At 45.8% G+C, this 286,158-nt stretch overlaps 10 protein-coding genes across 20 annotated transcripts in view; 4 read left to right on the forward strand and 6 right to left on the reverse strand.

Annotated features, from left to right (window-relative positions):
• Positions 1 to 1,399: 1,399 nt before the first annotated feature.
• On the reverse strand, positions 1,400 to 3,037 carry LOC309976208 (schlafen family member 5-like). Its single transcript, XM_082861771.1, is given in 4 exon segments — positions 1,400 to 2,151; positions 2,155 to 2,190; positions 2,192 to 2,494; positions 2,498 to 3,037. Coding segments are annotated over 4 exon segments (915 nt in total). The 5' UTR covers positions 2,735 to 3,037; the 3' UTR covers positions 1,400 to 1,812.
• A 35,396-nt stretch (positions 3,038 to 38,433) lies between these two features.
• On the reverse strand, positions 38,434 to 67,644 carry UNC45B (unc-45 myosin chaperone B; the record flags this gene model as incomplete). 3 transcript variants are annotated; one of them, XM_082861262.1, is made up of 19 exons in its annotated part: positions 38,434 to 38,694; positions 41,204 to 41,359; positions 43,723 to 43,840; positions 44,656 to 44,771; positions 45,131 to 45,244; positions 46,130 to 46,196; positions 47,119 to 47,246; positions 48,606 to 48,746; positions 49,485 to 49,626; positions 49,773 to 49,867; positions 50,775 to 51,075; positions 54,280 to 54,451; positions 57,187 to 57,357; positions 60,498 to 60,666; positions 61,253 to 61,420; positions 63,882 to 63,971; positions 65,474 to 65,649; positions 66,854 to 66,890; positions 67,477 to 67,644. In XM_082861262.1, 19 exons carry the CDS (start codon positions 67,642 to 67,644, stop codon positions 38,434 to 38,436), a joined length of 2,790 nt encoding a protein of 929 aa, XP_082717388.1. The 3 variants fall into 3 exon arrangements, with proteins under 3 accessions (XP_082717388.1, XP_082717387.1, XP_082717389.1); XM_082861261.1 differs by having other exon boundaries at positions 49,479 to 49,626; XM_082861263.1 differs by lacking the exons at positions 49,485 to 49,626; positions 49,773 to 49,867.
• Positions 67,645 to 72,072: 4,428 nt separating this feature from the next.
• Positions 72,073 to 80,161, forward strand: NLE1 (notchless homolog 1; the record flags this gene model as incomplete). Its single annotated transcript, XM_082860362.1, has 13 exons — positions 72,073 to 72,090; positions 72,227 to 72,370; positions 73,348 to 73,565; positions 74,147 to 74,247; positions 75,075 to 75,151; positions 75,326 to 75,423; positions 75,777 to 75,969; positions 76,448 to 76,583; positions 76,733 to 76,779; positions 77,862 to 78,064; positions 79,571 to 79,730; positions 79,836 to 79,906; positions 80,092 to 80,161. 13 exons carry the CDS (start codon positions 72,073 to 72,075, stop codon positions 80,159 to 80,161), a joined length of 1,536 nt encoding a protein of 511 aa, XP_082716488.1.
• Positions 80,162 to 82,392: 2,231 nt separating this feature from the next.
• On the reverse strand, positions 82,393 to 89,457 carry FNDC8 (fibronectin type III domain containing 8; the record flags this gene model as incomplete). Its single annotated transcript, XM_082860574.1, has 4 exons — positions 82,393 to 82,545; positions 83,095 to 83,331; positions 85,109 to 85,475; positions 89,249 to 89,457. 4 exons carry the CDS (start codon positions 89,455 to 89,457, stop codon positions 82,393 to 82,395), a joined length of 966 nt encoding a protein of 321 aa, XP_082716700.1.
• Positions 89,458 to 91,177: 1,720 nt separating this feature from the next.
• Positions 91,178 to 106,302, forward strand: RAD51D (RAD51 paralog D). The gene is made up of 10 exons (XM_082860830.1): positions 91,178 to 91,342; positions 91,644 to 91,705; positions 91,902 to 92,020; positions 98,747 to 98,828; positions 99,071 to 99,205; positions 99,692 to 99,787; positions 102,948 to 103,038; positions 103,163 to 103,233; positions 105,599 to 105,763; positions 105,936 to 106,302. The coding sequence occupies exons 1-10, from the start codon at positions 91,261 to 91,263 to the stop codon at positions 106,017 to 106,019; spliced, it is 987 nt and encodes a 328-aa protein (XP_082716956.1). The 5' UTR covers positions 91,178 to 91,260; the 3' UTR covers positions 106,020 to 106,302.
• A 6,903-nt stretch (positions 106,303 to 113,205) lies between these two features.
• RFFL (ring finger and FYVE like domain containing E3 ubiquitin protein ligase) lies at positions 113,206 to 180,577 on the forward strand. 5 transcript variants are annotated; one of them, XM_082861209.1, is made up of 7 exons: positions 113,206 to 113,327; positions 161,701 to 161,888; positions 168,816 to 169,205; positions 172,845 to 172,928; positions 173,905 to 174,115; positions 175,327 to 175,350; positions 177,969 to 180,577. In XM_082861209.1, the coding sequence occupies exons 2-7, from the start codon at positions 161,709 to 161,711 to the stop codon at positions 178,148 to 178,150; spliced, it is 1,071 nt and encodes a 356-aa protein (XP_082717335.1). In that variant the 5' UTR covers positions 113,206 to 113,327; positions 161,701 to 161,708; the 3' UTR covers positions 178,151 to 180,577. The 5 variants fall into 5 exon arrangements, with proteins under 5 accessions (XP_082717335.1, XP_082717331.1, XP_082717334.1 ...); XM_082861205.1 differs by lacking the exon at positions 113,206 to 113,327 and adding an exon at positions 134,206 to 134,579; XM_082861208.1 differs by lacking the exon at positions 113,206 to 113,327 and adding an exon at positions 134,206 to 134,579 and having other exon boundaries at positions 168,816 to 168,950.
• A 2,521-nt stretch (positions 180,578 to 183,098) lies between these two features.
• LIG3 (DNA ligase 3) lies at positions 183,099 to 204,196 on the reverse strand. Of its 5 annotated transcripts, none has more exons than XM_082859859.1 (21): positions 204,160 to 204,196; positions 203,195 to 203,247; positions 201,277 to 201,827; positions 199,181 to 199,324; positions 196,682 to 196,879; positions 195,863 to 196,014; positions 195,006 to 195,172; positions 194,832 to 194,909; positions 194,193 to 194,361; positions 192,478 to 192,633; positions 190,591 to 190,722; positions 190,130 to 190,209; positions 189,081 to 189,168; positions 188,327 to 188,404; positions 187,915 to 188,038; positions 187,164 to 187,306; positions 186,751 to 186,825; positions 186,157 to 186,303; positions 185,420 to 185,627; positions 184,933 to 185,015; positions 183,099 to 183,812 (listed from the first exon to the last, which is right to left on the reverse strand). In XM_082859859.1, the coding sequence occupies exons 3-21, from the start codon at positions 201,821 to 201,823 to the stop codon at positions 183,579 to 183,581; spliced, it is 3,003 nt and encodes a 1,000-aa protein (XP_082715985.1). In that variant the 5' UTR covers positions 201,824 to 201,827; positions 203,195 to 203,247; positions 204,160 to 204,196; the 3' UTR covers positions 183,099 to 183,578. The 5 variants fall into 5 exon arrangements, with proteins under 5 accessions (XP_082715985.1, XP_082715983.1, XP_082715982.1 ...); XM_082859857.1 differs by having other exon boundaries at positions 203,195 to 203,251; positions 204,160 to 204,194; XM_082859856.1 differs by lacking the exon at positions 204,160 to 204,196 and having other exon boundaries at positions 195,006 to 195,088; positions 203,195 to 203,333.
• Positions 204,197 to 221,211: 17,015 nt separating this feature from the next.
• On the reverse strand, positions 221,212 to 222,708 carry ZNF830 (zinc finger protein 830; the record flags this gene model as incomplete). Its single annotated transcript, XM_082860123.1, has 1 exon — positions 221,212 to 222,708. One exon carries the CDS (start codon positions 222,706 to 222,708, stop codon positions 221,566 to 221,568), a length of 1,143 nt encoding a protein of 380 aa, XP_082716249.1. The 3' UTR covers positions 221,212 to 221,565.
• Positions 222,709 to 222,758: 50 nt separating this feature from the next.
• Positions 222,759 to 246,274, forward strand: CCT6B (chaperonin containing TCP1 subunit 6B; the record flags this gene model as incomplete). Its single annotated transcript, XM_082861600.1, is given in 12 exon segments — positions 222,759 to 222,763; positions 222,835 to 223,023; positions 224,633 to 224,696; positions 228,388 to 228,561; positions 230,633 to 230,736; positions 231,196 to 231,247; positions 241,064 to 241,097; positions 241,997 to 242,130; positions 243,883 to 243,951; positions 243,955 to 243,985; positions 245,542 to 245,614; positions 246,133 to 246,274. Coding segments are annotated over 12 exon segments (1,002 nt in total). The 3' UTR covers positions 246,206 to 246,274.
• A 39,231-nt stretch (positions 246,275 to 285,505) lies between these two features.
• The window catches only part of LOC309975509 (elongation factor 1-delta-like), a gene marked incomplete at both ends in the record, with an annotated part of 845 nt that continues 192 nt past the window's right edge, over positions 285,506 to 286,158 (reverse strand). Inside the window, 2 exon segments of the mRNA XM_082860682.1 lie at positions 285,506 to 285,676; positions 285,679 to 286,158. The exon segment at positions 285,679 to 286,158 is cut by the window's right edge and continues 192 nt beyond it. Of these exon segments, the coding sequence (XP_082716808.1) occupies positions 285,506 to 285,676; positions 285,679 to 286,158 (651 nt within the window).

Below are 286,158 nucleotides of genomic sequence, written 5' to 3' on the forward strand. Positions count from 1 at the left end.
ATTCTCTGTTCTGACAAGAAAGGGCAAGGTCCTAAGGCTCAGCTTTCACCCTCTGAGGCCCAGGCCCTGGCTAAGAGGGAGTCCCTGGGCGGGCCAGTTACCCTGCATGGGAACGTTCGTCCAGCACTTGGTCTGGGTCTTTCCACCAGTGCCCAGGCTCGACCAGTGGGTGGCCATGGAGAGGGCTCTGGAGCTCTGCAGGACACAGCCCTCAGCCTGTCCCCAGGACCCCCAGCTCACCTGCCAGTCCTGAGGCTGGAGGGCCTGGAGGGCCCTGGGGAGAAGGCCACGATCTGCCTCTTACCATACTCTGCCTCCAGGACCTGTGTGACTGACTGTTACATGTGTGGGACCTCTAACCACCATGCTAAGGGTCACACACTAGCAACTTCATGCCTGCCCCGCCCCTGTTACAGGCTTACATCATTAGATCCTCCTTGAACCCTATATGATCTAACCGGGACTGTCATGGCGCTATTCAAATCGTATGTATATTAGCAAAAGTGTGGTAACATATACTAAAATGTGGTAATTCATTCAGGTTTCAGTATAATGTCCCCCTTCACCTAGTTTCTTTCTCCTTTCACCTATTCCTCTCTTGGCTACATGCAAAAATGCTACTCGTCAAGGATCATTAACTCCGTGACTTCATGTAACAAGATTCAAACCCCATGTCTATTGTCTTGTGTTTTAACTGTAAGAACTTGTAGCTTGAGTGTGCCTGGTGCTTGGATGCACCTGGTCTTCCTTCAAGGTAGTGTAGATTGTTGCTAAGTTACTGGATTCTTTTCTTGAGTGCTCATTAGCTTACAGCAGTCTCCCAAACTCCCTTAAAATTCCCTCTTTGTCTTTAATCCTCTGGTGGGATTTCTAAACTATTTAATTATCCTACTCTATCCCTATTTCATTTTCACTGCTGAATAATACTCCATTATGCAAATATACTATAATACATTTATCCATTGTTGTGTCAATAAATAATTTGGTTGTTTTCGTTTGGGGCCATTGCAGATAGTGAGTCTATGAGCACTCCTGAGCATATCTCTAAATATATATATATGGATATGTATATATATATTATAAATATAAGCACTATATATATAGTGCTTATATTTTTAAAAAAATATGACTAGAAGATGTGAAGATCAATGAATATAGATTTCTGAGAAGATCCTGAAATGGACTTTGTTTTTCTGGACTCTTCTTGAAGTTACGATTGATTTTCTTTTGTCTGATATTATCTCAGGCTTTCCTTTTCCAAGGTGCATGCATATCACCAACACTACTCTTCAGCCTATCAGTCATGGTTAGCATCACATGTTGGCTTTTGAAAGGAAAAGTGAGAGAAGAGAGGTTTGATTGTGTTTTTGTTCAAAAATGGAAGTGAGGCTATGAGAAAGGGAGAATATTTGATGAGGGAACCATTACAAGAATGCAGAGGCAAGGAAAAGTGACAGTAAATTAAAGAAGACACATAGGTACATGTGAAAAAGGAATTTCCTGTATAAGTAAATGTGAATTCATAATTAGAAAGGGAAAGAAGAGACTTGAATATGAACACAAGAAAGGATGTGGAAACAGAAATTGCTAGGTCAAACAGCCTTCTGCACCAACCTCTAGTGGGTCTACTAGGCCAGAGCATCTATTTGTTGAATGCAGGATATTCAAGATGGGCAGAGGGAAAGAGGGGCAATGACCCACCAACTGTATCTATAGGAATTAATGTCAGGCATCTGCAACTCTGAGGGTACCTCTCTTTTCCCAGATTCTAAAATAATATCTCCCTTTCCTCCTTCCTCACCTCCTCCCATCTCAGCAAACATTAAAATCATTGATGATTCTATTCCCATTCCTTGTGGCCAGCTCTCTCACACGATTGTCCTTCACCCACCAGGAATTATGCACTTTGGCAAACACTGCACAGCAGAATCGTTCCATGCTGACTGCACAGACATAACCATGGAGGGCCCCCTGCTTGTGTACTGCAACGAATTTTGTGGCATATTTTATCTCACGCCTCTGTGTACAGAAATGATGGACTGGTAACTTCCTAATATAGCGATCAGTAGAAGCCCTCAAGGTGGCAAGATCTGTTTTCTCTTTTTCACATCCAGTGACTTGATGGGTCTCATCATGCAGGCCAAAAAATACTTACCCTACCTCAGTGTTTGCAAATGCAGAAACACACTTGGGTAAAGCATTGTGTCATCTCTGTTGAGAACATCTTAAATTCAACACGTGTGGACTTAGTAAAGTTGAACTTTTCCTGGTACTGAAGGTGGTGAGTGCTATCAAATAAAGCAGAAGCTGAAGCCTTTATGTTACCTTCATTTTGTACACGAACCTGAAATTTCTGTGGACTTAATGAATTGGAATCATTAATATTTGTAAGAGTCTGAATCCTGCCTTTGGGGAATGCCAGTGCTTCCTGAGAATTCATGACATTAGTACATGTTCTATGTCTGTGGCACAAAGAGGAGCACAGGTAAGCAAATCATATACCAGAGGCCTTTGGCATCCATGATTTCACAAAGATCAAAAAGAGATATCCCTGCTGCATCTCATCTAAATAGCCTTTGAAAGTTGAAGGCAGATACAATCCTACTCCATGACTATCATAATTATAGTCTTTGTTCTCAGTCTCAGCCTTGACCACTCCCCCTCCGGAATTCAGCAGAGCACATATAGCATGCACGATGCTTTCATGCTGTTTCTTCTGCAGTTTAGGGTTCATTCCACTCCTTTGCTCATTCCCAGGGGTGACTTTTCCTGCATTTAAAACATACAAAGTTCATTTCCAAATCAATTTTTTTAAAATAAATTTATGTATTTTTATTTTTGGCCACATGGAGTGTTTGTTGCTGCGCGCAGGCTTTCTCTAGTTGCAGCGAGCAGGGGCTACTCTTTGTTGCAGTATGTGGGCTTCTCATTGAGGTGGCTTCTCTTGTTGCAGAGCATGGGCTCTAGGCACGCGGTCTTCAGTAGTTGTGGCTCACGGGCTCTTGAACGCAGGCTCAGTAGTTGTGGCATGGGCTCAGTAGTTGTGGCTCACGGGCTCTACAGCACAGGCTCAGTAGTTGTGGAACATGGGCTTAGTTGCTCCGTGGCATGTGGGATCTTCCTGGACCAGGGCTTGAACCCATGTTCCTTGCATTGGCAGGCGGATTCCTAACCACTGCACCACCAGGGAAGTCCCTCCAAATCAATCTTGAGACTCATCTTCTCAGCACTTTTCCTGTTCTTACCCTGAAATGTTCTAAAAAACAGGAAGATACACCATTAGAATAGGCCAAGGATAGGGAAGGTGGGAAAATGGACAGTTTGAGGCCATTCTTCTGAAGTTGTTCACTTCATTTATTCCCACAGAGCTTGAGGCCAGATTCATGCAGGGATTAAGTATGCAGGGCAGGTTGAGGAGCTAAGTCTGGTGGAAGCCCACTGCCACCAGAGAAACGGTCAAGAGGTGATTTTTATGCTGTGATTTTGGTAACAGTTTCTGCCAGGTTCTCCTTGGCAATTGAAGAGCTTTCAGGGTGTCTCTAGGGTGTGCTGATGTGTATTGTTTTTCTTGGTGCTTTGTCTTTCCTCTCTCACTGAGACCTGGGCAGTCTCAGATTATCATTATTATTTTTAATAAGTTTATTTATTTTATTTATTTATTTTTGGCTTTGTTGGGTCTTCATTGCTGTGCACGGGCTTTCTCTAGTTGTGGCGAGTGGGGGCTACTCTCTGTTGTGGTGCGCAGGCTTCTTATTGTGGTGGCTTCTCGTTGCAGAGCACGGGCTGTAGGCACGCAGGCTTCAGTTGTTGTGGCTCGCAGGCTCAGTAGTTGTGGTGCACGGGCTTAGTTGCTCCGCGGCATGTGGGATCTTCCCGGACCAGGGCTCGAACCTGTGTCCCCTGCATTGGCAGGTGGATTCTTAACCACTGCGCCACCAGGGAAGGCCTCAGATTACTTTATAGCCCAATTTTTGGAAGCAGAAAATCTGATTGAGTTGATAATTTATCCTTATTGTAATGGAACAGATTCTTTAGCTTCCTCTGGTTCGTGCAGTTCCCATCTTGTGAAAAAAAAATGTATATCATATACTTTAATATATTATATGTTTTTGTAATAGAAATTTATTGTATACGTTATATATATGTATTTATATATATTTATTTATATATATATATATATAAATTTGTTTGGAACTTACAAATTATTGACTATTTGTTTGGAACAACCAGGCTGTCAGGTTGAGGTGGGTTTCAGCATTTCCTAAATGCAGTCCAGTTGTCCCAGCAAATAGGACTGGAACCATTGGATATCTTCATACAAAAGAAATGAACCTCAACTCATATTTACGCCACTTACAAAAATATACTTAAAATGTATCATAGACCTAAATGTAAAACCTAAAATCATGTGGAAATAAATGAAGACTGCCCACATGAGAACAAGCAGAGGCTATTTTCTCAGAGCTCACTATATCAAGGGAATTGGCCACCATCACTTATGATGGCAGAAACTCAAGCACAGGCAGAGGAATGTGGAAGCTTTATAGTGAAAAGAGAGAGAGAAGGCTCAGGGATGCTCTGATCTGAGTTTGTGGATCTAGGGAAGCTGGAAGCGGGCTTACTGGAAGTGGGGCATCTCATGTCACTGGTTTGGAGACCCTATTTGGCTTTCTTCGGTTGGTCCTGAGTTGGAGTGGGGGCAGAAGTTAAGGATGCTAGCAGGTGTTGAGCAAGTCCTGACCACTTTTGGCCAGCTGCTGCAGGCGTTGTGGTTAGGCTTCCCAAGCTGGTTGGGAAGTCAGAGTTGTGTCAAGTTGTGAGTCACAACTCAAGGTTGTGAGTCAGAGTTCTGTTTTTATATATGTTCTGGCCAGTGTCCATTAGTATATTCAGTCTCTCAACTTCAGAACTTCTAGAGGAAAACATAGGAGAAAATATTTACCTTGAGTTCAGCAAACATTTCTTAAAGCTGACACTAAATGCACAATACATAAAAGGAAAAAATTGATATATTGGACTTTAAGAACGTTTCCTTAACAGTGAAAGACACTCTTAAGAGAATGAAAATATGAGCCCTTGACCAGAAGAAACTATTTGTAGATGATTATATGATTAAGAACTTGTATCTAGATTATATATAGAACTCTTGAAAGGCAATAATAAGAAAACAAACAACCCAATTTAAAAATGGGTAAAAGAGGGAATTCCCTGGCTGCCCAGTGGTTAGGGCTTCAAGCTTCCACTGCAGGGGGCATGGGTTCAATCCCTGGTTGGAGAACTAAGATCCCACAAACTGCAGTGTGGCCAAAAAATAAATAAATAAATATCATTTAAAAAAAAACTACAGTAAGATAGCACCATTAGTCATTAGGGAAATACCAATTAAAACTGCACACCTGGGACTTCCCTGGCCATCCAGTGGTTGGGACTTTGCCTTCCAGTGTGGGGCGGTGCGGGTTCGATCCCTGGTCAGGTGGCTGAGATCCTTCATGCCTCGTGGCCAAAAAAAACCCCAAACCAAAACATAGAGCAGAAACGATGTTGTAACAAATTCAATAAAATCTTTAAAAAAGATGGTCCACATCAAAAAAATCTTTAAAAACAAAACAAAACTACACACCTATTAGAATGGGGAAAATTATTAACCATACCAGGTGTCTGCAAGGATATGGAGGAAAGGGAACTCTCATACACTCCTGGTAGGAACATAAAGTACAACCATTTTTGGAAAGAGTTTGGTATTTTTATACATTTACTGTATGACCCAGTCATTCCACTCCTAAGTATTTACCCAAGAGAAATGAAAACATATCCGTACAAAGACTTGTACATGAATGTTCATAACACTTTTATTTGTAAAAGTCATAAACTGGGAACAACCCAAATGCCCATCAACAGAAACAAATTTTAGTTATCCATACAATGAAATACAATACAGAAATAAAAAATGAAAGAACTATTGGTACGCACAACATGAATAAACCTCAGAATAATTATTCTGAGTGAAAGAAGCCAAACTAAAAAAGAGTGCATATTTGATTCCATTTGTATAAAAGTCTAGAAAATGCAAACTATTCTATAGCGACAGGAAGCCAATCAATTGTTTCTTAGGGATGGTGGCAGGGTATGGAGAAGTGGGAGGGAGAGATTGCAAAAAAGCATTTTGGGGAATGGTATATGTGTTCACTACCTTGATTGCAGTGATATGTTCACATGTCAAAATTTATGAAATTGTACACTTTATGTGCAGTTTATTATTTGTCAAAAATACCCAAATAACTCTATTAAAAACTACATATGTGAATGTGAAAACATAAGTAAAAATATTTTATTATACAGTAAGTCCCCTACACACGAACAAGTTCCGTTCTGAGAGCACGTTCGTAAGTCCAGTTTGTTCGTAAGTCCAACAAAGTTAGCCGAGGTACCCAACTAACACAATTGGCTATATCGTACTGTACTGTAATAGATTTAAATACTTTTCACACAAATGATACATAAAAAACAAACACAAAAAATAAAACATTTTTAATCTTACAGTATAGTACCTTAAAAAGTACAGTAGTACCAGCTACATCACCACTGCTTTTACACTTACTTCCGGACATCCTGGGCTTGAAATAAAGATACTATACTACTGTGTTCTATACAGTACTATACAGTAAAGTACACAAAAGCACAACCACTTGTAGAGGATGCAGCATGTGACAGTGTACGACAGACACGTGAACTAACGTGATTGGACATGTGAATGCACATTCGCATCTTTGAAAGTTCAAAACTTGAAGGTTCATATGTAGGGGACTTACTATAATTAGCTCAAAAATCAGTAGGATATTTAAGTGCCTGCTATTGTTAAGTTTTTTTCCATAGAAACTAAATCTATGATAAGATTAGTGGTATAGAGTCTGAAATTCTACATACTCCAGGTGGAGACCTTTGCCGCCATATTCATTTGATAATAATCACCACCCCACCCTGTCCTTTGTTTTACATATTGTAAATTTACACTTCTCAGGCCTGCCAAGTCCTTTCTCAGTGGAAATCTAGTGCTTGGTGTGGAAAACAGCAGGCCTTCCTAACTACTACTGAAAATTACCTCAACAAAATAAGAGAAAATGCTGTCTCCTCCCTTATAGGTGCATTAAAACAGAAAGTATTGCATTTCATAAAATTGCCCTTGTAGGGGCTTCCCTGGTGGCACAGTGGTTGAGAATCTGCCTGCCAGTGCAGGGGACGCGGGTTCAAGCCCTGGTCTGAGAAGATCCCACATGCTGAGGAGCAACTTAACCTGTGTGCAACAACTACTGAGCCTGTGCTCTAGAGCCTGCGAGCCACAACTACCGAAGCCTGTGTGTCTAGAGCCCATGCTCCACAACAAGAGAAGACACCACAATGAGAAGCCCACACACTGCAACGAAAAGTAGCCCCTGCTCGCTGCAACTAGAGAAAGCCCGTGCATAGCAACAAAGACCCAACGCAGCCAAAAATAAATAAAACATTAAAAAAAATATTGCCCTTGTAGATTTTTTTTCTAGCAAAGGAGTCTTCCAAGACACCTGTTCTTTAGAGACTGTTACTCTGGCCTGTGAACCTGTGTGTTAGCCATGAAAGATACTGTAACTATGAACCATTGTTTACTTAATGTTCTGTTGTCATGACAATACTGAAATTGATTTGTTTTCTGATAGGCATAAACACCTGTGAAATTTCATAATCAGGGCACAAGCGGATCATCTTATTTCACTCTTTGTCCACTTGCAAGAAGGTCCTAAAATTTGTGATTGCTCATTTTCTTATTTAAGCAAAAGACTTGAAGAGTCTTGTGACATTTAAATGAACATTTCTGTCACAGGAAGCTGTCAGGCTTAGTGGCTTATCTTCCCTCCTTCTCTGGCCAAAAGAACTCTCATCCCCACCCCGACAGACTGAAATGGAATCAGTTTCTGTTTCCCCATCAAGGTAGGCATAGCCTCACCACCTTCCAATAGAGGACGGCCAGGCAAACGTTATCCACAGCCACCATCCCCTCCTGGAGGCTCTGCCCTTTGGAGATCCACCATGGGTCTGGGAACTGGGAGGAGCCAACGCAGAAGTCCCACTGTCAGGCATCCCCTCCCTACTGCACTAGTCCTTAAGAATTTCCTTATGACAGTCCCGTGCAGAAGGGGAACGGAATCACCACAGCCTAGCCTCTGCAGACACAGCACACCAGAGCTCTAGTTAGCCACTTGATGGGGGATACAGGGCTTTGTGGTCTACCCTGGGAGCCCACCCACCCTGCCCCATGCTGTTAACGGTTTGAGGACTGACATTCCAAGCCAGGGGCTTACAGGCAGTTTGCAGAACACAACCTTTTGTAATTAACTGGACACTGACTTATTTGCCCCAGGCCCACCATCTCACTGCCTTCATCTTTAGGAGCCTTGGTGTCTGGTTTAGTTGCTTCCTCTAAAGTTCTTCGTGCTTCTGAACCATGGGGAAATTTTACTAGACATGGTTTGGTAAGATTTAGGCCCTGATACTGTGCACCTCATCCTCATCCTCTCCCCGGCTCTCCTGGAGTTCTAAGCGTCCCAGCTGCCAGATCCTCCACTGTCCGCCTATTGTTGGAAGTTGCTCCTGAGAACCAACAAACCAGATCTCCCAGGGCAGTGCCACAGCCTGGTCGGGGAACCAGGTGAGGACCTGGGGAGGGAAAGAAGCCAAGCTTCTCAGGACCTGCGCAGAGGAGTGCGGGGGACTCATTACCTGCCAAGTGTCCCCTCTGCAGCATGCTCCTCCTGATTCCAAAGCAAAGGTTTTGATCCCTCTGGGTGAGGGCCTTGTATCAGTTATACTCGGTAACCCCTCACGGGAGTGGAGGTGACAGGGAGGACCGCACTGGAGGCAGAGCGACAGCCCAGCAGTATCGCCTCTGTGGACCGGGAAGCCCACTCCTGCAAGGACAACAGCCCTGGTTACCTTTGGTGTATATGGGTGCAACGTTTTGTTTTGGGGAGGGGGGGCTTCTTTGTTGCTTTTCTGTGTTTTCTGATTAATTTTTTTGAGATTTGCAGTTCTCTACCCCACCCAGGTGGGCGGGGGTAGAGGGGATCCCAATGCAAGCCCACATCCCCCAGCCCTCCCCGGCCCCACTCCAGCCCTTCCTGGGACTACCCAGGCTCAGTGCACTCTGCAGCTGTCTCCCCCGCAAGGCCTCCGTGCCCCTAGACTCCGGCTTGAATTGCCTTCCTGGGCCCTGCGCTGTGCTGAGCGCGATGCGGTAAATGAAGCTTTTGCCTTCGTTCCATCTCCACCCCATAACTGGAGAAAGTTGATTCTGCCTCTTTTCTTTTAAGGTACTTGAATTTGTAAAAGGGTGATGACTGTTGCTAAGGACTCCAAAGGAGACCGGCCGAGAGTGTCGTCACTTGGGAGAACTCCGCCAGGCTCACACGATGGAATTTCAGTGAAAGAAAAGAGAAACTGTCCTTTTGATTCATCTGTCCACTGCAGACCTCATCACACCCAAGTCTTGTGCAGAACCATCAGTTTTCAGTTCACCCAGCCTGATTCTATCACCAAACGTGTTCTGGGCGCTCGCAAAGGGTCTGGCTCCACGCTCGCTCAGACTCCACCTGTGACTCTCCGGACTTGGACGAGCTGGAGGCGCACCACTGCTCCGCGGTGACCTTGCGGAGAGCCAGAGGGGCGGCCCAGCGTGGCGAAGGAGGTGAGGAACTGGCTGCCTGGGCACTGATTGGAGGCCATGGTCCCGGGGGTGTAAGTACCCTTGGGGACCCTTGGAGCATTTTGTCGGGTCCCTCCCTGAGGCACCCTCCTGTCTTCCTCCGACCTCTTAAAAGTTTTTTATTTATTTACAAAGCAAAATCAGCAGTTAAAATTCTTTTAAATAGATGTTTCTCCATCTCATCACTTCCAGCTCACATGGACCACTGGAGCCTTCCCAGCAAACACTCTCTCTCCCACCTTCTCCCCAAGAACTCGAGGTCTGAGTGAACTGGGCTGAAGAAACTGAGGCTGCCTATGGAGCCTGGGGCAGACAGGGATTTAGCCGCTGCAGTCTGGCCCGGGAACTCTCACTTTACTAGTTTACTTCTCAAGACCTGGTCAAGGATCAGGTCCAACCAGACCCTTTGGGGATGGGGTGTATCCGAAGCTTTGAGCTAATGGGAAAGGGGCTTGAAAAAGGTCATCTTAGGACTACAAACGTCTCTGGTGGGTCTAACTCGCTGCCCAAGCACATTCAAATCACTGCCCAGAACGGACAAGGCCCCGCTGAGCAAGGGATTCTGCCGAGCTGGGGCCGCCCAGGGGAACAACGGGGATGCTGGCCAGTTACTGGAAAATCATAGTGGAGGGAAACGTCTGGACATCACCTGTGGTCATCTCTGGGGACTGGGGTTAGGGGATGGTTCTTTAATTTTTAAAAGCATTGTTAAATAGCTAAGGTATATGAAAGTACAAAAATAATAATACATTCAACACCTATGTATTCACTAACCAGCTTAAATGACAAATTATTAGCAGAACCTGTGTGTATCCCGCACTGGTTTCCTTCCCTCATCCAGCCTGTCCCCTACTCACCTGATAACCAGTATAATTTTCTGAATTTTAAGTTAGTATCCCATGTAGTTCTTTATACTTTTATTACAGGTATATATGTCACTCATTGATGCATGGCTTTTTTTACATTTATATACACTTAAACCATATGTAAATAGCATCATATGTAAATTGTGTGTATTCTGCAGAACTTGCTCCAACTCCTTTAAAACATTTTGTTTTAAAGATTATCTTTGTCTCTAGATCATGCCGTGAGCTGCTGTGTGAACAGGGTCCTTCCTGCTTACTATTCTTTTCATCCCCGTTGGTCCCCAAATTATCCAGGTCTCTTCAACTTTTCCTACAAAAGACCTCAGCTCCCACCCACTTTGGGGTCATAATTGCCCCCCACTACATGTTCATTTCTGATTCCAGCCCCTCTCTCCCATGCCCCCCTCCTGGTCTCAAGCTTCTGGAGGGTCAGGAGAAAGGGAGTGTTGGCCTTTCCAGTTGTTTGTATGTTTGTCTGTTTGGGATGAGGGGGAAGTGAATACAGAACATGATTAATTCTTAGTATTTTTCTCAAGATTAAAAGTGAAACTCTTCACTAGACTACAAAGACATTTTCAACTCCCCCCTCCCTTTTTTCACTCATTAAATTTTTTCTTAATTAAAAAAAAAAAAGTGAAACTCTTGTGTTTGCTCTGGCCAAGAATAGGAAATGCCAAGAGCCACTACTGGTCACTCACACACACGCATGCATGCGTGCGGTTAATGCAACATTTACATTTTTTTCCTTCAACAGGCTAAGAAAGGAGCAAGCTAATGAGAAGGGAGGTGGGTTAAAGGGACATATGACCTCATAAGTTAGTTTGGGCAGTCTCTCAGAGAAAGACAATCACTATATTAAAGAGAATCACTGCGTAGGCCAGCCATGTGTCGGTGACCTCTGCCAGCATAGGAGGTTGAAGTCACAGTATGGTTGGAGGCTGCATGCCATGGCGTGTATGTCTTGGTTCATAGATACCCGATTCAGCGTTCTCCATGAGAGACACATGGAGATTGATGCTGGGGCCCCATGCTCAGTCACATTGTGGCTGGTAAGACTTTTATGTTGAAATTCTTACTAGGGGACTGAGGGTTATTGCAGCCACAAGTGTTAGCATAGAGCCCTATCAGTGCCTCCACAGTCTTTCTTTCAAATCCAAGCAACTTGTCTATAACATTCACTTTTCAGGCAAAGACATATTTTTCAATTTTCTTTTTTTACTTTTCTCCATAACAAATTTTAAAAGTAAATTTTCTATACACATGGTTACAATATTTTGAGCAGTATTTGCCATTTTACAAAGTGGGGTGAAACTTCACCAAAACAAAATTTACTTGGAGGAGGGATGAGGCATCCCTTACAAATGTTTATACAAATCACACATCAGAGAGGTTGTTGGAGGGAATATCGGTTTTCTGGCCCTCCCAGCACCCGCATAGAGATCCAAGAGTATCCTGATGTTTTTCCTGTCCCAGTGGGTGATTATCCTTTTCCTGAAGGAGCCCAGCTGATATGAGCCCAATGCTCCATTTGCTTTTACATGTGTAGGGAAGGGGAAGTGTGACTCAGAATTTTCTCACCACACCCTCCCTCAGATCTTTAGCTCACTGAGAATGAGTGTGATAAGCACAATAATGGCCTCTTAAAGATGTCCACATCCCAATCCCCAGAACGTGTGAAGAGGTTATGTTATGTGGCAAGGGCATTAAGATTACAGGGGGAATTAAGGTTGCTAATTACTTGACCTTAAAATGATAAGATTATCCTGAATTATCTAGGTGGGCTCACAGTAATCACAAGGTCCTTTAAATAGAGAAGGAGGAGACAGAAGAGTGAGTGTCAGAGTGATGCACCCTGAGGAAGACTTGACCAGCCATTGCTAGCTTTGAAGACGGAAAGGGTCATGAGCCAGGGAATGCTGGCAGCCTAGAGTCTGGAAGAGCCAGAAACAAAATCTCCCCTAAAGCCTCCAGAAAGGAATGCGGTCCTGCTAACATTTTTAAAACATAAATTTATTTTTGGCTGTGTTGGGTCTTCGTTGTTGCGTGCAGTCTTTCTCTAGTTGTGGTGAGTGGGGGCTACTCTTCGTTGTGGTGCATGGGCTTCTCGTTGAGGTGGCTTCTCATTTCGGAGCACGGGCTCTAGGCGCGCGGGCTTCAGCAGTTGTGGTGCATGTGCCTAGTTGCTCTGCAGCATGTGGGATCTTGCCAGACTAGTGATCAAACCCGTGTCCCCTGCATTGACAGGCAGATTCTTAACTACTGCACCACCAGGGAAGCCCCTGCTGACATCTTGATTGTAGCGCAGTGACACCCATTTTGGACTCTGATCCCCGGAACTGTATGGTAATAAAGTTGCATTGCTTTAAGCCACAAAATTTGTGATAATTTGATACAGCAGCCATAGGAAACTAAAACTGTGATTAGATTACAGTACAATAGTCATTAACTCACATGTTCCCCCATTCAGCAAAGAATCATGAAGATTCCACAATAACTTGAGAGAAATAGGACATTTAAGAACAGTTCTCATGAGGTAGTCTCAGGAACCAAGACCCTTTCTGAGGGGCCACTAGGTCAAAACTAATTTCATTGTAATACCAAGACATTATTTACCTCTTCAGTCTCATTTTTTCACAAATGTACAATGGAGTTTTCCAGAGGCTTTATGATATGTGATATTGCAACAGACTGAATGCAGAAGCAGATATGAGATCTAGCTGTCTTCTCTTAAGCCAGATATCAGAGCTTTTCAGAATTATGAAAGAATGTCTCTGTTCTCACTATGATTTTTGTTTGCAAAATATCATAACTTTTCATTAAAGCATGGCATTAATGTCATTTTTGATAGTATCTTAATAAGATGCTGTCATTTCCCCCACCTCCCAGTCCCTGGTAACCACTGTTCTACTCTCTTGTTTTATGAGTTTAGCCTTTTAGATTCCATATTTAAGTGATACCTTGAAGTATTTGTCTTCCTCTGCCTGACTTACTTCATTAGCATAATGCCCTGAAGTTTCATCCATGTTGTTGCAAATGGTAGGATGCCTCAAGGGCATATTTTAAGTGGAGCTTTAGAAACCAAAGGGAGGTAGTCTATTTCCTGTCTCAGTGAGGATACAGTGGGGTCATGTCTATTTCCTTTTTATGATTCAGAGGGCAGCCTGAAACTACAGGAAAAGTGAGATCAGGAAAGTGAGTCACAGTGAGCTTAAGTGACCTACCCAAGTTGTGACGGGAGCGTTCACATCCCATTTGAAAGCGAAAGTCCAGTAAACATTTGATAGGCATAACCTTGACCCTCTCATCCATCTTGGCTCTATCACAGATACAACTATCCATCGGTCTCAAGTGTCCCATCTCTTCAGGGTAAGAGTTTTTGAAGGTGATCTCCATTTATATCTCTGAAGAATGAAACTGCATTTTAGCAAGAATGGAGATAATACCATACAAACATACCTTATTGGGTTGTGGTGAGAATTCAGTGAGTTCAGGAAGTGAAGAGCTCAGAACATAGGAAGTGCTTCATAAATGTTAGCTATTCTTATCCATTAGAAGGCAACCTCGAGAGCAACAGCCAGCTCTACCCACCATCAGTCCCACCCATCAGGAAACTTGCACAAGCCTCTTAGATAGCCTTATCCACCAGAAGGCAGACAGCAGAAGCAAGAAGAACTACAGTCCTGCAGCCCGTGGAACAAAATCCACATTCACAGAAAGACAAGATGAAAAGGCAGAGGGCTATGTTCCAGATGAAGAAACAAGATAAAACCCCAGAAAAACAACTAAATGAAGTGGATATAGGCAACCTTCCAGAAAAAGAATTCAGAATAATGATAGTGAAGATAATCTAGGACCTCAGAAAAAGAATGGAGGCAAAGGTCGAGAAGATGCAAGAAATGTTTAACAAAGACCTAGAAGAATTAAAGAACAAACAAGCAGAGATGAACAATACAATAACCGAAATGAAAACTACACTAGAAGGAATCAATAGCAGAATAACTGAGGCAGAAGAACGGATAAGTGACCTGGAAGACAAAATGGTGGAATTCACTGCTGCGGAACAGACTAAAGAAAAAAGAATGAAAAGAAATGAAGACAGCCTAAGAGACATCTGGGAAAACATTAAACGCAACAACATTCACATTATAGGGGTCCCAGAAGGAGAAAGGACCTGAGAAAATATTTGAAGAGATTATAGTCGAAAACTTCCCTAACATGGGAAAGGAAATAGCCACCCAAGTCCAGGAAGCACAGCAAGTCCCATACAGGATAAACCCAAGGAGAAACACGCTGAGACACATCGTAATCAAACTGGCAAAAATTAAAGACAATAATTGTTGAAAGCAGCAAGGGAAAAATGACAAATAACATACAAGGGAACATATAAGGTTAACAGCTGATTTCTCAGCAGAAACTCTACAAGCCAGAGGGGAGTGGCATGATATACTTAAAGTGATGAAAGGGAAGAACCTACAACCAAGATTACTCCACCTGGCAAGGATCTCATTCAGATTCGATGGAGAAATCAAAAGCTTTACAGACAAGCAAAAGCTAAGAGAATTCAGCACTGCCAAACCAGCTCTACAACAAATGCTAAAGGAATTTCTCTAAGTGGGAAACACAAGAGAAGAAAAGGACCTACAAAAACAAACCCAAAACAATTAAGAAAATGGTCATAGGAACATACATATCGATAATTACCTTAAACGTGAATGGATTAAATGCTCCAACCAAAAGACACAGGCTTGCTGAATGGATACAAAAACAAGACCAATATATATGCTGTCTACAGGAGACCCACTTCAGACCTAGGGGACACATACAGACTGAAAGTGAGGAGATGGAAAAAGATATTCCATGCAAATGGAAATCAGAAGAAAGCTGGAGTAGCAATACTCATATCAGATAAAATAGACTTTAAAATAAAAGAATGTTGGGCTTCCCTGGTGGTGCAGAGGTTGAGAGTCCGCCTGCTGATGCAGGGGACAGGGGTTCGTGCCCCAGTCCAGGAAGATCCCACATGCCGTGGAGTGGCTGGGCCCGTTAGCCACGGCCGCTGAGCCTGCATGTCCGGAGCCTGTGCTCCGCAATGGGAGAGGCCACAACAGTGAGAGGCCCGCGTACAGCAAAAAATATATATAAATAAAATAAAATAAAGAATATTACAAGAGACAAGGAAGGACACTACATAATGATTAAGGGATCAATCCAAGAAGAAGATATAACAATTATAAATATATATGCACCCAACATAGGAGCACCTCAATACATAAGGCAACTGCTAACAGCTATAAAAGATGAAATCAACAGTAACAGAGTAATAGTGAGGGACTTCTAACACCTCACTTACACCCATGGACAGATCATCCAAACAGAAAATTAATAAGGAAACACACGCTTTAAATGACACAATAGACCAGATAGATTTAATTGATATTTATGGGACATGCCATCCAAAAACAGCAGATTACACTTTTCTTCTCAAGTGCGCACAGAACATTCTCCAGGATAGATCACATCTTGGGTCACAAATCAAGCCTCAATAAAGTTAAGAAAATCGAAATCATATCAGGCATCTTTTCTGACCACAACGCTATGAGATTAGAAATGAATTACAGGGGAAAAAACGTAAAAAACACAAACACATGGAGGTTAAACAATACGTTACTAAATAACCAGGAGATCACTGAGGAATTCAAAGAGGAAATCAAAAAATACCTAGAGACAAATGACAATGAAAACACCACGATCCAAAACCTATGAGATGCAGCAAAAGCGGTTCTAAGAGGGAAGTTTATAGCTGTAAAAGCCTACCTCAAGAAACAAGAAAAATCTCAGTCTAACCTTACAGCTAAAGGAACTAGAGAAAGAAGAACAAACAAAACCCAAAGTTAGCAGAAGGAAAGAAACCATAAAGATCAGAGCAGAAATAAATGAAATAGAAACAAAGAAAACAGTAGCAAAGATCAATAAAACTAAAAGCTGGTTCTTTGAGAAGATAAACAAAATTGATAAACCATTAGCCAGACTCATCAAGAAAAAGAGGGAGAGGACTCAAATCAATAAAATTAGAAATGAAAAAGGAGAAGTTACAACAGACACCACAGAAATACAAAGCATCCTAAGAGACTACTACAAGCAACTCTATGCCAATAAAATGGACAACCTGGAAGAAATGGACAAATTCTTAGAAGGGTATAACCTTCCAAGACTGAACCAGGAAGAAATAGAAAATATGAACAGACCAGTCACAAGGAATGAAATTGAAACTGTGATTAAAAGTCTTCCAACAAACAGAAGTCCAGGACCAGATGGCTTCACAGGTGAATTCTATCAAACATTTAGAGAAGAGCTAACACCCATCCTTCTCAAAATCTTCCAAAAAATTGTGGAGGAGGGAACACTCCCAAACTCATTCTATGAGGCCACCATCACCCTGATACCAAAACCAGACAAAGATACTACAAAAAAAGAAAATTACAGACCAGTATAACTGATGAATATAGATGCAAAAATCCACAACAAAATACTAGCAGACAGACTCCAACAACACATTAAAAGGATCATACACCATGATCAAGTGGGATTTATCCCAGGGATGCAAGAATTCTTCAATATACGCAAATCAATCAATGTGATACACCATATTAACAAATTGAAGAATAAAAACAATATGATCATCTCAATAGATGCAGAAAAAGCTCTTGACAAAATTCAACACCCATTTATGATAACCCTCCAGAAAGTGGGCATAGAGGGAACCTACCTCAACATAATAAAGGCCATATATGACAAACCCACAGCAAACATCATTCTCAATGGTGAAAAACTGAAAGCATTTCCTCTAAAATCAGGAACAAGACAAGGATATCCACTCTCACCACTATTATTCAACATAGTTTTGGAAGTCCTAGCCATGGCAATCAGAGAAGAAAGAAATAAAAGGAATACAAATCGGAAAAGAAGTAAAACTGTCACTGTCTGCAGATGACATGATACTATACATAGAGAATCCTAAAGATGCTACCAGAAAACTACTAGAGCTAATCAATGAATTTTGGTAAAGTTGCAGGATACGAAATTAATGCACAGAAACCTCTTGCATTCCTATATACTAATGATGAAAAATCTGAAAGAAATATTAAGGAAACACTCCCATTTACCATTGCAACAAAAAGAATAAAATACCTAGGAATAAACCTACCTAGGGAGACAAAAGACATGTATGCAGAAAACTGTAAGACACTGATGAAAGAAATTAAAGATGATACCAACAGGTGGAGAGATATACCATGTTCTTGGATTGGAAGAATCAATATTGTGAAAATGACTATACTACCCAAAGCAATCTACAGATTCAATGCAATCCCTATCAAACTACCAATGGCATTTTTCACAAAACTAGAACAAAAAATTTCACAATTTGTATGGAAACACAAAAGACCCCGAATAGCCAAAGCAGTTTTGAGGGAAAAAAAGCAGAGCTGGAGGAATCAGACTCCCTGACTTCAGACTATACTACAAAGCTACAGTAATCAAGACAATATGGTGCTGGCAAAAAAACAGAAATATAGATCAATGGAACAGGATATAAAGCCCAGAGATAAACCCACGCACCTATGGTCAACTAATCTGTGACAGAGGAGGCAAGGATATACAATGGAGAAAAGACAGTCTCTTCAGTAAGCGGTGCTGGGAAAACTGGACAGCTACATGTAAAAGAATGAAATTAAAACAGTCCCTAACACCATACACAAAAATAAACTGAAAATGGATTAGAGACCTAAATGTAAGACCAGACACCATAAAACTCTTAGAGGAAAACATAGGAAGAACACTCTTAAGACATAAATCACAGCAAGATATTTTTTAATCCACCTCTTAGAGTAATGGAAATAAAAACAAAAATAAACAAATGGGACCTAATGAAACTTCAAAGCTTTTGCACAGCAAAGGAAGCCGTAGACAGGATGAAAAGACAACTCTCAGAATGGGAGAAGATATTTGCAAATGAATCGGCGGACAAAGGATTAATCTCCAGAATATATAAACAGCTCATGCAGCTCAATATTAAAAAAACAAACAACCCAATCCAAAAATGGGCCAAAGACCTAAATGGACAGTTCTCCAAAAAAGATATACAGATGGCCAAGAAGCACATGAAAAGCTGCTCAACATCACTAATTATTAGAGAAATGCAAATGAAAACTACAATGAGGTATCACCTCACACCAGTTAGAATGGGCATCATCAGAAAATCTACAAACAACAAATGCTGGAGAGGGTGTGGAGAAAAGGGAACCCTCTTGCACTGTTGGTGGGAATGTAAATTGATACAGCCACTATGGAGAACAATATGGAGCTTCCTTTAAAAAGTAAAAATAAAATTACTGTATGATCCAGCAGTCCCACTACTGGCATATACCCAGAGAAAACCATAATTCAAAAAGATACATGCACCCCAATATTCATTGCAGCACTGTTTACAATACCCAGGTCATGGAAGCAACCTAATGCCCATCAACAGATGAATGGATAAAGAAGCTGTGGTACATATATACAATGGAATATTACTCAGCCATAAAAAGGAACGAAATTGGGTCATTTGTTGAGACCTGGATGGATCTAGAGACTGCCATACAGAGTGAAGTAAGTCAGAAAGAGAAAAACAAATATCGTAAATTAACGCACATATGTGGAACCTAGAAAAATGGTACAGATGAACCGGTTTGCAGGGCAGAAATTGAGACACAGATGTAGAGAACAAACGTATGGACACCAAGGGGGGAAAGCAGTTGGGGGGTGGGGGTTGGGGGTGATGAATTGGGCGATTGGGATTGACATGTATACACTGATGTGTATAAAATTGATGACTAATAAGAACCTGCTGTATAAAAAAATAAATAAAATTCAAAGATAGAAAAAAAACATTAGGGGAAATAACATTTCCTCTACAATTTCAAATTACTTTCATATACAAAAGTCTATGTGTTCATATTCACACTTTTAAAAACATGTCATTGTTCACCTTAGTGAATTCATGCTAGGGCACTAAATCATCATTTCAAAAATTGACAAGGGGAAATGATTAAGCATTTATACTCCTTTCCTGTATGAATTCTATTTCAGAGCAAAGAGATGATGAGAAACGTTTTGCACGGAAACGTGTCCAGTAATAAACTCAGAAAAAAATGATGGAATTAGGAAGAACCACCATTTTGCAAGCCCTAGTGAAATGATGAATCTCAGTAACAATCACCAATGGATGCTGAAATTACCAGGATAGTGGTTCTATACCTTGGCTGCCCAGGAGACATATTAGAAGTCTCACTGTGTAGGCTGCACTCCAGACCAAGTGAATAAGAACCTTTGAGTTGACTGTAAAGATCCCCAGGTGATTCCAAATGTGCAGCCAAGGCTAAGGACCAACCACTTCACTAGGTGAAAGGTTGATGGGAAACTTTATAATAGATGGATCAGAATGACAGTTCTTCAATCGGCTCACCAGTCAGAGGTTATTATGAGACATTATGTACATTAGCAAATATGCAACACCACCTAGGAGGTCTTCTAGCAAATGGCCTCCCCTTCAACACACACACATCAATGAACGTAAAAGTATTCAGTCCTATAGGTCTAATTGCCAGGTTAGGTGAAACACAGGCATTGAGGAAGAAGTTAAATGGCACCATGAGGAGGCAATCAACTGAATCATGAATGTAGGAAGTTCAACAGGATAAATGAACAGGATTTTTCAACAAGTAACTGGAGAGAAAAGGGAGGGTTAATGCTATAGATTAAGAGGGACTTAAGTCACCTATCAACTAAATGCAATATGTGGACCTTGTTTGGATCCTGATTTAAACAAACAAAATGTAACAAAACTTGTGACAGTCAGGGAACTCTGACAATGGGTATTGGATTATAATAATAAATTATTAGCAATTTTGTGTAGTGTGATAACGGCATAGTGGTCATACTTTTTTTGTTTTGTGTGTGTGTGTGTGTGTTTGTGTGTGTTTTTGTGTGTGTGTGTGGTACGCGGGCCTCTCACTGTTGTGGCCTCTCCCGTTACGGAGCACAGGCTCCGGACGTGCAGGCTCAGCGGCCATGGCTCACGGGCCAAGCCGCTCCGCGGCATGTGGGATCCTCCCGGACCGGGGCACAAACCGGTGTCCCCAGTATCAGCAGGCGGACTCTCAACCACTGCACCACCAGGGAAGCCCGGTTATACGTTTTTAAATGTTCTTATCTGTTGGAGATATATTGATACATTACAGCAGATATATCTGCTGTAATGTATCAATATATAAGTAAAATGATATACTGTCTAGAATTTGCTTTAAAATAATCTAGAAAACAAAGCTGGGTGGAAATTAGGGAATTGGAAAAAATGTTGATAATTGTTGAAGCTGAGTGATGAATATATGGAGGTTCACTGTGTTATTATTTCTACTTTCATGTTCATCTGAAAATTTCTACAACAAAAGGTTGTATATATGTGTTGCATACATACATACATACATAATCAAATACATATAATTGAGTTTTAAAAAGCAAGTTGATGGGCTTCCCTGGTGGCGCAGTGGTTGAGAGTCGGCCTGCCGATGCAGGGGACACAGGTTTGTGCCCCAGTCCGGGAGGATCCCACATGCCGCGGAGCGGCTGGGCCCGTGAGCCATGGCCACTGAGCCTGTGCGTCCAGAGCCTGTGCTCCGCAACAGGAGAGGCCACAACAGTGAGAGGCCCGTGTACGACAAAAAAAAAAAAAAAAAAAAGTAAGTTGACAAATATGTATATGTAACATATATGTGAAGAAAACACCCAAACCTATTCTCTACAATTTATATAGGTACATATATACATAAAATTTTAAACATCTCATGTACACAAAACTGAAAAAAATGTGTGTGTGATGGAGGACTGAGGAGTGGGAGTAGGGGACATATGATTGGAGTTAGAGTCAAAGCGTCTTTAGGTCTAATTGTAATGTCCTATTTTTAAGAAGAATGGATTAATTACTCACTTATTAAATTTAAAAGTAAGTGGAATAGGGACTTTCCTGGTTGTCTAGTGGTAAAGAATCTGCCTTACAATTCAGGGGACGTGGGTTCGATCCCTGGTCAGGGAACTAGGATCCCATGTGCCACGGGGCAACTAAGCCTGCACACCACAACTACTGAGCTTGCGTGCCTCAACTAGAGAGCCTGTGTGCCGCAAACTACAGAGCCCATGTGCTCTGGGACCTGCGCTCCACAACTACAGAACCCACGCGCCCTGGAGCCCTCACGCCACAACTAGAAAGAAGCCCACATGCCACAACAAAAGATCCCACACGCCTCAACGAAGATCCTGAGTGCCACAACTAAGATCTGACGCAGTCAAAAACAAAAACAAAACACTAAATTAATAAATAATAAATAAACCTTAAAAGTAAGTGGAGTAAAACAGAAAGCAAAGAAAGAATTAATAATTTGCTGATTGCCTACAAGGTAGCAGGCACCTTGCACATATTTTCTTGGTCTGAGGCTTGAGCCTTTTCCCCTTCTTTCATCCAGTTGTATTGGTTACTCCTCCAGCCCCCATACAGCCATGGGTGCAAAGTAGTTCAAATGTGGTGGGTGACATCGGGTAGAGAGGTGGGATCTGGGCTACCTGTCATGCAGCTTACTTGTGCCCTGTTCTGCTCAGGCTCAGTTTGCATGTGCCATATCTGTCTTTCGATGAACAGCTGCTGGGCCCATCCAACTTGTTGGATGTTGTTGGACTTGGTGGGTCCAACAAAACACAGCTCATAACAGACAGTTCTAGGTGAACGAACAGTTTGTATCCTGTGATTGAGAGAGAGTTTGTTCTTCATGAGGGCTGACTAACATGCCGTGAGCTGTTTTTCAAAGACCATGTGGGAACTGGCCCTTGAAGGATGAGGAGTTCTTAGGTGAACAAGGTGAACACAGCATCAGAGGCACAAAGAACATTGTTCATAGTCACAGAGGTCCCAGATTACATGGCGAGTGGTGAATAGGTTTATGTAGCTGATGCAGAATACATAGGGGATGGGGAGGATTTTGTGGCCCAAAATTTTCTTTTGGACCTCTAGGTCTCTTTATTTATTTATTTTTCTAAAAATTTTTATTAGAGTATAGTTGATTTACAATGTTATGTTAGTTTCCAAATTTTCTAACTACTGTGTGAAATACAAAAGACATTGAAGAACCACTTCCTGCCTTCAAGAATCATATGATTTCCTTGAGGAAAATGTACCATTGTGCAAGTAAAGAAAAAAAAAGTAAATGATGAGGTGAATCATGTGTGACACTGACATAGAGGGCTACAATTGTGTTTTCTCACCACTCGGGAGAAGTGGTCTTTTTGGCTTAAGATAGTGAAGTGTTGTAGAAAGAGAGAGAGACCAAGATTCAGGTCCTGACTCGGCCGTTTCCTGGTTCTGTGACTGCCAGATCACTTTGACTGCCTTAAGCCTCAGCCGGTGTCAAAGCCAATGACACATGTTTTAGATTTTTGTTACATCAATACCTCAATTCCAGGGGTGAATTTCTATTTCAGTTATTGTTAGTAACAAAGCACCCTAAAACTTAGTGGATTAAACCAAAACCTTTCTGTCTGCTCATAATTCTGAGTTGAGTGGGTCTCAGCTGGACAGTTCTTGTGCTGGTCTCCCTTGTTACCCCAGAGTCATGAAGGCACATATTTTAAAGGAGATGGAGAGTGGCCCGGGCTGGGACATCCAAGACAGTGCTCCACCCAGGTGGCTGGTGCCTTGGAGGGAATGGATAGGAGCAGGAAGCAGCTGGGACACTGGTTTGGCTGGACCTTTTTCTCTCTCCATGTGGGCTCTCCAGGTGGGTAGCCATACTTCCCATGTGACAGCTCAGATCTCTCAAGAGCACAAAAGGAGAAGTTGCCAGACTTCTTAAGGCTGAGGCCCAGACCTGACACAGTATCATTTCTACCTCATTATGTTGATTAAGGCCAGTTATTTTCCCAGCCCAGATATTCAAGAGGAGGAAACTGCCCCAAACCATGAATACATAGCCCATTGGGGGTCACTAATGTAAACAGACTACCACAAAACACACATTTTCTTTTTGAAAGTTTTTGAAAAAGCATTTTTTTAAAGGCTAACTATGAAAAAGACAAGGTAGCAGTGCTTATGAGTATATACTTCAGTCAGACTAAGCTAGAGTTCCACATGGATGGGACATGGGCAAACTAACCTCTAAACCCCTCATGTTGCTCATCTAGAGATGCTTCCTTCATAGGGCTATGGTAGAATTTAAGAGATAATGGGTCTAAGAACCTTGCACACAGTAGGTGCTCAATAGATGATAGCTGCGGCTGTATTATTAAAATTGTCATGGTGGTTGTGTTATTATTAATTACTGAAAGATCTTCCCATCAATGCAGTGACAAGGGATTAATACAGCACATTTCTCATAAACTAAGGAGGAATGTTATTTTCATTATCTTCTTCAATTTCAGTTGACTCTTTTACATCTTCATTTTGTCTTATTTTTTGTCTGTATGTTCTTACTAGTTAGTGAATTTTCAGGTCGTTCTCTAATTTTAAAGTAGCTGTAATTTCCTACTAGCAAAACAATTGGGAAATCAAATTCGTAGATGAAATCTGAAGGATGAAAACTCCTCTACCTCTCACAAAATTATAAAAACACACATTTTAGAAGAGATAGTGATATATCAGTTAATTTCCTGAAAACACAAACACACACACACACACCACAGTTCTGCGTAAAAACATTATTTTATACCTGTTGTGCTTTTCTATGTAAGTACAGAGAGGCTTCAAGTTAGGACTACAACATCAATTTTATGGCTTTTTTTAGTGAGGAAAAATATCATTTACTATTGTCTCAGAGAGTTGTGAAGTATATATTCCCCAGAGTTTAGGGTGACCTAGTATAAAAGTATATATGTGATGATTTGGGGGCATTTTATGAGCTCATCCCCCTCATGTTAACTTTAAAAACAGTTGAGCTGGAATTAGATTCAGCAGCAGTGGAAACTTTGTAAATAAGTTTTAATGCTTTGTTACAGTAGAGGCTTTAGTGAAAATTTGGCTCAGAATGCTATTAATTAACATAAACAATGTATATTACAGTTTCCTTTTTGAGTCCTTGTATTCTTCTTAAATCTACTTTGTTACAGACCATCACAGTTTTGCCCTGGGATGGCTAGGTAGCATTGGGGGCTGATTGGTTGTTTACCACACGGTTCCCCTTGCAAGGGAAAGGAAGACATGTTATAGCAGATAGTGTCTTCAGCAAATACATAACTTATAGGTTTACAGCATCTCTTTAAAATGGGGTCTGTAAGCACTAGACAGTTTGCTGCAGTGGAAAGACCATGGTCCTTGGAGTCAAACTGTTCCTGGCCCTGGGAAGCTGTGGGAAAGTTATCTGACTTCTTTGAGCTTCACTCTTTTTACCATAGACAATACAGACCCACCTCTCAGAGTTGCTGGGAAGATTGAATGAACTAACCGTGAACACACTGGCATGTGGTAGGGACATGTGGATGTTAGTGCTCCTTGTACCTTGAATTCAGACTTAAATTTGAGCAACTTCTTTTCAATAAGCTGAAAATTAAAACTCAGCTAAAATATATAACACATGATGAATGCGCACAAAAAATACTTTATAAGGTGATTCCACTTGCACCCTGTCAAGTATGAAGAGATTCACTGAGAAATTCACTTTAAAAAGAAGTACTCATTTTAAAAATGAGTTCAAAAAGCCAAAGCAAATGAACTTGATTTGTGGTACAACTGGATTGAAGGTGATTGAGGCTTTAACTTCTGAACTGCTTCAGGAAGAAGAAAATAATTCCAAGGTAATACCAAATTTGAAAGAGCAGTGGTTGGAAGTCAAACAAAAAGGACCAAGCTTATAAGGCAGCACAAGCAGTTGAGTTTGAAATAAATTCTCCCTTCCCTGGCCCTGTCTTTCCTCTGAGCTCACATGCTTCCTTTTATTCTGGGGTTCTGAAACAAAACATGGTCAGTTTCATCACCAGCTAAAAGAAATTCTGAATTCTCTCTGAAACAAAAACTGACTACCCAACCAATGATTTCTGCATGTGTTGTACCTGTTAAAGATGAAGAAATAATCTCAGAGGATTTTTAGGGCAGTGAAACCACTCTGTATGATACTATAATGGTGGACACATCTTATTGTATATTTGTTCAGACCCATAGACTTCAACTCCAACAGTGAACCCTAATGTAAACTATGGACCTTGGATGATAATATGTCAGAGTAGGTTCATCGATTGTAAGAAATGTACCACTGGGGCTTCCCTGGTGGCGCAGTGGTTGAGAGTCTGCCTGCCGATGCAGGGGACACAGGTTCGTGCCCCGGTCCGGGAGGATCCCACATGCCGCGGAGCGGCTGGGCCCGTGAGCCATGGTCGCTGATTCTGCGCGTCTGGAGCCTGTGCTCTGCAACGGGAGAGGCACACGTACCGCAAAAAAAAAAAAAAAAAAAAAGAAGTGTACCACTGTGGTGCAGAAAATCCATAGTGGGAGGAGGTTGTATGTGTGTGGTGACAGGACATACTCTCTGTATTTTCTGCTCAATTTTGTTATGAATTTAAAACTGCTGTAAAAAATAAGGTGTGTTCATTTAAAAATAAATAAGATAAAAGTGAGGCACATATGAAAAAATAATGATAATGAAACTGACTTTACCTAAAAAATGCACTTGCTTTGTGTGCTCTACCCGGTAAAGGTCAGAAAACCACCTCGGTGGTACAGTGCTCCATGGCAGAACTTCCTTTCGTTGACGAAGGTGCTAAATGTATTACAGTCTTCTGACCTGATACCTTCATTCATTCTGGTATCTTTAAGGTCTTTATGAATCACCTGGGGATCTTGTTAGACCTGCACGTTCTGACTCAGTAGTTTTGGAATTGGGCCTGAGAGTCTGCATTTCTGACAAGCTCCAAAGTGAGGCTTGGAGAATTTAGAGGACATTGGGCAAACATGCATCCTCTTCCTTGCCTAGACTACTGCCTTTGCTGCATGCTTTTGCTGCATGCCCAGAGATTCACCATTAAAGAAGAGTTGTTTTAGATCTTGAACTCATTTCTCTGTTCAGTATGTTTCTCCTTTCTCTAAGTCTCATTAGTGCTTTGCTTGAGGTTCTGATGGAACTTACCTCATGCGGGATCTTCCGTTGCAGCGTGCGAGCTCTTCCTTGTGGCGCAGGCTTCAGGGCGCGTGGGCTCTGTAGCTGTGGAGCACGGGTTCCAGAGCACGTGGGCTCTGTAGTTTGCGACATGCAGGCTCTCTAGTTGAGGCACGCAAGCTCAGTAGTTTTAGTGCGTGGTCTTAGTTGCCAGACCAGCTATCGAACCCGCGTCCCCTACATTGTAAGGCGGATTCTTTACCACTGGACCACCAGGGAAGTCCCTCAGTATATATGTCTTATTCCCCCACCCTGCCCCTCTCCACATATACCATCCCTAACCCTAGATTAGGACCCTCTATAAAACGTTCTCATAGATTCCTGTGCTTTTCATTAATAACCCATATAAAAACTAATTAAATATTTATGTAATTGTTTTCATGGGTATCTTCCCTACTAAACCAAAAGCTCCATGAGGCCAGGTACTGTGTCTATATTGTACAACACTGTATCCCCGTCATTGCCACAGTATCTGCCACATAGTAGGTTCTCAATAAATATTAGTGAATAAATGAACGAATTGTAAGGTTCATGGAAAGAGAAACTTTGTATCCCCTGAGGAAGACAGCATAGAGCCCTACACATTATGATTTAGTAAATAATTGTTGACTTAGTGACAATAATCTTAGAAATGTTCAAGAACCATTTTCTCATTCACTCACTTCATTCAACAGCAATCTATTGAATAGCTACTATATGCCAAGCCTGATTGTCATCAAAGATCTAACAGTATTCAGAGAACACAAAGGTAAAAACGATTCACTTCTTCAAGATGGATTTCTCTATCCTTGATTTAAGATCCATTGTTTTTCAGACCAACAGGTTCCCAAAGCCATAGCTTATGCCTCTATGAAGGGTTTTAGGTAAGGAAGAGACATGTTCCAACCTACACTTTAAAGTGTCATATTATTAACACAGGGTGGAGGGAAGATGTGGGGAAGGAAAACTAAAAGCAAAGGAGGATCATTGCAGCCATACAGTTGAGAGATGGTGGTCTAAACTAGACTAGTGGCAGTGGAGAAGACACTTGAGCACATCTGGGAGATATTTAGGGAATAAAAGGAATAGGACAGCAACAACAACAAAAAATAGACAAATGGGACTATATCAAACTTTAAAACTTCTGTGTATCAAAGGACACAATCAACAGAGTGAAAAGACAACATACAGACTGGGAGAAAATGTTTGCAAATCATACATCTGGTAAGGGGTTAATATCCAGAATATATAGAGAACTTCAACAACTTAAAAAAATCAGATAACCTGATTCAGAATGGACAAAGGACTTGAATGGACATTTCTCCAAAGATGATATACAAATGGCCAACAAGTGTATTAGAAGATGTTCCATATCACTAACCATCAGAGCATCAGAGAAATGCAAGTCAAAACCACAATGCGGTACTTTCTCACACCCATTAGGATGATACTATCAGAAAAAAAACAAAACAAAATAACTAGTGTTGATGAGGATGCAGAGAAATTGGAACCCTTCTGCATTGTTTGTGACATGGTAAAATGGTACAGTCCTATGAAAAAGAGTATAAAGGTTCCTCAAAAAGTTAAAACCATCATGTGATCCAGCAATCCCATTTCTAGGTATATACCCAAAAGAATTGAAAACAAGATCTTGAAGAGGTATTTACACACTCATGTTCATAGCAGCACTGTTTACGATAGCTGGGAGGTAGAAGTGGACACCCAAGTGTCCATCAACAGATGAATGAATAAACAAAATGTGGTAAATACATACAATGGAATATTATTCAGCTTTAAAAATCCTGTCACATGCTCCAACATGATGAACCTTGATGACATTATGCTAAGTGAAATAAGCCAATCACAAAAAGACAAATACTGTATGATTCCACTTATACGAGGTACCTGGAGTAGCCAAATTCCGAGAGACAGAAATAGAATAGTGGCTGCCAGGGGTTGGGGAAGGGAGGAATGAGGAGTAGTTGCTTAATGGGTATAGAGTTTCAGTTCTACAAAATGAAAAAGCTGTGGTCTATTTCACAACAATGTGAATATACTTAACACTACTGAACTGTACAGTTTAAAACAGTAAATTTTATGTGTTTTTATTTTTAACACAGTTTAAAAAATGAACAAGACACTGTGAGAGTTATATCAAGGAAGCCCAGGGATGGGGGTGTTTCAAGGTGGGGTGTCAAGTGCCTGGTAAGGAGCAGAGCAATGTAATGACACTGGTAAACTGTATAGAGAAAACTGTACATCATCAGTGACCTTGAAGAGGCTGGTTCAGAAGAAGGTAGTGGGTGTCAGGATATCACGGTGGGTAAATTCTCAGAGTCTGTAGGTAAGTGAAGGCCAGAGCATTCACAATCACACACACCTGTCTAACAGAATTCCCCTTTGTGAAAAGTTATATTTGTGACCATCTTGTGTACTAAAGGATGCTTGAAGATTATTTAGAAAACGTCCCATTCACACACACACACACACACACACACACACACACACACACACACACACACACACACACACACGGGGATTCCCTGGCGGTCCAGTGGTTGGGACTGGGCACTTTCACTTCCGAGGGCCAGGGTTCAATCCCTGATTGGGAACTAGGATCCCGCAAGCCGTCTGGCGCGGCCAAATAAAAAAAGTGTAGTGGAGCTACTAGGGGAAAAACAAGTCCCATTTGAAACATCTAGCCTTCAAAGCATTAAAGTTTTTTCCCATGTATTGGAACCTTTAGTTTAAACAGATTTCATGTTAGTTCATTGGTAAAGTAACTATATTCAAACTGGAAGCTCTCTTCCATGCATAAAAGGTCTTGAGTCTTGTTTGTCAAAGGCATGTCAGCAGACTATATCACCATCTCTTATCCCTTTAGGCTTAAAGAAACATTAATAATTTGCTGATAGGTGACATTTTTTCTAAAAATAAAGAGAGATTTTGTTTCATCAAAGTATAAACCAAGAAATTTGAAAAACTAAATGGATTGGAGAGATTTTTAAAGCACATACAGGGAAACTCCGGTGCCCCAAGCATTGCCCTGGCCCTGTTTCCACACTATACTTCTGCAAGCAGCTCAATGCAGGAAACAAGGATCTAACCCTAGGGAAAAGAAAAACAAAACAAAACAAAAACCAAAAAAAACCTGGATACACATGAAGGGAGAGTCTGGGAGTGAACCTAGAGAGGCCCCAGTCAGGATCCCAGGGCACAGGGCTCAGGGGGCATATCCTCATGTCCTGAGGATACAAAATTGATGTTAATTGATAGTATACTTAATGTATTAGATTAACAGCAACAACAAAAAGTTTCCTTGTATGAGGCAGAGAATTTGGAGATAAATTAGTTAGATAAATATAAAATTAAACAAAAAGTAAGATGATTATAAATCCTGAGCAAAGCAGGAAATTGTACAAGAGATGAAATGCACACATAGTGTATTGCCTAGCACAATTGTGAAAAGTCATAATAAGGTATACACTGAATATTTTTCTAACCCAAAATGCTGATATAAGCATATTGGCAGGATATGGGGAGGGGAGGATAGGGAGGGAGTGTAATTGAACTAAATCTTCAGGAAGTAAATAGATAACACCCATTTGAAACCCAAAACTGCACTTACAGAAAGGTATATCCAAAAGAAACATAAAAGTGATTGTTTCTGGGGAGCAGGAAGAGGGGTGGGACAGGAGACTGCTGATTTTATAATAGGCCTTGTAGAACTATTTGATTTTCAATACCATGTACTTGTGCAACTTTGATTTTTTAATTTTATAAAAATTCTTATAATAATCTGGAAAGTAGTAGACAATGTGTGTGTCTCCTATTTCGGAGCTTTTCCCCCCATATAACCTGAGTCTCTGATACAATCTGTTTTATAGTCCCAGATTCTTGGCACTCTTGTGAATGTAAAACACCGCGGGATCTACAGTCAAATAATAATAAAAATCCCATCCTGACCTCTCCCTGCACATTCTAACTTTTGAGTTTTGGGGATCTCGCATTCGTTTTCTCCAAAGCAACTAGTGAAACTGCAATGCTTGGCTCTGAAAATTACAGACCTGGGTGGGGAAAAAAAAAAATCAGCAAGATAAGCAGATAATGTCTTCCCGTCCCTTAAGAGCTGCACAAAAAGCAGATAACACTCAGCTTGGGAAAGCTGTCTTTCTAAATGCTATTCTGACAAAGGAGAATTGTATAAACACCTGGAATTGAGAGACTGTTGGTGTGTCCTATGAAAGTGATCACTAACTGCTAAAAAGTCTGTTATCCTGATCGGTTAACTAAGTGATCTACAGCTCTGATAACATTTAAATTGACACCTTGGGGGCTTCCCTGGTGGCACAGTGGTTAAGAATCTGCCTGCCAATGTAGGGGACACAGGTTCGAGCCCTGGCCCAGGAAGATCCCACAAGCTATGGAGCAACTAAGCCCATGTGCCACAACTACTGAGCCTGAGCTCTAGAGCCCGCGAGCCGCAACTACTGAGCCCATGTGCCTAGAGCCCGTGCTCCGCAACAAGAGAAGCCACGACAATGAGAAACCTGCGCACCGCAACGAAGAGTAGCCCCCGCTCACTGCAACTAGAGGAAGCCTGCACCCAGCAACAAAGACCTAACACAGCCATAAACAAATATTTTTAAAATAATAAATAAATAGATAAATTGACACCTTTTTCCTGGAAGGGATGGATATACACTTATCCATCCATTTGTGCTCGAAAAGCACAAATTTGCTTTTTCGAGCCAGAAGGAAGAAGAGTTCTTTCCTGTCTCCCACATGCATGGAGATAATAAAACTTATGCTTCTGCTCAATTTCTTAAGAGTTTGAGAGTTATGTTTCATTTAAATGAACATTTCTTACCCAGGAAGCGCTGGTGACCTTCCCTACTGGTGTGACACCCAGAACTCACCCATCCCCAAGAAACTATGGGGACTCAGTTCCCCTTGTGCCAGCCAGCATGCACCCTGCACTGCCACCTGCAGGTGACAGCAGTAGCTCCTTCATTCTTTCCCATGACCTCTATTACCTTTTTTTTTTTAAAGAGTATGTTTACAAAACTTCTTTTTTGTGCAGAAAGCAGAATGGGGTTACAACCTCAGTGTAACTCGTAACCACGGATAGTTATGAGTCATCCATCAGTCACAGCTATTCACACTACAGCAAGACTCTTGCATGAAAACCTGACAACCCTTACAGTTTCGCTGGGGTGAAGTCCCCAAGCTTAGTGGTGGATTTCCAAGAGGGACTAAATGGAAGAAAGCAGAGTGTCATGGGAACTATGCTTTTTGGGTGGGTGGGTAGGTGTTCTGGGGTTTGTATCATAGGCACTTTTTAAAAAAACAACTACCAACTCCGTAGGAGCAGTCCAATAAATCCTGAACTGAGTCCTAACACTTTACCTTCCCAGACCCCAGGGAACATCCTCAGCTCACCTTTCAGCACCCCCTGGCTCCCTGGCTCAGGCTCTGTCTTAGAGCAGGGGTCCCCAACCCGGTCCAGGGCCTGTTAGGAACCTGGCCGCAGGACTGGAAGTGAGCAGCGGGCTAGCCAGAAAAGGAATTCATCTGCCGCTCCCCATCGCTCGCATTACTGCCTGAACCATTCCCCACCCCCGCCCCCTCCCCCCATCTTTGGAAAAATTGTCTTCCAAGAAACCAGTCCCTGGTGCCAAAAAGGTTGGGGGCCACTGCCCTAGAGGATTCATTTTCTAGCCCCCAAACCCACCATAAGCAGATGGGAGAAGAAATCTCCACCTTCCCACCCCATCCAAAGCTGGTATCTACAAAGACTTCAAAGACAGCAACTCACAGGCAATCATTTGGAACACAACCCATGGTAAAATGATCTCAGGGACCTAGTCATACCCAAGACCCAAAACTCACCTGCCTAGCTTGGGTCCCAGAACCTTGGTTCATGGTGTGGCTGTTTCCTTGAAAATCTTTCATGTTTTGTGAAAATCTTTCATAAAATGTTTTATGAAAGATTTTATGAACCACGAGGAAGTCTGTTACCTTGGTGTTTCGATGGATTGGGTTTTCAACTTAAGCACTAAGAGGGAAACCCGCAGACCCCAGAACCTCAAAGGTCAGTGCCAAAGTGTCATTTTGGCAGAACCAAATAGAAGGAGGTGACAAATGTATCCCCCTGCCGGTGGCACTTGGTATTTTACTGTATTGAGGTCATTTTCATTATCCCTTTCCTCCTTACAGATTATGAAATCCTACCTGAGTACGGTGTAAATTGTCCGTACATCTATAGCGCAGCAAGTGCCTCTGCAGCTCCTATTACCCGCCTATGCTTACTCTCAGAACCTGGAGCAGGAGGGACGTCCAGGAACTTGGGAGATCTGCGCCTGACTGAGGGCCCTTGGACCTCTCTGTCCAAAGTGCTCTTTGCTTCTCCCGCCAGGCTGCCGCAGCCCCACCTCCATCACTCAGATGCCCCTCCTTTCTGAGTATTCAGTGCTTCCCGGTGCAGGCAAGTGGTGACATCTGATCTGGATCCCTCCGGTCGGGTCCCAACCCGTCCTCTGCCCGGGTCGCCCCGCCCTTAGAGCCGCCACGCTGGCCTTTCTGGGAAAGTCTCTGCGGAGTCTGGAGCTAGGAAGCGGCCACGCGAAGGGCAGGAGAGGGGCGAGCGGGGCAGCGCCCGACGCACCCCGTCCACGTCCTCCTAGATCTGGGGTGGATGAGACCCCGGAGGTCTGGGTAGAGGCGAGTCTTTGAGGACTTAGGAGGTGGCAGAGCCTTCCTACCAGCTCCGCGCGTCCTCCATGCGGGTGTCTTTGTAGAGGCACCAGCGCGCTCCAGCCTCCCGCCCGTGTCTGCTCCGTGTGTCCGGCTGGGGGACGCCACCCGGCCGCGTCGCCACGGAGGTGGGGGCATCGAGCGACAGCAGCAACTACTCAGCCCGGGGACCCACGCCCAGAAGGACGACAGCGATGGTTCTCGCGGGTGGACCCCGATGCCTCCCCACATCCCCGCACCCTCCCACCTCCGGCTTTTGCGCCCACGGGACGACACCTCAATCCCTGCCCTGTCCGGGGGGCGGGGTGCTTCCAGCCGGTGGATGCCTGTTTGATTTGCCAGATGCGCCCAGGTTCCCCGCCGGGAGAAGGAGGTGAGTGTGAGCGATGGGGCGAGAAGGAGGTAGGAAATCGAGCCTCCGCTTCTGCAAAGTACACTTTTCCGCTCTTTTTTTTTAAATTTATTTTATTTATTTTTGGCTGCATGTGGTCTTTGTTGCTGCCCAGGGGCTTTCTCTTTCTCTAGTTGCGACGAGCAGGGACTACTCTTCGTTTCAGGGCGCGGGCTTCTCTTTGGGGTGGCTTCCCTTGTTGCGGAGCACGGGCTCGAGACGCGCGGGCTTCAGTAGTTGTGGCTCGCGGGCTCTAGAGCGCAGGCTCAGGAGTGGTGCCACAGGAGCTTAGTTGCTCCCCGGCATATGGAATTTTCCAGGAACAGGGATCGAACCCGCGTCCACTGCATCGGCAGGCAGATTCTTAAAGACCACGCCCTTCCCTTCCTTCCTTCCTAATTCCTTCCTTCCTCCCTCCCTGCCTCCCTCCCTTCCTTCTCTCCTTTCTTATTGATGAAATTCTTAAAGCGTATGTGTTGTCTAAGGCAGACTTTCTTAGCTCCCCCAAGGCGCTGGAATTTGACTGCAGATGGTGACAGGTGCAGGTGTTTTTGCGGTTCAGAGGAAACAAAATTAAGCACTATTTTCTGGGCGCTGGCGATGTGCCAGACTCACGCGCCACGGCCCGGCCCAGACACTCCAACAGGCCCAAGAAGGCGAAGAGAGAGGGAAGCATGCTGCAAAGAGAGGTAATGGGGAGACTTACTTGGCGGTCCAGTCGTTAAGACTCTGCTCTTCCAATGCAGGGAACGAGGATTCCATCCCTGGCTGGGGAACTAAGAGAGATGTAATGGGAGCCCACACTTCCCTGGGAGAGTAAGCAGCACCGTGGGGGCTCCTGGGTGGTTTAGTACAATCCCAGCTCCAACCTGGGCTCTCACCTGGCGCCCTGCGGCCACTCCGTCTTGGAATCTCGGAGAACAGATGTTATTGCATTTCATCACTGCGAGCTCGCCGGCCAAGAACCCTTGTTTCCTAAACACACTGAGGCCAGGTGTCCGCCATTCCTTGGGTGAATTTGCAAATGTTAACTGGCTTACTCACCAGTCCCCTGTTCCCCTAAGTGACCTGTTGAAGTACAGATCCATCAGTTGGGACAGGGAATATTAATCAGATGAAAGGAAAGGATCTAATTGATTATTCATATGCTACGAACCAGGTACTTAAGATCCATTCTTTTATGTAATCCTCATACTCTTAAGAGAAAAACATTTACTTTCTATATTAAGTCTCTAAAAATGAAACATACAGAAAAGTGCATAAATCGTAAGTTTGATGAAAGTGAACACATCCAGACCAAAAATTAGATGCTCTCTTAGGGTCCCTCCTCATCACTATCCACTCCCTTCTCCCTACAAGTACTGTAAATAGTATCCCGACTCTGAATACCATAGGCAAGTTTGCCTGGTTTTGAACCTATACAAATGGAATCATTCACTATACAGTACATGGTGTTAGGTCCAGCTCCTTTCACTGAATGTTATGTAAGTTGCCTCCATATTGTTGTATGTAGCAGTAGTTTATTCACTTTCATTGGTGTATCATCATCTCCTGTATGAGGATGGAACAATTTATCCAGTTTCTATGGACATTGGGGTTATTTGCACTTGGGAGCTGTGATTGAAAATGTTTTCTTTCATTGTATAGTACATGGGTTTTGGCACACATAAGTATGTATTTCTGTTGACTCTGTACCTAGGAGTTGCTGGCTATTTTAGTGGGTACTGCTTAACACTTTTAGGGATACTGACAAATACATTTTCTTAGGTGGTTGTAGTAATTTACATTCCCATCTGCAATGTATAAGAGTTCCAGGGCTTCCCTGGTGGCGCAGTGGTTGAGAGTCCGCCTGCCGATGCAGGGGACATGGGTTCGTGCCCCGGACCGGGAAGATCCCACATGCCACGGAGCGGCTGGGCCCGTGAGCCATGACCACTGAGCCTGCGTGTCCGGAGCCTGTGCTCCGCAATGGGAGAGGCCACAACAGTGAGAGGCCCGCGTACCGCAAAAAAAAAAAAAAAAGAGTTCCAGTTACTCCACATTCTCACCAACACTTGATTTTTGTCAGTGTTTTTAATATTAGCCATTCTAATGTCTATAGTGGCATCTCATAATACTTTTATTTTCCATTTTCCTGATGACTAGTGAGGTTGAGCATCTTTTCATGTACTTATTGGCCTCTTTTATGACATGCCTGTTCAAGTAGTTTGCTCAGGTATTCCAGATTATTTGCATTTTCATATACACTTTAGAAATAACTTATCAGTCTGTCCCCCAAAAGGCTCAGGTTTGATTAGCATTTCATGGAACCTATATGGCAGTTTGGAGAGAATGTACATCCCCAATTTAATATTGAGTCATCCAATCCATGACATGGTAATATCTCTCATTTATGTAGGTTTTCTTTTATTCCTCTCAATAATATTTTATAGTTTTCTATGTAGAATCCTTCAATATCTTTCACATGATTTGTTCCTAAGTATTTGATGTAGTTTTTGTTATTGTAAATGGCATCATCTTTTACATTTTAATTTTCTAATTGTTACAGGTATACAGAAATACAATTAATTTTTGTAAATTGACCTTGTATCTAAATTCACTTATTATTTCTAAGAGTTTATCTGTAAATGTTTTCTGTACACATGTACATGTATACGTGTACAGTACTGTTGTGTGAATAATTTGAAAGTTTTATTTCTTGATTTTCAATCTTTCTGCTTTTCATTTCCTTTTCTTGCCTTATTGTACTAGCTTGAACCTCTAGTACAAACCTCTAGCCTTATTGTACTAGCTTGAACCTCTAGTACAAAACCAAATAGAATTGGTAATAGCAAGTATTGTTTTACTGTTTTTTTTTTTTTGGCTGTGCTGGGTCTTTGTTGCTGCATGCAGGCTTTCTCTATTTGGGGGCTACTCTTCGTTGTGGTGCACGGGCTTCTCATTGCGGTGGCTTCTCTTGTTGTGGAGCACGGGCTCTAGGCGCGCGGGCTTCAGTAGTTGTGGGACACAGGCTCAGTAGTTGTGGCTCGCGGGCTCTAGAGCACAGGCTCAGTAGTTGTAGCGCACGGGCTTAGTTGCTCCATGGTATGTGGGATCTTCCTGGACCAGGGATTGAACCTGTGTCCCCTGCATTGGCAGGAGGATTCTTAACCACTGCGCCACCAGGGACGTCCCGTGTCTCATTCTTAATCTCAGGGGAATCATTAGATATCATTTAGGCTGTAGCCTTTATGTAGATAATCTTTATCAGACTAATGAAGTCTCCTAATTTTAGTTTACTGGAATTTTTTATCATGAGTTGTTTAATTTTATCAAATGTCTTCCCTGCATCTATTGAAATAATCATATTATTTTTCTTCTTCATGCTGTTAATGTGATATATGGAAATGTGATACAAGCTACACATATCAGAGTTATCTCTGGGAATTTTGATGGGTTATTAAGAATGGTCCTCTCTCTTCTCGTCCATGATTATGAGCTATAACAACTATGTGGGAATTCCCTGGCGGTCCAGTGGTTAGGACACCTTACTTTCACTGCTGAGGGCCAGGGTTCGATCCCTGGTCGGGGAACTAAAATCCCACAAACCACGGGCAAAAAAACAAACAAACGTGGAAGTCTGGAGCTTCTGGGCACTATCTTTCCCACCACATGAAAAGAGCTTGCCAGAAATTAAGCCCAACCCAGAGGAAATTAAAACCAAGATATGACACGGGGGATGACAGAGAGATAAAAGTCCTCACACGGAAAAGAATATTGATGACAACATTTGAGCCCTGGTTCTAACAATGTCAGACCTTTCCCTGCATTGACAAGATATATGAACCAATGAATTCTTTTTTTTTTTGCTTAAAGTACTATGAGTCGATCTTATTTATATTCATCACATACATCTTGCTTAGAAGATTGCCCCAAGCAGATTGCAAAAATCATGTCATACTCTTGAACATAAACTGTACTTCCAGTGATGGGAATGGACATGGGGCTGGGACAGGGCACTACAGCTGAAACATGCAGTTCTAGGCAGCCTTATTCAAACAGCATGGGAGAGAGGATATAAAAAACAGCACAGATCAGCATCCAGATACACCAGCACTAACGTTTATATTCACACACCTGTTAGTTCCTACTTTACCACACAATCCATTTTCCAAAACATAAAGAACTTCAGCCCATTATCCTGGACTTTGGAATGGGTACAGAGAGAATTATCCAACCTGTCTTCCTAATCACAGATGAAAATTATTCTAGGAATTTTGGGAACATGACAGATGTAAGGAACAAGAGAGCTAATGAAACATGCAAACTTTCCTAGAGCAAAGGGGGAGATTCACAACTCAGGGGACAATCAAGTCCTTCTTTTATATGGAGACTTCGTTGTCGCTGCTATGATCCCTAGCTGAACTGACACCCCAGGAGTGAGTTCTTAGCTCAGAACTCTGCACAGAACAGGAGCAGCCCCAGCATCCATCTGGGCCCTGTCTAAGATACTGGTTTAATGAAGCCATAATCCATGCATTTGATGAGACATTCCCGAGCTGTCTGAACCACTGCTGCCCTCTTCTCATCCGGCTCTTGTTTGCCCACCACAGTCAGGATCTCCAGCAACTCACTCTCCACCAGCTTCTTGGCCAGCTCAGCATCAGCCGCCAGCAGGTTGTAGGCAATGACCAGGCCCCGGTGTTGAACTGACAGCCGGTCGTGCAAGCAAAGCCGCTGTAGTATCTCCAACCACTGAGTCGTCTGAAGGTGGGGAAGAGGATAAGGAAGGATTGGAGGAATCAGTGGGGGGGGACGGAGAAAGTAGATTTTGGACAAGATAAAAAGAAGGCCTTGGCCAGGCCCAGATTCTGAGCTCTGAAAGGGGAAGCACACATCTGGTTATTTGTATGGGGCTCAGCATATGCCCACTTGAACCCCTTGGGACTAGCTGGGTGATGCCCATCTCCTTACCAGGACCAGGGCAGGAATTGAAGAACTAGAAGGAACTTGAAATAATCCAATCCTTTTCATTTTATAAGTGGAGGAATTGGGGTTCAGGGAGAGGAAGTAACTTAGCTATAGTCACACATCTGGAAATAGTAGAGAATAAACATCCACACATCCATTTAAATTTTAAGCATCTTGAGAAGCAAAGGGACCTGCCCACTGCATGCCTGAGTGGAATGGGAATGGAGGATGTTCAGAAAGGAGGATTCTAACCCTGGACGCATGCACAACGCCTGCTTCTGCCAACCCAGGTGCCCTTAGAGACATGCTCTAGGCATGCACTCCACCAGCCCTGACTTCAACTGGAATTAACACTGGAGTCTGGAGTGTATCCTCTCCTCCACCCCTCCTCCATCTCTCTCCTCCATTTCCAGATGTGAAGCAGCCCAACTACTGTACATGGGGGAGACAGGACTCTAGACCACTCTGATCACCCCCAGGAGACAGAAATGGAGCTGAGAATAGAACCAGGAGGCTTGACACTTACAACATTCAACAGACACAGAATAGAATAGTCATCAGTATGGGTTTTGGAGTCAGAGAGACTAGTGTTCAGGTCCCAACTCAGCCACTTACCAACTGTATGACCTTAGCTAAATTATTTAACCTCTCCAAGCCTCAGGAGCCTCATCTGTTATCTTACCTCATAATATTGTGATGATCTAATGATATGACACATGAAAAGAGCTTAGCATGATGGCTAGAGCATAGTAAGAGCCCATCACATAGAAGTGGACAGGAATGATGATTTTAGGCACTAATCCAACAATTTCCCCTTTGCTTCCTCAGACCTATTACCTTCCACTAGTTAGCAGAGATACCTTTCTACATACATTGCTATCAGATGGGGAGACAGATACAGAGAGGAAGAAAAGGCAAATTATTCTTCTGAGCTTCTCAGCAGACTTTTGTAAACTCTGCACTGTATCCTACCACAAGGAAAGGAAAGGAAAGTTCAGCTAGCTGTGGTAGGGTTCAGGGAAAGATTTTATGCTGATGCGTAATTGATCATGGGTCTAGTGCCTATCACTCCCTGGGACAGGAATGCAGCCAGGATTTCTGAGCCCCTTGGGAAGATGGAAGAAGTGGCCAGGAGTGGGTTGCAATCCTGAAGGATCCCAGTCCCCTCCTATCTAACTGGCTATGTGGTGTTGGGCTATTACTTTTCTGAGCTCGGTTTCACCATTGGTGAGTGAGGATAATAATAATCATGCCCACTGCACAGGGTTGTTGGGAGGATGGAATGACATAATAGGTGCAAGCACTTAGAGCAGCGCCTGGAGCACAGTAAGTGGAGGAGTCACAGAGCACCCTGCGGGGCCTGGTGACAGAAATGTGTGACCAGTAACTTCAGCAGAAGCTGCTCTAGGATAGCAGCCTGTGGTCCCCAGGCCGGAAGCACCCCACCTCCGATCTACTCAGTCAGAATATCTGGGGAAAGTGTTTTAACCAGCCCTCCGTGTGACTCTTACACACCTTACAATTTTGAAAAACTTGCGTTAGGGAAAGTGCTGAAGGCCAGGGACCAAGCAGGATGAGCTACATCTAGGAGAGAGACCCCTCCCCTGGTGCCAGGACAGCATAAGCCCCCATGGAATTTAGAGAACACACACACACACACACACACACACACACACACACACACACACACACACACACACACACACACCCCTGCCTTAAGCTGGCTATCTAAAAGAGCCTGCCTGTAAAGCAGACTTGCTTTAATACATTTGAATTGAGATGTTTACATTTTTTTTGAGATGTTTACATTTTTCACCATCAGTGAATATGATGCCCACAAACTAAGTTCAGTTTGGTGAAATAAGGAAAATTTCATTTTGCATCCCCTTGTTTGCGGCTATGTCAATATCACTCTCATTACACCTGCTGAGATGGCCACAGTCCCACAAAGGGTCTGGTCATCACGTGAACTTAAGAGAATCTGCTGCCTCTTCGTCAAACTGTGGATGGTAACCCAACCACATCCATTCTTCTCTTGGGGAGCTCAGGGGCTCCACAGCAATAGTTAGTGCTATTGTTATTATTGTGATTATTCTTAAGTAATGACTTATAAGCACCACCAAAGTGAGTTAGCACACTTAGGGAGTCCAAATAGTGAGTGTAGGGGGTCGAATCATATAGATTCTCCTCTCTTTAGGTGGTAGGAACAGATACAGGGGCTGGCCTCCCCCCAGAAGATCATACAGGGCAGTGTGGTCTGGGGGTGGGGGGACTCCCCAGAGTCCCTAGGGCCCACTCTCACCACTTGAGTCATCTTGAAGCACAGTTTCTTATGTGCTGCTGTCAGCATGGCCAGGGCCCCCGCAGCCGCATTCTGCACCTTGTCATCATCCTCCCCGCAGAGCAGCACCACCAGCTTCAGCCGGTCATTCCCATCAGCCAGGAACCTCTCCTGTACCTATGGGAGGCGGGTACACGGCTCAGAGAAAAATGCCCCCATCTGCCCAGCCTGGAGAGGGAAAGATGCATCTGGAGCCAAATTCTCTGACCCAAGATCCCTCAGAGCTTTTCTTTTAGCATCTCACCCATGACACCTCCTCCTCCAGGAAGTCTTCTCTGACTAGTTAGATGAAAGTGCTACAGACTCCTCCAGCTAAAAGGTTAAAGAGAATAAGGGGTTCCTTGTATAGCATTCGCTGTTGCCTCTGTTTGCGTTCAGCTCTCCACCCCTGGGGAAAGGGCAGGCACAGACTCCTGAAGGGTAGATGTTGCCTGAAGAGCCATGTTTCACGTCCCTTTGGGGAAGCCTGGACTGTTTCTTCCACAACAGATGGGCCTTCAGGGTCTGCCATTAAATGACTTTGCAGTCCCTGAAGGCACAGAGGCTTGGCAAGAGCAGCAGACAGTTGGGTAGTTTACATGGTACTCAGGAGCTGCTGTACCATTCACCAGGTGAGGGATGAGGCTTCCCAAGCACCCAAAAGCCAGGAGAAGAGCCTCCTGGGGCCCAGGGCCCTGACATGCCTGAAAGCACACTGACCCCCCCCCTTCCCCCCGCACCCCTCTGCTCTATAGTAAAATCTGATTGATTAAATTTAAGGGCATTTTGTTGGGTGAGGTGTCCTAGAAGGGGAACGCCAATAGGGGTCAAAGGTCACAGCTGCCCAGGTTATAAACCTCTACCTACAACTCCCTGAAGCTGGAGCAGTGGTCCTCAGAGGTAAGAGTATAGTGATAGCGCAGTCCCCTCATGGGGCACAGGTGTGACTGGAAAGCAGCTGCCCCAAAAGGACTGCATTCCCCACCTCTTGCACTAAATATGGCCATGACCTCATTCTCATTACAGAACATGAATGGATGTAATGTGTGTCACTTCCAGGCCACCATGGCGGAGCGCTACAGGGGTCTCTCCTGTGGTCTGTCTCCCCATTCCCCATCTGAATGGAGACCACTCTCAAGGTGGCAGAGGGAGAGACAGTTCTTTTTTTTTGGGGGGGGGGGTATAGTTATTGACGATTGAAGATGCCTGCATCCCTAAGTCATTGCTTGGAAACGAGCCACCTGATCCTAATGTGAGCAAGAAATGATGTGAGCGAGAAATGAACTTCTGTCCTGTTGGGCCCACTGTTCATTTTGATTCGGGTTGTTGTGGCCGCTGGTGCTTCCCATCCCCTCCACTGTCTTTGGATACACTCTCTTCTCCCACGTGGCTGCCAGGCCCCCAGCCCAGCCTCAGGCCAGCTCCCTGGTGGACTGTGGTAGCTTTATTTCTTTTGATTTTAAAAGACTTTCATGGATCAGGTTTTCCTGCTATAACAGTGAGAACATCCAAGACTTGAGTTAAGAACTGAGGGGCAACGGAGTGGGTCTCACACTCGGCCACTAGCCCTGGTTGTCATGTTAACAAAGGGCCTCAGATTTCAACCCTGTTGTTACCTCTGATGAGGTTCTACTTACAGGCACAGCAGTGCTCTGCCAGGATGGAAAGAAGGAAACATTCATTCATCATATGGTGATAATTTATCCCAGTACCAGACCATGAAGCCATTGATGTGTTCTGAATTCATTTTATTTTTACAAATCCTATAATTATTCTGTGATGAACACAGTTATAGTGCATTGCGGTTTCTGTGGAAACAGCGATCGTTCATTAAATGTTAAAACATTTAACATATTCTAAAATCGTTTGTAACTGTTTTTGCATTTCTTCATTTTTTTATATATGTGGAGCTTCAACAGATGCAAGTGGTCTAGCCTCTCTTGACCTCTAAGAGGCCCTGGCCTCCTATATTTTTTGCTATGAGATTATTTAGTAAATAACTTGGGGAAATGGGACTTCTACACCATCCAGCCCAAGCTTTGGGGTCAAAGCCACAGCTAGGGATGATATTACTTTGTGTATTCTCCTTTGTCTCCTTTGTGCATTATATTCCTCTCGGGGTCCTTATAGGGAGGGAGGCTGTCATCTAGGAAAGATTGAGGGATTCCTGGGTTCTTTGACAAAATGTTGCCTTAAGGGCTTCCCTGGTGGCGCAGTGGTTGAGAGTCTGCCTGCCGATGCGGGCGACATGGGTTCGTGCCCCGGACCGGGAAGATCCCACATGCCACGGAGCAGCTGGGCCCGTGAGCCATGGCCGCTGAGCCTGTGCGTCCAGAGCCTGTGCTCCGCAACGGGAGAGGCCACAACAGTGAGAGGCCCGCGTACCGCAAAAAAAAAAAAATGTTGCCTTAATACCACTGTAACAGCCCCATCTAGCGCCAGGCCCTGACCTGTGGCCCGACTCTCCATGCCTTGATCACTCCCATCCGGAGCCCCCTCACCTCCTTGTTCACCACCATGTTGCACATGCACTCTGTGGCTGCCTGCCGCAGCTGGTCATGGTTCTCAAACATGTAGTTCTCAATATCTGGCAAGGCCTTCTCCTTAAAGATCTTCTGCCTAGGGTTTGAGGGGTGGAAGAAGAGAGGCTGCTGAGTCCTCTGTAATGAGCATTTGGGGTTTTGGCCACCCAAGGGCCATTCCACATCCTCAGCCAGCATGGTTTAGATGGCAGTAATCCCACCCCCGGCTCCAGGAGGGGTATCCAATGACATAGCATAGCATCCTGGCCATAGAAACAGGGTCTGGGATGAACATGTCACCCAGCCAGAGATTCTCTTATATTATTCCTGGGGAATGTCTTTCTCTCTCCTGCTGGAGATGAAGCCAAGAAGATGTGAAGTCTGGAGCAACCCTCATGTGATCATGAGAGAGGGGAAGAGCCCGTCTGAAAATTAAGACAATACAGACAGAAGAGGTGGAGAGGTGTAGGATCTAGGACAGCTTTGTAACGCCTGCATCAAGCCGCACCTGAATCTGGTTTATCCCAGATGAGTCATTAATGACCTGAGTCATTAAATTCCCTTTATGCTTAAACCAATTGGAGTTGAGTTTTCTGCCACTTGCAATCAAAAGAATTTCAACCCAATCCCACCATCCCCCTGCTTCTGGGGATGTGTGGGGACACTTTATCCCCACCCATCCACCTGATATCTTTTCTACTACTTCAGAAGGAAATGCCTTTCCAGTCTCCTTTGGCTTTGCACATTCACTGTAGTCTTTCCAAGTGCTAGTTCAAATCTTTCCCACGGTCATTTCTACCCACTGCCTTCGAGCCTGTCCTCAGAGAAGAGCACACACGGTACCTGTGACATTTCCACCAACACTTCATGGGACACCTCTCTCCACCCCTGCTCCCTCTATGCCCCACTCACCGGAGTTTGTCACTCCGCTCAGACAGGTTGGTGAGGCCTAGGAGAGCCTCATAGTTCTGGAGCCCATCCCTCTGTGTGTTGAGGAGACTCACAAGGGGCCGCACTACTTCGTACACCTGTGGGGGGAGGCGTCAAGGAGTGGTCAGGTGGAGACCATGTCCCCCCAGTCATTTACAGGTGCCCAGCTCTAGAATTTCCAATGCACGTGCCCACCCATTGTCTGATTCAATCTTCACAATGATCCTGAGGGGCGGGATTATTTCCTTTACTTCGTAGGTGAGATAACTGAGTTTCCAAGGGGACGGCCTTATTCGTCAGAGGTAGAGCCAGGCCTGGGATCCACGCACCTCCAATTCATGGCCCTCTTTGTGACAGCACCACGCCCTCTCCCAGGCCAGGGGTAGGGTGGCAAGGGGAAAGGCCCCTGGGAGCAGACTCCTCCCATCACTGCCACCCTACTGCCCCCATCACCCACCCGCTCCCCAGGGAAGGCGATGTCTGGATTGGAGACTGCAGCGATCTTCGCTAGAGCATGGGCTGCCTTCACCTTGCCCACGTCTGTGCCCTCCAAAGCCAGGGGAATCAGGGCCTGCAAGAAAGGGCACAGTCACCCCTCGGTCACAAATATACAGAGGCCTCTCTCCCTAGCGTCCCTCTCCAACTGCTGTCCCATCAGAAGTTCAGGAAGACTGTAATAGAGTCAACTCTTGAGCATCATGGAAAACAGTTAAATTCTTAATCACGGATTCACTCCCCTTGGTTCCCAGCACACATGGAGATCTTCGCCCGCCCTCTTCCCCACCCATCCATACGTTCATGTGGCTTTTGGAAAAATAAATCAATCATTTTTTACTTTCTGACTAAGTCAAACCTAATCATAATAGCAGCCATTCACTGAGCACCTCCTATGAGCCAACACTTAAGTGTATTTTCTCTAATCCTTGTGACATTCTGCAAAGTGAGTGTGTGATGTTCTCCCTTGTTTTACAGACGAGGAAACTGTGACTCAGGGAGATTAAGTAATTTGCCTGAAGTTGCACAGCTAAAAAGGGGACAAGCAAGGACTCGATGACAAGCCTTCTATAGCAAAGCCCACGGTCTCTATCTGCACCAGGGTTCCTTCCAGTAACAAGGAGGATAAATGGGATCCCACAGTAAATCCCATGACACTTCATAGACTTAGGCACTGACAGCACAGATACCTTAATGACTGTATTCCAGAGGTCGGGTTGGGGCAGGGGGTGCATTATTCTTGGGCCAGGCAAAGAACGTGCACACACAAATACACACAAAGAGACACACACATACACAAATGAAGAGACACAGAGACACACACAGACACACATAGACACATATACACATACATACACACAGAGAGACACACACACAGACCTACACACACGTACACAAGTGTGCTTCTCCCCAGTGAAGCACCTTCTAGGATGGCAAGGACCCCTTAGCCCAACCAATGTACCTTGCCACCACCTTGAGCCACGATGGTACCTCGGTCCTTTGGGTTGTCACACAGTGCCAGGAATACCCTGGAGAGCAAGGATAAAGGACATTCAGTGCATGAGCACACGCTTCCCAGGCATCAGCAGGCCCAGTGAAACTCTGGGAAGTGCTGCCAGTGAGCACGTGCCCCAGAACTAACCTTGGGAAGATACTGCCACGGACATAAGTGGCTGAGGAGGAAGTGAGGCCAGATGTAGCTGCAAACAGCGGCCCCATCCCTGTTTAGGGAGATACCAAATGGCTCCCTGCTGCCCACCATCCAGGAGAAACTCTTCCACATGGAAGCACCCCAGGACCACCATGTTCTGGCCCTTGCCGTCCTCTCTGGTCTTATCTAGCACCACTCTCTCCTGTGCACTCCATGCTCCAGACATATCCCTGGAGAACCCCGTCCTCATTCACTCATTCTCCCTCCATCCTCAGGGTCTTTGCATACGCTGTTCCCTCTGCCTGGAACCCTTCCTTCTGCTGCATTTGAGTGGCTCCTTTTTTTCCTTCAGGGTTCCCCTGAGTTGTGACATCTTCCAGGAGGCCTTTCTAGCTGCCTACCCACCTACCCTCCAGTCTGGCCAGTTGGGTGCCACTGCTCGTGCTCCAGCCAGCCCTCTGTATGTCCCCCATCATGGCACCTGACGTGTCGTGTGGTAACTGAGCCTGTGTGCCTCCCGTCAGGCTGCACAGAAACTGTGCCTTTCATCTTTGGCATTTCAGGGCCTGGGAACCAGGTCACCAGAATGGACAGTGACCTCTTTCCTCACAATGCAAAGTTGCCCCTGTGATGACCTGCCCGCCATGTCACTTTTCAGTGTTGATCCCCATCAGCCTCCTCTTCAGGCCCCTAATGGCTCATTCCCTCATTTACTCCCCACCCCCACCATCTCTATCTCCCCACCCAGCCTCCTGCCTCCAGGCCCCTCAGACCCCAGCCCTGAACTGCTGCAGCCGTACCTGGCCAGCAACTCTTTGGTCTGGTCAGTGAGGATGGCATTGTCGGCTTTCACCATGCAGGCCAGCACTGAGATGACACCGGCCTTCAGAAGCCGCTTCACCCGCATGTCCACAAAGTCCTTCTTGTCCTGGGGAGATGAAAAGATGGCAAGGAAATCAATCCCGAAAGAGAAGGAAGATCATCCAAAACCCTAGATGACCTAGATGTTACTTTCTTGCAGAAGGCTGGCTTTCCATTAGGCTATGCATGGGGGTGGGGTGGGTAAACAGAGGTGGGAGGGGAGAGAGAACAGATAAAGCTGACCTAACAGTGGATTGGGTCAGCCCCGGGGTTGAATAGTCTCTACAGATAATCCTCAGGGTGGCTGGGAAGAGGCAATCTCTAGAAGCCACATTAGAACTTCATGGCGGCAGAACATGCTATACACCCTTGCCTGCGTGAAATCCTATGCAGCTTTAAAAAATGATTCAGAGAACGACATAGCAGTGTGGAAAACATCTAAAGTATTTTCCCCAAATTGGGTACAAAATAATAACTACATTCTGATTATAACTATTTTTATTATTTTTTCTTTTTTAAGTAATTAATTATTTATTTATTTGGCTGCGCTGGGTCTTAGTTGAGCCACGTAGGATCTCTAGTTTTGACATGCGAACTCTTAGTTGCAACATGTGGGATCTAGTTCCAGGACCAGGGGTCGGACCCGGGTCCCCTGCATTGGGAGCACAGAGTCTTAGCCACTGGACCACCAGGGAGGTTCCCTGATTATAACTATTTTTTTTAAAACGCACAGAAATAAAGAGTCTCTGGTAGGTGATATAATACACCAAAATAGTTCTCAGAGGGAGATGATGTAATTGCAAGTAGCTGTTTTCTTTTCTCTACTGTCACATTTGTGTTTGTTTTGCAACATGGTTATATTACTTTGGTCATTTTTTTAAAAATCTAAATTTTTTATTGGCTGGAAATACAATGCATATATATTCATATACAAACCACATACAAAGTATGCCATTGCGTGCAGTGAATCATTGTGGGGAGGGTCCCAAGGGGATTTGTGACACCTGGGCTGCCCCTGATCCCCCGTTCCTCCGCTTCTCATTATTCGTACTTAGCACCCATATCCCCAAATCCAGATATCCCAGAAAATAAAATTTGTATAAATGTGGAAGACATGAAATACAACTAACTGTCAGATGTCCATGAAATCAACAACATAAATTGGAAGACGTTCATCCTGGCTCCATTTGGTTTCTCCGACTTTAAATCGTCGATTCCTCCTCCCCCTCCACAGAACATTAACACTAAGAAAAACACAAGTGCCACCTAGTGGGAGAAACTGACCATGATCCTTTTCAATTTCTCTGCCTCTTCCACCGAATCCTCCCAGACACACAGGCACGGCGCCTGAACATCATTAACTGTCCTTCCCACCTCTCTGGCGGTCCGGTGGTACAGCTCCCCTCCAGGCCATCCCCTTCCCCACCTTGGGGTGCTCCTCGGGCACGTGCTGCTTGGAGAACTTGGCTAGCTGCACCAGCTCTGGGATGACCTCATTGACGTCGTAGCTGTTGGTACAGTTCACCAGGGTGGTGGCCACCGAGTACAGGATGGTCTTGTCAGGGGTCTGGAGGCAGGAGGTGGGGGATAGGAGGGGACAGGCAGCAAGGAAACCTGAGAACAAACCACTGCCTCCAAGAGGCTCCCTCACAGGCAGGCCGGTTTGGGAGGAGCGTGGCTGGCGTGGCCCCGAGGGAGAGGAACCAGCTCTGCTCACACAGGCTCTGCTCCCCTCAGCAGCACCTCAGAGCACCAACGGGAGTCCTCTCAGTGCACTTTTTGCTTTGTGCCCCTTTCAAAAGCCCAGTCCCATAGGCTTTCCATCAGACTGCGGTGGGATAGGGTGGGAGCTGGACACCCTTTGGTGGAAACTCCCTCCCACACTTCCACCCTTTAGTGGCGGCAAAGAGCGGGGGGAGGGGGGCGCGGGGGGAGGTGGCCCAGCAGAGGAGGAAGGACATCTGGGAGGGACTGGGAAGGAGGGAGGGGCCCAGAAGAGGCCAGGTACTGCCCCTCGGTCCCTCAAAAACCTCAACTCCCTGGGGGGGGAGGGGGGATCTCAGGAAAAAAATACCCTCATCTTATTCATCCTCCCACTGCCTGGAAGGCATGAAGAGTTGTGAGCCCATATTACAGTCATGAAAGATGAGGGCCAGACAGAGGGAAATGACCAACCCAGGTTTACAGGAAGAGTAGGGGGTAGAGTCAGGATGAGGACTGTGTGTCTAATTTCCCATGCTCAGCGGACAGCCCCGTGAGCCTGAATCCAGCAGATCCTGAGGCCAGAGGCCAGGGCCACACTCGCCTTGGCCAGCTCCAACATGGCCTGCAGGGCAGGGATGTCCTGAACAAAGTCATCCTTCACATCGGCGTCCAGCGTGAGGTAGGCCAGGCCCTCCGCTGCCCATCGCCGGGTCCGGGTATCTGTGGACGTGTTGCACAGCCACCTGGGGGAGGGGAGGCAAGGGTGCTGGGACTGGGGCAAGAGTGAAACAATTCAGGGCAGCAGGTGGGCGGCTTTTTAGGATCTGGCATCCACTAGGGCACATCCCTGAGACGAGATGGTGGGCTTGAGGAAATAGGACCCCCTTACTTGCGGCACTGTTTGGCCAGCTTCTCTGTCGACCCTTCTGCAAACTGCCTGAGACCATAGTCTGTGCCGCCAGCAGAGCCAAGTTTACAGAGTCCCTGGGGAGAAGGGGAGATGTGTAGGATCAGAGACACCAAGGCCTGGGGACGAGGCCTTGCTCACACGGGTCCCTGTGGCTGGAACACTTTGCTCCTTTTCTTTGCCTGGATAAACCTGTCTGCATCCTACAGAACTAAGGGCAGGCGTCACCTTTCTGAGATGCCTTCCCTGAGGCTTCCAGGTTAGGGTAGATGCCCACAAAGCTGGAGGTTTTCAACTTACCCTTTTCCCCCACCATTTTGCCCACGTAGATGTTTTGTGTTTGTCATTTTGAAAAATCACAGGATAATACTAACCATATCTGTAACCACAACGATACAACTTATGGCACAAAAACTGGCTGTGAAATCATATTTTTGTTGGGGGGCAGATTCAGCTGTGCAGATTTTTACCCAGGAAAGATTGGACTCTTGCTAGGAAAAAAAAAATGTCTTCCATAAGAGAAAACTCACAATGGCAGAAGCTAAAATTAGTTTTTTTTTAATTGATATGAACCAAAAAAAAAAAACCCCACAAACAAACAGATCAGTGACTCAAATCTTCACTGTAATTGCTGTCAAGAAAAAGGAAGTTACTTCTATAAAATGAAAATGGAAACAAGGTGCTATATAGAAACCGATTAAGGAAACAGAGTTTTTGGAGTTTGCACTGAAACTACTTGGTGGACAAAAGCTCATCAGTGTTTGTCGTTCAAAAGCATCGAGGAGATCATTGTTAGGGTTACATGGCAGGGTCCCCCATCCTGAATCCACGTTCTCACAGCCTCCTGCTTATCACCCCGATCTGCAGAGGCCTGTGGGTGGATCTGGGTGCTTAGGGCGTGGTCTCCTCAAGGACAGGGACCACGTCTCATTCATTCTGGTGTCCCTGATGCCCGGCACAGTGTCTGGTACCCAGCGCACTCACCACCAGTGTGCGGATCTTGATCTTCTCGTTTTTGGTGGTCTTGTAGATCTCTTTGAGCAGTGACACGCCGTTGGTGATGATGAATGTGGCACGGCTGAGCTTGGTGGAGGCATGGATGAGGGCCTCCACGGCCACCAGCTGGTCCGCTTCACGCTCTGAGCCACACAGAGCCACCATCATCTCCATAACTCCTTTCAGTCCCAGCAGCTGATTGCCCAGGTCAAAGGGGCCCTGCAGGATCCCTGACACCGTCTGGATGGCAATCACATTCTTGTCCATGTCCTGGGGGTCAAACTTGCCCCTAAAACAGAGGGCCAGCGTGGTCAAGAGAACTGGCCAAGGGGAATGGGAGGAGTGTGAGATTTGGGGACAGACGGATTTGTTTTTGCATCCTAGATACACCACTCATGTGCTGTTTAACCTGGGGCAATTCACTGAACCTCTCTGAGCCTCAGCTTCTTGATCTGGAAACTGAGGATAGCACTACTACTTCTCAGAGTTACGATGGGGATAAATGAAGTAATAGATGTGTTCCTCAAGAAGCACACTCAGATGGGGACTGACACTCAGGAAGTTTATTTGGGAGAGCTCTTGGGATCAACACCTGTTGGGAAAGGGAAGAAATCAGGCCTGGATGGAGGGAGGCACTGGACTGAGATGCGGTTGTGACAAAGCCTCAGCTTGCAAAGAGTTCCAGAGCCGAGACACCCTTCAAAGTTGTTCCAAGTTGGGGTGAGGGACAAGTCATTGGATGCTGGCTTCCCTGAGAAGGGTGAACAGCTGTCCTCAGCCAAGGCAAGTCCCCAAAAAGAGGTGACAGGTGACAGCTGTCAGCCAACAGGCTTCCCAGAAGCTGGGGTGTCTGGTGGGACAGGACAGCAGCCACCACAGCACAATAGGGCTACCAGGATGCCTGCCGCATGACCTGACTCTGCCATGTAGCTGAGTCATCATGTAGCCTGAGCCAGTCAATCCCCTGTCTGGTCCAGTCCCTTCCCCTAACGAGTCGGGGGTGAGGGGTAGACTAGAAGAGCCAGAAGTTTCTGCCTTCCTTTCAAAATCTACTATCATCTACTCTACAGAAGGATCTCTGTATGAGGATGTCAGAGGTGACACACCTTCTGATCCTTCCATGATCTGCCCAAGTTGATTTGATGTGGGAAATCAGGGCAGATGTGCACAGTGCAAATGCAGACGTGTATAAATGAAAGAAGAGAGCAGGGCTTCCCTGGTGGTGCAGTGGTTACGAATCCGCCTGCCAGTGCAGGGGACAGGGGTTCGAGCCCTGGCCCGAGAAGATCCCACATGCTGCAGAGCAACTAAGCCCGTGCATCACAGCTGCTGAGCCTGTGCTCTAGAGCCCACGAGCCACAGCTACTGAGCCCGCGTGCCACAACTACTGCAGCCCGCGTGCCTAGAGCCCAACTACTGAAGCCCGCGTGCCTAGAGCCCGTGCTCCGCAACAAGAGAAGCCACCGCAATGAGAAGCCCACACACTGCAACACACTGCCCGCACACCGCAATCAGAAGCCCGCACACTGCTTGCCTCAACTAGAGAAAGCCCATGTGCAGCAACGAAGACCCAATGCAGCCAAAAATAAAATAAATTTAAAAAAAAAAAGCTAAGGAAAATATCATAAAAAAAAAAAAAGAAAGAAGAGAGCATGGAGCAAGAGTCAGAGACCTGGGCTCTGGTCCCACATCTGCCTCTGGCTGGGTAACTGGGCAAGTCCCTCTGGGGGAGAGGGATCAGCCTTGGGAGCTCCGGGCACCCCTCCAGCTCTGAGAATCCGTGTCCTGTGCCTCATCGTCTTCCCACTCGGTGCCGGGGAACCAGCCTTGCATAATTAGTTGGGGTCTGCCCTTTAAACTGATTCCTTATGCCAGCTGGTGCCTGAACCTCCACCCAGCCCCTGGCCCCTAATGAAGCACCTCCCTGGAGGGGGGAGGGGAGTGGCAGCCTCAGGCACCATTTGTTGAAGGCGGTGACCCTACCCACTCAGTGTCAGGTGACCTCAGAGGCAGCATGTACAGGCTGACCAGGAGGGGGCCTCGTTCAAACGGGGACTGGCTGGGAGATAGTTACCGGATGCTGAAGCTGAGGTCGAAAAAAACTGGAGAAGCCCTGAGGAGCTTTAAGTGACACAAAGTCGGGATCAGGAGAAGCTATAGGATGGAGCCAACTTCGCTGGGACCCAAATCCAGGAAGCTGAGAACAGTTTTTACATTTTAAAGGTTTTTTAAAAAAAAAATTGTGATAGAGACCTACGTGTCCCACAAAACCTAAACGTACTCTCTGGCCCTTTACAGGAAAAGTTTGCCAACCCGTGGAATAGAGAAAGGAAAGCAGAGTGAAGGCAGGGTCTTCACCTTCCCAAGACTCACCTGGTGATTTTTAAACATGCAGCTTCCTGAGCCACAGCCCAGACTACTGGGTCATGGGGTGGGGAGGGCGGTCCCAGAAATCTGAATAGTTTCCAAGTATGAGGATCATTGGAATAAAGGAGGGGGAAAGCCAGCTACCATGAGGAGAGATCCACATGGGGAGGAACCGTGGCCTCCCACCAAGAGCCAGCACCAACGTGCCTGCCACTTGAGCACGCCATCTTGGAAGCAGATCTTCCAGCCCCAGTCCAGCCTTTGGATGACGGCAGCCCAGGCCAACATGTGACTGTCATTTGTAAGCCCCAAAGCCAGAACTACCCAGCTGACTCTCGGCCACACTGCTGTCCTATTGTGAGATAACACATGATACTTCTTGTTTTAAGCTGCTAAATTTGGGGGTAATGTGTTACACAGCCATCAATGACTAATACAGAGCCCGACGGAAACGGAGCAGGACCCTATGGTCCTTCCGCCACCATGTCTTCCACCTGCCTTTTGTCTGTGGAAAACGTTTAGCCAAACAAGTTTAATCAGAGAAGTGAGAAAAGGCAGAAACAGAGGAAAGCAGTCAAAGGAGACCAAATAAAAATAGTCATTAGGCAAAGTCCAGGGCCTTTGGTTCCCCTCAAGGGCTATAGATAATATTCTGAGCCGTATCCTGTTAGCTGTCTTATAGAGACTGAAACCTTCACCAGGTGGAAGAAGTTAACTACATGATGACCAGGCTGTAGCCGTGACATAAGCTGCCACAGTTCTGAGAACTGGCCTCAAAGAAATGGGAACAAACTGACCCTGGAACTAAAGACTAACTGTACCTAAAACAATCAAGATGACACTGATCCGACCACTGCATGACTAATTTCAAGATGACTGTCAGAGCTGACTGTGCTGTTTCTGCCTGTAGCCCCCTCCCTCTGTCTATGAAAGTTCTTGCCCCCTGATTGTCTGGTGGGGCAGTGGGGGGAGTCAGCCTTTGGACAGGCGTATGCCCTCCTCCCACCCCCAGGTTTCCAGCCTCCGAAATAAAGCAAACTTTTCCTTTCCACCAGCCTTGCCTCTTTACCGGCTTTAGAGCAACCAGCCCTACACTTGCAGTTACTCGACCCTCCAGGAAACTCACGTGATGTACTCCTCGCAGATCTTGCGGAAGTGATCACGCTCCGGGTCACAGCGCAGGTCGTCATAGAGCTTGTTGATGAGGATAGAGGCCAGCATTCGGGTGTTGTCAGTCAGGGGCAAGCAGGACGGCAGATCTGGAACCTGCCCCACTACCTTCAGGATCTTCCTCAGGCCTGCAAGACAGACAGCAGCAAGTGTAAGATGCTTGCCGGGCTCTGTCCTCACAAACGCTCCTTCTCGCTCAGTCCTGTTTTATCACCAGAGCTCTTTAGGCAGCATGTAGCTTATCCAACGTGAAGGGCACTGGGATGGGGCCAAGAGAGCCAGGTTCTACCCCTGACTCTGCCCCTACCTGAGCAATTAGCCTCCCGCTATGGGCTTCTGTTTTCAGCATTTACAAAGTCAGGACTATTTGATCTCAGAGGACTCTACCAGTGCTAACATTCTGTGGGTTGATTTATAATCTTCCTCAAATGCTATTTTATGCTCTCTTTTCCCCAGGCTTCAGTTTCTTTTTTTGTAAAATGGGAACAATACTGCCTTCCTCATAGAGTTTGAGGATTCAGTGAGATAATGTATGGAAACTGCCTAGTGCCATTCCAGGCACATCATGACACTCAATAAATATTTATTATTTGTTTAGTAAATATAACATTTACTATTTATGGTTATTATCCCTTCTCTTCTCTTCTGTTGAAGAAACTTCAGTGGCTTCCTATTACCCACCAGGCTAATTCGACCATTAAGTATTTGTTGAATAAATGAATGAATAATTGAACGAATAAACAACCACCTTTTAGGTACTGGCTACCAAAATAAAAGACAATCCTGACATCAAAAAGCTCACAATACAGGGAAGGGAAGACAGATGTATAAAGATTACAACAAGGTGTAAATAAGGACAGAACAGTGACACCGCAAATGGTGTAATTCACTCCAACAAAGCAAGAGTTTCAAGTTATTTGGAGCACTTACTATGTGTCAAGAGCTTTCTATACATTAACTCATTTAATCCTAACATTGACCCTACTGGTTAGTATGAATCATTATCGCCATCGATCAGAGCAGAAAACCAAGACATGGAGAAGCCAAGTAACTTGCCCAGGATCACATAACTGGCAAGTGACATAGCAGCAACCCTCTCCCAGCAATGTCTGATTTCAAAGCCCACGATGTTAACTGTTACACTACACTGCTGCGGGGACAATAGCTTGATTTCAGAGCCAGGTTGTAGAGGGTGGCTAGGAGCTGGTCAGACCTTGGGTGGGACAGGTAAACGGGAGGGGAAACATCCTAGGTAAACATCCTAGGTAAAAAAGGGAAAAATCCATTCATCCTAGGCATGAAACTCTGGATGTAGCAGGGAATCAAAAGTGCTTTGCATGTATATGCATAGCTGATTCATTTTGCTGTACAGCAGAAACTAACACAACATTGTAAAGCAACTATATTCCAATAAAAATTAATTTTAAAAATGTAAAGATCGGGCTTCCCCAGTGGCGCAGTGGTTGAGAGTCCGCCTGCCGATGCAGGGGACACGGGTTCGTGCCCAGTCCAGGAAGATCCCACATGCCGCGGAGCAGCTGGGCCCGTAAGCCATGGCCGCTGGGCCTGCGCGTCCGGAGCCTGTGCTCCGCAACGGGAGAGGCCACAACAGTGAGAGACCCGCATACCGCAAAAAAAAAAAAAAAAAAAAAAGTAAAGATCGAAAATAAAAGTGCCTGGCAGTAAATTTTGTGCTGTGTATTTTAACACACACACAAAAGCACTGGGAGGGCTGGAGAGTCATTGGAAGGGGCCTGATGAACCAACGCAAAGCCCCCAGCCTGGCTGTCAAAGGCCTTCATCAAATGCACCTGCTCTACCTCCCCAGCCTCACCCCCTACCCTTCCCTTCCACTCTGCCCTTGCCTTGAGCATCTCATTCTCTTTTGCTAGAACACTCTGGACCTCCTCCTTGTCCATGTCTGCCCCTCCCTGAACCCAAAAACTTACTTCAGGCTTGACATCCTGGTGGTTCCCCTACCCTGCCTGGTGGCTCCCCTACCCAAGTCTTCAGCCCAGTTTTCAGATACTGCTCCCCATCCCACCCCCATCCTATAAACCGTGTGGTTGGGCCTAAATCCTAGCGCAGAGAAAAGTCAATTGTCAATGCCCAGGCTTTGTAATACATGAGAGAAGACCAAACTGGGATGGGGGGGAGGGTGTTGAGAGGGGGAGGGTTAAAGCACTAGAGTAATTTGTTCAAGTCTAAGCACTTACACATGAACTTTGCTGAGATCTGTGAAAACCAAACAGGGGAAGTGCTGTATCAAAAGAGAATAAAGGTAAAGCTGCTATAAGCTGACTTGAACCTTTTAGAACAAGGTCTGGTCTATATGTCATTATACCTGTGGGAGAATTTATCACAGCAGATCATAAAGCCACAGGTATGATTCTTGAACAGTTGAACAAGGTGATTTAGGAGAGGGGTGATGCCCTGGAGCTGACAAATTTAGTGACTATCTCCTGGCACATTGTTACTGGACTTTGTATAACGTACACAGGTGCCATTTCTCCCTCTGGAAGGCCTGTATTTTGCCATCCTGAGACTTCAGGAACGTTACCCCTTGTTGGTGGAGTCTTGTTTGGGTTTTTTTGGCACTTGCCTCGCTTGTCAGGAAACTCCACCCAGATGTTTTTGAGTGTGTTCTGGGTGTGTTCAGGCCCTGAATTCAGAGCCTGGACCTATGCCTTCACCAGCCCACTGGTGGATCCTAATATGCTAATGACTTTTCCTGGCTTTTCAGTTGGAAATGAAGACTTTTTCCAGACAAGAGCTGCACCCCTTCCACCTTCTGCTGGTTGCCTGGTACCCTGGTGCCCACTGGAAAGGCTGGCATGAGCCCCAGACCCTCCCACCTCCTCACCGTTATCCACCACATAGATGGTATGTGAGTTGTCGTGAATGGCGAGGTCCTTCCTGGGGACGTTCTTATTGAGCAGGTTCAGGGCCTGATCCCTGCCCTGGCCAGACACCTTCTTACTGACCAGCATGTCAAGCAGGTGGTTGGTGATCTGCTTCAGGTCCTTCTTAGTGTCTGAGGAAGGAGAGGACAGGGGTAAATAGAGAGGACCAGGGTGTCTCAGGTATATAGGACCAGGGATGGCAGAGGCTTCTGGAAGGACTCTGGAAATATTGAATCCACTGCTTCCCAGATTTTGGAATTTCCCAGGAGAGTATAGTATCTCACTCCAAAAAAGGGAGGGAGATCTCTAGACAACACCCCCAAGGGGTCCTCCAGCCGCTCTGAACACCGACTTCTATGGCAGCCCATTCCATTCTTGAACAGTCTGGTTCTTAGAAAGTTCTTCACTCCCAGGCAACGATGGGCAGGGATCCAAAGGTGCTTCGTGCAGTTTTTAATACACTGATTTAATAAACTGTTTTCCAGAAAGGAAATTGACACTCCTTTATAGACATTTTACTCCCCGCAGATTCAGACATGCTGGGAGCCTGAAATTCAAGCATTTGCCTGGGATGCCAGGTCTTCCCTGCCCACTGGGGATCTTAAAGGCAAATGCCTCCTCCTGCTTTTGCGGTCTGAACTCTCTGGAACTTGGAGATTTTTGTCCTCATTCTAGATTGTAGCCCAAAGGCAAGCAGGCAGGCAAGTAGAAAAGGAAAGATCTCCAAGCCATGTCATATAAATAAATGATGAAGGAATGGGGCTATCTAACTGGTGAAGGAAAGACACAAATGTACATGATAGCTTGTCTTCAGATAAAAGTATGTCATGAGCGTGAGAAAACAGACTTATTCTGTGAGGTTCCACAGGGCAGAACTGGGACCAGAAGTGAGTGGGATTACAAGGGGACAGATTTGAAATCAATATATGGAAGAATTATTCAGCAGAGATGTCCAACAGCTCACTCCCTCCGGAGGAAGTCATGGCCCCCAATGAACCACACCTCTCAGTATTCATTCTCTTGGGGAGTCCCCTCCCACACTGGCCCTGGATTGCTCATGTGACCTTACGGCACACTCAGAGGCTTAAAAAGCACTTACACATTGGGGCTTGTCCATTCAAAATGCAGCCACCATGTTACATAGAGACCCAAGCTGCCCACCAGAGAGGCTACAAGGAGTAAAACCAAGATACCCTGGCCAGCATCTCCAGTTAACCACCAGCCATCCGAGTGAAGCCATGTTGGACCCTCCAATAATTCTAGTGCAGAAAAGGATCCTTACCATAGTAAGTCAGAACCACATCAAGAATTCAAGACTCCAAGCAGGTTAATTACTAATACACAAAGAGCTCTTAGGAATCAATAAGAAAAACACTGATACTCCAACAGAGGAAACAGATAACAACATGAACAAACCATTTGAAGACAAAGAAATCCAAATGGCTAATAAGGATAAGGAAAAATAATGTCTAATTCGTAAATTTTAAAAATTCAAACAGATAATTATTACCTACTGAATAGGAAAATATCTTTAAGAATGATAGTATTTGAATCTGGTGAGAATGATTTGAGGCTGGAACTCTTATCATCACTTGGTGAGAGTAAAAACTGATGCACCCTCTCAAAAGGAGTTCGAAAGTAAGGTAGTGAAAGACCTTTAGTTATGTTCATAGCATTTAACTTAGTACTCCCATTTCTAGGAATTTGTTCCAAGAAAATAATTACAAATGCAAATATAGGTTTATGTTAAGAATAGCTACCGAAGTGTTTTTTATAAGTATGAAATTAAAGGCAATCTAAATCTCCAACAATATAGAGCTGATTGATGAGTTATGATATATCCATACAATGGCATGTAATGAAATTATTTAAGATCAAGCTTTCTATGAGTGAACCTGCCTCTGTGACCTTCCCAGCCAGAGCAGGAAGTTGTAAAATGATGTCTAGGACCTGGATATACAGGAAGAAGCCTGAGTTTGTATGTGCATATATGCAGGAATGAGACAAATGTTAAATTAATAATTATTCAAGTAAAAAGGAATCCTCTTTAAGAATATTAAACGGTATGCAATAGTAATATAATGCTCAGAAAGGAGAAAAACACAAAAATATCCATAGCTGAATCCCAACTTTGTTAAATAGATATTTATATGGAGGGATAGAAGAAAGACTGGAAGGGGGACTTCCCTGGTGGCGCAGTGGTTAAGAATCTGCCTGCCAATGCAGGGGATGCAGGTTCGATCCCTGGTCCAGGCAGATCCCACATGCCGCGGAGCAACTAAGCCCGTGCACCACAACTACTGAGCCTGTGCTCTAGAGCCCGTGAGCCACAACTACTGAAGCCCGCACGCCTAGAGCCCGTCCTCCGCAACAAGAGAAGCCACCGCAATGAGAAGCCCACGCACTGCAATGAAGAGCAGCCCCCGCTCGCAGCAACTAGAGAAAGCCCTTGCACAGCAATGAAGACCCAATGCAGGCCCAGAAAATAATTAATTAATTAATTTAGAAATAAATAAAATACTTTATAGAAAAAAGACTGGAAGGATACACATGGCAGTGATAGTAGTGGTTATCTGGAGGGGTGATTACAGGTTGTTGGGATTTTTTTCATCTTTACATATTTCTAAAATTTTCCACATTTCTCCATAAGCCCCTGTTACTTACAAAAATTGTTGTAAAACATGCATAAAATAAAATTTACCATTTTAACCGTTTTAAAGTATGCAGTTCAGTGGCATTAAGCACATAAACACCGTTGTGCAACCAGCACCACAATCCATCCACAGAACTTTTTTTCACCTTGCAAAACTGAAACTCTATCCCATCAAACAATTCCTTATTTCCTCCTCCCCCGCCCCTGGTAACCATCATTCTACTTTCCGTTTCTATGAGTTTGACTGGTTTCGAAATCACATATACATGGAATCATACAGTATTTGTCTTGTTGTGACTGGCTTATTTCACCTCGAGGTTTCTCCATGTTGTAGCATGTGTCAGAATTTCCTGCCTTTTTAAGGCCAAACAATACTCCACTGTATAGATGGACACCACATTTTGTTTCTCCATTCATCCATCGATAGACACTTGGGATGCTTCCACCTTTTAGCTGTTGTAAATTATGCGGCTGTGCCTCTGTTACTTTTATCATCAGAAAATAAATGTAAAAATATAACCAGGCCACCTCCACATGCATGGAATGCCCAGTCTAAGGTGGTAACTGACACTTCCTTGCCTCCACCCCCTTGAACCAAGGCTGAAAACTGTTTCCTACCCAGAACCAGGGCCTCTTCCTTCCCTCGATGCTCTCGCTTGTCCTCCCCAGACAGAGCGTCGATGATGGCCTGGAGCAGGTTGCAGACGGTCAGAGGCAGCTCTTCATTCTCCACGGCCATGAGGCTGCAGATTCGGTCTATCCGGACTGCGTGGAGAATCGCTGTGGCCTAGACGCCCCCAGCAAGGAGCACAGTCAGCTGTCTGCCCTCCCCTTCCAGCTGCCATGCAGGTTAGGGAGTGGGTGATAGCTGCCCCGTGCAGGAGGGACAGAAGATCAGGCAGCCAATGCCTCATGGGACCTGTGGCCTGGGAAGGCCCTTGACACAAGCCATGCCCCTTTCCAGAGGTGTAGAGCTGCTCCATCCAATACAGTAGCCACTCGCCACAGGGGAGGCATTGAACATGTGTAATGCAGCGAGTTCACATTGAGATGTGCTTGTGAGGTAAAATGCACACTGGGTTTTGAAGAGTTAATATGAAAAACTGTAAACTATCATAACCTTTGCATTCAGCTCTTCCGCATAAACCACTTTCAAGAAACTTATCTTTGTTTAGTCAGACCCATTCCCAGCTCAAAGAAAAAATAAGAGGATCAATCTCTGTTGAATCTGGGGCCATACCACCAAGGTTGAGGGGAGACACTTTAGACGTTGTATCAGGGTCTATCCATGCCAGCCACGCCCTGCCCACAGGTCAATGCCAGGTCCTCAGACCAGCAGCCCTCCGTGCCATGAACCCTGGCCCTGCCCTCACCCTAGCTCGGTGGCCACTACACATGCCCGACAGGGTCCGTACTGCAGCCAACATCAGCTCAGGCCTCTTAGTGTCCAAAAGCTGCCGCAACAGGGCCACACCGTTGTTCTGGAAGATCCTCTCGGCCCCTGCTTCCTCACGGCTGAGAACAATGAGGTTGTTGGCTGCCTGAAGGAGGGAGGAAACAATGAAGGTCATGAGGGAAGGCCTTGGCCATGAGCCAAGTGCAGGGGCTGGTGCAAGGACTAGGTCTTCAAAACATCTTTATATTCTTTTGCCCTATAATCCTACTCGTGGGAACATAGCCCAAGAATATAATTCAAAACAAGAAACAGAGTAACTTGCAATAAAGACCAACTGGATGAAATATATTGCAGCCATTAAAGTCATAAATGAAAAGACTCAGAAGAAGCTTGGAAAAAACATTGGTAAGCAGAAACGGAATCACAGGTTCACTCTGATTGCACTTATGGTGAAATAAACCTGTGTATATATGCTTGTGGATAAGGACTTTAAAAAGGTAGGGAAATGTTAAATTAATTAAACAAGGAGGTGGCTTCAATGCCTAAGCAACTAAGTAAGCAAACCCAAACCACACTTGTCTGTACAGCAGAAATTAACACAACATTGCAAATCAACTATAATTCAATTTAAAAAAACACAAAACAAAGCAAAACCTAACCCTGTATTGCCTCAAGTTTAAGAAATCGAACCTTAAGGATGACCAGTCACAAACAGCTAACGAGCCTTTCCCAAATAATGCAACTACTTCAACTATAGCCAGTCAAATAATTCCCTTGTTTTGCTTCCACCTGTTTTCTATAAACGTCTTTTTCCTAGCTCCTGTCGGTGGAGTACCCCAACCACTTCTGTTTTCGCGCTGCCCAATTCAAACAGATTTTGCTCAAATAAATTCTTAGAATTTTTATATGTCTCAGTTTATCTTCTAACAGAAGTGAAGTGATTTCACATGGGAAATTATTTTTCCATGAAAAATGTTCTTCGGGGCTTCCCTAGTGGCGCAGTGGTTGAGAGTCCGCCTGCCAATGCAGGGGACACGGGTTCATGCCCCAGCCCAGGAGGATCCCACATGCTGCGAGAGGCCACAGCAGTGAGAGGCCCGCGTACTGAAAAAAAAAAAACAAACAAATGTTCTTCGAATATGGTTTTGGCATTGTTTGTTCGTTTATCTGTTTAGGGAGATCTGAAGTTGCAGGGGGTTCTCAGGAAGGTTGAAGGTTGTGGGCAGAGAGAGCACAAGATGGGATTTGAAAGCCCTGGGTTTGAGTGCTGATTCTGCCACATGCTAGCTGTGTGACCTTGGGCAAGTCATAGCACCTCTCTGGGCCCCAGATTCCTATCTGTAAAAATAGACAGTTGAGCTGGGTTTTCAAGCGTCTTCCTACCCTAAAGCCTTCCTCCTTGAGGATATATATACAGTCATCCCTCAGTATCCGCAGGGGATTTTTTCCAGGACCCCCATGGATAACAAAATCCACGTATGCTCAAGTCCCTTATATAAAATGGCATAGTACAGTCAGCCCTCCTTAACCACAGGCAACCAACTGAGGATCGAAATTCCTTAAAAGGCCCCAGATCTGGAGAGGAGGCCTTGAACAGGCCCTGAGACCCTGGGGTTGGGCAAAGAACTCATGAGGCAGGAAAAGGAGGAGGTAGACAAATAGGTAGGGAGGCTGATTAGAGAATCCCAGGCAAGCATGAGCTGAACCATCATCGCTCTGTCAGTCAAGGACTTTGTACTTTTCGAACTACTTTCATCTATAACAACTTAAGTCCTCATAAGAGTTTGCTATAAAAGATAGCTGCATACTATATGGACTTATTGACCATTAAACTAACAAAAATTCCCCAGGCGTTGTCTCCCAAGTTCTTATACATATTCAGATATTCTTTTTTTTTTTCCTCTGAAGGACTAGAAACATTTTATTTTTTAAAATTTATTTATTTAATTAATTTATTTGGTTGCACCGGGTCTTAGTTGAGGCACATGGGCTCCTTAGTTGTGGCATGCGAACTCTTTTAGTTGTGGCACGCATGTGGGATCTAGTTCCCTGTCCAGGGATTGAACCCGGGCACCTTGCATTGGGAGCACAGTCTTAACTACTGGACCACTAGGGAAGTCCCTAGGAACATTTTAAAAATGCAGCAAATTTGGCTAAGAGGATGGTATTCTGAATAAAGATTTTCATATTTCAGAATAACTTGTTGCAATGATTTGAAATGGAATAAAACATTATTTTAATGTGTCATTGTTTCTCAGGGCCAAAAGTAGGGTGAGGCAAGAAAGACACCTTGGGTGCAAAATTTACGGGGCACCAAAAACCTCTGTAATCAAGATAAATGCAATGCATTTAATAAATTTAATTAATTTGTATGTAATATGTAAATAAGTTTAATAAATTTGTAAATGCAATGCATTTAATAAATTTGTATTTAATGCAATGTTTTAAAATATCAAAATCAATTTTGTTTAGTTCCTCCAAGGAGCCTCCTCCCTGGCCTGCAACCTGTCGGCGACATTACCGCCCAGACACAGGAGCAGAGTCTGTAGTGGAAGCGCAGTTACCTGGCAGGTCCCAAGACCACCCGCTGCCGGCCCAGCACCCACCTTCTCCAGCTTATCAGCTTTACTGTTTCCATCCAGGAGAATCTCAAACATCTTCTGTACCCTCGAGTCTGTGGAGAACTGCACACGGAGCTGAGGAGAGAGGAGGGAGTGGGGAAGAAAGCAGGCAGGGGTCCCCGTCATTCCAGTTGGCTCCACATAAAGTTCATCTCAATTAATAGCTTCCTGTCTCCCTCCATCATTCATTCATTCAACAAACATTTACTGAACAACTACTACGAGTCAGACACTGTATAGAATGGAGAACAAAGTCAAGTCCTTGCCCCACAAAGCTGACGGTCTGGTTATATTCGCCATCTCATTTGGTCTTCACAAGTCTTGGAAGGCAAAGGATCATCACCCCAGTTTTGAAGTCTAGTAAACAATTAGCTATTAGACATTTTAATATGGGCTAAAGGGCTTCCCTGGTGGTGCAATGGTTGAGAATCCGCCTGCCAATGCAGGGGACACGGGGGTCAAGCCCTGGTCCGGGAAGATCCCACATGGCACGGATCAACTAAGCCTGTGCACCACAACTACTGAGCCTGCGCTCTAGAGCCCGTGAGCCACAACTGCTGAAGCCCATGCACCTAGAGCCCATGCTCTGCAACAAGAGAAGCCACCGCAGTGAGAAGCCCGCGCACTGCAATGAAGAGTAGCCCCTGCTCGCCACAACAAGAGAAAGCCCGCGTGCAGCAACAAAGACCCAACGCAGCCAAAAATAAATAAATAAAATAAAATTTAAAAAATATATACAGGCTAAAACAGAAATATATCTCCAGGATCGGAAACCTGAAGCCGTTTCTAAGTACCTTTTCAAGCAAATTAAAACCGTTATTTTTGAATGTCTCATCCCTCACTCTCCCAACCCCAGTGCTCTGAAGCTTTCATAAAGCGACCTAACAGATCCATCATCCCCCATCTTGCCAGCTCCGTCTGCACCTCCCACTGATTTTTTCTGCTGGTCTACAGTGCCACCTATTTCCATCACTCCTTAGTCTGTATTTTCTCAGCCTTTGAGTCTGCACTCTGGACAGTACGACATGGTCCCACCATGGGACTGCCCCAGGCACAAAGAAGTTACTGTGTCTTGGAGCAAGGAGCTGCGTGATCAGTTGCCTTCCCGCTCTTACAGTGGGGAAAGCAACACCCCAAGGGGTCCCTCAGAAAATCGGTAGCTAAGCCAGTATTAGGGTGCAGGATTCCTCATCTCTGGTCCAAGTTCTCCCGACCCCACTCCACTTTCCTAGAAAAGATTCCCTGTTCCTACTGGTTCCTTACTGTCCTCCATTCCCCAGCAATGCCCTTCCCCCAGGTCCTAGGTTTCTCCTGGCTGCCTTTGTCCCCCCAGAGAGGAAGATCATGGTGCAGACATACTGAGTTGCAGTTTTTTAAAAAGCTTCCATCTGGAATTTAAAAGATTGATGTTCTAGTCCTGGCTGGCTTGCACCCTCGAACAAGCATCACAGCATCTCTGATCACTCATCCAAGGATGTGGAGGTAGGCCAGCCCTGCCTGATGTCCCACTCCTCTAACTGGTCCCTACTAGGAATGGGGAGAGGCAGCCAAGGCTTATGCGCAGGGGTCTGGCTCACCTTCTCCTGGATGCTGGTGTTGAGCCTCCTCAGCGTCTCCTGGAAGTTTTGGTTCCGTGGCTCCAGGGTGGCACAGCATTGCACATCCTTGAAGGCCTGGGCCAACTTCCCCAGGTGCTCCAGTGCCTGGCATCGCCGATACAGAGCCTTGATGTCCAAGGAGTTGATGTCGATGGCTAGCAAGGGGGACAGGCAAGGCCTCAGGGGGCCGGGCTACAGACCACCTTCCCCTCCCCCACCGCTGCCCCCAACTGCAGGGCTTCTGTGCCTTCCTTGGAGAGTATGCATCCATGTAGACTATCTGGTCCAAGCCTCCCCTTTGTTAGGGAGGCGGTAAGAATTACAGTCTCAGGGTTGGAAGGGAGCTTAAGGGTCATCTTGTCTAATTCCTGACTCTCCAGTCTCGGCTCAGTGATCCCTGCCAAAGGCTCATCCAGCTGGTGCTTGCATACCTCCAGCAGTCCGGGAGCTCCTTCCTTCTCAAGGCAGACAGCTCCTTCGGAGAGCCCTTCCCTCCTCCCACCTGAAACATATCTTCCTGTAACTTTGCCCTTTTGTCTTGAGTCTAGCCCTGGAACACGTGAGATGAAATCCAATCCTTCTTCCTTGTGACAGCCTTTTAGGTATTTGAAGGCAGCTCCCTGTCCTACCTGGGAGTTCCTTCTCTGAGCTAAATATTGCCACTTCCCTGCTCTTCACAGGACGTGTTTCCATTCCCCTTTCCAGCTGGGTCCCTCCCTTCTGAACTCACTCCAGACTATCTCTGTTTCTCCTTAAAAAAAGTGACCAAATCAAACCCCAACACGGACCTATGCAGAGGAGAATCCTCTTCATTCTGCATATTATAGCCCTAAAAATGCAGCCAGGAGAAGTGTTCCCATTTTGATCATGCTCTTAAGCCTAAGTTCTCTCAGAAGTTGAGGCACTCCATGGCCAGCGTTGACGTATGTTTATTCCTCCTAGTGTCTGTGGAATGAAATAATGCCTCCGTCTTCCCCTCAGGAAGCCCGGTCCCCACAGAGTGGACCAGGCTGATGCCCTGGTTATGGGAACCAGCCCTCTCCCCCCGCCATCCCATATGAACATATCCAAACTTCCAACAAACTGGCTGTGTCCTTACCGTGACAAAAGGATTTCTGGAAGCAACCTTCTAAGCAAAGAAGCTGCCCCAGCATATTTAACATGTAAAAACGTGACTTAGGGATGGCTTTTCTGGAGCTCTCCTTTCACATAAGGATGGTACATCTGAAGCCCCACCTACAATGCCCAGGATGGCGTTTATACAATCGGTCATCCCTGCGAGTGTCGAGAGCATCTTAGACTAAACAGGGATGCAGAAGGGGAGGGAAGGAGGGCAAGGCCCGAGTGAGGGGGGCTCACCTCTCGAGGCATCTGAAGCCGCCTGAACATAGCTCTCCTGAGAAACGGGGAAGGAGGAAACTTGGTTAATGTGGGCCCGACACAGTGACAGCCAGGGAGGGTCCCCGAGGCGAGGAGAGAGGGCTCGCTGGCAGCTGCCACTGTCAGAGGCCAGGGGAGCGCCCCTCACTGGGTATGGAATAGCGGACGAGCTTTGGCATCAGGCAAACTCGGGTTTGAACCCAGCTCTGCTACTAACTACCTGGAGATCTTGGGGAAGTTACTGAGCCCTCCTCTGAGTCTTGAGTTTGTTATCTGCGATATGGGCATGGAAGCAGCAGCAACCTCATGGTCTGCGGTTGAAATGCCACGAAATAACCTATGAAAGGCCCCTGTCATGATGCCACTTCCCATGAGGCTGCTTCCCGCGGGATGAGAACTATCTCCATGGATGAATTTCTGTCTCCCAGAGGACTGGGTCAGGCAATGGGTACCAGAAAGCAGTGGGAGGCACCCTTCCCCAACCTGAGGGGTCCAGTGAGAGGGCTGGGTTGATAGGCGTGCCCGTCAGGATGAGGGGGCTGCCTCCATACCCCTGCATCCTAGCCCTGGCCCTCAGCTCCCTGCCCCTCTTCATCCCAGACCGTTTTCAGGCCACAGGCTGCCCGGTTCCGATAGAGCGTGGCCAGGAGGGCCTTATCCTTGGTCAGCTTCAGGGCTTGGCTATAGCTCTTTGCTGCGGCCTTGTAGTCCTGGCGCTGGAAATGCCGGTTGCCCTCCTCCTTCAGCTGCACTGCTTCTGCCTCGGCCATCTGTGGGGACAGGATGAGCTCTGTCTGGCCGTCCCCTCCCTCCAGACCCGGGGCTGGGCTCCTGGCCTGAGGTCTGGAGCACCAGGTGCCCCATCGACCAGGATGGGAGGTGAGGATGCTGCCTGCAACAGACCCACCCGGAGCACCCGCGAATCCTTTGCCCAGAAGGACATCACAGCATTTGCTCAGAGTGTGGCCCGAGTTGAGAGGGGTCTCAGAGACCCTGTTCCTAGGGAACTCTGCTCAGTATTATGTAACAACCTAAATGGGAAAAGAATCTGAAAAAGAATAGATACATGTATATGCAGAACTGAATCACTTTGCTGTACACCTGAAGCTAAGGCAACATTGTTAACCAACTCTACTCCAATATAAAATTTAAAAAAAAATCCCTGTTCCCCCCTCTCTCTCCCTCCCAGCTAGACACACCAAGGGCCTGAATTCTCACTGCAGGCCTTAAAATTTCTGGGTCCCCCTTCTCCCTCCCCAGTCCAAGGAACCCTCCAGGCCAGCTCACTTTCTCACAAGGACAGTGTTCTTGGTCTGTCCTCCCCGGGGTGCTGCTCTGGTGCGTGTGAACCCCCAGCCAGCGTCAGTCTGCCCCTCCTAGCCCCCACCCAGGAAACTTTATCAACCCTGCTAGTGGCTCCAGACCATATTTGGCCACAGGGGCAGGTGCCCCTGGAGTCTGTCACTGATACTCAGGGCCCTCCCCCTCCCCAGACTGGACAGTCATTACCACGTGGAGGTTCTGACTAACCTCTGCCCCAGCACCCCACTCAGGGGCAGTCCTGGGGGCACAGGCACTCATACCCCAAAGAGTGAGAGAAAGATCCAGAGGGACGGGAACCCCCCCAGCACACCCTCCCTCCCTCGGCATGGCTCTAATGCCGCTTACCCACCTCCATCTCAGATAAACAACCTCCTCTCCCCTCCCCCCCACCACTGCTATTTTGGGAGCAGAGTGACAGCTGAGGGGCTGGCAGACTTGGACACACAGAGCAGCTGCCCAGGTCCCAGACCAACTGGAGACATCCAGAAATGCCCTTCTGGAGGGAGGAGGGAAGAAGAAGGAGAAATGTTCCTTCCCCTCTTCCCCTTGGCCACAACTCCCCTACCCCTTCCATCTGTTGAAAATGTCCTTGCTTTACAGAAAGACCCATGGACTTGCTATCTCACTTTGGTGGAAGTGGATTGTTTCTTTGTTCCACTCTGCACATCTTCTGTGGTTCCTCCCCGTCTGTATGGAGTGGCTATATTCAGCCTCTGTCTCCCATCAGACTGGGAGCTCCCAGAGGACGGGCTCTGTTCATCCCCCACCAGACTAAAATCTTCTCCCACAGCAAGAGCTGGGGCAACCTGGGAATTCCCTGAAACCAAGAACTGTGCCCCCTAACTGACTGGGACTTGCGGAGTCCCCCTCAGCAGAAGGGGGTCTTCCTGGGACAAAAGCTATGTATTCACTAAAAACTGTGAATCAGGGACTTCCCTGGCAGTCCAGTGGTTAAGACTCCATGCTCCCACTGCAGGGGGCATGGGCTTGATCCTTGTTCGGGGAACTAAGGTCCTGCATGTTGCACCACGCGGCCAAAAAACAAAACAAAAACAAAAACCCAAAACTGTGAATCACTATGTTGTGCACCTGAAACTTATGTAATATTGTAAATCAACTATACCTCAATGTTAACATTTTAATTAAAAAAAGAACAACAATGTATTCATCACCAGAAAGGGTCTCCCCTGGGGCAGGAATTGTTTCTCCTCATCCAACTGAGGGTTCCTAAGAGAAATTTATGAGGTTGTCCCTACTTGGATTTAGAATTCTCCCGCATTTCTGTGTCTCTGAGCCTGGGCTGTGGGCACCCTCCCAGAGGGCAAGGATAGCATCTCATGCAGTTTGTTTTCCCCTGGCACAGAGCCTGGAAGAATGAGTGCCCAATGCATGTTCCTAAATGGATGAATGAATGAAGTCTTTGTGCTGATGCTTTGCTTCACTTCCTACCATTCTGTCAACTTCTCCCCTATACTTTCAAACTGAGAAAGATACTGCAGGAAAAAAAGCATAGGTGGGATCACTCACACTAGATTCTGCTCTTAGCTCTGTGACCTTGAAAACACAGCTCTGTGACTTTGGACAAGTTCTACTGCTCTGCTGGACACAAGATCCAGCCCTGATATATGTTTGTTGACTGAATAAACGAATGAATGGATGGGTGAATTCCCTGCCTTCATGGTGTCCCCAACCCCGGGTCCCTTTGTGGGCGGCTCTCTGTAGCAGTGACATAATATGGTAAAGGATCCTGCCATTGGCAGAGAGAGATCCAAGGGACCCTAGATTCAAATCCTGATTCAGTAATTCATTCCACAAGTTGTTGTTTTTTTTTTTTTGTGGTACGCGGGCCTCTCACCGCTGTGGCCTCTCCTGTTGTGGAGCACAGGCTCTGGACGCGCAAGCTCAGCGGCCATGGCTCACAGGCCCAGCCCCTCCGCGGTATGTGGGATCCTCCCAGACTGGGGCACGAACCCGTGTCCCCTGCATCGGCAGGCGGAGTCTCAACCACTGCGCTACCAGGGAAGCCCCCCACAAGCATTTCTTAAGCATTTGCTATGTGCCAGAAACTGTGAATGATTATGGAAGCAGAGAACATTCATGGGGGTAAGGATTTGTGTCTATTTTGTTCACTTACATATCCCAAGGGTCTGCAACAGTGCATGGTATGTAATAGGTGCTCAATAATATTTGTTGAATGAATGGATGAAAGACTTCCATGAATCTGTGATTTCTGAAGAATACCAAGGTGTTTCGAAATCAGGAAACATGACATTGTTTCAGAGGTTTCCCTGAGTAAATGATTGAATGAATTACTGTACATAGAGCTCCTAGAACAGTGTCTGACAGAGACCTTTGTTAAATGATTGAATGGATATTTAAAGCAAGACCTGAAGAATGAGGAACTGTTCCTGTCTGTATTCATCAGCTCAGGCTGCCATAGCAAATACCACAACTTGGTGGCTTAAACAACAAAAAATTTTTATTCTCACAGTGCTGGAGGCTAGAAGCCTCAAGGTGCCATCATTAGGGTTGGTTTCTGGTGAAACTTCACTTCCTGGCTTGTAGACAGCCACCTTCTGCGGTGTATTCACACAGCCTGCTCTCTGTGTGAGAGCAAAGAGAGGTGTGGGGCAGCGGAGGGAGAGCACGCGAGAGCTGTTGTTTCTCCTCTTCTTCTTATAAGGACACCAGTCCTATCAAATTTGGATGCCATCTTTATGACCTCACGTAACCTTTATTACATCCTCATAGAGTCTATCTCCAAATACAGTCACACTGGGGGTTAGGGCTTCAACATATGAATTGGGGTGTGTGTGTGCACAGGTCTGTACCAGTTCCAGAAAACAGCATGGGCAAAAGCACTTGGAAGAACTAAGAAATAGCCAGAAAGATTTGATCTTAAAGTGAGAGGAGTGGCTGGAGAGGTAAGGCTGAGTGCACCATTATAAGGAGTCTGATTTTTTCCTGCCTGTAATGGGAGCCATTGTAGGGTTTTAGGACAGAAAGTAACAGACCAGAGTTTTGGTTTGAAACGTCACTCTGGTTGCTGTGTGGAGAACGCACAGGAGGAGGCAGGGTAGAGACAGGGAGGAAAGTGAAGAGGCTATTGTAGGGACCACGGTTGACTCAGAGCAGAGTGTGGCAGTGGAGATGGAGAGAACAGATTCTAGATAGGTTCATGAGGCAGCATTGGCAGAGCTTGAGACTCCCTGGATGCAGGGGGGAGAGAGAGCGAGAAAGAGAGAGAGAGAGAGAGAGAGAGAGAGAGGAACTGACAGGAAGATCCCCGGTGTCCGGTAAGAGCGCTCCTGGTCCGACTCTGCTTTAGTTCCTCATCTGTAACATGGGGTGAAAAGAGTTGTGAGAATTAAATGAGTTACATATGTAAAGCACTTAGAACAATGCCTGATACATTGCTATCGTTATCATTATCATTATTGTTATTGCTCTACACTGTTGAAAACTGTAGGAATTTTTTGCTTCTGTACGCATCAAGTTGTTTTTTTTGTTTGTTTTTTGTTTTTTTGCGGTACGCGGGCCTCTCACTCTTGTGGTCTCTCCCGTTGCGGAGCACAGGCTCCGGACGCACAGGCTCAGCGGCCATGGCTCACGAGCCCAACCGCTCCGCGACATGCGGGATCTTCCTGGACCGGCGCACGAACCCGTGTCGCCAGCGGACTCTCAACCACTGCGCCAGCAGGGAAGCCTCGCATCAAGTATGATTAATTTATTTGATCCATTTATTTGAAGCCAGGCGCGGAGCGACACTTCCCCTCCTCAACACCAGAGGGCGATGTGGCGGATTGCAGCACCGCAGGACCACGGGGGCGGCGCTCCGTCCCGCCGGAGTTTTCCCTTCCACGTGGGGTCACAGGATGGCGGCGGTGGTGGCGGTGGGTGGGCCAGACTGGGGGCGGGGGCGCCGCGGCTGGGCGCTCGGGCCGGGGTCCCCGAGGCCGGAGGGAGGCGGAAGTTAGGGCCCTTCGGTCCGGGCGGCGTGCATGACGCCCGCCGCGCTTGTCCACACAGGACGAGGCGGCGACGCGCGACGTGCAGCGACTGCTAGTGCAGTTCCAGGATGAGGGCGGGCAGCTGCTGGGCTCCCCATTCGACGTGCCCGTGGACATCACCCCGGACAAGCTGCAGCTCGTGTGCAACGCGCTGCTGGCCCAGGTGAGCGGCGGGCCCGGCGGAGGGCGGGCGGCGCTGCCCTGGTCGGGGACGCAGGGAATCAGGAGACCGAAGGTCTCAGGTACATCCCCACTACTCTCCCACAGGGGTGATAACAACCCGGCGGTGCCGTCTGCCTTGGGGAGGGTCGGAAGATGTGATCAGTGTGAGAGCGCTTTACGCGCCCACCATCGGGAGTTCACCCGCGGAGAGAGACCGCGTTTTGAACGCATTGGGTGCATCGTAACAGTGATTCCTTGTCACAGCTCCTCATTATATTCCCATTGTCATTAATATCTCCATTTTACAGTGCTGCCTGAGACCATTCAGTTATTTGTCTGGCACTGCGCAGTAGGTGGTAGATTGGGAGTTGGAAGCCAAGTGTCAGATTCAAAACTCATGCTCTCCTAAGCCGGTGTTTATCAGAATGCTGCCCTCTATTGAGGGGTGGGAGGCTGTTTAAAAATGCAATACCTGGACCCCACCCAAGACTTACTACACCAGACTCTGGGGTGAAGCAGAGGGTCTACCTTTTTCAGTCAGCTTTTTGGATGCTTCTTACACATTATGCAGCATGGTCTGGTGGTTTAGAAAACGCTGCATAATGCTATATACTAACCCTAATCCTGGACTTTAGTTTTCTTTCTGAAGAACCTGAATTAGGCATTAGCAATAGGACGTTGCGTTAATCACTTAGTTGCTCTGAGCCTCAGTTTTTTTCATCTATCAATATTAATGCCTCCTTCCCAGGGTGGTTGTGAGATTCAGATACAGCATTTTGAAGTGGTGTGTGTCTTGCAGTCGCTCTTCAAGGATTAAAACGGTCTTGCTGAATGGGGAATGATGGGGGTAACCCAAGCAGTGTGGCTTGAAAAGTAGGAAGCGTTGCCTGCCCACAGCTCACAGAGGGTGGGGGTCCCTGGTGGAGATGGCCTTGCCCATCCTTTGATGGGGGGGTTCTCTTTTCTGTTGTCCTCCAGGAGGATCCCCTGCCACTGGCTTTCTATGTCCATGATGCCGAGATCATCTCGTCTCTGGGGAGGACACTGGAGTCACAGGCGGTGGAGACAGAGAAGGTCCTTGACATCGTCTACCAGCCACAGGCTATCTTCAGGGTTCGTGCTGTGACCCGCTGCACCAGCTTCTTGGAGGGTCACAGCGAGGCAGTCATTTCTGTGGCTTTCAGCCCTACAGGAAAGTAAGGACAGCTGCAGAGTCATGGAGGAGAGTGTGGGTGCAGCTGCTGGCGGGGGTGGGGGGACCCCCAAGTTATGCTCAATGGGGCCTCCGGCTGCCCACCATAGACCCAAGCTTTGGGCTCAGGTTGCAAGTAAGGGACTTCCCCGGTGGAGCTTGGTCCCCGAAGGTCAAGGATACCTGCCTTGGAAGAGCCCTTCCTGGACTTGACCTCAGGAGATCTGAGCTGCAAGCTCACCTCTGTCCCTTCCTAGCCATGTGACCTGGTCAAGTCATTTAACCTCTCTCTGAGTTAGTTGTTCACCTGAGACATAGGGTTTATTTGCTTCTCACAATCCTATGAGGATAGTAAGAAGCTTTAAATCTGGTTTTGACTGTGGCCATTCCATTTAGGAAGGACAAGGAGAGAAATGGCTTCCTGGGGTCTTCTCCCAGATGGCATCCGTGTTATATTTGTCCTTCTCATAAGAGAAAATTCCAGTCCCAGATTCTGTTCCCAGAAGATGATTTACTAGGCAGCAGGAATGTACATGTGCAGTGTTTCCGGTGTGCCCCACCCCTTGTCCTCACTGCAGAGGTCAGGTGGCCTCTCTTCTTCCCCAGGTACCTGGCCAGTGGCTCTGGAGACACTACTGTGCGCTTCTGGGATATCAGCACTGAGACACCACATTTCACATGCCAGGGTCAGTACCCAGTTACCCACCTAGGGGGTTTTAACGCAGTGGCGGGTGGCTGATTCACTCAGCTCTTTAGTTCCTGAGGAGGAGAGGAGGCCCAGAGCACATTCCAGCCCCTTGACATCCAGCTAGTGGCTGCCTGTTCCTAGGTAGAGACCTTACCCTTGAGCCCTGCCAGCCACTTACAAACAAGCAGAGACTGGACGGAAGAGGCAGCGTGGGGTTGTGGGCAGGGGCTAACTGCCTGGTAGCAAGGAGAACCAGGCTTAAATCCAGTCTCTGCCATAGTGGTTCTCAAACTAGAACGTGCATCAGAATCACCTGGAGGGCTTGTTAAAATATAGATTTCTGGGTCCCACCCCCAGAATTTTGTCTCCTTAGGTCTGGGGTGTGACCTGAAATTTGCGTTTCAAGTTCCCAGGCATTGCTGATGCTGCTGGCCTGGGGACCTCACACTAGCTGGGTGATCTTGTAGGTAGGCCTTGCTTCCTTTCTAAGCTTTAGTTTTCTCATCTGGAGAATGGGGTGATACTTCTTGCTTTGCCCCATACTCTAGAGCTATCATAAGAATTGTAGGACTGATGTGTGTGGAAGAACTTTATATTACGTAGCACATAAGGAACTACTAGAAAGTGGCAGTGTTATCTGTGCGGCGATGCACGGCCCTAGCACTTGGGAAGGATTCTCCCTTTGCCTAGGAAGCCTCATCTCTTCTGTTCGATCGTTCAATTATTCAGCAGCTAGCTAAGGAGTTTCTGCAGGATGCCAGGCGTTGCTAGGCAACAGGGATAAAGAAAGGTGTGGTCCCCCTTTCTCCCCCACTGCTTTCTTAGGACACAGACACTGGGTCCTTAGCATATCCTGGTCCCCAGACGGCAAGAAGCTGGCTTCAGGCTGCAAGAATGGCCAGGTAGATGGTCAGGGTAATTAGGCAGGGATTCTGGGGCTCCCTTCCTGCGAGATGGGTCAGAATCAGGTTCTGGGGTCTTCGGGGAGGGGTGAGCAGGGGCGATGGGCGGGGGACCCTTGGTGGGACCAGGGGAAGGGTGGGGAGGGTTATTTTCGATGAGCTGCTGTCCTTCAGATTCTCCTGTGGGACCCAAGCACAGGGAAGCAAGTGGGCAGGACCCTTGCCGGCCACAGCAAGTGGATCACAGCCCTGAGCTGGGAGCCCCTCCATGCGTGAGTGACACTGAGAGCTGGGTGATTGAGGAGCCAGGGCTTCAAAGCCGTAGCCCTCCCCTGCTTGGTGCAGAGGAGTCTTATGTGAGGGGACAGGGTAGGCAGTCCGACTGGCAGTGACAGCGTGGCAGGCAGTGGGGAAGGTCTTCTGCACCTGTGTTGCGCGGCGGGGCGGGGGGAGGGCGGTGGTGCTCATCACGGGGCCTGAGAGCCACCTTGCAGCGCAGCCAGATCTTGGGGTCAGGAAGCTGTCGAGACATTATCCCTGGTCTTCGTGCTGGGGATCGGGAGGCAGTGTTGGAAGACAGGCGTTGCCAGGTCAGAAGTGAGGGCATGTCCCCCTTTCTTTCCAGCAACCCCGAGTGCCGCTACGTGGCCAGCAGCTCCAAGGACGGCAGCGTGCGGGTCTGGGACACGGCTGCGGGCCGCTGTGAGCGCATCCTCACTGGGCACACACAGTCAGTCACCTGTCTCCGGTGGGGAGGGGACGGGCTTCTCTACTCCGCCTCCCAGGACCGCACCATCAAAGTCTGGAGGGCTCATGATGTAAGAGCTGGGAGAGGCCCGAAACCAGCCTGGGGAAATCTTGGGCCAGGGAGGTTGACCACTGTTTCCTGGGTGGTTGGGGAAGTGCTTCGGGAACGGGGGTCCTATGGTTTGGTGCTGCATTATAGTGGAGGTTCCAGGACCCCTTAGCATGGCCAGGCTCGAAATTTCCTGCTGTAGGAAGCCTATTTAGGTTTATCGAACCTGCCGTATCCCAAACTTATTTGACTAGAGCCCTTTTTTGTGACATTTCCCTTCTGTGAAACATATTTCCAGAAACAGTGCTCTGGGCTGGTACCCTTATTTTACAAATGAGGAGAGACTTGAGCCCAGAGGGGTGATTTGATTCAGATCACAGTGAATGAGGGCCCTGCTTCTGAGTCCCACAGTGCCCATCTTCTGGGGCTGATCTGGGGGTGCATGTTCCCAGGGGTGGAGACTGCTCTGTGTGTGTCTGACCTGTCTCCCTTCGCCCTAGGGTGTGCTGTGCCGGACTCTGCAAGGCCATGGCCACTGGGTGAACACCATGGCCCTCAGCACCGACTACGCCCTGCGCACGGGGGCCTTTGACCCAGCCGAGGCCTCAGTTAATGCCCAAGACCTCCGAGGGTCCTGTGAGTGAGCGGAAGGTGGGGGGGGGAGGAGCCAATTCTCAAGCTTAACATGCGAGAGGCGGACCTAGGCTGGGGGGGCGGGTACTTGCACTTTGTGTTGGATTTTCTCATCAGCCTTGTTCCTTCTCTCCTTCGATACCTGGACACAGTGCAGGAGTTAAAGGAGAGAGCTCTGAGCCGCTACAGCCTCGTGCGGGTGAGTATCTGCCAGCACCGCCAGCTCTATGCGCTTCTTCTCCTCGTCCACAAAACACTGCAGACACTCAGGCCCTTCTCCCTTCTAGCCCCAGCTCAGAACGTACCTTTTCCGGAAAGTTGTTCTGATAATCCTAGTTTACAATCCTAAAAACCATAATGTGCTGGGGATCATTTTATTTCATTTTGTTTTGTTTGCTTATCTGTTTATTTGCAATCCTCAGGTACCTCTCTTTTTTATTTTATTTAGTTTCAGTAACACATTCACATGGTCTAAGGTTCAAGGAAAACAAAAAGGAGAATTCCCTGGTGGTCCAGTGGTTAGGACTCGGCGCTCTCACTGCCAAGGGCCCGGGATTCGATCCCTGGTCGGGAACTAAGATCCTGCATGCTGCACGGCATGGCCAAAAGAATAAAAGAAATTTTTTTAAATGCAGAGAACACAAAGCAGTAGGGACCATTTTAGATGGTGGAAAGTCTCTCATCTCTGTTGCACCTTCATCCGTGCCTTCTGGAAGCATCCAGTGCTACCAGTGTCTTGTGTCTCCTGCCAGAGACGTCATGTATACACATACACATATATGTGTACACTACACACAGTACAGATACACACGCGTATACAAGCCCACATGTAAAATCCTTCCCTTTTTTTTTTTTTTTTTTTTTTTGCGGTACGCGGGCCTCTCACTGTTGTGGCCTCTGCCGTTGCGCAGCACAGGCTCCGGACGCGCAGGCTCAGCGGCCATGGCTCACGGGCCCAGCCGCTCCATGGCATGTGGGATCTTCCCGGACTGGGGCACGAACCCGTGTCCCCTGCATCGGCAGGCGGACTCTCAACCACTGCGCCACCAGGGAAGCCCTCCTTCCCCTTTTTAACACACCACTCTGTACCTTGCTTCTTCTTGTAATTATACGTCATAGAAATGGTCCTGTCCCGTGTTCATGAAGTCTCCCTTTGGGGGGAGTAACCAGCCTCCTTTCTCCAGTCCTGGACTCCGTGCTGGTATTGAGCAGTCAGTGGTGTGTTCGCTGCCGAGGTCGGGCTGTCCTCTCTGAGACCATGTGCGCTTTGTGCCTCCCCAGGGCCGGGGCCCAGAGAGGCTGGTGTCTGGCTCAGATGACTTCACCCTGTTCCTGTGGTCCCCAGCGGAGAACAAGAAGCCCCTGGCACGGATGACGGGGCACCAGGCCCTCATCAACCAGGTGCTCTTCTCCGCGGACTCACGCGTCATCGCCAGCGCCTCCTTTGACAAGTCTATCAAGCTGTGGGATGGCAGGACGGGCAAGTGAGTGGCGGGCGTGGGGAGGGGAGGAGCGACGCTCTTCCTCCGGAAGGAGCTTGGCTCTGCCACTTCCTAGCTGTGTGGCCCTGGCAAGTGTTTGGGTTTTCTGAGCCTCTTGTTTCCTCTTCTGAATGTGCAGACCCCCTACCTCTCTGCTTTGTTACAAGGATTAAATGAAGTGGTCTGTTTAGCACCATCACTAAGTGGGCGCTGAAAATGCTAGTTTCTTTCATATCTAGGGAGAGAAATGATGTTAAAGCTGGCCAAGGGAATTGCCTGGCGGTCCAGTGGTTAGGAGTCTGTGCTCTCACTGCCAGGGATGCGATCCCTGGTCGGGGAGCTAAGATCCTGGAAGCCGCACAGCATGGCAAAAAAAAAAAAAAGCTGGCCAAGGGCTGGGGATGCAACACAAGTGTAGGTTTGTGGTCCAGTCTTTATCTGGCCCTCCTCAAAGTGAGCCAGTGCATCACCTGGGAGCTTGATGGAAATGCAGAACCTTGGGCCCCATCCCAGACCTTGGGGATCAGATAACCTGCATTTTAAGGTCACCTTTCAAGTCTGAGAAGCACTGCTATGACGAGGCACAGTGCCCTTGCAGTTAGTTAGGAGGAGAGGCAGAGGCATGGGCGAGAAAAAGGAGCAAGGAAACCCTTGTTGAGGCCGAAGGGGCACCTATGTGTCAGTCTCCGTGTATTTTCAAAACACAGCCCTGTGAAATAGATCATTCAGTTTCTTTTGTTTCTTTTTTTTTTTTTTTTTTGGCTGCGTTGGGTCTTCGTTGCTGCATGTGGGCTTTCTCTAGTTGTGGCGAGTGGGGGCTACTCTTGGTTGCGGTGCGCGGGCTTCTCGTGTTGTGGAGCATGGGCTCTAGGCGCGCGGGCTTCAGTAGTTGTGGCTCGCAGGCTGTAGAGCGCAGTCTCAGTAGTTGTGGTGCACGAGCTTAGTTGCTCCGCAGCATGTGGGATCTTCCCGGACCAGGGCTCAAACTTGTGTCCCCTGCATTGGCAGGTGGATTCTTAACCACTGCGCCGCCAGGGAATCCCTGGTTTCTTTTTAAGATAAGGAAACTGAGTCTCAGAGAGGCCCAACGACTTGCACCAGCAGATACAGCCAGTCTGTCCCGACCAGGTTCCAGGTGGTCCTGGCCCACTGTTTCTCCATGCCACCTGTCAGCAGGCACCTGTCATGGTGGTTGGGGGAGGGTGGTGTCGTGCAGATGGGCTAAGCAGACGGCTGCATTGGATTCTGAGGCTTGCAAAATTGAGCAGGTATGGAGGCCTGGCAAGAAGCATTCTAGAAACAACTCATTTGGAGAAGTTTTACAGCATCGTAATGACCGATAAAGATTAAATTGGTCTGGGGTGGGGACCAGACAGTGAGATTTTGTAAAAGTTCCCAAGTAAACCTGACACACAGCCAAGGTTGAGAACCACCGCTGTGGGCATAGAGGACCCTTCAGGCGTGTTTGAAGATCTCATATCCATCCTCATCTTCCTTCCCCTGGCCCAGGTACCTGGCCTCCCTGCGTGGCCATGTGGCTGCCGTGTACCAGATTGCATGGTCGGCCGACAGCCGGCTCTTGGTCAGTGGCAGCAGTGACAGCACACTGAAGGTGTGGGATGTGAAGGCCCAGAAGCTGGCCACAGACCTGCCAGGCCATGCGGATGAGGTGCGGCTGACCCTCATGGGCAAGTGGTTGAGAGGGAATTGAAGCCTGGCCCTCCTCCCCACCCTCCTCACTGTGCCACCGTCCCCCTCCCCCTACTCCCTTCAGGTATACGCTGTCGACTGGAGTCCAGATGGCCAGAGAGTGGCAAGTGGTGGAAAGGACAAATGCCTCCGGATGTGAGTTTGGGGGAGGTGGCGGCTCTCCTGCCCTTTGTGACCGTCCCCTGTGGTGTAGAGTTCCAAGGGCTCTCCAGGTGCCCACACTGTCCCGAGACAGTAGCCTCCAGCGTGAGGCGGTAGTTCTTAGCACACTGGATTTTAGAGTCCTGTGACCTAGGTCAAATCCTTGTTCTGCCTTTCAGTGTGCAGTCGTGGAGAGCTTGGTTCACCTGTCTCCTGGGACTTACCAGGAGACAGGAGGATCAAAGATAGGTGAATACACTTTGGAACCTGAGGGTTGTGTACTTGTAAAGGATTGCCACTGTTTGTCATTGGACAGCCTTGGTGGGCATCGCAGGGGCCAGGCCCCTGGATGAGGTCCTGGCCGAGGCAGTGGTGGGCGCCTGGCCTAAGTTCGGGTGGCTGGAGCAGGGACAGTAGCCGGGGCAGGGGGAGTAGACCGAGGGGGGACCACAAGCTCTCCCCTTAGTGGGCTTCTGGGATTGTATGGTGCCTCCCTTTCCCGAGGTGGCATCCCCATCCTGTTCCGTCCCTCTCTCCACAGATGGAGGAGATGAGAAATCCCAAGGATCCCCACCTGGACTCAGCCTCTGCCAGCTGTCTGCCCTGATGGAGACCAAAGGCCGGGGTGATGACCTTGAGAATGAGCGTGGCCTGCCGTCCTTGGACAGACCCCAGTAGCGTCCCTCCCCAGAGCAGGAGGTCGAAGGTCGTGGGAGGTTCTCACTGAGCTCAGCCCTTGGCCATCACTTGGTAGCTCGCTGATGCCAGCACAGGGGAGGCCGAGCGATGACTGGCCCTTACTGCTGCCCCTGCCTCCTTTCCTAAATGCCGTCTATTTAGGGTCAGACCCCAGATTCTGTGACCAAATAAATAACTTATAGTTTGTGTGTTTGGGTTATGATTTCTTGTCCCAGGTTCTCAGGGCTTTACTGAGGACTATGCTAAGTCAGCTTGTCTAGCCCCTCCCTCTGGGCTGCACCAAAACCATGCTGATCAGGAAGTCGCCTTTCCCCTCTTCCCACCGTGCCTACGAGGGAGAGGCCAGCTGAGGCTGGGGAGATGGGCTGAAGCCAGTATGTTAGTGGCCAGAGGATGATGTAAGGCTGTGTTGTCCATTCTGCTGGCACCAGCCACATGAAGATGTTTGCATTAACTAAAATTCGGTCCAGTTAGAAATGCAGTTGTCACACTAGCTCAGGGCTACTTACTGATTTGGACAGCACAGATAGAGGACACTTTGACCATCACAAGGACTTGTGCTGGTCAGTGCTGCTCTGGGGTGCTTTCCTCGGCCTCAGACAGCCCTGCTGGGCTCTCGCAGCACAGAGAGGAAGGCAGCGGCTGTCCCGGAGGGTTCCCTCTAACAGGCCGTGCAGTGGTGGGAGCTCTGGAGGAAGTGGGGGTGGTGTAATGGGGAGGATGGTTCTCTGCCCCGTGAAGACTCACATAGTGAAGGGAATCCCCACCAGGACATCCTCAAACCTTTGGTGGAGATCTTGCCCTCCGTGCGTCTTGCGTCCACTTTCTCTCCCAATACCAAGGTGCATCTACTCAGGTTGGCTTCCAAACCATCCTTGTATGGACCGCTCGGGGCCACAGCACTTCTGACATCTTGCTGCTTCTCACCCTCCCCCGCCCCATCTGTGCTGTTAAATCGTCGCCTGGCTGTGGTTCTTGGCTTCCACCTGGCCGGTCTCTGCAGGGGGGCTGCGTGAGGGGTCGAGGGAGACAGCGGGTTCTGAGGTCCTACTCGGTGCCAGGCACTGTTCTGTGCTCTCACGTGACCCTCACAGTAACCCTGCAGCCGAACCTGGAAGGGTCAGACCACGTCCCCATGTTTTTGATAAGGAAATTGAGCCCAAGAAGCTTAAGTGGTTTGCCTGTACCCTCACATCCAGGAAGAGACAGAATTAAGTCAGACCCTCCCCCCAAAGCTTGTGCACTTTGCATCATGTCCCCCAGAGCTCAAGTCTGAGGCTGACAGTGTGCGGGCTGCCGCTACCTCTGTCCAACATTGCTCTTTTTCCTGGTGTGTGTTTTAATCTTTGAGGACCATCTCCTCCTCCCATGGGGAAAGGGTGATGTCATCTCATTGCCCCATCCCCTGACCCACCTGGACTCTTGGTCCTGGCAGAAGCCAGGAGGGTGGGTGGCAGCAGCCCAACTGAGGCTGTCGGTGGCATGAAACAGAATTCCAAGGTGCTGGGTGACCTGCAGGTTTTAATGAGGGACCTGGACCGGCCCAGATCTGGGGAAGGAAGCCTAGCAGCTATGGGCAGTGGAGGCTGATCTGACCTGGCCTGGCCTGTGGTGTCTCCAGGTGAATGGAGCTCCCACCTGGCCTCAGCCCCAGGCCCGGGACCAGCAGGGTGGTCAGCGGTTCCCTGGCTTGATGCTGCTGGTACATTCCATGGTTCCGGTTCCTAAGGGCCCTGGGCCAAAGCTGAAAGTAGTTAAGGGGCTTCCTGGGGCCCTCCCCCTTAGTAGGGAAAGAGGTATTCCAGATCTTCTAGCCTCCGCATGTCCTCCAACCCCATGGATATGGTTTTCCGCTGGGGTTTCTTGCGCTGCACGGTGATCTGGATAGGATTGTTCTCGGGGAAGCTGGTCAAGTCTGTATCAACGGTTGCAAACTGAAATAAACCAAAGTCCTCAGAACTCCTGACCCTGAGCTCACCTCTTCGACTCTGCCACCCCCTCGTTTGTCTGCTAAATGGGGTGTCCGACAGCCTTACCAACCTATTCATTGACACCAGGAACAGGAAGAGGCATGATTCAAACCTGTGCCTCGCCAGTTGTGTGCTGTCTTTACTGGGGCCTTTCCTGCCCACCCCCAGGCTGTTCCTTCTTTGTCCCGCTTTAGACTCTTCCCTCTCTTACCCTCAATGCCCTTGACTTCCTGACCCACTCACAATTATTGATACTAAGTTGAAGAATCCAGAAACCAATGGCTTTGGGAGACTTTCGTTAGAGATGAATGAAAAGATCAGTTTGCATTCCCAGTGGGCCCCAAAGTGGCTGAACCCTGAACCCTCCCAGAGGAGAGTGGCCTGGAATTGAGGCTTATTTGCCCAGGGAGAAGAAGAGCCAGCAGGAGGACGAGTCGTGGGGGTATAGGGGTGTTTCCAACCTCCAAAACCCCTGGTCCACACCCCTCGGGCCTGCCTTCTCCCAGGGCTCACTTTGTAGGGCTTGCACCACTTCCCCACCCCAGCGGTGTTGGCTGCGCGAACAGTCAGGCAGTAACTCGTGTTAGTCTTCAGATTCATCAGCTTGACGGTGGTGCTCATGATCTTATCGAAGATCCATGGGTGATTCTTTGCCTTGGGCATCTCACTATCATTTTTCCTGACCATCTCCTGCAACAGGACCTGGTAGAAATTGACCCGCTGCTTGCCTGGGGCGTAGGTCCAGGAAATCTAGGGGAAGAGAACCCCCGAGGCTTCCTCAGACCTGGCCTGGCCTGGCCTCCCCTCACCACCCCACCATCCCTCACAATGTGGGTCAGAAGACCCCACTCCCATCCCTGCTCCTGCTGGAGCTGAGGTAGAGCTGATGGAAAGTGTTAGGCACTCCCAACACTAAATATGGCCCCACCAGCCCAAAGCATGAGCAACTCTCCCTGGGCAACCTCACCAACCTCAGAGTGTACCCTCACTCCACATTCTAGACTGTGTGTCAGTTGAAAGGGACCTTAGCCATCATCTCGTCCACCTCACTCATTGCAGATGGGATTACAGGTTCAGAGAGAGCAAGTAGCTGGCCCATGTTCACACAGCAGTTAAGTGGCAGAGGCAAGGTTCAAACCAATAGCTCCAGAGTCCATACACTTTGTACTACAACAGTGGTTGCCAAGCCAGGATCTCAGAGAGTTTTTATAACACTGCAGATTCCTGGCCCTACTGTCACCTGTCTTTTCTCCCATTTCCAGTTTCTCCTCTAACTAGGCTAGTGGTTCTCAAACTCTGGTGTGCATCAGAATACCCCGGAGGACTTGTTCAAACAAAGACCGCTGGGGACTCCCCTGGTGGCACAGTGGTTAAGAATCCGCCTGCCAATGCAGGGGACACGGGTTCGATCCTTGATCTGGGAAGATCCCACATGCTGCAGAGCAACTAAGCCCGTGCGCCACAACTACTGAAACTCACGCTCTGCAACAAGAGAAGCCACCACAATGAGAAGCCCGTGCACCACAATGAAGAGTAGCCCCCGCTCGCTGCAACTAGAGAATGCCTGCGCACAGCAACGAAGACCCAACGCAGCCAAAAATAAAATAAATAAATAAATTTATAAAAAAAAAAAAGAAACAAAAACACAGACCGCTGGCCCCTGCCCCCAGTTTCCGATTCAGGAGGCCCAAGTCGGGGGTAGGGAAAGCGAGAATTTAAATTTCTAATAAGTTGCCATATGATGCTGATGCTACTGGCGGTCTAGGGACCACACTGAGAAACACTGCTCTAGGCCATCCAACAATGGGACTTCCAGATTCATCTTCCAAAATATAGCTCAAATTGCATCTATCACCTGATATAAAGCTTTGCAAAAAGCTAATCGTTACTGCTTACTGAAAAATCTATAACGTAGCGTAATGTTAAAGGACCTCTGGAAAGTGACCCCAGACTAACTCCTGCTCTCTTCCCTCCCTGTATCTAGAACAGTGCTACTCGACATGTGGTCCATGGGCCATCAACACCACCTGGGAATGTTAGCAGTGCAGAGTCTCAGGCCCCACCCTAGACCTACTGAATCAGAACCTCTAGGGTTGAAGCCCAGGAATCTTATCGGTTTGATGATCAGATCCGCAGGCACAGGAAAGTATGAGAAGCCCTGGATTGGACCTAGGTGTTTCCTTCCACACTTTCCCACCTGTGAGCCTCTGCTAGTGTCAGCCCTCCACGGAATGCCTTTCCCCATGTCTAGATGTTTAAATCCGACCTCTGTGTCCCAGCTCAAATGTTACTAAATGCCACCAAAGCTTATTTCTGCACCTGGAAATAATATTTCTTTCCCTCTGAATCCCTATTGGCACTTGATCTGAACTTTTCCTACAGCATTGAGCCCTCTCTAGCTTGTGCTGGAGTTCTTGAGGTCGGGATGCAGGCATCTTCACACTCCCCAGTGAGCTCAGCTCAGTGCCTGGCACGTTGGGGGCAGCCATTAAGCCTTTACCAAATGCACAAGGAGGGGAAAACGCACCACAGCCATGGAATCGCTGACCGTGTGTTCATAGATGAAGGGCGCCTCCGGCACATCCAGGACCACAGAGGACTCTGAGGGCGTTGAGGAGGTGTCTGTGTCCACCTCAGGGTTGTCAAGGTCCAGCAGGCCACAAGGGGCTATTTGGGACTTAGACTGGGGGCAGAGGGCCAGGTCCCCCTTTTCTGTACTCTTGTCCATCGAGGAGAAGCTGAGTTTGTTCAGCTCGCCCTCCAGCATCCCTGCAAAGAAGCTGCTACTGGGCTGGGTCACGGCCAATTTGATGGGATTCAACAAAGTGGATGACATGGGGGAGATGCTGGTGTCATCAGAGCTGCATTCAGAATCCTCCATTGGCATCTGCTTCCTGGAGTGGGAGGGGAGACAGGTGAGACAGACGAAGGAGGCCACCCCGGCCCCTGCTGCCTGGAAGCTCCTGGCGGGCAGGCCTTGGGCACAACTTACCCAGCGCCCCCAGGTGCTTCTGAGCAGCTCAGAACATTCTTGCTCTGCAGCAGTGCATCAAACTTACGAGGACACTTACTAGTGAAAAATGCATATTCCTGGTCCCTGGTCCCCAGATGGAATGGGACTGGGGAAGCTGCTAAAGCATCTTTAATAAGATCCTCAGATGATTCTGATGCAAGCGTTCTGAGAACCACATTTTTAGAAACACTGCTGAAACTTTAAGTCCTTCCACCAAAGTGGGGTGCAAACACCCCAGGGAATGACCATAATGATCTACCAGGATATGGAAAAATATCTAAAAGTATCTAAAAGAAAAATAATAAATTAAGTTTTATTAATATTTATTCACTATTGTTTATTATGTAATTACTAATTTATTTACTTAGGTTTTATAACATTTAACAATATGTATTAATATATAGCATGTAAAAATTAACAGTACAGGGCTTCCCTGGTGGCGCAGTGGTTGAGAGTCCGCCTGCCGATGCACGGGACACGGGTTCGTGCCCCAGTCCGGGAAGATCCCACATGCCGCGGAGCGGCTGGGCCCGTGAGTCATGGCCGCTGAGGCTGCGCTTCCGGAGCCTGTGCTCCGCAACGGGAGAGGCCACAACAGTGAGAGGCCCGTGTACCGCAAAAAAAAAAAAAAAAAATTAACAGTACAGATAAATATATATATATTGGGATGAATTCTCAAAAACTTTTTTCTTCCATTCTAAATTTTTTAAATTATGAAAGCTTTCAGACACACTCCAAGATATCAAGAGTAATATATTAATGGGGATGTAATGTACAAAATGGTGGCTATAATTAACAATATTGTATTGTATATTTGAAAGTTGCTAAGAGATTAGATCTTAAGAGTTCTCATCACACACACAAAAAATTTGTAACTGTGGTGATGGATGTTAACTACGCTTACTAAGGTAATGATTTAACAATATATACAATTATCAAATCATGTTGTACACCTTAAACTAATGCATTGTTAAAATTCAATTGTGTCTCAATAAAAATGGAAATGAACATACTATAATATATTAAACTTCCATTTAGCCACCATCCAGCCCAGGTCAGAACTAAATCTTTTTTTTTTTTTTTGCGGTCCTCAGGCCTCTCACTGTTGTGGCCTCTCCCGTTGCGGAGCACAGGCTCCAGACACGCAGGCTCAGTGGCCATGGCTCACGGGCCCAGCCGCTCCGCAGCATGTGGGATCCTCCTGGACCAGGGCACGAACCCGTATCCCCAGCATTGGCAGGCAGACTCTCAACTGCTGCGCCACCAGGGAAGCCCAGAACTAAATCTTTATCAGTGCAGTTAAAGGCCCCTGTATACTTCACTCCTCCACCTCTCTCCTCATCCTCCCACTCAGAGGTAGCTTGTGCAGTAAATTTAAAATTTTGTATTTATTATTCCCCATGTGTTTTTATAGGTTTGTTACATTCATATGTTATTAGTTTGCATATTTTTAAACTTTATATAAATAAATGTTATCATTCAGTACATACCCATTTGTAGCTTGCTGTTTTTTACTTAAAACATTGTATATTTTAGATTAATCTGCTCTGGTTCAATCATTTTAACTGCTGTATGTTTTCTATTACATGGATATTTGTATTCTAACCAATTCTTTGCTATTACAAAGAAAAACCTTGTACATATTTCCCTGCTCTTTAAAAGGTTTTGCTGTTGAAGTACAGAATCCAAAACATTTGGCTTTCAAATCTTTTTTTTCTCTTAAGCCAAAGTAGGAAATACATATTTCTTGGCAAGCTAGTATACTCATACATACACATGTAACTAAAATGTTTCACAAACCAATCCTTACTCTATGTGTGATGTGCTTTGAAATTTTCAATTCTATTTTATTTCATTTTTGTAATACTGGTCTCCACCAACCAGAATGAGTTCCTGACCCACTCATGGGTCACAACTCTCAGTCTGAAGAACCCTGTCTGGAGAGAGTGGTCACAAGGCCTTTGGGGACCAAGCACCTTGACCAAGGTCACACGATAAGTCCATGGCAGAGCTGGAACCAGAACCCAGATCTCCTGGGCCCCACGCTACACAGCTCCCATCTGCCCCGTGTGCTTTCTGGCTCCCCTCCACTGCTTCGTCCCCCTTCTCCCCGGGCTGCTCTAGCCAGATCCAGCAACCTACACACACCCTTACATCCCTTATGCCAGGACAGCCCCCAGCTTCATGGTTGGTTGATCAAGGCCAAATTTTTCCTCCTTGAGTTCCAGCCCCATCAACCTCGCCCTGAGAAATCCTGATCAGCCCAAAACTCCTATGTTAGCCCTCGGTGGATGCTTGGAATAGATGATTCCCCCACCAAGGCCCTTTATAGGCTGAAGAGTCTGGGTATGGATGTCAGTTTTACTATAGATTGTCTTAACGCATCTCTATTTTAGACTTACTGACTGGAAACACCAGTGCTGAAGGGGCGTGGAAGGCAGCCTTAGTGATCTTCACAGTAGCCCTGCTGGATGGTGTTTGCCCCATTTTACAAATGAGGGACCGAGGGTCCCTGATCTTATTTAACTTGTCTATGGCCCTATATCTAAATGGTAGAACTTGGATTTAAACTTGGGCTCCTAGCCCAAGACTTTCACCCCATACCAGGAAGTTTCCTACAAGCATCCATCACTTTAGCCATACCTGGTTACTTACAGGTCCCTTAGGGAGTGGACACCATATCCCTTTCATATAATCAGGACCCCTTCTTCAGAAATTATTAAGAATTTCAGGACAGTGACATCTGAGCATTAAACTAAGCACAGGGCACTTCTAAGTGTCGGGCTGTGTGTGACTGCCCAGGTCACACACCCATGAAACTTCCCGGCAGACAGTTCCCTCAGTCCACATCAACCCACACCACCATCCCTCCACTGGCTAATTCCTTCCCTTCCTATGAGAGTCACCTCCTCCATGAAGCCTCCCTTAACTTCACCTCCTCCCAAGCTACACTAAGCCTCCTCTGGTTCCTCCAGTTGTCCCGTCATAGTGCAGACCATGCTGTAATATTCTCAGTTCTTGCCTGATAGCCCCCCAACACACAAACACATGCACACACACATACACGCACGCACACACACACACACACACACACACACACACACACCCTAGGCTGGGAGCTCCTTGAAGGCAGAGACTGTGCTTTCTGGCTCTGCATTCTCAGAACTTAACCTTGGGCCAGATACCTTGTAAGTGCTCAAAGAGTTTTGTGAAATGAAGTAAAAGAAACCCAGAATCACTGAGGAGGAACAGCAAACCTCAATCTGAAGGCAGGCAGGCTACTGGGGGCACATAACCAGGCAGGTGAAGGTACAATAGGGAGGATGAGGCAAAGGAGCCGTGGGGAGTGGAGGGGGCAGGGGGTCTGTGTGGGGGTGATGAGGACAAAGCAGGATGACAAGGACAAAGCAGGATGACAAGCACCGCCAGGAAATCTCTGACTAATCCTGAAAGGCCTCCCAGAGGCGGAGGACGGCATGCCTCCAAGAACCTGATCAGAGGTCAGGACTCCATAGGCAACCTGCACACATGCTCTTCCCTGGGAGTTGTGACTGTGATAAGTCAAGGAAGTACTGCCTCTTCAAGCCCCTCTTCCCACCCCCACCCCCCAGGTCTGGTTTTAGAAAGGAGAAAAGGACCAGACTTGTGTCTTACGGTAGATGGATGGCACCTTCCTCCAAGAAGTTAACCAAACTGCCCCCTGAGGAAAATGGGAGTCCTTTGGTAGTGACGGTCCTGTACATAGACTTGGGGTTTGGAAAGGGCTTCAACATTTGATTGAGTGCGTTCAAAATGTTGAGGGTTTCCTTCTTCAGCGTGGTCTCCTCCCCATCTCCCAGTTTATAGAGTGTCTCTGATGCCATCTACCTTGTTTGGGACCACAGCCGTCACCATGCAGGACTACCAAGCTGACAGGAAGCAGAGAGAAACTGGAGGCAGAGGACGCACCCTTAGTTTGGGTGGGATGGGAGTGCAATGAGCTGACTTCATAATCGTCAGAGAGTGTAACAATTAGGGGCCAGCCTCCCCCTTGATCTGAGGCTGCTGCTGCCCAGGGCCAATGTCAGGAGTGGATAGAGTCAAGGAAGAGACTACAACACCCCTTGGGCTAAGGCTCTGTGGTTACAGCAGCCCTGCCCTTCTCTGAAAATCTCAGAATGCTCACCACCGGTGCCCTTCGGACCTGCCCTAGGAAGGAGGAGATTGATGGTGATACAAAGGCACCTGGGCATGGAGGGAGGCAGGCAGTACTGGACTGGGCCTCTGGGAGTGGGGAACTTTGTCTATAGAATCCTGAGACTCTATATCCAGAAATCCTAGGCAGCAAACCCACTTCGTCCAGTTGTGTAGGCACAGGGAAATCCCAGATGGTTCATGAGGTTCATAGCTCACATACACCCAGGTTTTACTGCTGGAATTCTAAATTCTGCCACACCCTCACCCCAAGCGTCATCATGTGTTGAGTGACAACGGTGGGTGCTGCAGAGTCATACAGAAATGGGCCAGACGTTGTGTTGTTTCTTTTTCTCAAGGAAACCATGTCACAGTAGGGGGACTTCCCTGGTGGTCCAGTGGCTAAGACTCTATGTTCCCAATGCAGGGGGCCCAGGTTCAATCCCTGATCAGGGAACTAGATCCCACATGCCTCAATGAAGATCCTGCGTGCAGCAACTAAGACCCGGTGCAGCCTAAATATAAAATAAATAAATAAATAATTTTAAAAAATTTAAAAAAAACATGTCATAGTAGGAAAACATACTTCGGGGGATGGGGACGGGGGCGCTGTTAAAACAGCACTAGCTTTGACCTACATGTGGTTTTGTCTACTCTAAGTCCAGCTCTGCCCTTACAGGCTGTGAAACCTTTGGCAAATGACTTCACCTCTTTGCACCTCAGTTTCCTCATCTGTAAAACAGGAATAAACATAGCACCTACCTTACTGGATTGTGAGGAGATAACCCTGTAAAGTTGTTTTCTTTCTTCCAGAGGATGAGGTCAAGCAAAGGACATTTAAAAATACCAAATTGTGTGTGTGTGTGTGTGTGTGTGTGTGTGTTCTATATACTCAGGGTTTTTGTTGTCTTTCATTTACAAATTCTTTTATTTGGAAAATAGAGAAGCAGATGCCCTCTCTGTACTCTGCTGCTTTTTAGCACCCATCAAACGATCGGTAATTATCTGATTTATTTGATTTCCTCTTTCCTGTCTTCCCTCACTAACAAGTACGTCCCTGAGCGTAGGGATGGTCCGTCCGATCGAACGTTCTGGCCCAGTGTTCAGAACAGAAGGCTGCACCTGGGAGGTCTGCAGGGAGGCGAGATCGGGTAGAAGGCAGAGACGCATGCGGGCGCAGGGTGGCAGATCTGGGCGCCGTGGCCTCAGCGCAGGGGAGCCAGCTCCGTGCCGCCCGCGCAGTCTCCGCCCCAACCGCCCGGCTCGCGCATCCGGCCCGTGGCCAGCAGGTGGCGCCGCAGGCCGGGCCCTGGAGCCTGGAAGCCGGAAGCTGCGGCGCGGTCCGGGCGGGAGGACTGTGGGTGCCGGCGTCCCCGCAGGCTCCGCACCCTCCGCGCCGCCTCCGCCTCCCGCCTCTCTCTCGCCTCCCGCGCTGGTCCAGAAAGGGCCCCACGGATGTCCCCGGGACGAGCGGCCCCGGGACCCCAGGGTACATGGGCGTGCTCCGGGCCGGACTGTGCCCGGGTCTCACCCAGGACATGGTCCAGCTTCTGCGGAGCCGCGGGATCAAGACAGGTGATCGCAGGCGTGCGCCAGTGCGGGCCACGCGGCCGGGCCCAGCGCGGAGGCCGGCCCCGGCTCTGGCACCCCCGGGAGTGGGGGGCCCCTCCCCCCCTCCTCTGCCCACAGCCTCCTTGAGAGCCCGGGAAGGTGGGAGCGAGCTAGCCACGCCCCAGGAAGGGTAGAACCCCCACTGTGTGCCAGGCACCACGCCAGGTCCTGCGGCTCAGCTAGTCGACGTAGGCGAGGAAAAGTCAAGTGAGCGACGCCCCCGAGCCTCCTTCCTGCCCACCAACCCCACGTGTTTTGTTTTCAGTGGTGGACCTGGTTTCAGCAGACCTGGAGGAAGTAGCCCAGAAATGTGGCTTGTCTTATAAGGTGAGCTGACAATCTCCGCTCCAAACCTGGATGTCTCTAAATGCCCATCCCTGAGCAGAGGGTTCCCAGAGATTGATAAGGGGGCCGTATGAGACCCTGGGGGCCTCCTCCGTTGGCGGGTCACTGCCGAGTACTCTGGGCTGCTTCGGGTCGGAGCGCCCCGGCCCTCTCCTGAGTTTCCCCGCCCCTTCCGCAGGCCCTGGTTGCCCTGAGGCGGGTGCTGCTGGCTCAGTTCTCAGCTTTCCCCTTCAATGGCGCTGATCTCTACGAGGAGCTGAAGACCTCCACTGCCATCCTGTCCACCGGCATTGCAAGGTTTGTGTGGGTACTTGGGGGAAAAGGTGAGAGGCGGGCTTTTGATACTTGTGTCTAGGGAGAGCAGGCTTTTTCAAACAGTGGTGAGGATGTTCAGGACTTCGAGTTCTCTTAAGCTATAACAGGGTTTCTCCAACTCTTAACTTTTGGGGATGCAGAATTATTTGGGGGGGGCTGTCTTGCACTTATAGTAGGATGTTTGGCAGCATCCCTGGCCTCTAGCCACTAGAAGCCGGGTAGCACCTCCCTTCCCATGTCTGACAATCAAAAATGTCTCCAGCTGTGACCAAATGACCCCCCCCACCCCAGGGTGGCAAAATTACCGCTGGTTGAGAACCACTGTCCTATAACACAAGATGTCAGTATTTCATTATTATTTAGCAGATCAGAGCAACTCTTCTCTGCCCCTGCCCCCTCTTTCCCTTATGGATGGGGCAAGAGAGAGCATGGCAGGACTAACATTGACTGAGTGCCTACTACATACCAGCCACTGACACATAGTAGGTTATATAATAGGTTGTATAATCTCTTCAGTGACCCTGTGAGTTAGTGATTTTTTTTTTTTCTTTTTTTAAAATTTATTTATTTTTGGCTGTGTTGGGCCTTCGTTGCTGGGCGTGGGCTTTCTCTAGTTGTGAAGAGTGGGCGCTACTCTTTGTTATGGTGCGCGGGCTTCTCATTGCGGCGGCTTCTCTTGTTGCAGAGCACGGGCTCTAGGCGCGCGGGCTTCAGTAATTGTGGCACGTGGGCTCAGTAGTTGTGGCTCGTGGGTTGTAGAGCGCAGGCTCAGTAGTTGTGGCACATGGGCTTAGTTGCTGCATGGTATGTGGGATCTTCCTGGACCAGGGCTCAAACCTGTGTCCCCTGCATTGGCAGGTGGAATCTTAACCACTGTGCCACCAGGGAAGCCCGAGTTAGTGATTATTAACCCCACTTGAGTTTAGCCCAAGAGGAGTAAGGGGCAGAGGTGGGGCTCCAGCCCTGGGGCACTTGATCCAGAACTTGGTTCATTCCCCGTACTCTGCAGCAGGAGGGAATGAGAGTAGTTATCTTCTGCCATGTTGTGTGGAGAGAGAAAGAGTTGGAAGAAAACAGGCGGCTTCTGGACAAGGAAGTCTGACCTCATTCTTGGCCTGTTTGTGCAGAATTTGATAAAGAACTCTGCCACCACAAAGGTCTTTGGATTGGTTTGGCCCTCCCTGTTTCCATAACACATTCTCTTGGCAAGGTTCATAGAGCACAGTGCTTGTTTTCCCCAGGTTGGGGGTTCAGTTCTGTCATTCATCAAGAACTGGCCGAGTGCCTACGGGTTCCAGGTAAGTGCAGATGATACGGGTACGGGTGAGGCGAGGCACTTAAGAACCCATTGGGTAGAGAAGGCAGGTAAACACAAGAGAGAGGTGTGAGCATGCGGGGAGGCAGCATAAGGAGGGGGTGATTGGAAATTCCCTGGCTCTCACTGCCAGGGGCCCGGGTTTGATCCCTGGTTGGGGAGCTAAGATCCCGCAAGCTGCATGGTGTGGCAAAAAAAAAAAAAGAAAAATGAGGGGGTGATTAACAAGGAGCAGCCTTGGCCTTTGGGAGCTTATAAAACCAGCATTATACAGAGGAAGCAGTCAGGTGATAAACTGGCAAGATGGCAGCCACGGTGAGTCACTGCAGGGGAGATCAGAGAGATTCAGGAAGGCTCTATGCAGGAGGCGGGCCTTGGGCAGTGAGGAACGGATGGGCCTTCTCTGAGTATTCCGGCACCGTTACTCCAGGTATGTCGTTTCATTTATCTTCACAATCACAATGAGTGCGTTGCAATGAAAATCATCATCCTGTAGATGAAGAAACTGGGACTCAGGTTAAGTGACTTGCTCAAGATCCCACAGCTAGGGAATTCCCTGGAGGTCCAGTGGTTAGGACTCTGCACTTCCACTGCAGGGGGCACAGATTTGATCCCTGGTTAGGGAACCAAGATCCTGCAAGTTGTATGGCGAGGCCCAAAAAAAAAAAGATACCTCAGCTAGTAAGTGGCAGACCAGACCCTTGACGTCACACCTGTCAGGCTCCTAAGCATAAGAACCCACCTCTAACGCATCTGCCCTATTGCCTCCTCCAGGCAGGAGGCTGTATTGTGAAAGTAGAGTTACAGGCATAGGGTGGAGGTGGGCAGGGTGGATGGGGCTGGGGAGCCTGGCAGGAGAGAGGCCCAGGAGGATATGGCAGGGGAGGGTGTGTGAGCCAATGTAGGGCAGGGGATGGCAGGAGGCATGCTGAAGAAATGTGATAAGCCTTCCTGCCAGGGGGAATATAGATGTGAAGAATCAAAGACGACCCAGTAGGTTTCTAGCCATCCTCACAGTGTTCTTTGGACCCTTGATGGATGTAACTCTAACACGGGAGGGGAGGGGAGTTCTGTAGTCAACAACTCGGGAAATGCTGGTTAACCCAAATGAAGCAGGTTTCCCTACTGTAGGCTTTCTCACAGCTTGTAATGCTGGCGGACACCGTGGATCTTTACGAGGGCAAGAAAGCATGTAGCGTGCCTTGGAAGAAGCCATACTATCTGGGGAGATGGGTGGTTCCCTGAAGGCCAGAGCTGTGTCTTGTTCATCTCTGCCTCTTCCTCGTTTTAGAAAAAGGCCTTCAGGAAATGTGACACATACAGGCGATGTTTGAATGAATGGCTGAAAGAATGACTAAAAGCCAGTTCAGAGGGAAAAGTGGAGGATAAATCCCAGAAATCATTTGTGTTCAAAACCTGTGGTAAGACCCAGTTGTACTTCTGCTCCACAAGGCAGGCGGAGGAAGAGGGGTGGTCTGTCCATGTTGATGAGCAGAGATGATTGGTAGGGAGGTCCATCAGGAGACATGGAATGGAAACAGGTGAGAAGTCTGCTGGGAGGTGGATCTGGGAATTCCTTATGGAGACTGATCCTCACAGCCAAGAATGAGGTTGATTCTTTTTTTTTTTTTTTTTTTAATTTATTTATTTATTTATTTGTGGCTGCATTGGGTCTTCGTTGCTGCGCATGGGCTTTCTCTAGTAGCGGCGAGCAGGGGCTACTCTTCATTGCAGTGTGCAGGCTTCTCATTGCGGTGGCTTCTCTTGTTGCAAAGCACAGGCTCTAGGCACGCAGGCTTCAGTAGTTGTGGCACGTGGGCTCAGTAGTTGTGGCTCGCAGGCCCTAGAGCACAGGCTCAGTAGTTGTGGTACACAGGCTTGGTTGCTCCGCGGCATGTAGGATCTTCCCGGACCAGGGCTCGAACCCGTGTCCCCTGCATTGGCAGGCGGATTCTCAACCACTGCACCACCAGGGAAGTCCCAGGGTTGATTCTTGACTGGAGAGTTAAGACCAGTGGTTTCACCCAGGCTGCATGTTAGAATCATTTGGGAAGCTTAAGAAATATTCATGCCTGGGTCTCACCTTTAGAAATTCTGACTTCATTGCTCTAGGCCAGTGGTTCCCAAACTTTTCTGCCCGGTAGAATTACCTGGGAATTTTTTTTTTTTTAATTCCAAAGCCCTATTCTGCGCCCTTAAACACACACACCAATTGAATCACATTCTCCGGGGCTGGAACACAAGCATCAGTGTTTTTTGAAGTTCCCAGGTGACTCCAGTGTGCAGACAAGTTTGGGAATCACTGATACAGGTCTCTTTTTTTAAAACTCCTGTGGTTATTTTAACATGCAGGCAGGACTGGGAAACACTAGTCCAGCCTAATGGTGTTCAGATTTCAACATGTATCCTTGTTGAGACTCAGATGTGGTCCTCGCCCTAAGAGTTTCTGATTCAGTAGGTCTGGGGTGGGGCCTGAGAATTTGCATTTCTAATCAATTCCCAGGTGATGCTGATGCTGCAGGTCTGGGGACCACTCTGGGAGAACCACTGCTATAATGGGACTGGGGGTTCTCTGATCTCAGTGGGAGGAATGGGATCCAGCAGTGGCAGAGGCTGGATGCTCTTTAACAAGGTGCTTATTACACAGAGACAAGGTGAGCACAGTTATCCCAAGAAGCCGCAGGGCCGGAATGGTAACCAGAGCGTTTTGACCAGCAGGGCCCTGTGGTTATAATCATGGGAACCTTGGAATTGAAAGAGATGGGGTGCTTAAGTGCTGCTTGGCGTATACAGAGGGGTCATGGGAGGTCTTCAAGGACCATCACAAAGGGCTGGAGCCCATGGGTGATTACAGGGTTGGGACAGGGTTGCACGTGGCCAGGACATGGAGGTGTTAGTGTAGGCTGTGATGAGAAGGAGGTGAAATTTCAGCCCATAGGTTGGGCAGGATATGTTGTTTTTCCCTTGCTGCTTTCAATAATTTTTCTTTGTCTTTAATTTTTGCCAATTTGATTACGATATGTCTCAGCGTGTTTCTCCTTGGGTTTATCCTGTATGGGACTCGCTGCGCTTCCTGGACTTGGGTGGCTATTTCCTTTCCCATGTTAGGAAAGTTTTCGACTATAATCTCTTCAGATATTTTCTCGGGTCCTTTCTCTCTCTCTCTCCTTCTGGGACCCCTATAATGCAAATGTTGTTGCGTTTAATGTTGTCCCAGAGGTCTCTTAGGCTGTCTTCATTTCTTTTCATTCTTTTTTCTTTAGTCTGTTCTGCAGCAGTGAATTCCACCATTCTGTCTTTCAGGTCACTTATCCGTTCTTCTGCCTCAGTTATTCTGCTATTGATTCCTTCTAGTGTAGTTTTCATTTCAGTTATTGTATTGTTCATCTGTTTGTTTGTTCTTTAATTCTGCTAGGTCTTTGTTAAACATTTCTTGCATCTTCTCGATCTTTGCCTCCATTCTTTTTCCGAGGTCCTGGATCATCTTCACTGTCATTATTCTGAATTCTTTTTCTGGAAGGTTGCCTATCTCCACTTCATTTAATTGTTTTTCTGAGGTTTTATCTTGTTTCTTCATCTGGTACATAGCCCTCTGCCTTTTCATCTTGTCTATCTTTCTGTGAATGTGGTTTTTGTTCCACAGGCTGCAGGATTGTAGTTCTTCTTGCTTCTGCTGTCTGCTCTCTCGGTTGGGCAGGATATGGGGTGTGGGTAGTGACCTGTTTCCTGGTGGTTTAGGGACAGAAACTGGATTAGGATTGGCCATGACTTGAATTTATCTCAAGGCTTCCACAGCCAGAGTGTTGATAACGTAGGAACCTTCTATCACTCATTTCTCTGGAAACATTTATTGTGCATCTCCTGTGTTTCAGCCACTGTGCCAGTTCTGGGGTGAACAAGGCCCAGTCCTTGCCCCAGGGTGCTCTGGGCCAAAAACTTTTGCTCTGCAAGAGGATGAAAAGACAAGCGATAGAATGGGGAAAATAGGGCTTCCCTGATGGTGCAGTGGTTGAGAGTCCGCCTGCTGATGCAGGGTACACAGTTTCGTGCCCCAGTCTGGGAAGATCCCACATGCCGCGAAGCGGCTGGGCCTGTGAACCATGGCCTCTGAGCCTGCGCGTCCGGAGCCTGTGCTCCGCAACGGGAGAGGCCACAACAGTGAGAGGCCCGCGTACCACACACACACAAAAAAAGAATGGTGATAACTCCAAATGCTAGTAGGGTGTGGAGAAACTGGATTACCTCATACATTGCTGGTGGGAAAGTAAAATAGCATAGGCACTCTGGAAAACAAGTTAGTAGTTTCTTGTGAAATTAATATGCACTTACTGTACAACCCAACAGTTGTATTCTGGGGCATCTATTCCAGAGAAATAAAAACTTAGGTTTACAGAAAAACCTGTATGCAAATGTTCATAGCCGTTTTATTCATAATTTCCTCCAACTGGAAACAGCTAAAATGTCCTTCAATAGGTGAATGGTTAAACAAACTTGGTCCATCCATACCATGGAATACTACTCTGCAGTAAAAAAGAACAAACTATCGACACACATGTGACAACTTGGATCTCAAGGGAATGATGCTGAGTGAGAAAAGCCAATCACAAAGGTTACATATTGTGTGATTCTGTGTACATAATATTCTTGAAATAACATAACAATAGAGATGGAGAACAGATTAATCGGTTGCCAGGGGCTAGGGATTAGGGTTGGATGGAAGGGGAGTGGCTATAAAAGGGTGGCACAAGGGAGCCTTGCAGCAATGGAAATGTTCTGTATCTTGATTGTGGTGGTTACATAAACCCATGCATGTGATGAAATGGCATAGACTTATACACACAGACACACACGGAAATAATGGTGGTGAATCTGAATAAGCTCTGTGGATTGCACCAGTGTCAATTTGCAATGTTATAGTGTAGTACAATACATCTTATAGTGAAAGATGCTACCATTAGGGGAAACTAGGTAAAGGGTACATGGGACCTCCCTGTACATTGTTTTTTGCAACTTCCTGTGAATCTATAATTATTTCAAAGTTTTAGAAAATGACAAATTATGGGAAATGCTATCAAGGAAACCCAGAAGGGGCTGAGATGGAGAATGAGAGGACCATTGGATGGGGTGGCAAAGAGACCTCTGTGGAGAAGTGATCACCCAGAGTGATCTATAAGCTGAGAGTGAAAGGATGAGGGGCCAGAGGAGGAACATTTAGCCGTGCCAGCTTTCCCCAAAGGAAACTACCAGGAGAAGCCTCCAGGCCAGAGATGTTAGAGTGTCTCTGGACAGAACAGTGCCTGGAAGGGATGTCTTGCTTTTTTTCCTGGTTCCTACTCCCCTCCCTTCCCTCGAATCCCCTCAGTTGATTCTCTTGCCTCCTCTTCTGCCATCAGCCTGGACAAACTGCTGGACGCTGGTCTCTATACTGGAGAAGTGACTGAAATCGTAGGAGGCCCAGGTAGCGGCAAAACCCAGGTACACGTGCGTCCAGCAGCCAGGACGGTTGGGGGAGGTGGGTGCATAGCCCAGGATCCCTGAGGAAGTTTCTGCCAGTGTGCTTGTGATTCAGAGATCAGAAGAGAGAAGATAGGTGGTGAGGAGTGGGGCTTGGACTGGGCCCATTCGTGTCTCTGGGATCTGGACAAGATTTGGTGGGAGCACCCATGCTGGGCCCTCCTTGAGGGCTCAAGTTCACCCAGTGCCCCATCTCTACTCAGGTATGTCTTCGTGTGGCTGCAAACGTGGCCCATGGCCTGCAGCAGAACGTCCTATACATCGATTCCACTGGAGGGCTCACAGCTTCCCGCATTCTCCAGCTACTTCAGGCCAGAACCCCAGAGGAGGAGGAGCAGGTAAAGAGCAGGAGGGTTGGGTTCCTTTGAGGTTCCGACACTGTAAGTAAGACCCCGTTATCCATTGTGGCAAGAATTTTGGTCATTTGTGTGAATAGATACTTCTGGCTTTGAAACTTGCTGTTCTACTAATACTTTCTGTTCTGCAAGCCTCCCCATTATGACATCATCCCACCCCTGCCATACCCTAACTCAGGGCTGCCATACACCCAGTATCTGTGTTTCTCTCCCATTTCTTGCCCACGGAAGACACACTAATCAGTCCTATCCCTCCTTCCCACGGAGTTCTGACTTGGCTTTGCAGCTCAGCACCAGGCAGCCACCTTGGTGAGAACTGGCCCATCATACAAAGCCCATTTGCCATCCTGGACCTGAGTCCTTCTGTCTAAGTGCCTCTTCCTGCTCAGCCTCAAAATCCCTCTTCATCTTGCGCGACCCCCTGCTCCTCTTCTCCAAAGCTCTCCCTTCTATCTCCTACCTCTTCAGGCGGGAGCTCTCCAGAGGATCCAGGTGGTGCGTGCGTTTGACATCTTCCAGATGTTGGATGTGCTGCAGGACCTGCGAGGCGCTGTGTCCCAGCAGGTGAGCCTGCTCTTCCGCCCCTCCCTGCTCCCCCCAGCTGGCCAGTGCTGTCTGCATGTGGGCAGGTGTCCTACTACAGACTCTGCTTGGAAACGCAGATGTGCAATCTGGTGACTCTAGCTGTGTCTGCCGCTCCCAGGATGGGATTTCTGGATGCTTAATTCATTCCTGAGTGCCTCCTCGTTTACATGCCCATCTTCCCCAGTAAACCGTAAGCCCCTTCCTTGAGTGCAAGGATCATGTCATATTCGTCTCTGCATTCCAACGCCAGATCCGTTAAGATTACTTTCAGAGGCAAGTAGTAGAATCTATCTGACAGACACTTGAACCTTGAGGACTTTTAATTATCTCACATGAGTCTGGAGGTTGGCAAGTCCATAATGTCAGGGCTGTAGGTTGGTGTGCCTGGTTCTCTTGCTCTTCCCCCTCATGATTGCAAAGTGGCTGCTATGGCTCAAAGCATCATGTCTTCACACATCCATATTACATCCATATTCAGGTCAGTGAGAGATAGATGCCTCTTTTCTGTACCTCTTCCCTTTTATAAGGGAAGAGAAATCTTCCTCTGGAACCCCCCAGTATGCTTCCCTGTTCCCATTACATCTAATTGACCAAAACTGAGCTATGTGTTTGTCCTAGACCAGGCGTTGGGCCCACCTTCCCTGATGTCAGGAGATTTCTTCCCAGTACTTGAACACATTCAGAGTCCTGTTAACAAGGAAGAGGGGTTTGGAATGGCATTTGGGTTGGTACCCTGCTACACCTGATAGGTGCTTAGACAGGATTTGGTGCACTGATTTATACACTCTTAGATTTGGGAGACACCTTACAGAGGATAGTTTAATTCATCTTAAACTTTATCTCTCACCCCAAAGCATAACATGTTCCCATGGGCATACCCAGGGTTGTATATAAAGTAAAGCATTTTTACAAACTTTAGAACATACAATAGTTGAACAAATACTTGTCATAGGAATCGTAGCAGGCTATGACACCCCCATGTGTTGAGACATGAAGTCATGTAGTTCTGACCCAATCCAACCCTCTTGTTTCTAGAGATGAGGAGAGTGACGGCCAGAGACATTCAGTCAGTTGCCCAAAGTCACTGCATATTTAGGATAAGAACAAAGCTTATAACCCAAATCTCTCAATTCTCAGGTCAAAAGACGATATTTTTTTACTGTAGGGCCATTAGCTGGTATATATTTCTATTATTGCACAGCAAGTTACTACAAACTTAGTGACTTAAAACAACACATATTTATTGCCTCACAGTTTCTGTAGGTCAGGAGTCTGGGCACAGCTTAGCCTGGTCCCCTACTTAGGGTCTCTTTAGGCCGTGATCAAGGTGGCAGCTGGGCTGTGTTCTTATCTGGAGGCTCAACTGGGGAAGAACCACTTACAAGTTCATTCAGGTTTTTGGCAGAATTCATTTCCTAGAAGCTTCAGTTCCTTGCTGGCAGCTGGTTGCTGGCAGAAGCCACCTTCAATTCTTTGAGGCTGCCACTCTTCCTGACATGTGGCCCTTTGCATAGGCAGTTCACAGCATAGCCACTTGCTTTTTCAAGACAACACAAGAGTAAGAGCAAAACGCAACATACCATCTTACATAACATAATATAATCACGGGGTGGCAGCCCATTCCCTTTGCCGTATAATGTAGCCTAATCAAGAGAGTGACATCCAGGGAATTCCCTGACGGTCCAGTGGTTAGGACTTTGCACTTTCACTTCCAAGGGCCTGGATTCAATCCCCTGGTCGGGGACTAAGATCCCACAAGCCACGCAGTGCGGCCAAAAAAAGAGTGACATCCTAACACCTTTGACATTTGACTAGTAAGAAAGCAAGTCATGGGACTCCCCCAGGGTCAAGGGGAAGGGATCATAGAGGACTCAAACACCTAGAGGTGGGGATCGTGAGGTCTGTCTGCCACAGATACCTGATAGCCCCATTGTTAAAAGCGGCAAACGGCTTATTGTCCCATTTTGGCCAGAGATTTCAACCTGCTCTCCCAGAGAGTAAGGAAGGGCTAAGCTGATCTCTCTCTTTCTCTGCCAGCGTCCCTTAGACAGCCAGTGACTGGCCAAGAGTCAATAACTGGGATGTGAAGGGGGAGACATGCAAAAGACAGACAAGATAAGCTGAATATCCAGGACTTGGCCAACATGAGATGAAAAAAACCAGTTATGGAAACAGAATTGGCAAATGGGTTCGATATAAGGAATAAGGGAGAAGAGAAGGGAAGCTTCAAGGACAAGAAACATTTTAGGTCCAAGAAACTAGGAGGATGTTTCCTAGTTTCCTGGTTTTAGCAGGTGGCTGTCTATATAGTCTATATTTGGAAACTTTTTTTTTTTTTTGGCTGTGTTGGGTCTTTGTTTCTGTGCATGGGCTTTCTCTAGTTGTGGTGAGAGGCGGCTACTCTTCATTGAGGTGCACAGGCTTCTCATTGCGGTGGCTTCTCTTGTCATGGAGAACGGGCTCTAGGCACGTGGGTTTCAGTAGTTGTGGCACGTGGTCTCAGTAGTTGTGGCTCACAGGCTCAGTAGTTGTGGCACACGGGCTTATTTGCTCTGCGGCATGTGGGATTTTTCCGGACCAGGGCTCAAACCCATGTCCCCTGCATCAGCAGGCAGATTCCTAACCCCTGCGCCATGAAGGAAGCCCCAGGAACCTTTTTAGATATGGAAGATTAGGCCCTAGAGGCACAATCTGGAAAGAGACTGAAGTAAAGAGAAGGCTGACCTCTTCAGCAAAGGAAGTTAGGAACTTGGGGCGTAAGCAGGAGAAGGAAAAGAGAGCCTGACAAGATGATGGGGGACTGGCCACAAGGAGAAAGATTCTAGTAAGAAAATTCCTGACCAAGGGACCACAGGATCTGAGCAGGGATTTCTCAAATTTAATTATTTTAGGGTATCTGTGATGTCCTGTGATTTAAACTCTCTCTTTCCACCCAATTCTTCAGTAAAATCTGTTATACATACAAATGGGGGTGGGAAAAAAAAGACATTTCTGAAATTCCATCATACATGCCCAGCTGTATTTGGGGTGGGGGAGGTTATTTCTTACCAGTTTCTGGAAGAGGAGCAGACTTGTCTGGTGGTGGTCGCCCCCTAGAGGCCACCTGGTTCATGGCGCCTGCTTCCCATCAACCCCACAGGTGAGCAGTTCTTCAGGGACTCTGAAGGTGGTGGTTGTGGACTCGGTCACTGCGGTGGTCGCCCCACTTCTGGGAGGTCAGCAGAGGGAAGGTGAGTGGTGTGGCAGAGCCCAGGGTTGGGGTCTTGATCTTGCCTCCCGGTTCTGGAGTCCTGTCTCCGGCCAGCCTGGTCCCCGATGCCCTGCTGCCCACCCTCTCTGCTTTTTCTTCCCCAGGCTTGGCCTTGATGATGCAGCTGGCCCGAGAGCTGAAGACTCTGGCCCGGGACCTCAGCGTGGCACTGGTGGTGAGGAAGTGGACTTGGCTAGCCATCCTTGCCTTACCTCTGGTCCCTGGGCTTCACCAAGTGGGGAGATATTCTTTCTAGTTACAGTTCTTTATTTCCCTTAAAGAGCAGCTTCTGAACCCCCAAAGTGGCCCTTTGGGAAAGGACCATAGCCCAACTTCCCTGGGTCATCTAGAGCACCAGACTGGGAGGGGATCGGACCTTAAATAGCCAAGGGATCAGGGACAGTCTTGTTTTTCTTTTTACTTTCTTTAAGTCAGTTTTATTGAGGTATAATTCATACAGAGTAACCTTCTCCTTGTTTGAAGTTTGATACAGTCATCTCCAGCCTTGTTACCCCACCGCAATCAAGATACAGAATATTTCTGTCACCCCAGAAAGATCCTCCGGCCCCAGACAACCACTGATCTGGTTTCTGTCCCAATAGTTTTGCCTTTTCCAGAGCTTCATAGAAAGGGATCTTTTGGCTTTTAAAGTAACTTTTTCTGCTTATGGAGTAGGTTTTTAAAAGTCTGCATGCTTCTCATGAAAGAGGGTAAAAAATAGTTAAATATGAGTCAAATTTGTAATCAATCTCCACATCCACAGAAACCATATTAATATTTTTATATACCTCCGTAGAATCTTTTTTCTCTGCATATATACATATACTTTTAACCAACTTTCCAACTAAACTGTAATCTTGTTAAAAAAAAAAAACACACACACCACCATTTCCCATGTCTTTTAATAGATTCTTTAAGAATGCCAGTTTTAGCAGCTATGTATTATTTTGTTTAATACCTATGTTACAGGGGTGAGGAAACCTTTCCTCTAAAGGACCAGGCAGTAAATACAGTTTGCCTTCCCTATCCGTGGGTTCTGCATCCGTGGATTCAACCAACTGTGGATTTGAGCTGTAGTTGGTTGAATCTGTGGATGCAGAACCCGCAGATACAAAGGGCCAACTATACTACACCATCTTATTTTATTTATTTATTTATTGGGCTGTGCTACGAGGCATGTGGGATCTTAGTTCCTTGACCAGGAATCGAACCTGTACCCCCTGTAGTGGAAGGGCAGAGTCTTAACCACTGGACCACCAAGAAGTCCCTACTCTATTTTAACTAAAACTACAGTGAACCTGGAATGGAGAGAAATATCCTTGAAATGATCACTCCTCCTGAAGTAGTCACCTTGCTATGAGTTAGGCAGATTAAATTCAGTTGAAATTTTGAAATCTAAAACAAAAAAAACAGAAAAAACACTACAGTGAACATCCTTATACCTAAATCGCTTTACATATCTCATATTTCCTCAGACTCCTAAAAGTATAATCAGTGAGTCAGGGACAAACATATTTTTAAATGTCTACATATGACATTGCCAAGTTGCCGGGAAGGTTATAGTTTTTGTGCACCTACCAGCAGCATAAGGGGCTTTGTTCTTCTATTCTTTTGTTCTTTTTTTTTTTTGGCTGTGTTGGGTCTTGGTTCCTGCGCATGAGCTTTCTCTAGTTGCAGCAAGCAGTGGCTGCTCTTTTATGTGGTGTGTGGGCTTCTCTTGCTGTGGAGCATGGGCTCTAGGCACGTGGGCTTCAGTAGTTGCAGCACGCGGGCTCAGTAGTTGTGGCCTATGGGCCCTAGAGCGCAGGCTCAGTAGTTGTGGCACTTGGGCTTAGTTGCTCCATGGCATGTGGGATCTTCCCGGACCAGGGAGTGAACCCATGTCCCCCTGCATTGCCAGGCGGATTCCTAACCGCTGCGCCGCCAGGGAAGTCCCTTCTTCTGTTCTTATACTGGGTCCCAAGGCCTCCCTCTCCAGACTGTAGGATGTATGTGAGCACCTGCTGTGTGCCAGGCTCTGGCTTAGGCAGCAGGGATTCAATGATGAACAAGCCACACCTCTGCCCAGGGGTGGGGTGGGGAGCAGGGGTTAACCTCAAGAGTATGCACTGAGGTTGGCGTTGCTTACCTGAGACTAGCCTGGGCAGAGTAGAGCTGACCGGCCTTCCAAAACCCCTCCCACGTATACACACAGATGCACACCCTGACACAAAGGGGTGGGTGCACGTGGTCTCAGGATGCCCGATTGCTGCGTTGGGGTTGTAGTGGGCCTAAGCGGACAGCACTGCTTTTCCCAGACACATGCCCCGTTACCTTTTATTGGAATCAAGCCTGGAACGTTGTGGTTTAGTGGCAAGAGCTCTGCACAAGTCAGGAGTCCAGGGTTCTGATTCCAGACCGTTGATAAATTATGGAAGCTTGGGGAAGTTGTTTCCTTGTACTAGGCCTCAGCTTTCCCATCTATAAAATGAAGCCATAGGAGCAGATGTCGTCTGTACCAGCATTACAGATCTATAAGCCTTTGATTCTTTTTGCCGCAGGTGACCAATCACATGACCCGAGACAGGGACAGCGGGCAGCTCAAACCTGCCCTGGGACGCTCCTGGAGCTTTGTGCCCAGCACCCGGCTTCTCCTGGACACAGGCCAAGGTGCAGGAGCATCAGGCAGCTGGCGCATGGCATGTCTGACCAAATCTCCCCGTCTGGTGAGCCAGCCCCAGGGGAAAGCCAGGAATCTGGGCCCTTGAGGGTGGCTTCTGTGCCCACAGATACTTCCTCATCGAGGAACTTCTGGATACTGAGACCCAGCAGCCAAAGAGGCTACCCACTTGGGCTGCTCAACTGAAAAACTCACCTTCCCCTCCTGTCTTGTTCCAGCCAACAGGTTTCCAGGAGATGGTGGACATTGGGACCTGGGGGACTCCAGTGCAGAGCCCAACATTACAGGGAGATCACATGTGACTTGCTGTTGATTGGGACAAACCCTCCCACCATGGGAAATGGTGGCTGCATAGAAGCTCTTGGGCTGGGCAGACATCTTAGTCCTTAGCTCCTCTCTCTGGAAACACAGTGTTACTGGCTAGAGAGGATGCTACTGTGGAAGGACCCAGAAATTCATGCCGGTACCAGGTTTTCCTCCCTTGTGTCTACCACGTATGTTTCCAGCAGGTGTCGAGTTCAGTGTCTTGGGCATCTCTGAAGAGGCATGCTGGTGCCTGGACAGATAACCCTGTGCATCGCCGTACTGCACTCCATCCTAACACAGTGACCGAGTCTGAGGCCTCTAGCTTGACTTTGCTTCCCTTCTTCTTCTTTTTGTTTTTCCATCTGTAAGATGGGGCTCCCTTTCTTTTAACTCTCTCTTTGAGTTACCGGGTGGAATTAACCTTGTAAGTGCAAAACTCTTCTTTATCTAGGTCCTGATATTAAAAACATACAAAGGAAATTCTCTGAGCCCCAGAGCCATCCATTTTCCCCCCAGAAGGTGGTTTTTCAGTTTCCCCTAGTGAGGCCTCAAAGAATGGTTATTCCTCTTTCCCTCTTGCCCATTTGGTTTCACAAACCTGCATGCATCACCATGACCAGGTGAGACTGGGAGCTCACTGCAGTCCCAGGAATATAATTTAACAGGAAGGGAAGATGTGACCTGGTCCCCGTGAATCCAGCCACTTGTTTAACGTGCGTGGTGCCCTGTGGGGCCCCTCCACAGTGTCGAGTAACCAGAGGTGCTGAACCATGGCCTTGCCCATAAACAGACAGAGGAGAATTTGCACAGTAAGTAGAGCCAGCTGGGAAAATTGATGCTGGCATAAATAATACATGGTAAATCTAGTCCTTTATGTAGAAATTCATTGCCAGTGGCTCCAACATGCAATATAATTACCCCTCTCTTCCTGCCAGCTGTACCACAGCCTAGTGCCCTAGTGTATGAAATAACCCCCCTGTCTGTTATGGGCACTGTGGCCATCCCTCTTCAAGCTATAACTCTGGCTGGGCGGGGAGGAGGACACCAGGGAAGAGGAAATAAAAGACAAAGGAGAGAAATGATCAGGATTGTTCACTGACCACAATTTTTTTTTTTTTGCGGTACGAGGACCTCTCACTGTTGTGGCCTCTCCTGTTGCAGAGCACAGGCTCGGGACGCGCAGGCTCAGCGGCCATGGCTCACAGGCCTAGCCTCTCTGCGGCATGTGGGATCTTCCCAGACCAGGGCACAAACCCGTGTCCCCTGCATCGGCAGGCGGACTCTCAACCACTGCGCCACCAGGGAAGCCCCACTGACCACAATTTTTAAAGGAAGGTTGCCTTTCTCAGTTTGAGAGCCTGTCATGTAATTAATTAGTTGCTTGGCTGCAGGAAGAGAGGTCAGAGTTACAGGCTGAAGACAAGACATTTAGAGGTGATGAACACAGCAGGGATAAAAGCAAGAAGCCTGGAGGACTGGGAACAAGTGGCAGACCAGCCCGAGGGTATCTGCCTGAGTAAGGACAGGTTTGGTAAGCTGCAGACTGGAGGAGGAACCCTGGCGCTGCTGCTTTCACAGGCTCCCAGGAGAAACGAATCTTCAGCATCCTTACACCAGGAGTGTTTGGCGCATAATTGCAACCGTAGTAGGAAACAAAACGTTAAGCTGGGACTGGCACCTCCCTGTCACTTGTACCATTTGGGCATCCTGAGCCCACGCAGACATCACCAATCAATCAAGCATTCTTTTTGGCAGAGCTCAGAGTCCTTTGCAGTTTTAGTTTTTCTCCACACAGCACTCCAGGTATCCACAAGCAGTCAGTTGGAACTGGCGTTCAAGGTGGAGGCTGGTTACCATCTCTGCCCCAGGCAGATCTTCCATATGTCCCATATATGGTGTTGCGTGCTTGGTCCTTGACTCAGGAGCCTACAATAGTGTGGTTTGAGAGGGCTGTAAAGATCATAGGCCCCATCTTGTCATTTAACAGAGAAGGAAACTGAGGCCCAAAGAGGAGAAATGACAGTCCCAGTGGCAGAACAGGGGCTGGAACCCAGGACTCTCGATTCCTCAGCCAGGACTCTGTGTCCATGTTGCCTTCAGTTTCCAATCGGCACAGTTCTGTCCTCAGTGGGGACTTCTTCCAGCCACAGAGCCTCACCGAGGTAGCCTCTCTGGCCACAGGAAGGCGCTCCATTCATTGCTGCTGCAGACTACCCCGTGACATTTCTGCAGGACTTTGCCCCTCACAGCTCGCTTCCTCCTTGGCCTTGCTCTCAGACGGGGGCTTCACCTCATCCTCACGCTGAGCCCACACACTCCGCTCCAGGCCAGCCACCCTGCGAGGCTCCCCTAACAGGCCTGGGGCCAGGCTGGCCCTCCTGCCCATGTGCCTTTTGCTCCCTTTGCTTACGTGTCTGCCTCCGCCCAGCCCTGACTGCAGCGGTGCACACCCACCCAGACATCCTCCCTTTTTTATGCCTCAGCTGGGGTCTAGATAGACATCACAATCCTCCTGTACCACTCAGACTTGTCTTATTGTCTGCCCATGAGCCCAAGATCCCCTTGAAGGGCTCCCACGTTCATTTTTCTTTTGCTCTTTCCACAGTATGGGAGCTCGGTAATTGTTAGATATACAAATGGGTGGGGTTTAAAGCATTTTAAAGATGGCAGAGGAGAAATGCAGGAATGTTTTTCATATGATCTAGTCATTGAGGTCCCCCCAGAGTGTCTTTTTACATATCCTTCTACAGAGGACTGTTGAATGTCATTGGTCTGATATTACACAACGTTGATGTTGAGTCCCTACTATGTATGTGCTAGCACTTCATGGCTTTTGTTAGGCACGTGAACTCCCAAAGACTCTCAGGCTCAAGGTCCATGTATCACTGTGGCTGCTGTCCACTGCAAGTAATGAAACCTGGCTGAAAGAGGCTTAAACAATAACATTTGTTATCTCTAGTAACACGACGTCCAAGGTTGGCTCATTTGGCAGCTCATCAAGTGGCGTAGGCCCTTTCCATCTTTCTGCTCTGCTCTCCTTTTGTGTTGGTTTTGTCTTTAAGCTCGTTCTAGTCAAAGCAGTCATTCTGGGCTTCCCTGCTGACACAGTGGTTAAGAATCCGCCTGCCAATGCAGGGGACACGGGTTCAAGCCCTGGTCCGGGAAGATCCCACATGCCGCTGAGCAACAAAGCCTGTGCACCACAATGACTGAGCCTGTGCTCTAGGGCCCACGAGCCACAACTACTGAGCCTGTGTGCCTAGAGCCCGTGCTCCGTGACAAGAGAAGCCACCGCAGTGAGAAGCCTGCTCACCGCAACGAAGAGTAGCCCCTGCTTGCTGCAACTAGAGAAAGCCTGCGCACAGCAATGAAGACCCAACGCAGCCAAAAATAAAAATGAATAAATTTATTTAAAAAAAAAAAGAAAATGGGGATGCTACTAGAAAGGAGGGAGTGTGTGTGGAGGAGTTGGACGTTGGGTGGGCAACCACTAGTATCTGCCAAAGTCCAGGAGGCAAGTGTATCAAGGCTCACATGTGCTTAGGCCCTTTGTCCCCATCTCGTTTAGACCTTCAGAAAGCCTTCCATCTTCCAGACAGTAAATGGGAGTTCAGTGAGGTTATGGACATAAAGCTAATAAGTGAGCAGCACCAGAATGCAAACTTGAATCTGTCTGATTCCAAACCCTACTTCTTTCCATCCTTATGCTGCCTTCGGCTGTGACTATGTGAATGTTTCAATTAAATTTCTCTTTGTATTTTGCCCCGATAGCAACCAAGGCTACCCATCCCAACCTCTTTTTATCTTTGTTCACCGTAAAAGCTGGATCAGAGATCTACTTTCTCAGCTCTTTCCGATTTCCCGTAGGGAAGTTAGGAGAGAATGACAAACACTCAAAGAAGGGAGATATTGTTGGTAATAAGGTGAACCGAGGTTTGGGGGAAAATAAAGCTGAATGAAAAACAACAGGGTCTATGTGTGCCTGAGATGGGAGCCAGCAGGAGGTAAGTGATTTATTTTATTTTATTTTTTGGCACGGCATGCAGCATCTTAGTTCCCCGACCAGGGATCAAACCTGCGTCCCCCTGCAGGGGAAGTGCGGAGTCTTAACCACTGGACCGGGGCGGGGTGGGGGGGATGTCCCAGGAGGTAAGGGATTTAGATGCACATCCCAACTAGGTTTTACTGTGCTCTGGCATGGAGTTGCACTGGGGAGAGTTAAAACTGTCCAGTTGCTGGGGATGGGCATTGGAGAAGGCTCTGTGATGCTTGGAGCTTAAATTAGAGCTAGGTAGATTATTCATCCAAGCTTACCCTCAAAAAGATGTTTCTCTCATGTTTTCCTCTCTTATTTCACTGGCTAGACTAACTTCCGGTGCTAAGTTGAATAGAAGCAACAATAGCCATCCTCCTTGTCTTGTTCCTGATTTTAGTGAGCTGTTTCCAGTATATATATATATATATATATATATATATATTTTTTTTTTTTTTTTTTGCGGTACGCGGGCCTCTCACTGCTGTGGCCTCTCCCGTTGCGGAGCACAGGCTCCGGACGCGCAGGCTCAGCGGCCATGGTTCACGGGTCCAGCTGCTCTGCGGCATGTGGGATCTTCCCGGACCGGGACACGAACCCGTGCCCCCTGTATCGGCAGGCGGACTCTCAACCACTGTGCCACTAGGGAAGCCCTGTTTCCAGTATTTTATCATTAAGTAAGATGCTGTAGGTTCCCTGTAGTTACCTTTTATGAAGGTAAGGACCTCAGTGTGTTTCCTATCTATCCTGGAGAGGGAGGCCAGGTACTGGCCATTCCATTTGACATGTGTAGAATTCTCTCTCCCAGCCAGTGGAAGGTCCATGCATCCCAGAGCTGTACAAGTGCACTTCAGCTGCTGCACAAGCTTGAATCCATGAGTAGGCTTTCAATCCTAGCTCTTTGCTGCCTCTTTAGTTTCTGGCTGTAATAGTCTCAATATAAGCCTGGGTTTTTCCAGAAGACAATGGGCGTATGCTGAAAAGTGTACAAAGTCAAGGAGCAAGATTTTCATCTCATCTAACTTGGTCTTAGCTCTGACACTTACTGTATGTCATTGGATGAATTAGCTTCTTTAAGCCTTAGTTTCAGCCACTGGGAAATGGGGAAAATAATACCTATTGCATAGAATTGCTTTAGGGTCATATAGCTTATGTAAAACACCAAATACTTCCCCAGCCATGTATTGAAACACCCTACCACTGATTTCTTAGGGAATAATTCCCTCAGAGAATAACCTCCGATAGAAAAATTGGGGTTAGCACCCTGTGTCCGTTTATCACTTCCTGTTCCATTCTGGGTTAACCTATACAACCTCTCTCCAAAAGGAATACTTTATATTTTGCAAAATTTATTAGGTCCGGAGAATTTAAGAGCTGGTGAAGTAGAATGATGATTTGGGATTTTGGAATCGGGAAAATCTAGGTTCAAAGCCCTGATGGGTCCTTTCTGGCTGAATTACTTGGACAAGGTAATGTCTTTGTCTTGTTGGTAAAATGTATGTTGCAGGGGAATTACCTTTTCCTTATTGGTAAAATATATGCCTCAGGGGAATTAAACAGATAATTTATGTAAAGTGCCTTTCACAGAGTCTGACACATAGTAGGTACTCAGTCACCATTAATTTTTCATGCTCTTGCCAAAAGTAACAAAAATCAGGGCTCTAGGACTTACAAGCCACGCTGCTACTAATAAAAGAAATAATATGATTTATTTTTTCACTGCTGTTTGGGGAAAGGCATGTGCTTCATAAATATGTATTGGAAAGTACTTAGCAAATGGGTAGAAATAATAAAAATACATCAACGTAAACAGCTCCTATAAATACGTCACTTGGTAGACAAACTAGTGTTTTATTAGTAATACTATTGCTTGTGGAAAAGGATTTCAGATTACTTGCACAATGGGTACATTATTGAGTGCCTCTGTGGAAGGGCACGATAAAGGTGAAAAACAGTGATGGTGATAATACTAAAGGTGGAGAAAGGAGGAGTGTGGGTAAATGCAGCTCTGAGCCCTCCTCGCTTTATCGACATGCACATTATTTAGCAGCGTTCCAATGATTTAGCTGTAATATATACCAGAGGGCCCAGAAAAAATCCACAAGGATATCATGAATTCTGACACCAATTATTAGGCCAATCAGTGGCTTAAGTGCACTCCCTTTCAGAACTGAGCACTCAGCTTAAGAACTAAGCTTACAAAAAGACATCTCTGGGCCTCCCCCCATCCCTTGCTCTGGACCTATTAACTTTCTATGATAATAATTAACATCAAGAGAAGGAGAGACTGGGTGGGGAATGATGTGCCTTAATCACAGGTCACAAAGACCTTTCAGAAATAAGATACACAGCTAGCTGAAAGGTACACAGCTAGCTGATGAATGGCTGGGTGGGCTCCTCCACACAATCATCTTCATTCTACCAGGGCCTTCCTCTTAGCAGTTTCCTCACTTTCTTAAGGTGAAACTAGCTAACTCTGGGGGCTTAGACTGGGAAATGCTGGAGAGGGAGGTGCCATTGAGTGAATGGGACAAACGTGGGTTTTGATGTCCTCCATATCTGGCTTCTAATACTTTCTAACTATGGGACTTTGAATAAGCTAGTGAACTCTGGTGGGCCTGGGCTTCTTTCATGGTAATTTTGGGGACCATCACCTGCTGAGAGCCACTGTTGTGAGGAACAATGGGATATGAAAGTGAGGCAACTTTTAAACTTTTATTTTGAAACGAGTTCTGAGATGTTATGGGACTCGCTCAGTGTCACCAATCTGCACCACGGATCTGGACCCTTCAGCACCTCGTGCAGAGTTCGGTAACCAAGGCAACGAGGAGCCGCGGACGCCCTCACACCAGAGTACCGACGCCTGGCCCGGTCTCAGACTCGGAGGTCTCCGCCTCCGGCGTCTGGGCTCCGCCAGGGGGCGCGCGCGGCGGCCGCGCTCTAGCCCGCCGCGCGGCTCCCCCGTCTCTATGGTGGCTCGGGAGCGGCAGGAGCGGAGGCGCGCTCCCGAGGGGGGGCGGGGCCGCGCCGGGAGCGGGGCCGCGCGAGGGGCGGGAGCGACCGGGCCGGGAGGCCGGGGATGGGTGGGGGGGGGGCCTACTTCCTGGGGCCGGCTGTGAGGATGTCGCGACCGCCCCCGGGTGCCCCTCAGCCCCGGAGACGCCGGCGCGGCTCAGCCCGCAGCCCCCCTGCCTGAGGCGTCCGCGGCCCGGATCCGGCCCCTCCCCACCCCTCCCCTCTCAGGTGCGGGCGGGGCAGGCGGCCGCGGCAGGTGAGGAGGAGGCGGCGGCGGCGGCGGCGCTTGGCTCCGCGAGCGCCGGGCCTGGGGTGGGGTCCCGGGGGAGGCCGGAGTCGGGGGCGCTGCTCGGCCTCGGGTCTCGCCAGGCTGTTGTCCGGGGGCGCCTCCTCTGTGCGGGGCGCGGCCTGAGACTCTCCCTGCCTACAGGGGATGGGGGACGCCCTGCCTCGCTGGAAGTCTGCGCATTCAAGGTAGCCCGCACCTGTCCCATTAAAAGTCCCCTCAAAGGAAGCATTTCACCTGTGGGGGCAGTAACGGGAGACGTGTGTTCTCAAATATTTCCAAACGCCCTACAGATCGGCACGTTCAGTTGGCTCGTGGGGGGAAAGATACCGCTTTACAGCATAGGAAACCGAGTCAGGTACGCGGCGGCCTGCGTCTGCATTTTAAGGAACTAGCTTGACCCAGCTTCCTAGTGCAGGAGCCCTGCGGGCGTGCTGGAGGAAGGTGGAGGCTGGAGTTTGGAGGCTTGATGGAGAAGTTTGGGGATGTGGTTTTCCTTTCCCCCCCACCTCCGCCCCGCCCAGGGTCCACTGTTCTCTCTTTTGGGAGTTGTCCTCTGTTCATTTGAGGTGATGTGTGTGAGGTCGCCAGTGGCTAAGACGGAGAGGGACATGGGGCCTCTGTGCAGCTGGCTGCCCATGAAACATTTGACTAGGCTTGGGGAAGTATGCTAGACCTGGGGAACCAGAGCGTCGCAGACGTCTGCTCAGAGCTTGATTTCAGGCTGGCAGAAGATAGAAACAGCAGCATATTTTCTCCTTTTTTGTTGGTCTGTCATTTGTTCTAGGAGAAAAAGCTGCTTGTGTAATCAAGGAAGAGTGTACCATGCTCCTCCCTGTCTACCCCAGGGAAGAATTATTGTTAGCTTGGAAATAGGGCTTTACCCACAACTGCCACTTTGCACCCTGGCTAAAGGCCACTGTTAACGTAATGAACAAACATCCCCAGGTGCATGTGGCATTCTCAGAAAGTAAGTTCCTTGCCCATCCCTGTTACAGGTGGTTTGGAGGACAGAGACTTCCTGTCACCCCTGTTGGTGCAACTGTTTGGGGAGCAGTTGTGGTTTTCCTGGTAACAGTTCAAGTTACTGAAGTGTGGCCAAGGCTGCCACTTATTGGAACCTTTTTCTAGGAATGGGAGTAGGCAGGGGACATGGTGCTGGGCTGAGTTTGTGTACAGAATTCTAGGGTTGGGAGCTAGTTCACGGGATTTCAGGTTTGACAACGTCTTTATCGTTTTTTCCTGATTGCATTCTTTTTCACGTTCAAGGAAATAGATGATGGCAAGCATTTCTGAAACATCATGGCATATTTCCTAATAATTCTGGACTTCAGAGTACAAGTCATAAATTACAGTTTATTTAGAAGTGTTATTTTCTTAAGTTTGAAAATTGTATATGACAGTTGCAGCTTGATGTGGCAGGGCTAACAGATAACTTGATTGTGCATGAAGCAAATTTCCATGTAATCTAGGACACACACACACATTTTAATGTCTATTTAGTTTGGAAGATCAGCCCACTAAAAACTTTCATATTGATCAGGAAGACAGCTGTTATCCCAACTGTTTACATTGGGATCGGGGATTGTAAATCTTCTAAATTGACTTAATTTAACCAATTGCTAAAATGACCTGCATTAAAAGAGAGCTGTTCTCAAAGAGGTTAGAAATTAATTTGTTTTCAAAACTTTCTCATGGCCAAGCCAGTTGATAATAACTCTGCTTAGCACCCTCTAATAAGAATGCCTCTTTAAGGCCTCTTAAAATAGCAGTGGGAAAAGCATATTCAGTAACCAGCATTTTAAAAGACAAAACAAATGGCAACAATAACAGAAAAGGGCACAGTTTCTTCCCTAATTACATGTCCATTGTGATGTTTAATACAGTCACACCCATCTGTAAGAGTGTTGTGCCTAGAACTTTCTGAAAACACCTACATAAACCTAAGGAGTGTTAATGGGACTAATTCCACCTTAATTTTTTATTCTTAAAATAGTTTTTTATTCTTTATTACTGCTGTTGTTTTAAAGGTAGATTAGAGACTTTTATATTAAACTTGTACTGGCTATAGTGTTTATGTTTTGGGAGGAAAGATTTAACGTCTGCACCTTGAATCTCATAACCCCTGCAATACAGAGCTGAGTTATAATTTAGAGTTTAATGAGAATGCATAGTTTAAATTGCTGTTGCTGAGGTCTCACAGGGCGAGCTGCCTCATCATTATTGTTTGGTAATGTTACTGGTTATTATTTTTGTTTGGTTACTGTTTATTGGTAGTAGTGACTGATGTTTATGTAAGAAAGATTCTGGCTATTTGAAGGGCAGTCTTTTCATATCCAAACACACAACTTCCCATTGCTTCAATAGGGAGGTGGTGTGGTCACTTTCTTGTTTTGTGACTATATTATTTGGAGTTTTAAAATCCTAAAACTAGTTGGGCTCTTAATAGGATATCCTGTTATATCTCACATGAAAGCCATCCTAGATAGGTAGGAATCATCGGCCTTATGTGTTGAAAGACCTCAGCTCTCCCAGTTTCCAGGATTTATCAGTTGCCATGGTCAGGACAGTGGTTTTATCTAATCCTATGATGCCATTCTTAGCTTAAACCCATTATCCTCATTTATCTTCGTTAAGACTGTCATGAAGTTTCTCTGCTTTATGTAGTTCAGGTTGAATATTCCACATTTTTGACACATTTGGGCCTGTTAACGTTCTGAATTGGAGCAGTTAAGAGAATCTGCCTGTTTTTAAACATTTTCCTTTTTCGAGGCAAGCATAAAATCTGAGTTTCTTCTGGGGGAAACCAGCTCTTTAAAAATCTGATAGGAAAACAAAAGCTGGTTTTTCCAGCTTTTTACCAATATGAAGTCTTCTTAACCTTTCCTTCCTTTCTGGTTTTGCCAGTACAGTGATTAGTGACTAGTAGTGAATGATGAACCAGAGGCATTGGGAGATGCTGAAGTCTCCTGAATCATAAAAAGAAGGTCACATTGTATTCAGTGCAGCTTTAGTCTTTTTAGTGAGTTTTATTGCAAGGAGTTCTCCAAAGCCAGCCACTCCTTAAAAGATTAGGTACCTAGCAGTTTCCAACTGAGTCACTGAGGTTCTTTAAAAATACAGATTTCCCAGTTCCACCTCCTGGAGATTTTTTTTTTTTTTTGAGTGGGTTAAGTGATGACTGAGAATCCACATTTTATTTTATTTTAGTTAATTAATTTATTTTTGGCTGCATTGGGTCTTCGTTGCTGCGTGCGGGCTTTCTCTAGTTGTGGTAAGCGGGGGCTACTCTTCGTTGCGGTGCACGGTCTTCTCATTTCGGTGGCTTCTCTTGTTGCCGAGCACGGGCTCTAGGCATGCGGGCGCAGTAGTTGTGGCTTGCGGGCCCTAGAGCACAGGCTCAGTAGTTGCGGCTCACGGGCTTAGTTGCTGCACGGCATGTGGGGTCTTCCTGGACCAGGGATCGAACCCATGTTCCCTGCATTGGCAGGCGGATTCTTAACCACTTGGCCACCAGGGAAATGCCGAGAATCTACATTTTAAAAACCACTCTGGGCATCTACTTCCAAAAAGCTCCCCAAGTGATTTTGATCTGCAGCCAGGTTTAGGAGCCACTGTTGCATTGCTTTGAAATTATTTATAAATTGGTAGTCCCTTTAAAAGCATCATTATGTTATTCAGGATGTTTGATTTGCTAGAATAGCCCATTTCCTAGTCATGACAGATAGCAAAGAGCTTTTATAACTTTTATGTAAATTACTTTACAGAGAGGCCCCCTCTGCTGTATTATCTGCCTGGAGTCATGAGGGAGGGTTGGCGAAAGTAGCTTCCTTTATTTCCTGAGTGGACAAATGAATGATAATGTGGAAACCACTGGAGGTCTGAATGGGTAGTCAAGTCTAGTTCGGATCAGTGTTGGATAGGAGAGCTGCCTGGGAATTCTCTGTATGTAGGATTTTAAAATAAAGCCAACCTGCCAGATGTTTCATTTCTACATAGCTGAAACGCTTATTGGAAATAATGCATGCTTAATAGGCAATAAAATTTAGTCACAGGTCTTTTGCTGAGTTCATGGATGGAAAAAAATTGCTGAAATACAGAACCCTCTGAGTTAAAGCAGAATCAGGGCATTAAATATGTTAGTTAACGAATTAAACTTGGGAAAAGTGTAACAATTTAGGAAATAGACAAACCTGGTTTTGAGTCCCAGCTCCTCCACCACCTGGCTGTGCTACTTTAGACATGTTACTTAACCTCTGTGGGCTTCATTTTCTTCATCTGCAAGATGAAAATCATACCTGGTAGCATTGTTCTGTGGACAAAAAGAGAGAAAATCTCTTCTTTGTACATTGTACGGAACTCAGTGAACGTTCTCTTCTCCCACTTTCTCATAGGATTTTTATTCTGTAGGCTTAAGATGTCTTTCTAAATCTGGTCTTCTCTCTATCTCTTTCCAGGAATATCTACTTGGTCAGCTCTTTTAGAAAATGCATGAAAGAGTGAGGACTGAAGTTAAGAACTAGAGAATATGGGAAAGAGGAATGAGTCATAGACACTGGAAAAAATATTTTTTTAGAATGAGTGGAGTGTAGGCATATATCCAGAATTACTGTCTGCGGGAATAATGACATTATCCAAATTCTGCCTCAAGTATCTGCGCGGTAGCCTGGGAGCTCAGCTCAGGCTACCAGGCTTGGAGGGTGGCCCCACTAAGTAGCACCTGACGGCCCTTTCTTTCCTCATCTTCCTTTCCCCCCTCTCGGGCTCTTTTGTTTCTCTTTCCCTCTCTCCTCCCTTTCCCTCTTTTAAACTGCCCTTCCTTTCGACTTGCCAATCATGACCCTAGTAATTCGCAGACCAGGCCCCTGGAACTCGAGGCTAAAAGAGGTTGCTGGTTGCTAACACCTGTCTCCCAGCTAAATGAATAGGCTCTTTTGTGGGCAGGATGCTAAAAAAGCTGATTAGTAAATACTGGCTTAAAGGACCTATTAATGATCCAACATATGTAAATCATGGAGTGATTTAAAGCCATTTTAGAGATTTGTTTCTTATACTCTGCGTTAATTTTTTATATTGAATTAGGATATTGGCTGAATTTTTCCATGTAAACCTTGAATCAGTTTATTGCCCAAATGGACTAATTTTTGTCATATTGATTGGGAATCATTTATATTCTAAAGAAGTTTCTACCCTTAAGGGCCTTTGTATTGTTCTGCAAATGTCTAGTGTGAAATACAATTAAAGTTTTGTTCACTGTGCTGCTGACATAATTAGTTTAATTTCTGCTCCTTATATATTTCTCTTGGAAGCTGGGAAATTAAAATACTAGATTTTGCATAAAACTGCTTTTTTGAGGGGGTGATTTTACTGTCAGTTGAACAGACTTAGGCCCGAGGGTACATTTTTTAACATGTCTTACTTAACTTTCCTGTAATAGTCTCTTTCTCTCTATAGAATCAATGTATAATTGGCTGTTGAAGCATTCAGAAGAGACAGTGTTTGGCCTTTACCCTGTGATTATATTTTTTCCTATATCTCTTTTGAGGAAATGTGTGTAATTTTTGGAAACTCCTAAGTATATTACCATTACGAGAGCATGAGAACTTTTGCAAAGGCTAGAGAATGGAGTGGTTTTCTGAAATAAGCTGTATTATTTAATTCCCTCCCCAAATCACTGCTGTGTTCTTCTTTAGATCATAGTGCTTGCAGACCTTGATGTGAAAGTGGAAAGGCTGTGATGCCTGGCAAATCCTCTTCACAATTTTTCTATGATGCGTTTCACAGAAATGGCTCTAGTCTTCAGGAACAGAAGTCACTCTCAAGGAGACTTTACACTTAATTACTCTAATCCACACTTAATTTCTTACAGGATTCTTGGAGAGATTCTCACCAGGCTGCTGATTTCATGGAGTTATGACCTATGAAGGTTTTTTTTTTTATCTCCGTTAAGCCTGCTAACCTTTTTTTTTTTTTTTTTAAGGGAAAGTGACCTTGGTCTGGTAATTTCTCCATTGTCCTCTCCTGTAAAAAGATAAGCAAAACCTTCTGGCTCTCTCAGCAGCCTTTTTCAGCAGCTACCACCCATGTGCTGAATTTGAACTTTACACAATTTTTGTTGAGCTAGTGTCACTTGACTTTTGAAAGCTGCCCCCTCCAATGCTATAGGTTTAGCCTGCATCTCCTAGTTTAACATTCACACGCCTTTTCTAGAATTGCATATAATTATTATATGCAATTTTAATGTTTCATTATCTCTGGGTTGTGGAGTGGTCAGGTCTCCTAGGGACAGCCGATCCAATCAGACTGCTTGGAGCCAGAGTCTGATTTGCTGAACCATTTTAACTGCCTTGATCCACTTTGAAGAAATGCTGCCTAGTCATCCTGAAATTTACAGGAAGTTAGGCCAACTGGAGCCTCTGCTGGCCTCTGAGTGGTAATGTAATTCGTTAGTAATCAGCACCATTGTTTATTTGAAACTGCTGGGTTATGTTAAAAGACTTGGAAAAAAAGCTTTTCTTAAGTAAATAGAGCAGCCTCCTCTCCCACCCCGCCCCTTCTTGTTTTACCCTTTTCATTTACTTGGAAAAATCTTTCCACTCTTATTTCTGATCACATGCATGGAATGTGATGGAATCAATATCTTTTATGCTATAGGAAAGCTTGTTTTCCCTCCAGCAATTTCTGTGAATTCCCCCCACCCCCTTTCAACTTTCATAATGATTAAGATATCTGCTTGAGAAATAACCATGCCTCATCTTCTTCTGTTGACTTTACAACCTTTTCCTAAGTCTTGAGTCAGTGGGTCCATAGCCAATGAATTATACCTCCTCTTGATCATGCTCAATTATTATCTTCATGGCGTGGAAGAAGATCCACTAGAGCATGAGCCTTTATTCCAAAATCCTAGACAAAAGGAGCGTTCTGATTTGGGGAAAGAGGGTGGAGTGTTTTCCAGGACTTTAGAGGGAGTGGGTCAGCCGAAGTTCAGCCGGTTTGAGGAATCCTTAGTAAAGGATGGTTCTCAGGAAGAGGGCGGAATTGTCTTGGAATTGATTTTGCAGACCAGTAGCCATGGTTTGGGCAATTTGGATTTTATGGAGGTGAAGAGGAGCAGTTTGGTGTTAAAGTTTTGTGCCAGGGTGTGGGGTAGGAAGGAATAGCTGCAGGGCCTAGGACTTGCCCAGTCCGCAGTGGAAAATTCTTAGGCCTTCCGGTTCTCTCACTTCTGTCTACCTCTCTTTTTACCTTTTGGGCATGACTAGATTCAGGTGCCATTCTTGGTCATTTGTCATATGCTGATGGAAGTACCTGCATAGTCATTCTGTGTCAGAGCTGAAGTTTACCTTAGCCAGTGTTTGCTGCAGAGCTGGTGGGGAAAGGGGTCAAATGTTCCCAGAGAGCTTGACAGAGGGCACTCCACCTTCCCTACCACCCTCACCATATGGTTGGACGCAGCACTCCAGGTGATTCTGAGTCATCAGCCCCACGCCCATTGATCTAGTTCAGTGTTTCCCAACTGTTTGGACTGTTGACATAGTTGCAGACCGGCTGCTTGAGGAATAGTGACAGTGAACCAACCAATTAATGGGGGACATACATATGATAGTTTTGCAGTTTCACCTCCAGATGATCTTCGTCAGATTCCTAAATTTTATTTATTTGATTAACCTTTTTAATGTAGCATATCACCATGTCTTCTGTACTACCAAAACTAATATTAAAAGTGAAAATATGTTGACAGTTACATCTAATTTGGTGTTTGAGATACTGGCTATCCACACCTGCAGTGTTATTTGTGGAAACGCTCACAAATAGCCGCTTGAAATCTTTCTCCTCAACTCTTTTCAGAAACAGTACAAACATAAAAATAAGCCACTAGTTTTCTTTGGGAGGGACTGGTACAAAATTCAAGAGTTCTGAATATCATGTCAAGAAAGCAGTTCTTGGACTTCCCTGGTGGCGCAGTGGTTAAGAATCCGCCTGTCAATGCAGGGGACATGGGTTCAAGCCCTGGTCCAGGAAGATCCCACGTGCTGCAAAGCAACAAAGCCCGTGCACTGCAACTACTGAGCCTGCGATCTAGAGCCCACGAGCCCCAACTACTGAGCCTGTGTGCCACAACTACTGAAGCCCACGTGCCTAGAGCCGGTGCTCCGCAACAAGAGAAGCCACCGCAATGAGAAGCCCGTGCACTGCAACGAAGAGTAGCCCCCGCTTACCGCAACTAGAGAAAGCCCGCACGCAGCAACAAAAACCCAATGCAGCCAAAAATAAATAAAGTAATTAAAAAAAAAAAAAAAGCAGTTCTTGATGCCATAGCATGTAAATGTTTACATGTATTTTAATACACATTTGGTCTTCCCAACCAAACATCATTTTTTTAAATGGGGAAAAATTGAAATTTGTTGTTACATATTACTAATATTATAAAAGCATATTGAAATGTTTTCTTTAAGTTTTAATATACTGATTTAATATACTGATTTAAAAATACTAAGTATTTTAAAAATACTTTAAAAAATTTAAAAATGTGACTTTTTACCTAAATTAATTTCTTTACTGGGGTTTACACACAAATTGTGACCTTTTTTTTAATCCCTAGAAGCATTACTAAGATTATTATTGCAGTAGATCTCAAATTTTCATGTGTATCAGAGTCTCCCGGGTGCTTGTAAAAACCTGCAGTTTCCTGGTTGCTAGCCCAGACCTATAGAATCTGGGTGTTTGGGAATGAAGCTGGGGATTCTGATGTAGCTTATCTGCAGACCACACTTGGAGAAAGTAATACTGTCAGAAGGAACCACACATTAAAAAAAAATGATAATATTGAGAAATGCTGATGTTAGGGGGCTGCTTTTATTCTGCAGAGGAGGAATTCAAGGCACAGGAAAGTAAAAAGTCTCCAATTCACCCAGCGTCTCCAAGATAGTTGGATCTTGCAGACCAGCAGTGAGGTCTTTTGAGTCTAATTGGGTACTCTTTCCATGAGGTTACACCGTGGTGTACCTCCTTATTGGTTTCTCTGATTGCCCTCAAATCAGAAGCTGTAGGATAGGGCAAGGGTGCTTTGATTCCTTCAGAACAATAAGTGACACAATTGGCATTCAACTGTACAAAAAGTTAGTGTTTCTGAAACTGGTGAAGGACCAGCTTTGTAAAGTGCTTTTTCAGTCTATTGCCAACTAATATTTTTGTAAAGTACAAGAAAAATGAATTACCAGGAAGTCATGCACTTGGATGCACAGTTCATACCTACTATGAATTTTTTTTTACCTTGACATGGATGTCCATGGAGGGTGTGCGACTGCACACTTTGAATAGCATTGTTCTATTATAGGTGGTTCTGAGGACGTCTTAGGAACTTGATATCAAAGGTCCTTGATTTTCTTCCTTAGGCTACCTGTAATTGAGGCAACCAACTGAGAACTCCCTACTTGGAGAGAGAAGTTCTGTCAGTTGGTGATTTGCTAGATCAGAACCACGATTTTAATACTTGAGGATGAGGTGAGGATACTTACCTTTAATATATTTAAGAATATATTGATAGACCTTGCATTTTGTGCCTGTATCAGGAGGGTATTTACCTCCTTTGACTAAATATTAGAAGGGAGTTTCCCACTACTTGGTCTGTAACTTTACTTACAGTTAATAAAGATGCTTAAAGGTGGGAGACAAAATAAAATTTGACGGTGTGCCGTTTCTTTGAGACACTTCAGCGTGTTTGGTTTTTAGAAGCCTTTTGTAAGTAATCTAGGAACAAGCATTACTAGTTTGTGTGGCTATAATGTCAAAATGAGTGTTGATTTGGAGCAGGGGAAAAAAAATCTCTCCATGCATGCATTGTGTCCTGGTTTAATCGCTTGGTTGGATGAAATGTCAAACTTGATAGATTATTGGAGCTGTTATTTTTATTTTGGTGGTTAAACAATAATGAAACTGTTTGGATGTTTGCGGGGAACACTGCTTCCTGTGTCTGGACTTTGCTCTGGAGAAAGTTTCAATTGTTCAGAAGCAATACTAGTTAGAAAATGCAGCTTCTATGGCTCCTAGCACAGCTGTCTAAACTATTAGCTGTATTGGGGCCTTTGGACAAGCATTGTTTAACACTTTTGGACACAATTTATGTTTCTAATTCCAAAATGTCTATGGTTGTTGCTGAATAGTTGGGAAACCTAGAAATGGGAGAGAGGTGTCTAGGTAAAGTCAAGCCTTTTTTCTTTAAGCATCTCTAGAACAAACTCCATCTTTCTTTCTTTCTTTCTTTTTTTTAAAATTAATTATTTATTTATGGCTGCGTTGGGTGTTTGTTGCTGCATGTGGGCCCTCTCTAGTTGAGGCGAGCAGGGGCTACTCTTCGTTGCGGTGCGCAGGCTTCCTATTGCGGTGGCCTCTCTCGCCGCGGAGCACGGGCTTCAGTAGTTGTGGCTCGCGGCTCCAGAGCACAGGCTCAGTAGTTGTGGTGCACAGGCCCAGTTGCTCCGCGGGCATGCGGGATCCTCCCAGACCAGGGCCCGAACCCGCGTCCCCTGCATTGGCAGGCGGATTCTGCATTGCAGATTCTGCATTGCAGAATCCGCCTGCCAATGCAGGGGACGCGGGTTCGCGCCCTGGTCCTGCGCCACCAGGGAAGCCCCCAAACTCCATCTGTCTAACTGGGGTAGGGAGGGGTGGGGAGGCTGTGTGATGAGACTGGGCCTTGCTTTCTTAGGTACTGTTCAGTAGAATAGCATGTGTGCCAGGCTACAGAGGACTTTGGTCATTATAACCTTATGGTACTTCTCTTTATACTCTATTTTACCTGTATAAAAATTATCGGTAGTTATTGTGTGCTTTTTGTGTGCCAAGGATTTTGCTATATGAACTCATTTAACCCCTCCCAACAATTCTGCGAAATGTAGGCACCAGTATCTGTGTTCCGCAGATCAGGAAATGCGGCACAGAGAAGTTGAAAATGTGCCTAAGGCCACACAGTGTTTGAACCCAAGTAGTCTGGCTGGAAAGACCCGCTCCCAACCACCAGACCCCAGCTGCCTCTCACTCCATCAGCTCATCTAATTATGATTACTTATCAGAGTAAGTCTTTAGAAATAGGTTCTATTTCATAGAACGTGGGCTTAAAATTATCCTTTTATACATGGGCCTCCTTGTGTGGAAGGTGATTTTAGAATGTTATTAGCAGTCTTTGTTATTCCTTTACTAGTTTTAATTCCATTAGCACTGAAGGATTTTTTTTTTTTGTCTTTTAAATTTTTGGCTGCATTAGGTCTTTGTTGCTGCGTGTGGGCTTTCTCTAGTTGTGGCAAGCGGGGTCTAGTCTTCCTTACGGTGCGCGGGCTTCTCATTGTGGTGGCTTCTCTTGTTGCGGAGTATGGGCTGTAGGTGCATGGGCTCAGTAGTTGCAGCACACGGGCTTAGCTGCTTCGCAGCATATGGGATCTTCCCAGACCAGGGATGGAACCTGTGTCCCCTGCCTTGGCAGGCGGATTCTTAACCACTGCGCCACCAGGGAAGTCCTGAAGGATTGTTTTATAGTTTATTCCATGTTTTAAAATTGTAATTGTATTTGATATATCAACCAATCACCCTCAAAAGCACATTTGGCTAAACAGCTGAAGCATTGGGTTAGAGGAGAATTTATTGGTGGGTTTTCTGTTAAAAAAAATTTTTTTTTTGGAGTGTCTTTCTGTTTTTCAATAGGCCTTACCAGTAAATTGACCCTTGTGTAGGATACTGTAGATGTTGGTGGCCCGAGGGTCCTCGTGTTGTAAGTGATACTGGAATAAATGGTGGTAGACCACTTTCAGTAAGAAGCCCGGATGAGTATAGAAACTAAAACTTTGTGCCTGAGACATGTGACCTGCTTTCAGTACATGTGAGCCCTGGCTGGGAGAATCACAGAGGAAGCATCATTTAAATTTTTTCCACTAACATTTCCCTCACATTTGGAGACTGCTACTGAGACTTTTGTAGGAAAAACTGTTTGTAGTAGGAAACCTGTCACATGTGAGGTGCCCCACGCCAGTAACCACATCTTTCACAATTTATGTGTCTGATCGCTGCAGTTTTCAGATGCTTTTGATTTCAAGCAGGACACTTTGGGCTGAATGCTGAGCTTAAATTGCAGTGAGAGTTCACTCTGCATGGGTTACTTCTGCTGCCTCCTGGCTCATTGCTCGCAGCCCTGGGGAAGCTCAGATAAAAACACCAGTAGAGATGGGGCACAGGTAATGCCTGAAATGTATTTTAGGTGGTCGAGCCAGCAACGGACTCATGCTTAAACAATCTTTTTTTTTTTTTTTCTGGCATAGTAGGGATGGCAGAATAATATGAAATGTGCTTTGCCTTACAAACAATTCACCTTCCTTAATTCTCCATAGTGGTTGGACAGTTGAATGAGTAATTGTAATTGCACATTTATTGTCACATACATCCCTTTCCCCCCAACCAATCCTTGTCAACCAGTAATCTGTTCTCTATCTGTATAATTTTGTCCTTTTTGAAATGTTATGGAAATAGAATCATAACAACATGTGGCCTTCTGAGGTTGGCATTTTTCACTTAGCATGATGCCCTCCATCCAAGATGTATTTAGTAATGTATTTAATAATGCTTTTTATTACTAAATAGAATAAATAGTATGGATGGATGTATCACAGTTGTTTTTTTAATTGAAGTATAGTTGATTTACAATGTTGTATTAGTTCCTAGTGTACAGTAAAGAGATTCGTATATATACTTTTTCATAGTCTTTTCCATTATTGTTCATGGCAAGATATTGAATATAGTTTCTTTTTTTCAAAATTAATTAATTAATTAATTTTTGGCTGCATTGGGTGTTCATTGCTGCGGGCAGGCTTTCTCTAGTTGCAGCAAGCAGGGGCTACTCTTCGTTGCGGTGCGCAGGCTTCTCATTGCAGTGGCTTCTCTTGTTGCAGAGGACGGGCTCTAGGTGCGTGGGCTTCAGTAGTTGTGGCATGCGGGCTCAGTAGTTGTGGCTCGAGGGCTCTAGAGCACAGGCTCAGTAGTTGTGGCACACGTGCTTAGTTGCTCCACGGCATGTGGGATCTTCCCGGACCAGGGCTTGAACCTGTGTCCCCTGCATTGGCAGGCGGATTCTTAACCACTAACGCCACCAAGGAAGTCTTTAGTATAGTTTCTTGTACTATACAGTAGGACCTGTTGTTTATCTATTTTATATTTTGTAGTTTGTATCTGCTAATCCCGAACTCCTAATTTATCTCTCCCCCATCCCCTTTCCCCTTTGTTAACTATAAGTTTGTTTTCTATGCCTTGGATGTATCACAGGTTTTTAAATTTAATTAATTATTTAATTAATTAATTAGGTTGTGCTGGGTCTTTGTTGAGACAGGCAGGCTCCTTAGTTGCAGCTCACGGGCTCCTTAGTTGTGGCATGCAAACTCTTAGTTGTTGCATGCATGTGGGATCTAGTTCCCTGACCAGGGATCGAACCCAGGCCCCCTGCATTGGTAGTGCAGAGTCTTAACCACTGTGGCACCAGGGAAGTGTCTGTATCACAGTTTTTTAACCATTTACCTATTGTAGGGCATTTTGGTTGTTTTCAGTTTGGGGCTGTTACAGATAAAGCCATTATGAACATTTATGTACAGGTATTTGTGTAGATACAAGTTTTAATTTCTCTGGGTTAAGTGCCCAGGAATGCAATTGCTCAGTCTTACAGTATGTGTATCTTTAGTTTCTTAAAGAAACCACCAAACTATTTTCCCAAGCCCTGTACCATTTTACAGTCTGTCCCACCAGCAGTGTATGAGATCCAGTTTCTCTGCATCCTCATCAGCATTTGGTATTGTCCCCCTTTTTTAACTTTTCTAATAAGTAGCATATCTGTTTTTTAAGTTCATCAGACTACTTGTAAAACTGACTTGACTGACAAAGAGCAAGATTTTTGAGTTGTGGTTAGCCCTTCATGTGGCTCTTTCTCTCTACAGTGTTCAGTGGTCTGTTGACCTGCTTTTTAATCCCCTGCCCTGGTGTCCCTGAGAGAGAGAAGACTAACCAGGACTAACCAGGGGGAAGTGAGGACATGAGCATGAGACTCAGTCTCCCCCTAACCTGGCAGGACATAGCACAGTACCGCTTCTGGCTCAGAATGATGAAAAACGAACCAACAATGCTGTCCCAACACTGAATTCTGGTTGATTCTTATGTTTGCCTCAGTGAATATAGCCTTAAATATGCTGAAAATTTGGCTCAGAATGGCCCTAAGAACTTGTTCAAATTGTTCTGTTTCATTTTCTTTGTCAGGTGATCTTAGGTACTTTATTTCTGGTAATGTTAATTAGCTTATACTCCTCATTTAAATACTAAAATAGCACAAAGGTGTATATATAAAGCAGAAAGTAAACCTCCACCCGTACCAAAAGTAACACTGTTAAGTGGTTCTAGACTTTTTGACTATATGTTTTGTATCTCTCTCTCTGTATATATACATATGTATGTATATGTTCTGTGTGTGCTGTGTGTGTGTGTGTGTGTGTGTGTGTGTGTGTGTGTGTTCTCCACCTGCTATTCTGTATTCTCCACCTGCTGTTCTGTACTGCTTTTTTTTTTTTTTTAATGGATAATATATTGTGGGCATTTTTCCCTGTGATTCTTTTTTAAGTGTTTAATGCCTGCAACAAAACTTTGGGTTCCTTTCTCTAACCCTTTTTTGTTCTATTGTAAAAGGGATGAGAGAGATACCATTGAAAGACCCAAACAATATGTATTTTATTCCTAGTTACATGCGTTTGGGTTGAAATAAGGTTATGCCTTTATTTGCAGGTAAATCCTTAGAATTCTGGGTGTTGGGATCTATCTATCCACTCTATTATGAATAATGCAAGTCTAACTTTATGATGTGATCTCTTGCAAGCCTTGAGGGAAGCAAGAACTGTGAGCACAGTAATCTTTAGAGAATGTATAGTCCTTTGGGTATTTGTCTACTCATTGGCTGCTTAGTCAGATGGAGTGTTTTCTTAAGTGCTCCTTAAATGCACAGCACAGTTTTTATTTTGATATCTCTCCTTCTGTCTTCTCTGCCTCTTCCACTACTTTGATTACCTTGATGGGACATTCAAGCTGTGCAGTCTTACCCTTTTATTTCCATAGCCTACAAAAGCCAGTTTGAAGATTAACTGTAGGTGAAAAGGTAATTTATCTGCATGGCTAGAAATCACCCATCAAGATGAAACGCGTGTCAACAAAGGCCCCCTAGACTTGGGGACCTGAAGGAAGGTAACTTAATCTTGTGGCATTTTTAGTGGAAACCAGGGTGAAAATTTAGGAAGTTTGACTTATTGGAGGCAGAGCATGAGTATGAGGGTGGAGAGACAGAGAAAGAGAAGGGGGCAGGGAGGGGGGAGAGAGAGGGAGAGAGAGAGAATGTGTGTGTATATTTGGGGAAGAGAAAAATCTAGAGCTATAGAGTAAATAAGAATTATGAATTAAGGTAATCTTCAAAGTTGAATTACAGAATCTTTGTTCTGAGAGGGTGGCTACTGGGGAATAGAACATGAGCTTACCAGTTACTTCATTATGAAGCTCTTGGAGTTGTTTAGGTGATGGAGTTGGATGACAAGGGCCTTTTCCCTGCCCTTCTTCTGTATTAGCAGCACAGGGGGAAAAATGAAGAAATAGCTTTGTATAGAAAATCACACCCATCGAATGGTTCCAAGATTTCCGTTGCCAGGTTTCTAAAGTGAACTGCCCAAGATAGCAGTTTAGTCACGTCGCTGACTTCCTTTCTCCCAATCTTGTCATCAGGTCATCAGGCTGTGTCCTGTCAGCTTTGGAGTCTTCCTTTTCCTTCAAAGTGGACTTGTTACTTTTTCAGTTCCTGACATTTACTAATCTAGTATTTCATTGTGCCTGAGGTAGGCAGTACCCTTGATGTTGGCTACCTTTCTTCTTTTTTTTTGTTTTTTTTTTAATTAATTTTATTTTTTATTTTTTGGCTGCTTTGGGTCTTCGTTGCTGCACGCGGGATTTCTCTAGTTGCAGCGAGCGGGGGCTACTCTTCGTTGCAGTACGTGGGCTTCTCACTGCGGTGGCTTCTCTTGTTGCGGAGCATGGGCTCTAGGCGCGTGGGCTTCAGTAGTTGCAGCACGCGGACTCTAGAGCGCAGGCTCAGTAGTTGTGGCGCACGGGCTTAGTTGCTCCGCGGCATGTGGGATCTTCCCGGACCAGGGCTCAAACCCAAGTCCCCTGCATTGGCAGGCGGATTCTTAACCATCTGCACCACCAGGGAAGTCCGCTATTGGATACCTTTGTGCACTATGAAGTATTATGCCACAGTGGATAATAAAGTGCCCAAATTATATTATAGAACAGATTCTGGTAACTGCAGCTCCGGGGACCGGCTTGGCTGGTATGCCCTCCTGCAGCTCGGGGGTGGTTTTGCCACAAAGTGCTGTGAAGCAGGTTGAGCCTCATTCAGTGCCGGTTCCTATATCTGAACACTAAAGTGGCTCGTTAAAGATTAAAGGGACTGCTGGGTTCTTCTGGCCCCAAGATGGAATGATCCCCGCCATGGCAACAGCCGCTGTCTCCCAGGAGAGGCCATCTTATCCAGCAGGGTTGTGCTTCCAAATGTTACAGTAAGCCTGCGGTGGATGATGCTGTGGTGATAAGTTGCCATTTAGGCACTCTTGACATATGAGCTATATAGCATCCCATGGTTTGAATTTCTGGGCAAAACTGCCTCATCAGGAAGTCAGAAGCCTCTACTTTCAAGCTGTGCCTTTGCGGAGGTTTTCTCCTTTGTTCTATTTGACTGTTCTGTTGAGTCAAATGAACTTCAATTTTCACAGTCATAGAAATTCTGTTAAGCCCCTTCTACTGCATCCCAGGTGTGAAAATGTCTCAGTCTAACAGGACTGTGGGTGGCAGCAAAAATCCTTAAGATAAGTAGTTAGGATAATTGCCTCTGGAGGCTTGAAGAAAATAATGGTCCAGTCAACAGAATAAATATAGTTCAATTGTTATATTCTTGATGGTTCTTGTGGGTGAGGGGACTAATGTCTAACACCTGCTCTGTGAGACTACTGTTCAGTTTGATGGTCTTCGGGGAAAAAAACCCCAACTTTTCATTTTGGACTTCCCTGGTGGCACAGTGATTAAGAATCCACCTACCAATTCAGGGGACACGGGTTTGATCCCTCGTCTGGGAAGATCCCACATGCCGCGGAGCAACTAAGCCCCCACCACAACTACTGAGCCTGCGCTCTAGAGCCCGCAAGCCACAAGTACTGAGCCCATGCACTACAACTACTAAAGCCCGCGTGCCTAGAGCCCGTGCTCTGCAACAAGTGAAGCCACCACAATGAGAAGCCCGCGCACCGCAACGAAGAGTAGCCCCCACTTGACCCAACTAGAGAAACTCCGCGCGCAGCAACACAGACCCAACACAGCCAAAAAACAAACAAACAAAAACTTTTCATTTTACAGTGCTTAGAGATCAGAGCTATGACCTGTCTCCCAAAACATGATCCAAGGCCTCTCTGTATCAGAATCACTTGGGAGAGGGAGATGCTTATTAAAAATTCCGATTCTAGGGGCTTCCCTGGTTGCGCAGTGGTTGAGAGTCCGCCTGCCGATGCAGGGGACATGGGTTACTGCCCTAGTCCGGGAAGATCCCACATGCCGCGGAGCGGCTGGGCCAGTGAGCCATGGCCGCTGAGCCTGCGCGTCTGGAGCCTGTGCTCCGCAACGGGAGAGGCCACAGCAGTGAGAGGCCCGCGTACGGCAAAAAAAAAAAAATTTCCGATTCTGGGGGCTCCTTCCACTTCTGCTAATTCAGAGTGTCTGAGAGACTGGGTTGGGAAGTGATCCTTTTCAATAAGCACCACTGTTGATTCTTAAGTACCTCTAGAGTTGATTCTCGAGTATCCTAAAGTTCACTTCATTTTTCATGCCTAATTTCTGTGATTTATTAGGTGATAGCTACTTGGTTGACATTCATTGTCTTTTTTGAAGAGTAGCTACTCTAGTTTAAAAAAAAAAAAAAATTATAAGATCCCTGAACATCCAAGATTAGAATTTAGCAGTGTCTCTAATTATCAACAAAGTGAGAAAGCCACTGGTTCTTGGAAATTTGGATTTATCAGTTCACTGTCTTCTCAATCATAAAAAGGACGTGGGGGGAAAGAAAAAGGATATGGACATAAGTAAGATTAATTTTGTTAAAAAGAGGAAATGTGCAGTATTATTTAGGTTGCTAGGAATGGGGAAGCAGGTAAAAGGAGGCTGTTGAGAGGAAAGAGTGAGATGGGGAAAAGGTTAAAGTAGTTTATAAACAGTAGAACATTTAAAACTTTAACTGAATTTTAAATTACCAAGTAATATTTGAATATATCCTTGTTGTAAAATGTATTCAAATACTGGTAAAGCTAAAATACCTCCTTGATCTGCTCCCATTGTGCTTCCCTCCCATATCTTTTTCTATGGATTTGGAAGACTACAGAATCCTAAGAAATGACTATTTTAATTTCTTTTGACACCTGCTTGTTGTTTAAAATGTTAAGAAATATCAGAAAACAAACCAAATATGGGCTATAAACGGCATTACATATTTCTGTTGAAGTAAAACAGTGGGTATGGTGTTTGCAAGATGTGTGTGTATATATACATACACACATACATACTCGTACACAAAAGCATACATGCACACATACACATGTTAAATATCTCTTGTGACCACACATAAAAAGTAAGTCTATATAGCTATGGGTGTGAATTAACTTTGTCTGAGTTTTAAAATAATATATTAAAAAATATATATATTGAAGGAACTTAAGCACAAAGCCACAATTATTTTGTTTATTTCTCATACAGTCTCATATTCTTGGAGTTTTCATATAACCTTATAAAAGCTCAAGTGCCTGAAGCCATTAGTTCAAGTTTAGCATCTTTTTAGAGCTCTACACGTGTAATCCTCAGCCTTTCCCGGCTAAAAGAAGGAACTCAGATGGAGTATGGTTATATTCAGGGGAAACTGATCGGAACTGTACAGAATCCCACAGAGGGAGACGATAATCTGAGCCTGCCCTCCTCACCTGCTGAGTGGTGCTTATCTTAACAGAATTAGGAAGTTCTGACGCTTCTGTTGCGCTTTGCATCATTTACATTTACTTCCTGGGCACAGTACCATCTGGATTTTCTCTTCCTCATTTAAAGTTTACTAATATAGAATGAATCAGAAGCTTTTAACAGTATTCTATTTTTGTTTCCGTATTTGTCTCTACTGTATGTACCTTGAGAGTTACTCTATATTAGGATGTTTGTGACTTATCATCAACTACAGAAATATTTTTTAAAGTGTGGTCTGTGAGATAATGGTTATCAACTGTTCTAAAGATGCTTTTGTCATTTGAAAAAGACTAATTAACACATACTGTAGGAAAACTTCTTTAAACACAGCTATTTTCTGGAAAGGAAAACACTGAAGGGGAGGAAGTAAAAGAGGGAACATTTTATAAAACCTTCTAAAAGGCCAGTGTGGTTATCCTGTTGGAATAATGTAATTAAGGGGCATTGAATTGGATAAAATAACTTTTTTTTTAAACTAGCCCCGTGAAAAGGAATAGAATTAAATAGCATAGTTTTTAAACCTGCATTCTGACAATCTGCATGTACATTTTAACGAATCCTAACATTTATTGAATGACAGGCTGGATTGGCAGCTACATCCAGAGTTGATGCCTTGAGAGACCTACCTGACAGGATGAACAAGGCTAGGTGTGGTGGCCTTGAATGCCCATGCTAAGGAATAGCTGATGACCATGGGAAATTTTGAGCAGGGAACAGAAGGATCTGATATGAACTTTAGTTTCATTCTTGTAGAATGAAAACACGGAGGAAGCAAGGACTTAATCTTTTGTTTTCTTTGTCTAGCACCATTGTCAGTTCTAGCCTGTCAGGGCAAATTCAATAATAATTAATAGCTGTTGATGAGCCAGTCATTCTAGAATCGATTTTTTTTTTTTAAAGACACCAATTGTACTTGAACATTTGTTACTTTTTAAAAAAAATTAATTCTTTTTTTTTTTTTTGGCTGTGTTGGGTCTTCGTTTCTGTGCGAGGGCTTTCTCCAGTTGCGGCAAGCGGGGGCCACTCTTCATCGCGGTGCGCGGGCCTCTCACTATTGCGGCCTCTCTTGTTGCGGAGCACCGGCTCCAGACGCGCAGGCTCAGGAGTTGTGGCCCACGGGCCTAGTTGCTCCGCAGCATGTGGGATCTTCCCAGACCAGGGCTCGAACCCGTGTCCCCTGCATTAGCAGGCAGATTCTCAACCACTGCGCCACCAGGGAAGCCCTAGAATCAATTTTTTAATAAGCTGGCCAATAAATGAGAATTGACATAAATTTAAGGATTTTTCAAAAGTAAGTGTTAATGTGATTTTCACAGACTCCTATGTTCCTTAAACATCTAGTAGGTGTGATGGTGGATAACTTAGCTTTAGCATAGAGAATGTGGCAGCTGATTAAACAAAGAAAACCCTCCTATGTATCTGTGTTAATTAGAGAGCATGAGTTGTCTAAGGAAACAGAAAGGTCAGAGAAAGCCTGGTGGGGAAAAAGAACAGTGATCCTGGTCAGAGCTGACAGAATTCACCGTAATGATTTGACCAGCTAGCCATGACTGGGCAGGTCCCCCCATGACTGGGCATCCTCTCACCTAGATGTTCTAATTTGTAAATGCAAAGTGACTTCTTTATCAGCCTCTTGGGGAAATCTCCAGAGCTCGTGGACCTGCTACCTTCAGTAATCGTGCTGTCCTGAGCCCCAGGCTGTTTTCAGGTGATATTTCAGAAGGTGACTGACCACTGGAACTTTTCTGGGTGACCAGCAGCCGGGGAACGAGGTTCACCTGCCCCCAGTAATCAGCTTTCCATTTGAAAGAAAAATCAGTGGGGTGCCTCTTGTTTTCTAGGTTGCAGTTGATTGCGGTTGGCTCAGGCTGAGTTGTTTGGGAAATGAGTTTTGCCTGGCGTGAGTCAGCACTGCCCTGGGTAAACCGCCTGCTCTGTTGCAATCTTGCTTACCAAAGATACGTCCCCAGGCAGCACCATTCACTGCCTGAAAGCCGCTGCTGTTGGTTCCTGAGATGATCTCATCTGAACCCGGCTCCAAGGACCTCAGCAGCGGCAGGAACCGGAGGCAGCTTGCTTTCTGCCCTGGCCATGTTTTGAAACAGGCAAAATCAGGTAACCCCAGACTGTTTTTTCTTAGTGTCTTGAGCTAGACTGAGCTGATGCAGAAACTGGGAAGAGCCTTAGTCTTTAGAAGTGAGTCAACGTGTTATCAATTTGGGTATCTGAAAGTCCTTCAACTCTTTGGAGGGGATGTTAGGGGAAAAGTTTTCATTTCCTTTGGGATCTGGATGTGGTTTTGGACCTAATAAGACCGTTTATTATATAAACCTTAGAGAAATCAAACAGGTTTACAGCTTTATCCATCTTTTGCTGTTGTAGTCTCTATTCTTTCTGTGTCTTGTGAGAAATGGTTTAGTCATACTAAACCATTGTTAAAGGAAGAGAGAGGAGCAAACATATTTGCTTTTCTGCTTAATAATTTTGACTCCTGAATTGTAGAAAGCACTGTCTTACCAGTGAGTTTCTGAGGTGTTATGAAGACCCTTCCCTCATTCTGTTCAGACTGCCGCCCTATCTCCTTCCTGCTCTTCACCTCTAAACTTCTGAAATCTTCAGCCTCAGCACCAGGCAGTAACCCTCTTTAAAGTTTGCTCTTTCCTGTGCCTTACAATTACCCCCAGGTGGTCCATGTTCACTCTACTTCAGGCCTTTGCGCAGGCAAGCCTTCTCTGAGACACCCTGCCCCAGCTTAACCTGGCCAACTGGCTTAACTGGCTGGAGTCTGAAAATCACTTCTTCCATGAAATCTCTTCTTACTCACCAAGACTGGATGAGTACTCAGGAGCATCCTGTGTCTCCTCGATCGTGGACTAGATTGAGAAGCAGCACCTGTTTTGTTAGAATTATATCCATGGTACTTGGCACATAGTAGGTCCTTAGTAAGAGTAGAATGAGCACGAGCCTCCACTGTACTTCCTCAACTCGGATCCTCTTAGCAGCTCTTTGTTATTTTGGCTTCTACCCCCATTACCCTATTCCTGTTTTCCTAAAGATTACAAGTAAACTCCTGATTTCCAGGCCCAGTATTCTGGTCCTGATTTCAGCCTCCATCTTACTTAATCTCTGCCTAGCATTTGGCAGTATTGAACCATTCTTTTTTTTTCCCCAGCAGCCTTCTCTCTGTGGCTTTGTGGCCACCTTGTCTCTTCTGAGTTTCCAGAGTATCCTTCCATTATTTATTCTCATTTTCTTTTGATTATCCCGTAAGTGTCAAGATGCTCCAGGGCTTTGTCTTGGGTTTCTTTTCACTCTTTTCCCAGCCCTTTCCTCTAAGGATCTCAAATATGTCCATGAATTCAGCCATCCTCAGTATGTTTTGCCAGCCCAGCTGTGTCTCCCAAACTTCAGATCCTTATTTCCAACTTGACAAATCTTGACAAGCTTTGTCCAACTTCACAAACCTACCAGGTTTGTCTTAAGTTCAACACGTACATAACAAGTCATTATCTCCCCTACCCAGTATCTGTTATCTGCTTGTATTGCTGTATGTTTGAACTCTGTTAATTATATCTACCAAATCTTCCTCTTCATTCTTTTTATGCCACACATCTCTAAATATGATAAGTCTGTGGTTGCTAAACCCTCTTGATTATATTGGCGTACTGTTTGATGTGTGTCTTTTCTTCATTCCCACTGTATTGCTTTAATTTATCATAAGTCAAAAACTATTTTGTTTAACCAGCCCAATGGCTTAAAATTTTATGTGTGAAGACTTTTAGGCGGGGCCTGCATTCTTCCAAGATCACAGATAATCACCATTCTCCCAGATGTTACACAACGAAGATGTCACTTTTGACCTACTTTGCCTCCAGGAATTTGAGTTTGTAACTTCTGATTCAAAGCCTTATCAAATCTTGATTGTGCTTTTGTCACTGCACCATAGATCCTTCTCTGCTCCAACCTCTCATTCTTGTTGCCAAAGTTATGTTCCTAAAGGCCAAATCTAATCTCTTCATTCGCAACGTTTCAGAGTGCCATTTGTTCTCTGTTTCCTACTTAGCTAGATTGGGAAAGTCCTTCATAATTTGACCCTATCTTACCTGTTACTCATTTTATCTCCCTCTCCTTTTCCCAGCCATTTCTCTCCTCTCCAACCTCCCTGAACTCTTCATTTTTCCAGTCCCTGGTTATACCACATCCTTTTAGGACACTGTGCCGTTTCCTGGTGGTTCCCCCTCCTCTCTGACAGGCAAAGTGCTCATCCCCAGGAGTCTTAGTTCATATGTGAATCCTTCCCTGACTTCCTCCGGTAGTTATTCTTCCTTATTTGGACTTCCACAGCAGTGTCTGTCTCTTCCACTAGACTGTTGAATTCCTTCACTGGACCTGGTCCTTGACCTAGAGCTCAGCACCATTAGACAGTGGCTAAAGTGGGTCTCCAGGGTCAAACCACTAGTCAAAACATCTTTATTAGTCTTGGCAGTATTAGAAAATCCATAAGCTTTCTAGTTAGATGGCATGTTTTTGTTCTTGTTTGATGAACTTGAGCCCATGGTGCCTATTCTGTATATGTCACCTGAAACCATCAAGTAACCATCCAAAGTTAATTTGAAGATTTATAGGACTTCCTGAAACCTAGTTCTAGACCATCATCTAACGTAGTATAGTACCTTACAAAATTATTCCCTTGTATCATTTTATTTGATACCTACAGTACCCTGTGTTGGGTAGGTTTTGTTATCCCTATTTTATCGGTGATTGTAAAGCTACTTCTGACATTGAAGCATACATTCTGGTAAGACTCAGAGGGAAAACATGTTTTTACACTGCTGTAAGCACCTGGTTTGTCTCTTTGTAGATAAATATACCTTGTTGGGTTCTACAGAAAAGGTGCCTTTGCTCAGTAGGTGGGTGCTAAAGGTCTTGTCTTTTGCAAGGCCACTTTATCTTCGAGGTGGAAGGAAGAGGTACTCAGAGCCTACTTGGCCTTGGAGAGGCCTTGACCGTGGTTGGAGACCTTGATTGACATGAATAGTATGCCCACTCCAGCCTCTCAAGCTTTTCTGTTGTGCTTCAGATACCTAGAATTTGTTAAAATCTACCTCAATAGTGGAGCGTCAAACCAGGTTGATGAGTGAAGGGAGTCATCACAAAATGGAATAAGGTGAGCGTTAAAAGAAGAAGGGGTTTCACATTAATTCTAATAAGTGATTAAGTTTGTAGGGTAATTCACAACTTTTGGGGGGCTAACATGCCATATTGGGGACTGTGGAATTTGATTATAGAAAGGTGAACCAGGGAATTCCCTTGGCGGTCCAGTGGTTAGGACTCTGTGCTTCCACTGCTGGGGGCATGGGTTCGATTCCTGGTTGGGGAACTAAGATCCCGCATGCTGTGCTGTGTGGCAAAAATAAATAACTAAATAAAAGTAAAATAAGAAAGATGAACCATAAGGGCTGGGACATAACATCTGTTAGATACTGGCATGTGGAATCCAATATTGCTCTGCCCATACTTAAGAGAGGAATAAAGATGATTAAAAAGTTAAAAAAAATTCCTTATCGTTATACGTTTAAAAAAAAATAGAAAGATTTTAGCCTAGAGAAGGAAAAGCTAAGGGATGGCTTGATTACCATCTTTGAGTATAGAATAGTTTTTGCTTGGGGATTTTGATTAATTGGTCTTCCTATATTTCAAAGATTTAAGAGGAAATGGGGCTTAAATTGAGGGAGGAGTGATTTTTTTTTTTTTTTTTTTTTTTTTTGCGGTACGCGGGCCTCTCACCGCTACGGCCTGTCCCCCGCGGAGCACAGGCTCCGGACGCGCAGGCTCAGCGGCCATGGCTCACGGGCCCAGCCGCTCCGTGGCATGTGGGATCTTCCCGGACTGGGGCACGAACCCGTGTCCCCTGCATTGGCAGGTGGATTCTTAACCACTGTGCCACCAGAGAAGTCCTGAATTCGGTTTTAATGGATGATCAGAATTTTGGGCAGGTGGAGCAAACGAATGGGAAATTCATACTTCTGAAGCAGAAAGTGTGTGTTATATTGCTCATATAATTTCAGAAGATTGGAGGAAACTAGTTTGGGGAAAGATGAAGGGTTTGGTTTTGAGTGTCTTTGGTATGCTAGATTTAAAGTCTGGATATCTAGCAGGAATTTGGAAATGACTACTAAAACTGAAGCCTGAGATTGATTCCAAAGACTGAGGAATCTATTCATTCAATGGATACTTACTGAGCTTCCACTGTGTGCCAGACAACTGCACTGTAGGGAAGGTGAGCCGAAGTCTGATGGATAAGGAGCTGGCTTTGTGAAGAGCTGTGGAGGATGTTCCTGGCAGGAAAGGAACCACAAGTGTGCAGGCCTCGGGGGCAGTAAATGATTTTTTTTTTGAGGAAGTCAAAATAAAAGGAGACCACCAAGGGCCTCGAGTGAGGTGAATGGGGGGTGGAGGGTGATGGGGGTGTGTGGCATGAGGTAAAGCAGAAGAGGTAGGCAGGGCCCACATCACATGGGGCCTTTGTGGGCTGTAGTGAGTCTCGGCTTTACAAAAGGGCATGGTGGGAAACCACTGAAGGCTTTAAAGCAGGAGAGTAACAAGTGTGCGTGTGTGTGTGTGTGTGTGTGTATTTTTTTGGGCCACGCCACGTGGCTTGCGTGATCTCAGTTCCCCCACCAAGTATTGAACCCAGGCCACAGCAGTGAAAGCCTGGAATCCTAACCACTGGACCATCGGGGAACTCAGGCAGAGTATAGTTTTTAAAAGAGAAGTTTACCCTGACTACTATGTGGAGAAAAGAGAGTGGCAAAGAGGAGGCCAGTAAGGAGGTGTTTGCTCTAGTTTTTGAGAAAGATAATGGCATATAAGTCAGGGTGTGGCCATGGACATAGGAGGGATGTTTGCAGGATATATTTTAAAAGTAAAACCAATAGAATTCACTAGAGAAGGAAAGGAAGAATGGTTAGTCCAGGGCCCTAGAAGATATTTAAGGGGCAAAAGGAGGAGCCAGGGAAGGACAGGGAGGAAAATATGTCTTTAAAGGAGAGTCAAGCTATTGCACTTTCAGTGGGAATCAAAGGGAAGAAGATAGGTAGGTCATCGGCATATGGGAGGTCGTCAAGGTTTGATGTAGGAAAAAGCCGTGCATTTAGCCATCACAAGATCATTGGTGACCTTGGAGAAAGGGCTTTCAGTAGATTGAAGCACAGTTCATGAACAAGTGTGTGACATGGAAGTGAAGTAGAGCACCAGCTATTCTATGGGGGAATTGAAGAGAAAGGGAGACTGAGCTGAGAGCTCACTTTGTGCAAACTTGTAAGGGACGTATGTGTGTAGAGGCAGGTTTTCTAAAAACTGTAATGGACCAATGTTCACTGAGCATCTTCTCTGTGCCAGTCACTGTGCTAGGAGCTATACCAACTCTATTCTATTTATCTTTGTCTTGAACCAATTTCCATAAAAGTGTAGTGACCTCCAAAATGAATTTCCAAATTCTAGGGACATATGGAACCTTTCTTTGGGGTATGGGAAGGAATTATTAGAGCTAAGTTTTTCTGTATTTTTATCTTACCCTTTGAAATTTCTTCTTAGTGTTCTGCTTTATATAGAACACAGTATATTTGTGTAGTAGTACTTGTCTAATTTGCTGTTAAATATAGATACATTGGAGATGTACTAATTTTTTTTTTAACTAATGGTCAAAAATGGTGGATTCTACTGGCCCTGTGAATAAAGGGGAGGTTTTGAGATGGAAAGAAAAGAAGAGGTAGAGAGAAGGGTGGGAAATTAACATGCCAGTTAGTCTACACATTGTTTTAAACCTGTTAAGAACCCTGTGAAGTTATTTTCCCCCATTTTACAGATAAGAAACTGAGGTCTGGAGAAATTAACTTGTCTGAGGTCACACAACCAGTTAAGTGATGGAACTGGAATTTGAAACTGGGTCTGTTTTACTTGAAAGCCTTATCACCTCGCTTATTCTTCCCCTTCTTCTTCTGCTTACTGCTCTTTCATATTTTTCCATTTAATTCTCACAGTGATTCTACAAGGAACAGATTAGAATACCTGTTTTGCAATTGAGGACTCTGAGGCACAAATGAAACAATCAGCGCATGGTCACATATCTGGTCTGTGGCACCAGCTGGACTCCTGACCCCAGTGTTCCCCACTGCACCACCATTGCCTCTCAAGTGGACAGGGCCCAGTTGAATTGTTTTGGTAAAGTAGGAGAGGAGGTTTCTAGTTATCTGACAAAGAAGGAGTGGAAGAGGGGATAGGGTTTGGAAGATTACTTAAGAGTAACAGTTCCAATTTTTTTGAGCTATTACTCTGTTGTTAATTACCTCAGTTAGGTACTTCATTGTACAGATTTGGAAGATGAAGTTTAAGGAAGTTAAGTACCTCACGTACCTCAACTGAGATCACACAGGAAGAATTTGAGTTGTGTCTAACTCCAGGCCCTATGTCCTAAATCCTGCACAACACTGCTCTTTGGAAAGTTGCTATGAGACATCAACTAGAGATGAATAAAAAATTTCTGAGCCCATTGATGGCTTGGTCCCAGTTGTATGAATTTGTTGGGAACCCAGTAAATAAAGTCTTCTGACTTTTCTGTAATACTTGGTAGCTCAGGTATGGAGAGATTGAGGAAAGGAGGGGAAGAAAAGTGTAGAATAAGAATTCAGTAAATCAGAAGAGGACCTCAGGGTGCAGCAATGGCAGATCGCAATGGATTGTGTTGTTAAGAAAAGTCATGTTTGAAATTCATTCTTATGATAAATATTTATGGTGGTTCTGTTTGATGCACGGTATTTTGGGATGTGGCCAAAAAAGAATGCAAAGATGGACAAGATGGCATCTTTGACCTCTAGAAGGTTAGAGAGGGAGAATAAGTGTTTCACCACAGTGCATGATTGGAGGGTATGAGAGAGGTGGAAGGTAAGGAGAAGTATGGAAAAGTATCATCCAGGTTGACTTATTGTAGATTGAGGGTGGCATCAGGTAGGACTGGTCAGCTGGGTGCCATCTAGCTTCTCAGGAAGACCTCTGAGGATTTTGGTCACTATGTTTCAGGTCTGATTCTTCTTAATGGATTTTGCTTTGTACCTGGAAATGATCAGTCTTTTGGAGACAGGATTTTGTTCAGACTTGAGTGACTGTGCTCAGAGTGGAACGCCAATTTTTATTTTAGAGTGGATTCCTTTCCTGTTGTCTGGATCCTGGATTTTGCTAGGACATTGCTGTTAAATATCAAGAGATCTGAAAAATGAAATTTAATAATATCAAGCTTGCTTTCGTGAGCATGGAATAATGTGACAGGATAGTTGGTAGGAGAGAACACAGTTACAAAAAGGCTAAGATTATTATTTTTTATTTTTGCGGTACGCGGGCCTCTCACCGCCGTGGCCTCTCCTGTTGCGGAGCACAGGCTTCCGGACGCACAGGCTCAGCGGCCATGGCTCACGGGCCCAGCCGCTCCGCGGCATGTGGGATCCTCTTGGACCGGGGCACGAACCCGTGTCCCCTGCATCGGCAGGCAGACTCTCAACCACTGCGCCACCAGGGAAGCCCAAGGCTAAGATTATTTATTGCTCGCTGTATGCCAGGTATTGCACTAAGTGCTTTGCATACAGTAGGACATTTAATTCTCCCAGTGGTCCTCCTGCAAAGTAGGCACAATTATCCTCAGTTTTCAAATGAGGAAACCAAGGCTCTGTCCAAGCTAGTAGGAGGCTGAACTGAGATTGGAACCAAGTCCCTCTGACTCCAAGAACCCATATACCCCTAACTGCTACTATATGCTGTTTCCGTTTAAGCTTCATGAAGGAACCTTGTCCCATCACAGAGAAGATGGCTTGTCGCCTCTCTGCAGTGTTTCTCTGCCTTGGGTGATTCTGGAGTCAATGTGGCCCCCTCTATTTTTTCTACATTTTTCTAAGTTTCTTTGTTGACCACACTTTGATGTGGTCACATTCTTTGTTTAAATATATTAATGCCATCATCCAAGCCTTTTTGTCTGCTTCTCTTCTTGCTTTTGGTTTGGAAGACATTGTATCTCTTTGGAGGGACTCTGTGTATCTTCACACATTGATTTTGTGTTGATTTTATTACCTTAATTTTATGGGTTAAGTTATGAGATTCCTCCAGCTCCTAACTTGTCAACCTCCCTCCCCACTGCCCCGCTCCCCTTCCTTCCCCACTGGATTTAAGTTCAAATTCTGAGTCTGATTTTGGAATACTCAGTCTGGCTCCAATCCAGCTATCCAATTTAGCCATGGCTCTCTGGATCGTTAGCTACTATTATTACCATCTCTCCCTTCATACCCACTTATGTCTCAAATTAAATCTAGTTACTTACTGAAACGATATGTCCTTGATTTCCTACTTGTGTACCCTTGTTTCTGTTGTGTTTTTGGCTTGAAATGTCATTCTTCCTATGAAGCCTTCTCTGATCCCTCACTGGGAGTAATCATTTCCTCCTTTGAGTCTCACAGTGGAGGATTCTTTTATGTCTCCTTTATGGCACAGCACACTTTCTGCCATATATTTCAACTGTTTGTGTACATGCCTTTATCTCTCCTACTAGACCATAAACTCATTGAGCAGAGCTATCTGGTTGACCTTTGTATCTCCTCTAGAGTCTAGTTCCATTCCCTGCACATAGTAGACATTGGATAGCTATTGGATGAATGGATAACAGAATTTCAGATTTAAGTTTCTACTCACTGGTTTAGATATTTTTCCCTCTTGTTTGCTTCCCTCCTTCCTTTTCCATTTCCTTTTCTTTTCTTATTTCTTTTTTTGCACTGACTCATCGAACTTGTCTTCGCCACTCCCTTTTCTTACCCAGATTTGCCTCATTCTTTCCCCATTAGCAGTCACTGTGTGGGAGGGAGCACCACATGTTGCTGGTCAATTTTCTCCATCCTTTGTGGGTCTATTCACTCCAGGAATCATATGACCAGCATGGGAACCAAGTGGTGGATTACATTACCATCTTAATAACAAGACCACGTGTAAAGAAGAGTCTTCAAGGTTTGTTAATATATTGCTTTCAAGTGGGAAACTTTCTGATCCACATTTCAAGGGAAAGGGAAAAAAAAATCCTTGGGTGCTTGGGAAGCAAATCAAGGTAGATTCACACTGCGGGATGTGGAATGTTAGAGGCATCTTATTTGAGTGAAGGAAAGCAGGAAGCCATAGCATCTTCTGCTAACTGTTATTGTTGGATTCCTGCATTTCTTCTACAGCTGGAAGAAACATTAGAGATTAGGGTAGTGCAACCCTCCTATTTTCCAGATGAGAAAGCAGACCCAAAGAGGCTAAATAACTTGTGCATAAAAACTGGGATATTCGTTGCCCAGTGTTTATTCCCAACACTGAATGTGGCTTGGAAGAACCACTACCTCTTTGAAAACAGTGGAAGTTTGGCTTGAAGTGGAGGCTTCAGGTCTCTCAACTGAAGGCTTTTGCAGTGCTGAAAAGTAGACTGAGGTTGGTAGCAGGTTGGATTGGGGACAGTGTTCACCAGAAGGGCCCTGTTAACTGCTGTGATCGCTTTGCGTGGTTCCCTTCTGGGGATCTGCTCACTGGGGACTGGCTGACAGAGATCTGTTCCTTCTACATTTGAAAGGAGGCCAACATTTAATAATAAAAACATTTCCAATTTTTCTTGCTCTTTTTCCCAGCCCTCATATTCCAAATTTTGTTCCAGGCTTAATTTTCTTATCTCAGCACTATTTGTATTAAGTTTTTATTGTTTACTGTAGGTCAGATGTCAGTATGAAGCCTGGGAAATCCAGAAAGTGTCTTAGAGGCTCATGACTGCTTTTTGGTCCTTTTTAGGTGCATCTTTTACCTGACTCGTGGAACTATGTATTTTGTTGTCACTGAAATACTGTCCAGTGAACCAGTGGTTGACAGATGTGAAAGGTTACTTATTTGTGGCTAGGGAGCAGCCCTCTAAAGAGATCAGACAGCCCAGAACAGGAAGTCAAGTGCAAACAGGATGTGCTTGTCTTTACTGTAACTTGTATGCCTGTGTTTTGAAACTTGGTGTGCTTAATAAGTCAAGACTTCTAATACTTGAGCTTGGCTGAAGAAGTGTCTGCTTCTGGTTTGAAAAGGAGATAAGGCAACAAGACCTTTACTGCCCTTGCCTTTATACAGGTGCAGATCTTTCTTCTGGGGATCAGGTCATTCTTTCTTCCTGGTGCGTGGTGGTTTTTCCTAGTTTACACCATGTTGCATCCGTGTATTTTATAAAATGAAACCCCTGAATTGACTGCTAGTCTGTTACCTTTGGTAGATGCGGGATTCAAGCTGTGCTTGCTTATTTATTTTTTAATAACGATAGGAAATTCTAGCCTCTAATTCACTAGCCTTTTAAATTACAGTTTCCTTTTATTGAATTCCAGGATTTCTAGCCCAACTTTTGAGTGTTTCCTGAGCAAGGTAGTTCACAAGTGACCCTGGGGTCTTTTTAGCCTTTGAAAGTTTCCTCCGTCGTGGGAGGCTGGATCTAATGGCAACTGCTGAACTGTTTTGTACCTAGGCGAGTTTCTGGAGAAGAGATTAAGTAATTTGCTTGGGGTGGGGTGGTACCCAGCCGGTAAACAATCTTCGGAACCCCTGTTTTCTGGACCCCACCCCTACCCCCCACCATTCTTTCTTGCTTGCCACTGTGAAATCTGCTTTATTATTGTCTATTAGGGAGTAATCTTGGGGTCTTTGTGGATTATTATAACTGCTTGAGTTATTTCAGAACAATGATGGTCTCAAACCATAAACTAATGAGTACGGGGCAGGTAAAGGTTTGGGTAATGTTTTTTTGTGCATCTCGTGTCCCTGCCCCATTGCAAAGAAGACTATTCTGCCACTTTATAATTCCAGGAGCAAATGGGTGAAGTAGCAGCACATCACAACATCCCTGAAAACAGCAGTTCTTCCGGGTATCAGCACAGGTGGCTTTTTTTCTTGGATCTGTCAAGGAGTGGTGAATATGAGGCAGTTTGCACTGTGTTGTGGGATATATAGGCAAAGAATAAAACCTGAAGACCTGGTAAGCACAGGTGTTCTTCACGAGGAGATAATATCGTGTGAATACAAATGTTTTCTTTGTGGTACTGGGTGAACTAGAAATTTCCATTTCTGCTTCTTGGGATAGATACTGGGCATATCATATCCTGGCAAGAGCAGAAAACTTTTCAGAAAGTCAGCATAATTTTCAGATTGAGGTCAAACATCAAACCAAGCCCAAAGGTCTTTGGGAGGAAGGGGTTAGTCTGGATTCATCCTGGATTTATCCCCAAATCCCATCTGACTTCAGTGCAGTGCAAATAGTTACAGAGCACCAGGTAGGGCCTAGAATGTTCCATTCTCTGAATTTGGTGAACAAGAGGGGTTGAGGAGCTAAGGAACAGTCTAAGCTGTCTGGGCTACAGGAAAAGTGACAAATTTATTAGCAATGGAGTAGAATTGGAAAGAAACAGCCTAGGGCTGCATTGTGGAGAAACCACTTCTGACCACCTCACAGAAAAGTTCTTCAGACATTATAAAATTAAGAGCTAGTGGGAGGGGCCTGGAGTCTTTTAGTTCTTGGAGGATCTTTGGAAAACTAGATGGAGCCTGGTTAAAGATATCAGCCTTTTTTGTTTGTTTTTTTAAGTAGAGGATAGAGCAGATAAATTGTCACATTAAAGAACCTTAAAAAAGATTTTCTTAAAATTATTTATAACCAACTTTTACTGAGCACCTATTATGTGCTAAGCTCTAGAAATGCTTGTTATTTTAATTCTTTCAATTACCAGTTTCAGTGAAGCAGGCAGGTTCTGTTGTTTTTGAGGAAATTAAAGGGATTAAATAGCACCAAAATCTAGAGTCTTTGTTCCTTCCACACCCAGTATATTTGGCTACGTAAAGAACATCATTTTGATCCTAGGCAGACTCCCCGTCCTGAAGCATTGCCTTTTCCTAGGGTAAGGAGTAACACAAACCCTCTTACCTAGTTCCTGTCTCCTTGAACGTTTTTTTTCTATCATGGTTACCCATTAGTCAGTCACTGTCATAGTGTCTACTGAAAGCAGCGTCTTCAATCAGAAGGTCCAGACAAGCTTATCTGGTAAATCCTGTTCCCTGTAGAAGAGTACAAGGAGGATCAGAGTCTTTTTATTCTTGATGGGCTTTGTCATCAGTTTTGATGGAAGAAGGATCTCGGGGTAGTTAAACTGCAGGTCCGTTTATTTTGTTTTCAGTGTTGTTAGAAGACTTCACTCTGCACTGCTTTCTTCCCTGATTGACTTGCCCTTTGGGGCAGAATGCCTGGACTGCAATTAAATGTGTAGGTTTCTCTGCTGCACTGTTCAATCTGTCATCTCTCCTAAACGCCACACAAAGAAGCAGCCATTTAATTGGTCAGACCCCGAGGGTGATACTTTGGCACACCCCCATTGGTTAGAATTACTTTCCCCTGAACTTCAGAGCAGATGCTGAGGTCCCTCTGCAGATATTTGTCATGGACTAGTTGGAAGCAGGGAGTTTCCAGGAACATTTATAATTTGTGATTATTAAGTATGTTTTTCAGTTGTTTACAACAGTTACCACTGCAGGAAAAAAGAGCTCATTTGTTACTGGTGCAAAGTAGAGATCGCTCTCCTTTTCCCCTTCTTCATGTTGTCTTTGTAACTAACACTATGCCCAGAGACCCTCTGCTGTTCTGGTTCTCACAGCCTTTGTCCTGTTTCTCTCCCACCTGGCTTGGGGCTGTGCGCCTAGTAGCCATAGGCAAAGCTCTGCTTGGACCTGGCTGTCTGGTTGAGGTCTGTCTATTTGATTTCCAGCATTTCTTTTCTCTGTTCTCTTGCTTCTCCGTTTGCTGTTTTCATCTTTATTTGTATTCTTTGCAGTTTCATCGCAGCACCATTTCAAACCACAGCCTCCAGGAGGGCCCTGATGCCTTCTGTGCCATTTGATGCAGGGGAGGGATGGAAGTGACTGACGATCTTGTACATCTTTGAGGCTCTCCCTTTCTGGCTTTTTAATGCCGTAAGAACTGACAATCGTAACATTTTTCTATTACTTTTAGCAGATCAGTCTGTTCCTGTTCCTGTTCCTTCCTTCTTTTTCAAGCAATCTTAGCAGACGCTTAAATTATTTTCAGCATGTGTGAGGTAGGCAGCGTTACTATGACATCTTTCCTTAAAAGGATTGCTGTGGTTCTGTGGGTTTAAAACCCGTAATTTGCTCATCACCCTGGAATCACGGTTGTGGAATTTTCAAGAATGAATCTCTGTCCCTCCCCCCAGTTTTTAAAGCTCTAATGCCGTTATCATTAGTAAGATTTCAACAAATACCTGGTGATCACGTTCGCCTGGCACTGAGGTTGGAAATAAAGCTGTAAAGTGACTTGCTCTTGTTTTCTGTTTCACCTTCTGCTCCCTAATCACTGGAGAAGAATACTTTAGAAAGAATCATACGAATTGTTAAATGATTGCTTAAATGCGGTCCTGCCAGAACACTCATCCCCTTAGAATGCACTCGCCATGCCACGTTGCGCGGGGACCTTGCCTGGTTTTGTTCCTTTTGGAATCGCCAGTGGCGGGAAGAGGGCTGAGCAGATGAATGAATGACAGTTGTCCAGAGGTGTTCAAGATGCTATGAGAGCACAGACGGGGCCCAGAAGGTTTTGCTGAGGAAGTAGGTGCCACATGAGGGAGGTGGGGTGGGAGCAGGGGTCGAGACTGAGAGAGGAACTGGAGGGAGGTTCCTGAGGCCACAGTAAGCTTGGCAATTGGGGACTGAAAGCATAGCAGGGTAGCTGGAGCCGAGAGCAAGGAGGGTGGGGCCCTGGGCTCTGATGATTGACTTTCATTATTATTATTTTTATATCTTTATTGGAGTATAATTGCTTTACGGTGGTGTGTCCGTTTCTGTGCACAACAAAGTGAATCAGCTAATAAGTCTACGTATATCCCCATATCCCCTCCCTCTTGAGCCTCCCTCCCACCCTCCCTAATCCCACCCCTCTAGGTGGTCACAAAGCACCGAGCTAATCTCCCTGTGGTATGCGGCTGCTTCCCACTAGCTATCTATTTTACATTTGGTAGTGTATATATGTCCATGCCACTCTCTCACTTCGTCTCAGCTTCCCCTTCCCCCCGTGTGTCCTCAAGTCCCTTCTCTACATTTGCGTCTTTATTCCTGTCCTGCCACTAGGTTCATCAGTACCATTTTTTTAGATTTCATATATGTGCGTTAGCATACAGTATTTGTTTTTCTGACTTACTTCACTCTGTATGACAGACTCTAGGGCCATCCACCTCATTACAAATAACTCAATTTCGTTCCTTTTTATGGCTGAGTAACATTCCATTGTGTATATGTGCCACATCTTCTTTATCCATTCATCTGTCGATGGACATTTAGGATTTTCATTATTATTTAATGGTTACCAGTGAAAACACTTCTTGAGACAATTAAGTCAGAAACGCCTCTCTCCTCCACTGGACCAACACAGGTGGGCAAGAATAGAAACTGAAACAGATCCCAAATATCGAGGAAGGGCTTTACCTTTAGGAAGTGGGCATCTGTCTGGAGCACTGGTGCCCTGAGGTTGTAGGAAGTAGGAAATGCAGGTGCCTTTCTGGATGTGTAAACTAAAATTCTGGATTCCCAGGAATGGCTTTTCTATCTATGGTGCCTTTCACAAGGTTCTCAAGTGTTGAAGGTTGGTTTGGCGGGTAAGTACCCCTTTGGGCGTCCCTAGAAGGGAGCGGGAACCAGTGCGAAGCACTCCCCACCGCTGGCCGCTTCAGGCGCTTTCCCTGGTCTTCTCCTAGTCGGTCCGTTAACCTCGCTCTCCCAGTGCACAGGCCCTTGAAGCACTGGTTCTGAGGGTGGGGCATGTGGATGCTGAAAGCAGCCGCCTCTTTCTGGAGGACCACAAATGACTTGAAGAACCTGGACTTACATCCCATCGCCCTCTAGTTGTGTGACCCTGCTGTGGTTACCCAACCCTCTTGAGGTCCAGCCTCTTCATTTACAAAATAACCATTTAAATTCTGAGTTTGGGGGCAGCATTACTGTATTAAACGAGACAGTAGATGGACATGTAACAACTCACTTGGCACATGTTAGGTGTTTTGTAGTGTTTTTGCTTTTTCCTTAAAAAATAAAAATTTCTAGGATCATCTGAGAAAGGGCTTCAGGACCCCGGAGTCTGAATAACTCCCCCAGTTTTCCCCTTGCCTGTGCCTGAAATACCAGCACACGAGATCCTCTCTCTCACCTGAAGCTTTGAACATTTGTACAGAAGTGTAACACAGGGATGGGATGAGAGAGGAGCCAGGCCCCGGTGTCTCTGAAGTCTTCCCACACGTCTCAGTGTGGAGAGGCTCTGGAGAGAGGCAAACACTCGATCCTCATTGGTCCCGTGCCTTAGTCTAGTGCCTACTGTTTACTGAATGTCTAGTACTGCCTTCCACCCCTTATGTAAAACTGGAAAGCCCAGTAAGGCCTGCTCTCTCCATACTGAGCGCCAACTCTGTGTCCAGCCTGGGGGACGCAGGTAAGTGTCTTCCTGTTACAGTGAAGCTCAGAGAGGCAACTTTCTTAAGCTCCTTCAGTGACTCACTGTTAGGGCCAGGATTTAAGGACAAGTCTGACGGAATCGAAAACCAAAGTAAAACATATTTGGGAACTTTATTTTTTTAATATATATATTTTTACTGTTCCATTTTCTAAAAATTTAGCCCTAAAAGAAAATTCTTATCTAGGAACGATACATTATCCATTACCCACATCTAAAGGACTGCCTTGGAGGATGGAAAACATCCATTAGGCTTTAAAGCCTTTGGGAATGCTCCAGCCTTGAGAAAGCTCCCCTGTTTATGTCCAGCCTGTACACTACCCCAGCAGGGCTGTTGTTCTAATTCAGGCCTTGGGGTTCTAAAGTTTTCTAAAGTTCCACAATATACTTGTCTCCTCTGTGACTTAGGTGTTCTGAGTTCTTCATTCTAAAATAAATATCTCAGAAATAATCTCAGTACCACAGAGAACATGCTTCCTTGTCCCACACCTGGCAAGGGAGACCCGTCTGTAGTATGGTTGACTCTGGCAGTTGCCTTACTTACAAATGCCACAGTCACCCTATTTTATGCTCATTGTGTTGTCACCAGCATTTTAAATCTTCCCCCTCTGAGGTGGACCCCTCAGGCAGCTTTCCTGGAAAATTCCAGTTGCGACTCTGAGATTCTGTTTTACATCAAAGAGTTTTGAGGGAGTTCGAGTTTCTTTCCAGACTAACTTCTTTTGAAAAATAAGCAACCTTCCAAGTTGAGAGATGATTTTAAACTTCAGGTGAGTTCTTCAGATAATGACTGTGTCTTTATTGTGCGGGTGATGTGATCAGCTGTGTCATAGTCCCCATCCAGCCCCGTCCCTTGGGTGGTAGGAAACTCGGGCTCTGCGCGACCAGAGGGAGAGAGGGACGTTGGGCTTGCCAGTCAATAGTTGCTATTGAACAGCTGAGCTGTTGCCATTTTAGACTTGTAACATATAGTTTAATGATAGTTTATTTTGTTTTGCTATTTATGGAGCATTTACTGTAGGTTAGGCACTTTGTTAGGTTAGGCACTTCTCATCCCTACAGTAACCTTCCAACAGGGGAGGTGTTACCTTCTTATACAGGTGAGGAAACGGACTCAGAAAGCTTAAGTAGCCTGCCCAAGGTTAGCTACCTTTGTTTTTTAAATTTTATTTATTTATTTATGACTGCCTCGGGTCTTTGTTGCTGCAGCGGGGTGGAGGGGGGGCTACTCTTTGTTGCGGTCATTGCGGTGGCTTCTCTTGTTGCGGAGCACGGGCTCTAGGTGTGCTGGCTTCAGTAGTTGTGGCACGCAGGCTCAGTAGTTGTGGCTTATGGGCTTAGTTGCTCCGCGGCATGGGGGATCTTCCCGAACCAGGGCTTGAACCTCTGTCCCCTGCATTGGCAGGCGGATTCTTAACCACTGGACCACCAGGGAAGTCCCACTACCTTTGTTTTAGATAAAGAACTTTTTCGTAGTCACTTTATGTCACTGTAAATATTGGCAAAATGCTTTTGGCCCTAAGCAGAGATAACTAGTACTTGCCTCATGGGCTGTATTGATAAAATATGGACTGTTTCTCTGACCTCGACTTGTTCATTCCACAAATTATTTGGGTGCCTGCTATGAAGTGGCACTGTGCTAGATGATGTGGATAGAAAAGTGAAGACAGATGAGGTTCCTGCCCTTGGAGTTTATACTGTAAACAGACAGATATAATTACAGATTATGATCATTTTCCCAAAGGAAACTGAAAGGGCAATGAGCGAGTGTGTGACTGGGGAGGACTCCTCTAAACAGGTGACGCTTGAGCAGAGGCCTGAGGATGAGAATGAGCAGTAGCGGCAGGGAGCAAGTGCAGGGACCCCGCGGCGGGAGGGAGCCTGGTGTCCTTGAAGAGCTGAAAGCTCACAAGGCGTGAAGCTTAGTAAGTGGTCGGGAAAGTAGCAGGACATGAATTGGGGAAGTGGGCCGGGGCTGGCAGCATACGTGGGGTCTTTTAACCGTGTAAGGAGTGGGAATTTTTTTTTTAACATCTTTATTGGAGTATAATTGCTTTACGATGTTGTGTTAGTTTCTGCTTTATAACAAAGTGAATCAGCTTTATAACAAAGTGAATACATATATATATATATCCCCGTCTCTCCTCCCTCTTGTGTCTCCCTCCCACTCTCCCTATCCCACCCTTCTAGGTGGTCACAAAGCACCGAGCTGATGTCCCTGTGCTATGCGGCTGCTTCCCACTAGGTATCTGTTTTACGTTTGGTAGTGTATATATGTCCATGCCGCTCTCTCACTTCGTCCCAGCTTACCCTTCCCCCTCCCCAAGGAGTGGGAATTTTTAATTCTCAAATGTAATGGGAGTCCATGAAAGAGCTTTAAGTGTTTTTGTCAGGGAAGGAAGAAAGAATTGTGGAGGAAGAACTGGAGAGAGGCAAGAACTGAAGCTGGGAAACTAGTTAGGAAGCAGTTCTCTTGTCCAAGAAGCTATGAGAGACCCTGGAAATGCAATAGTACACAGAGTCCCTGCCCTTATGGATTTTTAAATTCTAGTTAGGGAAGGCAGTTAACAAGTAAGCAAGTAACACCAGCTAGTACTAAGTGTTAGGCATGAGATTAGAAAGTGACAATTTAAAGTGAAGGTGAATGACAAGAAGGAGCCAAGCATGTGATATTCTGGGGAGAAGAGTCCAGGCGGAAGGAACAAACAGCAAATTCAAAGGGCCTAAGGAGGGAAATGTGAGTAATAGATGAGAGATGCGATCTGGACCACTGTCGGGGGCAAGGGAGATGGAGATGGGCACTGCCGAATCTTCAGCTTGAGAATGGTGTTTTTTTTGTTTTTTTTGTTTTTTGCGGTACGCGGGCCTCTCACTGTTGTGGCCTCTCCCATTGCAGAGCACAGGCTCCAGACGCGCAGGCTCAGTGGCCATGGCTCACGGGCCCAGCCGCTCCGCAGCATGTGGGATCCTCCCAGACGGGGGCACGAACTCGTGTCCCCTGCATCGGCAGGCGGACTCTCAACCACTGCGCCACCAGAGAAGCCCAAGAATGGTGTTTAAAGCCACCTGACTGGGGTCTCCTCGAGAGAGAGAGAGTGTGGATGGAGAGGACGTGGAAGACAGCCTAGGTACTGTCAAAACTTAAGAACAGAGGGAGGGGGGCAGCACGGAAGCTTTGAGGCAGGAGGAAAACCAAGGGTGCAGAGTTCTGGAAGCTAAGAGATGCCTAGAGGGGAGAGCTTTTCCAGGAGGAAGGATGGGTTGCCTGTGTCCAGCCCTGCTGGGAGGTTGAGGAAGATGAAGCTACAGAGTGTCACTCGGACCTGGCCACTTGGAAGTCCTGGTGACCTTACAAAGAAGAGATTAGGCAGAGTGATTGAGTCAGGCTAGGCTGGAAAAGGTTGAAGAGTGAATTAGAGGTTGAGGAAGTGCAGTCGAATATTTGGAGAAATTTTGATGTAGAGAGCAGAGAAAAGGACCTTTACTGAGGAGTGGCGGGTGTGGAGTCAACATGTTGTGGGGGTTTTTGTTATTTTTTATTTTATTTTATTTTTTACAAATTACAAATATTTTATTAGATGCTTTAAAAACTCTTTTTATAAACTTTAAAATGTAACTAGAGAGAGACTTCCCTGGTGGTGCAGTGGTTAGGAATCCGCCTGCCAATGCAGGGGACACAGGTTCGAGACCCGGTCCGGGAAGATCCCACATGCTGCAGAGCAACTAAACCCGTGAGCCACAACTACTGAAGCCCACGCGCCTAGAGCCCGTGCTTGGCAACAAGAGAAGCCACTGCAATGAGAAGCCCGCACACCTCAACGAAGAGTAGCCCCCGCTCGCCTCAACTAGAGAAAGCCCGCGTGCAGCAACAAAGACCAATGCAGCAAAAAAAAGAAATATATATATATATATATATAAAACTAGAGAAGTGTACAAATTCTAAGCGTACAGTTTGATGAATTTTCACAAAGTAAACATCTATATAACCAGCACTCATATTAAGCAACAGAACATTACCAGAAGTCCCCTTGTGCCCCCTTCCATCTACTGTCGGAGGATAACCCCTGTGCGATTTCTAGCACCATATAGTAATCTTCTTGTGTTGGAATTTTATATAAATGGAATCATTTAGTATGCGTTCTTTTGTGCCTATCTTCTTTCACTCAGCATTATAAGATTCATCTTTACCGTTGCATGGAGCAGTAGTTTGTTTATTCTCATTGCTGTATGAATATACCTTTATTTCTCCATTCTACTGTGGATCGACATTTGGATCTTTTCCACCTTGGGGCTATTACAATAGAACTGCTGCAAACATTCTTGTATACTTCTTTTGGTAAACATGTTTCTGTTGGGTATGTACCTGGAAGTGGAATTGCAAAGCCCTGGGGTGTGTGTGTGTGTTTTTACAAAGTGGTTGTGCCAGTTCATATTTTTTGCCAGCAGAAAATCCTGTCAACACTTGCTAGTATCTGTCTTTTCCATTTTAGCCATTCCAGTGGGTGTTTGGTGGAAACACATTGTGATTGTAATTTGTACTTGCATTATGACAAGGAAGAGTTTTTTAAGTCTGGGAGGTCCTGGAAAGTGTCTCTGTGCTGATGGGAAAGCTCCAGTAGAGGTGGAAAGCAGACGCTCAGAGGGTAATAGGCTGCAGGGCAGACAGACTGATTTTTTTTTTTTTGGTGGAATCGGGAACACTTCTCTTGTGGCCTACGGAGTGTAGGCTTCAGGGTCTAAGCGACTTAGATTCAAATTCTGGCTTTACTGCCCTCTAGCCATGACCTTTAGTGAGTTACTTAACTTCTCTGAACCTTGGTTTTCTTACCTGAAAATGGGAAGAACTAATCTGCCTTGCCAGATGGTTGTGAGAATCACATGAGATAACACTAGGTAGTACCTAGCTCAGTGCCTGGCAGATAAGAAGCATTCTTCCAGCAGAGTATGGCTACTTTCTTCTTTACTTCTCAGAATATGTAATTATTGTACAATTATTTCAAAGAGGCATGGCTAAGCCATATTGATAGGTTTTTCATAGCATTTCCTTTCAAAGCCATTGCATTGCAGTTCCTTTCAAAGTCATCCTTTAATTGCTTCTTAAGGATGATATACAAGATGAAGCAAAGCCCATTCTGTATTAATGTTCCAGAACGTGGGACACTTTCCTTTCTGCTCTTAACAGCATAGATGCTTTTGATAATTCCAGCAATACAGTAGTGATAGTAGGCAAACCACCCTCAATAAACTGGAGATGATTCTGTAAGGCTTGCAACTAGCCATTTTCTGATTCGTCATGTCATGAAGGTACTTCTTTGAGGATTGGGGGCATTTTAATTAGGTTTTTTCCAAAGGATTTTTGTAATGTCTTATATGGTAGGTTCACCATAAGTATGTTAATTCCAAGATGTTGCTGTCTCTGCAACCGGGTGAAGCCTGTAGCTTGGCACACAGAACAGTTAACTAAAATCAGAACAGATTGGATGAGAATCTTGGGGGCCTCAACTTTAGTGCCTTAGATGTTGGTGGTTAGCAAGGTGGTTTTGGAGTTGCATTGCAAACTCAGAGATTTTACTAAGATGCTGACGTTCTGACCTTTTTACTCCGTGGGTCCATTCTGACCCTTCTTCTGTCTTCCATGGGAAAGTCCGTGACAACCACTGATCCACTTAAAATCATTTGTCTTGAGCAGGTGGACAGGTAGAGAAGTGATTGTTTTAAAATTACTTAGTATTCTAGGACTTAATAGGGAGAAATCACGGTATCTGCCCTCTTGCCTCTAACTATGGCTGTACTCAGCCTACCTGGAATAGGTCACTTATCTTATCCTGTTCTTAGCACTGTAATTTTCCTGTTCAACAGGGTTCAGTCTCCCAAGAAATACCAGCTTACTTATCAAGCTGACAAAACCCCATGTGCGAGCTAGCCGTCCTTGCCTCATACCACTGGGTCCTTCCACAGGGAATAGTACATTTTCTTGTTCACCCCAGCCCTACATCTCCCATCTTCTTTACCCTTTAGGCAAATTGGAAGAGGAGAGCCTGGCAGGTTTCAAACAAACGCAGTAGGAGAGCAGTCAGACTGTATTTGAAAATTAGATCGCCAAGTCCCATCTTTTCTGAAGAGGGTGAGGGGAATTGGCGAAGGAATTTTCAAGCCCTTGGCGAAGATTTGATGATAATTTTCTTTGCAGATCAGAAAGAGGTTTGCAGATCAGAGAGGGAAGTTTTTCACAGTTGTCAACCTAGGGAGAATTCTTTATACATCCCACAATTGGTTCCACTTTCAGTCCTTAAGTAATAGATGCCACATGTGTGTCTCTGTTTAGGGCTGATGGATGCAACGTACTCCCCAAAGAAGAGTGTTATTTGTACGGCAGTGTTAAAATGACAGACTCTTTGCTTTCACTCCCTGAAATAACCCTGAATGTAGTTCTCATTTAGGCTTAGGGCTTTCCAGTTTGGCAAGACCACGTTAAGAAATGTGTCTTTTGGTAGTTAAATATATGTCACAAAGAGTAGAAGCCTAGTTTGCTGACTTCAGTGGCCCTGTTCTGTTAGGGTGAGCAGGTCTAAGGTATTTTTAGCACTGGAGACTCTTCCCCAGTGACCCCTGCCCACACACCCACATCCCCAGGATGAGGCTGCATTCTCCACCCATACATGGGGCTGGTGGAATAACCAAGGGGCAAATTTCAAGTCTTCCCACACAGCCAAGTCCTTGTAAGAGTAGCCAGATACTCCAACAGGCTGACGGTGTTTCTTTCAGAGCTGTTCTGAGGAGGCAGGCAGTTAAGTTTAGAACCAAAGTTAGAGGATGGAAATAGTGCTGAGGAAGACAGGTCGTCTTGATTCCTAGCTAAGGAAAAGCTTTTTTAGCTTCTGTACCAGGAGGGCTGAGTTGAGCTGTATATATCGTGCCTGACTGGGCCCAGGGTCCCCGGGGGCAAGGACCTTGTGGAATTCACTTTTGGTCTCCCCGGTGCCCAGCACATCTGGTGCTTCCCAAGTGCTTGCAAAAGCACATGAAATGAAACAAGGTACAGCTGGCCGGCTTTCCAGAGTTCCCGACTGATGGTGCCTTACCGAGTGGGTCTACCCATTCCGTGACAAAGTCCTTACCTCTTAGGGAAAACAATTGCAACACGTGGATTCCCCTTGTGTGGAAGAGAAGTCTGTTTTTTTCTTGTGGTTAAATATTTCATTCTTCCATCTCTCTCTGCTAATGCCGTCAGCCTATCTTTGGTTCCATCTGTCTTCACCTCTGTTCCACCCTCTGGTGAAGGAGGTTGTAGTCCATCCCCACGTCTCATCACTTGGTCACTTTTCTTCCCACTCCTGGTCGTCGCTCCCATCATTCATTGCCAGCTTCCCTTCTTCTTTCAGCTCTTAGTCTTGGGGGCTTTCCTCTGTGGTCTATGAATACGTCTACATTTCTCTTATCTCATGACCTCTGCTGCCTTCTCTCTTCCCTTCGCTGTCAAAAGTTTCTAGAAGGAATGATTTATCCTTAAAGTCTGGCAAGTCCTCACTTCTCATTCACTTCCCAACCTGTGGTTACCGGTCAGCTTGTCTCTTCCTAAACTGCTCGGGCATGGAGCACACTCACAGTTTCCTAAAACTGGGTCCATCTCATTCTTCTGCGTGTTCTCCTCTCTGGGTCATTAAACAACGTTGAAAATTTCTTTTTGAAATTCAAGACACTGTTCCTGTTCTCCCACCTCTGAGCATGCTTCATTCCTTCCTCTGTGCTGGTTGGTTCTCCTCTGCTTGCTCTTCGGATCACACGTTCCTGAGGGCTCTCCCAGGCTGGCTTCTCTTCTGACCCGGACTGTCTACCCAGCCTTCTGGCCCTCTCTGACTGTACATACTTTCCAGTAGGCGAGGATCCACAAACCTTTATCTTCAGCCGACACGGTGCTGTGCATACACCAGCAGATCCCACAAGTCAGGTACAAAACTCAACTCAATCTTAACCTGCCCCCGCTCCGCATTTCACACACAGACACATGCTCTTCCCGAGGGCTTTATCCCAGTCAACCATTCCACTCTCTCTCCTGTTGTGTAACTCAGAGAGCCAGCATCTTCTCTCCCCTCCCCCCACCTCTTCAGTTCATTGCCACATCCTGCTAAATTTGTCACAGATCTAGCTGTCTCTTTCTCTTTTGCCCATATCCTCATATCTTTCTTCCAACCTGCCCCTCTCGGATTTGTCCTCCACACCGCTTACTGCTGTAAGTGGCCACGCTAAAATGCAAATAAGATCGCAAAACCTGGTTGCCTGAACCGTTCATTGTGTCCCACTACCTATAGGATGAAGTCCAGACTCCTTACCATGGAATACAAGGTTTTTCTTTTAAATGGCTGCTTGTTTACTTGCTGTGCTCTCAGCCACCCCTACCCTTACCTTTGACCCAACCAAGCATTTTGTAGTTTCTTTAATGCCCTGGTGCAGTTCTTGGTTGTTTCTTGAAAAGTCTTTTTGCTCTTAACTTTCTGGTCCGTAATAGTGTTACTGACCAGGGTTCTCGGCCTCCTTTATCAATAGAAATTGATAAGAGGCCAGATGAGAAATTCAGGCAAGGCTTTCCTGGGGCCCCTGCTGCAGCAGGGGGAGCGAGAACAAGCGGCAGGTTCCCTTGCTCACTCGCTTGCTGAGCAGGGGTGCGAGCTGTTTCCTTATATGGGTTGAGGATAGGAGCAGGTCCAGGGGTCGGACTTGAGGGCTGGCTGGGGTGTTCTGCCCACCCCTCTGGCGGTGGTGTGTGCAGGGGGCATGCACAGTGCCCTGCTTTTGCTCCCTGCCTTTGCTCCTGGCTCTTTAGAAGTGGCAGTTGGGTTTTTGGTCTTTTTGTATCTTGTTGTCCATAATTTGCCCCAGTGCATGCACGTAGTTATTTTTAGTACCTTATAATTTATTTGTATTTTGTTGCTCCAGGAGACGTTTATCCGGGTGAAGCATTGCCGCAAAGGGTCCCAGGGTCCCAGCCTGTCTCAATAGGATATGTCTTCCCTGGTCACTCCTCCATCCCTGAGGAGCTGATCATTGTTCCCATCTTTGTAACCCCCCTTACACTGCACAAACCTCTGTTAAAGCACTGATCACCCTGAAATTTCAATTTTTGGTTTTACATTTCTAGTTCCCCTACTAGACCATGAACTTAGGTAATCGACCATACTCACCTAGCACTGGAGACACAGCAAGGCATTGGCTCCTCTAAGGGCTGCATGCATGAATGAGTGGAGGATTTGACAGGTTAGTGAACCACCCACAGCTTTGTCTCAAGGCTGCTCTGCTGTTCCCCTTCCCCTGACCTCATTCAGTTAATTGATGCATCCTGCTGATTCTGTCAAAGATCTATCTGTCCATGTTTGGGACAAGCCCAGGAAGCCAAATGGTAGTTGTGAAATCTTTAGGTTTACTTTTTACCTGTGCTGTCTCAGAGAAATTGCAGTGAAAGCATTGTTGTAATGCTAGTAGCAACAACTAAGGTTTATTTAGTGCTCTACAGCCTGGAGAATCTCAGATGAGAAAAATGAAGTACAGAAAGGCTATGACTTGTTAGAGGTAGGTAACAGCCCAGGTCTTCAGATTCCAGATCCTCTGATCTTTGTATTATTACACACTGTTTCAGATGCTTCCATCAACAGGTGATTTAAAGAGTTACAATCTTCCTCTTTCGGAGGGCTACTACTCTGCTGTTGCCTGCAGTCTCTTGCCAACAAATAACTCAGTTATTTTACTGCTCTGGGCTTCATTATTCCTTGTGAATTCGTAAGGCAGATTAAGTCCCTGTTTTCTGGGAATTGAGAATCTTCAGACAAGTCATAGTGAGTCAGAGAGAAATGTTTTTGATGTGAAGGAAATGGAACGAATGTGTGGTTAGTTAATCTTTAAATATTGTATGTGATTCATTCATTCAGTAGTACTTGTTGAGCCACCCATCTGCTGGGCACTGTATGACTGTCATGGTCCCTGCTCTCATGGGGGTCATAGGCCACGGGGTGAGACAGGTATTAATCGGACATGCCTGCAAAAGTGAATGCATGTATTATTGGAGGCGGTGTTGGGAAGCCGGAAAGGCCCTGGAGTAATCACGAGGCCAAAGGTTATAGCTGGGTGAACCAGGAAGTTCCTTCCTCCTGCTGGGCCTCTTTCTTTTCCTCTAAAAAATAACCAAGGTGGAACCCGTTGGTGTCTTAGTTCCTTCCAGCTTACTACGTCTTTGAACTCTTATCTAACAAAGGCACATTCAGTGAGTCAGAAGGCAGAGCAGAAAGTACGATTCTTTTGTGTGAACTGATTGTTAAAACATGACATGTTTCATTCGTTATCTCTGTAAGCAGAGTTCAGGCTTACAGTTTCCATCCTGACTACCTTGGTCTACTGAGAAAAGCACATTTTACTTTATTAAAGCAGCGCTTGGCATTTTAGTGGACCCCCTTGCAATGTTTAGTTTATTCTGACATTTGAGAGATTGGATCCTCTTTGTTCTGTGATCTCAAAAAATCATCAACCCCCCAGCCCCTAATTCCTGTATTTGATATGTAAAATGGAAGTAATAGCCCAAAACTTCTTAATAAGCCCGCAGAGGCACTGATTCAGCAAGGAAGCATCTGCTGTGTGCACGACACTGCTGAGTACAGAACAGACACGAATAAGAAGTGGTCCCTGCCCTCAAGGAATGTATGGTTTAGTCGTAGAAAAAAAGCATAACTATTACAGGTGCCGTGGTAGACGTTGATGTAGGGTCAGACGTACAAATGTAAGAGCTGTACGTAAGTTCTGCTGGCTGGTGGGAGGGGAAACCACGGGGCAATGTAGTATAGGGAAGAGAATGTTAGGTTTAGAGTCAGAAGAGCCGGGTTTTTGGAATCTCCCTTCTGTATATATTAGTTGTGTGACCTTGATTCCTTTGAGCCTGGGTCGCCTCATCTAAATAAAGGAAGTAATGATCCTTCTGCCCCATGGTCAACGTGAGTGTGGAACTGTACACGTGTGTATGATAGAGCTCTATCTGTCTGAGCTCTAGGGGCAAGGTCATGTTCCTGAATAAAATGGCTGTTAGGCCACTTGTAATTGCTAAGACAAAAGATTTTTTTTTTAATATATATATATATATTTATTTATTTATTGTGCGGTACATGGGCCTCTCATTGTTGTGGCCTCTCCCGCTGCGGAGCACAGGCTCGGGACGCACAGGCTCAGCGGCCATGGCTCACAGGCCCAGCCACTCCGCGGCATGCGGGATCCTCCCGGATCGGGGCACGAACCCGTGACCCCTGTATCGGCAGGCGGACTCTCAACCACTGTGCCACCAGGGAAGCCCCAGACAAAAGATTTATTTGAAGTAAAGCTCTCAGATTAAACCCAAACAGGCATCAGCAACCTTTCAAAGGTAGCGTGCCAGCTCTGCTGCCTTTGCCAGCCTGTCCTGCAGATCAGGTGTCTGTGCGCACCTTTCCTGTAACGGCAGCGGGTGTGGTGCAGGAGGCAGTAGGAAGTCCGGTGGCCCCCGAAAGCCCATCCTCACCTTGACTGTGATGGGAGGTGTGGACTGATGTCACTGCTCACCTGTGCCCTCAGGAATGGGGACGCCGTCAAGCTGTGTCTTAACTCTGACCTTTACCCCCTTCTCCCTAGTGCCAGATTTTATCATGTGGGCAACCTGCTGCAACTGGTTCTGCCTGGATGGACAGCCTGAGGAGGCCCCACCACCCCAGGGAGCCAGGACGCAGGCCTATTCCAACCCTGGGTACAGCTCCTTCCCTTCCCCCACGGGCTCGGAACCAAACTGCAAGGCCTGCGGGGCCCACTTCGCAAGCATGACCAGGAAGGTGAGTGTCGACCTCTCGGCCTGCTCGGTCGCTGTAGCCTCAGGCCTTCAGGCAAGTCTGCTGACCCTTCCATGGTGCCTGCCCCTGGCCTTTGCCTGTGCAAAGCTGGCAACCCAGACCTGTCCTTTCACAAAGGTATTAAAACTAACCAAGCAAAAGCAACACATCTTGGCGTAGATTTGGAGCCAGCTAGATCTGAATTCTGATAGCAGCTAGGCAACTTCCTAGCTGTATGACTTAACCTGTCTTGAGATTCATCTTCTCCGTCTATGAAGTAGGGATATAATAATTGTACCCAAGTCAACATCTCGCAATGTTGTGGGAATAAAATGCGCTAAGCTGCGAAGGGTGCCCGGTGCGATGCTTGGGGTGCAGCAGGCACTTGCTGTTATTTCCTTCATTAGCTGCCGTCATAAAAAGCCTGGCTGCAGGTGAACTTGTTCTTTTTATTGAAAACAGTGTCAAGGACATCTCAGGTGCGTCAGGACCCTAACAAGATGAAGACTGGAGCTTATTTACTGTTGCCGTTTCATTTGAAATGCATGGTAGCCGTGTTTTCCAGATTAGTGAGCAGGAGGTAAAATCACTGGCTGGGCCATGGTGTACGGGTGAGGGCCATCCCTCTGTCTGTGGTAAGCACGCCTGGGGCCGAAGGTGAGCCCTGACCCAGAGAACTGCTGCATCTGTCTTCTTCTGCAGAATGAGAGGTTTGCAGCCTAGAATGTGACGTTTAAATGATGATAAGGAGAAATTTGAGAGGAAAAAATACTTTCTAAACCACCTTCTGTATGCCAGGGACTATTTTAAGCAATTTATAGAGTTTTTGTTTCATTTAATCCTCACAGTAACTCTATGATGTAGGTTTTAGGGTCCCTACACCCCACTTTACATATGAGAAACTAAGGCTTAAAGTTTAACAGGTAAAAAGGAAACTGTCAAGTTCCTGACAGCATTGGAGACATTAAAATACTCATTCTTTCCCCTCTACTTAAGTAGCGCCCCAAGATCACCTGGTTATTAAATGGCAGAGCCAGGATTCAAACATAGGTCTTTGACTCTCAAGCTTTCTCCCAGAAGACAGTCAGCATGTCAGAATTTCTGCAGCTCAAAGTGTTGACCAGCCACCCCTTTGTAACTGTAAGACAATGGAGAATTGGCATTTTGCCTTGTAGGTTGTATTTTGCCTATACCTCAGTGCAGTGCGGGGAAGGTGGGTACGTAGCCAAGCTTTGTTGTGGTTTGCTTGGCTACCCCAGTCACTGAGAACTCAACCAGAGAGGCTCCTGCAGGCCAGGGGACTGTGGCTCAGTGGGCAGGGGTGCCTCTCCTTTTATACGTAGGCTGAAGGTTCAGTCCCTGATGGAGACTGAAGTGGCGAGTAGGAGGAACTCGGGGCCACGTGGCCTCAGTGCTGTCGGTGGTGGAGACGGTGGGGTGGAGTTAGGGTCTGAGATGAGATGGAAGGAGGGCTGTCGGGTCCTGGTCATGTGCCTGGCACTGAGCCTGGCATTTCAGATGCGTTGTCTCACTGAAACCTTACAGCAGCCTATGATGTGTGTATTGCTATCATTTGTTCCCATTCTACAGATGAAGAAATTGTTCCCTTTATCTAAGGTAGTAGTTTCAGGGACTCCTCAAGTACATCAATAGTCTGTTGGATGTCAAAGCTCGTGCTGTTTTCATTGTTACATTGTGAGAAATGCTAGGAACAACCAGCTGAAGTGGCAGAGTAATTGGCAAGAAAGGAATAGGGAAAACCCTCGTTTAAATGAGGCAGCATGGGGAATTCCCTGGCGGTCCAGGCGTCGCTTTCACTGCCGAGGCTGTGGGTTCAATCCCTGGTCAGGGAACTACGATCCCGCAAGCCGTGTGGAGCGGCCCCCCCAAAAAAATTAATTAAGAAATAAACAAATAAAGGAAGCAGCATGAATTTGCAATAGGTTTGTTTGAAACCACCCTCCCCCCTTTTTTTTTAAAGTCAGTTATCCTCTGGAGTGGAAATGGAGAGAAAGCGCAGAGAGGACGATGGTGGTGATCCAGGCTCAGGATAAGCATGTCGAGCACATTGGAAACTTGAGAGAACCAGGGGATCTAGCGAGTTCTTGACATTGCTCAGCCTGAAGAGAGAACGTGAATGAACAAAGAAACCGCCCCCAGAGAAAGGAGAATGATGGTTGGGTCAGGGTGGGAAGATGCTTTATTTTCCTTATAGTGGTTATCACCACCCAACATACATGTGTTTGTGGATTGCCTGTCTTCTCAGATGGTACATAGGATAAGGGATTTTGTCAATTTTGTTCTCAACTTTTCCCCAGTATCTAGAACAGTGACTGACACGTGGTAGGTAGGCAATAAAATTTTAGAAATAAATGAATGAATGAACGAATGACTGCTGAGTTGAGAGCAGTTTGAAAAAGAGGAAGTAGACCAGAGAATTTCTATTTTCATCACTTTATGGCTGACATTTCCATGCTGAAGATTTTCACTGAGGGCCGATTCTGTCCCAGCAGCATGCTAGTAGCTGGAGCTTACAGTTTTGTGGAGAGAATACTAAGACATAGGTCTTTCCCTTAGGGAGCTTACTGTCTGGTCGAGGAGGCCCACATTTACAAAGAACTAATAATAGTCAGTTGCATAAGTTAAGTACTAGGGCATCAGGCATTGTTGGTAAATTGATAATTCTAGCCGGATGAAGGAAAGTTTGTTGATTTGCAAAGCAGTGGCTGAGGTAAAAGCACCAGATGTGGAGCAAGTTCAAGGTGGACTTGGGAACTGTGAGTGGCCTGTTTGGCCAGAGTGCCTGTTTGGCCAGGGAAGTTAGGGCAGCAGGGTTGGGATCAGGTGGTAAAGGGCCATGACTGCCATGGTAAGGAGTCTATCGCCACCAGACAACAAGGAAGCATCAGAAGGAGTTTGAACAAAGCAGCAACCTGATTGATCCCATTTCAGGGAGCAGACGTGGCTTCGTGAGGAGGGTAATTCGATGGAGCCATAGGAGTAGCACTTAGGAAGCTCTTGCACACCTGGTGGGAAGTTCCCAGAGCCTGGTGTAGGGTGGAGGCCGAGATTGATCGAGGTAGCTTCCATTTAGTGAGCAGCTCTTTGTGCCAGACCTTGTGAAGAAGTGGTTGTTAACCCATTTTACAGATGAAAAATTTGAGACTCAGATACAACAGGTACTTTAGCTACTAAGATACAAGGGCACACAGCTGTTGAAGACAGATGAAACGGAGGAGGAGGTCAAACTAAAGAAGGCAGAGAATCGGTCTGGGTGCCTAGGAGCCTGACAGTGATTAAAATAAGGATTTTTTTTTTTTTATTCAGTGGTTCAGTGGAAAATATATTATTCAGTATCTACTGTGTGTCAGACATTGCGTGGGCTAGGCAGGCAGAGATGAAGAATGTCAGCCCTCCTTAGTAGGGAGCTTGTAGTCTGACAGGAAGATGGGGGCAAATACGCAGCCACACAAAGAGACAAAAAGAAAGCTTCTGTAGCAAGAAGAGCTTTTGTGGGGGGAAAGAAAGTTCCAGTCTGGAAGGTAAAAGATGGTTATTGGTACAATGTTTTCTTGCCACAAAGGGATGGATTAATTTTGTGAATATTAAGGATGTTTTCTCCTATGAGAACTTTGCACTTGTAATTTCATGCTTAAGTGGATCAGCATCTTATCTTAAGGGTTTGGCATTTAACAGCTGCAAGCTTTTAAAATGTCTTTTCTAGAAGTGTTTGAATTGACGTGATTACATGGATCCTACTGTCTCTTTTTCCTTTCTTCATCGAGGTCAGTATTTTCCGACTGCTCATTGGGTACAAAGTCCAGAGAGCACTAAGGACTTTGTAGAGAGGACGTAGTAAGAAAGATGGAGCCCTGCCTTCCCAGAGTTTCCAGTCTCAGAGAGAAATGGCAGGCTGGGATTTGCCACAAGCCTCATATCCCATCTGTATTGGTAACACCTACATATGGTCTAGCAGCAGCCCTGCCTATTTTGGAGGGAGTTTGGCGCCCAGCCTCTTGAGCTGACCAGATTGAGCAGGAGGCTGGGGAGGTGGTCTGGCAGGGAGGTTGTACTTGGGAACGTAGAAGAGAAACTCAAATCTCAGAGTAGAAAGGGGGTGGCTCCTAGGTACTGGCCCACGTCGGAGATGAGGCACGGGGGAAAGGGAAAAGGAGGTGACGGTGTTACCTTTAAGTGCGTTGCGCGCCCGCCACACGCTGAGGTTTGCTGTGCCTTAGCTCATGTAGTACTTGAGTAGTCCTTGGAGGTAGGCTGAGCTTCCGACTTTACAGGTGAGAATCTGACGCTCTGGGAGGTTATCCTTAGCTGGGACGTGACCAGCTAGGACTTAATCCTAGTGTGTCATGCCTCGGGCTGCCCCTTTCCTCCCGGTGGGCTGCAGGAGGGGATGCTTATGGGCAGGATGGCTAGGAGGAGGGGCTGGTGGGCTGAGAAAGTGGGCCCGCCCTGTGCCAGGGAACGAGGCTGGGGAGAGGGTAGAACAAGGAAGGGTGGATTGGCAAAGGCGGGTGCCCCTGCCAGCCTCCCAGTGCTGGTGTTTGCCTGTGTTCCTGGCATTTGTGCAGGCTCGTCGGCTCCCCTAGGTCATCTTTCATGCGACCTCATGAGTCAGTTTGCACCATTTGCTAGAATTTATACATATGTGTTTCCCTTGCTTGTTCTGCCCACATTTGTTGACAGCTGCTTTTCCCTTCTCCTTTGTTCTCTTCTGCCTCTGCAAACTGAGGTTTTAGCCTCAAGAGAGCGCTGTCTTACTCTTTCCCCTAGGGTGTGTTTCAGATGCCAATGCCGGGACTTGAGAATCCCTGGCGAGCTGCGGGTTACGGAGAAGCTGGGTTGGTTGCTGCCTTTGCATTCTGATCTTGCATCCAATACGCTGCACACCTTTGAAGAAGAGAGGTGTTTAGATCTGGCTGATTGAGCAACTTGGGGCTTTTTAATTGTGTCAAGCTAGGTCTTATCAAACTGCATTGACTTAAATAATGTTCCACGTCAGGACCTACAGCTTTACTACACGGAAGCCTCGTCATTTCACTCTGTCATCCTAAGCACATCTCATTGCCCAACAGAAAAGCTTTAGATATGACTGAACCCCCAATACCCAAAAACATTCAGTTTCTACCTGAGTGGCTACTGGTCCCAGAACCCTTATGAAGCGAGTGCAGCCATGCGTCCTTTCCAGTCAGTCGCTGAACATTTTATTGTCTGGTTATAACTGTGTAGAGAATAAGGGAGCTTGATATGTGTCCTTCCCCAGCTTCTAAGTATCACTAGTCAAAACGATGGTAAGCATTATGCTTGTTTTCCTTTACTGCACGAATGACACTTAGAGAAAACGAACTATAACGACGTCAGCTATGCAGACTTTTACTTCAGTGCCACACAAGAGTATCTGTGATTTCGACTCTGGGAATCTCAGTCTCCTGGGCATTCTTGTTAGCTTGAATAACTTTCTATACTTAGAAAAGAGGGAGCGGAAATCTTTAGGTTAATACTTAAGTCACCACAGGATGAAAAGTTTTTAATTTCTCTAAAGGATGAGTGAGGGCGCCCTCCGGGACCAGCCCCGTGGGCCCAGGGATTACCCGTCTGGTGGCATGTGGCCTGCTGGTGGCTGGAACAGGCCTCAGTCAGATGTCACCGTGCTCGGTCAGCCTGCGGGGCGAGAGGCCGAGGATTTGCTTCCTGTGAGCTGAGCAAGCCTTCATGAGTTGTGTTGTCTGCGATCCTGGGAGGAGCTGCTGCCAGGCGGTACCAGCTTGCCTTCCAGGCGCTCTCGTCGCCCGTCTGAGACACCCTGTACTTTCACAGATGAGAGCTCCCTAATCATGTCCAGAGGGCCTCCTGGAGCTGACTAAATATTTGTCCTGGGTAGGCTCTCAGGCACCACTGAGTTCCCAGCACTCTGAGTGGGCCTTCCTGGGGTGGGGGTGGGCCTGGGCCTCAGCCTCTGCAGACGGGGCACGGGGTTGGCAGTTGGGAGATGGAGAGCCAGGCCCTTGACTCAGCCCAGCTGTAGGCTCGCCTGGGGCTGAGTTAGGCAATGTGAGCATGACTGTGGGCACCAAACTCAGACCTCGAGTGAGAATCCCAGCTCTACTCTTTACTGCCTGCCCTTTAGGATGGGATTTAATCTCTCTAGGCCTCAGATGCTTGGTCTGTAAAACAGGGAGGTACGCGGATACCTACTTTGCGGGGTTGCTTTGAGAATTAAATGACAAGCCAAATCTAGCTCTAGCACATAGTGGCCCCTCAATAATTTAATGAATAACATTAATAGTAACAACAGTCACCACCATAACCTTTATGCATTTGCTTTCTTATCTCAGCAATAAAGTAGAAAGAATCATAGTTCAGGATTTGAATCTTGACTCTTATCATTGGCTTGTATTTCCTAGCAAGAATAATTAAAACACTGAACACTTATTGAAGACTCATGTGTCAGATATACTAAATGCATTATCTCTTAACTTTACAACAATCATATGAGGCAGTTGCTGTTATCGCCTTGCTTTACAGATGAGGAAACTGAGGCCCAGAGAGGCTAAGTTAGACCCCCAAGGTGACGCCACAAGAAATGGAGGAGGGAGACAATGAAAATGCGGGGTTTTTTTATCCTGAAGCTGGTAGTCTTAATCAATAGCCTCCATTTCTCTACCAGTAAAATGAATAAAGTAAGCCTCCGACGGAACACTCCACGTAGTGTCCTGTATGTGGATACATGATGCCTACAGGGGCTGCGCCACCTCCAAGTGGCTCTTACCCTGAAATCTGCAAGGTAGCCTGCACGTGCAGGGAGAGGAGGAGCTCAGTAAAAGTAAGAGTGATGGGGGAGTCTCGCCCAGCTCCCATCGCACTGTCTTGTTCTCACTGTCTGACGTGGTTTCCTCTGCCTCTTGCTCTAAGCAGCAGACCTGCTTGGACTGTAAGAAGAATTTCTGCGTGGCCTGTTCGAGCCAAGTGGGGAGCGGGCCCCGCCTCTGCCTTCTCTGCCAGCGTTTCCGAGCCACAGCCTTTCAGCGGGAGGAGCTCATGAAGATGAAGGTGAAGGACCTGAGGGACTATCTCAGCCTCCATGACATCTCTACCGACATGTGCCGGGAGAAAGAGGAGCTGGTGTTCTTGGTGCTTGGCCAGCAGCCTGTAATCTCCCAGGAGGGCAGGACTCATGCCCCCAGCCTGTCCCCGGACTCCCCCGAGCAGCAGGCCTTCCTGACCCAGCCTCACACCAGCACGATACCTCCTACCTCACCCGGCCTCCCTTCTTCACCCCCAGCCCAGGCTCGGGACCGGCAGCAGGTACGGGCCCGTTTGCAGCCACATCATCTCTGCCAGTTGGAGGGCTCGTTTTCCTCTCCCGCCTGTACCGTGGGAGTGGGGCAAGGTTAAGTGTCCGGATTATGTGATGCCTTTCTGCTTACTGATGAGGGATGATGTTTTCTGGACATCCAACTCACGTTTTGGCTTTTTTCAGGGATATTGATGCACGATACTGGGTGTTTGTGTTTTTTGTTTGTTTGTTTTAATTTTTTATTTTATTTTATTTATTCATTTTTTTTTTTGGCTGCGTTGGGTCTCCGTTGCTGCGTGCGGGCTTTCTCTAGTTGAGGCGAGCGGGGGCTACTTACTCTTCACCGCAGTGCGCGGGCCTCTCACTGCAGTGGCCTCTCCCGTCACGGAGCACAGGCTCCAGGCACGTGGGCCTCAGTAGTTGTGGCGTGTGGGCTCAGCAGCTGTGGCTTGCGGGCTCTAGAGAGTGCAGGCTTAGTGGCCATGGCTCACGGGCCCAGCTGCTCCGTGGCATGTGGGATCCTCCCGGACCAGGGCTCGAACCTGTGTGCCCTGCACTGGCAGGTGGACTCTCAACCACTGTGCCACCAGGGAAGGCCTTTTGTTTGTTTTTAATATATACATATCCCAGTTAGAGAGTTTTTAAAAATTCATTTTTCCAGAAATATTTTGAGAAAACTCACTGGTAGGTATTCTTTGTGTTTAGTTCTGTTCAAACTGCCCTCCTACTTACTCACCTTTGTTGTGGTCTTCCTTGGCCGGATGGGGAACTCCGTTCCTCAGTGACCGTCACAAGGCACAAAGGAAGAAAAGGAACATGTAGAGGGAAGGGAGAGTGGGGAAACACTGTGACTAGGACAAGGGCGCTGCTTCTCTTGCCAGCCTCTGTCTGGGTGGGGCAGTGGTTGGTGGGCTGTTGAACAGTAAGCAGCCTTACCAGCATCCTAGTGGGGCCTGGGAATGGTAAGCTCAGAGCAGCACATCGACTGAAACATGAACCAGGCATGAAAAGTACAGAAATGAGTAACACATTGCTTCTGTGCTGAGAAAGCCCCTCTAAGGGGGAAGGTAGATGCAGAAACCAACTATTGGATTAGAGTGATGCAGGTGGACCTCACCGTTGTGTAAGGCATGATGGCGTCCCGTAGACATACGTAGGTGCCTTAGTGAGCCTTTTACTTACATGGCTTGGGCAATAGTGGGAGGATTAGGACCTAAGAAATCCGTTTTCCACATCCAGTTTGTCACTGACTCTTGGGTCAGTTTGGGTGAGGTTTGAGCCTATAACAATGAAATGGGGTTAGTAATCCAGACCACTTTTGCTCTTGCCAGGATGTTGGGAGGACAGACTAGCGTGATCTCACGTCTAAAGGGCTTTGAGCCGCCTAGAGCAGGCACGTGCCAGTGTTGTCAGTTCCCACACAGGATGTGGATGGCTGCTACCTCTTGTTTATGATCACCTCCTTTGCCAGGATGGGGCCCCCTGATTCAGCTCTGACGAGCACTGAGGCATAAAGGCCACTGTGATAGCATGCTTTACCTTCAGGAAACTCAGCAGCTCCCTTGTTGGCTTGAGCCTGCTTTCTCCCCAGTGCGCTCTGGAGTTTAACTCTTCCCTCAGCTCTGGCTCTGTCTGCTGGACAGGTTTGGGCTCCTGCTTTGACTTCCTCCCTTTGCTTGACTAAGTGTTTTCGCTGTGTTTATGGGGAGCCAGGAGAGTGCCTTGAGGGATTTTTTTTTCCCTCAAGAACCTTCAGGTGGCTTTTCCAATGAAAGGAGTCGGTTTTAAGCTTCCTTTCATTAATCAGAAGTTTCCAGACTGCACCCACAGGAGACACTGTGTACCGGATCTCATTGGGTACTTCTCTGATGTTTTCAGAGGGCCTTCAGGTCAGCTCACATCCCCTGTTCTGGTGAGGTCTGCATTTTGTCAGCCAGAAAAACAGGGGAAGCAAAGTAACTTGTGCGTGGCTGCCCAACGATTCTACAGCGAACTGCACCCAGGATGCAAATCTGCTTATACCATTCACCCTACCAGGGCCCTTTCCTGTACCTTTAATGTCCTGGCAGTAGTTGCTGGTGAAGAAAGTGTGTGGAATAAGCACAACTGTGCACACATATTCATTGTAGATTTTGGTTTAGCCAGTGGGCAAACTGAAAAGACAGGAGCATACTTTGCAGCATGAGATCTAGTTTCTCTTTCCTGGAAAAGAAAGGACATACAAGAAGCTGTCTACTTAGGATGAGGTTAGGCTCTGAAAGACTTTTTGTAACTCCAAGGTGACACCAGGAGGCCAGTGTGTACTACACCGACGTAAATCTAAGAGAAAACTAGACGTTGTTTTGGATGCATCTCCGTACATGTGTACTATATGTGGGGTTGTATCGTCCCTTGGCATTTTTGGTGGTGATGGTTATTTCTACTCTTCATTGCCACTGTAGTTGCTTGCCTGTTCTTTTTTTTTTTTTTTTTTGCAGTATGCGGGCCTCTCACTGTTGTGGCCTCTCCCGTTGTGGAGCACAGGCTCCGGACGCACAGGCCCAGTGGCCATGGCTCACGGGCCCAGCCGCTCTGCGGCATGTGGGATCTTCCCGGACCGGGGCACGAACCCGTGTGCCCTGCATCGGCAGGCGGACTCTCAACCACTGCGCCACCAGGGAAGCCCGCTTGCCTGTTATTAATTAGCTCCGTATTATGCATCCTAATCTGAGATGAGCGGCTAGAGGCAGTGAGTGACTGGTTTCCTTTACTGAGACCAGTGGAAAAGGCCTGTGAGCTCAGACACCTCTTTGCTCTGGGCTCACACCAGGCCCTTTGCCTGTTGGGAGCAGTGGGTGAAGAGGATCTAGTTAAGGGATTTGTGGCTTCAGTGGTGATGGGATTAGGAGGCTCACAGTTCTGACTACTCTGTGGCAAAACCTGAAGGAGTATCTAAGAGGAACTTTTTGAGAAGTTAGAATTCTAAGCAGAATGAAACTTCTTAAGCACAGGCGTTTGTCTTAAATAGTCTCAGGCTAATAATAATTTTTGACCAGGTTTCAAGACAACTCTCAGTAATAGTGTGCCCTGCTGGTTGGAGCATATTTCTAGAATGTGAGAGCAGCAACTAGCCAGAAGAGAGGGGTAGGGTGGTGAGGGTCTGGAAACTTTGTCTCATCCAGGCCAGATGAGGAAGTGGGGGAGATTTTGTGTGGAGGAAGGGAAGCTGTGATATGAACAGCTGGGAAGAAAATAGTTGGCATTGGTCTGGGGGCAGAACCAGGGACGGTGGGCAGAAGTTGTCGGGAGGGTAGTTTGGGGTCAGTATCAGGAAAAAACTTGACAGCGGTCCCTCACAGGAGTGGACGTGTTATCTTCCTTTCACTCGGAGTGTTCAAACAGACTAAATTGACGGTGAGTGGTGGTTAATGCCGTCCTGGTGGTGGGCAGAATTAATGCATCTTGTTCTAGAGTTGAAATTTATTTCTACTGCTTCCCTGCCTGACAAAGTCAGTGTTAAAGAGCAGGCTTTTGTAGTGCTGTTATGCGAGACTCCAGATTTCCGGGGGAGATGGGAATGCGTTTTGGATATGGTGTGAGCTGGCAAGAGGCCCATGCTATCCCTGGGACATCTCTGTGGATGTGATGGCACCTTTTTCTTCCCACAGGCCAATGGCCATGTGTCTCAGGACCAAGAGGAACCCGTCTACCTGGAGAGCACAGCCAGAGCACCTGCTGAGGATGAGACGCAGGTGGGGCCCCTGCTTGGGTCTGTGCCTTTGCCTTTGCTCTTTCACTGGCGTTCTTAGATGTTATTAGGAACCTCTTGGCAGACTCAAAGTGGAGAGAGGAGAATCAGTGTGTGATGATAGTCCTTCTGAAATTCTGTTTTCAGGGGTGGAGTTTAGTGTTAGCATTCCAGATTAACCTTTGTGGCTGTCAGTGTGTTCGTGTGGAGTTGTGAGTCACAGTGGAGACTGGGGAGCCACATGGCCCATTAGTTTCCAGTCTCTTGACTTTCTAAGAGCTGCCAGAGGGCAGGCTCCCGGTGCTGCTGTGCAAATCTTGTTCTTTTCTTCTGCTTCTAGCACACAGTAGCCATTGTTAGGGGAAGGAAGTCAGATAGTCAGGAGGAAAGATGGGAGGGAGTTCAGGCCTCAGCCGTGGCGGGCCCAGTGCACAGGGGGGCACAGCCATCGGGGCCGTGGAGCTATTGTCACGGGTGCATAGAGAGGATGCTTGACCGGGAGGTGGGCTCCTTCGTGGGAAAGCAGAACTGTCTCCAGGGGAGAAGGACCAACACCATTCTCAGTAGTTTCTGCTGCTGCGTTTAGTCATCACAGCAACCCTGTGGGGCAGGTCTGCTGCCTCTTCTTCATGGAGGGGCAGTTGGGCTCCGAGAGGTGAGCCACTTTTCTGATACTATTCAGTACTAATCAGCGGAGGAATCAGATTCAAAGCCAGGGCCACCTGCCTCAGACTGCAGCTCCTTCTACCGGGTCATGCTGCTGGGCGGGTAGGGCCGGCTGCGCCTGAGCACAGGGCTCGGGTTGGGAAGACACCGCGGTCTCTCTTGCGATGCAGGGCGCCATGCCAGCTACTACTCCTGTTCCTACTCCTCTTGAGGCCAGTCACCAAAAGCACGGGGTGATGAGTGCTCTGGGGTCCTGGGAGGGAGAGCCTGGGTTGGGGGAGCTGAGCCCACCGATCTCATCTTTGCCTTTGCAGTCTGTTGACTCAGAGGACAGCTTCGTCCCAGGCCGGAGGGCCTCTCTGTCTGACCTGACCGACCTGGAGGACATTGAAGGTCTAACCGTGCGGCAGCTCAAAGAGATCCTGGCTCGCAACTTCGTCAACTACAAGGGCTGCTGTGAGAAGTGGGAGCTGATGGAGAGGGTGACGCGGCTGTACAAGGATCAGAAGGGGCTACAGCACCTGGGTGAGGGGCCGCCTGGGTGACAGCTGCACGGAGTTCCAGAGTGTTTGCTGTCTCTCTTGAGAGTCGACATCGACCTGACTAAATTTCCCTGCTTTTAGCCCAGGAAGGAGTGACCTTACACATCTGCAGCCTCTAATAATAGCTGTCCTTTGGAGTTGAGGGCTGGGATTGGGTATTTACTCCTCAGGGCAGCCTGTGAAATAGGCGTTATTAGTGTCTTCCTTTTATTGTAGAGCCCAGATTTGAACTGAGGATTTCCTGGTCCAAGTCCGTGGCCTTTCCCCACACACGTCACCCCTGCCATACTGACTACTGCCTTTACCAGTACTCCTTCTTTGCACACACGGTGCAAGAACACTGTGTCCTGCCTGCACTTGGGCTGTTCATTTCCCAAAGCATGGTATCATTTTCAGCGATGCCCAGTAAAATATCAAGGTCTGTGCTCAGATGAGTTTGGAAAAAAAAAAAAAAGAAGCTTTATGTCCCTGCTGCTGATTCATGGTGGATGAATAATGGAACAGTAAAGGCAGAGAAGTCCTGCAGAAGAGAGAGGAGTTGAGCCGTGTGGAACTCTGCATTTCCTGAAGTGACTTCACCCAGAACCTACCTGCCCCCTGCCCCCCAACAACCCCTCCCCCGCTGATTTGGTCCTGCAGGTCATTTTGATTCCTTGCCTGCTAACAGTGGTTGAAGTCGGATTTGGGGCTCTCCTCTCCCAGAAGCTCAGATTCGTCAGAGTTAGGGGACATCTGACTGGTCACCTGATCACAGACTCTCCCCTTTGGGATCGTCCCCAGAACGAGGCGCCCTAGAGTGGCGAGGACCTGGGACTAGGAGATGGCTCCGCCGGGGGGCTGCATCCCAACTCCCTGGCTGACTGGAGCAGACTGTTCCTCCTTTCTTGACTTAGTGCTGGCTTCAGAAGCATCAGAAAAGGACACTGTGCTTATGCAGTATCCTTCCTGCTTGGCAGTTTTGTTCATGGCAAAGCAGTGGAATCTCTCTAAGACTAGACCAGACACCCCGGCAGGAGCTGTGTGTGAGTCCTCCGCATGTAGGGGGAGTGAGGAGGGCGGGTGTTCTGTCTGGGCTCTTGGCCGGCCTGGTTCCCAGCAGGCGAGCAGTCAGAGTTCGGAAGTGAAGGCAGGGTGGCTGGAGACTTTCCTCGTGCCGTCACATATTCAGACGCCTTCTTTCTCTTTCCTTTCCAGCGTGTGGTGCTGAAGACCAAAATGGTATGTAGTTGTTCCTGTTTGGGAACAGGCTTAGGCTCTTAGCTCTTCTGTCCTTCCCCTCCTTCAGCCATGATTCCTGTTATCAGTCTAAGAATTCATGTCAGCGTCCAGAGAGGGTGTGGGGGAATTCACTGGGAACCAAGGCTTTTCAGCATCTCTGGAAATTCTCATCCCTGTCCCCGTGAAGGGACAAGAGTGGCAGGACACATAGGGGCAGCCTGATCTGCATGCCTCTGGGTTGTCAGAGCTCAGAAGCCAGCATTTGTAAAATATTCAGCAAAGCAAGTGGTGGCATGTGGCACATCCGGTGCATTTCCCACACTCCTGGGGCTAAGGCACTCCCTCCCCTATAGTTTTCACTCCATTTTGGTCTGAGTGGGAAGGGTTTCTGTGTACACCTTCAGGGAAATCACTTGGGATGTTTCTCAGCTTCTGGTACCAACTAAAAAAAGAAAGAGTGGTGGGAACTTCCCTGGTGGTCCAGTGGTTAGGACTCTGAGCTTCCACTGCAGGGGGTGCAGGTTCGATCCCGGGTCGGGAACGAAGATCCCACATGCCTCGCGGTGTGGCCAAAAAAAAAAAAAAAAAAAAAAAGGGTGGTGACCTGACAGCCTTGTTTGTACAGGGCTGGGTAGTGGTTAGAACTGCTCTGGGGATAGATCGGCGCTCAGCTGCCACAAACTCACCCGTGTGTTAAAGACCACCACTGGGCCTTTGGGCACCTCCAGAACACACTGCAGGAATCTTGACTGCAGATCCAAATCATTCTAAAACATGCTAGACCTTTTTGAAAGCCTAAAGGCTACATGGCTGTTTTACTAAATAACAAATTTGGAGAGTCTTCTGAAAAAGTTTTAAAGTGCTTTGCAGGTCCCTGCACTACTCTGAGAACATCCTTTCTTGGGGAAGAGCTCACAATCATACAATTCAGAATGGGGCACAGTCTTCTGGCCGATAAATTCTCAAGAGTTGAACTCCCCCAAATCATTTGGAGTTCTAAACTGACTCCCTCATCTGATACCAAGATCTGGCCAATCCACTTGGTGTCTTTCTTTTTCTGATTCCCTGGAAGAATGCTGGCAACTGAGTTGATGAATTTGTTAATCCTGATAGAAATAATCAGTAATGAAATTCTATAAATTACTCCAGCTCATCTTAGGTATTTATATAGTTCAGTTGTTTCCAAACCTTCCCTGTTAGGGCCAACAGCTCCTCAAAGGGGTAAATAGATTTCACTACCTCTTACAGCCAGCCTTCCTCAAGTGCTTCTTGACTTTTTGAATAGTCCAGGGAACAGGAAAAGAAAGTGCAGAGGCAATGGAGTGTGAGAGAATTCCCTGTGGAACCGTAGAGGTGGCTGGTATGGGGCCAGTTGCCTGTTTATAGCTACCTGGTTCAGGCTACCATTTAAAACATGCTGGGGATGGTTGGCTTTGGGGAAGTGAAGGTTTTTCTGTTCCTGCAGCTAACCTAGGATGCTGGTCATGCCCACTGTATCTTACCACTTGCACAAGCCAGTTAGCCTTGTCGAGAACTGTGCACTGAGCAGTTAATACTCTATTGGCAGTCCCTGCCCTCAGGCCCCTTGCCCAGAAGTCCGCCTGCCTGGATTTGAACCCTTGGGCAAGCCACTTAACCCTTTGGTCTCAGTTGCCTCATCTATAAAATGAGTAACAAGAGTACCTGCTTCATAGTTTTTGTGAGGATCCAATGAGTTAAAACATGCAAAGCATTTAGGACCCTGCTAGCACCTGTAAGCTTGCAATAAATGTGGGCTGTTATCATTCCCTTGGGAGATGTTCATTTGTCAGACATTTAGAGAGCACCTACCATGTGACTGGTTGCAGGGGTTCAAAGATGAAAATCAGACCTCAGAGCACATAGCAGATGCTTAGTACATTATTATAGAAATTCATTGCATTTGTTGAATTTAGGGGCCCATAGTGTAGTAGGGAGACAAGTAGGCAAACTGAAAAATTCTCATGCAGTGTGATGAGCAGTCATGAGAGTATGAATAAAGCTGTGTGTGGGGAGCAGAGAAGAGGGATCCATAATCTCTGCCGGGTTCTTGCACCACGACATCTCCTCAGAGGAAGCCTGGGGGTCGTCTGTGGCATGGCCCAGGGGCTCCTGTGATCCTTGGCTTTATTAAATTGGGGATATGTTTACATATAAGCCTCATGATCCTTAGTGAGCCATTCATTACAGCTCCATTTATATCTAAACTTTTCTGAACCAGTTTTATCTTTTCATCATGTTCTGCCTCAGAGTATTGAGCCCTAAGTGCCACTCACTGGCTGTATTACAGCCTCAGTTGTCTGAAAATTATTTCTTTTAAGCTTTGAGGACTTTGCCTTATTTAGTTCTCATGTTCTGGGGACGTCTTTGGTCTACAAGTACTTGACTCTTCAAATCTATAGCCTGACCTATAGAGGTGCAGATTAAACAAAGAAGTGAAATTAACTACTGGGGAAAAGTTTTCTTGGAGTTCAGTTTGAGTGATGTGGATTTGGGGGGGCTTTTCCCAGTGTGCCTGTTCTCCCCCTGTCCCCCAACCCCGTACACTTAGACAGTCTTCTTACTTTCCTCTCTACCCGCTTTCTGCTGTGTGTGTCCAGGGGGAGCAGTGCCATCCAGCCTGGAGGAGAACCTGTGTCGGATCTGCATGGACTCGCCCATCGACTGTGTTCTGCTGGAGTGCGGCCACATGGTCACCTGTACCAAGTGTGGCAAGCGCATGAATGAGTGTCCCATCTGCCGGCAGTACGTGATCCGAGCCGTGCACGTCTTCCGATCCTGAGGGCTTGTACCAGCTTCTTCAGTGCCTTACAGGGACATAGCTCGAGGTGTCTGGGCCCACAGTTGGCCAGCTTGCAGGGGGGCAGCCTAACAAGAAAATCTGCAGTGTTCCCAAGACCAGGGCAAGCAAGATGCTGTGTCACCTCTGGGCATGCACAGATTGCACAGGCAAGTCCCTGTTTCAGCGATCTTGGGGTGATGATGGTAACTAATGAAGAGAGGACTTTCTGGAATTTGGACCGTATCTTCCTCCCTTCCTCTGAGAACCTAAACAGTTTCACCCTTCCTCCTGTAGCCCACCCATCCCCCTGAGCTGCGTGTCTCTGTTCCACCCATCGGAAGTCCTGGTAGAAATGGCTCTCTTCTTCCCCAGCACATCTGGATTCATTTCTGGTCCCTCTGGCTTTCTGTGCTTTAACCGACCTTTGCTAAAGTCTCTTGCTACATTACCTAAAATCCATGTGTTTCTTCAGACCAAAAAGATGTTAGCTTCCCAGACCAATAGTGATCCTCCTTAGGACAGAATTTGGCCCAGTAAACTCATTTCTGGCGAGAAATGAAACACAAATGCTATGGAAAAAATTTGAAGTCATTAAGAGTTGCTTCCTTAAGTGCTGGGATTGGAAGCTGTCAGTCTCTTGACCTGACCTTGGCAGTCAACAAAGCATCTGGCTTTCAAACTGCTGGGAAATTCCAGTCTGTGTGCGAGATGGTGCGTGGATCATCTCTGCTGCTTCTCTTGGGGCCTGACTTTGTGCCATCCTTAATTTTAGTTTATGAGAAAAGGGAAAGCATTGGGTGGAAGCAATGGCTTTCTGCTTGGCTTTGCCTTGTCCAGCAGCCAGCCTTAAACTACTTTCCCCTGAGCGTGAGATCCCTCTTTCCCATGGAGGTTTTAAACATGGTCTCACTGAAGGCACAGAGAGAGAGAGCCTCACGCTTCTCTAGCTAGACTTCTCATGAAGCTCCCAGAGACTGAGCATGTAAGACAGAGCACCTAAGAGGTATCAGAAGGTACTGAACGAGGCTGGATTCAGCCCTTGAGCAGACAGCTGGAAGTCTTAGTTCCCCAGGTTGGTGGGGACTCCCTACTCCCATTTCCTTTCTCAGCCTGCTGATTTAGGGGCAGGTCAGGAAGAAGCATTCTCTAGGCCCTTTAGGAAGGGCCGTGCAACGAACAGGTGATGTTCTCGAGCCCTCTTAGTGTCTTTTCACCACTGGAAGAGCTTAAGTTTGCCGGAGAAGCTTAACCAAGCACAAACGTACGTACTGTGTACTATCAGAAGAGCGGTGTGTGCTGCCGTCACTACTGGGCGAGCTATGCAAACCCTTGAACACCTGAAGGCCTTGGCAGTCCCCCCACCCCCACCCCATGCAGCCAAGATCTCTCAGACTAGAAGAACCAGTCATGACTTTGAAAGCAGTGGGAAACCTCTAAGAGGACCTGTTTATTGGTACAGACATGTTTAATGCTTTCTGTCAACCACTAATCTCTTTTGGGGGAGTGAAATAATTTTAAAGTGGTTGTCAGCTGAACACTGGACCACTTACCTTGACATTATACTGGGTGATTTGATTCTGAGCTACAGCCTTTGTAGGAACTGGGGGAGTCAAGAAATTTCCCTATAAAGACGTCGTCTTTCATCTTTCTGCTGGACAGTAAATACAGTTTACAGTGCCTACCAGTTTAACAAAGGATTCAGCTACTCCTCAATTCCACTGTGAAACAGGTCTACATGTATGCAGCTCAGTTACAACCTAGCAATAACTTCAGGGCAGAAGCTGGCTGTCTCCCTACTTAAAACTTGCTTTCTCTGCTGAGGCCTTACCTCTCCCTACCTCCCAACTTCCCTCTTAGACATGAGTTAATAATATCCTGATGGTTGGTCTGTAACCTCAGTAAGAATTAGAACTGATGTCATTTACTCATTTTGGAGAAAGAACTTGCCTTGAAGTCTTCTAACCTCTTTTGGTGGTTTCCATTTAGGAAAAAAAGGTGGCAAACACCTCCCCCCACTTTTTTTGTATCTTCTTTATTCCTACACCAAGTAAAAGTTGGGAATTCTAAGATCCCATTTCAGTTACTATCTAACCTAGGTAGAAAACTTGACTTTTATCCTTGAATATTCTCTCCTGCTCCTCATAGGTCCTTGGTCTTAATTATCATGGAAACATCTAATTCTTCCATTATTCCATGGCTTTTGCTGTGACTGTTCTGAGGTTTCAGTTGAGACTTGTTTTAAAAGACATGGACAGCTGACTGGTTCATAATACATTGGATTAGCTGGATCCAAACTAGTAAGAATAAGCTGTACAGGAATTAGTGCTCAATATAAAATGTATAAATTTGTTGAAATCTTTTGGATGTGAATGTGTTATTTCAAGTGGCTTATGTTAAGATTTTCTCAGACTTACTTGGGTGTTAAGAGCAAACCCAAATGTGTATTTTTTGTTACGGAGCTCTGCTTTATAACTTTGTAATAAAGTTTCAATATAGATGCCTGTCTGATCTGGTGTGAGGATACCAGAGGTCTGACAGTTAAGACTGACATGAGCTGACAAACCACAGGCTAATCCCAGGCACACAGGCATGCTCTTGAGAGACTGCATTATTTTTGGAGATGCTTGGGCCATGTGGCCTTGGTCATGGAAGAGCCTAGAAGAGGATGGGACCTGGGTAGGAAAAAGGACCAATCCTAAGTCCAAATAGGAAAAAGCAAGTGAGTTCAGGCATGGGACACTGATTTGGTAGAGGCAGACCTTAAAGATGTGGGTAGAAAAGAATCTAAGGACAGCCAGGGTGCCTAGTTAAGTCTTCAGGTGACCCTGGGAGATGGACAGTAGCTTGTGGATACAGCTGTGATGGCTGGAGTGTGGCTCAGAGGTTGGCCCAGCATCGAGGGCAGAGTGCCCTGTCTGTGCAGGTCTGTACGCCTGCCTGACCAGGTGTCCAGGGGAGGGGACCCCTGAGTAGGCCGCCTTTGGGAGAGCTGGATTAGTGCAGATCTGCCCTGTGACTGAGGAAAGAAGAAATCTTGCCAAAAGGGCATAAAGCCTCGAGGCTGAGCCATAGCACTTTGTCCTCATTGTTCTGGGCAGCTGACCTGTTCAGCACCCTGGATGACCTGTTGTCTGCTGCCAACCAGCAGCAAGTAAACAAAGGCTCAGAGAAGGGCAGGCCTCCAGCACTCTGCTGGGGAGGTCTAAGATGATGTTGTTTACGGTCTGTGGAAATACATGGATACAAAATCACATCTAACCTCAGCAGCAAAGAAAAATTGTGTCGGAAAGACTGGAAGGAAATAAACACCTTGTACAGTGAACCGAAGACAACACACCCAGCGAGGCAGGGAGGGGCTGAGGGGCTGAGCTCATGACTGAGACTCCCCACTCTGCTGTGCGGCACACCCTGAGTGAGAGACCAGCCAGGCAAAAGGGCAGTGTCTGTGTCCGTTGGCAAAATCCTGAGGGGAGAGCCCTGTTCTGCTGCTCTGTCCAGTTGCTTGGCCTGAGGAGGCTGGAGACGGGATGAAAATTTATGTAGGTCAGTGCTCAGAGGAGCAGCTTTTGTTTCCACAGAGGACAGAATAAAGTGTCGTCTTCTCAACAGTGAAGCCAGACTGAATGGTGCCTATTCAGAAACACCAAACGTCCTGGCCTAGAGTCAGGGCACCACCCCCTCCTGCCCTTCCTCCCAACACATTTTCAGCAGCAGCTGGAAATCCTGGTCAATCAGGTTGGAGTTGGCCTCCCAGCAGAATGTGACCTCAGCTGAGCACACTGGAGGAGGGCCGGGGCAAGGTGGTGGCCCAGACTCAGACTCATGCTCGGGTATGCTCCAGAGACTGAGTCACATTAACCTCACTCACAAGGGCTGGACAAACAAGCCTGCCAATCTGTTGATAAGAAAAAACAGAATGGACCCTCAGAAGTCAGCAGAACTAGTTGGAAGTCAGTTTAAAACCAGATGGTGACATGATGAGCCTGCACTCAGACCAGAGTGGGCTGTACCGCACAGGTGCGAGGCTGTGGAGGTGGTCTGACAGGGTTCTGAAGTCAGAGGCCAGGCCCCAGTCTCCTGGGCAGGGTCTGGACATGCACACCAGTGCTGATCTTCCCAACTCTAGATCACTACGTGCCAGGCTCTGTGCTAAGTGCTTTACCTAAGGCCTCCTGAGGTCACTTACTCTTCACAGCAACACTGTGATTTAGGTGCAGTTCCTGTCCCCATTCCTGGAGGGTTAGGGCTATTAAGTTTCAGGGCTTGATTCAAACTATGTCTGTCTACACCTGCACTGCCCAAGGTGGTAGTCACTAGCACTAGCCTCACGTTGACTACTTGAACGAAAATGAAAAGTTCCCTTCCTCAGTTTTGTTAGCACATTTCACATGCTCAGAATATGGCTGATTCATGTTGGCCAATGGAGATTTACAGGGTGCTTCCAATGCCATAAAAAGTTCTATTGAACGGCACTCGTCCATGCTAAATTGTTCCCTTTTATTCAAATAAATCAGCCTCAGGCGGTGCAGGAGCCATTCTTTCTAAGCAGGCTGTGTAGATTTGTCCTCAGGTGGGTCTTTAAAGAGCAGTCTTTTTTTTGTTTTTGCGGTACGCGGGCCTCTCACTGTCGTGGCCTCTCCCGTTGCCGAGCACAGGCTCTGGACGCGCAGGCTCAGCGGCCATGGCTCACGGGCCCAGCCGCTCCACTTGTTTCCAGATTTGGGGGAGGCAGATCCTCCTGGAGCCCTTTATCCCCCCGAGGAGTAGCCCAAACAACCTCCCTTTCCTTCCTACCTGATCATGGTTCCCTCCCTTCACACGGGGGCCCACACACTGTAATAGGAGAGCACAAAGACAAAACCCATTTTGTTTTCTTTCAAGTGAGACTTCATTCCTGGCGGCCAGGCTGAATACAAGTTTTGCCAATTATAAGCATTTCTGGGGACAGTCTTTCTTTTAAATACAACTTTAAAATGAGCCTGGAAGTAGAAGGGGCAGGTAAGGGAGAAAAGACTGCCGCCAGGATGGGCTCTGTGGACAGAGCTTCAACAGCCGGCCTTCCCTTCACTCCTTAATCACTAGGAGAATTATCGGGGGTGTCGGGGGAAGGACATACATAACTCCAAGATAGTTCCTGGCTTGTTTTTGTTTTTTTAAAAGCTGCTTTTTAAAGAAAAAAAAAAGAGGTCAAAACCAGCACCCAGATCTGAAAGACCTATGTAAACCAGCAGGAGAAACTGACTTCACTGGTGGTACCCACAGCAACTAACCAGTCTGGAAGAGACCATGCATGGTTGGTGGGTTCTGGAAGATGCACAGCTTGGAGAAGAAAGCCCGTTCCCCCAGGTTCTGTCCTGTGCCTGCCTGCCCTGTCCAGGAGTAGTGCAGTGGGGAGAGCACAGCCAGAGGGCGAGGGCAGACAGCAGTCCTAGCAGGGAGCTACCAGTCTCCGTTTCCGGATACAGGCCCAGATCCACTCCGGGGACACCTGCTGGGCCTCAGGGTTCTTGTCCCTACTACCCAGCACATGTGTGGCTGAGGCCACGTCAAATTCCTGCGCCAGGTCCCCATCGAATGCCACAAAGTAGCGTCGGAGACGGCTGAAGTCTGGCGTGGAGGGCGGCAGGTAGAGCCGCACCCCGGTGAAGATGTCCAGCAGCACCTGCAAATGCACTGTGGTCAGGGCAGGCCCGGAACAGGGCTGGACTGTGCTGGGGCAGATGGCTCTCCGCCCAGGGAGCGGAGACCAGCGAGGAGGGAGGTTAGAACAAAAGCCAGAGACAGGGAGCCTAGCGGTCAGGACACGAGGGGAAAGAGTTTACTGGAGGAAAGGTAAAGGCATCAAAACCCCGATCCTCCAGCCACTCCAGATTACATAGGACTGACACGCCCTTCCATCCTTGCCTAGAGGAAGAGAAGGGCGAGGAGATGGGTCCCTACACTGGGGACTTGGGAAGTACGCGTCTCCAAGAACCATCCAGGGGCTGGTGGGCAGGGCCAGTGGCGCTCAGACGCAGCGATGCTGCTCGATCAAGCAGTCCACTGTGTGTGCACTAGCTGACCAAGGGGCCAGGAGCCCGGCTCGTGACTGCATGCGGACTCCAGGCTTCAGGCAGGGAAAAGACGGAAAGGTCGTATAGGTGCTCTGGGGACTGGGTTCAGGGCCTGAGTTCCCAGACCTCTGTGCTGACTCCTGGGCTGGGGTGGCACAATCACCGTGTAGTGACCAGATGTCGAGTTCTTTATCTGCCCTTTGGGGCATCAGCTCCCCCAGGGCTGAACCGAGTCACTGGCCTCAGTAGGCGCTCAATAGCTGCTGTCAAACCAAAGACTAACAAGGGAGTACGAGAGGGAAGAAGACGGTCACCAAGCCAGTGCCCTCTCCCGCTCCTCGCTGGCTGGCCCTGTTCACAAACTCACACTACTGCACTCCCACACCCAGACTGGGCTTTCTCCCCTTTAATGTCAATTGTGACTTGGGGCCGGCAGCCGGCTGGGTCCCTGCAGCCTCTCGGCTGGGCTGGCTGCTCTATCGCCTGCCTGCTGGCACAGCGCTCCTTCCTCTCTGCTCACTGGCCGGCCGCCTCTGCAAGGCAACAAGAGGGCACAGGGTGGAGCCGCAGCACTGCCAGCCCAGCCCGCGGCCAGGAGCAGCTGCAGGAGGGCAGGGGTTGGCAGTTAGTCCTGATAACACCTTCGCTTGTCTCTCAGAGTCCAAGTGCAGAGGGTTGGGCACACAAGGCTCCCCACCCCCCGGAGGGCACTGCTCTTCTTACCCTCACCTTTGCTTGGCATGGGGTCTCATCAGGAGCCTTCCGCTTCTCTCCCACTTTCACAGGGGAAGGCTTTGCAGCCAGCTTGTTGCCTGCAGGAGAGAGCTCAGGATGAGAACCAAGAAGAGGGCAGGGGAGCGGATAATGGTCCCTGAAGTCAGGGGGGTACAGAGAAGGGCTGGGCCCTTCCTCTGCTGTGACCGTGGGTGAGACAGGAAGTAAGGGCTGTACGCTAAGCCTTTAGCTCAGAGGTGGCTTATCCCCGGCTCTGAGGGGCTCTCCCGGGGTCCTGTCATTCATATTTACAGAGCAGGAGGATGCCCAGCAGAACAATTTCTGGCCCATGGGTGGACACACAGCAGGAATGCAGCCAACGTCAGCTGCAGTGGACAGAGAATCCATGACCTCAGGGCTGGAGTGTGAGACTGGGTCCTTGTCCTTGGTCTCTGCCCTCGTGTCCATTCTTCATCACCCCAGCCCCTACCCTTCTCCTTACCGCCTTTGCTGTTGGAGCTACTCAGCTTCCCTCCTGCCTTCTTGGCACTGGCGGAGGGCTGTTTGGGGGAGGTTCTCGGGGCCTCGTGAGACACAGCTGGCCCTGAGATGCCCTCGTTCTCTCCGCTGCTGCCCCCTGTAGTGGAGTTCCCCTCATCTCCGGCCACTATGGTGAAAGCCGCCCGCTCCTTGGAGAGCTGGTACAGTTCCTGAGGAGGAGGGGAGAATGTTGGTGTATCACTCCCTTCCCAGCCACTGGCCTCAGGCAGTCTGTGTGTTACCTTTTAGGTGACTGAGGAACAATGAGGGGAAACAGACACATAACAGGGAAAAGTGGCTGGCTTCCTTGGTACTTTTCTAGCTCTGGCCCTGTTTCTGGAGTAATCAGCACAGATCACTGTTCTGTTCCCCAGTTCTTTTCCGCAACGTAGAGACTGCAGCCTGGGGCCAGGTCCTCCACAGGAAGCCGTGAGCCAGGAGCTCTCCCTCACTAGGACCCAGGGCTGCCCACGGGGCCCAGTGAAGGTAGGGCTCTCTAGCGGGAGATGTGGGTAGAGGCCCAGTGCTGCTGCTCCTGGCCCTGCAACGGCTTGGTCTCCCTTTCTGATAACTGCCTTCCTTGCCCATCTCAGTGCAGCGGGGAAAGGAGAAGACAGAGGACGCAGGAGGCCAGGTGCCCTCGGTTCCAAGGCTGGGACAGTGGGGTACAGGACACACACACAGCCCAGGAGGTGGCACCTTGAGTTGGGGGAGGTTAGTGGCAGACTTCCAGTCCTTATCGTCACGGATTCGGGTGCAGCGAGGGAAACGGATGGAGATCCCATCAGCTGTGTGTGCCTCAGATTTCGAGAATTCAGCCCCTGTGATCTCCCACACCGCAGCTTTCTGTCAGGAGTAAGTCAGGTCACTCCCTGGTTAAGTAGAAAACACCTCCCAACCAGTTAAAAGCAATACAGAACAAGTTAAAATCAAAAAAGCAGTGGCTAACAGGAAGGAGATGAATTCAAGTCCCACTGTTGCTGCTGATGCTGTGTGACCTTAGGGAAGTCTCGTTTCTTCTCTGGGCCTCAGTTTCTCTGTCAGTGCAGGAAGGGGTGGGCCCAGGTCACTTCTAGAGCAGACCCTCTGTGCCTAGAGGATGGGCAGTCCCTTTCTCTATTGAGGATGACTCCTCAGCGTTGACTGGTCATCCCTGTGCCTGTCACTTGGCTAAACAGTCCAGAGCCCCACCCTGGGTGGACTGTCAGTGAGGCCGAGGTGACGTCTCTGGGGCACTAGAGAATGTACAGGCTCAGTTTTTGGGCTGGAGGACCCCAGGCCCTGGGCTAATACCTTAGGGTCTGGAACGATGAAGTCAGGATAGTAGATCTTATTGACTTTCAGCCAGCTGGGTATCTTGCTGGGATCCTAGAGGAGAAAAGGTACAGTCCTGGGCTGTTGCCAAAATGAGACTTAAACCCCTTCTTGGTCACGGGCTTGTGAGAACAGGTGACTTATCACAAAAGGCTGACCCTCACCCCTTGGGATCCTCCCTGCCCAGAGATGGTGTGGCCTGGAGGGCATGCAGGCCAGTTTCCACAAGGTAGGTACTCAAAGAACTTGAGGGCCTAATACTGCTCCTATGGCCAAGCAGCAGCTCTCTTTTCTGTGGAAACAGATAAATGATACCTGCAGCCCCCATAACACTGCCTGTCTCAGGAATGATTGCCAGTCCAGAGGCCAGGGCCCCCAGGTCCCCTCCTCACCTTGCTGATCTTCACCATGTCCAGTTCCTTCTGTAGGCGGGCGAGCGTCGCGTCATCGTGGCCTCCTGCACACTTGGTGACTGTGCACCACTTCTGGCTACTCGGGTCATAGCAGCCCATGAGGAAGATGGACATCATGCCACCTGTGCGGAGGAGGGACTAAATAAACTCAGGGGGGGACATGTCTGCCACCCCCTCGTGCCCTGTGAGGGGCAGCCTGCTGGAGGAAAGGGCCCAGGCCTTGGCATCAGAGTGCCAGAGATCACCTCCTGGATCTACCCCTTACTAGCTGTGTAAGTTTAACCTTTTTGAGTCTCAATTTGCTCTTCAGTGAATTAGGGATAATTACACCTAATGTTGGGCTCTGGTGGAGTAAAAGGAATTGAATAGAGCCTGGCACACAGAAAGATGCCTACCAGTACTAGTTCTTCAGACCCCAGCTTCCTCTCCAGTCAGGAAATGGAGATTTTCCCTGAGGAGAAAGCTGCCAGTCCCTGAAGAAATAGTTGGTGGTGAGCTTCTTTGTGCCAGGCTAGCACAGGGTACTCTTGCCTGATCTCTCCCTTACCAGGTCCACAGCTCTCAATGTCCCTGCCTGACGTAGCATGGGTGAGGTTGGGGCCCCTAATCCCAGAGCTTTGGAAATCATGACTGGCCACGCTAGCAGACCAAGCCAGCAAAAAGGCCTGCCTATTCCTTGAGTGGTACCTTTCAAAGAAGTACCATCCCAGGGGCCAGAGGCCACCCTGACCTTTGCTCCCTTGCCCATAGAAGGCCCCAAGCACCACCAGGTCAGCTGTGTCAGCCATGGCCCCCTCGTTCAAATAGTCCTTCTTCACTTTCAGCCAATGACGCTTTCCAGGCTCATATGTACCCTGAGGGGAAGCAAGAGAGAGACCACAAACTAGAATGGACATTCTATGAGGGTGGGCTTTTTACCTCTTTACGCGACATACTGGATCTGTCACAGTGCCCAGCCCGCTCTGCTCCAGGCACTAAGGGAGACATACATAAACCCATCCTCTAGGATCCAGAACTCTGGAAAGACGCCCCCCAGCACTCACCCCCAAACACCTCAGACCACCACCGCCACCTCCTGGCCAGGACTGGAAAGGCTCAGGGGAGGGCTCTGCAGGAGAAAGCAAAGGATGTGACCGTCTTACCTTCACGTCCTTCAGCACCAGCCCTTCCAACCCCTCTTGGATCACCCGGTTGATCATGTCAGCCAAGTCAGAAGCTTTCTGAGGGATAACAGGAGAGACGCTGAGGTTGGTATGAGAACAGAGAAGGGCTCTGGGAGTGAGGAAGAGGGGAGTTCCTTTTCACACACTAGCAAAGCGTCTGCTGGAAACACCCTGACTTGAATAGAAGGAACAAAAGCGCTAGCAGAGTAGCGACCAACCAGAGAGCTGCTGCAGCTCAGAGATACTGGGAGCCCACCTGGGAAGGATGCTTCATGCCCTGCCCTCCCAGGTGGAGATTGGTAGACAAATACAGGCAGACCTTGTCTTCCTGTGCTTTGCTTTGTTGCACTCTGCAGATACTGTGTTTTTTACAAACTGAAGGTTGTGGCAACCCTGTGTTGTCAGATGATGGTGAGCATTTTTTAGTATTTTTAATTAAGGTACGCACATTGTTTTTTTAGACATAATGCTATTACACACTTAATAGACTATAGTATTAACATAATGTTTCTATGCACTGGGAAACCAAAAAATTCATATGACTTATTTTATTGTGATACTGTTTTATTGTCTAGAACCAAACCCACAATATCTCCAAGGTATGCCTGTATACTCATCAGCTTCCCTCATAAGAAAATAATTAAGACTCATTCTCCCAGTCACATCTGACCCAAGGGGCTCTCTGCCCTGCTTTCAAACCACTAGGACACTGCCTAGGGTGGGATTCACTCACTGCGACTTGCTTCATTTCTGAGAACATGATCCGGTTGGGAATTTCAACCATGTTATCGTGAAGAAACTTCCGCCGCTCAAACAGAGGCCTGAGGGGGACAGGAAAACTGAGGTCAGGCCAGGATCCTCCCACCCCCTTGAGGAGTTCCGAGGAGGGAAGGGGCACAACAATGAACTTCAGCTTCAGGGTTTGCCATGGCTTAGGGCCCTCATGTCTAACAGTTCTGCCTGCCCAGGGTGACAAGGGCTCCACTGGGACCAAAGACAGACAGTTATAGGCCATGGCACAGAGCCACTTAATTGCTGTAGTTCCTGTCTCTACCTCATCATCCCACACAGACTGTATAACTCCTGGTCCCATTTGAAAAATAACTCCGACTGTCATTTTCTGCACCCTGCTTCACCCCAGGCCCCAGGTGGGCTGGTGCTTGGGTGAGCAAGCTGACAGGCCTCAGGACCTGAAGCCCAAACACCAACTCCTACCCCCGCAGTTCTTTCTCCCTTCTGTCTCCTTCCCCTTCCACGCTCAAGGCTGGTGTGGAGGGTGGGGGCCGGGATGCCTCTCTAAGGGAGGAAGGGGCCAAAACGGTTTCTCAGGCTCAAGAACTGGATGCAGCTAAGTCAAGACTGCTAGTTATCCCTAAGAAGGCCCCAGCCACAGAACACCGACAATCACAAGCTTCCTGTTGTCGGGCTCTTCCAAAAACAAAACCTCTGAGCTGAAAATTATCTGCCTCATGTACCCGTAGGTGCTGCTGAAGATAAACTGAAACCCTACTGTGCTCATAGTCTGTATCTCATCAACAATCCATTTTGCTCTGGGTGGTTGAGTTTCCTCTGTGACTTAAGCATTCAGAGCCGAGACCTGGTCAACACATCAGCTCTTCGTAACATTGAATGTGGAGCTGTGTAGCAACTGTGCTGGCTCTCAGCTCCCTCCCGCTGCAGCTCCTGGGCACAAAGACGCACCAGCTCCAGCCACTTCTCCTCCCTCCTGTCCAATCTGAAGCCCTCACCTCCCCACCCAGGAATCAAAAATAGATTCCTCACCTATCCATCAAGCTGACATCATTGAAGTAGATACAATCAAAAACAAACAGGCAGACATTAGCATCCTGGAAGGCAGCTTTCTGTAAGGGAAAATGAGGTAGTAGGTACATAAGGGACAAAAATAAGAGGGCATGAAAAATGGGGAGTACCAGTCCACTTCCAGAGACCCTCTGAAGCATCTGATACAAAAGGCCTATTTGTGCTGTGAAGTCCCTGGGCCATAAGGGCACTTGACAGATGGTCCTGAATAGAGACTGACCCAATTATAAGTTAGTTGCCACTACTAGCTCTTTTTTTATGCAAAACACAAAAACACATTTAAACTCAGGGCTAAATTCAGAACCAGTTCAGAGATGAAGATAAGCTTGACCCTAAGTAAGTGATACATTCCTCTCCATTCAGACTGACAGCACACACATGTGCACACACTCACTCTTGCACATCTGGCCCTGAGCCAGTACCTTGTGCACTCCCAGAGTCCCAAAGGGCAGTGGTTTGCCTTTCTTGTTGTCGATCAGGAGCACCTCAGAGTCCAAGATCATGCTGTGGCCCCCGGGGAAAGCCTGGGGGATGTAGTCCTTAAAGTGGGCCACCTGGAGGCAGAAGGGGAGGGAGTCAGGGAGGGAGTCAGGCCCCAGAAGGAACACAGAACACCAACATGTGCAAGCCGAGCTAATGTGCAGAATAGACCTAGGCCTCGGCAGCCACCTAGACAAGAAGAATCAGCTATGTTTCGGGACCTCTGCCCAGACCCAGGAAGAGGTCAGCCCATGTTGAGGTCATTTTCTATTGGCTGCAGAGGAGAATTTGCAGGAAAAAGGAAGAAACTGAGAGTGAAAATGAGGGTGGGGGGCAGACAAACGTGGAATGGAGGGAGGGAAGGTGGGCAGGCAGAGATTTGTGCAGGAGAACGGACCAGTTGGAAAAAAGATGGAAGGGAAGAAATGAATCCCCTCAGGAGGAGCAATGAAATGTGAGGAGCTTCTTCTCTGAGTGGGAGCTCTGAACCCATAGCCATCTTCAGAATGAGGAAGAAAAGGATGTTTGGAATTGGATTTTTTTCCTATGAAAGGCAGAGCCTTAGTGTTTACAGTCCTACAGGAAGAGGTCCCACTGTAACCCATGGTGGCCCTTGCCGAGTAAGGCCACGAAGGCAGTCCAGGGAGCATTACTGTGGTCCAGTCCTCCCCTGGGCAGGGCACTTAGGCCATCACTGCCTCAGAAGCTTGGAGGGGGTACAGGAAAGGCCTGCACATCCATCCCACTCTGCTTCCATCCGGGATCCAGCCCTTCATGAACCAAAGCAAAAGGGAGAGAGGGATGAATGAAACTCTGGTAAGGGAGAGCAGAGAAACGGCTCCCAGTCTGAAAAGCTGTGCTCAAATGCCTTCCTAAGAAGCAGGAGGTGTCCCCAGAACAAGCTCACCAGGAGCTGTTCCTCAGCAGTTTGACTGTGAGCCCTCCCTACGGAGCAAGTGACCCCACACTAATGCTCACGGGGAGGTTGTGCTCAGCTTTCCAGAACACCCAAACCAAACGGTCTGATTGCCCAGTGCTCTAGCAGGCGGGGGAGGCTGAGGTAAAGATGTGAGCCCCATACCACGTCTCCTCTCCTGGGGCTCTGAGAAGTGAAGTCTGAGCTAAGACTTCAGAAGGGGGAACAAGAACAAGAGGTCTACCTACCCTCCAGCTACTGGAGCCAGATGTTTCCACTGCTTTTCCCTGGACACCCCCAAAAGCTCCCAGAGGCCCCGGGAGCTAAGAAGGGCTGAAGGGTGAGGTTCTCAATGCCCTGATTGAGGGCAGGATTCTGGGCTCCCAGAAATCCTTGTGGGATTATGTTTACATCTGAACGTAAGCTTCTGGAGGGGCAGAACTTCCACCCTTTTTTTTTTTTAAATGCTGGATGCCCACTACCTAAACAGCAACCAGAATATACTAAACACTTGATAAATATTTGTTGAACAAATTAATGAATGACAGCCCATTGGCCCTTTGTACCTGAGCCATGACTTAGCTAGGGGGGAGCACACAGGACCCAGAAACGCAGAAGACAAGCACTGCACGTGGCTCACCAGCTGAGCTCGCTGTCCCGGCATCACAGCTGGCATCATTGCCCACAGGCTCTGTGCTGACTGACCCCTGTCTGCGCTCTTTGGCTGTCCCTACTGAGCAGCCCCTCATTATTGGAAGAGTCCAAAATGGAATACATGAATTCATTCTTTCATTCAACAAATACAAAATAGACCCTATTTTAAACCAGAGCTGGAATGGCTATGGAACATTGGCTTTGAGATTCTTAGAGGCAGGAAGTGAAAGAGTCCCAGTGGAAAGGAAGGGACCTGTACCTTGTGCGGCAGGACTGGCTTGAGACTGCGGCTGAAGTAGCTGAAGTGGTCCCCGTTCTTATGCACCTGGACTCGCTCCCCATCATACTTGATCTCAGAGAACATGCCATTCGGACACTTCTTCATCGCGTACTCGATGGACTTGCAGGCCTCGGCCTTGAGGTAGGGAAAGAAAAGCCTGGAGACTTACAGGTGCTCTTCCAAGAGGGGCTGCTCAGCAAGGACAGCCCAGAGCCCAGGTCCCAGGGACCAACAGCCAGACCATACCCCTAGGGCAGGCTGCCGAAGAGGTGATGGGAATGGAAAAGGCTGGGCAGTGTCGTATTCCAACAATAAAAGCACCACCGAAATTGACACAGGAGCTTGCATTTTGAGGAATATATGAATGCAATCCATTGTAGAGCAAATACAATTCCACTGAAACAGCATTTGATTTTTTTCTCAATAATAATTTAGGGTCTTGCAGGGCCTCTGGCTTATTACTGAACACACAGTTATCTCAGCACAGGGGGTACGCAGAGGTAAGATTAAAGTATGCAGGTGACAGTGAGGCTGGCAGGATGGCAGTGATCAGGAATCCCTAGGACAGGACATGACACAGGAGTGCTTATTCACATACCTGTGCTGTCCTGACTCAAACAACAATGACTATCATCTTGGAGGTATTTCTATGTGTCAGATCATACACAAAATTTCATTTCATCCTCAATGTTGTATCTTATGCCATAAATATTGTTTTCGCTTTATGAATGAAAAAGCTGAAGTTCACAGAGGTTAAATGCCCATTTTTGGTTACATAGCTAGTAAAGGGCAGAAATGAGATGTGAATCTAGGCCCAACTCCAAAGCCTGGGTGGTTAACCAGTAAGCTGTATAACCCATGCCACTCTTCAAATGACAGGCTGTAGAAGAGACTCCAGATAGAATTCTTATAAAAGTCAGAAAGGCCATAATGGAGGGGACCGGTCCCTCAAGTGGAGATTTCACTATTTTGGTGCTGGCTGTCCCACAGAATACTTCCCTGTCCCAAACACAGAACCCTAGACCAAGACTTCAGTAAAACACACAAGACCGTTTCATACAAAGCAGCGCACCCCACTGAAACAATGCAAAGGCTCTCACAGCAGGCATGGCAGCAGATGTGGACAGTCCTGATGCATAAGAAAACCCATGCCAGAAAGGAAATCTCATTTCTCATGAAATGAGCAGAGGCCCAAGAAGAGCTGGTCTTCATTCCTTAAGCTTCCTCTCTTTCCAGAAAAAAAGGAGACCCAAGTCACCCAGGCATAGGAAGCCTGGCTCTGTCACCAATTCTCAGAGCTACTCTGAGGCAGGTCACAGAAACAGGAGTTACTTCATACATCCACCTGACTTCAGGAAAGATGACAGGTGAACTGCTCTAGGTAGACGCTTCAGACTTCATTCCCATAAGAAAACTAAGGACCAAGAGAGGCTAAGGAACTCACCTAAGATTCTACAGCTTGCTGATGGCCGAGCCGGGCCTAGATCTCAGGCCTTTCCACCAGGTCACGCCGTCTCCTCCTCTGCCTTTACTCCTCCATGAGAAACAACCTCTGCATCTCTACTCTTCCTTCCCCAAACTCCTCCAGCCAACTTGCACAGGCTGTCAACATCGTACCCTACCTATCAGATCTCACGGGTAAGGACAGTAACCTTGGATAGGAGTAGAAAGCAGGGCCAGAGCAGCGTCCTTACCAGCATGGGCTGCACCGGGGTCATCAGTGAGGCCTGGACACTCAGAGCTCGTTTCCGGCCTGGCTCCTTCTTCACCTCCTGCTCGTTGCGGAGGACCCGCTCCACCACATCGTGCAGGTTGCGCGAGGCTTTGAAGGCTTCATAGGCATTAGGGTCTAGGGCATCTAACCTGCCAAGGCCAACAGAAGCAAGGAAACAAAAACCACTGCCTTTGACCTTAATGCTTTGGATAGCAGTCTGTCCTCAGAGAGAGGAGGGCTCCCAATATATGGGGAAGGAGTTATGTTCTATTGCCTAAAGACTTTCACAGGAGAAAAAGCTCTTGGAAAACTCAGCTCTTTTGAGATACTGTGCTACATGGATGCTGCCAGCAAAGAGGGGGCTGGAATGGGCAAGCAACTCATACCATAATTATTGAACATATTCCATATGTTTGATTGTAATAACTCTGTGAAAAGGTACTGTTATCTCCATTTAACGTATGAGAAAATGGAGGCTGAGCTAGGTCAAGTGATGGGTCCCACAGGAAGGAAGAAGGGAGAATCAGGATTCAAAACCAAATCAGGGCTCCAAAGTCCTGACACCAGCTGACAACAAAGAAAGTGGGCAGCTTCAACTATCAGAGCACCCGGTACTTACACATGTTTTGCACCTGAGTTCATCTTCAGATCATGTTTGATCAACCTGATGATGCACTTAAGGTCATTGGCTGTACACCTAGAGGGATGAGGCACATTCAACTTGGTCTTTGAAAAGCTCTGCACTCCCAAACCTTCCTTCCCTAGTGATTCCATCCCCCAGGCCCATCCCCACCTGGAGGCGATGTCCTGCAGGGCCTGTTGCTGCTCGTCCTCCTTGGTGAGCTTGGAGAGCCGCAGGAGGAATTCATCCACCTCCTGGATGGTAAGAAGGCTCTTGGCAGCTGGGGGGAAAGACTTGCTCTGCTCAAAGAAGACTCTGATTGTCTCTGACACGTCACCCTGTCTCCAAAAACCAAAATGCCACTGCAGCAACCCCAGAGTGGCCAAGTGTAACCCCTGAGTCCCCAGGACTAAAGGGTGAATCAGAGATTTCAATCACCGCTCCTATCCCCAACTCACACATATTGACCTCACTTCTTAAGAATCTGTCCCACCCACAGCTCATAGAAAGGGTACCTCCATCCACCACAGGATCTGGCCACCTGCCTTAGCTGAGAAGTGATGCAGGAACTAATCCAGGGCCAAGCCAATTTCAGGCCTGTTAGAATCTGAACTAAGAGACAGATATGGTCATCAGATAATGGGGATGTTTGGATAGAAACTTTCCACTGTGCCACGGCTGGAGTCATGAACAAACCAAAACTGAATGGTAAGCCCAAGTTATAGGGGAAAAAAAGCCAGAAAAAGCCAGGGTCTAGAATAAGAGCCCCTGAAGAGATAGTGGGAAGTCTCAGATCCAGCCCCTCGAGGTCTAGGCCTCTCAGGTGCAGCAGCAGTATAAGTTCAGTCCTCAGAACCTTGTGAAACTAACAGCTGTAGCCTCCCATTCAGCTCCTCTCATAATGAAAGCTTGCTCAAGTGGGTTTCAGTTTCCTAAAACAGTATGTGCTCCGCCAGAAAAAAGAGGGTACAGGTGCTTGGCTAGGCAGAACCCCACCTGGAATCCACCTACCCTCCCCTTCCTCTGACCTGCTCTAGGTCTCGTGCCATATCATCTGAGTTGCAGTTAAAAATGCGGCTGAAAAGTTTCACAATCTGCTTATCATTCAAGTTGTAAACACTCTTAATAACACCCGGCAGCAGCAGCTTCACTGTTAGGTACACGTCACCGTGGAAACCATCTGGAGGAGACAGAAGAAAGAAACCCTTCTTGAGAAATGGAGCTTAAACAAATAAATACATAACCTCAAGGAACCAAAAGAGATGTCTACATTGCTGCCCTTGCCGTGACGGGACCACAGGGTAGGGTGTGCATTTCACTATGGCAGCAAAGGCCGTGGCGTTGGGTGGCTGGTGGTGTGCCTCCCTTCTAGCCCCTGGATGAACTCCTGCATGGCAGAGCCATGTCTTTCACTGTAGTGTCCCCAGTGATGAGCACATTACAGAAGCTCAATGATCATTTGTTAGATGAATGAAAGAAACACAGTTGGAAGATTCTATCCCCAAGCTGTGCAAGTGGTTCATAAAAACCTAATCAAACATGCAGGATAGTGAATTTTCCTCTTGGTCAAATGGGATAGGTTCTTCTGGCCTCCTGGGGGGCAGAATAAGGGAGGAAGAAAGATGCCACATGTTTGGAGCAGCACTGGCTACACACTTCGTGGGGCCCAGTACAAAATGAAAATGTGGGCTCTTTGTTCAAAAGTGTTAAGAATTTCAAGATGGCAATAGCAGAGCATTAAACCAAGCGTGAGGCCCCGTGCAACTGTACAGTTCACATGTCCATGAAGCGGCCACGACTCTGAGCTCTTTAAAGAAGAAGCCCATCCAGGATGCTCGAGGCCCCACCTCCTGCTGAGCCTTTCTGAAGGAAGTCCTGGATGATCTGGGTCTTCGTGTTGTAGCTAGGATTTTCAGCCACCATGGCACACAACTTCCGAAACTCACGTAGCAGACAATCCTTGTGCTTAGGGTCACATTTGCTTGAGGACAGACTTGTCTTAGGGGTAGGTATTGAGTGGGCTTCCCCAGAGTTGTTGGGCTTCGCTGTTGGGAAGAGGAAAAGAGAAGACAGACAGCATAGATGTTTCATTTTGCCTTGCTGAGAAGGAAGAAAGGGAAACTAGTAGACACTCTGCTGGTGCTCTATACATATGTAGCTTCACTTAATCCCCCAAAACGAGCCCTTTGGGCGTAGATATTATACCCATTTTATGGGTAAAAAAGGAGAGGTCAAGTGATCTCCCCAAATCTCACAGCTGTTAATAGTAAAGAAACGACAGCCTCACACTGAAGCAGAAGACCCACTGATGTGCATCCCTTTATATGATTGCTTCACAGAAGAATAAGGGCCGTTTTCATGCCAAGAGTGGTCAGGACGATCTCAGAGCACTTGCAAAGCTGAACCCAGAAAAGTTGGGATCAGAAAGGGGGAAGAAATCAGGGGACTCGTTAGTCAATCTGAAACCATTGCTACTGCAGATTGTCGGAACTGGAAGAAGACTTAAAAATTATCTAGTTCAATCTCTTCTTATTGATGAGGAGACCAAGGCCAGAGGAGAGAAGACATTCCCAGCTCCCTGCCACTCCCACCCAACCCCACACCACTTTCTTTTCTTTCTTATCATAAAAACAAAAAGTAGGTCTTTCCTCCAGACACCCCAAATAACTGTACAACTCTTTTGAGTTGATTCTCTTTTACCTCCTTGTGACCATTTACAAAGTAAATTTCATTCTGCAAGCTTGCAGCAAAGCCATTAGCAAGCTGTCTGCTGATATAAGTGTCTTCTTGCCTGGGCTCTGTAAACTATAAATCTATCCTCATCTCTAACCCGGAGTCTAAAGAGGATTTTAGGGGACAAAATCTCCAAAATGTCACTGTTCAGCAGCTTGTAAGAACTAGAGCACCCCATTTCTCCCAAATTCGCCCCCTAGAACCAGGGCCCTTCCAGAAACACACTGCCCTTACTGTCACCTGGACTCTTCCATATTTCTATCTTTGGCCTACCACTAGACAAAAACCAAGCAAACCTCGGAGTTTTAAAATAATAAAAAATCCCAGAGTCAGACACTGGTTTTGCAATTTTATCTCCTTTATTCCTTGTGAGACACTGTGGGATCAAGGCAGGTGTTGCCATTCCCACTTCACAGATGACGCCACAGAGGCTCAGACCAGGACCCAGGTCTTCTGACCTCAAGTCCCGGCTTCTTTCACTCATTATAGAAGCAACCTCCTCAAACAACTTCTGAGCCCATGTGTTTTGACTTTATTTTCTTTAGCTGAGGCAGTCACAAGAATGTCTCCATATAAAAGAAGTAACAGGTTGTAGGGTAAAAGACCATAGGTGCTGGAGTTAAACAGACTTCAGTGTAAATACTAACTCCATAACGATGCGGAGCATTGGCTTTCTCATTCATAAAATGGGCCTAATACAAGTACTTCCCAACGTTTAATGAAGAACAAATGAAACCGTGTATGTAAAAGCCCCCAGCCCAACGCTATCTGCTACACAAGGCCATGCAGGACATCTCCCTTCTTCTCTACTTTCATCTCCAGTTGGGCAAGTTTAGGCATGCAATTTCTCAAGATTCTTCCATTATCCAAAAAAAAGGAAGTAAAGGGCAGGTTATGTCTGATCCAGGTAAACTACTTCAAGGGGAAAAAGTCTTGACAAAACAAACATCTTTTTGCTGCAACAGAGATTAAAATATACAAAGAAATGCTATACAAGTGGGGCAATGAGGATTAGCCATTACCTCTCTGCTCAGATGGAAGCAAATTACATTTGACCCTTCAACAACACAGATTTGAACTGCATGGGTCCACTTACACACAGATTTTTTTCAACAGCAAATAAGTACTATACAATCTGCAGTTGATTGAATCCATGAATGCAAACTGAGGGTATGGTAGAACAATGGATATGGAGAAACATGGGATAAGGAGGGTAGACTATAAATTTTCAACTGTGTAGAGAGGGTTTGGAGCCCCTAATGCCCATGTTGTTCAAGGGTCACCGTATTAAGGAGGCTAGATAGCACAGAATGTTCACTCTTTTTTTTTTTTTGCGGTATGCGGGCCTCTCACTGTTGTGGCCTCTCCCGTTGTGGAGCACAGGCTCGACACACAGGCCCAGCGGCCATGGCTCACGGGCTCAGCCGCTCCGCGGCATGTGGGATCTTCCCAGACCAGGGCACGAACCCGTGTCCCCTGCATTGGCAGGCTGACTCTCAACCACTGCGCCACCAGGGAAGCCCCCAGAATGTTCACTCTTAACCAGAGTCCCAAATAGGATACCAAATTAAAAGGAGGACTGTAACAGCTCAGGTAACGCTGATCTATCTTACCTGAAAAGCCAGAAAATTTCCGGGGATTGGTATTGGTGACAAATGAGGCACCTTTCACTGGAGATGTCACCTGGCCAGTGGCTGTCAACTTAGCCTGGACAACAGCTTTCTTCTTTGGTGTGTTTGCTGCCTTGGAAGACAGATCTGTAGGACCCCAAAAGAAGGGAAAATATCCTCAGTGAAAGATCCCTGAGAAAGCTTCTAAAGAATCTATCAACTGCTCTTACAGCCTGGCTAGGTAAGTTACTACCATGGTATTAACCCAATGCTGACTACTGGCTGGCTGGTCTTCTAAAGTGGAGGTAGTGAGTAATAGGTTATTAGGGAGAGGGTGTCCTGGGGACAAAAGACTCAGTTACTCTTTATTTTCATTAGTAACTTAAATTTTCATCGACACTGTCCACCCCTTATCCCACATATAATAATCTCCAGATTATTTGGAGGAAATCAGAAATCATGTCTCAACAGATAAAATGTGGTGACCTCAGCTTATGGAATTAGCCCCAATTTATAGATACCCAAGAAAGCAAAATGAAGATGGATAAACAGAGCATGTTGATTTGGTATAAGTAGGAAAAACCTTCCAGCTGCTGAGTTATTTGAGCTGACAGTTTACTTCTACCTCATGTTTTTCTTCCTCTGAATGAGATGGGTCAAAGGCTGAGGCCAATGGCTAAGGCCAGGCAGGGCAGGAGGGGAGCTTGAGAAAAAAATGTATGAGTAGTTTTCTCTCCCAGAAATCTCTTTTCCTCTCAAAGAACAAAGATAGATGCCCATTTTAGAGTACTCCTACAGTGACCAGAACTAAACTTAATTGAAGATATGAATATTACTTTATAGATGAAGACACTGAAGGTCAGAAAGTACAAATTGGATTTGTAAGTATAAGATTTCTAAAATATGCATACATGTGAATATGCACGTATGTGCACATATATATCTGTATATATGTTTTTGCGTACATACGAACATATATTTTCTAGTTCTGTCTGCTGAAAGGGCTTAAAAGCAAGGACACCTCATGGCACCCAGGACATGGAACATCTAGATTTTGGTCTCTTATGCCATTTCCCCACTAACAGGAATAAGGACTCCAGAGAAATGGCTGATTCCAGGGATAAGATAGGATACATACAAGGTAAGCCGAAGAGCAAGCATACTGTTATGCCAGAGAATAAGGAAGTACTTTAAAACGTTTTTAAAAATGTGATTTGGGCATTGAGGACAGAAACTAGCTTAAAGGGGCTCTCAACTGGCCAAATATGGGACAATTTAGTACCAAATTAATACAGTACAATTATAAGCCACCAGGAAAAAGTAGTAATCTATGAGTTCATACAGATAATAAGTTGATGGATAAAAGGGTGTAGTGGTAGGTACTCTATTCTTCAAAAATGTCAATGTCATAAAAGAAAAAGACCATGGCAATGTTCCAGATTAAAGGAGGCCAGAAATGACAACTAAATGAAATACCCGATCTTAGATTAGGATTCCATACTGAAGGGAGAGAAAAGCTGTAAATTATCTGATCCACTGACAAAACTAGAATACAGATGGTGGATTAAAGTATTATATCATGATAAATTTACTGGTTGATAGGTGTATTATGGTCAAGATATCCTTATTCTTAAGATATACACATTGAAGTATTTAAAAGCAAAGAGCCATAACGTATGCTCAAATGGTTCAGGAAAAAAAACGTGTGTGTGGAAGGTGAGAGTAAGAGAGAGTGTGAGAGCGCACACACGTGAGAGCAAAATGTTAACAATAGGTAAATCTGAGGGAATTCCCCAGTGGTCCAGCGGTTAGGATTCTGCGCTCTCACTGCTGAGGACCCGGGTTCAATTTGTGGTTGGGGAACTAAGATCCCACAAGCCACGTGGTGTGGCCAAAAAAAAAAAAAAAAAAAAAGGTGAATATGAGCATTCTTTGTATTATTTTTATTCTTGCAACTCTTCTGTGAGTTTGAAGTTATTTCTGAACCAAAAACTAGAACAAAGACAGAAAGACAAACAGGAAGAAAGAAATTGGGCTCTACTCTCATCCCTTTTCTTCTCAGCACCAATAAGATGAGAAAGCAGTATTCTCCATCCCACCTGCAATGTGCTGGATTATCTGTTCTTTCTCATTATCTTCCAGCTCTTCCCAGCCTTCCAGCTCTGTGAGGTCCTCAATTTTTTTTGTGGTGGCCCGGGCCCGCTCTAGTTTCTCAAACATGCACTTAATGTGGTACCACTCTTTCATATCGCCCCCTGACTCTGAAAAGGGATTGGGCACCACTTTGCCGATTCGGCACACCCCCTTTACAATCTTTTCCTTGCATTTTTTGCAGCCGGCTGTGCCACGCTTGGCATAGTCCACACAGAACCGTTGCTCTGCCATCTCACAGGGGCCACTGCAGAGTCCCACATGCGACCCTGGCAAGAAAACAAGGCAGGTGGCACGTGGTCTTAGATTGCTTTCCTGGAATGACACAACAGGCTTTCTTCTCTGGAGGAGGTGGTGTCCATGAAGAACTGTTTCCGACCACCGGCTGAACTGTCTTATGTCAGGCCAGTGATGTTGTTCTCGGAATAGGCACAGTTCTTTTTGGCTGAGCGCACGGAGAGTTGGTGGTAAGAGGATCTTAAAAGCCAAAGTCATACAGCTGCATGAAAGGGTGAGAGGCAAAAAAGTGAGTTATAAACGAGGAGGTAGGCTTCTAATTCCCTCAAAGGCAGACATCCTAACACAATCCATGCCGACCAATCAAACATTTCCCAAAGTATGAAAGATTTTTTTTTTTCTTCTGGCTGTGCAGCACAGCACGTGGGATCTTAGTTCCCCCATCCAGGATCGGACCTGCACCCCCCTAAAGTGGAAGCTCAGAGTCTTAACCACTGGACCACCAGGGAAGACCAGGTATGAAAGATTTATTGCCTACTTGATTCAGAGTTCCAATACAGGAAAATTCAGTTTGCAAAAGGATGTTCAATTATCTAATGTATACATGTGTATCTAGTAAATCACAATCAAGAGACTCCAAATAACATAAAACCTTCTCTCAGGCCACCAGCAGCCCCTAATCCTTAAAATGGATGGTGAGCCTTAAGAATAATAAGACCCTAAAGTTTCTTTTTAATCATCAAGAAAAATTACATTGGGAGTTCCCTGGTGGTCTAGTGGTTAGGACTCTGCGCTTTTACTGCAGTGGCCAGGGTTCAAACCCTGGCTGAGGAACTGAGATCCCACAAGTTGTGTGGTGCGGCAAACAAAACAAAACAAAACCCACTACATTATGTTCATAAAGTTTTTAATGTGAAATATAAAATATATGCCATCCTCAGAAAATAATTAAGCCACTATATAGATGTGTGATTTAATCAGAAGCCCTATTTTGAGAGGCAATTAAATGGAGCCTAAAACCAGACTGCCTGGTTTCAAATCCTAGCTCATTGGCTGTATGACCTTGGTAGGTTACTTAACCTCTCAGTTCCTCAATTTCCTCAACTGTAAAATGTGGATAATAATAGTACCTGACTCAAAGAGTTGTCACAAGAATAAAGCCCTCAAAATCAATGAAGCAGTTATCCTTTAAGCTGAAGCTCCCTATGTGAAACTAGCCTGGTTATAATTCAGCAGCTTGAATTGGGAAATGCTGAAGTAGCTGGAACAGCAAGAATCAGAGGAACTGATCAATCAACCCGAATGGAAACAGGTATCATATCCACATGGCATCCCCCACCTTCTTATATCCATATTTTCTGAAGTATCCTCGCAGTTCCAACTTTAAACAGACTGGACATTATTTTCAGCCTGCACCCACCTTTGTAGTGAAATTGCTATTGGGTGATAATGGAAAGCAGGCTTTACTTACTGTACTGCAACATGATGCAGAGGACAGCAGGTAACTGGGAATCGAGACGGGAGCACAAGTGTGACCATACAGTTCAAGGACTATGTTATCTTTGAGAATTTCCTTTAATTCCCCTGAGTCTGTTTTCTTATTTCTAAGACAGAGAAAATAATACCTACCTCACGGGATGGCTGGGAAAATTAAAATAAGTCCATGGCGGGGAGGCTCTGAACTCCCTGAAAATGTATACAAAAAGGTGCACATTCAGCATTGTACATTTTGTGGGGGGACAGACAGTCATGATTTTCAGGAAACTCACAAAGGTCTCTATAACCCCCAGAAGTTGAGGAACCACAAAGGTGAGGTACGGGAAAGCACGGTAGGCCCGTAAGAGGCGCTCAGAACAAGGTTCACCACCTTCCTTGGAGGGCGAGTAACGAAGCCCTCCCCTCCCGCCCCCTCCTCCCGCCCCCCCCGCCCCCTCCTCCCGCCCCCCCCGCCGGGACCACAGAAGCCGACAAGAGAGGACCTCCCTCGCAGCGCCCGACCCTCCGCAGGGCCCAGGAGGCGCTGGGCCACAAGGCACAAAGCCGCTGTGAGGAACCCCGCCTGGCTCACAGTCCCCAGAGCCGCCGCTCAGCATTTCATCAAAGGGAGCCGAAAAGGAAACCACTGAGGCCTGAACGCAACCGGGCCGGGAAGTGAAAGCCCCGCGACAGCTTTTGCCGGAGGGCCTCCCCGCGACGCTTTCGGGAGTGGGCACGGGCTACTACTGCCCGGGGCGGACAGCGGGGACACCGGGAGGGGACGGGGAAGCGAATCCCTCGATTCGGGCAGGAGGAGCCTCCAGGACACAGCCCGGACGCGGCGGGAAGAGAAAGGCTCCCGAGGTCCCTCAGAAGCCCATCGACTTCAGCGCGGCGGATGGGCAGATCCAGCCAGAGCAGTCCTGCGGAAGCCGGGTGCACCCTGCCTCGGCGCAGGCCGGTGGAGCTCCCCGGGGGCCGCCACGTCACGGAGGGTGTGCCCTGGGGCTCCCCGGGCGGGCGGAGGAGGAGGTCAGGAGGCTGACCTCAGCCGCCCCAGCCTCGGAGCCCGGGCTGCCTTTCTCCCCCCCGCCCGGCCCGGCCGCGCCGTCCTTCACCTGCCTTCCCGGCTCCGGCTCCACCTCAGGCCTAGGGCCAGGCACCCACAGGCCGCGCGCAGCCACCAAGGTTGTAACGTCTGTCTCTTTAAATCCGGGTCCTTGCGCTGGCCGCAGCGCGCAGGCGCAGAGGTCCTGGCTCCAGAGGCGCCTCAAGTCCCCGCCCCGCGCCTGCCACGTGGGCGGTAGTCAGGTTACCCGGGAGAGGCCTAAGACTCTGTATTGGGGCGTGGCGGAGGTGTTTACCCATCAGGAGAAAGCCCAGATGCTGGGATGAGGCGGCGCCTGAAGGAACGCTGGGGACACCCTGATTTGCTCTTTGTTTTTTAAATTTATTATTTTTGGCCGTGTTGGGTTGTTGCTGCACGTGGGCGTTCTCTAGTTGCGGTGAGTGGGGACTACTCTTAGTTGCCGTGCTCGGGCTTCTCATTGCGGTGGCTTCTCTTGTTGCGGAGCATGGGTTCTAGGCGCATGGGCTTCAGTAGTTGTGGCACTCGGGCTCAGTTGTGGCTCACAGGCTCTAGAGCGCAGGTTCAGTAGTTGTGGTGCACAGGCTTAGTTGCTCGCCGGCATGTGGGATCTTCCCGGACGAGGGCTTGAACCCGTGTCCCCTGCATTGGCAGGCGGATTCTTAACCACTGCGCCACCAGGGAAGTGCCCCTGTGATTTGCTCTTAACTTTAGAGATTATCTAGTTATTAAAGGTACTGGTTGAGAAACTATGTTGTGATGAGCTTGGGTAAGGCAAAGGTCGCGTTATTCAATCTATTTTTCTGTATTTCCATTGTCTTGTGTCCCGCAAAGTGCCTAGCACATAGTAAGTATTCAATAAATGTTATTTAATTGGAAAGGGGCACTAGATAGATATATAAAGGAGTAATGGGTACAGAGAACCCTTGATTGTGTATTGTTTAAAGTATATTTCTTTTAAACCTCAGGTCAACTTTTTGAGAGATTAGGATGGCTGTTTTTACACCTGGCGATCCAGTGGTTAGGACTGGGCGCTTTCAGTGGTGGGGCCGGTTCAGTCCCTGATGGGGGAATTAAGATCCCCCAAGCCTTGGGACCCGGCCAAAAAAACCAACCAACCAACCAAAGTACAAAAGAATTGCAGGCTCAGAGGAGGTGAGAGAACTTGTTCAGGGTCTAGGAAAGGTAAACAGCTGGGCATTGTTAGAGAAGCAAAGCTCACACCCTGGAGGGAATTCTTTGCTATGTGAAAAAGATCATGGGCTTTGTTATGTAGGGGATGGAGAGCTTTGAAGGGCCTTATGAAATAGTAAGGGAACCAATTAAAAGGTTTTCATTGCTGGCTTGGGCAAAACTTTAACTAAAATGGACCCATACAGAGATTAGCATGGCTCTCCTGCACAAGAATGACATGCAAATTCGTGAAGAGGTTCATGTTTTTAAGGAAATTTTTTCTTTTTTGCTTCTTATTTTATCTGTATCAAACCATTATGCCATACACCTTAAACTTACAGAGTGCTGAATGTCAATTATATCTCAATAAAACTGGGTAAGAAAAAGGTTCTTGTGACAACCCATGTGAGAGATGAAAGTGGCCTGAGCAAGCTTGGTTAGTTGGGGTGGAGAGGAAGGTGCATTTTTGGATAAGCATTTAGATTTTTTTATAAGCTTATTTTATTTTTAAAATTTATTTATTTATTTATTTTTGGCTGCTTTGGGTCTTTGTTGCTGCGCGCGGGCTTTCTCTAGTTGCGGCGAGCGGGTGGCTTCTCGTTGCAGAGCACGGGCTTTAGGTGCCCTGGCTCAGTAGTTGTGGTGCATGGGCTTAGTTGCTCTGTGGTATGTGGGATCTTCCCGGACCAGGGCTCGAACCCTTGTCCCCTGCACTGGCAGGCGGATTCTTAACCACTGCGCCACCAGGGAAGTCCCAGCATTTAGATTTTAAATTATCTTCTAGACAAAGTAACCTTTTGTCTAAAGATGTAATGAAGATGACTTGAATGAACAGATAGATAATGGTGCCATCAGCTGAAATAGAAAATGAGAGAGCAGGAGGAGGTATTTGAGGTATGAGGATGAATTTTATTTTGGATATATTAAGTTTGGTTGGTTGAGGCCAGCAATGAGGCCACTGCTTGAAGTGGGCAGTGTCTTTGATGTGCGGCAGCATGAACAGGTCTGGGGTTGGAAGGTCACTGGAGGCTCAAATCCGAACTCCCTTGGTTGAGTGATCCTGAACAAAATCTCTGTCACTGCATTTACTATGGTGTTTTGAAAGTCACCTTGACTGCATCTGTCTTTTCCCCCAGCCCTGTGCTGTCAGTTGCTGTCATTTAGCCACATGTGGTGGCTATTGAGCTCTTGAAATGTGGCCAGTCCAAATTGAGATGTGCTCGGGGGAGGGATAAATTAGGAGTTTGGGGTTAACATATACACTACTATATATAAAGTAGATAAGCAAGAAGGACCTACTGTATAGCACAGGGAACTCTATTCAATATCTCGTAATAACCTATAATGGAAAAGAACATGGTAAAAAGGATATATGGGGCTTCCCTGGTGGCACAGTGGTTGAGAGTCCGCCTGCCGATGCAGGGGACACGGGTTCGTGCCCCGGTCCGGGAAGATCCCACATGCCGCGGAGCGGCTAGTCCTGTGAGCCATGGCTGCTGAGCCTGCGCGTCCGGAGCCTGTGCTCCGCAACTGGAGAGGCCACAACAGTGAGAGGCCCGCGTACCGAAAAAAAAAAAAAAAAAAAAAAAAAAAAAGGATATATGCTCATGTATAACTGAATCACTTTGCTGTACACCTAAAACTAACACAATGTTGTAAATCAACTACACTTCAATTTAAAAAAATATCCAAATTAAGATGTGCTGTAAGTGTAAAGTACAAACTGATTTTGAAGATGTTATCAAACAAAAAAAGACTAAGATATCTCTTTAATAATATTTTTATGTTGCATGTTGAAGCGATATTTTGGATATGTTGGGTTCAATAAAAATATTCTAATAAATTTTAACTGTTTACTTTTTGAAAATGTGGTGACAGGAGAATATACAACTGCAAATGGCCCGTGTTATACTTCTGTTGGACAGCACCACCTGAGACTTCAAACCTGTTGGTGAAGGGTGACATCTGTGCCTCGTGCATCTTTTTATCCTCAGTGCCTAGAACAGTAGTGGGTGCATAGTAGGCACTAGGCAAGTATTTATGAATACATGAATGAAACCTATGAGTGAATGGAATGAATGAATGAATGACTCTCTAAAAGTAATAAACTTCCCTCAGCAGGATGTTCATTACATTGTATCTTTGACAGTGTTGGATGTAAATGTGCAAAAAGGCTCAGGCTGTAAGTGTTTTGCTTGATTAGAGCTCCAACGAACCCCTAATGATCTTTGACTCAGACCCTAGCTGTAAAGTGGAAGGAGGTGTGAAGCTGGCAGTTGCAGTTCCTTAGGGAAGTGGGAACTGCCACCAAGAGGAAGGAGGTGATGTGTGGTGGGAATAGCAGGGCTTTGGAGTCACACAGACTTAGGTTTGAATTATGTTCCACCACTGGCTGTGTAACCTCTCTTTATTTTCTTAATTTCTCTGGGGCTCAGTTTGCATGGTGAAATGGGGATAAAAATACCTCTTAGGATTGTGTGTGACAATTAAACGAGATGACACATATTAACTTGCATACCTCTTAGGATTGTGTATGACAATTAAATGAGATGACATATATTAACTTGTAAACTGCTTGTCCCTTGGAGGTATTTCAGTAAATGTACATTCCCGCCTGTTCCCAGCCTGGACACATTCGTGGCACTGCAGAGTTTAAGCTAGTCATCAATCAGTCAAGTGTTCATTGAGTGCCTGCTCTGGGTTAGACACTATTCCAGGAACTGGAGTACAGCCGTGAGGCAAAACAGACGGAAATCCCTGCCCTCCTGCAGCTAACAGGTTAGCATGGGAGAAAGATAATAAACAGTAAGGAAAATGCATACTGTGTGAAATGATGATGGGTGTTATGGAGAAAAAGAAAGGAGGACAGGAGGTGTCAGGGAGGGCAGAATGGGGGTTGCAGTTTTAAATACAGTGGTTAGGAAGGCCTCGCTGACAAAGTGACAGTTGAGTACACTTGAAGGAATGAAGGAGAGAGCCAGTTGGAGAGGGGACAGCAAGAAAAGGCTGCACAGCACAGAGCAGCAGGTGTCTGTCCTGTTGAGGGATCACAAGGAGATGGGTGTGTCTAGAGCAGCAGGAGTTAAGGCTGAGTAGAACTGGAGATGAGCTCAGCAGGGGATCTGGAGATAGATCATGTCTTGTAAACCACTGTAAAGATGTTGGGTTTTATTGCAGGTGAAATGGGAAGCTAGTGGGTTATATTGAGCAGAGAAGTAACACGATCTGATTAGGTTTTAACAGGATTGCTGTCACTCTGCCTGCTGTGTAGAGGGAGTGGGAGATGAGTTAGTTGGCTACTGTAAAAAGGAGAGAAATGAGGGCAGCTTGAGTGGTAACAGTGAAAGTAGTAATAACTGAAGGCTTATGGACCCCTAGGAGATCTGTGGATAGGCTCAGGGGTGTCCTTGAACCCCCTGAAATTTTATATAAATATTTGTGTGTAAGTGCATTTTTGGAGGGAGGGCTTCTACTGGAGTCTCAAAGCAGTTCCATGATCCAAATCAAGAAGGACCTTGGTAGCAAATATGCAGGATACCTCCTGGCTCTTCGAAGTCCCATGATTAAGTCCTTCCCTCTGACCTTGATCCTAAATCTTCCAGGGCACCAATCCTGTTTGAGAGTCAGAGCTTCTGCCACCCCCTTTAGGACTGTAGCATCCCTGACATCCGGTTTTCACTCATCAGGATTGTTAAGGAGAAAAAAAAAATCACAGGGAAATGGGTAGATTCTGTTCTTTTTTTACGCTACACACTGTGGAAGCTTGGAAGCCACAGGCAGTAATAGTGAAAAGCCTTCACACCTGCCTAGAGATGGTGTGGGGCACTCATGAGGCTAGTTTGCACTTGTTGGATTTCTTTTTAATAAGCTCTGGTCTATGAATCACATAAATTTCAGCACTGAGAGCTGATTTTACGGTTTGGTTTGCTTAATAGTCACACAATTAAAATAAGTTGTAAAAAACAGTGGTGGTGTTTGCCAAGATAAATATTTAAAAGGAAACAGCTGTAGGAAGATGTAATAATTCATATCAGCCCATGGCTCTTCATTCTCAATAAAGGCTATGGAGGTTGGCTTTTTTTTTTTTTTTTTTTTGGCTGCGCTGTGCGGCATGGGGGATCTTAGTTCCCTACCAGAGATCAGACCCATGCCCCCTGCAGTGGAAGGGTGGAGTCTTAACCAGTGAACCACTATGGAAGTCCCTGGAGGTTGGTTCTTAACCAGAGGGTTTTTTTTTTTGCCTCTCCTTTGAACATCTTTGTGCTGCAGCTGCCAGGTTGAAGTAGGACAGCTGAGAGGAGTCAGGTGTGCCTTTGGGAATAGTTAATCCATGGCACAGAGATGGGGCTTCTGGGGCAGGGTTGAGGTCACAGATACAGAGTGAGGGTGACTCAAAGTTACTACCATCCTCCTTGAACTTTTGGTTGGGTTTTCTAGTGTGAAGTCCTGGTGGTCATGTTTTTTAGGAGGTAAGTTAATAATTTTCAAAGGGAAAATTAATTTTACCAAGAGAGCCTATTTGGGGAGCAAACTTAAGTTTTGTGTCCTTAAACTTAAGTTTTGTGCCCTCCACGGGACTGATGACCGCTGGTTTTCCAGCTCTGGTGTGCAGCAGAGGTTGAAGACTGGGTTGAACGCTCCTCTCTTGTTCCTCGTGCCATTTCCTTTATACCAGGAGAGCCCCAAGCCCTCTTCTCTCCTTTTCTGGGAGGTTCTACTTCCTACTGAAGCCGTCTGACCAACAGCCCACTATAGTTTCCCTCTCCTGCCTTCAGCTCCTGTCTCGGTCTTGGTGATTGTAAAGGAAAAAACTCTACTGTTTCCGTTTACATTATACACAATACTCTCTGAATATTACTTAACTCTGACACCAGACATATGGGTTTTCCAAACACCAAGCAATTCTGTGACACCAGCTGGGTGTCCTGCCATTTAATTCAATTCTGACGCTATCTACCTGGAGCTAGTGTCAGACCCCATCGGTTAAGTGCTCAGTCCAATGAGACTGCCCCCTCCCACCACTTCGGATGCCAGTCACAAATCCAGGTTGTTATCTGCGCTTCTGACTGACTGTAGATCAGAATTTCCCACCACCCCATCCTCAGGTTTCAATTAATTTGCTAGAGCAGCTGATAGAACTCAGGAAAACAATTCACTTACTGGATTCCTGGTTTATCATGAAAGAATATAACTCAGGAACAGACAGAAGAGATACGTAGGGCAAGGTATGTGGGAAGGGGTGCAGAGCTTCCATGCTCTCTGGGCACACCACCCTCCAAGCACCTCCCTGTGTTCCCCAGCCTGAAAGCTCTCTAATGCCATCCTTTTTTGTTTGTTTTTGGTTTTTTTTGGTACGCGGGCCTCTCACCGCTGCGGCCTCTCCCGTTGCGGAGCACAGGCCCCGGACGCGCAGGCCCAGTGGCCACGGCTCACGGGCTCAGCCGCTCCGCGGCACACGGGATCTTCCCGGACCGGGGCACGAACTCGTGTCCCGTGCATCGGCAGGCGGACTCTCAACCACTGCACTACCAGGGAAGCCCCCCTCTTTGGTTTTGATAGAGGCTTCATCACATAGGCATGATCGATTAAATCATGGTCCATTGATGATTGAACTCAGTCTCCAGTTCCCTCCCCTCCCTGGAGGTCTGGGGGTGAGGCTGAAAGTTCTAACCCTCTAATCAGTGGTTGGTTTCCCTTGTAAACAGCACCCATTCTTAGCGGCTTTCCGAAAATTACCTCATTAACATAAACTTAGGTGTGGTTGAAAGGGGCTTGTTTTGAATAACAAATGACGCCATTATCACTCTTCTGTCTCTAATCACTTAGTAAATTCCAAGGGTTTTAGGAGCTCTGTGCCAGAAACGGGGACAAAGGCCAAAATATATATTTCTTATTATAAATCACAATATCACAGTGATAGAGGTGAGAGGGTTCTTAGGGAATACCCAGACAACACAATACCCAGAGAAGGCTGGAGGAGTAAACTGACTAGGTAGATACCACATAGCTAGTAAGTGGGAGAAATCTGACCCTAGACTTTTGATCAAGGTCCTACCCAATTTTTCTTTTTTTTTTAAATTTTTATTGGAGTTTAATTGATTTAAAATGTTGTGTTAGTTTCTGCTGTATAGCAAAGTGAACGAGTCATACATATATTATACATATATCCACTCTTTTTTAGATTCTTTTCCCATATAGCCCATTACAGAATATTGAGTAGAGTTCCGTGTGCTATACAGTAGGTCCTTATTAGTTATCTATTTTATATATATAGTAGTGTGTATATGTCAATCCCAATCTCCCAATTTATCCCTCCCCTCGCCCCTATTGGTAACCATAAATTATGTTTTTAAGTTGGAGTATAATTGCTTTAAAATGTTGTGTTAGTTTCTGCTGTAGAACAGAGAATCAGCTATATGTATACATATATCCCCTCCCTGTTGAGCCTCCCTCCCCTCTCCCCATCCCACCCTTCTAGGTCATCACAGAGCACTGAGCTGATCTCCCTGTGCCATATACAGCATCTTCCCACTAGCTACCTATTTTACACATGGTAGTGTATATATGTCAATGCTACTCTCTCAATTTGTCCCGCCCTCCCCTTCCCCCCCGCCCCCCCCCACCGTGTCCACAGGTCTGTTCTCTATGTCTACATCTCTTTTCCTGCCCTGCAAATAGGTTCATCTGTACCATTTTTCTAGATGCCATATATATGCATTAATATATATTTATTTTTCTTTTGGACTCTGTATGGACAGACTCTAGGTTCATTCACATCACTACAAATGCATGTTTGTTTTTTACATCTGTCATTTGTACCATTTATTTATTTTTATTTTTTTAAACCCCACATTTATTTATTTATTTTTCGCTGTGTTGGGTCTTTGTTTCTGTGCGAGGGCTTTCTCTAGTTGTGGCAAGTGGGGGCCACTCTTCATCGCGGTGCACGGGCCTCTCACTATCGCAGCCTTTCTTGTTGCGGAGCACAGGCTCCAAACGCACAGGCTCAGTAGTTGTGGCTCACGGGCCTAGTTGCTCCGTGGCATGTAGGATCTTCCCAGACCCCACGGGCTCGAACCCGTGTCCCCTGCATTAGCAGGCAGATTCTCAACCATTGTGCCACCAGGGAAGCCCCCCATTTATTTATTTTTAAAATTTATTAATTCATTTATTTTTGGCTGCGTTGTGTCTTCGCTGCTGTGTGCGGGCTTTCTCTAGTTGTGGCGAGTGGGGGCTACTCTTCGTTGCGGTGCGCGGGCTTCTCACTGCAGTGGCTTCTCTTGTTGCGGAGCACGGGCTCTAGGCGTGCGGGCTTCAGTAGTTGTGGCACGTGGGCTCAGTAGTTGTGGCGCACGGGCTTAGTTGTCTGCAGCATGTGGGATCTTCCTGGACCAGGGCTTGAACCCGTGTCCCCTGCGTTGGCAGGCAGATTCTTAACCACTGCGCCACCAGAGAAGTCCCATGTACATTTTTTTTAGATTCCACAATAACTGCTGGATTTCTTATACTGTTTACAATAAAACCAGATTGCAGTTTTCTTGAAGGTAAGGGCCATGTCTTCAGTTATTCAACTAATCCTTTCAGTAGTCCCAGAAAATAGAAACTGTTATTCCCCCTGTTTTGTAGTTGGGGAAAGTAAGGGTGAAGTAACTTAATCCAAGGTCACTTGGTTAAAAAGTGGTGGACCACTGGGAATGGTGTATCTGTTGTTTCCCAGTTGGAATATCTGGGAACTGAAGTCATCCTTCTTGCTCTGACCAGAGACCACTAAGGAGTAAAATTTATTGCTGGTGAAATGGGGTTAAGGCAGGGCGGTGTGGAGAGAATGTGATAACAAACTTCAAAATATTTGGTTTCCCAGCCCAGCCAAGGTCTTTGAACAGCACCAAGTTCCCTTAACCTCGATGGTAAACTTTCCTAATCTCAATTCTTGCTATTTTCGGGGATCCTCTCCCATTCCCATATTTCATTATTAAATAGAGAACATTGGACTGGGAATCAAGTTACACCTACTCTTACTTCAGCAATTAACTTGCTGAGTGACCTTGGACAAATCATTTTACATCTAAAATGGAGGTGACAATAGTTGGGGGGTGTTGAGACTTGAAGAAAACTGATCTGAAGGTTGGTGAGTAAATAATACTCTCACTATGCAAATATAAGGCAATGTTAAATACTAATGATGCAGGGTAATAGTAGGGACTTTGTGGGAAAGTTCCTTCACTTCTGAGCATCAGTTTCACATCTGTAAAATGAAGATAGTATATACCGTACAGGGTTGTTGGAAGGATTAGAGATGGGTATGTCAAGCCCTAGCAAAATGCCAGACACATGGTAGGAATCCAGTGAATGGTAACTACTATTAATAATAACCTGACAACCTGGTTTGATACTCTCTTATAACCACATTTGGCAGGACAACAAGCAAACAATACTTACACACAATGAAAACAATAACCACCACCACTAACCACCCAACCAGCATGGTCCTCTGAACTCCCCTAAAGGTAACTGCTGGCTCCCCAGTGTGTTTGAAGCCCCCCAAATGCTGTAGCAAAATGGAGGTGGAGCCAGGTGGAACTCCATTCCTCCTCTGAGACTGGGAGTGCTTTCAACAAAGGATGATGGCTGAGTGCAAAGACTCACTCAGAAATAGCTTTGACTGCCAAGGGACAGGAGTGAGCCGAATGAGACGGTGATGGCAGAGAAGGGGGCTGAGAGCTGAGAGCAGCTGGGAAGCAATGTGTACTTGCTGACTCTTTGATCTTACTCTGCTATTTAATCACTTTATTCCTCCTTTTCTCCACTTGAGAGGCCTCTAGGCAATCAGGGCTCCCCATCAGCTCCCACTGACATATGGACATCCCTCTTGCTTGCTTGGTGCCAGGAAGAATTCGTATTAGCTGCTAAATGCGGAGGTGGCCCATTACACTATAGAGGCTATTGTGTATACCTCCTTGCGCTGCTACTCTCAGCATAGATAAGGGCTTCATGTGCCAGAGAAGAGAGACACAAGGCAGATTTCTTATCCCTTCCTTTAAGCTGCTGAACCAACTTCTGTTTTGGTTCCAATTTCCATGAGTCAGTTTGGTCTTTTGATAACTTTGCCAAGGAACTTGCTGCCTTGTGGGTATTATTCATTCAGTAAATATTTATCGAGCCCTATTATGTGTCTGGCATTATTTTATTTTTTTTGATCCAGGATCCAGTCCAGGATTATGCTTTTTTTTTTTTTAAGTATTTATTTATTTGGTTGCGCCGGGTCTTAGTTGCGGCTCACAGGCTCCTTAGTTGTGGCATGCAAACTCTTAGTTGTGGCATCCACGTGGGATCTAGTTCCCTGACCAGGGATTGAACCCAGGCCCCCTGCATTGGGAGCGTGGAGTCTTACCCACTGCACCACCAGGGAAGTCCCCCCTGGCATTATTTTAGGTTGTGAACAAGACAGACGAGCTCCCTGCCCTTGTGGAGTTTACATTCTGATGTGGAGACACAAAATTTATGTACCAATAAACAAGCTAACTTAAGATAGTGGTAAGTTTACTGAATTCACAGGAAAAATGTGATATAATGACAGGAGGTGGGGGGATGGCTGTTTATGTAATCTGAGAAAGGGACATTAGGGCTGAGAACTGAATGATGAGACGACTACCATGCTATTTGAGGTCAGGTCCCAAGCAGAGGGAACTGCAAGGCACAGGTCCTGAAATGGCATGCTTGAGGAATAGGAGGCTAGCCGGTGAGACCTGGGACATAGAGAATAAAAGGGGAGAGTGTAGCACATGACGTTAGAAAGTAGTTCACAAAGTGGGGTCCCCTGGATCACATTTAGCTCACATGGTGTTTCTGAGATTTCATTAAAAACATAAATGACCCTGACTTGCAATTTCTCTTGAAAATTAAAAAAACTTGGCCAGGCCAGGCCACTACTCCTGAATGATAACATTTGATTTCAACATACAGCAGTTATGCTCACCTGTCCCCTCCCATCCTCCTTTAATGGGGCTCATGGTCAGCAGTTCATAAATAGTAGATATTTGAATTAGTAACCACAGAGCATCAGGTAGGCTTGATAGGGACTGGATTCTTTTTTTCCCTAAGTGTGATGGAAGCATATAATGAAGGGTTTTAAGTGACAGAGTGACCTGATATACATTTTTAAAAGATAACTGTGATTACTTCGTGGCTGGGATGGGGACAGGCAACAATTAATGCAGAGAATGTTGGTGGTTAGGACCAGTAGAGACAGAAAGAAGTAGACAGATTCTGGGCATATTTTAGAGGTCGAGTTGCCAGGACTTTAATGCATTAGATTTGGATAAGAAAAGGGAATGAAGGATGCCTCCCAGGAGAAAGGTTAAGGCTGGGGATATAAATCAGGAGTTATCAGTATATGGGTGATATTAATTTTATTAAAAAAATTTTATTGGAGTATAGTTTTTAAAATATTTATTTATTATTTATTTATGCTGCACTGGGTCTTAGTTGCGGCACATGGGATCTTCGTTGAGGCATGCGGACTCCTGGTTGCGGCCTGCATGCAGGATCTAGTTCGCTGACAAGGGATCGAACCCAGGCCCCCTGCATTGGGAGTGTGAAGTCTTACCCACTAGATCACCAGGGAAGTCCCTTATTGGAGTACAGTCGATTCACAATGTTGTGTTAGTTTCTGCTGTACAGCAAAGTGAATCAGTTATACATATACACCTATCCACTCTTTTTTAGATTCTTTTCCCATATAGGTCATTGCAGAGTATTGAGTAGAATTCCCTGTGCTATACAGTTAGATAACTTATTAGTTATCTAATTTATAGATAGTAGTGTGTCTTTGTCAATCCCAATCTCCCGATTTATCCCTTCCCCCCCCCCCGCTCCCCCCCATAAACATGTTTGTTTTCTACATCTGTGGCTCTATTTGTTTTGTAAATAAGTTCATTTGTATTATTTTTTAAGATTCCACATATAAGCGATATCATGATATTTGTCTTTCTATCTGACTTACTTCACTTAGTATGATAATATTTGTCTTTCTCTGTCTGACTTACTTCACTTAGTATGATAATCTCTAGGTCCATTCATTTGCTGCAGTATGGGTGATATTTAAACCCATGGGAATGAATGAGGTCGCTGAGGGAGGAAATGCAGATAGAAAATAGAACACAGGGTTACAGGAATTTTTTTTTCCTGTTCAAATTTAAAGCATCTAAATTCCTGGTATTGTACAGGCTACTAGACTCTCAGTATTAAAAAGCAACCTAAGGGGGGACTTCCCTGGTGGTGCAGAGGTTAAGAATCTGCCTGCTAATGCAGGACACACGGGTTCGAGCCCTGGTCCAGGAAGATCCCACATGCTGCGGAGCAACCAAGCCCGTACTCCACAACTACTGAGCCTGCGCTCTAGAGCCTGCGAGCCACAACTACTGAACCCGCTCACCGAGAGCCCGTGCTCTGCAACAAGAGAAGCCACAGCAGTGAGAAGCCCGTGCGCAGCAACAAAGACCCAACACAGCAAAAAAAAAAAAAAAAAAAAAGACAACAAACCAACCTAAGGTCATCTATCTGGCCATAATTCCTACCCACATATGTATTGACTCAAATCCCCTAACACAACATCCAGCCAAGTAGCTAGCCAATGGGTGCATCATTAATAGGAAACATACTATTTCCATTAAGACCTTCCATTCATTAGAAGTGGTTTTTCCTCATATCAAACTTTTAGGTAGGTGAGTATATACCTATATATGTATCTCCAAAAAGGAACAGTGTTGAGAGTGAAACGGGACACCATTCATAATTAAACCAAGACAACTGGGACTATCCTGGGCAAATCGTGCAAGTAAAAGTAACAATACTTTGGTCATCTCTGTCTCCAGATAGTCAACTGAATGACTTTTAAAATCTTTAAAAGGTGAGACGCCACTTGTCTCATGGCAAAATTATTTGGAGTTAAAAGAAATCTCAAAAAAAAAAAAGAAAAATCATCTGCTCTAATTCCCTCATTCTAAAGATGGAATTAAGGGGCATTAAATTATTAGCCTAAGATCAAGCTAGCAAGTTAGTAGTAGCATGGGGCAGAGTTAGACCAGATTCCACTAGCAGAAACACTTTTATTGCTTTATTTATAAACTTCAGTTTATAAACCCCTTTCACATGCATGTATTATTAGACTCTCACTACACCCTGTGGGGTATCATCATCATTTTATAGTAGAGCAAACTTAAGTTTCAGAGAGGCGGCTTGCCCAAGATCACTAGACATTAAAAAGTAGAGTAGGGGGAACTATATTAAATATCCTGTGATAAACCATAATGGAAAATAATATGAAAAAGTATATAACTGAATCACTTTGCTGTACAGCAGAAATTAACACAATATTGTAAATCAACTATACTTCATTAAAAAAAAAAGTAGAGTGGGAACTTGAACCTGTCTTTTCTCGTGCCAATTCCCTTGTTCTTTCCATTACTCCATACTAATCTAGTGAGTGTTACATTAAAAGTGTTAAGTCTAAGTTATACTCTTTTCCCTGCAATTTTAATTCCATAGCATCTTATTTTGTTCCCTGGTGTGTAAAAAGTAGTCATTACTTCCATCATTAAATGAGATCTATGTGAAAGCATTTTGTAAATTGTAAGGCACTGGACAAATGAACATCTGAAGGCTAGTTATGAGATCAGCATTTTTTTTTTTCCTCCAAGTTAGGGGAACTGTATTTGGGTGAGAGGTAGTATTTACATAATTACTTTTTGTAGTATTTACAATAATTCTAACACATAGGCATACCTCATTTTATTGCACTTCATAGTGCTACATTTGTTTTTACAAACTGAAGGTTTGTGGCAACTCTGCGTTGAGCTACTCTATTGGTGCCATTTTTCCAACAGCATTTGCTCACTTCGTGTCTCTGTCACATTTTGATAATTCTCACAATATTTCAAACTTTCCCATTATCATATTTGTTATGGTCATCTATGATCAGTGATCTTTGATGTTACTACTATGATCACTGAAGGCTCAGATGATGGTAAGCATTTTCTATACAAGAATTTTTAAATTAAGGTATGTACTTTTTTCAAGACATAATGCTATTACACACTTAATAGACTAAAATATAGTGTAAACATAAGTTTTTTATGCACTGGGAAACCAAAAAATTTGTGTGGCTTGCTTTATTGCAATATTCACTTTATTGTGGTGGTCTGGAATGGAACCTGCAATATCTTTGAGGTATGCCTGTAAATGTTGGCTGAATTGTGGGGGGGGGGTTCTCTAAAAACAGAACAAGTGACAGGAAGAAATCCCTGGGACCAATTCTTACAATTTGGAAACACTGGTGGTACTTGCAGTCTAATGCCGAAACCTATTTCCCACAGCTCTAAGAGGTACAAAGGAGCTCTCTAAGGCATGGAGGAACAAGAAGGATTCAACAGCCTGTGTAGCTATCTACATCAATCTCAGATACAACAAGGATTCACTTGATTTTGATCAGGGACCCATCACTCATGCTCTGGGATACAGAGCATTGGGAGATTTTGAGAGCTTTTGGGTCCTCCTAAAAACCCACTGGGGGTTTATATGCCTGGCATTCCTTAAGCTCATCCTTTAACTGTGTTACAGTAAAGGACTCAACAACCTCAAGGATACTCAACTCTTAGTGAAAGTTCCGACTCCTTAGAGCATGGCATTCAAGGCCCTCCACAACGGTTCGTAACCTACCTTTTCAGTGATAACTCCCACTGTTGTCAGGAATAAACACTCTGCTCCAGTTAAACTGGGCTGCTCACTACCTCCTGATCATGTATTTTTCCACTTGGATACCTTTCTCTTTATTTTTTTGGCTGTGTCGTGCCGCATGTGGGTTTTTAGTTCCTCGACCAGGGATCGAACCCATGCCCCCTGCATTGGGAGCGTTGAGTCTTAACCACTGGACCACGAGGGAAGTTCCAATACCTTTCTCTTTAAACCTGAGATGTCCTTTATGGTAGCCGTTAGTCACATATGGCTAGTGAGTACTTGAAATACGGCCAGTCCAAATTGAGATGTATTAGATACGCCCAGATTTCAAAATACATTTCTACAGGAACCCCCAAAATGTAAAATATTTCATTAATAATACTTAAATATTGATTACATATTGAAATTTAATGGAATATTTTGGATATATTGGATTAAATAAAATAAAACTAATGTCACATTCTTTTTACTTTTTCATGTGGCTACTAGACAATTTAATATATGTATGTGGCTTGAATTATATTTTTAATATTCAGTGCTCCTCTAGATCATTAGCCTAGCCTCTTAGGCCCATGTAGAAGTTGGCACACCATTCAAGACCCCCCTTGTACTTTCTCACATCCTGAAATAGTAAGATGATAAACTTATTATTATTAAACTGAAGTTGCTATCACAGATCCACTGGACAGCTCAGGAAAGCAAAGCCTTTCTGCCAAAGGCCGCAGGACAATTAATATGCTCCATAAGTGTTAGATAACTTCTTTTAGGCACCCACACTAGAAAAACCCAACACCCCTGAATTCCATCTATATATCTCCTGTTTTTCTTCACTTCTAGTCAATGTTAGCCCTTCCTGTGAAATTCTTTCAATACTATTACTTTTCTTTCAATACATACCTAATTACAGTCTTAGTTGCCTTGCTTTTAAAATCTAGTTTCCAAGTATTCTCCCAGCTTCCTACCCCCTACCCATGTTCATTCCGTTCTATATACTGCAACTGAAATAATCTTCCATAATATTTCTTGCAGATATGACTCTCTGCTCAAAAACTTCCATTTTGCCCACATTGCCTACAGGAAGAATTCTTTTGTTTAACACTCAAGGCTTTTTTATACCTTATCCCCGGGCTTAAAACCTGGGCTTTAGGGAAACTAGATTGAGTTTATGTAAAACATTTAGAACTCTGCCTGGCTTATAAGAAAGTCTTAGGTATTATTATTACTACTCACTTTTATTTGAATGTGCTGTATGCATTTCTATCCCTGGAACACTGCTAATTCCTTTTTCCTATTTGAATACCTCTATCTCCAAAGGGAGAAGGACTGATTTAAACTATTGATGATCAGCACAGGCTAATTGTTACCGCTAGAGAAACAACTTATACCTCCTTCCTACAACTGATAGACCCTGTTAACTCTGACCCCAATTTATAATATGTAACAATAAAATTTAAGATTAGATGGGATATAAATAAAAGGTAGCATTTCTTTTATGCAGTAGACAGTAAACTTACGGAATGTGTCATTTAAAGAAAAAACAAAGCCTGGAAAATTATAAATAGGTTCTGGATTTAGGGCAGTGGTGCTCCAATTTTGGCCTTACTAGAATAACCTGGGAAACTTTCTTTTTTTGGCCGTGCCTCGCGGCTTGCGGGAATCTTAGTTCGACCAGGTGTAGAACCCGCGCCACCTGCAGTGGAAGCGCGGAGTCCCAACCACTGAACCACCAGGGCATTCCCACAGAATAACCTGGGAAGCCATCAAAACTAATACAGGTGTCTGAGCCTCACTCCAGATTTACTGAATCTCTCCAATGGTAGGGCACAAGCACATGAATTTTTTAAAAAGCTTCCTAGATGATCCACATACACTTTTGAAAAATCTTTGTATGAGATCTTCCTGTGCACCCACCTCCGAGAATCACTGGTTTAATCAAGAGAAACTTTGGATTAAGGAGGTTGGTCATACTTGGCATATATTTTTCACCATACTCTCCCGGAACACGGTTTTGAAACAGAGATCTGATTAGCCCTGAATGACTTATATGAGTAGTGTTCTTAAAAACAACAACAAAACAACCCCCCTCCCGGCGACAACCCTCTTGAGTTTGATTTAGGAGTCAGAAAAGAAAAAGCCATATACATTCTAAATGCCACACTTGGTTTTCATCTAAAAGCTTGTCTGTTGGTCTGACTTCTATTAACTTATAACTTTCAAAACATAATTTTTAAGTAAATATATATTTAATATGTACAATATTTACAGCTTACAGCTTTTACAACCCAAACTTTGGATCTATAAGTGTGAAAAAGTGGGCATTTGAGTGTAATACTTCGAAAACTTCAAAAACACCTTTACCTCAAAAATATTTTACACCAATTTTCCAAAGCGGTATCTTCACAGGCTCATTGTATCTCGACAACCCAGTCAAGTTACCAAATCTCTAGGCATGGAGTAAACGATATCGTATTGAGAGGTGGAACTTTTTATACAGTCGTAGAGGATGTAGAACTCTTGCGTCTTTGAAACCCTATAACAAAGTTCCTTTCACCCTCCAATCCTGAGACAACAAATCCTGTAGTTCTACCTCATCATCGCTGTCAACATTCTCCTCTTCCTTTTTCTGCAGTTCTTTTATGGTCAGAACCTCTTTAAGCTTATTTTTTATCTCATCCTGGCGATTCCGCAGCTTTTCCACCCGACGGTAACACTCTATCTGCTCATCTATCTCCCCAATCTGCCGGTCCAAGCGTCCCTCCTCATCCTCTTCGGCAACTATGGCTTCGGAAATAGTGTTGACCTGTCTCATGGCTTTTTGAAATTCGTCCCATTCTTTGTCCATCTGATCCTTTGGGGCATCAACCTTTCGTACCCTCGCATCTATCTCAGGGTCGTCAAAAAACCCTTCCGGTAATGCTTCCGCGGTGTTTTCTCTCCTTTCCACCACTTTTTCATGTATTTCTGCTTTCTCAATTGACCCTGAATGAGGAATTAAAGGGGCCTTGGGAGGATTTGTGTCCGAGAAATCGCTTGGCAGCCTACTACCGGTTGCCTCCCGCGCGGAGGAAAGTGAGTGTTCCTTGCCCTGTGCGTTGGCCGGATGCTTACAGACATCCCCTCTTTTCCCTTCTCCTCCTCCTCCCTCCTCTTTCTCCTCCTCCTCTTCCTCATCTTCATAATCAGGAAGTAAACCGAGTCCCGAAGCCTTACTGAGGGTCGCCCTAGTGGACTCCTTTCCGGCTTTGTCAAAGTTGGTGGGCAAAGCGGAAGTGGAGGGTTGTACTTGAGACACCAGGGAGGCCTTCGCTCTTTTGGCATCTTGGCTGTCTGCGTCCGGCGCCTTCCTCTTGGAGGACTGAGGCACTGTGCTGGCGGACTGAGGCACTGCGCTGGCGGACGGTCCCTGGGCGACTTCCTTCGCGCCTTTCAGCTCGGCCACTTTCTCTCGGTGCTGCTTTCCCAGGACGTGAGTCTGCCACAGGAGCTCGCTCTTAACCGGGGTGTTACACAGGGCACAACTCAGCTGCCCCAAGCGGTTGTACTTCGCGAATGGAGATTCTACCCGTTTACGGTTGGTGCTCAGACGCTGCTTCTCCTTCATCAACCGCCGCAGTTCGTCCTGATTAACCACTCGTTTCCCCGCCTCAGGCCGAGCGGAGGCAGAAGACGCCATCTTTGCGACCCGACCCGAGGCGATTCTGGCTTCCGTCCCGCCGACGCCTGATGACGTTACTTCCTGTCCGGGCGCGGATTGGCTGAGGCTCAGGAGCGTGAGCCGTAGCGCCAGGATTTCCCTCAGAATAGCAGCTGAGGCCGCCTTACGGGGCGGGGACTCTTCCTACCGTCTGGCCAGGGCTGAGGTAAAAGCCATAAACTCCAAGGCTGAGGTGGCGCAGGCCCAGGCGGCCTTGGCAGTCAATATATGCGCCGCCCGAGGGCTGCAGGATGTGCTGCGGACCAACTTGGGTCCTAAGGGAACCATGAAAATGTGAGACGGCGGTTGGAGCGGCGGTTAGGGCGTCGGGGTTTGTTGGGTGTCGGGGCGCGCTGTGAGGCAGACGTTCCACAAAGAGTTGGGAGCGATGTGGACGCACTTGTGGGCCTGCTTTCCCTCGTTCTCATTCCTGCCCTGAGCTCATTTCTAGTCTGGTGGGAGAGGAGGAGAAATGCTACCCGAAAAAAGGGCTCACTGTGACTCCTCCCTGCCCTCCAACTTCTCGGTAAGGTTCATATGCAAGTAGAAAGTCAGTTCATTTAGTGTCATATATGAAACATAAGCCATCTAGCTCCCCTGCTGTTTAAGAGTTTGGGTTTTGCTTGGCAGTGTGTTGTGGAGACGGCACGGGCTTTGGAACCTGGCAGGCTTGGGTTCAAATTCAAGGACCGCTTTAGCTATGCGTCCCTAGGCAAGTTGAACGCTCTTTCAGCATATATTTACTAAGGACTATTATTTTCTTTAGAAGAGAGGGAAGGAGACTAGTGAGGGCAAAGAGGTGTAAGAGGAGAGAGATACAGTCTCAGAGGAATGAGCAAAGTAATTAATATTAACAGTAAAAGAGGGCACTGAGTATGTACTGACTGGGATGCTGGGAACACAGAGATGACTAAGATACAGTTTCTATTCTTAAGGCGTTCTGGTAGAGATGAATGTGCTAATTATATATATACCATTATACTGAGGAAAGGGACTAATAACTGATGGCAGAAGGGAGAAGGGAAAGCTTCTCAATAACAGAGGATTTTTCATCAGTCTTGAAAAACGAATCAGAGTTCTCCAGTTGGAGAAGGCAGTAAAGGACTTCTAGATAGGGTAACTTCAGGAACAAGAGAAGCTCAATGGTGTAAATCCAACAGAAACGAAAGCAAACATGATGTAGTAAGGGAACCCCAAGGTTTGCCCACAAGATCTCATTTGATAGAAGAGGTAGAAGAAATAGACATTACCCAGATTGGGAAAGGTAACTTATGTCATTGCTATATAGTTTGGATATTATCATGAAGGTGATGGAGAACATGAAAATCATGGAAGGATTTTTGGTGAGGGAACTGACTGAATCACATTGCCTTTTAGAAAGATAAATGCAGTGTGGAGGGTAAATTCAAATTCAGACATATCAAGATGCTAAGTAGTCCAGACTAGAGATGATGATGACAGTGGAGATGGAGAGGAGTGGGTAGATTTAAGAGACATTTAGGTTGTAGAATTGACAGAACTTGATCTAATAAACATGAGGGGTGAGGGAAAACATTAGTTGAGTGAATGAATGGTAACATTTCACAAAAAAAGAAACCTGCAGAAAGTTCACAAATTTGTGGTTTGTAGACTTCCAAGTACTCTTCCAGGTACCAAGCCACTGTTCATAACTCATGGACTGCTCTTGTCCTTAAACTTGTAAATGTGCTGTTTGGAATGAAATCACCATAGCAGTCCATCTGGGGAGAAGTGATTCTGTGGTAGTTACTGTGGTATCCCCCATGGTATAATGGAAGTTTTCCACACCCAGTTACTTATATTAAGGATAATGGAGTGGCTAACACTGGGAGTGTCTTGTTTGGCTCTTGCTATATGAAGTTTATAACCACTGTTTTCTGAACAGGCTTGTTTCTGGTGCAGGAGACATGAAACTCACCAAAGATGGCAATGTACTGCTCCATGAGATGGTGAGCTGATGTTGCTGACTTAATAAACCTTAATTAGCCTTAGCTGAGAACATAGTACAATTTGTATATCCTTAAACCAAGGCCGTCAGCTAAATACTGCAGTCATGAGATATGCTTGTTTGTTTAAACCTTAGGGGAAAAAAAAGTCTATTGGCTGTTTTCAGATCTTTGTGTAGTGCAAATAATAACTTAGGGATACTTCCAAATTAGTTACATTCTTTAAAGTCAATGCACTTACGTTCTTTGTAATCATGGGAAAAAAATCCTTTGCAAGTTTAGTACATACATTCATCTTCAAGATTGAAGGATTTAATCTTATTTTGGAAATGTCATTGCATTCGAAGCAGAGACTCTTTTATAAAATGTTCAAACCTCATTAGTTCTCAGGTTTTAACTTTTTGTTTTGACATTTATTATGTATGATAATATAAAACTTGTGAACTTATAGAATGAAGCTTATTTCATTTCTTAATTTTACTGTTGACCCTTAGGTTATCTTGTTTTTGGTGGACTATTTCTTTATCTCATTCTCTCTCTTTTTTAATCTTTTGCTTGCTTTTTTCAACAAATTCAACACCCAACAGCTTCCTTGATAGCAAAAGTAGCAACAGCCCAGGATGACATTACAGGAGATGGTACTACTTCAAATGTCCTAATTATCGGAGAGTTACTAAAACAAGCTGATCTTTACATTTCTGAGGTATTAGAATTTCATAGAACGCACATTCATGTGGTACTTTATTTTGAATAAAAAGTTATTTATTTTTTTGCTAGTAAAATGGTTTAATTTTAGAGGGAAAAAGTTCATTTTCATCAAGATGTTTTTGGACAATTATAAATGGAAATAATAATGAAATTTTTAGTTAAAATAATGCCTTTTATTGAAATTATATACCTTTTTAAAAAATGAAATATTTGAAATATATATAAAAGTTAAAAAATTAGCCATGTACCCATGACTAATGGCCTAAGAAAGAAAACATCACTGAGAAAGTTGAAACCAAATTATGCACCTTTTAAAAAATAACTAGAGAAAAATTAATGAAGGTTTTCCACATTGTGAATTTACCTACTTTTCTAGTTTTATTTCCCTTTATAAACAGTCTCCTCTAGCCAGACTCCTTCATTCACTGGCCTCTGAAATCATTACATACATTTCTACCTCCATGCCTTTGTTCAATTTGTAGTGTTTTCTTTGTGTTACTTATCTGTCTTTTCTAATTAAGCAGTTGGATTTTTGCTCTTTCAAGGACCATTTTAGCAAAGCATAACCTGTCCTTTCGAAGTGCTAAAAGGATCACTTTGTGTTTCATTTAGTATTGGGATCTGTCTATTAATTCAGTACCTGCAACTTATCTCAAGATGCTTTTAGCTGTAAGCAGTGGAAACTTGACTAAAAGTCACTTAAACAACAAAAAAATTATCTCCCGTAACAGGAAATATAGCAATAAAACAGGCTTCTAGGGTTAGTTGATTAAAAAATTCATTCAGTCATCAAGTACCCAGATCCTTTCTGTCTCTTAGCTCTTCCACTTGTAATGCTGTTTCATCATAGGCTTATTCCCATCCTGGATGAAAGACTGTCAGAAGAAATCAGGGCTGCCTCTTCTCCTTACTAACACTCAGCAGGAGAGGGCAAGAGAAAACCATTCACCCAGCCATAGAATAAAAGTCCTTCCTTTATATGATTGGGCCGACATTGGTTTTATTCCATCCCAAACCAGTGACAGTTTTTTGGGAAATTGACTTAATCTAATTAGGATCCGCCCCTTGAGCTGGGGATAGGGTCAGCTTCCTCTGAAGCACTGAGGAAGAGAGATACCTAAACAAAATTAGGGTTGGGCTAGGAAGGAAGAAATTAGGGGAGGGGAGATGCCGACAGACACTGACATAGTTATGAAACTGTGTGACAGTGCAGTGACAGAGCTAGGCACAGGATGGGATAGAAACACTGAGGATGGAGGGGTATCCTAAACTAGCCTGAGGTAGTCAGGAAGCACTTTCTGGAGGAAATAGGCCTGGGCTGAATCTTTAGGATTAGAAGGAGTGAGCCTGATGAAAGAGTGAGGGGTGTGGAGAATAGCATTCCAGGCAGAAGGAAAAACATGAGCAAAGGCACAGAGAAAAGAAGCAAACTGGTGTGTGTGCAGAGCTACAAGCAGTCTGGTGTTGGTGGAGTTTAAAGTGATGCGGACAGTAGTGAATAGGCATGTAATATACTAACCAAGAAGAATGTTCATACTGACATGTGAATGAGTGATATGGTCAGATTGGCATTTTAAATATTTGGGGGACAGTTTTAAGGGAGTCAAGACTGAACGTTTTCCTAGTAGTCTAGGTGAGAAGTTGTGAGGTCCTAGGCTGAGGAAATGTTTTGAAGATGGTTAATAACACAGGCTCTGGCGTCAGGCCTTTTGGGTTTAAATCCTGGCTCTGGCTCTTATTAGCCTGGTGATCTAAGCCTTTAAGCCTAAATTTCCTCATCTGTGAAACAGGAATGATAAAAACACCCACTTCATAGTGTTGAGAGGACTAAAATAATACATGTAAATCCCTTAGAATAGTGCCTGGCACAAATGCTCAATAAATGTCAACTTTTGAAAGTTATTATAGGACTGACATAAAGGAATGGAGGAAGGGAATAAATTAGAACTAGTTCCAGCTTTCAATAAGTTTATGTATTATTTTTCAGAATAAACAATAGCGTTTTTTCAAAAAAAATTTTGTTATAATGTCAGACCTACAGAAAAGTTGCAAGAATATTCCAAAGAATAACATTTCTCTCTCTTTCATGAATATATATATATATATATATATATATATGGAATGTGTATATATATAGTAATATACATATTTTTTTCTAATGGTATAAGAATAAGTTGCAGACGTGATGATCTAAATATTTCAGTGTATGTTTCTTAAACCAGGGAATTCTCATATATAACCACAGTATAGTGATCGAAACAGGAAATTAGTATTAGCACATTGATAAGTACTTTTATCTAATTTGCAGGTTTTATTCAAATTTCGTCACTTGTCCCATTCAGTTGTCATACCCCTTTAGTCTTCTTTAAGCTGGAATAGTTCTCGAGCCATCTTTTGTGTTTCATGACATTGCTGACATTGCTACTTTTAGAGAATAGGCTGTTTTTTTTTTAAGAAAGTCCCTCAGTTTGGATGTGTCTGTTTCCTCATTATCAGACTCAGGTTATGAACTTTTGGCAGGAGTGCCATGGAAATGCTGTATTGGTCTTAGTGCAGCGTATCTGGAGGCACATGGTGTGTGTTTGTCCCGTTCTATGATGTTAACTTTGAACATTTGGTGAAGGTGCTGCCTATCTGTCGTTTTTCTCCAAACAATGCTGGTTCTTTTCCTCTACATTACAGGGAGTCTTCTCTTCTGTGCCCATTCAGAAGAGCACTACACAACAGTGTGTTATAGTTTTCAGACATAAAAAGAACTTTTGTAGTTTTTTTCTACTGTTGTAAATTGTAAACAGTTTTTCTGTAAGTTTGAGATTGTTTGAAATATGAAGCGCTGAAAGATTACAAATTACATGCATACACTTATATTTAGTGACATTGATATAGGTAATTAATTTTTTTGGACATACCTATTAGTAGGAAAGGATAGTTACTTTTACTTTGGATAACTTACTTTATAATTTACAGTTTTATGTTGATGTATTAGGGCCTGCACCCTAGAATAATAGCTGAAGGATTTGAAGTTGCAAAAATAAAGGCACTTGAAGTTTTGGAACAAGTTAAAATTAAAAAAGAGATGAAAAGAGAAATCCTCTTAGATGTGGCTAGAACATCTCTACAAACTAAAGTTCATCCTCAGCTGGCTTATGTGTTAACAGAGGTATGTGGTTAAACTTTTGCAGAATGAGTACAGCCTAACACATGGTGGTATTTTTCTTTTTCCTATGAGATAATCAGCTAGCTATGGCATGTGGTTCTTTTGAACATACAACAAAATATAGAAGACAGACATTTATAGGCTTATTTACAGAGTAGATTTGATTGGTCAGAACAGTATGTGTAATTTTTCAAAAGTGTCATATTAAGCCTTCTTTTAAGTTAACTTGAAAGTTGGGAGGGACTTGGCTGCCTATGGATCACCCCCTGTGGAAGCTGTTGGGGTGATGCACACTGGTCTCCTAAACCTAGAGGTCCATATTTATTATTTATTTATTATTTATATTTAATATAAAATAATAATAAATATATTTATATTTATTTATTATTATGTGAGGTTGGGGACGTTGTTTTGGCAGTGTGTCTTGTAGTTAAGGTTACCTTTTTTTTTTTTTTTTTGCGGTACGCAGGCCTCTCAGTGTTGTGGCCTCTCGCATTGCGGAGCACAGGCTCCGGACGCGCAGGCTCAGCGGCCATGGCTCACGGGCCCAGCCGCTCCGCGGCATGTGGGATCCTCCCAGACCGGGGCACAAACCTATATCCCCTGCGTCGGCAGGCGGGCTCTCAACCACTGCGCCACCAGGGAAGCCCAAGGTTACCACTTTAATGAGCATGATTGATCTGATAGATAATATTCACATCTGGGAAGTGTATACTTGTTTACTTCTAAAGGTAGAATATATATATATATATATAATATCAGGACAAAGTTGGGTATTTTGGGAAGGCTTTTATCAGGTAGCTGTAGTTTGATGATATCATCATTGTTCCTCAGCTTTGCATTTTTTGAAACTTGAGTATATTAGTTTATCAGGAATGATGAGTTCATAACAACCAAATTCACAAGACATTGACATAGAAATCAGAATTCTGTCTTACTAATTTACCTTGAGAAATATAAATACTGAAACACCTGAGTTGTTTCTGGTCAATTCTTACCGATAGGAAAACCTACTTGGGAAATCAGATTAAGATTAAGAAATTAAGACATTTTCTTGCTGAGCAGTCTAAATAAAGACTCTGCTGTGTTTTCTGCTGTTAAAGTACATATATCACGTGGCCCAGAATCTTCAAGGTATCTGATTAGGGCCTCCATTCCCTTTTGGAGTTATAGAAACACTAATGCTCTCATTTTCCAATGGTTTGTCATTATTCCCCATTAGTCATCAAAACCAAAAATCATGTTACCTCAGTAAACTTTTCTAAGATATAGATTTTTTTGCTTCTATTTTATTTGAGGATGATTATACTATAGCACTTAATTTCTGTAGTCAGTTATTTTCATATTACTTTCTGAGCTAAGCAATAGGCTGTGTGGTGCTGTGCTTCTCAAATTGCATATCCCTGGGGATATTTGGCAGAATAAATGAGACATGTCTTTCTGGAGTGTCAATTTTACTTTACTATGGAGGAAAAGCATTATTTTCACATTGAAACAAACATGTGTAACTAACAGAACACTGTAAATCAACTGTACCCCAATGAAAATTAAAAAACAACAAAAAACAAACATGTATATATTATGGCATGATGTAGAAAAGTTTCATGGTAAAACATAAGACTTAAAAATTTCATGTTGTTAGAGCCAGCAAATTTGAACTCTTTCCTTAGATTTCATTTCCTTCTTTTCCATTAAGGTGTCCTTTGGTGGAAAAGTTTGAGTAGTGTTTGTATAGTAGGCTTGGCAGTTAAAGAGACTTGATTTCTAGTCCTGACTCTGCTACTACCTGTTAGATCTTGTTTTAAGACCATAACTTCTTAAAGTCTCACCTTAGTTTCCTTCTCTGTAAAATAAGGGGATTGGACCTGATAATCTCTGAAGTCCCTGTAGGCTCTAAACTATCCATTGGCACTGGTTATCATTTGTATCCATGACAGAGTGACACTTTCTGACCTTGCCTTGTGTTTTGGAGCCTGAAACACTTTATCTGCTTAGTCTGGTGATAGATTACTAGGGCCAGTGGTTTCTTTTAGTAGACCAAATAATTTACTGTTCTCATTCATTTCTCTTCCAGGCTGTGGTGGATTCTGTTTTGGCTATTAGAAGACCGGGTTATCCTATTGATCTCCTCATGGTAGAAATCATGGAGATGAAGCATAAATCAGAAACAGATACAAAGTAAATGATGTAAACTTTAACAGTACATAGATTCTAGAATACTTGGTTATCTTCAGATATTCTTTCACTGATTTCATTAGTTACTTCTATTCATCACCAGTCTATTTATTCAGCATATATTAATTGGATACTTACCAGGAGCCATTCACTGTTTTAGGTGTTAGGAATGAAGAGTAAACAAAACAGAATTTCTTTTTTTAAGAATCTTACATTTCTAGTTGAAAGAGATGGTGGACAAATAATGCTAATAAGTGCTGTGAAGAGGCTAGAGTAGCTGTATATGTGAGCATGTGCATGATTTTAGGGTAGTAAGGGAAGATCATTGTGATGAGAAAGTAAACTAGAGAGCTAAATGGGTCTCTAGTGCTAGCCATGTGCATATCTGGAAGAAGAGTGTTCTAAGCAGAGGGAATAAGGGTGGAAGAAGCCCCGAGGCAGAAGTGTGCTGGGGTGTTCCAGTGTGCCTGGAGCAGAGGAAGAGGAAAAAGTAGTAGAAGGTGAGATCAGAGAGGTAAGACAATTATAACATTGTCTGAGTATGTATGTCCTGAGAGTGAGTAGCACCTTGTTGACTTTGGACTTAACTCATTTTAAACATTCTATTATGGAAAACTCTAACCATATATAAGAGTAGAATAGAATAGTAAATGAACTCCCACGTATCTGCCACTCATCTTTATCAATTTTCAGTATATGGCCAGTCTTATATCCCCCGTATATACTCCTCTTTCCTTCCCCCTGCCCAAATCTGGATTATTTTGAAGCCAATTCAGATGTTATATTTCATCTGTAAATACTTTATTTTTAATATATGTGTGTGTGTATGTATAGGTGTCTTTACTTATTTTTAGAAGTTCTTAAATCTGCCTTGTCACTTTTTATGGTTTCCTGTTCCCTCTGCAGGAGGGAACTCTTTTCAAACTTACCTTTCATTTCCTTAAACATATAGTTCAGTTTGATAATTACAATATTTAAAGTTTTGTCTTGTCTACTTCTGGTGTTTATTTTATTTATTTTTAAAATTAATTAATTTATTTTTGGCTGTGTTGGATCTTTGTTGCTGTGTGCAGGCTTTCTCTAGTTGGGGCGAGCGGGGGCTACTCTTCATTGCGGTGCATGGGCTTCTCGTGGTGGCTTCTCTTGTTGTGGAGCATGGGCTCTAGGCACACGGACTTCAGTTGTTGTGGCACACGGGATCAGTAGTTGTGGCTCATGGGCTCTAGAGCACAGGCTCGGTAGTTGGGGCGCACGGGCTTAGTTGCTCTGCGGCATGTGGGATCTTCCCGGACCGGGGCTCAAACCCGTGTGTCCTGCATTGGCAGGCAGATTCTTAACCACTGTGCCACCAGGGAAGCCCTGCCCAGGGACAACTTTAAACTAAATCCACAGCTTGAGGTTTTTTTTGAATAACCAGTTGTGAATTCTAACTGCAAGTCCATGTGAGGGCTGCTGGTTTGTACCCTGAGTATGTAGCCTTTGAGGTTCTAGTTTAATGTGAAGAGGGTCTTACTGTTTTACTCTCTACTTTGGATGAGGCTTGAGCTTTTTAAATTCTGTCCCCCTCTCATTATGAGGTCAAAATTCAGATTTGTCTGAATTGTCAGATGACTTTAGGGTGAGTGGTTACAGTTATCTACTTACCTCTTGGAGTTCCTGTTTTGTTTTCAGTTTTGGAAAGAAAACTTTTGTAGCTCTTTACTGTTTTATGGCTCTGCAGAGTTTTTAAGGGTTTTTTTTTTTTTTTTTTTCTTTTTTTGCGATACGCGGGCCTCTCACTGTTGTGGCCTCTCCTGTTGTGGAGCACAAGTTCCGGATGCGCAGGCTTACAGGCCATAGCTTATGGGCCCAGCCGCTCCATGGCACGTGGGATCTTCCCGGACCGGGGCACGAACCCGTGTCCCCTGCATCGGCAGGTGGACTCTCAACCACTGCGCCACCAGGGAAGCCCTGTTTTGTTTTTAATCCAGCATTTTTAGTTGCTTTTGGTAGTAGGGTTGGTCCAAATTACCTTACCATTGCTGAGGGCAACAAGTACTTGGTTTATATTTCAGAAGGATCTCCGTGGTTGTTGTGTGGGGAGTACACTGCGGAGCAGGGTGGGAGGTGCAAGGACAGAAGCAGGAGACTGGTTAGGAATCTGTTGTAATATAGGTGAGAAAAGAAAAAAGATTTGGATCAGGGTATACTTAGAAAGAAGGAGCAGTAGGATTTGTTGATGTTCCACATAGAATGTGACAGAAACAGATGATTCAAGGATGTCTCTTGGGTTTTTGCATGAGCAGCTGGAAAAGCAGAGATGCCATTTCTTGGGATGGAGAAGACTGGGAAGAGCAGGTTTGGGGAAATAAATCAAGAGTTTAGCTTGGGGAATGTTATGTTTTCGATGCCGATTAGATGTCCATGTGGACATGTTGTGTAAGAATTTGGAGAGGTGTCAGGAGTTCAGGATCGAGGTCTGGACTGGAAATATTTATTTGGGAGTCATCAGTGTGTGGATGACTTAAAGCTATGAGAGTTTTTAATTTTTTTTGGCTGCGCCGTGCTGCATGTGGGATCTTAGTTCCCTGACCAGGGATTGAACCCGTGCCCCCTGCACTAGGAGCACAGAGTCTTAACCACTGGATTTCCAGGGAAGTCCCTATGAGAGTTAATAAGATCATCTGGGAAGTGATATAGATAGAAGAGGAAGTTTAAAGACTGAGCCCTGAAAACTCCAGTGTTTAGAAATTGGGAAGATAGGGAGGACTGAGCAGAGAAGACTGAAAAGGGGTGGTCAGTGAGGTAGGAGGAAAGCCAAAGGAGAATAGTGTCCCAGAAGGTAAGAGAAGAAAGTGTTTCAAGAAAGAGAGAATAATCTGCTATGTCATATGCAGTTGACAGTTTGATGAGCAAGTTGTGAACTGAGAATTGACCATTAGATTTGGAGAACATTTAGTTTTTTGGTGGCTTTAATGAAAGTTGATTCAATAAAGGGATGAGTGTGAAAGTCAGATTGAAGGTGGGCTCAAGAGAGAATGGTTAGGGAAGAAGTGAGGATGCAAATGTAGACAATTCAGAGGAGTTTAGCTCTAAAGGGGAGCAGATAAGTGGGGCAGTAGCTAGAAGGGAATATGGTAATGGGGTTGAAGGAGAATTTTTTGTTTTAAAGATGGGCATTACTATGACAAGTTTGTTCCCTGATGAGGATGCTCCTGTAGGCAGGAACAGTTGATGTGAGGGAAGAGGGGACAGTTGCAGGAGCAGAGAGGGGAAATGGGATACAGTACACAAGCAGAGGGGTTAACCTTAGCGAGGAGCATGGGCAATTCATTCCTAGTCATAGGAGATTCAGGTTCAAGTGCAGGTAGATTGGTAGAGGTAGTGATGGGACAGTGTTTTTATTTTCTCAAAGAAGCAAGATCATTTGCTGAGAGTGAGAAGAAGGGGAAGAGTGAAGAAGCCTGGAAGAGTGAAGAACATTGAACATATAGTTTGTTTTTTTCTTCCTAAATAAAGTATCTTCACATTCAGTTAGGGGTTGGAGTAATCTAGTTAGATGAAAATTTTGAAAAATTCCCTATAATTATGCTTAACTATTTTAAAAATTATTTCTTTACATGAATGTGTAACAAATATTGGTTATAAAAGATTCATAAGTAGAAATGCATTTCCTAATTGGGTGTAAATGAATTTTTAAAAGTTATAAAAATATTTTCTGTTGAAAGATCACTTGGAAAATAGGAACCCCCCCCCACCACCACCCAAGCATAACCCTACTCTTAGTTTCCTTCCATTTTTCCTTTTCAATGCCAAGGTGCTTTTTAAAAATAATTGATTAATTAATTTTTGGCTGCATTGGGTCTTCGTTGCTGTGCGCAGGATTTCTCTAGTTGCGGCGAGTACTCTTTGTTGCAGTGGGCGGGCTTCTCATTGAGGTGGCTTCTCTTGTTGCAGAGCACAGGCTCTAGGTGTGCAGGCTTCAGTAGTTGTGGCATGCAGGCTCAGTAGCTGTGACTCGTGGGCTCTAGAGCACAGGCTCAGTAGTTGTGGCACACAGGCTTAGTTGCTCCACGGCATGTGGGCTCTTCCTGGGCCAGGGATCAAACCCATGTTCCCTGCATTGGCAGGCATATTCTTAACCACTGCACCACCAGGGAAGTCCCCCAAGGTGCTTATTTTTTAACAGAATAGTTATAATCGTGCTTCATATGTAATTTGTCATTCTCTGCTTCTTAGCTACCCCGTAAATATTTTTCCATGTTATTACATGGTTTTCATGACTAACACATAGTTGAGTCATTATCTGTTGAACAGTGCCCTATTGTTGGACATTTAGGTTAACAATTTTTAGTTGTTCCATGTAATTATTTTGAACAACTGTTCCTAAGAAACTCATTGTGTGCCTACCTTTCATTACTTGATCAGCTGTGTCACATGTTTGAGCCACATAATTTATCCTTGTTTTTTTTTTTTTTTTTGCTGTACTCAGGCCTCTCACTGTTATGGCCTCTCCCGTTGCGGAGCACAGGCTCCAGACACGCAGGCTCAGCGACCATGGCTCACGGGCCCAGCCGCTCCGCGGCACGTGGGATCTTCCCGGACCGGGGCACGAACCCATGTCCCCTGCATCGGCAGGCAGACTCTCAACCACTGCGCCATCAGGGAAGCCCTGAAAAGTATACTTTAAAAGGCTGAATTTTATGGTATGTGAATTGTATCTCAAAAAATAGAGTAATAAACTCTATAATAAACAATACCTCAGATTTGTCTGATAAGCAAAAATGTAGATGTGAAATAATGGTAAAATAGAAGCTGAAATGGAAAATTAGAACCTAGGAAAAAAGAATATGAATATAGCAAATGTAATAGTATAATATTTAAACTGCCAGAACATAAAGAGATACAGTTAGCTATATAGGTTTCATTATTGAAAAGGAGAAAACAGAGCAGTTTCTAAATTGAAAAAATATGGGGCTTGATATAAGACCCTCCTTCTTGTAGTCACTTTTGATAAAAGCTAGTAACATTTTTTTCAAGAAGATAAACGTATATGATTCAGGCATGAAGCCGTTGGTAGTTCAACCTGATTCTTAGAATTTAGGATACAAAGAAAAAGGGACTATTTTTTAAATCACTTTAACCTCTTAGTTTTTTAAGAAATAATTTATCAAGGTAAAATTGACATATAATGAACTACTACACACATTTAAAGCCATGAAACTATCCCCTCATTAAAGATAATGAACATATTTATCACCCCAAAAAGTTACCTCATTCCCCCATGGTAATCCTTCCTGCCTCCTCTCACTGTGTCACCCTACCTTCAGGCAACCTTCAGTCAGCTTTCTGTTGCTATAGATTAGTTTGCATTTTCTAGAATCTTATATGAATGGAATAATACAATATGTAGTTTTTTTTGTTTGGCTTCTTTTACTCACCATAATTATTTTTAAGTTAATTGATGTTATTAATCAGTAGTTCATTCATTTTATTGCTAGATAGTATTCCATTATATGAATATACTGCAATTTATTTAATCAGATTCACCTATTGATGCACATTTGGTTGTTTACAGTTCTTGGCTATTGCAAATAAAGTTGCAATGAACATTCGTGTACAATTCTTCGTATGGATCTATGCTTTCATTTCTCTTGGGTAGATGCTTAGGAATGCAGTACTATGGAAGGTACATGTTTAACTTTTTAGAAGCTGCTGAACTGTTTTGCCATGTACCATTTTACATTCCTACCAGCCATTTATGAACATTCCAGTTGGTCTGCATCCTCACTAACACTGGATATGGTCATTCATGTTAATTTTAGCCATTCTAAAATTTAAAAAACCAAATTGTGACTTTAATTTGGATTTTCTTAATGATCATTGATATTGAGCATCTTTTCACGTGCTTATTTGCTATCTACATATCTTTGGTGAAGTTTCTGTTCAAATCTTTTGCACTTTTTTTTTTTTTTTTTTTTTTTGCTGTACTCGGGCCTCTCACTGTTTTGGTCTCTCCCGTTGCGGAGCACAGGCTCCGGACGCGCAGGCTCAGTGGTCATGGCTCACGGGCTCAGCCGCTCCGCGGCATGTGGGATCTTCCCAGACCAGGGCACGAACCCGCGTCCCCTGCATCGGCAGGCGGACTCTCAACCACTGTGCCACCAGGGAAGCCCATGCACTTTTAAAAATTGGGTTGTTTTCTTATTGTTGAGTTTGAGAGTTCTTTGTATATTCTGGATACAAATACCTTTTCAGATGTATGATTTGCAGACATTTTCTGCTACTCTGTAGTTTGTTCTGTTATTCTCATAACAGTGCCTTTCAAAGAGGAATTCTTAATTTCAATGAAGTATAATTTATCAATTTTTTCTTTCATGGATTATGCTTTTGGGTGGTATCTAAAAAAATCTTTACCTAACCCAGGGTCACAAAATTTTTCTTTTATGTTTTCTTTTAGAAGTGCTATAGTCTTAGGTTTTATATTTAGGTCTGTGATTCATTTTAAGTTAATTTTTGTATATGCTGCAAAGTATGGATCTAAGTTTGTTTTTTTGTGTATAGGTATCAAATTGTTTCAGCTCTATTTGATGAAAAGAGTATCCTTTTACTTAGTTGCCTTTGCATTTTTGTTGAAAATCAGTTAGTTGTCCACATTTGTGTGGTTCTGTTTCTGGGTTCTATATTTCATCAATCTGTTTATCTCAGTGTTAATGTCATTCTACCTTGTTTATAGTAACTTTATAATAAGTCTTGAAATCTGTAGTGTTAATCCTCCCATTTTGTTCTTTTCCAAGTTGTTTTGATTATTTTAAATGTTTTGCATTTCATATCAATTTTAGAATCAGCTTGTCAATTCCTACCAAAAAACTGCTGGGATTTTGGCTGGAATTTCACTGAATCTATGGATAAGTTTGGGAATAATTGATATTTTAACAATATTGAGTCATGGTACATCTTTCTGTTTATTTGGGCCTTCTTGAATTATCTCAGCAATATTTTATACTTTTTAGTATGTGAGTATACTAAGTATTTCACAACTTTTTTTTCAGATTTATCCTTATGTGTTTCATGTATTTTGATCCTACTGTACATAGTATTTTTAAGATTTCAATTTCTGATTGTTAGTTAATATATTAAAATACAGTTGATTTTTGTATATTGATCTTGAACTCTGCAACCTTGCTAAACTCACTTATTTTAGTAGCTTTCTTATAGATTTCATTGAATTTTCTATATAAATGATAATGTTGTCTTGTTAATGGAGACAGTTTTACTTCTTTCTTTCCAATATGGATATATTTTATTTCTTTTTACCCCTTATTTCATGGGCTAAAACCTTCAATACAATGTTGAATAGAAATGGTGAGAGTAGGCATCCTTTCCTTTTTCCTGATCTTAGGGAGAAAACATTCAGTCTTTTTCCACTCTGTGTGATACTAGTTGTAGGTTTTTCATAGACATCTGCTATCAAATTGAGGAAGTTCTCTTTTATTGCTGAGAATCTTTATCAAGAATAGGTGTTGGCCAATCCAAAAATGGGCAGAAGACCTAAATAGACATTTCTTTAAAGAAGATATACAGATTGCCAACAAACACATGAAAGGATGCTGAACATCACTAATCATTAGAGAAATGCGAATCAAAACTACAATGAGGGGGCTTCCCTGGTGGTGCAGTAGTTGGCAGTCCGCCTGCCGATGCAGGGGACGCGGGTTCGCGCCCCTGTCCAGGAGAATCCCACATACCGCGGAACGGCTGGGCCCGTGGGCCATGGCCACTGGGCCTGCGCGTCTGGAGCCTGTGCTCCGTGGCGGGAGAGGCCACAACAGTGAGAGGCCCGCATACCACAAAAAAAACCCCACAAAAAAACCAAAAAAAAACTACAATGAGGTATCATCTCACACCGGTCAGAATGGCCATCATCAAAAAATCTAGAAACATAAATGCTGGAGAGGGGGTGGAGAAAAGGGCACCCTCTTGCACTGTTGGTGGGAATGTAAATTGATACAGCCACTATGGAGAACAGTATGGAGGTTCCTTAAAAAACTAAAACTAGAACTACCATGTGACCCAGCAATCCCACTACTGGGCATATACCCAGAGAAAACCATAATTCAAAAAGAGTAATGTACCCCAATGTTCATGGCAGCTCTATTTACAATAGCCAGGACATGGAAGCAACCTAAGTGTCCATCGACAGATGAATGGATAAAGAAGATGTGGCTCATATATACAGTGGAATATTACTCAGCCATAAAAAGAAAGGAAATTAAGTTATTTGTAGTGAGGTGGATGGACCTAGAGACTATCATACAGAGTGAAGTAAGTCAGAAAGAGAAAACCAAATACCATATTCTAACATACATATATGGAATCTTAAAAAAAAAAAAATGGTTCTGAAGAACCTAGGGGCAGGACAGGAATAAACACGCAGAAGTAGAGAATGGCCTTGAGGACACGGGGAGGGGGAAGGGTAAGCTGGCATGAGGTAAGAGAGTGGCATGGACATATATACACTACCAAATGTAAAATAGATAGCTAGTTGGAAGCAGCCGCATAGCACAGGGAGATCAGCTCGGTGCTTTGTGTCCACCTAGAGGGGTGGGTTGGGGAGGATGGGAGGGAGATGCAAGAGGGAGGAGATATGGGGATATATGTTTATGTATAGCTGATTCACTTTGTTATACAGCAGAAACTACACAACATTGTAAAGGAATTATACTCCAATAAAGATGTTTAAGAAAAAAAAAGAATAGGTGTTGGATTTTGTCAAATGCTTTTTTTGCATCTATTGAGGTGATCATATGGTTTTTCTTTTAGTTTCTTAATGTACTAATTACATTGATTTTCAAATCATTCTTGGATAAACCTTACTTAATTATGATGTATTATCTTTTTAAAAATGGATTAAAGTTTTAGAAATAATTAAATGTTTTTTTTAATTTTGGATTTTTTTTTGTCATTTAAACCATTACGTGTACAGTTCAGTGGCCATAAGTACATTCACATTGTGCAACCTTCACCACCATCCATCACAAACATTTTTCATCTTGAAAAACTGAAACTCTATACCCATTAAACAATAGCTCTCCATTCTCTTCTCCCCCCAGCCCCTGGAAACCACCATTCTACATTCTGTCTTTACGAATCTGACTATTCTATGTACTTTATAGGAATGAATCATACAATATTTGTCCTTTTATGACTGGCTTATTTCACTTAGCATAATGTCTTCAGGGTTCATCCATGTTGTAGCATGTTACAGAATTTCCTTCCTTTTTAAGGCTGAATAATATTCCGTTGTATGTATGTACCACATTTTATTTATCCGTTCATCTGTTGATGGAAACTTGGGTTTCTTCACCTTTTGACTATTTGAATAATGTGGCTTGCTGTGTCTTTTTTTTTTTTTTACCATATTGTTGGATTTAATTTGTTATAATTCTGTTAAGAATTGTTGCATCTACATTCATATGGGGTGTTGGTCTGTATATATATATTTTTGTAATGCTTTTATCTTTTTTGCTTTTAGAGTAATGCTGGCCTCAGAAAGTATTCTTTCCTCTTTAATTTTCTGAAAGTGTTGAATTCTTATATAGAAATGGTGTTAGTTTTTCCTTAAATGTTTGGTGGAATTCACCAGTAAAGCTTTCTATACCTGGAGTTTTCTTCATGGGAAGATTTTAAACTACAAATTTAATCTCTTTCATAGATACAGGATCGTTCAGGTTGTTTATCTTTCTTGAGTGAGCTTTAGTACTTTGTGTCTTTCAAGAAATTTTTCTACTTCATCTAAGTTAAGATCATACTGCCCATGAGCTAAATCTGGTTTGCTGCCTATTTTTGGTAAATAAAGTTATATTGGAACACAGTTACTCCCAGTTGTTATGTATTGTCTGTGACTTTGTGCTATGCTAGCATAATTGGATAGTTGCAAAAGAGATGGTATGGTCCACAGAGCCTAAAATATTTATTTTCTGGCCTTTTGCAGAAAGTTTGCCAATCCCTGATCTTAGTTTTCAAATTTATTGGCATAAAATTGTTCATAATATTCCCCTATTATCCTTTAATATCTGTAGAATCTGTAGTGACAGATTCTACACCGTTTTCATTTCTGACATTGGTCATTTTTATTTCATTGATTTCTACTCCGATCTTAACTGTCTTCTTTATTCTGCTTACGTTAAATTTCATTTGCTCTTCCTTTCCTAGTTTCTTAAGATGGAGGCTGAGGTCATTGGTTTGAGACCTTTCTGCTTTTCTAGTATGGGTGTTTAGTGATATAAATTTCTCTTCAGGTACTGCTTTAGTAGTATCCCACACATTTTGGTATGTTCTGTTTTCACAGGAGAACGGGATCAGGGAAGTTTTCAAAGCTACTGGTAATTTTCTGTTTCTTAAGCTGGGTGGTAGGTACATGGGTACATTTATTTGTACATTCTTTATATCTTATACATGTAAATATTCTTTTGTATGTATTCAGTATTTAACAAGGAATTTTTAAAAAGTGTGAATGGGAGGTGAGGATGTAATTACCTTGTGGGTAGACATAACTCTCTTGAGTAGTTATATTGTACAGTGAAGCCGAGAAAGGGGGTAGTAATTTAAAAATGATGTGGAATAAAAGGAGAGACTCTTTTTGTGTTGTTTTGTTTTAAAGATGGGTGATTCCAAACCAAGTTTACTGATTCAAAGTTTGCAAATTCAAAAACTTTATAGAGCCATACCAGCAGGTATAAGAGTCATATCCTGATGTGAAAATTGACGTGTTTAACTAGAGCTTTTGCCTTAGAATAATAAGAACACCAAAATTTTTTTTTTTTCTCAGAAAGTTTGGTTTCTGCTTCAGTACAGAAAGCAAATACTTCCTTGAGTCCTGAGAATTCCATACCAAAAACTATGGCCAAATTATGTTGGCCTAACATTTTTTTCAAATCAGATGTTATAATTAGTTACCTGCCACCATAAATTATAAATAACTACCTTTTAAATATAGTCATAAAGGAGAAGGATGATGGTGGAAGAAATGTCTACTCTGTAAACAATGAAATAAACTGTAGCCAGCTCTTGTCTGTACTATGTTAATTGTTTAATGGTGTATAACTTCAGGATGCTTCATAAGACATCTGAGTGATCACTGAGCTATGCAACTTATTTTATTTCTGTATATATTTAAATACATTTTAGAGGCAGGCAAGATAATAGAACATGAATAGCTAGTTGCTTTTTTCTGTTTCTTCTGTGTGGTATGTCTTGCCAATCCTTTTTTTCCCTCCAATAGGTTGTGTGGTTCCAGGAGCGGGTGCAGTTGAAGTGGCAATAGCTGAAGCTCTAGTTACATACAAGCACAGTATAAAAGGAAGAGCTCGTCTTGGAGTCCAAGCTTTTGCTGATGCTTTACTCATTATCCCTAAGGTAGAACTATCCTAATGGCCAAAGAACAACTGTTTAGACAAAAGGTGTCTAATTAATTTTAAATTGCCCATTTTATGTATAACAGTAGAGTAGAAAGATAGGTATTTGTATTTCCCTACACAGTTTTGTTTAAGATATTATATAGCTAAAGCAGGGAAGTTTTTAGGATAACAGCTCTGAATTCTTGTAGGAGTTTCATGAAATGGCTCAATTATCACTTTGCTTCCATCTCTGAGCTCCAAAAGTTGAAGTAACTCCAAAAATTTCCTTCAAAAATGGTTCATGATTAATCATAATGAAGAAGTGTAGAACGTAAAATTTAATTAGATTTTGAGTAGACCTTTATTATGTTGGTGGTATCCAAAGTATTAGCACTTTAAATTATGGGAAGTGAGAACTTCAGGCTTGCATTTGTCATTGTCATTATAATTCCTAGAAAAGGAGAGAAACCAGTTTTTTTCCATGTATCAACAGAAGGACAGAGAACTACCATTTTTTTCCTTTGCCTTAATCTGATTGTGAACTACTTGGAAACACAGAGAACTCTTTCAAATATACTATTACCATGAATTAAAACATTACTAACAATGCTAGCAAAGTCTCTGATAATTGCTTTAAAATTATTAATAATTTGTTGAATCTTTGTGCATTAGATATCCATTTTTTTCTTCCCCTGAAGAGGCAAAGTCATTAACGATCCTATAGTTGACAAATATTGGTAAATCTGGTAGACATTTGGTGGTACCTTTTCACTCATCAGCTGTTGGTTTAGGACCACTTGGAAATAAACCTCGCTTGGAGTGCAGGTATCTCCATCCCTGTTGCCACAGGTCATAACTCTCCTCATGTGAATGAGGGGCACAGATATAATGCAGATAGGCAGGTTTAACAAGTGCCCAGGAAAAACCAGAAAACATGTGGCTAGAGGGACTAAGCAAACAAGAATACCGTTCTACTTCCTTCCGTTTTAAAAAAAAATCTTTTGCAAGGAGGTGTTAACCGAGAGGGACCCCTTCAGGGACCCTTGTCTAACACTCGGAAATGAATTGTCCGAGGAGACACACATACTGATAAAGCAAAAGACTTGGGTGCTCGAGCAGAGAACAGCAGGGTAAGGGAACCCAGGAGAGCTGCTCTGCCTCGTGGCTTGCAGTCTCAGGTTTTATGGTGCTGGAGTTGGTTTCCAGGTTGTCTCTGGCCAATCATCTTGCTTGTGCCATATTTGGCCCGACTCAAGAACCTTCCTGGTGGGCGTGCACATCTCTCAGTCAAGATGGATTCCAGCATGAGGATTTCTGGGAGGTTGTCAGGACATATTATGGGCTGGTGTCTCCTCCCTCTTTTTGGCCCCTCCCAAATTCTTCTGGTTGGTTTTGGAGGCACCTTGTCAGTTCAGTGTTCCTTATCAGGACCTCCTGTTGTGAGACAACTTATGCAAACGGTGGTTTCAGTCCACGGTTCCCTAACAGAGGGAAATTAATGTAGCAGGGTGGGGTGGGGAAACTCTAATTAGTCTTCGTCAGAATTTAGTGTGATGTACGTAGGGAAAATGTTTAAATATAAAAGTTACTAGGTACATGAAATAATTTGATTTAGATTAAGAATGGAATTCTTCAAAAGGAGATGATTACTATATTATGGATGTGTTTTCATAAGACTGGAGAGAGCAGTGCCTTATTTTTTATATCTGATATTTAAATATATATGAAGGAATTCCATACATATATTTATTATTATTTTTTATTCCTAAAGGTTCTTGCTCAGAATTCTGGATATGACCTGCAGGAAACACTAGTGAAAGTTCAGGTTGAGCATTCAGAATGAAAACAACCTGTTGGCATAGATTTGAATACAGGTAAGAAAGTAAAGAAAAATCAGCTGCTTAATAAAAAAAGAGGTTATACTACAGTGACCCAGAACTTAAGTAAGGGGGTGGAGGTTTGGATGGCTTTTTTTTTTTTTTTGGCGGTATGCGGACCTCTCACTGTTGTGGCCTCTCCCGTTGCGGAGCACAGTCTCCGGACGCGCAGGCTCAGCGGCCATGGCTCAGGGGCCCAGCCGCTCCACGGCACGCGGGACCTTCCCGGACCGGGGCACGAACCCGCGTCCCCTGCATCGGCAGGCGGACTCTCAACCACTGCGCCACCAGGGAAGCCCTGGATGACTTTTATATTTAAATTTTGGGTGCCTTTGTTTTACTTTTGAACTTCTTAGAAGCAAGTATTCATTCACTTAAGAAATAGTTACTGAGTGCTTGTTATTTGACTCGGGATTCACACAGAACAAAACAAAGACCCTTCCCTTGTGAGCTTATGTTGTAGCAGGGAAAGATAGGCAGTAAATAATAACCTTAATAAATAAGTTCCTTTAGCATTTTTAAAGGTAATAAATTCTGTGAAAAAAATAAAGGGACAGTGTAAGGATGATTGTGAATGCTAGCACAGGAGTGTGGGGAGGGGGTTTCAATGGGAAGAGGGTGGTCAGGATAGGCCTCATTGAGAATATCTGTTGAACAAAATCAACGAAAGTTAGGAAGTTCCACGTGGGAACTAGGGAAAGAATGTCCTAGGCAGAGGGAACAGCTAATGGAAAAGCCACTGTCTGGTGTTCTCGAGGAGGAGGGAGATGAGAGAGGTAATAGAAGGTCAGATCACGCGAGGGCGTGTGGGCCAGTGTACAGAGTTTGACTTTTTCTGTGGTGGAATAGGGAGCAATTTTGAACAGAGGTGTGACATGGTCTAAATATGTTTAAAAGGATCACTCTTGCTACTCTGTGGAGAGTAGTCAACTGAACAACTGGAAGGAATTGCCATTAACTGCATTGGAGAAGACTGTGGGTAGAGCATGTTGTGGTGGCCGGAGGTCAGCATTGAGTTTTGGCAAAGTTAAGTTTGAAGTATCTGGAGACTTTAAAATAGACAGTTGGATGTACAAGTCTGAAGCTCAGGAAAGTGGTCCGGCTTGGAGATAAAAACTTGAGAGTCGTCAGAGTGTATATGCTTTAAATCTAGAAGATTGGATGAGATCATCTAGGGAGTGAGCGTAGAGAGAGAAGAATGCAGGACTGAGCCTTTGGGTACTCTAACATTAAGAGCTCAGGAGGAAGAGGAAGAACCAGCAAAGTAGACAGAAAAGGAACCACTAGTGCAAAAGAAAAAAAACAGGCAAGTGTGATGTCCTGGAAGACAAGTGAAGAAAGAGTGGTTGGGAGGGTGTGATCAGCTGTGTTAGTTAAGTGCTGCTGATAGATGAGGTCTGAGAATTGACCTTTGGATTTGACACCATGGAGGTCATTGGTGACCTTGATAATAGTAATTTTGGTGGTATATTAAATATTGTTAGAATATACAGCCAATATTAACAGAATATATCAAGATTGTAGTATTGAAATAGTTTGTTTTTCCTTTGCAGGTGAGCCAATGGTAGCAGCAGATGGAGGAGTTTGGGATAATTATTTTGTGAAAAACCAACTTCTTCACTCTTGGTAAGTTTGTATTAGTAAAAAGAGAAAGACTTTTAAGGACATAATTGATAACATTAAGATTTTTCTATTATTTTTGCCTGCTACAGTGGAAAATGGCTAAGTGTATGAAAAGGCATGGTATCCAGTTATTAAGACTAGCTTCTGTCATTTTACAGTCCCTTTTAGATTTTAGTTCTATCAGTGTAAGTTATGGGAAATGTTAATCTTACTGTTTATTTGAGGGAGAAGGGAAAGAAGGACATTTACTGAAATAGTACCACATGCATAGTGGGAAAAAGATCAAATGATGTGCTAAAAATGAGCTCAGTTTTGCTGGAATATAAAATTAGGCTTCTACTTTATCAGCAAATGAGTTGAAATTATAATGCAAGGGGTGATGTTTGTATTTATAATAGCTATGTCTTATCTCACACCAACATCATTGCAGAACAAAGTGTCATTAGTAGCTGAAGATTTCTGAGGGGGAAAGATAAGAGTGGATTAGTAAGCTTTACTCACCCTGTCATCTTTTCCCTCAGCGCAGTGATTGCCACCAACATTCTCCTGGTTGATGAAATTATGCGAGCTGGTATGTCTTCTCTCAAAGGGTGATTGAGTTCAAAATCAACTCTTCTAGAAGCTGAGACTTAGCACATCTTACATCCAACTACCATTATAGAGCCTGAGCCATTCTTAATTTTTACACAATAAATGCAGTTTGTATTTGGTGGTCTTATAAGTCTCAAAAGTATTTCATCAAGGTATAAAGAACACAAGAAATACTTTCACAGCAAATAATATTAATGAAAGTATTTTTCCCTCGAAGTTCTAACTCCCTACCCTTTATTGTATGTGTGATATTATGATATAATAAGAAATATATATTTGGCCTATTTTATTTTATTTTATTATTTTTGGCTGCGTTGGGTCTTTGTTACTGCTCGCGCACTTTCTCTAGTTGCGGCAAGTGGGGACTACTCTTCGTTGCGGTGCACAGGCTTCTCATTGTGGTGGCTTCTCTTGTTGCGGAGCATGGGCTCTAGGACGCACAGGCTTCAGTAGTTATGGTGCGTGGGCTCAGTAGTTGTGGCACATGGGCTCAGTTGCTCCATGGCATGGGGGATATTCCTGGACCAGGGATCGAATCTGTGTCCCCTGCACTGGCAGGTGGACTCTTAACCTCTGTGCCACTAGGGAAGTCCTATATTTGGTCTTTATCCCCAGTTCCTGGCACAAGATCTGCTAAAACCTTTGTAATTTCCTGAGCAATAGGGGTGACAGGAACATTTTTTATTATAATATTTAGTCTTGGTCCTGGTTCCTGACATACGATCTTTTAAGACCCTTGAAATCTCTGGAATTAATGAGTATCTTTTTGTATGCTAATGAGGTAACTCTTGATGGGCCACTAGATAGCTTCAGGTTGGGGGCTAGTCTCCAGAGGAACCAACCATGTGATTAGAGGGTTAGAACTTTAAGCCTCCCCGCCCTGGGAGGGAAGGAAAAGGGTATGGAGACTGAGTTACTGATCAGTTATACCTACATGATGAAGCCTCCATAAAAAAATCCCTAAACTATGGGGTTTGGAGAGCCTCCAGGTTGGGGAACATATATCCATATGCCAGGAGGGTGGTGGACTCCAACTCCATGGAGACCGAAACTCCTATACTCAGGACTCTTATCGCCCTATATACCTCTGCATCTGGCTCTTTATTTATATTCTTTATAATATCCTTTATAATAAACTGGTAAATGTAAGTAAGTGTTTCCCCGAGTTCTGTGAGCTGGTATAGCAAATTATCAAACATGAGGAGGGGAGTCATGGGAACAGAAGTTGGACAGAAGTGTGGGTAACATGGGGACCCACCACTTGTTCATTGGTGTCTGAAGTGGAGGACAGTCTTGTGGAACTGAGCCTGTGGGGCTCAGTTCTGTGGGGTCTATGCTAACTCCCAGTAGTTAGTGTCAGAATTGAATTGTAGGACACCCAGTTGTGTCTGGAGAGTTGGAGAATTGGTTGGTGTGGGAAAATCCCCACACATTTGATATCAAAAGATTGTGAGTAGAGGAAACAATTTTCCTTTAGTATGCTATTGCAGTTTTCATAAAATAGAATCTGTTGTGATTCTTAGATGTTTTTGGGCAACTTTTTTAAAAAACATATTTACTTATTTATTTGGTTGCCCCGGGTCTTAGCTGTGGCTTGCGGGCTCCTTAGTTGTGGCATGCGAACTCTTAGTTGCAGCTTGCATGTGGGATCTAGTTCCCTGACTAGGGATCGAACCCAGGCCCCCTGCATTGGGAGCTCAGAGTCTTAACCACTGTGCCGCCAGGGAAGTCCCTTGGGCAACTTTTAATGAACAAAATACGGAGCACAGGTTTTAGAGTACCCAAGTCAATTTCCAATTTATCAGTGGGTATAAATGTAACAGGGCAAAATGTTTTATTCTCTCAAAATTCCTTTAGTAACTTCTTGCTGCCACTCTTTTCTCTAATAAATATGGCATCACTTTGTTAGTATAGCTTTGTTTCACTGATACCTGACAGTTTATTTTGAATATAGTTTATTATATTTTACCTGGCTCTTTCTTATACATGATTAGCAATTTACACTACTGTGCTAACTCTGGTAGTTCTCTGACTGGATGATTAGATAGAACAGATCTTATCTGGAAAGGCTGGGATTATTGGCACCAACACTGAGAAATAATTTTTTTTGGCTTTGAATGCTGCTATTCTATATCAGTATTATAGCAATATCTTTCTTATTCAAAACACTAGAGTTAATCTTTGTACTTTTTATTATTATTAAGCTCCTTGTAGTTAACTTCTGTCCATGGACGCAAGTTGATGAGATTAAAACATGGCAAGTGCATTAATGGAACCTTGGCCTGCTGGTGCACGTGGGGCAAAGTTCATTTAACCATTTAATGCCTTAGTTGAAAGCCTATAGATTTTTTTTTTTTTTTTTTTTTTTGCGGTATGCGGGCCTTTCACTGTTGTGGCCTCTCCCGCTGCGGAGCACAGGCTCCGGACGCGCAGGCTCAGCGGCCATGGCCCCCGGGCCCAGCCGCTCCGGGGCATGTGGGATCCTCCCGGACCGGGGCACGAACCCGCGTCCCCTGCATCGGCAGGCCGACTCTCAACCACTGCACCACTAGGGAAGCCCAAAAGCCTATAGTTTTATAGTTTGGTTTTTTTTTTTCCCATTTAATGTGTTGTCACCATCTTTCCAAGTTAATAACTACACTTCTGAACTATAATTTTTTCGTAGTTATGTGACATTTCATTGTGTGGCTGTTCTGCAATTTGTTTAGCTAATTCTGTTTTCAGTTTTTCCCCATTACAAACAAACATCTTTTTTAGACTCTATCCTTATTTTATAGGATAGGGCTTTAAAAATGGGTATATCATGCATATTCCCAGACCTTTTCTATGTAAAATGTTTAAATTGTGAAATACTTAAAATATACTGAAAGGACAGAAAAAATATAATAAACACCTTTGTACCCTCCACCTAGCTTTAAAAAATAGTAAAGTTTTGTCATGTTTGCTTCAGATTTTCTGTAAAGAAATAAGAAAGTATGGATGTTGTTAAATTGCCACTGTCCCCTACCTCCTCATCAGATGCTTTTCCCACCCTTTCTCCTTAGAAAAAGGACTACCTAGAGATATTCTTTGATTTTTTTTTAAAATAAATTTATTTATTTACGTATTTATGGATTTATTTTTGGCTGCGTTGGGTCTTCGTTGCTGCGCGTGGGCTTTCTCTAGTTGCAGAGAGCGGGGGCTACTCTTCATTGCGGTGCGTGGGCTTCCCATTGCAACGGCTTCTCTTATTGGAGAGCATGGGCTCTAGGTGTGCGGGCTTCAGTAGTTGTGGCATGTGGGCTCAGTAGTTGTGGCTCGCGGGCTCTTGAGCACAGGCTCAGTAGTTGTGGGCACAGCCTCAGTTGGCTCCACGGCACATGGGATCTTCCTGGACCAGGGATTGAACCCGTGTCCCCTGCACTGGCAGGTGGATTCTTAATCACTGTGCCACCAGGGAAGTCCCTGAATTTTCTTTACTTGGGTTTGTTTCTGGTTTAAATATTTTGTTCTGTTGCACTGATAATTGTTACTATATCAATACACATTGTTTTAGTTCTTAAAACTTTATATAAAGTCTTGATGCATGGTAGGTTGAGTTCCCCAACTCCTTCTTTATTTTCTTCAAAATTGTTTTGGCTATTCCGAGATCTCTCTTCCCTCTTTCAGGATCAGCTTGTTGAGTTATATGTTTTGATTAGAATTTCAATGACTTTATAGATTATTTCTGGTAGAAATAGATATATATATTCCTTCCACTCATAAATATTTTATATATCACTTTATTGATATCTTAGTGCTTCAGTTTTTTTTTTACTAAATGTTTTCAATGAAGTTTTAAGTGTTTTCTATAAAAATACATTACATGTTTGATTAAATTTATTCCTGTGTTTTTTTAGAAGCTATTATAAATACCATCTTTTATAAAAATTATATTTTTAATTGTTCATTGCTGTACTATAGGCCCTCTATGGGCTTTAATATATTGGCTTTTATATTTCATAACCTTGCTGAACTCTCTTATTAGTGCAATAGTTTGTAGTTTATTTTGGATTATCTGGGTTGATAATAACAGGTTAGCTCTTTCTTCTTTTCCACTCCTTGTACTATCTCTAGTATTTTCCTGTTTTATTGAGCTGCCTAAGACCTTTTTAATTAATTAATTTATTTATTTATGGCTGTGTTGGATCTCCGTTGCTGCGCGTGGGCTTTCTTTAGTTGTGGCGAGCAGGGGCTACTCTTCGTTGCGGTGCTCGAGCCTCTCATTGTGGTGGCTTCTCTTGTTGGTGGAGCATGGGCTCTAGGCGCGCGGGCTTCAGTAACTGTGGCTCACAGGCTCTAGAGCGCAGGCTCAGTAGTTGTGGCGCATGGGCCCAGTTGCTCTGCGGCATGTGGGATCTTCCCAGACCACTGCGCCACCAGGGAAGCCCCTGCCTAAGACCTTTTGTAGAATATTGGATAGAAGCAATGATAGTCACGTTTATTCCTGTTCTTGCCTTTAAAGAGGATGTTTTTAGCATTTTACCATTTTTTTGTTTGTTTTTACTGTGGAATCTTGGCAGGTAGTCAGCTGTATACGGTTAAGTCTGTTCCTTTGTATTTCTGTTTTGCTAAGAGGTTTTTAAAAAAATTTATGATTGTTGAATTTTATCAAATGCTTTTCTGCATGCTTTGAGTTTTTTTCTTTAATGTGTTAATGTGGTTACCTACTTTAATACGTTTTCTGATGTTAAACTATTCTCGTATTCCTGAAATAAATCTTCTTTGATTGTGAAATACCATGTTTGTTGATTCTGAGGTACAGATTTTTTACATTTTCACATTTCTGTAAGTAGAATATGTTTTACAGTCAATGGCATCTTCTAATTGCTCTTGCTTGAACTTGGTTACCTGTGATTCCTTAGCGTTTTAGTTAACAGCCATTTAAGGACCCTTTGAGGAAGAAATAGGAGTCTTGATTGTTGCTGAAAACTTTCTGTTGTTAACTTCTGGTAAAGTAAGAACATTTCAGCAGCAAAACTTTCCGATTATGTGTCAGTGGCTTAGAAGAAAATGCCAGAGAGAATGGTAGAAACTATTTTTTGAAATGTTACATACTACCACCTCTTGATGGCAAGAATAAATATCAAAGACTCTGAATTGTAAGGTGATTTAGAAGAGTTGGACTCCAATATGAAGATCTTAACGTTATTTATTTTGCTTATATTTTCCTCATTTTGAACGTATAAGAATGATAAATGATAAAAATAAGTGTAACTAAGTCTGAAAACTCCTTCAGTGGGTATAAAATAAAATGTGTGAGTGATAAGAAAGCATTATGCTATGGCTGAAATGACAGGATTTTTGTTTCTTAGTATAAAAGTAATGGTGTGTCTTACAATCAGTGACATTTTTGATTTGATGAAATATTGTATTAACTCTTTTTGCTGGACTTGAGGCTAATATTTATTTAGGTTTTTGTAAGTATTCATAAGCAGGATTGGTCCATAATTTTACTTGTTCACTATCCAGTTTTGATATCAATGACATACTAGGCTCATAAAATGAGTTGCGGAATTATTCTTCTTTTTCTTTTCTTTGGAACAATTTGAGTCAGTAAGATGGAGGGTTATCTTTCTTTTTTTTTTTTTTTTTTTTACGTACACGGGCCTCTCACTGTTGTGGCCTCTCCCATTGCGGAGCACAGGCTCCGGACGCGCAGGCTCAGTGGCCATGGATTACGGGCCCAGCCGCTCCGCGGCATGTGGGATCTTCCCAGACCAGGGCACGAACCCGTATCCCCTGCATCGGCAGGCGGACTCTCAACCACTGCGCCACCAGGGAAGCCCGAGGGTTATCTCTTTCTTGACAGCTTGGTCTTGGCCTAGTAGTTTTTTAAAAGGGAGGGATGGATTTTCGATTACTGATAAAATTTTCTTCATTGATTTATGTCTTGAGTTTTCTATTTCCTTTTGAGTCTGTTTTCATAATTTATATTTTTATGGAAACCTATAAAATGTTGCTTTTACCCTTAGAGCCTTATTTTGTTGTGTATTATTCTAGAGATGCTGTCTCTTTTTGGTATGGTGGGGCTGGGTGGGTGGGGGTTGAGAGAGGATAATATTTTTCTAGTATCCATTTATTTTCTTTGCTTTTATTTATTTAAAAATATATTTATTAAGAATATATTTATTAATTGACATATAGTTGATTTTTTTAAAAAAATTATTTATTTTAATTGAAGTACCTTCTTTGTTTTTAGAAGTATGTCTCTAAAAATAGCCTACAGCTAGATTTTTATTATTTTAAAAAATTCAGTCTGACATTTCTTTTAACTGGCAAGTTAATATTTTATGATTACTGATACATTAGATTTACTTTTGCCATATAATTTTGATACTTCCTGTTTATCCTTTTTTATGCTTTTTCTCCTTTACTACCTTCTATTGGATTGATGTAATTTTTAAATTTAGTTTATCACCCCTCTTTTCCCTCTGCTAGTTTGGAAATGATACATCTTATTTATTACTTTAAAAATTTTAACTTGCTTACTTAATATAGTTAATAACTCTGCTCCCCCACAACAATACAAAGTCCTTAAAACATTTTAAATATAGTCATCCCCTCTTGTTTTTTTTAAAATTTATTTTATTTTACTTATTTTTAATTTTTGGCTGCGTTGGGTCTCTGTTGCTGCACACGGGGTTTTCTCTGGTTGCAGCGAGCGGGGGCTACTCTTCGTTGTGGTGTGCAGGCTTCTCATTGTGGTGGCTTCTCTTTTTGGGAGCACGGGCTCTAGGCATGCAGGTTTCAGTAGTTGTGGCACAGGGGCTCAGTAGTTGTGGCTCGCGGGCTCTAGAGTGCAGGCTCAGTAGTTGTGGCGCATGGGCTAGTTGTTCCATGGCATGTGGGATCTTCCCGGACCGGGGCTCAAACCCATGTCTCCTGCATTGGCAGGCGGATTCTTAACCAGTGCGCCACCAGGGAAGTCTGCCTCTTGTTTTATATGTGTTCTTATTCAATATTTTAATTCCATTTTGTCTTTTAAATCCCCTAAATTAGTCATAATAATAATTATTATTTTTGTTTTATACAACAGTAAAACAGTTCCTGTTTGTGTTTTTCATTCTTTGTTTTAAAAACTATTTATTTAGTTAGTTATTTGGCTGTGCCAGGTCTTAGTTGCAGCATGCAGGATCTTCATTGTGGCATGCAGGTTCTTAGTTGTGGTGTGCTGGATCTAGTTCCCTGACCAGGGATCAAACCTGGGCCCCCTGCATTGGGAGTGCAGAGTCTTAACCAATGGACCACCAGGGAAGTCCCTCCATTCATTTTTTTTAAAAAAACATAATTTTTATTTATTTATTTATTTGGTTGCACCGGGTCTTTGGTTGCAGTGGGTCTTAGTTGCAGGCTCCTTAGTTGCCGCTCGCCGGCTCCTTAGTTGTACCACGTGAACTCTTAGTTGCAGCATGCATGTGGGATCTAGTTCCCTGACCAGGGCTTGAACCCGAGCCCCCTGCATTGGGAGTGCGTAGTCTTAACCACTGTGCCACCAGCGAAGTCTCACTCCATTAAATTTTTTTTTTTAATAAATGTAATTATTTTCCTCTCTTTTTTAAATTTATTTTTATTTTTTTAGATGTTGGGGGTAGGAGTTTATTAATTTATTTATTTTTGCTGTGTTGGGTCTTCGTTTCTGTGTGAGGGCTTTCTCTAGTTGTGGCAAGCGAGGGCCACTCTTCATCGCGGTGCGCGGACCTCTCACTATCGCGGCCTCTCTTGTTGCGGAGCACAGGCTCTAGACGCGCAGGCTCAGTAGTTGTGGCTCACGGGCCTAGCCGCTCTGCAGCATGTGGGATCCTCCCAGACCAGGGCTCAAACCTGTGTCCCCTGCATTAGCAGGCAGATTCTCAACCACTGCGCCACCAGGGAAGCCCTCCATTCATTTTTAACTCATTGCTTTGTTTACCATTCTTCCTTGCAACTGTACTCTTCCAACTGGCTTCACTTTCTTTCTTTCTGTTGTATATCCTAGTCCTAGTGCAAGTCTGGTAGTAATACTCTCCGTTTTGCTTCCCTCTAAAGGTCTTCATTGCCCTCTGCTACTGAGTGGTAATTTACATATAGTATAAGCCTTTGGTGTCTGGCTTATTTCACTTAGCATAATGACTTCAAGATTCATCCTATTGTGGGAAGTGTTAGAATTTCCCTATTTTTTAATACTTAATAATATTCCATTGTGTGTATATACCACATTTTGTTTATCTAAGTTAACCACTATTTCTCTCAGCATTTTGACAATATTATGCTATTGTTTTCTACTTTGTATGTGCATTATATATGCTTTATAATTTCAACAGTATTGGCAAATTCCCCGCCTAGGGGTTATACTAATTTGCACTACTGTCAGCAATTTATAGAGCATGGGACCTGTTTTTACCTTTTTTTTTTCACTTAGGTAATATAAATTCTTCAGGTAATATAAATTCTTCATTTGCTCCTGAGCATGGTACAGACTTTGGGCTTTAATATCTTATAGGAGCCCTGAACAGAGCAAGTTTCTTTACTGCTTCACTTGGCAGGTGGGTAGAGTTTGTCTAGCATCAAGGCTCCTGTTTCATTTAGGGCCCTAGTGTCAACTCCTTCAAGGAGGAGTGGCCCTCTTTCTGTGTGGGCATTAAAAGCTTGACACCTAGACCAGATCTTGTGTTTTTCCCAGGCTTCTACAGTTCACCTTCAGAATTTATCACTCTGTTTTGGTTTCCTCTTGAGGAAAATCTCCCTTTCTCTCTTTTAAGTTCAGCCATACAGTTTTTTTTCTATTTATTTTAATTGTGTAAAATATTCATGACATAAAATGTATCATTTTAACCATTTAAAGTGTACAGTTCTGTGGCATTAAGTACATTCACATTGTTGTGCCACCATCACCACCACTCATCTCCAGAACTTTATTCTTTCAAAACTGAAACTTTTAACCTATTAAACAATAATTTCCCATTCTTCTCTCCCCCCAGCCTCTGGCAACCACCATCCTACTTTCTATTTCTATGAGTTTGACTACTCTAAGTACCTCATATGAGTAGAACCATATAGTATTTATCCTTTTGTGTCTGGCTTATTTCTCTTAGCACAATGACTTCAAGGTTCATCATGTTATAGTTTCTTTATTTTGTGGCAAGTGTTACAATTTCCTTATTTTTTAAGGCCAAATAATATTCCATTGTATGTGTATACCACATTTCATTTATCTAGTCATCTGTTGATGGGCACTTGTGTTGCTTCTACCTTTTGATTATTGTGAATTATGCTTCTATAAACATGTGTATGTAAGTATCTCTTTGTGCCCCTCCTTTCATTTTTTTTTGATGTATACCTAGAAGTGAAATTTTTGGATAATATTGTAATCTGTGTTTAGCTTTTTGAGGAACCTCCATAAATTTTACATACCTACCAGCAGTGTACAATGGTTTCAATTTTTCTACATCTTCACCAACACTTATCATTTTCTGTTTGTGTTTTTTAAATAATAGCCATCCTAATGAGTGTGAAGTGGTCTCTCATATTGAGTATGTAGTTTTAAATATGCTTCATTTTATCTGGCAATTTTCTGTGTTTGTGAATTGAGGGTGAGGTTGAGGGTGAGGTGGAGGGTCGTTCACATTGGCTAAATCTGCTAATTGCTACAACTGCCAGACCTACGTTTTTTTTTTTTTTTTTTTTTTTTTTTGCTGTACGCAGGCCTCTCACTGTTGTGGCCTCTCCCGTTGCGGAGCACAGGCTCCGGACCCGCAGACTCAGCGGCCATGGCTCACGGGCCCAGCTGCTCCGCGGCATGTGGGATCTTCCTGGACCGGGGCACAAACCCGTGTCTCCTGCATCGGCAGGCGGACTCTCAACCATTGCGCCACCAGGGAAGCCCAAGACCTATGTATTTTTAATGCAAGTTGTTTAACTAATTTTCTCTTTTGGAGAGTAGCCAACTTTTGAGTACATAAAAAATTCATGACACTTCCATTAAAAATAAAAAAGACTTTATCGTAAGTTTGTTTCATAAATCTCTGTTTCACTTAAAGAATCATGAGCCAAGAACTGTTATCCCCCATCTGCCTTTCTCCTCCTAACAGTTTGTTTCCTACCCATATATTTTTTTACAGTCCTTTCCATGACAATAACTGTTTCTTTGAGATTACTTTACTGGTGCCATCAGTATTGCTTATGTTTTGATCCTGTCTGATAGTCATACATTACTGCCTTCCCAGCCTCCCACAATACCACTGTCATTCCAGGGTTCTTGCTCTTGAACATAATTAAGTTTAATATCACTAAGTATTAAGGCCTTGTAACAATCCATTCACTCTTCCTTTACAGCTGCCCATATAATTGTCAATGAGATCTAGGGGAACAGGGTATAATCATTAAGGATATCCCCAGCGACTCTGTAAATAGCCTTGCTTTCCTTATCCTATGCTAAATTGAGGTCTTTAAGCTTATCAACTAGGAAATCAAGTGTCTCATGAATTAGATTTAATCTTCAGTCATACTTTGCCTGGCCAGATGTTTAGGCTATATAGGAGAGGGACAGAGATGAGAAACTAGAAGATCAGTGTTTTAGTATTTAGAAAATCACTGATTTAGTGCTTTTAGTGAAAAACAAACATATGCTGCTAAGCTATCTTTACAGGTTGCCTTGCAACACAGACTTGATTGTGGATTCTTGACTATGCTGCTCTTTAGTTATTTCATGAATATTAGCCTTTCTTTGTAAAGGAGACTTTGGGACTTGAGTTGGAGGGGCATTTACTTTACTGAGGGGCATTATGTTTGAGGACAGAGAGAGAAGGGAAGTAGCAGGGTGCTGGTATTTCCCCAGAGCCCACAGATGGTAAGAATTGTTTTCCCATGGCCTGACTTGCCACCTTCTCCGTACTCAGCAGAGTCCTTGACAGTACAGAACAGAGCTGATGATAGTCACAATGAGCAATGACTGCAGTCTCCTTCCTTCTGAGACTTTCTCAACATTCTCAATTGCTTAGTCCAAGAATCAGCTGGCATAGCCCTGTGTCTGCTCATCGCCTGGGCCAGGATGGAGCCAAATGTCTTGGACAAATAGCCTGTGGGCCTGAATCTGGCTCCTGTCCATACCTTGGAGATAAATCTTGATGTGGAGCTTGAGGAACAGGTTTGGTCCATATGCTTGCCTGGCAGGTGCTTCACAAAAGCTCAAGATGCATAAGGTAAGGCTTCAAAAGCAATGAGCTTCAAAGGATCTTCCCCATTGCCTGTTTCTTCTGTCGCCCTGGAGCTGTATAGGAGGGCCAGTTGGTTGCATCATGTTTGTTAGTGGGAGTGCTGTTGACATCTGGGAGGCACCAATTATTGTGTTGACTGTTCTATCCACTGTAGAATGTTTCACATTCCTAGCACCTGGCCACTAATGGCTGGTACACCCCCATTCCTTGTGACAGCCAAGAATGCCCCTGCATTTCCAGGTGTCCTCTGGAAGCTGGTACCGCTGAAGGAAACTTTAACTGTTCATGATCCACCCACTTGCGTATCATTGTATTCTTTGTCTTCACTAAACTTCAGCCTCAGTTAGTACTCTTTCTACCTCACCCCCAATCCAGGTCAGAGAATCTGATGGGCTATCCTGGCGGGGAGGACAGTGTTGGAAACCCCCTGGGTCATGGTGTTGTCTTGGTGAAGCAGGGTTGTGCTGGCAGCTAAGAATGCTGGCTTGGGAGCCAGAGTGCGTGGGATCATATTCCGTCTCTGCCATCTATCAGCTGTGTGACCTGAGGCCAGTTACCTAACCTCAGTTTTCTCATCTTTAAAAGGGGGATAATATTTTACCTATCTTACAGGATTGTTGTGGGAATAAGTTTGTGCAAATTCCTTCACACAGTGCTTGATTCATACTTTGTGCTTAACAACTGCTTAGCTATTTTTTTTGATTACCATCAGTGGTATGCATCAGAGAAGGGTTAGGGGTGCAGTTTGTGACATACACAGAGTAAAATCAGCTAGTGCAGAATAACCCTGTAAGTGTCTGACTGTAGCCAGTGGAACTCAGTGTCAACATTGCTTTGTCTGTAAGACCAGGATTTTGCTGCCTGGAGGCAGGTTGGGTCTTGAGAGTGTGCCAGGGGGATGCCAAATGAGTGTTTGCTCTCCTGTTTCCCCTTAGGCTCACCTCAGTCTCTACCCTAGACTGACTGAAGAAACTTGGGCATTTTTGGCCGGGGTGGGGGGCTCACGTTGCTGAAAGGCCAGAAGGCCTATAAAGCCATTTTCCCTACAGTGCTGGGCCTGAGCAGTGCACAGCGTGAACTGAGAGGCCTTTTCTGTCAGTCCAGATGGAGCTTTCTAGAGACACAGGCTTGACCTTCCACATCCATGTGGGTAAGCTGAAAGAGTGTGGTTTCAAGGCACCAAGAACATCCTGATACTCAATCCTCCCTACCTCCTGTGGCTAAAATGCCAACATTAGCATTGAATTCCTTTGTATTAAGCAATACCTGCTTTCTGGGTTTTTAAAAAATTATTTATTTATTTATTTAAAGATGTTGGGGGTAGGAGTTTAGTAATTTATTTATTTATTTTTGCTGTGTTAGGTCTTCGTTTCTGTGCAAGGGCTTTCTCTAGTTGTGGCAAGTGGGGGCCACTCTTCATCGCGGTGCATGGGCCTCTCACTATCGCGGCCTCTCTTGTTGCGGAGCACAGGCTCCAGACGCGCAGGCTCAGTAGTTGTGGCTCACGGGCCTAGTTGCTCCGCGGCATGTGGGATCCTCCCAGACCAGGGCTCGAACCCGTGTCCCCTGCATTAGCAGGCAGATTCTCAACCACTGTGCCACCAGGGAAGCCCCGGGGTTTTTGTTTTAAATGGAAGTGTGCAAAAAAGGGTTAACATGGCAGGTCTGACTCCTGTCCTTTGAAAGGCCTGCTTCCGCAGTTGGTCCTTGTTGGCATCTAGTAACTCGGATTTCAGGAGTATTCCCACTGCCCTAACCTCAAAGAGTGGCTCACTGTGCCTAAACTGTCAACAATACGGCTTATGCTGAACATTTGCTTTCCTTTGGGAGTCTGGAACTTGGGTACATGTCAGGCACAGGGTGCCCGTGTGACCAGTCTCTCAGAAAAACCCTGGGTACTGAGTCCCTAATGAGCTTCCCTGGTTGGCAACATTTCACACATGTTGTCACAATTTCTTGCTGGGGGAATTAAGAGCTTCCGGTCTGACTCCACTGAGAGGGTCCTTGAAAACTTGCCCTTGGCTTTTTCTGGACATAATCCTATGCACCTTTTACTTTGCTGATTTTGCTTTGTATCCTCTTTCTGTAATAAATTATAGCCATGAGTATGACTATGCTGAGTCCTTTGAGTTTTCCTAGTGAATCATCAAACCTGGGGACGCTCTTGGTGACCTCCAACACAACAATATTCCTGCTATCCAAGAAAACCACAGAGCCATATCTGAGCAAAAATCCTCAATAAAATATTAGCAAGCCAAATCCAACATCATATAAAAAAGATTATACACCATGACCAAGTGGGATTTATCCCAGGAATGAAAGGTTGTTTTAATATCCCCAAATCAGTTAATGTAAGGACAAAACCCACACAGTCATCTCAGTATGCACACAAAAAATCATTTGCAAAATTCACAATACAATTCAGTAAACCTAGAGTAGAAGGAAACCTCCTTAACCTGATAAAGGACATCTATAAAAAAACCCACAGGAAACAACATACTTAATGCTGAAAGCCTGAATGCTTTCCACCTGAGATCAGGAACAAAGCAAAGCAAGGATGTCCAGTTTCACCTCTTTGATACAACATAGTACTAGAGGTTTAGCTAGTGCATGTAGACAAGAAAAGGAAATAAAAGGCATCCAGATTGGAAAGGAAGAAGTAGAACTATGTTTATTCACAGACAACATTATCTGGTATCTAGGAAATTCTAAGGAATTAATATACACAAGTTGTACTTAGAGTAGAGCACATTGTCAAGTTTGCACAAGGGGAAGTTTAGGGGACTTTCTTCCGGGAGTCCTGAAAAGGCCTGGCAACTTGGATCTTGGAGGCAGAGGAGATGTTAGATGGGAAATAAAAGATGTGCCTGCTGTCTGGTATATAGTTAATTGATCTACTAGAGTGCATAGGTAGGGAGGAAGACAGTGTGCTCTGATGTGCATCCTTAAGGCCAGAGCAGGGGACGTAGAGGTTGTTGGCTGTTTAATACTCTACTGCCATGCCCGTGCCTTCTCATGAATTACTCAGAGTGAACGAGGCTCTCACCAAAGGGATGGGAGTATGGCTTTTGGAACCAGGCAAATTCAAGTTTGAAACTTGCTTCTTTCCCTTGCCTAGCTGTGGGATTTGGGGCAAACTGCCAACCTCGGTTTCCAGATGGGATGATGGTAGTAACTACTGTATCTGTTACAAAGACATGCTCTTGACTTCCAGCAACTAAGTAACTTAAGTAATATAGAAGTTTATTTCTCAGAAGCAGGGAGATCAGGGCTTGTTCCTCAGTATCATCTGGGATCCAGGACCCTAATCTTTTTTGTTCCAGTATTGTGTGTGCATGATTTCCATTCTTAAAGTTGCCTTTATGATCCACGATATCTGTTGGAACTTCACCCATCATAACCGAGTTCCGGGCAGGAAACAGGAGAAAAGGAGAAAGGGTACAAAGGGCCCATCTCAGGAGTCTGTCTTTGTTTTAAGGAGACTTTTCAGAAGTCCCACACAGTGATTTCCTCTATATTTTGTTAGTCACGGCTTAGTCTTTTGGCTACACCTAGTTGCAATAGAGGCTTTAAAATGTAGTATTTAGTTAGGCACATCGTCACTCTAGATAAGACCAGGGTTCTCATGCTGCAGAGGTAGGTAAGCATGATACTGGACAGGCAAAGCGGTTCCAGCCACATCTTACCCTGCTGAGCTGATGGAGGGGCTCAGTGATGTAATCCCTGAAAATACCAAGCACAGAGCAGGAGCTCATGAGTGTTCTTTCCCTCCCTCCCCCTGGCTCTCAAGTGCTTTAGCCAGGAGTAAGATTAATTGTTCTTTATGAGGCTGAGTATAGAGCATAGGAGACAGGGTCACTAACCAAGGGATCCTACCAAGGGCAGCGTCTTTCCCATGTCTGAATACTTGGTTCAGTGCCTTATAATGCTCATAAGTGCTTTTTGGATGAATGAAAGAGCGTGGGATTTGGAGTCAAGCAAACCTTGTATTTGAATTTTGTCTTTACCACTTCCTAGTAAGGTTACTTAACCTCTTGAGTCTTAGTGTCCTTATCTATAAATTGGGGATGATGATAGAACCTACTTCACAGTCATTTTGGATCAAATAGGAGAGCACTTTGTAAACTTCCCAAGTACTGAATGGATAGCATTGAATTTTATGGGGAAAAAGTAGTATGGGAGGCAAAATTTGTCCCTTGAGGTTCCCTCCCCCTTGCTCAGCCTGCTTCTCTTCAAGCCACCTTTGTCCAGTTCCTGTCTGGAGCATCCTACGTAGCTATGAGCGTGGACTCTGAAGCCAGCATGCCTGGGTTAAGTCTGAGCTCTGTCACTTGACTGGTTGACTCTCAGTAAGTTACTTAACTGCTCTGTGCCTCAGTTTCCTCATCTCTAAAATGGGAATTATAAAATAGTACCTAATAGGGTTGTTTGGAAGGTGAAAAGACTATGAAGTTTTAAGAACACAGTGGCACTTGGCACCTTACATCATACTCCTGGCACATGACGTTAGCTACTGTTATTATCTGGCATTCTCTTTCTCTCTGCCTACTTTGTCTACATTTTATGTTTTTTTTCTTTCCCCACTGAAATTCACATCCTCTATCTCTCGTGAAAGATGAAGCACCTTTTCTTCAGTCCTTGTAGCTGTCCAGTCAGCCCTCCCTCACCATCCCGCTTCTCTCTGGCGATGCCCCAGTGGATGACAAAGAGTTTGCCACCTCCTTGTCCTCGCAGAACCCTAAGCAGCAGCAGAGTGTGAACTTGGGAGCTGGTTGGGGGCGGGCGGGGGGGGGACTGCTGTGTTGGGAATGGGAGGAAGGCTCCTGTCTGGGAGGGTTACCTGAGTGCCCAGCCCCCACCAGTCATCACCGTGGCCTAAGCGGCCTTACATGACACCACCCCACCTCCCTCTCCTGCCTCATCTCTCACCCTCCCCGCTCCCTTCACTTCTTTCCAGCCACACTGGCCTCCTTGCTGCTCCTCCTGTCAAGCTCGTTTCTGTCTTGGGGACTTTGCTTTTTCTCAGCCTAGAACATGCCTCCCCCATACCCTTGCCTGGCTTATTCCCTCACTTAATTATTACACTTCCTTTTTTAAGAAGTACCCTGCCTCCTGCCATGTTCTGTATTGTCTACTTTATTTTTCTTCAGACTACTACTCACCACCTGAGATTTAAATAAAATGCTTATTGGTTAATTTTTTACTTCCCCTGCACCAGAATGGAAGATGCTTTCTGTCCTCAGCTGAATCCTCAGTGCCTAGAACAGTCCTTGGCACATAGTAGGGGCTCCAGGAGCTTTTGTTGATCTAGTGATGGCTAGTTAATGCTGACCTAAGCACACTTTCTCTGACCGTTTTTCCCTTGTTGAGCCCAAGAGGCAGGGGTCTCTGGGGTGGGATAGGGTGGGGGGCTAGTTATCACCTGGTGGGTTTCTGTAGCAAGGCTTGGGATGCTGTTCTGGGACCTTGTCTTGGCTGACCCCTACTTTCTTCTCTTCTGGCCCTAGATCATCTGTTCCCATAATTAAAGACAGTTACAATCATTTTACCCAGCAACTTCATATGCCTTGTTTCCTTCTTAATTTTCCACAACGCTCATACTTAACTCAGGGAGGCAGGTCCACCGTACTTTAAGGTAGACTTTTCTATCAGAGCTGACTGCAGAGAAAAGTGGCTTCTGTGTGGCTCTTGGAGGAAGTGAGGCCTCAGCCTTGGAGACCAGGCCACCTCTTGGTGGGAGAGATTTTGTAGGTATTCAGGCCCTGGTGGTGGAATAGTATGGACTTTATGATCCTTTCAAGCCTGCAGGTTTATGATTCTGCAATCCTTTTCTTCCCCATGAGAATATTAAGGCTCAGAGCCATTAAAAGCCTTGCTCAAGGTGTAGATCTGGGGAGAGGGGGCATTCAGATGAGAGAGGCATAAAATATCCTAAAGCAAGGTATGCAGAGGCCCTTCAGGCCCATCTGATTTGTACAGAGCAGCTTGCCCTTCCACATGCCTTCCTTTCCCACCTGCTAGTGCGGAGCATAGAACCCACAGTGCAAGGCTTTCTCATCCTCAGGGCTGGCCGGGGCTGGCCTGGGTGCTGCGTGCAGGGCTGGCCATGGAGAGACAGGACTAAGGGCAGGTCTCCCTTCTCCAGCCTGGACAGCAAACCCTGGCTCAGAGGCTGCTCAGGGCCAGCTCTGCTCCACTCCTCCCCAGCCTCTACGTTTTGCTGCAGGCTATTAAGTGTCCGCATCTGCACATCTCTCATTAATTTGAAATGCTACAAACCATTTGTTCGGAGAGGAAGCCTTAGAGAGGGGCTGCTTGCCCAAGGCAGCATTCTCTCATACCTCTCAACTTTAATTGAAAACTTATTTTTAGAATAAACCCAGGCATATAAACCCTTCTTGCTGCTGATAGCAGTGATGATGGAGGGGCTAGGGACATGGAGAGCCCTTAGGTGCCAGAGGCTCTGGAGTCAGGGGCGCTGGTGTTGGGCAGAATTTAGGACACTTGGCGTTAGCCAGCTTGTCAGAGAGGGCGAAGACACTGAGGCTGTGGTACATAGGGGGAGTGAGGGGCAAAGAAGGAAGCTGGAAGCTAGAGGGACAAGGGCAGAGATACAGGGGAGGCCCAGCTTAGAGGAATACCACTTGGGCATGGGGAGAGCCAGGAGGCCCAAGTTGTCTCCTAACTGTCCCAACTGAGTGTGGGCCAGGGCCACTTCCCTAAGTCAGTTACTTCCCCTCGCTGGGATACTGGAGTTGGGATGGGTCCTTGCTTTCTGCAGTGGGGTGGTTTAGAGATGGGGATACACTTGAGGATCCAGTTCCACCACTAGGGACCACCCATGGGGACTAGGGCAGATCCCTGGTCTTCATCCTTGTTCTGACTCTGCTTCCCTCTACCCCCGCTCCATTTTCCCATTGTCCCTGCCCTGCGTGTCTCCCTGGGAATATTTTAAAAGCTTTGCAGTCAGTCACTCATGAGATGGGGACAGGGGGTGGTAGAGATTTCAGCCAAGGCCTGGCCCCCTGGATACTCTGCCCCATGGCTGGATTTCTTGGAAATGGGCGGGGCAGCTCCCTGGCAACTGAATAATCCTTCTCCCCCATCCACACACAAAAGGCACTTGGGTTCACTAATGACCTTCTTTTCAACCACCCCCTAGCAAGACAGAACAGGAATTATCATCTGTGTTTCCACATGTTCCAGAGAAGGAAACTTTATTTTTAAATATTTATTTATTTATTTATTGGCTGCATTGGGTCTTCATTGCTGCGCGCAGGCTTTCTCTAGTTGCAGCGAGCAGGGCCTACTCTTTGTTGCGGTGCGCGGGCTTTCCATTGCAATGGGCTCTCTTGTTGCGGAGCATGGGCTCTAGGTGCGCGGGCTTCAGTAGTTGTGGCACGCGGGCTCAGTAGTTGTGGCTCGCGGGCTCTAGAGCTCAGGCTCAATAGTTGTAGCGCACAGGCTCAGTTGCTCCGTGGCATGTGGGATCTTCCTGGACCAGGGATCAAACCCATGTCCCCTGCACTGGCAGGCGGATTCTTAACCACTGTGCCACCAGGGAAGTCCCGAGAAGGGAACTTTAGAAATAGGAAGTGACTTGCCCAAAGTCACACAGCATTTAGAGCCAGAGCTGGTTCCAGAACCCAGGTCCCTGGCACCAAGGCCAATTCTCTTTCCACCCCATCTCATTGCCTCTTCTGGTCACCTCCCTTCTCTGAATCTTGGAGCACAGGGGATGATGGTGACAGGGCCAATGTACTCTGAACCTGAGGCCAACCCAGTCCATGATGAGCACCACTTGCCTTTTGGCTTTCCTGAGGGTGACTATGCGAGCCCGAAGCAGCCAGTTCATACCTGTGTCCCCAGTGTCTACAGCAGAGCCTCATATGGTCCTCAGTCATTTGTACCGAGTGAAGAGGTGAGTGTATGAATGATGGTTGAGGGAAAGAAGGAGGGAAGGAAGCTCGTCCGCTCTAAGCTTCTGCGACTCAGAAATGAGAGCCATTCAAGCCAGGAGAATCATCGGTGAACCAAACTAGACCAACCTGCTCATTTTAAAGAAGAGGTTCAGACAAGAAGTGACAGGGCCTAGGCCACAGTTCCACTGTGGGAGAGCCAGGCCTGGAACCCAGGTTTCCTGATGCCTACTCTTTCCCCTTGTCCTGGGCAGGGATCAAGGACAGGAGGATATGAGCTGCTTAGAATGGGCTTCACATCAAGTCACGCCAGCCTCTCTCCACCTAATCTCCCCAAATCAATTTGCAAAACTTCCATTAATACTGTCAGGAAATCTGCAAGCTGTTTAAAGCCAGGGCACTGCAGTTACTGCTGGCATAACAGCCACCTGGGGGGAGACACACATTAACGGCATAATTAAAGATTAGCGTGGCCTTGGGCAGTTCAACAAAATTTACCTTTCTCTGCAGATGGTGGCAGAACTTCTTTGAGTGGTGGAAGACCCTCACAGTTGCTAAGGGCTGGGCCAGGTGGCTTTGCATCCCTCCTTTTAACACTGTGCTTGCCCTCAGGAGACAGGGGTTTTCTGGGGAAAGGGAGAGTGGAGCAGCAACTTCTTTTGCCAGGTAGAGCAAGGCTGATCCAAAGTAATACTGTAGATCTAGGCTTCTCAAACTCTGATGGGCAACCATATCACCGGGACATCCTGTGAATGCAGGTTATTCAGAAAGGTTGGGGTGGGGCCTGAGACACTGAATTTCTAACAAGCTCCCAGGTGATGCCCAGGCTGCTAGTTCTTAGAATACACAGTGAGAAGGAAAGCTGCACGCGGGCTTTCTCTAGTTGTGCTGAGCGGGGGCTACTCTTCGTTGCGGTGCACGGGCTTCCCATTGCAACGGCTTCTCTTGTTGCGGAGCACGGGCTCTAGGCACGCGGGCTTCAGTCCAGAGATGAGGATGGGAGCTGTGGCTCAAACACTAATGGACACAGAAAGAAGAGGCCAGCCATCAGGCTGTTCAATGGTGTTTCCAAGCCAGCCCCAAGAGGGGGTTCTTTCTTTACACAGGAACTTGTGACACAGGGATTAAGATAGATGGCTCTGAAATTCCAACTACCCCAGTTCAGAATCCTGGCTCCCACCTTCAGTGCCCAGAGATGGAGATAACAATAGTAGCTACTTTATAGAGCTGTTGTAAGGACTAAATGAGATAATTCATTTAAAGCGTTAGCTCTGAGCATGTAGGAAGTACTTGATATCAATGTGAGATTTCTTTCAGTCCTCAAAGACAGTTTGTATGTATGCACAGGAAAAATATCCAGAAGATACTTTGGGTTTTGAAAGGAATATTTAATCTATTAAAGTTATAAATGTCATAAAAATCTAGTTCTTAAGTTTTAAGATTTAGCTTATAATTTTTCTTTTTCTGTTTATAAGTCTATCAAAATTTAGCAGTCTTTTTAAGGGGCTTTTGGATGATGTTTGTTTCATTTACCAACTTAATCAAACTCCTTCAAATATGTAAAATGTTATTTGATAAATTTAAAGTACTATGTTTTATTACCTGACTGATAAACCTTCCCAGGTAATTTTAAGTAATTCTTATAAATCTAAGAGAATATTAAATTATTTTAAATGTTCCAACACTGTATATGAATTTAATGATTTTTTTCAACTTAAAAATCACATATCTAACTCAATTATTAAATTACATTTTAGATTGGAATTAAAGACTGACTTGCTACTCAAATAGGCCAAATTCTCCAACATTACAAATACTTAATGGTACCAATATGTACAGACCCTTTAACATCTAAAAATATTCATCCTGTGTGTTTGAGTTTCTCAAACACTTCTGTCTTTGAGACTGAAAGATCTTTACGCACTAAGGAGATAATTATGCATTCCAAAGTAGTTTTGGGGGTCACCTTCTCAGATGATAGGCTGTATAATAGTTACTGGCCACAATGCTGACTGGATTCTTATCAGTGGCATTGATGGAACCCACTAAGCTCCAGTCTAGATGCTGTGTCAGAGACTCCATGAATTAAAGAAGGTGGTCATGCACTCCACGACCCAGGCAGGCTTCGAGTCCCTTCATTACTCAGTTCTTCAGTCCACTGCAGAAGCGGGCAGCCCCCTCCTGGGCTACCTCCACATGTGATCGGACTTTGCATTTGTTGGCCTCTTGAGATATCGAAATCTCCTCCTGTCTCCAGGCTCCAGAAACCTTTGACCTTGAGGAGATTCTGTAGTTCTGTTTTTATTATTTCTATTTTTTAGGGTCACACTTTCCTTGATGTTAAAATGGCATCCTTTGGAATTCTGGTTCTCTCCCATGGTTTGGTTTAACTTTGTGGTCACACTGCCAGGGTCATGCTCTGATGAATCAATGTTAGCACTAAATTATTATTATTGACACTGATTGTCTTAAAATGAAGACAAGGGACTTTCTGCAGACCCCTGGAACACTCAGGAGGATGCTGCAGAGTGATGCTCAGGCTACTTGGGTCCTGATGACCCCTGGTTGCTCCTTTTCTGGACATTTATGGTACTAAGGAATGAGTGGCCCAGGGGTTGGGTCAGAGGCCTTGGGCAAGTAGCTTCACTTCTCTGAGACTTAGTTTCTTCATCTGTATAATGGGGATTGTAGTATTTCCCTTCATGGGGTTTTCAGGGGAGCCAATGAGATGGACAATTTAGCATACATAGCACCTGGTACATTGTAAGTGCTACAAAAAGTTGTGTCCTTGTTCCTTGCCCTTCAGTCCATTTTCGAAATAGCAGCTGATTCCATGTATTTATATATAGAGAGCCATAATTACAAGGCAAGAGCAAATGTAAGCCAACAGACCAGACATCCTTTTCTACAAAACACTAACCATACCCACTGTCACAGTGGCTGCCTGGCTGAGTGAGAATGTCACTCCGAGGGCAGGGGCTCTCTCAGCTCAGACCTAGCAGTGTGTGTGGATTGGCCTGGGGATGTAGCTGACCGGTTTCAGGGAGCCCATGGCTATTTGTCCACAGCCCTCCTTAACCCTACCTTGACCCCACTCTACTTTTGCTGCCTCCCCTGCAGCATCCTTCTCCTGGGGAGCAAACTGGCATCAGTAGGTTGTAGAAAGAGCACAGGTTTTATTATTATTATTTTTTAAAAGTATTAAAAATATTTATTTGGCTATGTCAGGTCTTAGTTGCGGCATGTGGGCTCTTTGTTGCAACATGCAGGAACTTTCATTGCAGTGTGTGGGGCTAGTTGCGGCACGTGGGATCTTTGTTGCAACACGCGGGAACTTTCATTGCAGTGTGTGGGGCTCTTTGTTGTGGTGCACGGACTCTTCATTGTGGCGCACAGACTTGTCTCTCTAGTTGTGAGGTGCGGGCACAGTAGTTGCGGCACACGGACTCAAGAGCATGTAGGCTTAGTTGTCCCGTGGCATGTGGGATCTTAGTTCCCCGACCAGGGATCGAACCTGCGTTCCCTGCATTGGAAGGTGGATTCTTAACCACTGGACCACCAGGGAAGTTCTGAAAGAGCACGGGTTTTAGAGTCAAATAACCTGAGCTTGAATTCCAGCTCTGTTACTGACTGACAGTGGAGACCCAGGCAAGCCATTTCTCCTGTTTTCTCCTCTGCAGAATGAGTGTGATAGGATAATCCCTGCTTCATAGGCATGGCATGAGATTAAATGAGATGATGGGTGCAATAGCACTTTGCAAACTGTAAAGCCCTGTACACATGTTCACTGTAAGGACCACTGCAGTACTAAATGCCATTATTAAAATGACATTTTCCCTCTCCAGGTCACCTGCCTGGTGAATTTCTGAGAGGCAGCACAAATACCCCATCCACTGCAAAACCTCCTGTAGCCAGAGTGAAGCCTTCCCTTGTCTTTGCTCCCTCAAAGCCTATCAGAGTTCATGGAATACTGTAATCTAGTTAGTGGCTTATAGGTCAGTGTCTCCCATTACACAGTGAATCCTGGACTGTGTCTTTCTCTTCTCTGTCTGTCCAACATACAACAGGGCCTGTGTCAATGGATACTAGTTGAGTGAAAGAATGATTAACTCACTAAGGGCGTAGTAGAGCAAGCTGCATCCTATCCCCCTAAGAATTTCATTTTGAGCAGTCTTCCCCTCTGAGTCTTTTCCTGGACTCGGCTGCCCTGACACTGCCCATCCCCAGCCTTCTCCCTCCCTCCTCATTACTTGCGTAGATGCATAGCTCCTTTTCCCTGCCTGAAGGATTAAATGCAGTGATGAGAAATATGTTTTCTTATTGTTTTAGGGGGTGAGGGAGGAAGAAATTGAATCAGAGGCAACAGTTTATCTTGTGCTAAAGGGATTGTGAGGACTCCGGGAAGCTGTGTTCTTACTGCACACCTTCCCCCAGTGTTGACCCCTCCTTTATTGGGAAGGTATTATAATTAGTGGGAACAGCTGGTGGCCACATATGTGTGAGGGAATGGGGCTCCATGGCCTTGAATGAAATTCTGGTTCTGCTCAGGGACCACTTGTCATTGTAGGAGCATGTGGGGGACTGCATTTCACCCTGCCTGCCAGCACAGCCTTTGCCTGGGCTTCTTAGGCATTGAGGTGCTACGGAGAGCTGCAGTAAGTAGGAGCGAGGGCGACCTGGTTCTGACATTGCTGGGTGTGCCACCTTGAGACCGTTTCTCTGTCTGAAAATAGGGATCAGGACAGAAATGCATGTCTCACATGGGCTGGATGGGTCCCATGACCTGGCCCATGCCTCCTACGCTCTAAACCCCAATTTTGTTCTTGGGCTCAGAGAGGTCCTGCCTTTGGGGCTGATTCATACTGACAGATACATAGAAGAAGCAGATGCACACAAGCCAAGATGCTACCCTGTGGTTTATACAGAGAAATACAATGAAATGCCCTCCTGGACAAGGCTGATGCAACAGAGATCCAGGCCCAAATGTGGACTCTGCCACTTACCTGCTGTGTGAATATCTCCAAGTTGCAGCCTCAGTTTCCTTTTCTATAAAATGGGAAGAATAATAAAAACCTACCAGATAGAGTGGTATGAGGAATAATGAATTATTGTATGTTAAATGCTTAGCTCTGTGTGGCATTTAGAAAACACACCACAAAATGTTAGCTGTTACTGTTATTATTAGTTGGCCTTAAGTAAGCAAGTCTTTCACCCATCACTGGGGTAGGTTTTCCAAGAAAGGAGGAATGGTTCAGTCTGCTTAGCCAAAATGCTTTCTTCCAGGACTAGAGCAGGGATGGGCATTGTCAAGGTTTGCGTCTAGGAAAACCATTTTTCCTGTTTATGTTGCTGACCAGGCTGCTGTAATACAAAGGCCATAATACAAAAACTGGATTTCTACTTACTCAGTCACAGTTGCAATCTCACTTTGCCTTCCTGAGATTCCTCCTTAAAGAAAGATGATGGGTGGCTCCCAAACTCCTCACTCCTACCATCAGAGCCAGTCTGTACGTTGGGTTCCACTGGTGACATTATAATAATGATATGAACGGTAATATTTGCTGAGCACTTACTACACCCCAGGCAATTCTTTGAGGGACTTTATGTACATATTTGACAACAATCTCTGAGGCAACTTCCGTTATTATCCCCATTTTACGATGAGGAAACTAAGGCCCAGAGAGGTTAAGTAACATTGCCCAAGGTCCCACATTTGGTTAGTTATCCCCACTGGTGTGGATTTATTATACAATGATACCCTTATACATAAGTCATTTTGCATACGTGGAAAGAAATCTTTAGGGTGAATTCCTCGAAATGGAAGTGCTGGGTCAAATTTTGCCAAATTGCCTTCCATATACATTTTGTCAATTCACACCAGCAAAGTGAGACTTCCTGTTTCTCCAAAAGACTATTATCAAACTTTAAAATTAAAAAAAAATTCCAGCTTTATTGAAGTATAATTGACAGTTTTAAAAAAATGACAAATGAAAAGCCATAGATATCCTGCTCCAGGTTTTGTGTGTTTTCTTGTTAATGAAGTTGAGGATCTTATCATATGTCTGAGAGCTATTTTTGTTTTTTTCTGTGAATTGTCTCATCATGTTCTTTACCCATTTTTTAAACTAGGTCTTTGGTATTTTCTCATTCATTTCCAGTTCTTTAAGAAATTAATCATTTTTCTGAAATATGTTTTAAAGTGTATTTTCCTTGACCTTATCATTTGTCTTTTAATTTTGTTTATAATTTTTTTCACGTAAAATAAGCAATTTTATGTAGTTGAATTTATTCATCTTTTCTTTTATGGTTTCTGGGTTTTGTGTCCTACTTATACAGGTGTTTTGCCCACTTTAAGATTCTTTTTTCCTTTTTTTAGTACATTTATGGTTTCATTGTTTATGTTTAAATCTGAGATCTGAGATCCATCTGGAATTTATTTTGGTGTGTGACCCCTCTAACTTAAAAAATTTCCCAGATGGCTAGTTCCTCAAATACAAAAAAACAGAGGTCCTTCATATTTGAAATCAAACCCAGACAAATCAGAGGCTGTGATTTGTTTGAATTTGTTTGAGTTGGACCCAAACCAATCAGAGGTTGTGATTTGTTTGGATTCTCACAGATCATAGGATCCACAATAATCCTGGGTCATTCTGACAATTGAGAGTCTGCAGTAATGTAACATGTCCCCAAAATGACCTCCCAGGGCCTAGTGAAGGCACAGGCACTTGCTACAAGAATTTTCCTGGGGGCAGGCAAGTGATGACTCTGATTAAACATCCCTAGAATGTAACATAGTTAACACTTAACTGAGTGCTGAGGGCCAGGCCCTCTTCTGGGTGTGTTACAGAAATTTACTCATTTAATCCTCACAACACCACTAGGAACTAGTATTGTTCTTCCCATGTTACAGACAGGTTTGGAGTGAAGTGACTTGCCTGGAGTCCCCCTGAAGAGGGGCACCCCTAAGGCTCCACTGCCTCTCTTCGGGTGTGAGCAATGGTAGCACCAAAGAGACTGAGCCCAGAGCTCCCCAACCCAGTGCAGTGGGTGAGCCATGGAGACCCCGGTCTTCCTGCAGGTGCACATAGGAATCTCCTGGGAGCAGGGAGGAGTTAACACATGAAAAAGCAAATTCAGGGTTATGATCTTTGAAAATGAATCTTTTTTTTTTTTTTTTGCGGTACGCGGGCCTCTCACTGCTGTGGCCTCTCCCGCTGCAGAGCACAGGCTCCGGACGCTCAGGCTCAGTGGCCATGGCTCACGGGCCCAGCCGCTCCGCGGCATGTGGGATCTTCCCGGACCGGGGCACAAACCTGTGTACCCTGCATCGGCAGGCGGACTCTCAACCACTGCACCACCAGGGAAGCCTGAAAATGAATCTTTTCTTTGGAAAACAGAATTTTGTTTTGGAAAACAAACAAACCAAAAAACCCTCTATGTTTTTCATAATAGAGATCACAGAAAGGGTATGAGATTTTGATGTTGCTTAAACAAGGACATAATTTTAAAAAATATTTTAAGAAACAGTGGTTCAAACTAATTTGCAGAAGGGAAAAACTAAGTTGAAAGAAGTGTCCAAGGTCACGGGATGGTGGTTGGGAAGAATGCCAGCTTTGGAGTCAGGGAGGTGAGAGGTCCAACATCATATCCTACTAACTGCATGGCTTTGGGCCAGCCCACAAAGTCCTTGCCTGTAAAATGGGAAGGAAGGAGACCACTCAACTCTCGGGGTGGGGGGAGTAAATGAGATTTTGTAAGTGAAGTGGGTGGTCCAGCTCTCAGTGCATGGTGGGCTCTGTTATTGCTGTCATTGTTTATTGGAGGCAGAGCTTTAACAAGCAGACTTATCTCAGGGATCATTGTTGGGTGTTCTGTCTGGCCTTGGCGGGACAGGTGTGGCTGAGTGAACCTCGAAGGACCTGTCACCTGCTTCCCTCCTCTGCCTTCTGCCCTTGCTCTGACCCTTCCCCGCTGCAGCATCCTTATCCCTAGAGTGAAGATGCAGGGTGCTCCTCCTCTGCAGGGGTGGAGGGACAGGGGGCGCTGTGCCTATGAGGAGTTGGTCAGTGGGGGCAGGGAACCTGCCTTGGAGCTGCTCAAGAGCTGCAGCTCCTGTTTGGAAATACAAACTGCAGCAGATTTGTCATCTCTGGAGAGAAATTGCGTTTGGTAATTTCAATGTTTTTCACGCTTTGATGCTCTGTCTATTTAAGGGGAGGGCAGAAGGTGCGGAGGGAATCTAACTGGGCCTCAGTGAGTGGGAAATGGAGGCTGAAAAGTGAGCAGGAAGAACAACCGAGGGGCTGTGGTGGCCATGATGTTTTGAAAAAGGCTCTTCCCTGATCCTGGCGAGGTGGGTCTGGACTCTGGGGCTGAGATCTATTGTGTGGGCCATCCTCTAGTCTGGTAGTGGCTGGGTGGCAGCCTGGGCACACCTCCACTGCGTTTACAGAAGCATCACCAGACCTCAGCCAGGGGCCAACTGGCATAAATCCAGGCCTGTCGCCCGCCCTTGTTGGTGGTCTTGTCTACAGGTGGGGGCTTGGGCAGATGATATAGTAAAATAATGCATCAGGCTGGAAAGGCCTCAAGTCTAGTGGTTAATGTTCTCTCAGTTGGTAGATAAGAATAGTTACAAACACCTTGATAATAGCACTTTGTGCCTGGTCCTACTCTAAGGCCTTAGATATGTTAACTCATTAATCCTCACAGCAACTCTATGAGGAGAGTACTATTATTTCCTTCATTGTGTAGATGGGTAACCTGAGACCCAGAGAGGTTAAATGGCCCAGGCTCACGCAGGAAGTTGGTGGCACGAACTCAGGTCTCTTGACTCTAGTCCTGGACTTGTTGCTGACTGTCACCTGTGAGGTCAGTCCAGCATGGACCCTCCAAGACCAGGTGTGGGGTAAAGTGGTGGGAAAGTAACCAGGGTATTCTAAATCAAGGAGAATTGTTGGGGGTCCACCTGGTTAACCATGGGGGCTTCCTGGAGCAGGAGAGATTTGTGGAGCAGTCAGAATGATCTGAGAGGTTTACCTAGGTTGGTGTGGTGGGCACCCCAGACATGTGACCCTGTGTAGGCAACGGATGGGCAGCTGGAATGCGATGATTAAGCAAAGGGGACTTCAGGCAGCTTAGCAATCCGGGAGGCTTGTCTGAACAAGAAGGGGAATAGACATTGGTGAGCAGAGCATTAGCACCTGTGTTTGTTCATCCATCCATCCATCTATCCATCCATCCATCCATCCATCCATCCATCCATCCATCCATCCATCCATCCATCATACATTTCTGAAGCCTCTTCTTCATAGCAGACCCTGTGCTGGGGATATAACAATGAACAAGACCTAGTCCTGGCCCTGGAGTTGATTGCAGTCTTTGCAAGACAGGCTTGTAATAAAGTCAATTATAATGTTATGTGATAAGGCTGTTGATAGTTGGAGGTATCAGGGGACCTGGGAGCTCAGAGGAGGGACATCCAGCCCAGGCTGGGGGTGGAGGGATGGTTAGGGAAAGCTTCCCAGAAGAGTTGACTTCTGAGCTGAGGTCTGATAAAAAGTAGCAGTTCCTCAGGTTGGCACAGTAGAATCCCCTGGCAAGCTTTTAAAAAATGCTGATGCCCAGACCCTATCCAGACCTACTGAATCAGAATCTCCCCTGGTGATTCTAATGTGCAGCCAACAGTGAGGGCCGCTGAATTACAGGAAGAAAGGAGGAGCTGATGGGGAAGGGGATAACAGGGTGAGATAGGGATGGCATGAAGGTGGGAGAGAGGGTGGCATGTTCAGGGGGCTGCAAAGCAGTGGACAGAAGGATGAATGCAGGGAGAGCTGTAAGGGCTGCAGATGGGGGAGAGTGGGCACACACCCCACACCCCAGGTCCTGGGCAGGAGTCTCCCTGCTGCAAGCCCACCCCATGCCCAGTACCCGTCCTGAGGGTGCTGGCTGCCTTGGTGAGGGGCAGACATTCAGCTAATACTTCTGTTTTTATCACCACCTCTCCATGAAGCCACCAGCCATCCTGCCAGCTGTGTGCAGAGCCTACCTCTCGGAACGGTGCTGGATCAGTAATAAAGAGCCCTGGACTCTTAGAGGCAGCTCAGGACTGCTGGGAGGGCTTGGAGGTCTCAGGGGGTGGATGGCCATTGCCTGTTAGAGACCCTGGAACTTGGGGAAACCCTTGGAGGGGGCCGATGACCCACCATGGCAGCCCAGAGCCCAGGGCTACTGGGAAGTGGAGGGCATGGCCCCTGGAGAGGGGAGGAGGGAAAGGGCTCACTGACTGACTTATGTCCTGGTTCAGGCAGGTGTTTTCATGTGGCAGTGGCCCTGTGCATACTGGGCACTCTGTGAAGCCCTGTCTTTGATCAGGTTCTATCTCACAGACTCCTGGCACTAGCCCTGAAATTCCAGTGCCTTGAGGTCAGACAGATGTGAGTTCTGACCCCAGGGCTGCCGCACATCTGCTGCTCTCTGACCAAGGGCAAGGGACCTCTCTCTTTGAGGCCTCTGCTGCTTTATTGGTAAAGTGAGGTTCGAGGTCCTAATCTTGCAGGATTTTTGGATTGAGACTTTGCGCACACGTGTGTGTGTGTGTGTGTGTGTGTGTGTGTGTGTGTGTGTGTAAAATGCTCGGCACACAGTACAAGCTCAAATGCTTCCTCTCACTTATTTTCCCTGTTCCACTCTGGCTTTCCCCAAACATTGATCCCAGATATTAAATAGCTCTGGGTTTTCACAGCTGTGCCTTCTGAAATGAGATATCAGGTGGCTCTGGATCCTGTCCTTTCTCCTTTCTCAGGGTAGGGCTGTGGGCCCCCTCCTGGGCCCTGATCCTGACCATCTCAGACTGGTTTCCCCTCCCCGCCACATGGAACACCCAGATATTTGTGCCCCACCCTTAGCACCTTGCCATCGATGTCCCTTCCTACAGTTCTCCTGGCCCTGGGAGGTGGGCCTGGAGGACCTGTGAGGTGTGGATTTACAGGTGAGGGCAGTTCATACCTGGAGGAAGAGTGAGGGGAAGTTGTGGAGGGCATTGCTGAGCAGAAGACTCTCAGCGATTTAGGAAGGATTCTGAAGAGATGCTTGTTGCTAGGTGACCAGCAGGGGCTGGGGGAGAGGCAAGGAGGACTGCCTCTCCCCAATCCCTTTTACTGTTAGCTTCTGGGTGAATCCCTGCCGCCTCTCAGGTCCTGTCCTCCTGCCTCCTCTTCTCCTTCTCCCCTGTCTCTCCCTATCTAGTGCCATTAAAAGCAAATGTGTGCAGGGATGGGACAAAGTCCCTGTTAGTTGGCTTGAGGTTTTTCTTTTCTTCCCTTTTATCCAGTATTAATATTTGTAGTATATGCTGTGTGTATATATGTTTGAGTGGGCATATTTGTGCATCTGGGGTGTACATGCACATGTGTATGTGTGACAGACAATAAGAAGGCAGTTTACAGAGGGGTGGCCGTGGCAACTGCTTCCCCATATTGTATTCTCATCATGTACTAGGCACCTGCTACATCCCTGTACCGAACTCATCTCCCTGAATCCTCATAGCCATCCTGGGAAGTAAGCAATTATGACCTCATTTTATAGATAAAAAACAGAGGCTCAGAGATCTTAAGTGGGTTTGTTCCCACCAGAAAGTAGAAGAGCCAGGATTTGAATTCAGATCTCCGTGTGCACTCCAGCACTGAGTGACATTCCATAGCGACAGGGCTCCCCAGCTCAGTGAAGCCATTCCTAGTCTCAGGAGAAAGGCCGGTGCAGGGGCAGTACCCTGGCCCAGGACTCAGCAGGCCTGAGGTCTTCTCTCAAGTTTGTCACTGATGACTCATTGTCCTAACCTGTGAGTGGCCCTGTCGAGTTGGTGCCCATGGCTCTCTCCTTGGAAGTGGTCAGGTCCCCAGCCATGACCTGACTCCTGTAGGTCTGGGGGCTCTGAAGGATCCCCTTAGTCCAAGAGCAGGCCAGCTCTGTGGGATTCCTAGGACAGACCCCTGAACAGAGCTAGACAGAAGCTCGCCCCTCCTGTCCTCCTGGTGGTTCCTGGGCTGAAACAGACAGATGTAGAGTACAGTTGATGCAAGGGGTCTCAGAGCTGGAGCTTGGGATGAGCCCAGCACTGTGCGAGCGGTCTGAGATGCAGCCAGGGAGCTGACTTGTCCACATGACACTGGGGGATCCAATGGTAACCATCACCAGTCCACAGGCATAGCTTGCTTCTTCCCTGATGAGGCGTCAGGGGTTCTGACCCTGGAATCCAGGGCCCTGAAACATGATGAATGTGACTGTTTGGATGAGGGAAACTCAAAATTGGAGGGACCATCAGGAAACCCCTCATCTGGCTTCAGAATTCCCTCTGAAGTGTCAGGCAGGGTTCCCTGCTCTGGTGAAAGATTGGTTGATGGCATCTGGTAACCAAGAATCCTGACTCAGCACAGGCCTACTATGTGCCAGGGGCTCTTACACATGCTGCCTTATTTAAGTGTAATTGCAGCCTTGTGGTGGGTATTGTTAATCCCTGCTCTTACAGATGAGGAGTGTGAGGCACAGAGAGCGTTAAGTAATTTACCCAAGAATCATTGGATTAGCTGGCAGAGATGGTTTGGAACCCAGTCGGGCCATCCCTAGAAGAACTTGCTCTTGAATGTGAGTGGAGCACTGAGCATGTCCCCGGCTTTGCATTGAAACCTTCAGAAGCGATACCACATTGAAATCCTTTCAGACACCAAATAAGGCAAGAATTATTCCTCCTCCTTAACAGATGAAGAAACTGTGACTCAGAGGAAGTGGCAGATCTGGGATTGGGACCAGGCCATGCCAGGAAGAAGCAGCTGCGTTAAGGCCCTGTCCTGGCCAGTGGGGTGGGTACAGGCTAGCCACTGCTCACACCAGCTTTTATGGGCTGCTTAGCGGTAGTTCCTGTTGGCGTGGGCAGGTGCTCCCTGCCAATTAGGCAAAAGAGCAGTAAGGATAATTTCTTTATGCAAATAGAGCTTTGAGCTGAAGGCAGTGGAGACGTTTGTCTTAAGGAGATGCTCTGCTTTCTGCTTTGCTGCCCTTGGTCTGAAGATTTCCCCTGGGGCTCCCCCCACACCACTGGCTCCCTTCCAAAACTTGCTATGCCCCCTTTTCCACTCCAGGCAGCCCTGAGGGTGTGATGCTGTGACCACTCACTCATCTCCCCTACCCTGTCCAATCAGGACCAGAGCATTTGGACCTGGGCTTCAGTTGTAGCAGGAGGGATTCTGGTTAGATCCCAGGAAGCACTCAGACAATTAGGGGTTGTGGCATGGTGCATGTAGGACGGGAGCTTTTAAGACCTAGAGTCAGCAGTACAGACAGTGAAAGGGATGGGGGTAAGGGGTGACCCATGACCTCTGACCCTGTGCTGGGGGTCGGGCTCTGACTCAGGGGTTGTATGCTGGACTTGGAACCCCTCTGCCCACATCCCCGCTCTGAACCTGCTCCTAATATCCTTTAAATGGATTCCTCCCAGCTTCAGGGTTTAGGGGTGAGTTTCAAGATCCCAGAGACAATCCCACCGAGAGATTCTGACACCTCCCCGCCCTACCCACTTGCTTACAAAGAGATTTCAGGTTTTCTGAGCAAAGCAACCTCCTTCCCTGGCTGCCTGTGGGGGGCAGCCTTACCCCACGCACCCTCTGCAGAGCCCTGTGGAGCCTAGCTGCTCTAAGGGTGAGGTGAGGGCTCCTGGAGGAAGAGGCAGAAGAGCTGGGCTCCTTCTTCCTGTTCCTGTGGACGGGAGAGGAGGGAAAATCATGGCCTGAGAGTAGCCAGGGTACAGCTGGATATGTGGGTGGGGCACCTGGGGATCCTGGGGGCCAGGCTGGTTCAGGGGGGCAGGTCCTCACCTACATTCCAAAGCTCTCCAGGGCCAGGCTGTGGCCATGCTAGACCCCACTCTGCAGGACCCTAATGGGTGCCCTGGATAGGCAGTTTGGATATGGCGATGGGGAGAGGAGGTGGGAGTCGGGCAAGCTGGTCATGGGCAGGGAGAGATGGGGGCCCTGTGGCAGGGCGTGTAAGGCAGGGTGTGGCCTGTGTCCAGCCTCTGGTCACCTCACTGCCCATCCCCCAGGGTGTTCAGTCCCTGGAACCCAGAAATGCAGGGGGTGGCAGAGACTTTGGGCTCAGGAAGACAAGGCTGGTATGGGCTGGAAGTAACAGGGAAGGGAAATGAAAAGACACTGTTCAAGACACTGTTCCCAACCAAGAGACCTTGGGCTTTCTGGCCCTCAGTCTCCTGGTGCGCCGATGGGGCCGAGGATGCCGGCCCCCCACTCCTATCCCCTGCCGCCCGGGCTGCTGAATTAAGTGAGAGGTGAGGAAAGTGCTTGACACATAGCAGGTGCTCCCCCAGGGGCAGCTCCCTCTGGCCATCTTGTTCAGAGAGGCCGACTCCCTGACCTCCTTTTTTCTACCCCTCAAACCACAGCTCTAGAGAGGCAGTGTGGCCTCATGGTTAGAGCAGGGTCTAGTGCCCGACTGTCCTGCTTCACAAACCCGCACAGGCACACACTAGCTAGGGGTCCTCGGGTAACTTATTTAACTTCCCTGGGTCTCACTTTTCTCATCTGTAAAATGGGATAATCGTTCCCACTTCAGAGGGTTGCTCTGAGGATAAAATGAGTTAATATGCCTAAGGCACTTAGAATAGGGCCTGCCCCAAGTCAGCCCTCTCTAAGGGTGTGTACCATTTTCACTATTAACTGTTACAGTCCCATACATCTGCATGACCCTCAGGTTCTTGCAAAGCTTTCCCCCAAATGTGCTGCTTGAATTCCCCACAGCAGCCTCTGAGACAGGCCTGCCGGGAGTCCCACCCATTTTATAGGTGAGCACACAGAGGCTCAGAAGATGAAGTGACTTTCTCATGATCCCACACCATCCCCTTCTTTTAGAAGTGACTCTTAAGCTCTTTTTAGTGTGTGTGTGGCCCTGAGTACCCTCCAGCTCACCTGCAGCCTGGGACCCCCGGCCACGCAGGCCTCAAGTCCTGGGACAGTGAGGATGGCTCCTCTTCCTCTGGGTTGCCCAGGGCCATCAATGCCTGCGGGTTTGGTGCAACAGGCAGGCAGGTTCAAGGCTCCTGGTTCAGGATTGGGACCGGGGTTTAGGTGGCTGGAGCCGAGGGAAGGCAGGGCGAGGTGCACCTGTGGGGCCCGGTTAGGGATTTCAGCTGCCTCTGAGGCCTGGGCTTCCCTTGAATTATCATTTGCAGGTGGCTAGGTGCCCGGGGTAAGATTTTCATCTGACAGGTGAGGCTTATCTCCCAGAGCTGGAGAATTGACTCTACAATTGACCAGGATGTTTTACCTTTGATGGTGTCCCCTGGCAGTCTGAGTCCCGGCTCAGGGGGCAGGGGTGGCATTGTTGCTCCCAGCCAAGCCTCTGGTCCTTTTAGTCATGAACTCACATGGAGCCTCAAACCCAAACAACAAGGGGAACACTGTGCAGTGGGGCTGGGGAGCAGGCGACTCCAGAGTCAGACCTGATTTGAGTATCGACTCTGCCACTGAGCAGCTGTGTCTCCCTGGCCAGCTTAATTAACCCCTCTGATCTTCCATTTCCCCATCTGAAAATGGGCCTAACGGTATCCATGTGACATAGTTATTGTGAGGAGTAAATAGGATAATGGGTGTAAAGTGCTTAGCGCAGCACCCAGCACCCTTGTAAGTGCCCAGTTAAATGCTGTCTTTACTCATAGTCTATGAATGTGATGCTCTGAGTGCCTACGCACTGCCTGGCATCAGGAGGATTCTGCCCTTGTCCCTGTTGCTGTGCTAGATCTACAAAGGCTTGAGGACCACACTTCCTGAGGGCTCCCACCCCAGGGAAAGGGCAAACTGCTCTGCCACCCAACCTTTACTGAGCTCCTACTAGGTGCTGGCACTGTGCGTGCCAGTAAGACCCTGCCCTGCTGCCAAGGAACTCAGGTTCCTGGGTCCATGGTTACGTCACAGGTTGATGGGGATGGTAAAAGGGGGTGCGTTGCAGAGGGCACTGAGTGGGGGAAAATGAACTTCGGGGTGATTGTGGGTGGCTTCACAGACAGGTGATACCATCCTCATTTGTACTGTGCATTAAAGCACAAGAAAGATTTGGGGGCAGGGTGGGTGGTAGTTTTCCCGAAGACAAAATAGCGTTCACAAAGGCCTGGAGGTAGAGAGTTTAGGCAGCTCCTCCACTTTTCCACGAACACTCAGAACAGCTCCAACTCCAGCAGAGGGACACATTTCAGGCTGGGGGACACAGAGCTGGGCAAGCTGTTCAGAGAAGGCCCCTTCTCTCGAAAGAGGCAGTGGGAGACCAGGTTTGACAAGACTGGCCACAGGATCAGGGAGCTCGGGAGGTGGCCCTTCTGCCTGGCAGAAGGAGGCTTATTTAAACAAAACAAAAATAGGAGGGTGAGGGTAGAAGAGGAAAGCAAGACCAGTCTGTGCTCTCGCTCTCCTGTGCTGGGTCAGAGGGTGAGGGTTAAGGGGGTGTACCTGGCCCCTCACTTCTGGTAGGGGCAGCAGCCCTGGGATGAGGGTGCACGACGCTGAAGAGACACACTCAGCCCACGTGGCAGAGGGGCCCAGGAGCCCAGTGTTGAGAGGAGTAAAGGACCTGCTCTTCGAGCTTGGAGGGCTTCTTAATCAGTTTTACAAGAGGCCTCCATCTCCACATGTCTCTCCTCATCAAGATTCCCTGGGGAGGGAAGAGGAGAGGGGTGCCGCCGTCCAGAGAGTTTCCCCAGATCCTCATGCCTGTGGCGTTTGCCTGGGCCCTGCTTGCCTCTTGTCTTCCCAGAACCGGAGCTGTGGAAGGGGTGGGGTGCCTGCCTGCCAACTGTGGATGCTGGATATCTGTGTAGTGGGGGTGCTGGGTGGCAAGAAGCATGAGGAAGGGTTGCCATACACTTCCTAGTTTTTCCACTTACTAGCTGGGTGGTAAAGCATGTCCTTTAAGCCTCCAAGCCTCATTATTGGTATCTACAAAATGGGGCAGTAATGCTCACCATCTGTAGTCATTCTGACGATGAAATAAGATCTAGAGGAGAAATCTAGCACAGGCCTGGCAGGTCCAGTCTTCAGCTTTGACACACACTGGCCTAGATGATGTCTCAGAGAAGTGTCAGGTGAGGGGTCGGCCTTGGTGAGGTCTGTTAGCAGGTGGGTGGGTTACTAGATGAGGCCATCCATCAACCTTTGGGGATGATCTCATCATGCCTCTGCTTATAAATCCATAAAATGGGGTTAATAATAGTACTTACCTCACAAGGTTATGTGAAGATTAAATGAATTATAAGTAACTGTGTTTGACTCTGTTAATAAATAGTGCTTAATAAATATTAGTCATTATTACTGGTTTTGTTATTCAGTTCGTTAGCTATTGAGGCAAAGTCTCAAGCCCAAGGATTTGGTTGCAGATATCAAAACAGGGGTCTAGAATGGGACTTGGCCTCAAGAGGGAGGCAGAAGACCACAGAAACCAGGGTCTAGGTGAAAGTTGGAACCTCTAGGTCATGCCAAGGCCTGGATAGGTTATCAAGTCTGGGTTGTGTGTGTAGGGGACTGCTCTGTGGCTCGTTGTAACCTGCTCCCACCCCTTCAGAACTCTCCCAACACATTTCCTGCTCGCCTTGGGTTCCATCCAGAAGGGCCAGATTAAGGTGGCGTGCTGGGGACACCTGCATCCCAGGCACCTCCCCACTGGGCTCCCACATGGTCAGGCTCAGAAAGGAGCAAGCCCAGCCCTGCGGGGAGAGGTGATGTCAGAGAAGTGGAACTTCCGTTCACCTACGGCTTCAGTGGCTCGAAGCTCCTCCCTTTCTCAAGAGGGGCTGTGCTGGGAGAGGCCTTGGGGGCTTCCAGCCAGGTCTGGGGCGGGAGACAGCAGCCTCCAGGCTGGCTGAGGCTCTCATCTAGCTGGCATGTGTGGTAATGACCCTTCTTACTGCAAGCATCTGTTTGCATCCATTGATGCATGGAAGAATAAGACTTTGTTGGGTCGGGGAGACCCAGACCTTTAACTCTGTCCACAATTGGGGTTATATATTCAGAGTTGTGTCTGTTGGACCAGTGGAAGGGGCAGTAGAAGCCAGGATGCTGGGGGACAGAAGGGTCCCTGAGAGAGAATTCATCACAAAGGGCTGAAGAGGTCTGGTCTTGAGGTCTGGCTGCTGTAGCATGCCTGAGGGCTGGAGGGGTAGGGGTTCTGAGAACAGGTGTGTGGCTGGTCACCAAACCCCTTGGGGGAATTCCCTGGTGGTCCAGTGGTTAGGACTCCTTGCTTTCACTACCAAGGGCCCGGGTTCAATCCCTGGTCGGGGAATTAAGATCCCACAAGCCACGGAGTGTGGCCAAAGGAAAAAAATGTACATGTTTAAAAAAAGAAAAAACTCTTGGAACCCAGTGACATTGGTAGCCTGAGTGTCCCCGGAGGGAAAAAAAGTTTGTGTGTGTTGACTGAAAGGGTCATTTCATTTAGTCCCTAACCCTTTGGGAACAAAGCAACACTGCTGTGGAACCCCTCCTGCCTGCATCTGAACCTAACGCTGATTGAGCGAAAGTTCTTCCCACCCTGCAGGAGAATGCTGAGTACTTAGCACAGTGCCTGCTTCAAAGTAGGTGCTCCAAAATACTTGGGTAAAGTAATAATAAGATTAAAAAAGAAAAAAAACCCACCTCATTTAGTGGAGGGTTTTGTCATAGCAAATTTGCGGAGCAGTCAAGAGAGTGAAAACGCAGATCTATTCATGGGTGAGCTACTTCCTGGGGCTCTCAGATGCCGGGAGAGAGTTTGCAAAGGATTGAATCCCCCAGTTGGCAGATATTCCAGTCTGATATTGCTAGGAGCTTGGAGCTAGCGATATTTGGGTGTTGTTAGTGCCATTCACACCCACAGGCTGGTGAAGAAAGGGCTCTCTCAGTGTTTTCTGATGAAGGAAGGGTGGTTTGCCAACTGGAGAGATAGATGGAATCTAAGCAGGGGAAATGGAAGTCATTTGGCTGCACTGCTAAAGCATCACACGTTCACTGCTCACGGGATTATTCACTTTTCCTTTCTCTTTCCTGCTAAGCTTACTGATGCACTGGCCCAAACCTGTTCATGTGGCTCTTACTGTCTGGTCGCCCAGTGAGGAAGGATCAGCGGGCCTGCCAGCATCCAGACTATGGGAATTGTCTCTGAGGAGACTTGACAGTCCAGATAGGACACAAGGGGTTATTTCCTCTCCTCCTTTCCCATCTCCTGGTTCCCAATGCCCTCATGGTCTTCTCTCTCACCTTCTCCTCAGCAATATAAGATCAAAGACTGTAAATTATTCATTCACAGTTGAATGGAGCACATTTCAAAGTCAGGGCTGCTGGGCATCTTGGTCTCAGAGTTGCCAAGGGTGAAGGCCCACATGTTTGGGTCCAGCAGCTCTGTCAAGTCCCGGCCCTGACATCTGGAGCCAGCCCTGCCTGATCCCTGCCCTTCCCACCTGTCTGATTTCCTCCCTGACTTTTCCCTGTCCAGAGTTCCCTGCCCCACCTTACCCCAGAGGAAACCCAGTATCAGTGTTACTGCCTCCTGCCGTGCGGGTGTGTCTGTGGCCTCCAGGGCTACTGTTCCCCGGGACTCCCAGGCTGTCCCTTCAGATGGGAGCAGGGAGCCTGCATGTTTGAGAGGAGTGCTAAGATGAGCCAAGCACCGGACCAGTAGTCGTGCTAACAACCACTACAGCAAACATTTGATGCGTGTGCCACGCGTGTCAGGCACTCCTTTTAGCACTTTTTAATGTAACATCCCTATCTCACCCATAACAACCCTAGGCGGTAGATACTGTTTCTAGCCTGGTGTAACAGACAAGGAGACTGAAGCTCACAGAGGTCAAATGACTTGCCCAAGGTCACACAACCTGCAAGTAGCCAAGCTGAGATATGAATCCAAGCATCTGATACCAAAGTCCAACGATGTACCACTCTGCTAAAGCATATGCTAGTTCATTTATCCTTACACTGACCTCATGTACAGATGGGGAAACTAAGGTCTTAAGAAGATAAGTGACTCATTCTAGGTCATGTAGCTAGTGAGTGGCTGAGCCAAGATTTGTTTTCTTGTTTTTTTGGAATCTCAGTCTTTATTGGCTGCAAGGCTTCACACGCTCAGGCCAATGCCAGGGCTCAGATCTTGTTGAAAGCAGCAGTGTCAACGCTCTGCACATGCTCCTCGAACTTGGTGATCTCCTCTTCCAGCAGGTCCGTGCCCACCTTGTCGTCCTCCATCACACACTGGATCTGCAGCTTGTGGGTGCCGTAGCCCACGGGCCCCAGCTTGGAGGCCCCCCACCCCAGGTCAGCCCATCCAGCTGGATGGAGCACATGCAGGCCTCCAGCTGGGCCATGTCCGTCTCGTCATCCCAAGGCTTGATGTCCAGGAGAATGGAGGACTTGGCCACCAGGGCAGGCTTCTTGACCTTCTTCTCAGCGTACTGCTGCAGCCTTTCCTCCCGCAGCCAGGCAGCCTCCTGGTCCTCCTCCTCATCGCTGCCGAGCAGGTCAATGTCATCGTCATCGTCCTCTGTGACGGTGACCGCCTTCCGGGTGGGGCGCTCCACTTGGCGCACGGGAGACACGTGCTGGGTCTGCGGAGCTGTGGCCGGGTGGGTGGGCGAGCTTTTCTCTAGTGCACTCAGCCAGGCCTCCAGCTTGGAGACAGCCTGCTGCAGATCCTGCACCACCCCTCGCAGGCTCTGGTTCTCCACTTCCAGGCTGGCGATCCGGATGACAAGCTCACTGTGGTCTCCACCGGGCCCACTGGAGGCCGCAGGGCCTGA

The sequence above is a fragment of the Leucopleurus acutus genome (assembly GCF_964270905.1).
Source record: "Leucopleurus acutus genome assembly, chromosome: 19".
Lineage (NCBI taxonomy): Eukaryota > Metazoa > Chordata > Mammalia > Artiodactyla > Delphinidae > Leucopleurus > Leucopleurus acutus.

Excerpts from the sequence above, each read along its gene's own strand:
- RAD51D (XM_082860830.1), top strand. The coding sequence starts at position 91,261 with ATGGGCGTGCTCCGGGCCGGACTGTGCCCGGGTCTCACCCAGGACATG. Across the intron at positions 91,706-91,901 it reads AATGTGGCTTGTCTTATAAG|GCCCTGGTTGCCCTGAGGCG; the intron begins GTGAGCTGACAA and ends CCCCTTCCGCAG. Across the intron at positions 105,764-105,935 it reads TGACCAAATCTCCCCGTCTG|CCAACAGGTTTCCAGGAGAT; the intron begins GTGAGCCAGCCC and ends GTCTTGTTCCAG.
- RFFL (XM_082861205.1), top strand. The coding sequence starts at position 134,480 with ATGATCTCATCTGAACCCGGCTCCAAGGACCTCAGCAGCGGCAGGAAC. Across the intron at positions 161,889-168,815 it reads TCGCAAGCATGACCAGGAAG|CAGACCTGCTTGGACTGTAA; the intron begins GTGAGTGTCGAC and ends TGCTCTAAGCAG. Across the intron at positions 172,929-173,904 it reads CTGCTGAGGATGAGACGCAG|TCTGTTGACTCAGAGGACAG; the intron begins GTGGGGCCCCTG and ends TTGCCTTTGCAG.
- LIG3 (XM_082859855.1), bottom strand. The coding sequence starts at position 203,316 with ATGACTGTCTGTCCCCCCACAAAATGTACAATGCTGAATGTGCACCTT. Across the intron at positions 199,325-201,276 it reads GATAATCCAGCACATTGCAG|ATCTGTCTTCCAAGGCAGCA; the intron begins GTGGGATGGAGA and ends GGGGTCCTACAG. Across the intron at positions 194,910-195,005 it reads CTGCAGGACATCGCCTCCAG|GTGTACAGCCAATGACCTTA; the intron begins GTGGGGATGGGC and ends TCATCCCTCTAG.